The 288,358-nt window shown below is 35.9% G+C and overlaps 2 protein-coding genes across 7 annotated transcripts; one reads left to right on the top strand and one right to left on the bottom strand.

Moving 5' to 3' along the window:
* The first annotated feature begins 99,159 nt into the window (after positions 1–99,159).
* On the top strand, positions 99,160–187,451 carry SMARCAD1 (SNF2 related chromatin remodeling ATPase with DExD box 1). Of its 4 annotated transcripts, none has more exons than XM_081303647.1 (24): positions 99,160–100,919; positions 101,531–101,768; positions 117,018–117,195; positions 126,813–126,981; positions 130,375–130,441; positions 135,383–135,483; positions 141,030–141,131; positions 142,939–143,020; positions 145,057–145,451; positions 152,624–152,823; positions 158,280–158,370; positions 162,077–162,176; positions 162,767–162,826; positions 162,926–163,001; positions 164,642–164,777; positions 165,315–165,452; positions 166,739–166,834; positions 168,172–168,289; positions 168,497–168,618; positions 170,090–170,278; positions 172,110–172,228; positions 173,045–173,227; positions 174,081–174,190; positions 184,826–187,451. In XM_081303647.1, exons 2-24 carry the CDS (start codon positions 101,579–101,581, stop codon positions 184,885–184,887), a joined length of 3,084 nt encoding a protein of 1,027 aa, XP_081159773.1. In that variant the 5' UTR covers positions 99,160–100,919; positions 101,531–101,578; the 3' UTR covers positions 184,888–187,451. The 4 variants fall into 4 exon arrangements, with proteins under 4 accessions (XP_081159773.1, XP_081159774.1, XP_081159775.1 ...); XM_081303648.1 differs by having other exon boundaries at positions 100,888–101,005; XM_081303649.1 differs by lacking the exon at positions 99,160–100,919 and adding an exon at positions 101,033–101,256 and having other exon boundaries at positions 117,021–117,195.
* Positions 187,452–189,111: 1,660 nt separating this feature from the next.
* On the bottom strand, positions 189,112–279,222 carry HPGDS (hematopoietic prostaglandin D synthase). 3 transcript variants are annotated; one of them, XM_081303664.1, is made up of 7 exons: positions 279,087–279,144; positions 214,724–214,795; positions 208,198–208,339; positions 200,539–200,631; positions 199,386–199,495; positions 194,050–194,148; positions 189,112–190,473 (listed from the first exon to the last, which is right to left on the bottom strand). In XM_081303664.1, the coding sequence occupies exons 3-7, from the start codon at positions 208,328–208,330 to the stop codon at positions 190,309–190,311; spliced, it is 600 nt and encodes a 199-aa protein (XP_081159790.1). In that variant the 5' UTR covers positions 208,331–208,339; positions 214,724–214,795; positions 279,087–279,144; the 3' UTR covers positions 189,112–190,308. The 3 variants fall into 3 exon arrangements, with proteins under 3 accessions (XP_081159790.1, XP_081159789.1, XP_081159791.1); XM_081303663.1 differs by lacking the exon at positions 214,724–214,795 and having other exon boundaries at positions 279,087–279,222; XM_081303665.1 differs by lacking the exons at positions 214,724–214,795; positions 279,087–279,144 and adding an exon at positions 214,237–214,304.
* Positions 279,223–288,358: the final 9,136 nt, after the last annotated feature.

Genomic DNA, 288,358 nt, shown 5'->3' with positions numbered 1-288,358 from the left:
ACTATGATAAGTTTAGAGTAGAATATTAAGTATCCATGAAAAATTACTCATAGGAAATGTTTCTAATAATGGGAGGAAGTATGTATGATATTTTCAACAAACTACTATAAGATTATACATAAAATACAGCTATGTTTTTAAAAATGCACTGGAGTACTAAATAGTAATAAAAATAAAACATTAACAGTTGTCTCTGAATGGGGGGATTGTGGATGTTTGAGTGATTAATACCATGAATAAAGGGTTGATATTAACCTCTTTATAATTTTTCAACCTTTCCAAAATATAAATTACAGTAAAAGTTTTGTAAAATATTTATCGAATTAAAATTTCAAACCACAAATAAGCCCCTTCTTCTGAACTGGAACTGCTTCCTAAATGACCCATGTAGCCTGAGCAAAAATTAGGACTTTTCTTGGCAAAGAACTTTCTGAGAAAGCTTATTTACATCATACTTAGACTCCATCCTGGGAGAATAGATGCAATAAAGAAGACCCATGCCTGCTATCACCACAATGGCAGTGGCCAGCAAATCCTGGGGTTACTCCATTCCCTCTCCATCTCCTTGTACTCATGATGGAGAATTTGCCAGAACAAAACTTACCTACTGCTTTTTTCATTATTAGTTGCTGTCTTGTAACAATTTAACATGATAAAAACATACTAAATCATTCCTGCTAAATTTGGTTGTATCATACCAAAGACTTCTTTAGTATAATAGAATTATTTAATAAAGAACAGGTTAGGACAAAATAATTACTCTTTTAAGAAAAAAACTAAATAATAATCAAACCAAACCAAATTTTAAAAAATAAAATCAGAAAGAACAAAAAATTATCTAGTATGAATTTACCAATATCATCACTGGGGTAATATCAATGAACCTCTATGTTTCTCCCTTTATTAATTAGTTTATGGTCTATAAAAAGGGATAAATTTTATTCCTTAATTATTATTATAAAATAACATATGCACTTAAGTTTTAAAATAAGTTCAAATATAATGAAAGCAATAAAATTGAAACGTCTCCCTCTACTCCAATATCCAGTTTCACTCTCTAAAGGTAAGATTAATAGATTGTTGGGTCTTATTACAGAAATTCTGGGAACATTTACAAAACAAATACATGAACACACAAACACATATAAATATTTATTTTATGTAGTGGAGACATATGTACCTGATACTCTGCATTATCTTGATTTATAGCTATATAATGGCCCACTCCTCAGTCTATACCCAAAGGACTTAAAAACAGCGTACTACAGGGACATAGCCACATCAGTGTTTGTAGCAGCACAATTCACAATAGCTAAACTGTGGAACTAACCTAGATGCCCTTCAGTAGATGAATGGATAAAGAAAATGTAATATATATACACAATGAAATATTACTCAGCATTCAAAGAGAATAAAATCATGGCATTTTCAGGTAAATGGATGGAGTTGGCTAATATAACGCTAAGTAAAGTTAGCTAATTCCAAAAAAACAAATGCTGAATGTTTTCTCTGATTTAAGGATGCTGATTCATAATGGGGTTGGGGGTAGAGGGGCATGGGAGGATTAGATGAACTCTAGATAGGAAAAAAGGGAGGGAGGTAAGGGAGGGAGCATGGGGGAGGAAAGACAGTGGAATGAGATGGACATCACTACCCTAAGTACATGTATGAAGACATGAATGGTGTGACTCTACTTTGTGTACAGAGATATGAAAAATTGTGCTCTATATGTGTAATATGAATTGCAATGCATTCTGCTGTCATATGTAACAAATTAAAATTTTTAAAAACTATATAATGGAAAAATTTCATGCTGTCATATAAAACTAAACCTCATTCTCTATAAATGTTGAATGTTACTACATTCATGACTATACCATAATTTATTTAACAATTCCCTGTTGATGTATGTTCAAATTGTTTCCAGCTTTTACATAATAATTTACTAAAGTGGGCATCTCTGTATATATCTTTGTATATATTAGCTCATTTACAATAAAGTCTCAGCAACAAACCAAAGCAATATGTATTTTAATTTTTTGAAGACACTATCAATTTACTTACACATGTAAGTTCACACCAACCATTACTCCCATGAATAGTTACAGGAATAAATTTTTTTCCCATTGCCTAGTCATGAAGGATCTTCTATAATTGTAAAATATATGCCCCTCAAATAAGCTCCATTTCATCCACAATTCTGCTATCACACCAGAAGACTTTGATATTGTATTCTTCCATGCTATTCTTGCCATTGGAAGTGTCTCCTTAGTTGTAGAGTTGATATTTAAATATTAAATATTTGAGATACAAAGCCTGGGCCTTAAGGTATGGCTTGGGCATTGACTATCAAATCTAGTTATACCAGATTTCATCACCCTTATTGTAATGGAGAAAATAAGTGTGAAATCTAATTTGTAGGATCTATGGTGCTATGTTAAAACTGGTTTCAATGGTACATACAAATGTAGTCAAATTTTGAAATGTTTTCAAAATATAAAAAAGAAGCTCTTCATTTTTAATGATATTCTTCAATTTCCATTTATATTCTTTTTTCTAAATATACTAATATAGATCTTTTTAGCATTTCATAATTTCCTCCCAAAATAACTTTTAGATATTTATCAAATCTTATGCTAATATCACCTCAAAATTAACATAATTTTCAAACCTCAGTAAAGAAAATTTAGCTTCCTAATTACTGGTAAATGTAAAAATAAACAATTTCTTACCTGAAATTCATGAACTTCTTCAATACATCTCTTAAGAGTTCTACAAATCAGAAGTTGTGAACCATATGTGACATTCAAGAAGGAAATCTTTCCCTTTTGGAAGCAAACACAAAATAGTGGCTGTTTTAGAAGAGAATTTTCTCTACTGCAAACAAGCTGTAGGCACAGTCTAGTTATAGCCCTTGGAAAAGCTGAGCTGGGATATATTAATTTACACCCACTGTGCCATTAAATGAAAAGTCAAAGGCCACATACTGGGCACATAACTTTTACCCCAACATGAAACAGGTTTTACATTTAGTAGGAAAAATATTCAAGGTACGATGCCTGGGAATTTGCAATGTGACAAATAAGAGTACCAGAGAATTTATGGAACAATTAGCTAAACCATGATGCCAGAATGTACCATAATAAGTAGAGAAAGAAATGGTTGACCAAATCGTGATCATTTTAAACAAATAATGGAAGAGTTGTTTATAACCAAAATTTTGAAGACTGCTAGTGAATGTTTTCACACTACATCTTTAAAGTGTAGTTGACATCAACAAATGAGATTTTATGGCTAAAAAACTACTTATGATGTTTATTCCATAAAGGAGTATTCTTGATTCTGTAAATACCATCTAAAAAGATGGAGTCCCCACTCTCAGGATCAAAACAGGAAACAATTACAACTATTTTTTTATTAGAAATGTTCTATTTTAGTTATGACAGCTGGGCTTCTTTTACTTGAAAAAAAATATGCTTACAAGAATAATAAATTGTAGTCAGACCATTGATGTCACTGGTGTTATTGATCGCTTCACCTGTAGCAATGGCTTCCAGAATGTTGACAATCCCAAGGACTGAATTCCTTGAAGAAAAGACACCCTCATCTAATGGGAAAGGGAGTCAATTGATAAATGCCCCAGCACCCCTGAAACTGCTGTAAGACTTTCAGGTGAGTTTCTTAAAAGGTCCCCAGTAAGATGTCAGCAATTCCCTACACATTATGTCTCCTTTACTATCTGTGCTGTCTTGCCTGTGCTTCCTAGGATTACTACTCAAATAAATTAACTACATCTAAGACCTTGTCTCAGATTATGCTTTAGAGGTATTCCTAACTAAGAAAATCAACTTAAATTTAGTAAAAAATTATTACTTTTTTTTTTAAACATTTCAGAGGTATCTAGTCAAGGAATGAAAGGATGGCTCTGCTATCCTCCACACATAGTCCAAATTGGCTGTTCCACCTTTCATCATTGTTTTAGGCAGCTTTTTCACTGCTGTGACTAAAAGGAGCCAACAGAACAACTGTAGAGGAGGAAAAGTTTACTTAAGGGCTCACAGTTTCAGAGGTCTCAGTCCATGGACAGCATGCTCCATTCCTCAGGGCTTAAGGTGAGACGGAACAACATGGTAGAAGAGTGTGGCAGAGGGAAGCAGCTCACATAATGATCAGGAAGCAGAGAGAGGCTCCACTTAAATATAAATATATACCCCAAAGCCATGCCCCCAATCAACTACTTCCTCCAGCCACACTCCACCTGCCTCCAGTTACCACTCAGTTTATCCCATTAGGGATTAATTCACTGATTAGGTTAAGGATCTACCCCAATCATTTCTCCTCCAAACCTTCTTGTATTGTCTGACATGTGAGCTTTTGGGAAACAGACACCACATCTAAACCATAACAATCATCTCTCATCCTAGAAAAAGATAAAGGCAGTAAAATGTGCCCATGACGACTCATTTCAAGTGTATCCTAGCAGTGGTACTCGACACTTGTCCTCCTGAATCTTTGGCCAGAACCAAGTCACATGGCTACACTTGCTAAAAGGGTGATTAGGAAAAGCAATCTATTAAGCAATTATGCACTCTGATAATTCAAGACTTTTTGTTAAGAAAGGGAGAGAGCATATCAGTAACAAATACCTGCATTTTTATAATTTCCTTTATTACTTTAAGCCATTTATATTTAATGTGATTATTGGTAGAGTTAGGTTTAAATCTAACAACTTGATACTTGTTTTCTGTTTAATCCCATCTATATTGGGTCTTTTTTTTTCTTTTTTCTCTTTTTTTATATTGTTTTATACAACTCCATTTTTTCCCTTTGTGAGCTTACTAAATATATATCTTGCAATATTATTTTATTATTTTAGTAGTAGCCTAATGGTGTAGAGTATTTTAATTAGACTTACCACTTTCTACCATCAGAGTATTATGCCACTTTCCATGTAGAATCAGAACATTAACAAGAGTATACTTCCTTTACTTCCCTTCCTGCCTTTATGTTATTGCTGTCACACATTTTAGTTCTACATATGTATAACCCTCACTATACATTATTCTTGTTTAGTCAATCATCTCCTTTTAAATTTAAGTGATGATTTTTTAAATCTTATGTATTTACCTTGTAATTGGCATTTCCAATTCCCTTCATTGCTTTGTGTAGACCCACATTTCTATCTGTTATCATTTTCCTTCTTCATAAAGGTCTTATTTTAGTATTTAGGTCTGCAAGTCTACTGGTAAAAAATTATTTCTTCTTTTGTATCTTTGAAAAAGTATTTATCTCAACTTCATTTTGGGGGGGGTTGGGGGGGGTTCTTTTTTGGCACGGGAATTGAACTCAGGGGCACTCAACCACTGAGCTACATCCCCAACCCTATTTTGTATTTTATTTAGAGACAGGGTCTCACTGAATTGTTTAGTGCCAAATTGTTGAGGATGACATTGAACCCTCAATCCTCCTGTCTCAACCTCCCGAGTCGCTGATATCAACTTCATTTTTAAAAGACATCTTTGATAAGTATAGAATTCTAATTTTGTTCTCTTACAAAGGTTACTTCACTGTATTCTGAATTGCATTATTTTTTAAAAAGAAATATGCTGTCATTCTTATTCCTTTGTATATAACATGTCTTTTTCTTTCAGCTGCATTTAAAGTTTTCCTTTTATCAGCGGTTTAAAGCAAGTTTTGCTTTGGTGTTAATTTTCTTCATGTTTATGGTGATCAGGGATTATTGAGATTCTTAGATCTATAGACATGGTTTTCATCAAATTTGGAAAATTTCAACCATTATTTCTTCAAATATTTTTTCTATACTCCTTCTTTTTGGGTACTTAAATCGCATATATTTTAGGTTTCTTGAAGTTGTAATATAATTCACTGATCCCACTGATGCCTTTTTTTTAAGTAGTTTCATTTTGAAGAGTGTCTATGTGGTAAAATTCTCTATATCTTCTGCAGTGCTTAGTCTGACATTATACCCTCCAGTATATTTTCATCTCATAGCTTTATTCTCTAGAAATATGAAGAGGGGCAATTTATATCTTTTATGTTACAACACTTCTATCTTTTCTTTAGCCTTATGGTATAAGTTATAATAACTGCTTTAGTGTCTTTGTTAATGCTAACAGCTAAGTCACTTCTATGTTGATTTTGACTGATTATTTTCCTTATTATTCATTATATTTTCCTGCTTCTCTGTGTGCACAGTAATTTTTTTAATTGAACTCAGACACTAGGAATTTTATCTTAATAGTCACTGAATATTTTTATATTCTTATAAACATTTTGAGTTTTGTTTATCCTTTTGGGTCTTGCTTTTAAAATTTGATAGGTTGCTTTTTTTAATCTAGAACTAACCTACCCCACAGAATACCCCCATAAATTATGAGCTTTTCTATTCTGGCTTTTATATCTTTCCTATTCTGGACCCTAGGGAGTCCTGGGTTTGAATTCCCTCTAATCTTTTCAGCAGATTCTTTCCCCAGCTCTGGGCATTTTCCTCATGCATGAGCTTACTGGTACTCAGTTGAGTATTCCAGGCCAACCCTCTGCAGATATCTCTATATACATAGCTGCAATATCTTCAGAACTCTCCTGAAAATTCAATAGCCTCTTCAGACTCTGAATTCTCAGTTCCATCCTAATTCACAGAACCTTCAGTCTCCACCTGAATTCTCCCTTCCTGTGTCACAGCCTGAAAAACTCTGAAGGTGATTAGCTGAGACAATCTTCAGACTCCTCTTTATTTCCTATCCTCTGGGATTATTTCCTTTGGTTGACTGAGGTTCAATGTCTTAAAAAATTCACTATTTCATATACTTGGCCATTTTTCTTTTTTATTTTATATTCAGAGTATTTTATATATTCTGGAATGTATATTCAGTATATTTTATCTATTTATAATATAACTTGGTCAAAAGTGAGGGAGCACTATAGATTATCTTAAAACTTTGTAACTCTATGTTTGTACTCACTAACAAGATTTTCAAGATATATCCATCACAAATGAAGAAGGAAGATCACTGATCTACAGGAAGGAATACCTCAAACCCTGAATCTCATGTAGCACTATAATTAGGAAAACAAAATAGAAATGTTTCTTTTTCCCCCTTGAATTACCATGGATGATTGAAACCAGGAACTTGGCATAAGGCAAGGGCTCTAACTAATCCACTCAACAAACATCCTCAGCTCTTTTTTGTGGGGTGGGGGAAGTCTTAGTGATTTAAAAACCCAGGAGCACTTTACCAAAGAACTACATTTCCAGCCCTTTTTATTTTGAAACATGGTCTCACAGCTTAAGGCCTTGCTAAATTGTTGAGACTGGCCTCAAACTTGTGATCCTCCTGTCTCAGCCTCCCAAGTCATTGGAATTACAGGTGTGTGCCACCACATCTGGCTCCAAGCTCCTTTTAATTTATTCTGAGACAAGGTCTCACTAAATTGTCTGTGTTAGCCTTGACTTTGCAATCCTCCTGCCTCAGCCTCCTTGGTAGCTGAGATCACAAGCAGCACCACAGAACCCCACGGAGGGAGGGGGGAATGTCTATTTTAATTGCATGTTAGAGTAAGTTAAGTTGCAAATCTTGCTAGTATACATTGCTAGTCCTTAGCACCAACATATAAAAGGTAGCTATTGATGTCTATTGCTTATGATAATGATAAATAAGACTAATAGGTTTCTTTTAATTTTCTTAGTAATAAGAATACTAATAAGTATAAGTAAAGTCATTAAGCAGGAAATAATGAGCATTTAATATTCTTAAAAAATAAATATGTAATGTATACCTAGGTATTTATTTGGCAGATGCTAGATGATAGTTGCCTTATAGAAGTCTATTCCTTAAAGGACTTGCCCATTACCAGGGACCATGTCAAAAATGCAAAGTTTACTGTCACTTCTAAAAATTTCTTCCTCAAGAGAATCTATGATTCTACTGTAGGCTGGTATAAACTATGAATAATTTATGACATATGTTTCCTCTGTGACAACAAAAACTACTAACTTTGCCCTGACTACTGTCTTTTCTTCTGAGATTTATGCCATCTGGAGAAAGAACAATAAGCCTAATAAAAAAAAAGTTATTTATCAGAATTTTTGAGGGAGGAGGGGCAGCTGGCAAGGATAGGCAACCATGTCATATCCAATGAAAAATTTGTGCTTATTTTTTTTTAAGTTAAAAAGTCATGAGCAGGCATGTTGGTTGATAGTTGTAATCCTACCTACTTAGGTAGTTGATTGCAAATTCAAGGGTGGCTTGGACAACTTAGAGAGATCCTGTTTCAAAATAAAAAACAAAGAGGCTGGAGATGTACCTCAGAGGTAGAACACTCCTGAGTTCAATCTCCTGCACTACACACACACACACACACACACACACACACACACAGTCAATAATAAAATATTACCAACACAAGTAGATGGTGAATTAACACCAAATCTCAAAAATTGTGGCATATCAAAAAAAATAAGTATATTTTTTTGGTACCAGGGATTGAACTCAGGGTCACTTAGCCCCTGAGCCACATCCCTAGCCTTATTTTGTATTTTATTTAGAGATAGGGTGTCACTGAGTTGCCTAGCTTCTCGTCATTGCTGAGGCTGGCTTTGAACTTGGATCCTCCTGTCTCAGCCTCCCAAACCATTAAGATTACAGGAATATGTTACCATGCCTGGTGGCGTATCACTTTTTTTGGTTTACTTAAATTCTCCATACAAGAAAAAAAGAGAGAAATTGGCCACCAGTTAGAAGTTAGGGACTATTACATTTCGGTTCTAACATACCAGTTTCAGGTTTTCTTTTATGCTGAGTACAACCCCGGATCCCCTAGATATCGAAGAATTGTTTGGGGGATCCACAGGAGAGGAAAGCTCTTGTGCTCACATGTAAGCAAGTTTTATAAAACTGATAATAAATACTACCAAAAAAAAGTATTCGTTCAAGTATATAGTTTGAAAGCAATATTCATTTTTTTTAATATTTATTTATTTATTTTTAGTTTTCGGCAGACACAGCATCTTTGTTTGTATGTGGTGCTGAGGATCGAACCTGGGCCGCACACATGCCAGGCGAGCGCGCTACCCCTTGAGCCACATCCCCAGCCCTGAAAGCAATATTCATAATACACAAGAAAAAATATAAATCTGAAAATCTATTCAGGTATATATTCAAAAAGGAGTTGCAGTGTTTGTTCAGATAATATTGAAAATCTCTAACAAAGTCAAAAAATTTGCCAGGCATAGTGGCACACACCTGTAATCCCAGCAATTTGAAAAGGTGAGGCAGGAGGATCACAAGTTCAAGGTCAGTCTCAGCAACTCAGCAAGACCCTGCTGAAAATAAAAGACACACAAAAAAAGGGGGCTGGGAGATATAGTTCTGTGAAAGAGTGCCCTGGGATTCAATCACCAGTATTGAAAAATTTGTTCATAGAAATATAACCTTATAGATTCCATGGTTAATAGGGTCTTTTTAGAGAACACCTATATTATTTCCTGTGGCTACCGTAATCAAGTACTGAGTAGTTTAAAATATCAGTATTTATTTTCTTACAGTTCTGCAAAATTGAAGTCCAAAACCAAGAGATTGACAGGGCCAGTAGTCTAGGGGAACATCCAATCCTTCTTTGACTTTTTAATTTTTTTGGTGGTGCTGGGGAATGAACCCAGGGCCTTGTGCATGGGAGGCAAGCACTCCACCAACTGAGCTATATCTCCAGTCCACCTTGATTCTTTTTGATCCCCAAGTGTTCCTTGGCTTATATCAGCAAAACTCCAAGTCTCAGTCTGTCTTCACAGGCTCTCTTCACTCTGTGTCTGTGTGTCTCTATGTCTATATGTTCACATGGTGCCTTCCTCCTTGTGTGGCTGGTTTCTCTTCTAATAAGCTTATACTTTATTAGAATCTTAAATGAGTGAGACCTCATCTTAGTCTGATTACACCTCCGAAGACCCTATTTCCAAGTAAAGTCACACCCACAAGAATTGTGTTAGCATGTCAAAATATCTTTCTGGAGGACACAATTCAACCTATGACAATACATGAGATAATTCTTTTGATTAGAGGAAAATTAAGTGGCTAATATTTTTCATTACAGCAGATCTGAAGAATATTAATGCAATAAATCCCTGAGTTACTTGCCCATAGATTTCTTTTCCTCATCAGCATAGATAAAAATAAACTACTGGAAGAACTGAGAAAAGATTCAATGGAACTAGGGGTGGTATTTCTGATACAATCCTATAATACAACAATGAGGAAAATTAAAATGTCCCATTGGAGTGCATGAGTGTGAAATTTGGATAAATCCTCTGATTGTAAAACAATAGTCACAAAGACAGCTGGCATTAAGAGTCTGCAAGACAATTCTCCAAGGTGCAAGAGGGGCACCAAAGACTGAGCCAGGTCACTTACCTATACGTAACACTTAGGCCAAAAATAAAGCAAAATAAATCAAAGTGAATGACAGAACAATTAAATCTAGAAGGATAGTTGGTTTAAAGAAAGAAAGAGCTCCCTTTCCATTCTTTAACCCAGTGCCTGGGTCTCACAGCTGATGAAGAAAAAGAATTCTAAGACAGAATTCAAGGCTTTAATCCTGACCCTTCAGGTATCTGATTCACAAAATAAAGACCAATTGACCCAGAACCAGCAGGTCTCCCTATCCATACACCCACTTTCAGAATTCTATTAGGTCCATTTTATTTATTTATTTATTTATTTATTTATTTATTTATTTATTTAAACAGAGAGTGAGAGAGGGAGAGAGAGACAGAATTTTAATATTTATTTTTTAGTTATCGGCGGACACAACATCTTTGTTGTTTTTTTTTTTTGGTTGTTCAAAACATTACAAAGCTCTTGACATATCATATTTCATACATAAGCTTCAAGTGAGTTATGAACTCCCATTTTTACCCCAAACACAGATTGCAAAATCATATCAGTTACACATCCACATTTTTACATAATGCCCTATTAGTAACTGTTGTATTCTGCTACCTTTCCTATCCTCTACTATCCCCCCTCCCCTCCCCTCCCATCTTCTCTCTCTACCCCATCTACTGTAATTCATTTCTCTCCTGGTTTATTTTCCCATTCCCCTCACAACCTCTTATATGTAATTTTGTATAACAATGAGGGTCTCCCTCCATTTCCATGCAATTCCTCTTTTCTCTCCCTTTCCCTCCCCCTTCATGTCTCTGTTTAATGTTAATCTTTTCTTCCTGCTCTTCCTCCCTGCTCTATTCTTAGTTGCTCTCATTATATCAAAGAAGACATTTGGTATTTGTTTTTTAGGGATTGGCTAGCTTCACTAAGCATAATATGCTCTAGTGCCATCCATTTTCCTGAGAATTCCATGATTTTGTCATTTTTTAGTACTGCGTAATACTCCATGGTGTATAGATGCCACATTTTTTTAATCCGTTCATCCATTGAAGGGCATCTGGGTTGTTTCCACAGTCTAGCTATTGTGAATTGTGCTGCTGTGAACATTGATGTGGCAGTATCCCTGTAGTACGCTCTTTTAAGGTCTTCAGGGAATAGTCCGAGAAGGGCAATAGCTGGGTCAAATGGTGGTTCCATTCCTAGCTTTCCCAGGAATCTCCATACTGCTTTCCAAAGTGGCCGAACCAATTTGCAGTCCCACCAGCAATGTACAAGAGTACCGTTTTCCCCACATCCTCGCCAGCACTTGTTGTTGTTTGACTTCATAGTGGCTGCCAATCTTACTGGAGTGAGATGGTATCTTAGGGTGGTTTTGATTTGCATTTCTCTGACTGCTAGAGATGGTGAGCATTTTTTCATGTACTTGTTGATTGATTGTATGTCCTCCTCTGAGAAGTGTCTGTTCAGGTCCTTGGCCCATTTGTTGATTGGGTTATTTGTTATCTTGTTGTCTAATTTTTTGAGTTCTTTGTATACTCTGGATATTAGGGCTATCTGAAGTGTGAGGAGTAAAGATTTGTTCCCAGGACGTAGGCTCCCTATTTACCTCTATTATTGTTTCTCTTTCTGTGAAAAAACTTTTTAGTTTAAGTAAGTCCCATTTGTTTATTCTTGTTATTAACTCTTGTGCTATGGGTGTCCTATTAAGGAATTTGTAGCCCGACCCTACAATATGTAGATCGGGGCCAACTTTTTCTTCTATCAGACGCAGAGTCTCTGATTTGATATCAAGGTCTTTGATCCATTTTGAGTTAACTTTTGTGCATGGTGACAGGAGAGGATTTAGTTTCATTTTGTTGCATATGGATTTCCAGTTTTCCCAACACCATTTGTTGAAGATGCTATCCTTCCTCCATTGCATGCTTTTAGCCCCTTTATCAAATATAAGATAGTTGAAACTTTGTGGATTAGTCTCTGTGTCCTATATTCTGTACCATTGGTCCACCCACCTGTTTTGGTACCAGTACCATGTTGTTTTTGTCACTATTGCTCTGTAATATAGTTTGAAGTCTGGTATTGCAATACCGCCTGATTCACACTTCCTGCTTAGTATTGCTTTTGCTATTCTGGGTCTTTTATTTTTCCATATGAATTTCATGATTGCTTTATCAATTTCTACAAGAAGTGCCTTTGGGATTTTGATTGGCATTGCATTAAACCTATAGAGAACTTTTGGTAATATCGCCATTTTGATAATGTTGGTTCTGCCTATCCATGAACAAGGTATATTTTTCCATCTTCTAAGATCTTCTTCTACTTCTCTCTTTAGGGTTCTGTAGTTTTCATTGTATAAATCTTTCACCTCTTTTGTTAGGTTGATTCCCAAGTATTTTATTTTTCTTGAGGATATTGTTAATGGAGTGTTTTTTCCTCATTTCCATTTCAGAAGTTTTGTCGCTGATATACAGAAATGCCTTTGATTTATGCGTGTTGACTTTATATCCTGCCACTTTGCTGAATTCATTTATTAGTTCTAGTAGTTTTTTTGTAGACCCTTTTGGGTCTTCTAGGTATAGAATCATGTCATCCGCAAATAGTGATAATTTAAGTTCTTCTTTTCAAATTTTTATGCCTTTAAATTCTTTTGTCTGTCTAATTGCTCTGGCCAGTGTTTCGAGAACTATATTGAATAGCAGTGGTGATAGAGGGCATCCCTGTCTTGTTCCAGATTTTAGAGGGAATGCCTTCAATTTTTCTCCATTCAGAATGATGCTAGCCTGAGGCTTAGCATACATAGCTTTTACAATGTTAAGGTAAGTTCCTGTTATCCCTAGTTTTTCTAATGTTTTGAACATAAAGGGATGCTGTACTTTGTCGAATGCTTTTTCTGCGTCTATTGAGATGATAATATGGTTCTTATCTTTAAGTCTATTGATGTGGTGGATAACATTTATTGATTTCCGTGTATTGAACCATCCTTGCATCCCAGGGATGAATCCTACTTGATCATGGTGCACAAGTTTTTAATGTGCCTTTGTATCCGATTCGCCAGTATTTTATTGAGGATTTTTGCATCTAGGTTCATCAGAGATATTGGTCTGTAGTTTTCTTTCTTTGAGGTGTCTTTGTCTGGTTTCGGTATCAGGGTTATGTTGGCCTCATAGAATGAGTTTGGAAGAGCTCCCTCTTTTTCTATTTCCTGAAATAACTTGAAAAGTATTGGTATTAATTCTTCTTTAAAGGTTTTGTAAAACTCTGCTGTATACCCATCCGGTCCTGGGCTTTTCTTGGTTAGTAGTCTTTTGATGGCTTCTTCAATTTCATCCATTGATATTGGTCTGTTCAAATTGTGTGTATCCTCCTGACTCAGTCTGGGCAAATCATATGTCTTAAGAAATTTATCGATGTCTTCACTATCCTCTATTTTATAGGAATATAGGTTTTCAAAATAATTTCTAATTGTCTTCTGTATTTCTGTAGCATCTGTTTTGATATTGCCTTTTTCATCCCGTATGTTAGTGATTTGAGTTCTCTCTCTTCTTCTCTTCGTTAGCATGGCTAAGGGTCTGTCAATCTTATTTATTTTTTCGAAGAACCAACTTTTAGTTTTGTTAATTTTTTCAATAGTTTCTTTTGTTTCAATTTCATTGATTGCTGCTCTGATTTTAATTATTTCTTGCCTTCTGCTGCATTTGTTGTTGTTTTGTTCTTCCTTTTCTAGGGCTTTGAGATGAAGTGTGAGCTCATTTATTTGTTGGTTTTTCTTTTTTTTTTTTTTTTTTGAGGAATGACCTTCAGGCGATGAATTTCCCTCTTAAAACTGCTTTCATTGTGTCCCATAGATTCCGATATGTTGTGTCTGTATTTTCATTTATCTCTAAGAATTTTTTGATTTCCTCCTTTATGTCTTCTGTAACCCTTTGATCATTCAGTAACATATTGTTCATTTTCCATGTGATATAGGATTTTCCCTTCCTTCTTTTATCATTGATTTCCAGTTTCATTCCACTATGATCAGATAAAGTGCATGGTATTATCTCCACCCCTTTATATTTACTAAGGGTTGCCCTATGGCATAATATATGGTCTATTTTTGAGAAGGATCCATGTGCTGCTGAGAAAAAAGTATATCCACTTGAAGATGGTTGATATATTCTATATATGTCAGTTAAGTCTAGGTTATTAATTGTGATATTGAGTTCTATAGTTTCTTTATTCAACTTTTGTTTGGAGGATCTGTCCAATGGTGAGAGAGGTGTGTTGAAGTCACCCATAATTATTGTGTTGTGGTCTATTTGATTCTTGAACTTGAGGAGAATTTGTTTTATGAATGTCGCAGCACCATTATTTGGTGCATAAATATTGATAGTTGTTATATCTTGTTGGTGAATGGTTCCTTTTAACAGTATATAATGTCCTTCCTTATCCCTTTGAATTAATTTAGTCTTGAAGTCGATTTTATTTGATATGAGGATGGCCACCCCTGCTTGCTTGCGAGGACCGTGTGCGTGGTATATTTTTTCCCAACCTTTCACCTTCAGCCTGTGTATGTCTTTTCCAATCAGATGTGTCTCCTGGAGGCAGCATATTGTTGGATTTGTTTTTTTAATCCATGTTACCAGCCTATGTCGCTTTATTGGAGAGTTTAAACCATTAACATTTAGAGTTACTATTGATGTATGTTTTGTACTTCCAGCCATGTTTGATTATTTATCTCTCTCTTTTTTTTTAATTTAGTTTGTTTCTCCATGGTTAGCTTTCCCCCTACCATCTGTCCTTACTGAGGTACTTCCCACTGTTGGCTTTGGTTATTGTTATTCATTTCTTCCTCATGTAGTGTTTTGCTCAAGATGCTTTGCAATGCTGGCTTTCTGGTTGCAAATTCTTTTAGCTTTTGTTTATCATGAAAGATTTTTATTTCGTTGTTGTACCTGAAGCTTAATTTTGCTGGATACAGAATTCTTGGTTGGCATCCATTGTCTTTCAGTGTTTGAAATACGTTGTTCCAGGATCTTCTCGCTTTTAGCGTCTGTGATGAAAAATCCGTTGTTAACCTTATTGGTTTACCCCTGAATGTAATCTGCCTCTTTTCTCTTGTAGCTTTTAATATTTTCTCTTTTTTCTGTATCTTGGATATCTTCATAACAATGTGTCTTGGCGTTGGTCTACTGTGATTTTGTATGCTCGGTGTCCTGTATGCATCTACAATTTGTATATCTGTTTCCTTTTTTATTTCTGGAAAGTTTTCTGTAATTATTTCATTTAGCAGGTTACTCATTCCCTTGGTTTGAATCTCTATCCCTTCCTCTATCCCAATGACTCTTAAATTTGGTTTTTTTATGTTATCACATATCTCTTGGATGTTTCTCTCGTGATTTTTAACCAGCCTATCTGAATTGGCTAGACTCTTTTCAAGATGATATATTTTGTCTTCATTATCTGACATTCTGGCTTCTACTTGCTCCACTCTATTAGTGATACTCTCATTTGAGTTTTTAATTTAGTTAATAATTTCCTTCATTTCTAAGATTATTGTTTGATTCTTTTTTATAATCTCTATCTCCTGATAAAGATGCTTAACTTCTTCTTTTATCTGTTTATGTAATTCATTCTCAATGTGTTCTTTCGCTGCTTGAATTTGCTGTCTCGTATCCTCTTTAAGGTTCCGTTCCATCTGTCTAAGGTGTTCCTTGAGTTCTTTATATGACCATTTTTCTGATGACCCTATATCCTCCTGAATATTTAGGCTGCCCTGCATTGTTTGCACTCCTTTTCTTCCTTGCTTTTTCATGCTGCTCATGTTGCTTCTCGTTCTGTTTGACTGCTGAGTTACTGTTTACTCCTATAAATTTATTTGATGCTTGGGAGGAAAGGTATTAGAAGGGAAGGGAGGAAGTCACTAAAGAGAATGAGAGTAAGCAGGTAGAATTCAAGGAAGGGGGAATAAGAAAAATGAAAATAGATGTAAAGACAGAAGAAAAGAAGGAAAGAAAAAAATAGAAAATTCAAAAGAATTTAAAGAAAAATAATAATAATAGAAATGAAAAATGAAAGTAAAAAATAGAATAAAATAAAATAAAATAATTTGGATTAAAAAAAACATTTAAAAAGACAGCAAAAAAAAAATTATAAATGCAGTCCTAGAGTTCGATTAACTGTTCTTCCAGTAGATGGAGCTATGCCCACCGGGCCAAGTTTCTCTGGCAGGGGCCAGGCAGGCAGCGCCCACTCCCACACTCACTGCAACATGTGGGCAGCGGCCGCTTGGCAGCTGCCGGTGGTGGTTCACAGAGCCAGACGGGCGGGGGCCCAGGCAGGCAGCGCCCGTCCCCACGTTCGCTGCTACATGTGGGCAGCTGCCGGCGGCAGTTGACAGAGCCGGGCCGGCGGGGGCCCAGGCAGGCAGCGCCCGTCCCCACGTTCGCTGCTACGTGTGGGCAGCTGCCGGCGGCAGTTCACAGAGCCGGGCCAGCGGGGGCCCAGGCAGGCAGCGTCCACTCCTAAGCTTGCTACAACGTGTGGGCCGCGGCCGTCCGGCAGCGGCCAGCAGCGGCTTACAGAGCCAGGCCGGCGGGGGCCCAGGCAGGCAGCGCCCGCTCCCACGTTCGCTGCAACGTGTGGGCAGCGGCCGTCCGGCGGCGGCCGGCGGTGGTTCACAGAGCCGGGCCGGCGTGGGCCCAGGCAGGCAGCGCCCGTTCCTAAGTTTGCTGCTACGTGTGGGCAGCGGCCGGCTGCGGTTCACAGAGCCGGGCCGGAGTGGGCCCAAGCAGGCAGCGCCTGCTCCCACGTTCGCTGCAACGTGTGGGCAGTGGCTGTCCGGCGGCTGCCGGCGGCAGTTCACAGAGCCAGGCCGGCGTGGGCCCAGGCAGGCGGCGCCCGTTCCTAAGTTCATTGCGACGTGTGGGCAGCGGCCAGCGGTGGTTCTCAGAGCCGGGCCGGCGGGGGCCCAGGCGGTCAGCGCCCACTCCTACATTCGCTGCAACGTGTGGGCAGCAGCCGCCCGGCGGCAGCCGGCGGTGGTTCACAGAGCCGGGCCGGCGGGGGCCCAGGCAGGCAGCGCCCGCTCTTATGTTCACTGCAACATGTGGGCAGCAGCCATTTGGCAGCGGCCTGTGGGACTGTGCCCCTGCTCTGCATTGCCAAGATTCAGTCGTCTGGGACAAGCTGACCCCTCCAATTAAACTTACTAGTTCCCAGCAGGTCTGCTTTCAGCGGAATTTTGCTAGAAGTTTCTCAGCAGGACGCATGTAGGTGTATTGATGAGTCTCTCTGATCCCCTTACCGCGGAGGCATTGAAAGTGCTGCCCCTTCTCCGGCCGCCATGTTGGTCCCCCAACATCTTTGTTTCGTATGTGGTGCTGGGGATCGAATCCGGGCCACACGCATGCCAGGCGAGGGCGCTACTGCTTGAGCCACATCCCCAGCCCCGATTAGGTCCATTTTAAAAGTTGAGCCACCCAGGATGAAGATAGGGATGGTCTACTTCCTTCAAAAACAATATGCTTTTTACTGGACACTAGAGTCAAAAATAACTATACGTAAACATCATCAGTAGTTGGTAAAGTCATTTCTCACAATGGTACGGTTAATAATTCTGAAACTGCTATACATGTATATTGGGAGTGAATAAATAAGTAAACACATGGCTGATTGTGGGAGACAGACTTCTCAATGTTGGAAAAGAAAGAAAGAAGTTTGCAAGAGGCCAAGGCAAGAATGAGCCATGTGGTACTTCAGTAGATTCTAAGATATCATTATGAGCTCATTTTCAGTTACAATAATATAGAAGTATAGGTATAAATATAATTTTTCATATATTCATATACATAGCTGAGTATAAACACACATATTGTCTATTCATGCTCACTGAAAAAGACCTAAAAGCAAGAACACCTCAGTGACAACAATTATGTCCAATACCCAGAACTTGGTTGTACTACTATTTGTCAAGAAAAGAAACTAGGTATCTTTGGGAAAATTTAGGGGAAAGACAAGTTGAGCCAAGAGCATCTTATATTGCCAGAAAGTAAATAAATGTTTTTTTAAAAAATACACAAAATAATTAGTCACTCCCATGCCTCCAGTGCAAGCTACACTTAGTGACTTTGTATTTTGTTGTTGTTTTGTTTGGTGACTCATTTACAAAGGGTAGAATATGATAAGGGAGAAAAGGTAACTTTACAAGGACAAAACCTGACAAGCATTATCTTGGTCAAGTGATCAGAGTTAACATCATGGACAGGTCGAGTGGATAGCAAGTGCACTGGATCTTGTATGACAGAATCAGCTTCACCTACATGATCATCTTACCAAATACCCGTAAGCCCAGCCTAACAATGAGAAAAGTATCAGACAATCTTAAGTCGTAGGAAGTCCTATGTAATATCTGACCAGCACTCCTTAAAAACAAGAAAAGTATAATGAAATATCAAAGAGAAAAGATGTTAAGAAGTCATGATGACTAAGGTAATGTGGGATCCTGGATAGAATTCAGGAACAGAAAAGGATATTAGGGGGAAATTAGTGAAATCTAAACAAACTGTGGAGATTAGCTAGTAATAACATACCAGTATTGGTTCATTGGTTGTGACAAAAATATCATACTAATATAAAATGTTAACAACAGGGGAAACTGAGTTATATGCAGGGACTCTCTAAACTGACTCTCCAAACTTCATAATTCTGTCTTCTTTTTAAATTTAAGTTTTATTCATTCAAATTGAATGTTAGTGTTTCAATGTATGAATTTTAAGGAGTTACAAACATTCAGTCCATAACAGTCCAAATTTTCTCTTTTAGACAACAATATTCCATTATATATACATATAATACTTTGTTTACCCAGTCATGCATCAGTGGCTCATGAGTTGTATTTGTTTGTTTGTTTGTTTTTTGCACCAGGAATTGAACCCAGGGGTGCTTTACCACTGAGCAATATCCCCAGCCATTTTTTTTTTTATATTTTATTTAGAGAGGCTCCCGCTGAGTTGCTGAGGGCCTCACTAAGTTGCTGAGGCTGGCTTTGAACTCACAATCCTCCTAAGCCTCCAGAGTCTCTCTGAGCTGCTCAGGGCATCACTGAATTGCTGATTCTGGCTTTGAACTCACAATCCTCCTGCCTTAGCCTCCAGAGCCAGTGGGATTACCAGCATGTGGCCCCTGGGCCAATCCCCAGTACTCTCCTGATATACTTCCAGTACATTATCTTCTTTTTTACTTTCAATATTCCTGGTAATATTGAAATTTTGTCAAAGAACATCCTCACTTTTAGAAGACACATGCCAAGACAGCAAATAATAAAATATAATGTCTGCAGCTTAATTTCAAAGTTCAACAACAGCAATAACAAAGGGAAATTCTAATATAAGACATTAAGCACAATACCACTTGTAATAGCAAAATAAATGGTTACAGTCTAAATGTTCTTACAGCAAATGTCTAAATAATGAGAATAAACATTAAAATATTCTTATGTTTTGACTATTTTTCCTCCAAGGAACATGAATTATTATTTTTTTAAAAGAGAGAGTGAGAGAGGAGAGAGAGAGAGAGAATTTTTAATATTTATTTTTTAGTTCTCGGCGGACACAACATCTTTGTTGGTATGTGGTGCTGAGGTTCGAACCCAGGCCGCACGCATGCCAGGCAAGCGCGCTACCGCTTGAGCCACATCCCCAGCCCAGGAACATGAATTATTCAAGATATTTTTAAAAGATTGTTTTTTCAAAAGGAAATAATTTTTAATTTGATTTCTTTGAAATGTAAGAAGTACAGAAGAATTACTAAAACTAATGCAAAGATTTATAATTTTATAAACTAGCATTCCAATTTCTTATGTTGATCAACTCCTTTAAATTCAAGGGTTCCATGCAAACAAATCCATTGACAAAGATGAGGTCAAGAAGTGTACGTGGCTTCTTCAAACTTTGGTTTCTGTAATCAAAACAAGGACTGAATAGAAAAGACAGAAGCCGAGGAGGAACAGCTAGCTATATCCTGTGCTTTTTAGGAAGACTGAAGTAATAGATACTTCTTTTATTTTTTCTTTCCCCCCTCCTTCCACCACCCCAATTATGGGGATTAAACCCAAGGTCCTGGGTATCCTGGGCAAGTGCTCTACCACTGAGCTCCATCCCCTGCCTTTTTCATTTTATTTTTTGAGACAGGGTCTTGTTAAGTTGCCCAGGCTGGGCTGGAAATTGCAATCCTCCTGCCTCAGTGTCCCAAGTAGCTGGAATCACTGACCTGCACCACTGTGCCTGACTGAACTAATAGATTTCAAGATACTTTGAGATATTCTAAAATAGGTCAGGTGCTAAGCATTTATCAGTTGCAAACTTACTCCCAAATACAGAAATATTCAAGAGTAATCAAAAGGAAGGAAAAATGAGTGTGCATAACATATAATAAAGACAAACTTTACCTACTCACTCTTTTATTCTAGGTTCAGTCCTGGTACCCACATAAAGCTATCAGGACAACTTTCCATTGTATACTGAACAATGATCTGATGTCATCTTTGGCATATGTGTATAGGTTACTGACTTGTTGTATCTCCCTGTGGCCAAACAATAGGAAGAGTAGAGAGAGCTGATATGCTATGTCTTAGATCTACAAATGGGACCATTTGGAAAGGCATTTTTCCTGTGGAACCTGTCTTCTCTGACTGAAACCTATTCAATAAGACTGTTCATTCCTGACCTCCTGCCCCCTTGACACTGATCTGTCCTAAAGAGGGTGCCAATATATTGTCTGTCAAATTTATATTAGAAAGCCATAGCATAGGGTCCCTATTTCTACATTGCACACAATGCTTTATGTCAAAGTTTGATAAACATGAAATCACATTTTCAAAGGTTAAAAAACAAGTGTCAGTCAGTCAAAAATAGTTGACCACTGTGAGCGTCTCACTGGTTGACCTTGAACTCCTCCATGACTCTGAGGTCAATGATGTGTCATTAGAGAAGGAGTTTCTGATATATTTATGATAAGATCACTTCTTTGACTGTCTTGAGATTAAAAACAATTTTAAGATGTCCATCTTCAAATACCCTTGAATTAGAATCTAAAACTATAAAGCAATCAATCTTTCAATTGTACAATGAAGTAACAATTTTCATGCAATTAAATTGATGTTAATAGGAGTTACATGCCTATAGTGAAGACATGGAACCCTAAGACTTCAATATATGCTAAGACTCAACTAAAGGGACAAGAAGGTAAAATAAAAACAAATATTTGATATTTACCACAGATCCCATTTCCACCTCTATTTTTATTTACATATAATAGAAGAAATCGAGTAGTACTATAAAACCATCTGCAAAGATCTGTAGTCTACTTTTTATTTTATTATAGCTATTGCACACCACTTAAATATTGCTTTAGATGTATATATGTATATCACAAAAAATACTAATTAATTATTCACAGATTTTCAGGGCTAGCTTTTAATACTAAATATAACCCAAGACAGGCTTACTCTTTATATAATAGAAAGTATCACAAGTAATTCTTAGTTACTTTATAATGCAATTATTTCCTGGATATAAGTTCTACTTGGTAGTTTTTGTTTTGCGGGTTTGTTTGGTTGGCTGACTTTACATACCTGGAGTATAAAGAAATTAATTTGCATAGTCCTTTCTTCAAACTTCTAAGAGTCAGATTTTAAATGAATAGCACTGATTTGTTGCAGATCACAGATGATTATAGTGAAACACTCTTTCGGGTTTGGTGTGTGTTTGTGTGTGTATGTGTGTGTGGTTGTCCTTTGAAAGTTAAAAATTAACTTACCATCCTCCCAGGTATGGACAGAAAATACAAATGTTACTAGTTTTCAACTGTAATTTAAAGAAAGTGATATCCACCTGAGTGTTCTGTAAAAGTATGAGGGTATAAATATAGGTTATGTCCCTAAATATTTATTCAGTTTATTTTCTAAATGTTTACAGCCATGTCATATTCTGTACTATGTCTTCCACATCAGTTGTGTGACTGAGAATGCCAGGCAGATTTGTTATTATTTAGCAATCCCAATTCTTTCTCCCACTTGAGTTTCCAACTCAGATAATCAAGTGCACTACACTTTAGTGTCTATGCACAATTCCTTATTGCTATTTGTGAAGACTTAAGACAGATGCTAGGGAAAAAATAGCCCCTAAACCTTACACTTAGCAACTTTAGACTCGCATCCACTTGCAGGAGAAATACATGACAGATCTATTGTTCTCTATTAGCAGGACATTGCCCCAGTATATGAACACATGCAAACTACTCAGGAAGGCCTTTGAATATTTAAGGCAAGACACTAGTGGCTCATCCCAGTGGGAACCACAGAAAAGGGGAACCTGATTAAATTTAATGTCATTGTCACTTTTTTTTTTTCATTGCGAAGAATTATATAGGTAGCCATAGCTACCACACTGTTCAGACAGCATGACCACAATATTCCCCCTCAGAGGTTGGCGTCAAGGACTGAATTATTCACTCAAAGAATGTGATTCATTGCTGGAGGTGGTTCTTACAAGATTAAAAGAGTCATCAGTATATAAAATGCACATGCATACTTAGGATAAAAAGTATAATAACCACAGATTAGACTTTGCAAGAAAAATCTGTTAATATCATTAACAAATAAGTTAATATCATTTAGTATATTTTAGATTGTGAACCCAGATCCTTTTCCCTTATCCCACTTAAAAATCAACTTGAAGTTAAAATTTTTTTAATATGAACTGCTGAAATAGTTTAGAACAAAATATTCTTCTTATTCTATTTCCTTTTATAAAGAAGCCATTAAATCAATATTTAATCATGTTCTATGATATGCAGCATCTCTGGGTAAAAACTACTCATTCATAAAAAGTTATTTCTTCAGTAACAAAAAAATAAGTGTTATAATAATTAAACATTATTATATATTATCCTTTATTGACATGCAGTTTCTCTTATATCTCTAGATTTATAATTTTCCTTTCCTTGGGTAAATATTTGTAAGTGTGCCCAGTCATTTAAAACATACTGCACCTAATTAAGTCAAATAAATATGTTTTAAATAAGATTGTTAAAAATAAAAACTTCAGATAGTTTCCACTTTCTCATCTACATTATTCCTGGGGGGGAGGGGGGGTGGAAACATGCTATGACTCAGTCAAATAAATTAAATTTCATGGGTTATCATGAGATTTCTTTTCTTTCTTTTTTTTTTTTTTACAAACATCAAGCTTTGTTCTTTAAAAGGTAACAAAACGTGAATGCAAGCTGCTGCCCAAGATAGTCCACCAACAAAGTAATTGGTGGCTTTAATAAACTCAGGGGACTAGTAACAAGCTTTCACTTGCAGAATGTCAGTTCATCAGTTCAAACCCAGTCCATGTGGGCCTGACTGAAAGCCATGGCACCTGAGTGTCACTGGAGTTTATAATGTGAACTGGAGGCAGACTCCATCTGATTAATCGTGGACACAAGTCTACAACTCAGCACCCACCATCACAATTGGCTCCCTCGTTTGAAGTCTCAGGAGACTGAATGGGCAATGGAATTTGAACTACCAACTCATTCTGGTCTCACCAGGGATAGACGAAGGCTCCCTGGTGGGGTGACTTAGAGAAGCTAGTAATGCTGCTATTGTGCCTTCAACCTGTCCTGTAGATAAATAGAGCTTTCTTCTGTATAAGTACACACTTAGACACCTTTAAAACACCACGTAATTCATTTTGCATTCATAGGGTTAAAGCAATGTTCTTTTGTGGATGCCTTCAAAATAAAAATGCAAGTGATCTGCTTTATTTGTTTTTATCTGCTTGGTAACCATTTTTAAAAGAATATTCATTATATTAAAGGCCTTAATTTGTAGTCTAAAACTTGTATTATCTTTCAGCAAATTTTTATTTGCTGAGATAAAAGTATACCTAGAATTTTCTTAAATATGATCTTATTCCACCATATGAAAACATGTTAATGTCAAATTAGGAGATCATAGTTTCTTTCCAACTAAAAAAATCTATGCAGATTCTACATATCAATTATTTAAATTAGATGCTCAGAGAGATATCACCTTATTGAGAGTTGGGCTGATTACTATGGAATTTATGAGACAATAACTATAAGCAGAGGAGGCTTTGGAGATGCAACTTTGCCCATGAAATACCAAGGGATATTTTCCTTGGTGAAATGTCAAACAATGTAGCTTCAATAATAAACTGACAATGGCTTTCCTGAGGCTTGTGGTGTGGTCACGGTGTTGATCTTGTCTTTTCTTCTTAATGTGCTCCCATACCAGAGACATTACAATGGTCATTCACAAAAACTACAGTATGGAGAAATTTAAGATGCTTCTTCTGTAATGTTTCTTTCTTCCATCTGCAGCTGGGAGTTTACAGCTGGTGCTTTTTTTTTTTCTTTTCTTTTTTATTTTGGTACCTGAATGGATTTCCGCTTCTTAACTGTACCAACTGGCCATTCATTGTGACAGTACTTTAATCAGAATATGTTAATGTCTTTTGGTTTCTGAGTTACCTTTTGTCCTTTAAACTGTTTTAAAGCTAGTTTTGCTAAAGTTTATTATGTTTTCATTGGGTGCCCATAATTATATTTTTATAATTATCTAAAAACAATTGAATATAACTAAGGGCAATATATACAAATAAAAAATTAAATAGTTGCAAACAAAAATAATGAAAAAAATTAAATAAGATCTGTGTGTAACCAGGCATTGTGGCACACTTCTATAGTCCTAGCAACTTGGGAGGCTGAGGCAGGAAGATCGCCAGTTCAAGGCCTGCCTCTACAATTTAGTGAGGCCCTAACAATTTAGTGAGACCCTGTCCCCAGAAATAAAAAATAAAAAGGGCTGAAGATATGCCTCAGTGGTAAAGCACCCCTGGGTTCAATCCCCAGTACCCAAAAATACAAAAAGGAAGAAAATATAAGAAAATCTGTGTGTAAGGGATATTTCTTTTCAAATTGGCTATGAGGCTCAGTGGTAGAGTGATTACTTAGCATGCACTAAGGTTCTGGGTTCAATCCCCAGCACTGCAAAAAAGAAAAAGAAAAATGACTTCAAATTGGCTATGAACAGAAAAGAAGTGTTTTTGTTTGTTGGTTTGTTTGTTTGTTTTCAGTACTGGGAATTGAATCCAGGGGCATTCTCCCAGTGAGCTATATCCCTAGCCTTTTTTATTTTTTATTTTGAGACAAGGTCTCACAAGTTGCCCATGCTGGCCTCAAAACCTGTGATCCTCCTGCATCAGCCTCCTGAACAGGTGGGATTCCAGATGTGCACCACTGCACCTGGCTGAAAGAAATTATTGAGGGCTGGAGTTATGGCTCAGAGATAGAGCACTCACCTAGCATGCGTGAGGCATTGGGTTCTATCCTCTGCACCACATAAAAATAAAATAAAGATATTGTGCCCAGCTATAGCTAAAAAATAATTTTTTAAAAAAGAAATAATTGAAAGTAGAATACTTATCTACAAATAGTGTCTTAATATTGCAGTTTTAAATGTTTATTATATATACAGATATAAGAAAAATAGGGTATAAAACAACTAAAATTAGGCTCTCTGCTTCTTAGTTTATATTTATCTGGGTTAGCAATCCACACTCACTACCAACATTATTCAAAATTAGATATTAAAACACCATAAACTATAGTGTTTTTAATGACAGTGTGTTTAAAATTATTTAAAACAATAATAGCTACCATTTATAGAGTCCCTACTACATGCCAAGCATTATACAAAATACTTTACATTATTATCATTTAAAGATTCACTCCTGCTGGCCTGGTGGGGCTAGCTTATGATCCCAGTGATTCAGGAGGCTAAAGCAAGAAGATCTAGACTTCACAGACAGCCTCAACAATTTAATCAGGCCTAAGCAATTTAGCAAGACCCCATCTCAAAATAAAAAATAAAAAGGGCTGGGGATGTGGCTCAGTGGTTAAAGTCCTTGGGTTCAATACCCAGTACCAAAAAATAAAGATTCACTCATGCAAGGCATGGTGGCTACACCTATAATCCCAGCACCTCTATAGGCTGAGGCAAGAAGATTGCAAGTTTGAGGCCTGCAACTTGGTTGGGTTATGGTGAGCTTCTCTTTCTCTTTTGTATATGGCATTTTTGTTGTATCCTCACATGTGGAGAACAGAGAGTGAGGACAAGCTCTTGAACTCTTCATATAAGGACACAAATCCAATTCAGAAAGGTTGGATCCCCATGACTTAATCACCTCCAAAGTCCCCACCTCCTGACATCATCACATTAGGAATTAGGATTTCAACACCTGAATCTGGAGGCAGAGATATCAACATTCACTCCAAAACCTAATCTATCTGTTGCTACACTGTCCCTAACAATAAGTAAAAAGTGGCTGGATAACTTCTCCTAGCATTGCTACTTTATTTTGCTTTGACCTCTTTTGTAGAAATAAACAGGGATTAAATTTGGAGTGACTATCTATCATCTTTCTTCACTTAACTTCTGTTAAGATTAAATATCCATAGGCTTTTTATTTTTTATTTTGAGCCAGGGTCTCACTAAGTTGCTTAGGGCCTCCATAAATTGTTGAAGCTGGTCTTGAACGTACCATCCTCCTGCCTTAACCTCCCCAATAGCTGGGATTATAAGCATATATCACGGCACCCAACCTGAGAAGTACTTTTAATGTGGTGCTGGAAATGCATGCTAGGCAAGTGTTCGACCACAGAGCTATACTTCCAGCCCTGAGAAATATTTTTACATGGTTTCAGCTGTGTACTAAAGGATCCCATAAAGCTCAGGACCCACGACAGTCTAAACTAAGATCAGCATAATAATAGTAGTTTCCTAATTTAGAACATTAGTTTTTAAATTAAGGTGAAAAAAATAAGAAAAATGAAAAAAAAGTTTTTCATAAAGTAAAAAACTTTGAATTATTTTTATAATATTTCAGTACATATGCCCCATACATCTATACACATGGTTGTCCAAATATGAAATTGAGACAAATATTGAGGGAGACTTACTGTGTTGTAAACTATCTGAGCATGGTATACTTACTTGTTATATTCCTATTATATATGTTATATTACTAATTATGTTATGCTAAAAATTCTGCAGCTTAAGACAACACTTATTGATCATCTCACCAATTTTGTAGTTTACAAGGCTGGTTCTCTGCTCAGAATCTCCCAAGGCTGGAATCCCAGCATTGGCTGGGGCTATAATCACACTAAGGTTCAGGGTCCTCTTAGAAGCCCATGTGATACTTACCAGTAGAATTTAGTTCCTTGTAGGATGAGGTTCTTGCTGACTAAGTGGGAGTCTCTGTCGGCTCTGAGAGGCATTCCCTAGTCGCTTGCCACATGTCCTGCACAACATGGCAGTTTGCTCCTGTAAGACCAGGAGGAAAATCTTTCCTTTTTTTCCCTTCCTTTCTTTTATCTTTCTCCCTTCCTCCCTCCCTTTGTTTCTTTCTCTCTTCCTATCTCTCTTTCTTTGCAATGCTAGGGGCCAGGGTCTTCAATCTCTCTCTTGATTAACTCAAAATCAACTGACAAGGAACCTTGACAACATCTACAGAATCCCTTCTGCCATGTAACAGAACATAGTCACAGGAGAGACATCCATCCTCCTCACAAGTCCCACTCACTTGCAAAGGAGAATTATTCTGAGCATGTACACCAGGGGACTGGAATCCCGAAGGCCATCTTAGAATTTGCCTAGCACACAACACAGGGGAAATAGCAGGTAGGAGAATTATGATCCCGTGTGAAGAATTTCTAATTTTCTTTTGTGACATTTGTTTTTAGTGAAAAATAATCTAAGGCAGTCTTTCAAAAGCTATTTCTATGTGTGTGTGTGTGTGTGTGTGTGTGTGTGTGTGTGTGTGTTTTATTGTGAATTGAACCCAAGGACACTCTATCACTGAGCTACACCCTTAACCCTTTTTTTATTTTATTACTATTATATTTTTAATTTTGAGATAGGTCTGGATAAATTGCCCAGGCTGCTCTGGAACTTGGAATCCACCTGCCTCAGCCTCCTGACTAGCTGGGATTCCAGGCATGCACCACCATGAGGAGCTCTGTTTCCTTGTTTTTTTTTTTGTTTGTTTGTTTGTTTGTTTGTTTTTGTTTTTGTTTTTGTAGAAATAATGAAATTAGGGCTGGGGATGTGGCTCAAGCGGTAGCGCGCTCGCCTGGCATGCGTGCGGCCCGGGTTCAATCCTCAGCACCACATACCAACAAAGATGTTGTGTCCGCCGAGAACTAAAAAATAAAAATATTAAAAATTCTCTCTCTCTCTCTCTCTCTCTCTCTCTCTCTCTCTCTCTCTCCTCTCTCTCTCACTCTCTCTTTAAAAAAAATAATGAAATTATTTGTCTAGAAGCTCCATGTAAGAAATCTCATTTAACATTTGCAAGGAGATATCTTGTTTTCCCTGAATAAGTAAGAATTTTTATTTTCTAATATTACATTAGAAATATATATGGACTTTATCTCTCTTTTTCTATTGTCTGTCATGAAGTTTAAAGCCAAATTTAAATGGGCCTTATTTTCTTTGTGTGATGATAGATATTCCTCTCTATTTTAAAATTATTATTCATATTTTCTAGTATTTCTTTTAATTCTGAAATTTGGACAATGTTTTGGTGGTGGTTGTATCAATTGAATAAAAGACACGTGACAAATACATGAATTAAGTAGATGAGATGAGGATGAAGAAATGAGAGATTAAAGCTAAGTGGGGGGGCTAAAGTTGTTACTCTGTCAGTGATAGAGTGCTTGCCCAGTATGTGTGAGACACTGGATTTGACTCTCAGCACCAGATATAAATAAATAAAAAATAAAGGTCCATCAACAACTAAAAAGAAGTGACCTACTGCGGGGAGTCGTGATGCATGCCTGTAATTCCGGAGGCTAAGGAGGCTGAGGCAGGAGGATCATGGTTTTGAGTTCAAAACCAGCCTCAGCAACATAGCAAGGTCCTAATCAACTCAGTGAGATCCTGTCTCTAAATAAAATACAAAATAGGGCTGAGGATGTGATTCAGTGGTCATGTGCCACTGAGTTCAATCCCTGGTACCCACCCTCACCCTGCACACACACACACACAAAAAAATGAAGTGACCTACTGAAGACTTAACTTCTGTTCTTTTACTATTTTTACATAAAATCTCTAGACTGACCCTACAGACTGGTGGGAGGAAAGGGAGGGTGTAGGCAGGGAAGAGAGAAGGTAGCAAAATGGATCCCCTGACCAAAGGAAACCAAAAAGGCATTCAAGACCCAAGATCTAAGACAATCTTACATCTTATCTCCAAGGAAGATATACAAGGGGCTTCATGAGTTTCTAAGTTCTTCCTTTTGTTTTAGGGCTGAGAGGGGATGTGCACACATAGTAAGGAGGCATTAAATGTTAATTATTATAATAAAATCATTCAAAGCATTCTTCTATAAAATACTCATATCTGTAGAAAAAGTATCAACTGCAATTTATTGCCATCCACCTTGAGTCCTATTGTTTAATTATCCTACTAATACTTCTAAACTGTTGGAGGATTGAATTTTAAAATTTTAAGATTTTATTGATTTCTGAAGGAGAGCATCCCACCCCAAGACATAAAAAACATCTGTCCTCTGTACCATTCATCTAATTTTTTAGGCGCGGGGCAGTATTGGGGATTGAACCCAGGGGTACTCAACCACTGAGCCATATCCCAGCCCTTTTAAAAATTTTTATTTAGAGACAGGGTCTTGCTGAGTTGCTTAGGGCCTTGCTAAATTGCTGAGGCTGGCTTTTAACTCACAATCTTCCTGCCTCAGCCTCCCAAACCACTGGAATTACAGGCCTATGCCACCGTGCCCAGCCTTTCATCTAATTTCTTAGCAGAATCTAGACATTAATCTTAATCAACATGCATTTGTTTATTTTAGCTTTATCTGAGAAAAAGAATTCTGCTGGGTGCTTACCTGTAATCCCTGATACTGGGAGGTTGAGACCGGAGGATCAGGAGTTCAACAGCAGGTTGGCCAACATAGCAAGACCTGCCAGGTGCGATGGTGCATGCCTGTAATCCCAACATCTTGGGAGGCGCTGAGTCAGGGGGGATTATAAATTCAAAGCCTGCCTCAGCAATTTAGTAAGGCCCTGAGCAACTTGGAGCCTGTCTCAAACTAAAAAATAAAAAGGGCTGGGAAGGGCCTCAGAGGTTAAAAGACTCTGGGTTTAATCTTCAATATCCTACCCCAGAAAAACAGACTTCTGAGGACTTAATTTATTGCTATCCTCAGTGCCTTAAATGAAGCAAACTGTATTCTTGATGCTCAACTATGTGGGTGATTTTTTCTAGATGATTTCTGAAATGGGTATAGTTTCCTTGAAAATGAGAACATTAAAGGTAGTTAGCTTAACATTAAGAAAGAGTCTATTAACTCTAGAATTCAATGGGAAAAAAGTTGCAGTACAAATTATACTCTCTTCACTTTAATAACAATTTCCAGATGAAAGAAATTTTTGTTTTTTCACTCTCAAATCTCTGGATTTCCTTCACTTATAACTGTCCTTTGGACTTCTAGTGTACACTATTAAGAGTACTCATGAGCTGGATGCAGTGGCACACACCTGTAATCCCAGCAGCTCAGGGGTTGAGACAGGAGGATTTTGAGTTCAAAGCCAGCCTTAGCAATGGCAAGGTGCTAATCAACTCAGTGAGACCCTGTCTCTAAATAAAATACAAAATAGGGCTGTGGATGTGGCTCAGTGGTTGAGTGCCCCTAAATTCAATCCCCAGTAAACCCCCCCCCCCCCCCAAGAAAAAGCACTCATGAAGCCCGGCTCCATGACACACATCTGTAATCCCTGCAACTCGGCTCAAGTTGCTGAGGCAGGAGGATCACAAGTTCAAAGCCAGCCTCAGAAATGGCAAGGTGCTAAGCAACTTACTGAGACCTTATCTTGAAATAAAATATAAAAAAGAGCTGGGAATGTGGCTCAGTGCTTAAGCACCCATGAATTCAAGAGGCATCAGACAGTACCTGGCTTTGCTTACTTGAGCCCTTTTCATAAAACCACATTTTAGTTGATCTGTTTCTTCTAGTTTCCTTTCCAAAGTTATCACGAATTGTTTAAGTTTCCTAGACAATGGAGTCTTTAATAATAGATGTTATGTGTACATAGAAAAAATTATTAGGAAAAAGTATGAAATAACAGTAATTTTTATAACCTCTTATGATAGATAAATAGATTATCTAGATAGAATAATCAAAGCAATTTAATTGAATTTTGTTGTTGGACACTTGTTTGGTATTTCCTCCCCTCTATTTCTCAATCAAATTGGCCAATAAGTTAGTCAATTTTATGTCAGTTACAGAAAGAAAGAAAGTGGAGGGAGACAGGAAAGAGTTTTTAATATAGGTTACAATATAAGAGAGTCACCTAAGAACTAATCCTCCAAACACATTGAAGTCAGGAAAAAAAAAATGCCACATTTTATTAGTTACTGCAGTAACTAAAGTGATTTTAAGTGCAATTTAAAAAATTCATAGCATATACCTTAGTGATCAGACATAGTAACTAGACCCCCAAAAAATATGGAAATATGGTCTGGGGTTGTGGCTCAGTGGCAGAGCGCTTGTCCCTCACATGTGAGACACTGGGTTCAAACATCAGCACTACATAAGAATAAATAAACAAAATAAAGATTAAAAATATGGAAATAGGGGCTGGGGATGCAGCTTGGGTGGTAGCGCGCTCGCCTGGCATGCGTGCGGCCCGGGTTCGATCCTCAGCACCACATACAAACAAAGATGTTGTGTCTGCCGAGAACTAAAAAATAAATATTAAAAATTCTCTCTCTCTCTCCTCTCTCACTCTCTCTTTAAAAAAAATATGGAAATAGGGAAAACATAATATGGAGAAGTTATAATTGTGCTAGGGAGGAATTGCCTCAGGTAAGTGATAATATAGAAGAAAATGAAGAATTGCTCTCACATCATCACATGACTAAGGTATGTTATTCAAATGCTAATATTAGATTACATTCTCATGAAGACATCATAATCATCATTGAAAATTCACAGGTATGTGAAATACTTGTGATTCAATTTGGGGGGTGGGGGTGGGGAAGAGGGCACTTGGTACTGAAACAAAGGGTGCCTAAGCCTTGAGTTCTATCCCCATCCCTTTTTATTTTGAAAAAGGGTCTTGCTAAATTGCTTAAGGCCTTGCTAAATTGCTGAGGTTGGCCTTGAACTTGTGATCCTCTGGCCTCAGCCTCCAGAGTTGCTAGGATTACAGGCACGTGCCACTACACCTGGCTCAATTTCAATATAAATATTTTGACTCTCTTAACACAGGGTGGTAGCTCATAGGATAATGCCTTGTAGTGCTTCACTTACTAAATTCATCTCATCATTAAATTCAGCCTACCAAAAAAATGACAAAGAAAACTGAAAGACCTTTATTTTTTAAAAAATAAAGGTTTCAGTAATTTTAAAAAGCAAAATGAAATGTCAGTGCCTCTAAAGATAATATAACTAGTTTCATTCAATGTAGTTCTCTAAAAAACTTAAATTATACTTTATGATTATATTTAGAAAATTGGCCTTTTTCCTTTTTCTAATTTTTTTTCTTGAGAGAGGAAATAGAGAGTAAACATATAAATTGAAAACTATCTTTAGTTGCCATCCATCCCCCAAAAAAGTCTCCAACATGAGAACTGTTGACATTTTTTTTTTTTTTTTTACATAAGGGCTGTAAGTTTGAATGGATCTTTAAAGTCAGCAAATGTAAACTCTTTATACTGTACTTCAGGACCTCAATAGAATTTAGCAATCTACCACTACTATACAAAGTATGTATGATTAGGCATATCATTGCATGAGGGAGACAGAGAAGGTAAAGTAAAAGATAACTGAGCTGGGGTCCTGTTACCAGATACAATAGCAACTACAGAATGCTCGCCAGGAGGCAAAGTACCGCTTTACTCGGCAAAGGAAGTGTGGCATCTAGTGGACATTTGGTTCCTGCAATTCCTTCCTGTATTTTGCAGAGAAATACATGTGATCATGTAGGATCTTTGTAGTTTGACTATATTGTTGTTTTTTAAAACAAGTTATATTTTTCACCTTCCATGTTAAGTCTGATTTTTATACTAATTTGGCAGTAAAATTAAAACTGCCTATTGAAAAAAGTTTGTTTAGAATCAATAGTTCTACAAAGTGATTCTTATTTGTGTTTACTTTTTGTTTTAAAAATTAACACAACATGTGACTCTTAAGTAATATTTTTAATTTAAAAAAATAAGTAATCTTTTTGGTTTACCCTGCATATTACATCTCATAAAATGTAAAATGCTTTAAGAAAGTTAGAACAAAAAATATGTATTCAAGGGCTGGGGATGTGGCTCAAGCAGTAGCGTGCTCGCCTGGCATGCGTGCGGCCCAGGTTCGATCCTCAGCACCACATACAAACAAAGATGTTGTGTCCGCCGAGAACTAAAAAATAAATATTAAAAAAAAATTCTCTCTCTCTCTCTCTCTCTCCCACTCTCTCTTTAAAAAAAAAACACATATTCAGAATTATTTCTTCACATTATAAAAATCCTTTACACATCAGAGATTTCAACTAATAACAAATATTGAACTTGAAAATCATAGAATACTAATTGACTTTATTTTGGAAAAAAATCTTCAAACTATAGTGCTTTAAATTGTAAATTATAAACAAATCTCATGTTTTATTGATAGTGTTATTCACTCAAAAAAAAGTTGAACATTGTTCCAATAAAATCTTACGTGATATTTATCATGATCCCAAATATATGAACTTATTACATTATAGAGTCATACTTCAAAGCTCACCTGTGTCTTCTTGTTAGATCAAACATTTTTTAAATATTTTGTTTATTTAGTTGTAGTTGGACACAATACTTTTATTTTTATTTTTACATGATGCTGAGGATCAAACCCAGGGCCTCGCTCACACTAGACGAATGCTCTACCACTGAACTACAACTCCAGTCCCTAGATCAAACATTTTTAAAAACAAGTAAGTATGAAATTTGGTATTTTAATAAAGCTGAACAATTTCAAAACAGTTTAGTGTTTTTCTCTGAACTGATAGATTTTCAAGTTATCAGATTCTAAGCAAGCTTTTGCTCTACTTTAAAAATATTGTTTAATATTGACTTATACTATATATATGTGTGTATATACATACACACACACACACACACACACACACACATATATACACATATATATACATATAAACCACTGAGCCACATCTCCACCTCTTTTTATTTTTAATTTTGATACAGGATCCCTTGCCCAGCTGACTCCCAAGTTTCTTTGTTTTTTATAGATGTGCTAGAACATGATAAAGTGACTCTTAGAAACAGGAAACATTGAAGAATCATTTGTGAATTTCAGGAGGCAGTCAACTGGCTTGGGATTTATTTCACTGTTTGTGTGAGTAATAGAAGTTCATGGTTTGGTCCCCCCTAGTGGACATCATGAAACACTGTAAATTAAAATTCTTACGAAATAATCCAGTGGTCAAAGTAATAAAGAGTAATTGTAGGTTCAACTGACAAATTAAAATAGACAGGCTCCTGTGATATGTATGAATCGAAGAGTTTATATTTAACTTGGTATCCTTTCTTAAAATGTGAGTGAAAGATCTTTAAATAATCTATAAATATATGAAGAAAAGTGTAATCTTCCAAAGTTAATATGTTGATGATTTGGGGAAAAGTGAGATAATACAGTTATTTTTAAACTTTATTTCTTTATTTCCAACATAGATAATCACCTATACTTTGTTCCATGAAATTTCTATAAAAGTGGAAACATTCCTTTTATTTTTTAAGATTCCTTAGTCTTAAATTTTTGCAGTGGATTATAATACATGCAATAGTATCATTTTGTTGTTGCTGTTATTTGGACCTTGGAAGCTTAACTACTGAGTCACATCTCCAGCCCTTCTTATTTTGAGACAGAGTCTCACTAAATTGCTTAGGGCCTTGCTAATTTGCTGAGTCTGGCCTCAAACTTTCAATCCTCCTGCCTCAGCCTCCCAAATCACTGGGATTGTAGACATGTACCACCACACCCAGCAAAATGGTGTTTCTTAAAGGAAGAACCCTATTTACCATATAATAATACAATATTCCTTAGTACATAATAGCCTCTGAGACTCTTGAAAATAACATTAGTGGCACTAATAATAGTAATAAGAATCTAATAATGAAATATATTAAGTGTATCTAGCCCGAACTAAATTGTCATAACCTCCATTCTGGGTAAATTATACTTTAAAATTCCAAGCATCTGTATAATATAGTATAGATCCAATATAATTTTTTAAATTCATTTTGACATTTGAGAGAACAAGCTGCAAAAAAATGCCCTCTTGCACTTTGCAATTAATATCTAAAATGAAACCAAAAATATGGCAAGGCATTGCACCAACCTGTAACAAGAAGATACTATATTTAATCCAAGATCTCTGTTTGTTTCTTTTAAAAAAAAAAGTTCCTTTTTTTTTAAGTAGTAAGCCCTTTATAACCTTTCAAAGGCATTGGATTAAAGGGAGATTTATCTATTCTTTAAAAACAATTTGCCTATGTAAAAGTCTGGAAGTTCCTCTGGTCTGGGTGATAAAAGGTTCAGATTCATACAAAACTACATTCTGCAGGGATATTTGAAGATAAATCAGCTATATCAAATGTTAAATAACCCTAATTTCAAGTTATTTCAAAGGTCAAAATAACAATTCTATCATAATAGCAACTTTGTTACACTTATTACCAAATTTAAACTATTTACCATCATTATTTTCCCTTCAATGAAAATAATGGTTTCCTATTTTATGATTAATTCATTTAGTTCTACCTTCTAAAATATTTTAGTGATAGTATCTGATATTAAGAATTATAGGAGCCAGAGTCAGGCATGGGGGTACACATCTGTAATTCCAGAGATTTGGGAATCTGAGAGAGAAGAATTCAAGGCCAGCCTAGGCAACTTAGCAAAACCCTGTATCAAAATAAAAAATAAAAAGGACTAGGGATGAAACTCAGTGGTAAAGCACACCTGTGTTCAATCCTCAACACCAAAAAAAAAAAAAAGCAAGGCTTCAGCAGGTATAGCTCAGTAGTAAAACATTCATTTAGCATACACAAGGCCCTGAATTTGATTCCCAGCAGTGCACCCCCCAAAAAAATGAAAAATAGAACTATAGAGATAAATAAATTTCTTATACCAAAAAGATAAAAATTGACTTTTTAATATATTTTTATAATTGATATTTCTGATTTCATTATAAGCAATTTTTTATTTTTAATAGGTCTTAAAAATACATTTACTAGCCAGGCACAATGGCATATGCCTGTAATCTCTGCCCAGAGGCTGAGGCAGGAGAATCGCAAGTTCAGAGCAAGTCTCAGCAACTTAGTGAGGCCCTAAGCAACTTAGTGAAACTCTATTTCAAAATTAAAAAAAAAAAAATTTAAAGGGCTGGGGGAAGCCAGGTGTGATTACACATGCCTCTACTCACAGAGGGTTAGGAGGCTAAAGCAGGAGGATCTCAAGTTAACAGATTAAAAAAAGGGGTGTGGATGTGGTTCAGTGGTAAAGCACCTCTGGTTCAATACCTAGTACCAAAAAAATAGATAAATAAATAAATTATTTATCTACTAGAGTCAACACCAAAAGTATGACAATAGAGTAGATTACTCAAAGAATAAATGATCATTGAGCAACCAAATAAAGCAATAACAATAAGGTGTTGAAATTGCTTTAGGAGTTTTACATTATTATCTTATTTCAGTGATTGTCAAAAAGTAACTACCACCAGTCCAGCTACATAATCTTGGATCATAATCAAGGATACTTGCTAGAAATGCATACTTTCAGCTCAGGTTGAAGGTGAATGCTTGTAATCTCAGTGACTAGGGAGGCTAAGGCAGGAGGACCACAAATTCTAGGCTAGCCTAGGCAACTTTTCAGACCTGGTCTCAACATTTTTAAAAAGGGAGGCCAAGGATATAGCTCAGGGTAAAGCACCCCTGGTTTCAATTCCCAGTACATCAGAAAAATTAATGCAAATTTTGTGACCCACTCAAACATATTCAGTCTAAAACACAGGAGGTGGAACCCAGCAATCAGTATTCTAACAAGTCTTCCAATTGTTCAATTTAATTGTCACAATAGCCCTATGAAATTAATAATTTCTGGATTTTATAAACTTCCCAGTGGCACAAAAAAGGAGAGGGAGAGAAAGATTCAACTATTTGCTGTCTACAGGTTTATGTTTTAGATTTAAAGAAAAAGATACCAGGCACAGTGTTGCATGCCTGTAATCCCAGTGGTTTGGGAGGCTGAGACAGAAGGATCTCAAGTTCAAAGCCAGCCTCAGCAACTTAGAGAGGCCCTGTCTCTGAATAAAAATGCACAAAATGGCTGGGGATGTGGCTCAGTGGTTGAGTGTCCCTGGGTCTAATTCCTGTTACAAAAAAAAGAAAGAAAGAAAGAAAGAAGAAAAAGGACACAAACAAGTTAAAAACTGGCTGGGTGCAGTGGCACACACCTATAATCCCAGCAGTTCAGGTGGCTGAAGCAAGAGGATCGCAAGTTCAAAGCCAGCCTCAGCAAAAGCAAAGTGCTAAGTAACTCAGTGAGACCCTGTCTCTAAATAAAATACAAAATAGGGCTGGGGATGTGGCTCAGTGGTTGAGTGTACCTGGGTTCAATCCCAGGTACCCTCCCCCCCAAAAAAAGAAAGAAAGAAAAAACTAATGGATGAAAAATATATATTCCATCAGATGGAATGGGTATACTAACATCAGACAAAATAGACTTTAAGACAAAAAGTATTACTGGAAACAAAGAGTATCATTTTATAATGACAAAAGAGTCAATTCATTAGGAAGATATAATTAATTATAAACATGCACACATCCAATAACTGAGCCCCAAAATACATGAAGCAAAAAAAGGAAAAATAAGCCACTAAAAAGTAATGATGAAGCCTTAAATACCCAACTCAGTAATTGATAGAGCAACTAGTCAGAAAAATCAACATGAATATGAAAGATCTGAATAGTAGTATCAAGCAACTTTACTAGTTGATGTCTGCAGTACACTCTAGACAACAACAACAGGATACTTCTCAAGTGCACATGGAACACTCCGCAGGACAACCCACATATTTGATCACAAAGCCAGACTCAATCAATTTAAAAAAAATTGATGTCACATGAAATGTGTTCTCTGACCAGAAGAGAATTAAATTCGAAATCAAAAACAAGAGATATCTACAAATATTGAAATATATAAATGTTTCTCTCAATAACTTATGAGTAAAAAAAAACTAGAAAATATTATGAACTGAATATAAAAGACAACATATCTCAACTTATGAGATGTTGCTAATTCAGTGCTTCTATGGGAAATTAATAACTATATATGTGTACATTAGAAAGGAAACAAAGATGATAAATAGATCTAACAAGTAAAGAAATAGAACTAGTAATTTAAATCTTCACATAAAGAAAACGCAGGCTGGGGATGTGGCTCAAGCGGTAGCGCGCTCGCCTGGCATGCGTGCGGCCCAGGTTCGATCCTCAGCACCACATACCAACAAAGATGTTGTTTCTGCCAAATACTAAAAAATAAATATTAAAATTCTCTCTCTCTCTCTCTCTCTCTCTCTCTCTCTCTCTCTCTCTCTCTTTAAAAAAAAAAAAAGAAAGAAAACGCAGGTCCAGATGACTTCTCTGGTAAGATCTTGTACACTCAATATCACCAATCCTTAAGAAATATCTACAGAAAATAGAAAGAGATATAACACAGCTCATTCTATGAAGCAAGATAGTACTGCTAATTACCCTATAGAAATTTAAATTACTATAGGTGAATACCATGAACAACTCTTTCAATACATTAGACAACTTAGATGAACTGTACAAACTCCTTAAAAAGTAAAAATTACTTAAAAGGATTCAAGAAAAATACAAAATCTAAATATAAAATAAATATTTAAATTTTATTTTTAATATTAATAAATAAATAATAAATAAATTTATTTTCAAATAAATAAATACTGAATTTGTAATTCAAAACCTTTTCATAAAAATAAAGCTCAAGTACAGATGGCCTCACTAGTGAGTTCTAGCAAACATTTAATGAAGAAAACATACCAATCTTTAACAAATTCTTCCAGGAAACAAGCAGAAGCCTTTCCAACTCACTCATTCTATGAAGCAAATGACACTCTGATATCAAAACCAAAGATATTACCAGAAAACTACACACCAATATTCTTTATGAAAACACACACAAAAATCTTCAACAAAATATTAGCAAACCAAATACAGGAACATATAAAATGACAAGGCACCATTACCAAGTGGAATTTAAAGCCAAAATGCAAGGTTGATTTAACATCCAAATAGCAATATAATATCTTATAAATAGAATAAAAGATAAAACATACATGATTCTCCTAATAAGGCATTTGATGAAATCCAAGAACCACCCATGATTTTTGTTTGTCTTTTTTGGGTTTTTTTTTTTGTTTGTTTCTTTGGTACTTAGGATTAAACCCAGAGATGTTTTACTACTGAGTATATCCCCAGATCTTTTTTTTTAATTTTTTGAGAAAGGATCATGCTAAGTTGCTAAGGCTTAACTAAAACTTTCTCTCCTCCTTCCCCAGCCTCTTGAGTCACTAGGAAGATCCACAATTTAAAGAAAAGAAAAAAAAAAAAAGCCAGATGCAGTGGCACACACCTGCAATCCCAGGGATGTGGGAGGCTGAAACAAGAGGACCACAAGTTGAAGCCAGCCTTAGTAATTTAGCAAGTTACTTGGTGAGACCCTGTCTCAAAATAAAAAATAAAAAATTTTTAAAAATTGCTGGGGATGTGTCTCAGTGGTTAAGTATCTCTAGGCTCAATCCCTGATACAAATAATAATTATTATTATTATTATTATTATTATTATTATTATTAATTGAAGAAAAAGAAAGAAATTAAAAACTGCTTTTATTCACAGACAATATGATCTCACATGTAAAAGATTTGAAACAATTCACAGCAAAACTGCTAGAACTAAATTAAACTTCTAAATACTAGAAATAAAGAACTCAAAATTAAATTTAGAAAATAAATTCATTCACAGTAGCATAAAAAGAAAAAAAAAAGCCAAAATAAATAAATAAATAAAATGGTGGTTTACCCTAAGTCGATGTCCCTCAGATGGAGCATAAACCCAGTGCTACATAGACTCCATCTACATGAGAATTAGGGGCAAAGGGAATAAACACAAACCATGATGTATTCTGGTTGTTCCATTAGAAATAAAGTCCTTTGTCTAAAAAAGATAGAAATGGGGGTGGGGGCAGGGCAGGCAAAAGCCATATATTATGATGGCACACACCTGTTATCCCAGTATCTCTGGAGGCTGACAAAGGAGGATTGTAAATTTCAGGCCAGCCTCAGCAACTTAACAAGGCCCTAAGCAACCTATCGAGACCCCGTCTCAGAAGATAAAAGGGACTGGGGATGCTCAGTGGTAAAGTGCCCCTAGGTTAAATCCCCAATACCAACAAAATGAAATAAAATAATAAAAATAGCCAAACGTCTTAAATAAACATTTCACCAAACGAAATATATGAATGGCCAATAAACACACGAAAAAAAAACTGTCAAGATCATAAACCATTAGGAAAATGCAAAATAAAGTCACTTCATGTCCACCAGGATAGCTATAATCAGAAAGAATTAGAGAAGCAAGTATTGGAAAAGACAAAGAAACCAGAAAACTCAAACTGCAATCACTTTCAAAGATACTTTCACAGTTTCTTCAGAACTTAAGCACAAACTTACCACCCCATATTTCTACTTCCAGGTATGTACTCCAGAGAAATAAAAGCATATGTTCATATAAAGACTTGAACATGAATGTTTATTACAGCATTTTCATAATTTGCCAAAATGGAAAATTCCAAATGGTCATTAATTGGTGAATAGATAAACAAAATGTGGCATATCTGTACACTGGAACTCTGTGCTGCAAGGAAAAGGAACAGGGGCACACACCTGTAATCCCAGCAGCTCAGGAGGCTTCGGCAGGAGGACAGCAAGTTTGAGGCCAGCCTTGGCAATTTAGTGATGCCCTAAACAACTTAGCAAGACCCTGCCTCAAATTAAAAAATAAAAAGTGCTGGGATGTGGCTCAGGGGTTAAGCACCCCTGGGTTCAACCGAAAGAGAGAGAGAGAGAGAGGGGGGAACAAACTACTGAAAATGAATGATCCTCAAAACATTATGCTAAATGTAAGAAGGTAACCACAAAGACCATATATTATATGATTCTATTTATATAAAATATCCACAAAAGGCAAATCTGTATGAAAAGAACAAAAGAAGAGATTAGTGCTTGAGTTAGCCTGGGATTGGGAAGGGACTACTAATGGAGAAAAAGGAGCTTTCGGGTATGATAGAAATGTTGTAAAATTGAAATGTGGTAATGGTTTCAGAACACTATAAATTTACTAAAAAAAAATCAATTGTACACTAAAAATGAGAAAATTACCTGGAATGTAAACAATACCTCAAGCAAACTATTAAAAAATACTGGGCTGGAGGTATATCTCAGTGGTAAAGTGCCTGCATATCATACAGGAGGCCCTGGGCTCAATCTCTAGCCCATCAAAAGAAAAATTATTATTATTATTATTATTATTATTATTATTATTATTATTATTATTCATAATTGTTTCACAGTAAATGATGGACCTGTAATTTAAATTCAGGCCTAATTTACTTTCAAAACTGTCTTCTCTTTTATGATGACTTTATTCCAGAAAAATAGACCTTTCTTTCAGATTTGTAGGTAATCAAAAGTGAAATATTTCAACAAGGAAAGCTGCCTTTCCATAACAATTGATTTTGAGGACTTTTTTCACATCTCCTTGCCAAAATACTTGCTTTTAAAATTGTGATTAGACAGTCAATAATCATTTGCAGGTAATTTGCTAACAACTTTACTAACAAAAAAAGTCACCAAAAAAATGTTGGGGGTCAAAACATAATAAAGTTTTTAAAGTGATTTGTTTTTCTTTATGGAACAAAAGGAACAGATCATATCTGCAGCCCACTCACTCTAACTCCTGTCTTGTATATTCATTATAACTCCTTGGAACCAGAACATCACAGCCTGGAGTGAGTCACCTTACCCAACACCTGCAAATACCAGGATCACCCCAATACTAATTCCACCTAGATTTTATCTGACTTATTTTTCTACACCTCTAACCATCATAGCTTAATAACCAAATATAGCAATATCATAAAAACACAATTTCCTTACCAAAAAAAAGGGAATTTTCCTATGTTTTACAAAGCAAAGCAAAGCAAATCAAAGCAAATTTCTAATCCCATACTTGTGACACTCACTCCAGATGGTCTTGAAAGTTTCCAAAGATTCCTTGCAAAAACTCTCCCTGAACCATTCCCCCCTACACACACACACACACACACACACACACACACACACAAATAACCCTTTGCCTCATTAAGTCCTAGTCACCCTCTGGCTTTAGTTTAAATGTTTCATGTATTCATTTTTTTAAGTACCCTGTGTTGGGTGTGTGGGAGACCTTGCCTTTGGGTTGTATTTCCCCCATCGGGTTTCTCCCCACTGAAGTTAAGTTTCCATCTCTCGAAGAAGAAGAAGAAGAAGAAGAAGAAGAAGAAGAAGAAGAAGAAGAAGAAGAAGAAGAAGAAGAAGAAGAAGAAGAAGAAGAAGATCATCACATAATCCTGTACCCTTCTCCCTCCTTGCTGAAGGGTGCCAAAGTCAAAAGTTTTCTCAACCAATCCCTGTGGTACCCGGTGTCCACTCACCCAGTCCTGAGTCTCCCTGCCAATCAGCACCTGCCACATCACCTAAGCAACCCTTCTTAAGCTGAAGCTTGCAGGCTCAGGTTGCTGCTCTGTTCCTCTACTTTTCTTCCCCTTCAGGCAGCCCTACAATAAAGTGAATTTCCATCTCAGGTGAGTCACTCACCCTGTACATACTAGAGGCAAGGAATGTGCTGTGCTTCTGAAAAATAAATGAACAAACAATTTGCAGGGGTGGGAGAAGGAAAATCATGATTTAAAACCATACATAATTCCCTAGTTAAAAACACTAAGGAGGGCTGGGGATGTGGCTCAAGCGGTAGCACGCTCGCCTGGCATGCATGCAGCCCGGGTTCGATCCTCAGCACCACATACCAACAAAGATGCTGTGTCCGCCGAAAACTAAAAAATAAATATTAAAATTCTCTCTCCTCTCTCACTCTCTCTTTAAAAAAAAAAAAAAAAACACTAAGGAGGAGATCCAGGATGGCGGGCCAGAGGGAGGCAGCATTCTGTGTCGCTCCATGACCTGGGACTCAACTTTTGAGAATACTGCTTCTCTGCGAGCAATATTACTGCTCCCGCACAGGAATCACGGTCACTGTGCCTGTCCAGGGCTCTAGGCCTCAGCATCAGAGTAGGTCTCCCAACTACTCACCCATGCAGGACTATTGGGTACCCAAGTGGGACCATCAGCATCAGCAGAAAGTTCTGTGCAGAACTTTGGCCACACACCCGAGCAGAAATCATGGATGCCATTCCCATGCAGGACACCTGGCAACTTCCACGCACAGGAACTCCGGCCACCACTCCTGTGTGGACCACCATCTACCAATGTCCCACCATCTTGGGACTCTGCAGCAGCAGAGATAGTCCCCTACATGCAGTAGCCTGCCTGCACCTGAGAACTTCACACAGGCTCTGAAATCAGCTGACAGCCACACACTGCATGCCACAGAGCTCATCTCTGAACTCATCCTCCACCACCATCACCCGGCTTCCCCCACCCAACCTGACACCCCACACCTAAAAGCAGATATCTCCATCTTGGGTCACCTTCATCACCATCTTTAGTGGGGGCACCTCCCAATTAGGAACTCTAGCTGACCAGGTACCCAGTTTCTAACTCCCCCTTCTCCTCAGCAACTGCTACCCTGGCACAATGACACCCTGATTACCATCACCATCCTGAGGGCAGAGATACCAGCTAACAACAGACAACCCCACCTATTGGATGAGAAGGGAAGCAGGAAAGATACTGATCTCCAACCAAATAATCCCTATGTCTTCCTTCAAGACTTTTTTCCCCTCTCCCTCTCTATTCTCCCGCACTCATACCAACATATGTGAAACTAACTACTTTGCATGAATTAGAATTTGGAAGACTGGGACGTCTAGAAAGTATATTACAGTTGTGTTTTTTCTCTTTTCCTCACCAATTTCTACTATTTTAACATTTTTTTTTATTTTTCTTTAAAAAAATGTATATTTTTTATATTGGGATCTGTTAATCTTGTCCTTTACATCAAAAGAGAGGTATTGGATCCCTACAAGGGCACTATAAGCAATAGGGTAAAAAATATAATGCCTTGGATCCACAGTGCTAGAAGAGAGATATACAAGCAATAGGAAAAGACAAGGGAAGAAAGTGCCCCAAACAAATAAAGATACCACATTATTAGAATTCATGGCCAGCACAGGAGAAGGAGTTCAGGATGTACATAATTAAAATGTTCTGTGAATTAAAGGATGTTATAAGAGACCAAATACAAGCAGCAAAAGATCTTTTTGACAAAAAGCTACATAAACAAATACAGGAAGCAAAAGATTACTTCAATAGGGAGATATCGGTTCAAAAAAAAAAAGCCAAACAGAAATCCTTGAAAGGAAAGAAACAATAAACCAAATTTAAAGTTCCATTGAAAGCATCACCTATAGATTACACCACTTGGAAGACAGGACCTCAGATAATAAAGACAAAATATATAATCTTGAAAAGAATGTAGACAACACAAAGAAAATTGTAAGAAACCATGAGCAGAACACTCAAGAAATATGGGATAACAGAAAAAGAACAAATTTAAGAGTTTTGGGGATAGAGGAAGGAATAGAGTTCCAAACTAAAGAAATGAACAATCTATTCAATGAAATAATATCAGAAAATTTTCCAAATCTGAAGAATGAATTGAAAAACCAAATTCAAGAGTCTTATAGGATGCCAAATGTACAAAATCACAACAGATCCATACCAAGTCACATTATAATGAAAATGCCTAACATATAGAATAAGGAGAACATATTAAAAGCCATGAGAGAAAGGAATCAGATTGCACATAGGGGGAAACCAATTATATTATGTGCAGATTTTTCAACCCAGACCCTGAAACCTAGAAGATCCTCAAACAACATATATCAATCTCTGAAAGAAAATGGATGCCAACCAAGAATCTTATATCCAGCAAGATTACAATTTAGAATTGATAATTAAATAAAAATGTTCCATGATAAACAAAAGTTAGAAGAAATTATAACTCAAAAGCCTGTACTACAGAACATCCACAACAACATATTCCATGAAGGGGAATTGAAAAACAACAATAAAAATCATCAGTGTGAGGTATTAGCTAAAGGAAAAGCTAATCAAAGGAGAAACAAAGTCAAGTTAAATACCAAAAATAAATAAAAATGGCTGGGAATACAAATCATGTCTCAATAATAACCATGAATATTAATGGCCTAAACTCACCAATCAAAAGACATAGACTAGTAGATTGGATTAAAAGAAAAAAGACCCAACAATATGCTGCCTCCAAGAGACTCATCTCATAGGAAAAGACATCCACAGACTGCAGGTGAAGGGTTGGGAAAAATCATACCACTCACATGGACTGTGGAAGCAAGCAGGGGTTTCCATCCTCATATCAAATAAAGTAGACTTCAAGCCAAAGTTAATCAAAATGGATAAAGAAACATATTTCAAACTGTTTAAGGAAACCATTCATCAACAAGACATAACAATAATAAATTTATATATCCCAAACAAAGGAGCATCTACAATCATCAAACAAACTCTTCTCAAGTTCAAGAGTCAAACAGACCACAACACAATAATTCTCAGCAATTTTAACACACCTCTTTCATCACTAGATCATCCAAACAAAGCTGAACAAAGAAACTATAGAACTCAATAATACAATCAATAACCTAGACTCAACTGACATATATAGAATATTTCATCTTTCAACAAGAGAATACACTTTCTTCTCAGCAGCACATGGATGCTTCTCTAAAATAGACCACACATTATGCCACAAAACAACTCTTAACAAATATAAAAAAGTAGAGATACTACCCTGTATTCTATCAGATCATAATGGAATAAAATTAGAAATCAATGATAAAATTTAAAAAAAGCTACTCCAAAACCTGGAGAGTAAATAATATACTATGGAATAAACAATGGGTTGCAAAAGACATCAAGGACGAGATTAAAAAAATTCTTAGAGGTGAATGAAAACACAGATACAACATATCGAAATCTCTGGGACACCATGAAGGCAGTACTAAGAGGAAAGTTCATTGCATGGAGTTCATTTCTTAAAAGAAGAAAAAGTCAACAAATAAATGACCTCACACTACATCTCAAAGCCCTAGAAAAAGAAGAACAAATCAAAACCAAAAGTAGAAGAAGACAGGAAATAATTAAAATTAGAGCTGAAATCAAATTAAGTTGAAACAAAAAAAATTGAAAAAATTGACAAAAAAGTTGGTTCTTTGAAAAAATAAATAAGATTGACAAACCCTTAACCACGTTAACAAAGAGAAGGATAGAGAAAACTCAAATAACTAACATATGTGATGAAAAAGGAAATATCACAACAGATATTACAGAAATACAGAAATAATTAGAAATTATTTTGAAAACTTGTACTCCAATAATATAGAAACTATTGAAAGCATTGACAAATTTCTAGCATCATATGATTTGCTGAAATTGAGTCAGGATGATATACACAATTTCAACGATCAATTTCAAGAGATGAAATAGAAGATGCCATTAGAAGCCTACCAACCAAGAAAAGCCCAGGACCAGATGGATACAGAGCTGAGTTCTACAAAACTTTTAAAGAAGAACTAATATCAATACTCCTCAATTTATTTCAGGAAATAGAAAAAGAGGGAGCACTTCCAAATTCATTCTATGATTCCAAAACCAGGCAAAGACACATCAAAGAAAGAAAATTTCAGACCAATATTAATGAACATAGATGCAAAAATTCTCAATAAAATTCTGGCAAATTGAATACAAAAACATTAAAAAGATGGTGCACCACAATCAAGTGGGGTTCATCCCAGGGATGCATGGTTGGTTCAACATATGGAAATTCATCACATCAGTAGACTTAAAGATAAGAACAATATGATGATCTCAATAGAGGCAGAAAAAGCATTCTACAAAATATAGCACCCTTCATGTTCAAAACACTAGAAAAACTAGGGATAACAGAAACATATCTCAACATTACAAAAGCTATCTATGCTAAGCCCCAGGCTAACATCATTCTAAATGGAGAAAAGTTGAAAGATTTTTCTCTAAAAACTGGAACAAAACAAGGATGCCCCTTTACCACTTCTATTTAACATAGTTCTTGAAACACTGGCCAGAGCAATTAGACGGAAAAAAGAAATTAAAAGAATACAGATAAGAAAAGAAGAACTCAAATTAGCACTATTTGCCAACGATATGATTCTATACCTAAAAGACCCAAAAAATTCCACCAGAAAACTTCTAGAACTAGTAAATGAATTAACCAAGGTAGCAGGATACAAAATCAACAACTCATAAATCAAAGGCATTTCTGTATATCAGTGACAAATCTTCTGAAAGGGAAATGAGGAAAACTACTCCAATTATAGTAGCCTCAAAAGAAAAAAAAAACTTGGGAATCAACCCAACAAAAGAGGTGAAAGACCTCTACAATGAAAATTACAGAATGCTAAAGAAAGAAATTAAAGAAGACCTTAGAAGATGGAAAGATCTCCTTTGTTCTTGGATAGGCACAATTAATATTGTCAAAATGACCATACTACCAAAAACACTGTGCAGATTTAATGCGATTCCAATCAAAATCCCAATGACATTTCTCATAGAAATACAAAAAGCAATCATGAAATTCATCTGGAAAAATAAGAGACCCAGAATAGCTAAAGCAATCCTTATCAAGAAGACTGAAGCAGGTGGCATCACTATACCAAACCTTAACCTATACTACAGAGAAATAGTAACAAAAATAGCATTATATTGGTGCCAAAATAGACTGGTAGATCAATGGTACAGAGTAGAGGACACAGAGCCTAGCCCACATAGTTACAGTTATCTTATATTAGACAAAGGTGCCAAAAACATATATTGGAGAAAATATAGCCTCTTCAACAAATGGTGCTGGGAAAACTGGAAATTCATATGCAACGAAATAAAATTAAGCCCCTATCTTTCCCCATGAACAAAACAAATTCAAAGTTGGATCAAGGACCTAGGAATTAATTCTAACAGAGACACTATTAGAAGAAAAAGTTGGCCCAAATCTCCATCATGTCAGATTAGGCCCCTACTTCCTTAATAAGACACCAATAGTGCAAGAATTAAAATAGATGATTAACAAATGGGATACATTCAAACTAAAAAGCTTCTTCTCAGCAAAAGAAACAATCCATTAAGTGAACAGAAAGCCTACAGATTTGGAGCAAATTTTTACCACTTGCACATCAGATACAGCACTAATCTCTAGTGTATATAAAGAACTCAAAAAAGCTAAACACCAAAAAAATAAATAACCCAATCAATATATGGGCCAATATAAGGAAATGAACAGACACTTCTCAGAAGGTGATATACAATCAATCAACAAATAAATGAAAAAATGTTCCATATCTCTAGCAATTAGAGAAATGTAAATAAACTACTCTAAGATTCCATCTCATTTCAGTCAGAATGGCAGCTATTAAGAACATAACAACCATAAGTGTTGGTGAGGTTGTGGGAGGAAAGGCACACTCATACATTGCTGGTGGGACAGCAAAATAGTGCAGCCAATATGGAAAGCAGTATGGAGAATCCTTGGAAAATTGGGAATGGAATCACCATTTGACCCAGCTATCCCACTCCTTTAAGTCCCAAAGGACTTAAAGACAGCATACTACAGGGACACAGTCACATCAATGTTTATAGCAGCACAATTCACAATAGCTAAACAGTGGATCCAACCTAGATGCCCTTCAGTAGATGAATGGATAAAGAAAATGTGACATATATACACAATGGAATATTACTCAGTAATAAAAGAGAAAAAATCATGGCATTTGCAGGTAAATGGATGGAGTTGGAGAATATAATGCTATGTGAAGTAAGCCAATCCAAAAAACAAAAAACAAATGCCAAATGTTTTCTCTGATATAAAGAGGCTGATTCATAGTGGGGTTGGAAGGGGGAGCATGGGAAGATTAGATGAACTCCAGATAGGGCAAAGGCTAGGGAGGGGAAGTGAGGGGGCAAGGCGGTAAAAACGATGGTGGAATGAGATGAACATCATTATCTTAAGTACATGTATGAAGACACAGATGGTGTGAATATACTTTGTATACAACCAGAGATATGAAAAATTGAGCTCTATATGTATGAGTTGTAATGCATTCTACTGTCATATATAACAAGTTATAATAAAAAAATTAAAAACACTAAAGGATATGTGCTGTTGGAGGAAAATATGGGTTCCACGTGGGGAGTAAACTTAGGGGACCTAATTTACACTGGGATGTCTCTGATGGCCTCTTGGTAAAGAACATTTAAACAGAAGCCTGAGTATGAAGAGTAATTATCATGGGAAAGAGTGGGAAGAGTCCAGCAAAACAAAGGAGCAGGGAAAGAGACTAAAACTTGGAAGGACCTAAAAGAATCCTAATGTGGCTGGAAGAACAGCAAGGAGAAAAGTAGACCAGCCTTCTGCAACTCCTTGAGAACTTTGGCATTTTTTTTTTTTTTGAAAGTAGAAAATGACTTTTTTATTTGTTTTTTTTTTTTTATGGGAGTTCATAACCCACTTGAATCAAATTGTGAAATATGATATATTAAGAACTTTGTAATGTTTTGAACGACCAACAATGAGAACTTTGGCATTTTGTTTTAAGGACAATGGGCAGGCTGTGACTAATTTCAAACAGGCAAACAACAAAATCAGATTTAACTTTCAAAAAGACCTCTCTTGTTACTATGTGAAGATTGGATTTGGCCAATTAAGAATGTTTAATTTCCAGATTATCAAAAGAAGCATGTTGATTGAGAAAGAAGTGGATTAAGAAGAAATGTGTAGTTCCAATAATATCTTGTACCTTCAATTCAAATCTCTTACCTGTGGTGGAAAACAGGTGATCTCTGGATCACTTCCCTCAGGAAAGGTATGACCTGTGATGGCTCTCATGCTAACCAATGTTTGTTTTATATATTTATTTTTTTATTTGGTGCTGAGATTGAACCCAGGGCCTCGCACATGCTAGGCAAGCACTCTACCACTGAGCCACAGCCACCAACCCCCCCAATGTTTGTCTATTTCTTATTATGGATTATGAATTGATTGTTTCTGGGCCCCAGGTGGTTTTATGTTCATGAGAGTCAAAGAGTATCAATAAGCAAACAGAGCTGGGTACAGGGGTTTACACCTGTAATCCCAGCAATTGTGGAGGCTAAAGCCAGAGGATGGAGAATTAAAGGCCAGTCTCACCAATTTAGCAAGGCCCTAAGCAATTTAGCAACACCCTATCTCGAAATATAAAATAAAAAGGGCTGGAGATATGGTTTAGTGGCTAAGTGCCCCTGGGTTCAATCCCAAGTATCAAAACAATAAATAAATGAAAATAAGTAAGCAGGATGAATACAACATAACATGCTCATGACACAGTCCTCCAGTAAGAGTTCTTCCACCTTCTGTCCCAAGACCTGGGGTTTGCCTCTTGCAGTCATGCACACCTACAATTCCAGCTGTTCAGGAGGCTGATGCATGAAGATCAAAAAAGTTAGAGGATAGCCTGGACAACTTAGTGAGACCCTGTCTCAAAAATAAATACATAAAAATAGAAGAGCTGGGGGTGTATCTCAGCGGCAGAGGACTTGCCTAACGTGTGAGATCCTGGGTTCAATGCAAGTACTGCAAAAAAAAAAAAAGAAAGAAAGAAAGATACCAAAATTAGAAATAATTGAAGATTTAAAATATCTTCTTTGCATAAGAAATGTCATGTCTAGAATTTGCTTCCAAATAATTCAACAGGAGGGAATAAAAATTAAATTGATAATTGCTGAAACTAGGATTTCATTATACTATTTTCTATTTTTATGTATTTGAAACTTTTCATAATAATAGAAAGCTAAAAATTCTATGTGGATTGAAAAAAGGGACATTTTTCTGAACACCATTGAAATTATAAACTGACAAAACCATTTTAATCAGATAAAGACTCTGTGTGATTGCAATTGATTCCTGGAAGTCTATTGGGGTCCCACGAATTGTTATGCTCAAATTCAGGACCCCCAAAAGACCACCAGAGACCCAAGATCGATGTAAGCAGCAAGGAGGTGTTTATTGGGAGATAGCTCGGTCCTCCGAGTGCACACAGCAACTGGTGACGCTGAGAGGCCCGGAGCTCAGGGTTTCCTGCAGTTTTATACACTCTTTGGGGAAGGCAGGGACCCCCACATACATCATAGCATCTCTTAGCAAATCATCACACACTGCAGGAAAATCAAATAACAACTCTAAAACATGGTTAGCACATTCACTGGTGGGAACAAGTTGGGTAGGGGTGATTGGTTACTACAAGAGGGGGATTCATTTGAACTGATTGGTTTAGGCCAAGAGGGGTGTTTGTGCTGAACTACATGGTTTCCCAACGTGTTATCAACCACCATAAACTACTGGGAGGGTCATCTGGCATCCCAGGTATTTCCCTGTCTCATGCTTATTGGTGGCTGCTAGGGGGTTGCTATGGGTCCCCACCTAGCCTGACTGAGTCAAGGACACCTAGCGCAGCAGATCTCTCCAGTTATTTGTAAATAAACAACTTAGCAGGGTGGGGATGTGCCTAGGAGTGTTCTGTGGGTCTTTACAAGGACAAAGGTCATGTCCCTTCCTTGGACAGGCTTTGCTCTGAGGTAGAGGCTGGTTTTTCAGAATCTGGCACTACAACATGTTTATTACAGATACATTTTTTTCAAAAATTTTCAATCTTCAGCTTGTTGAATCTGCTGATATAGAACCCATGGATAAAGGGATGAGTGTACTCACTGAACTGTCTGTCTCTGAAGCAGTATATAAAGTGCAAACTAATAACCTTGGAATTTATCTTTACCTATCTTACCCAGAGTAACCATATATTCCTGATTCCAAATATCCCTTGCCATCTCAGCAGCAAAAGTATCTTTTATTTCATGAAGTCTCGGCCAGGACATTTCAGGCCTTCATTGCTTCCCTCAGAGATCTATTTACAGGAGAGAAGAACAAAGAATGACTTACAGAGCTTTAAAATAAATCGCTGTTAATTGTGGTGTCCTTGAAATTTTAACAACTTAGTTTGGGCGTGTACTTAAGCCAATTATCTTGAAAACATTACAGAAAAGTTCAATAAACATCCACTCCCATGGCCCCCTTTGCCTGTTTCTCTGTCATTGTTTGGAGCTTCTGTTTTGAAGTACAATGGCCTCTTTGTACTTTGTACTTTGTAGAGCCACAGGTAAGAAAAAAAAAATCATGCTCTAAGGTGACAGGATCTCATCTTCATTAATCCCCAAATGACCCCACCCCACCCTCCAGAAGTCTTATGCTCTCATGTATATGCCTGTTACAACCAAATTCTTTTAGCCTTCTTGTCTCTTCCTACCTCCTCTGCATTTTTTTTCCTTAAGGCATTTTATTTAAGTGGAGACACTAAGTTATAAAAAGGAGGCAAAGAACATTTTCTTGCCTGTCCAACTAGAAGAATCTTCTTGAAATAAGATAGGATTAGTTTAAAAAGAAAACCTTCTGCCAAAAAAAGCAAAAAAATTGTTAATAGTGCCCAGAATTAATTAGATGGGCAGTTTAGCATCATCATTGCATTACTAATTTTTTCCCTTATCTTCAGCAGTTTTTAAAAGACTTATTTGCCAGGCAATTTTCTGGCCAAGATTTCTTTTATGGAAAAAATTTGCTTTACCTAAACAAAGCACATGAAAGCAATCTAAAGCATATGTAAGATTAAGAAGATTTCCATTTTTTTCCTGAAGCATATTTTTTAATTATCCTGGTCTTTTCCATTGCTTTGTACAATATATTAGTTCAGAAGCTTGTGCATCATGCATGACAAATAACCTGAATCTGAAAATGATTGTGAATTTGGAGCTCTACAATAAACTCCACAGTAGCTATGATAAATATTAAAGTTAAAATTACAGAAGGCCATTGTTTTATTTGTTTGTGGTTTTGTTACCAAAGCCTTGGCCTTTGTCCCCCATGCCAATCCAATAACAAGGACACATTTTGAAAAAAAAAAGAGAAAGAAAAAGAAGTTTAATTGCTTTGCTATCAAAGGAGAAGCAGAGGGAACTCCTATTCTAGAGGTTATGATTCTGCTCATCTAGGGGAGAAAGGGGCTTTTAAAGAGGTGATTCAAAGCTATATTCCACAGGTTCTCTGTCTGGAGTTGTAATTCACCTGTTAATTTGGGAGACAGTCATTTCTTAAATCTTCTGGTGCCATCCCCAAAGTTTGATTTACTTGGTTCTGGTGGTGAATGTGTACTCAAGGACAGATAACTCTGCCTGGGAAGGGGAAGAAAGGTAATCCTGTTTCCCCTTAGGGAAGGAGGGAGGATCTGGGAGAGAGGAAGAGAAAGAAACACGTCCATTTTATTTATTTATTATTTTTTTTTTTTAGTTTTCCGCGGACACAACATCTTTGTTTTGTATGTGATGCTGAGGATCGAACCCGGGCCGCACGCATGCCAGGCGAGCGCACTACTGCTTGAGCCACATCCCCAGCCCAACACATCCATTTTAAAAGTAAATGAATCCCAGTGGCTCGGGAAGCTGAGGCAAGAATATCAAAAGTTCAAAGCCAGCCTCAGCAAAAGTGAGGCACCAAGCAACTCAATGAGACCTTGTCTCTAAATAAAATACAAAATAGGTCTTGGGGATGTGGCTCAGTGTTGAATGCCCCTGAGTTTAATCCCTAGTACCCCAAAATAAATAAATAGTAAGTTGCAGTGGCAGAGCAGCAAGGGCTATATTCAAAGCATAAAATGGATCACAATTATTGTTTAGTTTATTATTTTTTTTCAGTACTGAGAGTTGAACCCATGATCTTAAGCAAGCATTCTACTACTGGGTTATACCTGCAGCCTTTTTCATTTTCTATTTTAAGACAGGATCTCACTGAATTGCCCAGGCTGGTCTTGAATTTGCAATCGTCCTGACTCAGTTTCCTGAATGGCTAGGATTTTAAGCATGAAGTAGGCCATTGTTTTAGACTAAACTCCTACACTGGGCCCTACAGACAAAGCTTAAAAAATGAAAATGAAGTCATTACACCTCACCAAGCCAAAACTAAGCAATTATCTGATCTTCCTGAAAAACCAGATTGTAGAGTAAAATTTCCCAAATAAGAGTATTTCGATTGGCATTATAATAAAGTTCCCTCTGCCTAACCCCTTACACGCAAAAAAAGACAACTTGAAATTCATGTTAGCACATTAGTTATTTTACCTATTGTTCTGTCTCCCTGCCCCAAGGAGAGCAACTTTGAAATGGTGAAATGGTCAACCCACTTTTGGTTCCTTTGTTTCTGCTTTCTTCAGCCTTTTTTTTTTTTTTTTTGTCTATAAAACCAAACTGTACTGCTCAACACTTATTCTGTTATAAAGTACTGCTCAATACAGAAAAGAAATAAAGCCAAGTAGGAACTCATAATTTTGTCCTTTGACATGAGTTTTTTAATATCAATATTGGTCATACTTATATGTGGGAAATTAACTCAGCAGCAATCATGTAAGCCCCATTAATATCTGTAGGCAGATAAAAACTGTGGCTATCTTAAAAATCTTCCTTAAAAGAAATATGCCCTGCAGGGTGTGGTGACACAGCCTGGTAATCCCAGTAACTCAGGAGGCTAAGGCAGGAGGATCACAAGTTTGAAGCCACCCTCCACAGCTTAGCTTAGGCCCTAAGCAACTCAGTGAGACCCAGTCTCAAAATAAAAAATAAAGAGATAGAACATATCTCAGTGAGTGATATAGCACCTTGGGTTCAACCCCTAATGCCAGACAGCAGGAAAATTTATGGAGAAGAAAAAATCCTTAATTTTTTGCATCTCACTGAGATTCTTTAGCAAAAGAAAGAAAAAATAATTATTGATTATCTTATACAGTCTAAAGACTAAACCAATGGGTTTTTCTCTTTTATTTGTTAATTAATTAATTTATTTATTTAGTGGTGCTGGGTATTAATCCCAGAAGCACTCTACCACTGAGTTATATGCCCAACTCTTTGTGTGTGCGCACGCTTGGGATTGAACCCAGGGCCTTGTGAAATGAAGCAAACGCTCTATCAACTGAGCTATATCCCCAGCCCCATGCCCAACCCTTTGTATTTTTTATTTTGAAACAGGGTCTTGATAAGTTGCCCTGGCTGGCCTTAAACTTGCAATCTTGGGTTGGGGATGTGGCTCAAGCGGTAGCACGCTCGCCTGGCATGCATGCGGCCCGGGTTCGATCCTCAGCACCACATACAAACAAAGATGTGTGTCCGCCGAAAACTGAAAAATAAATATTGAAATTCTCTCTCTCTCTCTCTCTCTCTCTCTCTCTCTCTCTCTCTCTCTCTCAAAAAAAAAAATGTCAAAAAACTTGCAATCTTTCTGCCTCAGACTCTCAAATAGCTGAGATTACAGGTGTGTGCCACTGCACTTGGCTAAATCACTGTCTAAAATCTGACTGCATGTTGGAATTTCCTTTGGTATTTGGATGATTTAATATTGAGATCTATGTCATATCTTGCTATTCATAATTTGTAAATGGGGAGTTCATAGTCCTTTATGCAAGCAGATAAGCCAGGGATCTACACTGAACAACTGGATTTAGTAACCACAGAATTTAATATTGTAAGCTGTGTAAACATTCAGCACATGGTGAGCCTATGGTAAATGCTCAATAAATGTTAGGATTTAAATGACAACATCTTTCAAATGCCATATAACTTTATAATTTACAAAGGACTCCCATAAGAATTATTCCATTTGACCTTTGGAATAATACAAGGGTCAACATTACTCTATTGTCCCAAATTATTAAGTAAATTGCAATCTCTTAAAGACTGGCTTCTTCAAATGGAATGGAATAGAGAGCTAGAGGTCTCTTAAAAATAAGGTCTTGCTCAGCCTAAAAAATATTCATCAGCTTTTCTAATGGCTTATTATATATGATGGCTCTCCACCTTGGGTAATCAGATTGCTAGCTTGTTTAAAAGATATTTAGATCCATTGATCATTAGAAGGATGAGATTAAGAGTGCTGGTTGGGCCAGCTGTGGTGCAGGCTTCTCATTGAGTTGGGAAGATAAGGCAGGAGGACCACAAGTTCAAAGTCACACTAAGCAACTTAGTAAGACCCTAAATGGTTAGGGATGTTGCTCAGTGGTTAAGCACCCCTGGGTTCAATTCCCAATACAAAAAGTTTAAAAAGAGAGAGAGAGAAAGAGTATGTGCTGGCACTATCCCTTCAAGAGTTATCTTTATAGAAGATAAAGGTGCACATGGCCTTTAGACAAGAGAGTCTTAAACCTGTACTCTGGAAGAAGGAAGAGCACCAAAAGGTTAAGAAAAAATTCTGCATGAATCTGATGCCAAATTTACAGTTCCTGTTCACTAATTGGGACAACTCCAGAAAGCATTGGACAAATTCTTCCAGATCCTTGCTTCTGAAAGGCCCAGCAGGGCAGTGGAGATGTGGTAAGGAGGAATTAGCAAACATGTATATCTGATACAGTAAACGATTTCTGTCAACAAATGACTGTGGGACACTTACTGTTAGGAAGCTACTAGCAATGAGCAGTAAAAGGCCTGGCAAGGTCGGGGGGGTTTCTATAAATTACCTTTAGAGTCATTAAAGTACTTTCAAAGTGGATGAGAAAGCAAAGGATGGCAGTTAATTTGTAGAAAAACAAACAGAAGCATTAGGAGCTAATTGGAAAATTATGTCAAAAGAAAAGGATTACTAAGACTAACTCTTGACAAGGTCCACTGAGGTTGGTGTGAAGTTAGAAATTATGGCTATAGGTGTCTCCACTTGTCTGGGAAGGAAGATTCCTGTAGTAGCACAGACCCTTTAAGATAACTTCTGACTGGCTACTGACCCCAATGCCCACATGAAGATGGGATTGACTTGTACATGAAGCACCTCTAAATAGGATGGCCACCATGACAGTTCCAGAGAGGACCAAATGAGGTCAAAAACTCCACCACCCAATGTGAAGGAGGAGTTGAACACTGGATTGGCAAGGAGTGCAGAACACAGTCCCAGGTTCTCAAGATAAAAATCAAACTATAACAAATTTGGAGACAGCTTTGTCTCCTTTGTCATTCTCTGCTCAGAGATGACCCACTCTCTTGAGAGTGCTCTCTGCTTGCGCCTTACATTGCTTTTAGTGTACATTAATCTCACTTTCACTCAAGATATAGTCCTCTTGGATGAGTTCTGGTAACTGACTTTAAATTGCCGTAAGCAATACAGACATGGTGATACCGGTGCAGAATGTAAAGAAAATGCCAAGTTTAACAGGTTATACTAGAATAGAAACAAAAAACATACAAAAAGACAAGAAAACATACAAAATACAAAAAATATCAACTGAATTAATTTAAGATATCTGTAAGGTATGTTTTAAGCATTGTACTTTTATCATACTTAACTATAAACTAATAGGTCTGTTAATTTTAAACTAAATCATATTCTATTATAGCAAATATCTTGTAGGTATAAATGTTAGACAAACATTTTTATACTTAAGTCTTGCAGACTAATTTAGCCTAGTTATTATTATTGAATATAAAAACAAATATAATAGACTAATTTTGCTGCTTGGAAAAAATGGTTTTTAAAATGGCCATAATTATTGTCATTTATTAATTGTTTTAAAAGCTAAGATACTGCCAAAGGACAAAAATTCTTACTTTTAATCAATCCATGGAAATTAAAATAAAAATTAGGTTTTGTCTATTAAATGCAAATTAGAAATGCCTTCCAAAGGAATTATTATACATAACAGATCTAGAGATAAATATTTGAAATCCAAGTTAATTAAGGAAATCTGTGATAAAAATACTCCTATAATCAATGATGTTCTAAAGGAAATAATTAAGTACAGATAAAAACCCATCTTAATCTGAATTCTTCTGGCTTTTTCGAAAAACCTCTGGAGGGCTAGGGATGTACCTCAGTTGCAGACTGCATGAAGCCCTAGGTTCAAACCCCACCAGTATTGCAATTAAAAAAAAAATTAAACCAAAACTATTGGATATACTTGTTCTTTTCTAAGTACTTTACCTATTTCCAGTAACTGAAAAGCATAATTTAGACTTAAGTCTTCCCTGCAAGAGTTGATCAGAAGCATTCCTAATACACAAAATTCAAATGGTGAACACAGAGACTAATTCTATTATCTCAGGTGAAAAGAAAACTATTAGAGAAGGCACAGGCTAAAATTGCAATCTCTCAGAGTCTTAGGGTCCTCTCTTCTTTATTCCAGTCTGATTACTTCTTCTGCCTCAATCTCTGAATATTGCTTTCTTTCTCATTCTTTAACACTACTCAATACACTAAAGTTGAACTGATTTATCTACATCTTTTAACATTATGGTTTGGTGTTTCTCATATTGACCATACATTTTCTTCTGCTGAGTTAAAGAAATAGAAATGGTTTTCCCATAAACTCTGACTCCAGATCTTGCTCAAGAATGGGAACATAAAATTTTTCTTACCTTTTAGATGTTTCTCAAGTAACTCACTGTTGCACTCAAATTCAAAAATCTAGCCTGCTTTCTGTGGAGCAGAAATGCTTACTGGCTGCCTCCTCACTGGCTCTATAATCTCTGGTTGCCTCCCACTTTTCAAATCATTCCTCAATCTGTTTAAGAATACAATGGAAATGGTGACTATCAGATGATGATCACGTTTGGTACCTTCCAGATCCCAGTTGGTTCATGTCCCATCTGTGGAACACATACGTGAATAACACCAAGCTCACCCTATTTCAGGGTTTCGGACCACTTGATAAACTTGAAGGAAACCTAAAAGAGTTTTGATAAGGTTATCTTGAAATAATCAGACATTCACTAGTGCCATTTCCCAAAACCAGAGACTTTGCACCTGCATCTGGCTCTGATTCACCTCTGTTGGCTACTATCTAGTTCACAATCACACATATTTTTTCCTATTCATGTTTACATGATCCAAAATCCAAATGAAAACAGGCAGCTGAAGTGTTCAATTGATTTATTACAAAGATGAGGTAAGAAAGGTCTGTGTGGCCACTGTCAGAGGTGATTAAATGCATATGGAGATTTTAGCCATACTTGTTTTCCATCTATTGGTGTGTGTGTTTGTGTGTGTGTGTGCACGTGCGTGTGATGCTGGGGATTGAACCTAAAGTCTTGTACATGCTAGGCAAGCTTTCTACCACTGAGCCACATACCCAGATCTTTTTATTTTTTTTATTCTGAGACAAGATCTCAGTAAGTTGTCCAGGCTGGTCTCAAACTTGCAATCCTTCTGTCTCAGTTAGAATTCCAGGTGTGCACAGCTGTGCCTGCATTGTTAGTTAGTCTTCATAATGCTCCACTTCAAAATGGACTTTGAGTGGAATTTAATTTGAATGTTACAGAATTAATTAATTCAGCTTTAATTACAGTTTCTAGTATAAAAACTTATAGCAGACAATTATCCATCACAGCACTGAGTTGATTAGCATATACTGGCACCCAGCTTGTGTATTTTCTACTAAGTTTTAAGCTTGTTTTCTTTAAAAAAAAAATCTTAGGGAAGATATGTAACAATTTGCATGTTCAGGGCCTACTTAATTTAGGAACAATACTGTGTTTGTACTGCCAGTCCTTCTCATTGGTACAGATCCTATAACCCAACAAACATTGAATAAATGTGAATTTTAAAAGGTGGATTAACATGTTTTGAAGCCAGCGAACTTCCTTTCTGTTAAATAGAGCTAAAATTTTCCTGTTTTTTAAAGTTACGTTGTATCATTTCTACCATTTTAATCTGAAATCCATTCAATCAACTCTAGAGTGAAAGACAAAAGTGTAGCTAGGCAGTAGTACACACCTGGAATCCCAGCAATTCAGGAGGTTGAGGCAGGCGGATTACTAGCTTGAGGCCACCCTGAGCAACTTAGTGAAACCCTGTCTCAAAAGGTTGGAGGGGAATTGGCTGAGTGGTATAGCACCCCTGGATTCAATCCCCAGTACCTCAACATATAATAGTAATAAAATGAAAGGCAAAACGTACCTGAAAAACAAGGCTATGGTTTTATTTAGGTTATTGTAAAAGGAAGAACATACATTAGTAAGGATCACTCAAGGGGAAAAAGAGCTTGGTTTTCCTAGAGGTGGATAACTAGGGGAGTCGTTGATGAAGTAGATGTGTCTTATTTAGGAGTACAGGGCAGCAGGGTAGTCTTTTATGGTTAACCATTTCTGGGAACACAAAAGAGCAGGTAGGAGAAGTCCTAAGACGACTCAGGCTGAAATAAAATTCAACATTGTCAATTCCCCTTTTTGTTCACGATATATTAATATCATTCACCATTGAATCATAAACCTTGAACTTGGGATCCTCCTGCTTCAGTCTCCTAAGCAGCAGGGATTACAGATGTGCAACTGCATTATCTGACTCAATCATCTGACTTTTGATAAAAAATTAATCTGAAAAGAAAGGTTAGGGTTATAGTTCAGTAGTAGAACACTTGCCTAACATGTGTGAGGCACTGGGTTCAATCCCCAGTATTTAAAATAAAATAAAATAAAGCCTCAAAGTAATATTCTTGGTCATAAAATAAAATTGCTCTAATTAGATTTTATCTGATTATTTACATAACTGTACTATAATAGTAATTTATCTTCTATATCTTCTAGACCTTTCTAAATTTGCTGGATGTTTTCATAAGGAATCTCAGATTAGATTTTTATAAGCTTCTCGAGGCTAAGGAGCCAAGCCAAGAACCTACCATTAGCTTTCACCTGTAGTAGTTATAAATTTGACAGAAATTCTTCTCAATGTCCTCAAATTATCCAAAAGTTCCTGAACTTGCCAGGTAACTTTTCTTACTCTTTGTAGACTAAGCCCTGTAAGCCAGATATCAAACTATTTTCCCAAAAGGGCTTTGTAAGCATTGGCTCCATAAAATTTTGGTTTTCCTAGAAGTGGATAACTAGGGGAGTCATTGGTGAAGTAGATGTGTCTTATTTAGGAGCACAGGGCAGCAGGGTAGTCTTTTATGGTTAACCATTTCTGGGAACCAAAAGAGCAGGCAGGAGAAGTCCTAAGAGTACTCGGGGCTCAAATAAAATTCAACATTGTCAGTTCCCCTTTTTATCTGTCTCACTGCATGCCTGACTGTGGCAGGACTCTCCCCTCAGTGGGTCTGTCTCACTGCATTTTCAACCTTTGTTCCTTAAAAATGATTGGTGATGGGCTGGAGATGTAGCTCAAGCGGTGGCGCGCTCGCCTGGCATGTGTGCGGCCCGGGTTCAATCCTCAGCACCACATACAGAGATGTTGTGTCTGATGAATACTAAAAAATAAATATAAAAAAAATTCTCTCTCTCTCTTTAAAAAAAAATGACTGGTAATGCTGATTGAATATGATCATCATTCTCAAATATGATATTCCCGACAAAATCTTAGTTGCATAACTAGTGACTCTAATTATGTCCTTGCAACAGGGAGGATATATTCTATGAATTTATCCAAATCACTAACTATATTGCTGTTAAACAACAAAGGCTTCTGAATTCGGAAGGTGTTGAAGAAGAACAGAAAGGATCACTTACAAATGTTTGTTTGTTTGAAAAGCAGAGTCCACTAAGTTGTTATGTGTTATAGTTAATTTAAACAAAAGCAGTTTATAGCCAGATGTTGTGGTGTACCCTTATAATTCCAGCCACACAGGAGGATAGCAAGTTCAAGGTCAGTCTCAGCAACTTGGTGAGGCCCTCAGCAACTTAGAAAATTTCTGTCTCAAAAAAAAATTTTTTTTTAATTTAAAAAAGTACTGGGGGGCTGGGGATGTGGCTCAAGCGGTAGCGCGCTCGCCTGGCATGCATGCGGCCCGGGTTCGATCCTCAGCACCACATACCAACAAAGATGTTGTGTCCGCCGAGAACTGAAAAATGAATATTGAAAATTCTCTCTCTCTCTCTCTCCCCTCTCTCTCTCTCTCTCTCTAAAAAAAAAAAAAAAAAGTACTGGGGACTTAGCTCAGTGGTAAAGTACCCCTGGATTCAATCACAGAGAAAGAAGGAAGGAAGGAAGGAAGGCAATAATAATAGTCCAAGCAAAAACCACAATTGGGCTAGGGATGTCGCACATTGATAGCATGTTTCCTGGCATGCAAGAGGTCCTAAATTCAATTTCCAGGACTACAAAACAAAAACCAAAATCTTGGGCTGGGGATGTGGCTCAAGCGGTAGCGCGCTCGCCTGGCAGGTGTGCGCCCCTGGTTCGATCCTCAGCACCACATACAAACAAAGATGTTGTGTCCGCCGAAACTGAAAAATAAATATTAAAAAAAAAATTCTCTCTCACTCTCTCTTTAAAAAAAAAAATCTTAATTATCACTCCTCAGTTCATCCAGACTTATGGTTTCCTGGGCTCCGGTACTGGTGAGTTAGCCCGGGGCCTTGCTCATGTTAGCCAAGTACTCTACCATTGAGCTTTATCCCCAGCCATTTCCTTACTTTGAGATAAGGTCTGGCCAAATTTCACAGGCTAGCCTCAAACTTGCAATCCACCTGCTTCAGCTTCCCAAGTAACAGGGATCATAGGCATGTGCCCTGCTGCCAATATATTTTTTTTAAGCAACTGAAATTATGACTAACAACATTACACTTGTTTTGCTTTTTTTTTTTTTAATGAGTCTATATTACCCCAGCTGACTTCAAAGTTGTGGGTTCAAATGATATTCCCACCTCAGTCCCTTGAGCTTTAGGACTACCGGTGTGCACCACCACACCTGGCTAACACTATACTGTTGTTCTCTAATATAAGCAAAGTAGCAGCAGCACAAAGAGAAAAATATTACAGACATCAAAGGCACTGACAATTCTCTAGGAATTTCCCATACAGCGTGCAATTTCTGAAACCTTTATATTAATAACATTTTGCCATTCAATCTAGAGAAGGCTAAGTACCTCTTGTGAATCAGCAACTTTCCTAGCCCCACCCCAGGTTCCATTCAGCAACTGTGTGCCAACAATGAATGATGGCTCTGGAGATTGCAAGATGAAAAGGCACAATCCTCATCTTCAGAGATTCATGTTTTAAAGTGTAGTCAGGAAAATAAACTGAAAGTGATAGAAGCACAGACTAACTGCTCTGTGGGAGAGTGAGAAGGGAGAGGATGAAGGTGGGTTAAGTATGATTTTTGGAGAAATGATCTCTGATTAATCTTCCATGATATGAAGACTGAACAGGAAAAGAAATAGAATGTCTGTAGATATCTTTTATTTTAATTTATTTATTTGGGGCTGGGGATGTGGCTCAAGCAGTAGTACGCTCGCCTGGCATGCGAGAGGCCCGGGTTCCATCCTCAGCACCACATACAAACAAAGATATTGTGTCTGCCGAAAACTAATATATATATATATATATATATATATATATATATATATATATATATATATATATATATATAATTTATTTATTTGGTGCTAGGGATTGAACCCAAGGGTGTTTTATCATTAGGTTTCATCTCCAGGCCTTTTTATTTTCCATTTTAATACAAGATCTCACTAAAATGCCAAGGCTAGCCTTGAACTTGAGATCCTCTGACCTCGGTCTCCTGAGTTGCATGAGCTGCTACAGTGGGCTGCAGATTTCTTTTGAAAGGTTTTAGCTGGATAGGCACAGTGGTGCATACCTATAATTCCAGCCATTTGGGAGGCTAAGGTAGGAGAATAGCAAATTCATGATCAATAAAAAATTAAAAGGACTGGGGATGCAGCTCAGTGGTAGAATAGCCATGAGTTCAATCCTCACTACAGCATAAATAAATAAATAAGTAGGATTCATGAATAGATAGGAAGGTGGTGAAGGTATAGACAAGAGGAAGAAAAAAGTGCTTAGGGATATAGAAACAATAGCACAGATCAAAAACACTGAAATATAAAATTGGATGTAAATGTACTAAAGTGAGCTGGGCACTGTGCTGTGCATCTAAAATCCTGACGAGTTGGGAAGCTGAGGCAAGAGATTATCCTGGGCAAATGAGTGACACTCACCCCCACCTTCATCACAAAAAAAGAAAAAGAAAAGAATTGTTATAATCCTACTGAAGTGTTAGGTACATACTGCCCTCATCGGTAGAATTTTCCCAATAGTGAGACTAGCCACTGCGTGTGATTTATACGGCAATTAGAGCATCTGCAGATGACTAAAATGTTTGAAATAGCTGCCAAAGAAAACGGGAAAGAAAAGCGTCCAAAAACTGTAAAGGACTTTCCATTGGCATTGATCCCCACTATAATATTGGAGATAAAAATTTCTGGTTGTACCAATTAGCACAATATGGAACCTTCTCTAGCAGGGCTAGACAGCCATTGCAGCTGAGTATAGAAAGATGTGAGAACTTGGAGTGGACTAAAGAGACACAAAATTAAGGAAGAATCAAGGGATTGAGGATTCTGTGCTATAGGTAGTAAGAGTGGCGGGATAGCCTGAAACAGCAGGAAGAGTAGCACCATCCTAGCCCCTAATCCAAATCTACATCATTACACACAGCTCACTACATCAAATCATTTAATCTTCACATTGGCCCTAGAGATGAAATGACATATTTGAGTGAATATATAGGAAGTAAATCCCAGTCTCTACAAGATTTCTTGTAGAGAAAATATTCTTCAGAGAAATTTTTATTACACAAAGTTTGTTTTTTTTTTTTTAATCAGGGATTGATTGAACCCAGGAGCACTTAACCACTGAGAAACATCCCCAGCACTTGTTTGTTTGTTTTCTTCCTTTTTTCCCCCCAGCCCTTTTTATTTTTTTAGTTTGAGACAGGTTCTCACTAAGTTGCTTAGGGCCTTGCTAAGTTGCTGAGGCTGGCTTTGAACCTGACATCCTCCTGAGCTGCAATTACAGGCTTGTGCCCCTGTACACAGCTTATTATTACACAAACCCTTCCAAGCCAACTCAGAACAGAGGGTATTATTGGTGATCAACTCATCTTAATTTAATTTTATATTATAGATGGATCTGTTTCCACAATAAACTTTTTTTTTTATTTTATTTTTCAGTTCTCAGCAGACACAACATCTTTGTTTGTATGTGGTGCTGAGGTTAGAACCCGGGCCTCACGCATGCTAGGCGAGCGCGCTACCGCCTGAGCCACATCCCCAGCCCCTCACAATAAACTTTTTATAGCCAAGAACTAGGGTAATTTACCCAGACACAAGAGGCAACATGTTGCATGATTCCGTTTACATACAATGTCCAGAACAGGCTAATCTATGGAGACGCAATATAGATTTTGATTGCAAAAAGCTAAGAGAGAGGTAGAAGAATGGGAAATGACAGGTGTGTGGTTTCTTTGAAAGGAGAAGAAAATATTCTAAAACTAGAGTCATAGGATGTTGTACAATTGAGTTAAATGCTTTGTGTAAATTTCATGGCATGTGAATTATATCCAAAGCTGATTTTTTTATGTTTATTCATTTAATATATAAGGAAATTAAAATATAGTAAGAGCCAGGCACATGGTCCATGCCTATATCCCAGCTACTCAGGAGGATGAGGCAGAAGAATTGCATGTTCAAGGCCAGCCTGGGCAACTTAGTGAAGACTGTCTCAAAAAAATTTTTAAACAAAAATTAAAAGGTATGGAAATGTAGCTCAGTAATAGAGCATCCCTGGGTTCAATCCCAGTAACACACACATACACATAGTACTAATTAAAAAACATGATAATAATTAGCAAGTTACAGTAACGTTATATAATGTTTCAGAACCTACATTCTTTATTACAAATAATTTATTAATCATTGCATAAGAGTACAGTAAATCAATTATTTACCTAATTGATTTAGGAATATTATCTACTTAAAAAACACTATGGTATAAATATGGACTGGTCTTTTTTCTTAGAGGCATGTTATCATGGAGACTGCCTTATAGTTATTTATTTCCTGGCACTTATCCTTCCATAGATTGATTAAAACTAATAATCAATCTAAGTATTGTATTTTCTCTATACTAATATCTTTTTTTTAAAGGAGAAAGAGAATCTTTTTTTTTTTTTTTTTGTAGATGGACACAACACAATACCTTTACTTTTTTTTTTTTTAATGTGGTGCTGAGAATTGAACCCAGGTCCCATCTGTGCTAAGCAAGCACTCTACCGCTAAGCCACAATCCCAGCCCATATACTAATATCTTAATGTGCCATTGATACTTTGGCCTTCTGTTTGGTCCATATTTATTAAATTATGTAGTTGTCAATAATTTTATTACAAAATACTGCTGGATAATTTCTCCAGAGATTTCTTCAGAATGGATTGCTAAGCATTAAATTTAGTTTGTGTCACCCTTAGCCACTTGGACAGGTTGTCTCCTTAATTCCCAAATCAGCCTTGCTTACCTTCTTCTGTTAAAGCTTCTGTTTTTGTTCATTTGCTTTTGGGGTTTTTGCAATGCAGGGCAAGTGCTCTACCATTGAGACACCTCCCCAGACCTTTTTATTTTTTAATTTGAGACAGGGTCTTGCTGGGTTGATCAGGTTGGCCTTGCACTTGTGATCCTCCTGCCTCAGACTCCCAATAGCGGGGCATGTGCCACATTGCCCAACCAGCCTTTATTTTTTATGTATTCATTAATTTAACAAAATTTTATTGAAGATTCATATGCATCTTAGGAATGTGCAACAAATAGACACTGTCCCTGGGATATAAAACTCCAGGAAAAGTGTATCCTTCAATAAATAATTCCAATAGTAGGCATCGGAGCAACACAGCAGGGAAACCTTAACAGGTACTTGAGTCAGATTAAGACCTTTCAAGGAAAGTGATGTCAAAGTTGAGACTTGAATGAACAGAAATTAGGGAGGCAATAAAAAGGGTAGTTTAAAGGGGGGAAAATACTAAAATTTTTAGAAACCAGTATCATCATCATGATTCAAAGGTAACTTTGGGACAGTTCAGAATAATTTAAGAACTGAATGCAAAGGAGGAGATATGGCCGAAGAGAACTAGACAGGTTTTGAAATGCCTAATAAGCTGTTTTAAGAATTCAGATCTTCTAAGAGCAATAGAATCCGTCTTTGAAGAGTTTTAAGCTTTAAAACAACAAGATAAGACCTGTGTTTCAGAAAGATTAAGTTTTGTTTTGTTTTCCTTTAAGGTACTTAAAACCAAGCAACCTCCCAAATCTTTATAATCACAACTTCTAAGGGCCTCATTCATTATTTCCAAATATTTGACATTTGACCCCCACTTGAAAAGAGCTATCCTAGTAGAATAATCTGTCCCCTCTGGTATCAGGTGATCAATTTGCATGTTGAGTTATCTTAGCAGGGAGCTTCCAGGTATACTTGGTCTAAGAGAGTAAAATCAATTATTTATAAAGTTCATGCCATGTTCCCCTCTGCAGGGTATTTTGTACCATGAAATATTATGCAATCAGTAAAAATAATGAATAGCCAGGTGTGATGGTGCATGACACTCTAGAGGCTGAGGCAGGAGGATAGGGAGTTCAAACCCAGGCTCAGCAAAACCCAGGTCTCGCTAAGCAACTCAGCGAGACCCTATCTCTAATAAAAAAAGGGTTGGGGATGTGGCTTAGAGGTTAAACCCTTCTGGGTTCAACCACCAGTACCTTCCAAAAAAGAAGAAGATGATGATGACAATGATAAAGAAGAAGAGTTATTGAAATTTTTATTGCCATGGAAAACTCTCTAGGAGGTATTTCTGAACAACAAAACAAAACAAAACAAAAAGCAAAATGCAGGAAAGTATCTCCATAATTCCATTTTTACAAAACCATGACATCACATATATATACTAATATGCACTATATATGTGCATATTAGTATATGTATGTACTTGTTTATGTATGTTTGAATATGACATGAGCCTTTATCACAGGATCTGAGCTGAGTAAATTAACTCCTATTCATTGAGTTTCTCATGTCCTTTTCCTATATTCTTGTATAAGTGCACACTTGACTGCACAAAACAAAAGAAAACAAAAATCCCATCAACCAACTCCATCTAAGAATATCAGCTTCAACTGCTGCCGTTGTTCTTTTAAAGAAACAGGGCCTCAGACAATATTGTTCTCTTAGGACCTTGAGTTACTTCTCAGCAGAGGACTGTTATAAAAGAATAAGCCTGGCCATTTCCCATTTCTCTGACTTCCTCTCTTGTGATGTGATTTCTCCCTTTCCTACATGCTTTCACCACTGTAATGCCATTCCACAATGCAGCCCTTGACAGTGTCAAGCATAAACTGATGCCATGCCCTTGAACTCCATATCTCTGAACTAAATAAATCTCTTTTCTTTATAAAGTACTTAGCCTCAGGTATTTCATTACAGTAAAAAAAAAACTAATACAGACATAAATACAAAAACATGTATTTGCAGTATGTCATGATTTTTTGCAAAAATGGGGTTATAATTTCCTACATCTTGTGTTTCTTGCCTACCAGCTGACATTTTTATCTTCAATGCTATAATAAACATTATTTTATTATATTCTTATTTATTGGAATTCTTATTTATGTACTATAGATCTCAAGCAGTAGAATTATTGAGTTGGAATACATATATATGTGTATATGTATACATATAAATGTGTGTGTGTGTATATATATATTTACTGAATTATTTTAAAAACTATGTGATTCAGCTTTTATCAACAAGATGAGAATTCACTCTTCCTTTTGTTTCCTTTCCCTTTATTTTGGTACCAGGGGCACTTAACCACTGAGCCACACACCCAGCCCTTTTCTTCATTTTATTTAGAGACAGGATCTCACTGAGTTGCTCAGGGCCTTGCTAAATTGCTGAGGCTGGCTTTGAACTTTCAATCCTCCTGCCTCAGCCTCCCAAACTGCTGGGATTACAGGCATGTGCCACCACACTGGGCTTCCTTCTGTTTCTATCAGCAATAGAAAACAGGTTTTTAAACATTTATTAATTAATTAGCTTTGAACAGATGATTCACGCACAGTTCAAAAACTGAGTAGGTACAAAACAGTATGCAGTAAAACAACCTCCTTTATTCCTGTCTTTCATCCAGTTAATTTTTCTTCCTATGTGCAACTAATGGAACCAGTTTTGAGGCAAATTCATGTATTCCATGCTCATATAAACAAATATTAATGCATATTTTTCCAACCCAGTTCTCGGTTCTTGACACTTTTAAGCCTAGTGTACACATTATTCTGCACCTATTTTTATGTCACAATGATGACACTTAAGAACTTCTTAACATCAGTGTTTTTGTGATCATCCTTTCATATCTATGTTTTAATAATTGCATGAAATGGATATTATACATGATGTTTAAAAAACGTTAAAATTGTGAACCATACATTCTTTCAAAGAAAGAAAGAAAGAAAGCTCTCAGCCTTTTTTTTTTACATTTCAGTTGTCAACAGTTTTACCCATTATTTTCTATTATGGCTTGGATCTTAATGTCAAATGTCAACTAAACACACATCTCCACTCCTGATTTTCCCCATCTTTCTTTACACTTGTTTTCCTTCCATAAGCAATGATTGCTTTCTAATATGCCACACAATTGACCTATTTATTGGTTTGGTGTTAGGTTAAGCAATTTACCTACTTGAGCTTGAGCTGGGATTGGAATCTAGATTTCTTTATACCTATTTGAGTTGATTCAGTCAACAAATATCTGCACAGCACAATCCATTCATAGACCCAATGCTGCTTATCTTACAGGGAATATAACATTTTTTAGAGGAGAAAATATTTTAAAAGTAATGGAAATTTTTTTATTTCCCTAGAGAGAGGTTATTTAGAACATGAATTCATATTAATTATGAACTATTTAATTATTAAAGTACTTATTTTATTTGATGATTCTTTCCTAGGTGTAAATAAATGTGTAAAACGAAATGTCCCTTGCAGAATCAGTTCTTTTATCTTCAAATGTTGTAATGTTTGTAGTAAACTTTGTGATTAGGGACTGGAATTCAGGAACAGAAAAGGCCTGTTTGGTTTGTGACTCATGTTATACGGATTTTGGGTGGCTTGGTGCCTGTGGCAGTTCAGGCCTGTAATGGCAAATCATTGCTGGAGTAAAGATTTTCTCCCTCCCTTTTGAATTCCTCTATTGAATGGATAAGCACACTTAAACAGCTTAACTGAATATTGCAAATACAGACATGGAAGTAGAGAGTTCTGCTCACCAAGGACAAAATATAAACCTCAAAGACACATACCAAGGGACCTAACCCCTCCAGCCATGTCTTACCTGCCTATAGTCACCACCCAGTTAATCCATATCATAAGATGAATCTACTAGGTTGTACATCATAATCTAATCATTTTGCCTGTAAAAATTCTTGTATTATCTCACACATAACCGTTTAGGGGACACTCCCATATCTAAACCATAATAAGGGCAACATGGGGGAACTTCAGAGATGTTGTAGTCAAATCACCATGTATTTATTAAGCACTTACTATATACATAGGTACAGTAAGTAGTCTAGCAGGCATCTGGGAACAATACAATTCCTACTTTTCTGAAGTTTGTTCTAACAAGTATTTATCTAAGTCGTATACCTGTTTTACAGCAAGAAACCAGGCTCAGAAACAAAGTACACCAAATAATTATTTCACTGGACTGTATGGGAATTGTATATGTAATGTTTTCGTAAATGCCTGTCAGAGTTTCTGGTCTTAGAATTTATTGTGAATGACATTAAAATATTATCTAGAGAAAAATGAATGATTTTTTAAGCAGGTCCTCAGTATAGATCTCATAGTAACTTTGTAGGTCCAGAAATCCTGACTGGTGGCTATCATTTTCCAAAGTTGATTTCATCATCTCTTTAATTAAGCTCCTCATCCCTCTGCTCCTCCTTTATTCCGTATCTCTGAGCCATCATCTATCTACATCATTATCCATTCCAGAGTTCTCTTTCCCCATCAGCCTCTCACCATATCTTAAACTGTCAAAAAATCCTGCCATTTGGTGTGGGGGACGGGACTGGGGAATGAACCTAGAGGCACTCTACCACTGAGGTACTCAGCCCCTTTTAATTTTTATTTGAAGATAAGTTCTTGCTAAGTTTCTGTGACTATCCTCGAACTTGCATTCCTCCTGCCTCAGACTCCAAGTAGCTGGGATTTAGGTGTGTACCACCATGCCTGGAAAATTCTGTCAATTGTATGTCATAAAGTCCATTTTCTTTTTTTATCTCCATTATCACTACCTTGGTCTAGATAACTGTCATATTTCCTTTGAAGTATTACAATAGCATCCTACTTGAACTTCAGAAGACCACTGAAATGATCTTTTAATTTCTTTAAAAAAATTATTTGAGAAATTGAAAGATAATATAATTAGCTCAAACTTATCTCTCACATAGATTTACCATTTTTGTGCATTGTCTTTCTCTCTATCTAAATAAAAAACTTCCCTTTAACTCTTTGAAAGAAATTTATAGACATCTTTACCCCTAAACATTTCTGCATGAATATTCTGATAAGGACTTTCTCCCTCATAAGCATATTACACTTTCTTTCTTTTTTCTTTTTTTTTTTTTTTTTTTTGGTACTGGGGATTGAACTCAGGGGCAATCAACCACTGAGCCACATCCCCAGCCCTTTTTAAATTTTTTATTTTAATTAGAGACAGGGTCTTACTGAGTTGATTAGTGCCTTGCTGTTGCTGAGGCTGGCTCTGAACTCCAATCTTCCTGTCTCAGCCTCCCGAGCTACTGGGCTTACATGCATGCACTACTATTCCCAACAGCATATCACACTTTCTATATAAACACATCACATCACATATCATCATTATGTCTCAGAAAATTAACAATAATTCCATATCATTTAATATACAATCAACATTTAAAATTCTTCAATATTCCCAAAAATATCTTGGACATTTAAAAAACATCATCCTTCTTCCATGTAGGATGAATCAATGTTTACATATTACATTTGGTTATTGGGTTTCTTTCATCTCTTTTCATTTAGAATAGCCATAACCTACTCCAACATTTTGTTGTTTTTCTAGCTTTGTCTTGTTTGACAAATCTAGATCTGGGGGTTTTGTCATTGTTGTTTGAGGTATGAGGACTGAAACTCAGCCCTCCCACTTGCTAGGCAAGCTACATCCCCAGCTTAGATCAGTTGCTTTTTTATAATGTTACTTAACTTATTCCCATGGCTTCTGTATATTCTGTAGCTTGGAAGCCAGAGAGAGATGAATTAGATTATTTTAAATATTTTTATTTTAACTATTTATAAAAGTTTTTACTTCTGTATTCATTTGTAGGGCTACCAGCAAAAAGTACCAAAGACCAGATAGCTTAAATAACAGAAATTTATTTTCACACAATTCTGGAGACTAGGATGAGATCAATGTGTCATCTAAGGGTAGGAATGTAGCTCAGTGGCACAGCACTTGCATTGCATGTGCGAGGCCCCATATTTGATCCCTAGCAACATCAATAAAAAAAAAAAAAAACCCTAAGGATAATGGTGCAAATCTTTAATCCAAGCTACTCAGGAGGGTGAGGCAGGAAATTGCAAATTCAATGCCAGTCTGGGCAACTCAGTGAAACATAGGAACATAACTCTGTGGTATGGTTTCCCTGCGTTCAATTTCCAGTACCACAAAAAAATAAAAAGGTAGAAATGAAGCTGAATGGTAAAGTGGCTCTGGGTTCAATTCTTAGTGTGCAATCAAGAAAAAAAAAAAAGGTTTCATCTGGGTCTTTCTTCCAAGGGCCTCTCTCCTTGACTTTATAGATGGAAATCTCCTCCCTAAAGTCCTACCTCAACTTTATGAGTGACTCTGGGTCCTTATCTCCTCTTCCTACAAAAAAAAAAAAAAAAAAAAAAAAAAAGCCAGGTGTGGTGGTGCATGCATGTAATTCCAGCAATTCAGGAGGATAAGGCAGGAGGATTTCGAGTTTAAAAGCCAGCCTCAGCAATTTATCGAGGTCCTAAGCAACTGATTGAGATCCTGTCTCTAAATAAAATATAAAAAAGGGCTGGGGAAATGGCTCAGTGGGTTAAGCACCCCTGGGTTCATTCCCCAGTACCAAAAAAAAAAAAAAAAAAACCCCAACAATCATATATATACAATTATACAATCTCATTTTACCTTAATTACTACTTTAAAGAGCCTATCCACCAATATAAACACCGTGTGAGATATGGGGTGGGGTTAGGATTGCAACACTTGAGTTTTGGGGAGGTACACTTCATCCCATACACAAAATATACAATGGCAATTTTAATTAAAACTACTCTAAGATACCATCTCATCCCAGTAAGAATGGCAGGCATTATGAAGACAAACAACAACAAGTGTTGGCAAGGATGCAGGGAAAAAGGTACACTCATACACTGTTGGTGGGACTGCAAATTAGTGCAACCAATTTGGAAAGCAGTATGGAGATTCCTTGGAAAGCTGGGAATGGAACCACCATTTGACTTAGCTATTCCTCTTCTGTGACTATACCCAAAGGACCTAAAAACAGCATACTACAGGGACACAGCCACATCAATGTTTCAGCAGCACAATTCACAATAGCTAAACTGTGGAGCCAACCTAGATGTCCTTCAGTGGATGAATGGATAAAAAAAATGAGGCATTTATACACAATGGAATATTACTCAGAACTAAAAAAGAATAAGATCATGGTATTTGCAGGGAAACGGATGACATTAGAGAAAATTATGCTAAGTGAAGTTAGCCAATCCCAGAAAAACAAATGCCAAATGTTTTCTCTGATATAAGGGGAGTGACTCAAAATGGAGTAGGGAGGGAGAACATAGGTGGAAAATTACCTCTAGTTAGGGAATAGGGGTGGGAGGGAAAGGGAGGGAGAAGGAAAATAGCAAGGATAGTGGAAGGAGACGGTCATCATTATATAAAATACATGTATGAAGATGTGAATTTGGTGTCAACATACCTTATATACAAACAGAGATATGACAAATTGTGGTATAAAGGTGTATTAAGAATTGTGATGTAAAAAAAAAATAAGAGAGCTCATGTATAATTTGGCATGAACATACTCCATATACAGAGTTACAAAAAAATGTGCTGTGAATGGATAATTATGAATGTAATGCACCCCACTATTGTCATGTATGTAAGAAATAAATAAAAAAAGGAAAAGAAATCAATAAACATAATTCATCACACACACACACACACACAAAAAAAAAAAAAAATGGTTCTTTATTCTCAGCTTGGTAGTGCAGGCCTATAATCTCAGTGACCTGGGAGGTTGAGGATAGAATATCACAAGTTAGAGGCTGGTCTCAGCGATTTAGGGAAACCTGTCTCAAAATAAAATAGAAAGATCTAAGGATATAACTCAATGGTAGAGCACCTTGAGTTCAACCTCCACTACCACCAAAAAAAAAAAAAAAAGTTTTTCACATAATATGCTAACTTGAGGATAACTTCTAAGGTAAAATTTTATTCTAGAAATAATATTTAGTAAATATAAGGTACATGCCAGGCCTTTCTCTAAGCATAAATTATTTTAAATTTCATCCACAGAAACCCTTTAGTGTGAGTTCTATTTTCCCTATATTACATATGAGGGAATTGGGAGATTATCACACAGCCAGTAAACAGAGGAGACAAGATTTGAATAGAGATGTCTCTAACTTCACAATGGCTTTGTAATTTTGAAATAGCTTTCTTAGAAGATTTTGCTTTCCTCAGTATAGCTAATTACATCAACTATCACTATGCAGGGAAGCCCGTGTTTTTGACAAAGTAATACTTCTATTTTCAAGAGAACAAATGACATGAGGTATTATACTACTAGTAAATACTTATGTAGAAATATTCCACAGATAACATACATTGCACAAAAATGTGAAATGTTGCCATGTAACTTATCCCCAGAACTATGTTTGGATTATATCTAAGTAGATTTGGCAGTCAGAAATGAAATCAAAATGAAACTGAATCCCTTTCTCTCGCCATGCACAAAAGTTAACTCAAAATGGATCAAAGAGCTAGATATCAAATCAGAGACACTGCGTCTGATAGAAGAAAAAGTTGGCTATGATCTACATATTGTGGGGTCGGGCTCCAAATTCCTTAATAGGACGCCCATAGCCCAAGAGTTAATAAGAATAAACAAATGGAACTTACTTAAGCTAAAAAGTTGTTTCTCAGCAAGAGAAACAATAAAAGAGGTAAATAGAAAGCCTACATCCTGGGAACAAATTTTTACCCCTCACACCTCAGAGCCCTAATATATAGAATATACAAAGAACTCAAAAAATTAAACAATAAGATAACAAATAACCCAATCAACAAATGGGCCAAGGACCTGAACAGACACTTCTCAGAGGAGGACATCCAATCAATCAACAAGTACATGAAAAAATGCTCACCATCTCTAGCAATCAGAGAAATGCAAATCAAAACCACCCTAAGATATCACCCTAGTTTTTCCCCCTTCGTTTGTCCATTTATGCGTATCTCACTCTCAGGTGGAGTCTTGAGAAACTTGAGAGTTCATGCACATATACACAAGTCTTACCCGCATCCTGCACAGGCAATGCAATTGAGGTTCCTCTGTGTGAAGTGGGCTGGCTGCAAAATAAAAACCAAGAAAGATAAAATGCCAAAGAAAACACAGGACACAGGAAGTAATTTTTAAAAAGTGGAGGAGGATGGCTCTCTGGTCTTAGGGATTGAGCTTCCATACTGGAAAAAGAGAGTTTTTTATTTATATAGGAGGAACATCAAAGGTTTTCCATGGAATGTTCTTTGCCAAATAAGGTAGGGAGTGGGCTGTCCAGTTCCCAATGGGTTACAGCACAACTTCAGAGCTGTCTCAATAGCAGAGTGAAGACAGTTATTACTTGATTGTATACATCCAAAGTGCCAGGATGGTGCTTGATATATAGAATCATTCAACTCACACATTCAAGTCCAAGTTTTGTCCTATACATCTTAGGTCGGTTTGAGGTGGCTAAGGGAACAAATCACCAGGCAACCACTGGGAAAGAATCACCTGTCAATCAGCGGGGTTTCCTCACCAATCCTGGATCTCAGCAAGCTCCCCCCCCCCACCAACCCCAGTAGGACAAGGGACTTGAAAAACCTCCCTTTCCTGTCCCAAGTCTTCTCTTCCAGCCCTAAACCCAATAAAAGTTCCAATCCAGCTGAGCCTGGGAGTGAATCTCAATAAAGCCTTGTTCAGTAGCCTTTTAATCTGCCTTCCTTTGATCACCACTGCCTGACCTTACAATATGTACTTGTGGCATGTCATCTTTGTTGTATTTATTTGGATCCTGAAATTATCCTCTAGTAAATGCCATTCCACAAATATCATATTTCACAGTATATTTAAGATATTAAACTCAAAGGTAGGGCCTGGGGTTGTGGCTCAGTGGCAGAGCGCTTGCCTCACACATGTGAGCACTGGATTCGATCCTCAGCACCACATAAAAATGAATAAACAAAGATATTGCGACTGTGGGGAGGCAGCAGATCGACAACCAACAGCTGGAGGATACTCAGAAGGGGGAGAAAACAAATCAGTTGGCAATGTGAAGCTGTCCTGATGGTGTAGCTGATAATAGCAATCTGGATGAAATAGTGAAGAATTCAGGCCAGTGTGAAGAACTTCATTGGCAACCCTTGACAGGGAACCAAGATACTTTGAAACAGAGTTGGTAAACTCTGAGTGGGATCTGAGAAGCTTCTGTTATTCCCATCCTCAATGATTCTATGAGGAGCTTATTGGCTTACCTATTATGATGTGCATGCAAAATCCATAATTGGGATTGATTTTATCCACATGACCTTGCCATACACTGTTTATTCTGATGAAGATGTCCTCATCACACACTGAGCCCGGATCGGCTGAATTCAAGCTCCCGACAAACAGCTGTGACTCAGCACTAATCCATCCGGCTGAAACAACTGGTCAGCCCTTCTGTTCCTATGGAGGTAAATGCCTACCGAGCCTTCATAGGTAGTGGCCACAGGTTTGAAATGGGGCTTGGGAGAGACAGTAAGGACCCACCTGTTGCATTGGTCGCCCGGCAAAGGGAAACGAACTGTCGCCATTTGCAAGAGACACCACCATGGCAGAGAACTGATGTCATCAGACTGCGGCAGAGGAGATAACTTCATTGAAACCTGCAGCTACAGAGATTTCTTCCCTTCCCTTCTGATACCTTTCCTCCCAAGCATCAAATAAATTTATAGAAGTAAACAGTAACTCAGCAGTCAAACGGAACAAGAAGTAACATGAGCAGCTTCAAAAAGCAAGGAAGAAAAGGAGTACAAACAATGCAGGACAGCCTAAATATTCAGGAGGACCTAGAGTAATCAGAAAAATAGTCATATAAAGAACTCAAGGAACACCTTAGACAGATGGAATGGAACCTTAAAGAGGATACAAGACAGAAAATTCAAGCAGCGAAAGAACACATTGAGAATGAATTACATAAACAGATAAAAGAAGAAGTTAAGCATCTTTATCAGGAGATAGAGATTATAAAAAATAATCAAACAATAATTCTAGAAATGAGGGAAACGATAAACCAAATTAAAAACTCAATTGAGAGTATCACTAACAGAGTGGAGCAAGTAGAAGCCAGAACATCAGATAATGAAGACAAAATATATCATCTTGAAAAGAGTCTAGCCAACTCAGAAAGGCTGGTAAAAAATCACGAGAAAAACATCCAAGAGTTATAAGATAAAATAAAAAAACCAAACTTACGAGTCATCGGGATACAAGAAGGTACAGAAATTCAAACTAAGGGAACGAGTAACCTGCTGAATGAAATAATTACAGAAAACTTTCCAGAAATAAAAAAGGAAACAGATATACAAATTGAAGATGCATACAGGACACCGAGCACACAAAATCACAGTAGACCAACGCCAAGACACATTGTTATGAAGATATCCAATATACAGAACAAAGAGAAAATATTAAAAGCTACAAGAGAAAGGAGACAGATTACATTCAGGGGTAAACAAATAAGGTTAACAACGGATTTTTCATCACAAACGTTGAAAGCAAGAAGGTCACGGAACAATGTATTTCAAACACTGAAAGACAATGGATGCCAAACAAGAATTCTGTATCCAGCAAAATTAAGCTTCAGGTATGACAACAAAATAAAAATCTTTCATGATAAACAAAAGTTAGAAGAATTTGCAGCCAGAAAACGAGCATTGCAAAGCATTTTGAGCAAAACACTACACGAGGAAGAGATGAAAAACAATAACCAAAACCATCAGTGGGAAGAGCCTCAGTAAAGACAGAGGGCGAGGGGAAAGATAATCATGGAGAAACAAACTAAATTTTTTTTAAAAAAGGATAAATAATCAAACATGGATGGAAGTACAAACCATATATCAATAGTAACTCTGAATGTTAATGGCTTAAACTCTCCAATAAAGCGACATAGGCTGGTATCATGGATTAAAAAAACAAATCCAACAATATGCTGCCTCCAGGAGACACATCTGATTGGAAAAGACATACACAGGCTGAAGGTGAAAGGATGGGAAAAAATATACCACGCACACGGTCCTCGTAAGCAAGCGGGGGTGGCCATCCTCATATCGAATAAAATCGACTTCAAGACTAAGTTAATCGGGGCTGGGGATGTGGCTCAAGCGGTAGCACGCTCGCCTCGCATGCGTGCGGCCCGGGTTCGATCCTCAGCACCACATACCAACAAAGATGTTGTGTCCGCCGAGAACTAAAAAATAAATATTAAAAATTCTCTCTCTCTCTCTCACTCTCTCTCCTCGCTCACTCTCTCTTTAAAAAAAAAAAAGACTAAGTTAATCAAAAGGGATAAAGAAGGACATTATATACTGTAAAAAGGAACCATTCACCAACAAGACGTAACAATTATCAATATTTATGCACCAAATAATGGTGCTGCGACATTCATAAAACAAATTCTCCTCAAGTTCAAGAATCAAATAGACCACAACACAATAATTTTGGGTGACTTCAACACACCTCTCTCACCATTGGACAGATCCTCCAAACAAAAGTTGAATAAAGAAACTATAGAACTCAACAGCACAATCAATAACCTAGACTTAACTGACATATATAGAATATATCAACCATCATCAAATGGATATACTTTTTTTCTCAGCAGCACATGGATCCTTCTCAAAAATAGACCATATATTATGCCATAGGGCAACCCTCAGTAATTATAAAGGGGTGGAGATAATACCATGCATTTTATCTGATCATAATGGAATGAAACTGGAAATCAATGATAAAAGAAGGAAGGAAAAATCCTACATCACATGGTAAATGAACAATATGTTACTAAATGATCAATGGGTTACAGAATGATCAATGGGTTACATAAAGGAGGAAATCAAAAAATTCTTAGAGATAAATGAAAATACAGACACAACATATCAGAATCTATGGGACACAATGAAAGCAGTTTTAAGAGGAAAATTCATCTCCTGGTGGTAATTCCTCAAAAAAAGAAAAAACCAACAAATAAATGAGCTCACACTTCATCTCAAAGCCCTAGGAAAGGAAGAGCAAAACAACAGCAAATGTAGCAGAAGGCAAGAAATAATTAAAATCAAAGCGGAAATCAATGAAATTGAAACAAAAGAAACTATTGAAAAAATTAACAAAACGAAAAGTTGGTTCTTCGAAAAAATAAATAAGATCGACAGAATCAGCGGCCACCATCTTGGAGAGCTGAAGTATCGACCGCCACTCTCCGACAGATTGCAACAACAAAACAGGTGTGTGTCACTCAGCTCAGCCCCCATACATAGGGGAATTTCGCATAAAATCTCTCCTAGAATTTCCGGGGGAGGGAGTATCAGAGTGAGCCTGCATAAAGACTAAGGGGAAACTAGAGGCACCTGACCTTCAACCCCCCCTCCCATCAGCAGCCAAAACAAAACCTGTCTAGCCAGCGCTGGGGGAGGGGCAAGCAGAAAAAATCAAAACCATAGAGGGCCGGGGATCCCAAAAGCCAAATGTGTGACCCCGGATATCCAGGCTGTCTAATTCGCACGGCCTGCCTCACGGCTACAGAAGGCGTGGCGCCGCAGAGAAGGGATTAACTAGTAAGCAGGGGGATAAGTGGCTGCGACACAGTGGAATCCCGCGAGCCAAGCCCACACTGACCACCTGGCTGAGTACGGGATTTCAGACGGGGAAGGAAGCGGTACAGTTCTATCCCCCACAAGGGAAACAAAACAATAGAGTGCCGGGGTTCCCAATAGCCACCCTCCACACCCAACAAACGGCAGGCCCAGAGTACAGTTTGAACTGCCGAGAACCATCACTCAGGGGAAATCTGGTCTAGCAGGAGAAACCAAGACTAGCAGGAGAAACCAGGGGACTAGAGGCAAGGCCCTTGCGACTGGGGGGCTATAAACTGCAGGCCCGCTGGTGACAGTTCACCCACTGCCCGCGTAACTGGGCGGTAGGAGAACGCCCGCCCGCTGGCGACTGATCACCTGCCCACGGCCTGTGATACTCGGTGGCTGGAGACCGCCCGCCTGCCGCAACCGGGAGCTGAAACCAAACAGAGACAGTCCAGTCACACCCCCCCCCCCCAATTAGGACACCCCGGCAAGGAGACGGGGGCCCGTAAAAGCAGAGTAGTGTCGTCACAGGAGCTCGGAGGTCGGAATTCCTTCCCAGCGGAATCCACGTTAGCAGGCATAGTTTAACAACACAAAGGAGAGACATCAGAGTAAAAGAAGAAGAGAGAGAACTCAGATTACTAACATACGGGATGAAAAAGGCAATATCACAACAGACACTACAGAAATACAGAAGATAATTAGAAAGTATTTTGAAACCCTATATTCCAATAAAATAGAAGATAGTGAAGATATTGATAAATTTCTTAAGGCATATGATTTGCCCAGATTGAGACAGGAAGACACACACAATTTAAACAGACCAATAACAAAGGAAGAAATAGAAGAAGCCATCAAAAAACTACCAACCAAGAAAAGCCCTGGACCGGATGGGTATACAGCGGAGTTCTACAAAACCTTCAAAGAAGAATTAATACCAATACTTTTCAAGCTATTTCAAGAAATAGAAAAAGAAGGAGCTCTTCCAAATTCATTCTATGAGGCCAACATCACTTTGATCCCCAAACCAGACAAAGATACTTCAAAGAAAGAAAACTACAGACCAATATCTCTAATGAACTTGGATGCAAAAATCCTCGATAAAATTCTGGCGAATCGAATACAAAAACATATCAGAAAACTTGTGCACCATGATCAAGTAGGATTCATTCCTGGGATGCAAGGCTGGTTCAATATACGGAAATCTATAAATGCTATTCACCACATCAATAGACTTAAAGACAAGAACCATATGATCATTTCGATGGATGCAGAAAAAGCATTTGACAAAGTACAACATCCCTTTATGTTCAAAACACTAGAAAAACTAGGGATAACAGGAACTTACCTCAACATTGTAAAAGCTATATATGCTAAACCTCAGGCTAGCATCATCCTAAACGGAGAAAAACTGAAGGCATTCCCTCTAAAATCTGGAACAAGACAGGGATGCCCTCTATCACCAGTTCTATTCAATTTAGTCCTCGAAGTACTAGCCAGAGCAATTAGACAGACAAAAGAAATTAAAGGCATAAAAATAGGAAAAGAAGAAATTAAATTATCGCTATTTGCGGATGACAAGATAATGTACTTAACAGACCCAAAAGAGTCTACAAAGAAGCAGCTAGAGTTAATAAATGAATTCAGCAAAGTGGCAGGATATAAAATCAACACGCATAAATCAAAGGCATTCCTGTATATCAGCAACAAAACCTCTGAAATGGAAATAAGGAAAACCACTCCATTCACAATATCCTCAAAGAAAATAAGATACTTGGGAATCAACCTAACAAAAGAGGTGAAAGATTTATACAATGAAAACTACAGAACCCTAAAGAGAGAGATAGAAGAAGATCTCAGAAGATGGAAAAATATACCCTGTTCATGGATAGGCAGAACTAACATCATCAAAATGGCGATATTACCCAAAGTTCTCTACAGGTTTAATGCGATGCCAATCAAAATCCCAACGGCATTTCTTGTAGAAATAGAGAAAGCAATCATGAAATTCATATGGAAAAACAAAAGACCCAGAATAGCAAAAGCAATTCTAAGCAGGAAGTGTGAATCTGGAGGTATAGCGATACCAGAGGAGAAACTGTACTACAAAGCAATAGTAACAAAAACATCATGGTACTGGTACCAAAACAGGCAGGTGGACGAATGGTATAGAATAGAAGACACAGAGACTAATCCACAAAGTTACAACTATCTTATATTTGATAAAGGGGCTAAAAGCATGCAATGGAGGAAGGATAGCATCTTCAACAAATGGTGCTGGGAAAATTGGAAATCCATATGCAACAAAATGAAATTGAATCCCTTTCTCTCGCCATCCACAAAAATTAACTCAAAATGGATCAGGGAGCTAGATATCAAATCAGAGACACTGCGTCTGATAGAAGAAAAAGTTGGCTCCGATCTACATATTGTGGGGTCGGGCTCCAAATTCCTTAATAGGACACCCATAGCCCAAGAGTTAATAACAAGAATAAACAAATGGGACTTACTTAAACTAAAAAGTTTTTTCTCAGCAAGAGAAACAATAACAGATGTAAATAGAGAGCCTACATCCTGGGAACAAATTTTTACCCCCACACCTCAGATAGAGCCCTAATATCCAGAATGTACAAAGAACTCAAAAAATTAGACAATAAGATAACAAATCACCCAATCAACAAATAGGGATACGGCTGCATCAATGATTATAGTGGCACAATTCACAATAGCTAGACTGTGGAACCAACCTAGATGCCCCTCAATAGATGAATGGATAAAAAAAATGTGGCATCTATACACAATGGAGTATTATGCAGCACTAAGAAATGACAAAATCATAGAATTTGCAGGGAAATGGATGGCATTAGAGCAGATTATGCTAAGCGAAGCTAGCCAAGCCCTAAAAAACAAATGCCAAATGTCTGCTTTGATATAAAGAGAGCAACTAAGAACATAACAGGAAGGAAGAGCATGAGGAAAAGACTACAGTAAACAAAGACAAATGGGGGGAGAGAAACGGAGAGAGAAGGGAAAGCATACGGAAATGGTAGGAGACCTTCAATGATACATAAAATTATAAGAGGTCATGAGGGGCAAGGGGGAGGGAAAAAGAAAAGGGAGAGAATTGAGCAACGGCAGGGGAGGTAGAGAGGGAAGATGGGAGGGGAGGAGAGGGGAGGGGGGATAGTGGGGGATAGAAAGGGTAGCAGAATACAACAGTCACTAATATGGCATTATGTAAGAATGTGAATATGTAACAGATGTGATTCTGCAATCTGTATTTCGGGTGAAAATGGGAGTTCAAAACACAATTTGAGTCAAATGTATGAAAGATGATATATCATGAGCTATGTAATGCTTTAAATAATCAATAAAAAAATTAAAAAAAAATAAAAATAAAAAAAGATCAACAGACCTTTAGCCATGCTAACGAAGAGAAGAAGAGAGAGAATTCAAATTACTAACATACGGGATGAAAAAGGCAATATCACAAAAGATGCTACAGAAATACAGAAGACAATTAGAAATTATTTTGAAAACCTATATTCCAATAAAATAGAAGATAGTGAAGACATCGATAAATTTCTTAAGTCATATGATTTGCCCAGACTGAGTCAGGAGGATACACACAATTTGAACAGACCAATATCAATGGATGAAATTGAAGAAGCCATCAAAAGACTACCAACCAAGAAAAGCCCAGGACCGGATGGGTATACAGCAGAGTTTTACAAAACCTTTAAAGAAGAATTAATACCAATACTTTTCAAGTTATTTCAGGAAATAGAAAAGGAGGGAGCTCTTCCAAATTCATTCTATGAGGCCAACATCACCCTGATTCCGAAACCAGACAAAGACACCTCAAAGAAAGAAAACTACAGACCAATATCTCTAATGAACCTAGATGCAAAAATCCTCAATAAAATTCTGGCGAATCGAATACAAAAACACATCAAAAAAAATTGTGCACCATGATCAAGTAGGATTCATCCCTGGGATGCAAGGATGGTTCAATATACGGAAATCAATAAATGTTATTCACCACATCAATAGACTTAAAGATAAGAACCATATGATCATCTCCATAGACGCAGAGAAACCATTCGACAAAGTACAGCATCCCTTTATGTTCAAAACATTAGAAAAACTAGGGAAAAAAATAGATATCAAAAAAAAATTAAAAAAAAATAAGAAAAACTAGGGATAACAGGAACTTACCTTGACATTGTAAAAGCTATCTATGCTAAGCCTCAGGCTAGCATCATTCTGAATGGACAAAAGTTAAAGGCATTCCCTCTAAAATCTGGAACAAGACAGGGATGTCCTCTATCACCACTGCTATTCAATATAGTTCTCGAAACACTGGCCAGAGCAATTAGACGAAAGAAATTAAAGGCATAAAAATAGGAAAAGAAGAACTTAAATTATCACTATTTGCAGATGACATGATTCTATACCTAGAAGACCCAAAAGGGTCTACAAAGAAACTACTAGAACTAATAAATGAATTCAGCAAAGTGGCAGGATATAAAATCAACACGCATAAATCAAAGGCATTTCTGTATATCAGCGACAAAACTTCTGAAACGGAAATGAGGAAAAACACTCCATTCACAATATCCTCAAAAAAAATAAAATACTTGGGAATCAACCTAACAAAAGAGGTGAAAGATTTATACAATGAAAACTACAGAACCCTAAAGAGAGAAGTAGAAGATCTTAGAAGATGGAAAAATATATCCTATTCATGGACAGGCAGAACTAACATAATCAAAATGGCGATATTACCAAAAGTTCTCTATAGGTTTAATGCAATGCCAATCAAAACCCAATGGCATTTCTTGTAGAAATAGATAAAGCAATCATGAAATTCATCTGGAAAAATAAAAGACCCAGAATAGTAAAAGCAATTCTAAGCAGGAAGTGTGAATCAGGCGGTATAGCAATACCAGATTTCAAACTATATTATAGAGCAATAGTGACAAAAACAGCATGGTACTGGTACCAAAACAGGCGGGTGGACCAATGGTATAGAATAGAGGACACAGAGACTAACCCACAAAGTTACAACTATCTTATATTTGATAAAGGGGCTAAAAGCATGCAATGGAGGAAGGATAGCATCTTCAACAAATGGTGTTGGGAAAACTGGAAATCCATATGCAACAAAATGAAACTGAATCCCTTTCTCTCACCATGCACAAAAGTTAACTCAAAATGGATCAAGGAGCTTGATATCAAATCAGAGACTCTGCATCTGATAGAAGAAAAAGTTGGCTCCGATCTACATATTGTGGGGTCGGGCTCCAAATTCCTTAATAGGACACCCATAGCACAAGAGTTAATAACAAGAATAAACAAATGGGACTTACTTAAACTAAAAAGTTTTTTTCTCAGCAAGAGAAACAATAAGAGAGGTAAATAGGGAGCCTACATCCTGGGAACAAATTTTTACTCCTCACACTTCAGATAGAGCCCTAATATCCAGAGTATACAAAGAACTCAAAAAATTAGACAATAAGATAACAAATCACCCAATCAACAAATGGGCCAAGGACCTGAACAGACACTTCTCAGAGGAGGATATACAATCAATCAACAAGTACATGAAAAAATGCTCACCATCTCTAGCAGTCAGAGAAATGCAAATCAAAACCACCCTAAGATACCATCTCACTTCAGTAAGATTGGCAGCCACTATGAAGTCAAACAACAATAAGTGCTGGCGAGGATTTGGAGAAAAGGGTACACTTGTACATTGCTGGTGGGACTGCAAATTGGTGCGGCCAATTTGGAAAGCAGTTTGGAGATTCCTGGGAAAGCTGGGAATGGAACCACCATTTGACCCTGCTATTGCCCTTCTCGGACTATTCCCTGAAGACCTTAAAAAAGCATGCTACAGGGATACTGCCACATTGATGTTCATAGCAGCACAATTCACAATAGCTAGACTGTGGAACCAACCCAGATGCCCTTCAATAGATGAATGGATAAAAAAAAATGTGGCATCTATACACAATGGAGTACTATGCAGCAATAAAAATGACAAAATCATAGAATTTGCAGGGAAATGGATGGCACTAGAGCAGATTATGCTTAGTGAAGCTAGCCAATCCCTAAAAAACAAATACCAAATGTCTTCTTTGATATAATGAGAGCAACTATGAACAGAGCAGGGAGGAAGAGTAGGAGGAAAAGAGTAACATTAAACAGAGACATGAGATGGGAGGGAAAGGGAGAGAAAAGGGAAATTGCATGGAAATGAAGGGAGACCCTCATTGCTATACAAAATTACATATAAGAGGTTGTGAGGGGATTGGGAAAATAAACAAGGAGAGAAATGAATTACAGTAGATGGGGTAGAGAGAGAAGATGGGATGGGAGGGGAGGGGGGATAATAGGGAGGGGATAGGAAAGGTAGCAGAATACAACAATTACTAATAGGGCATTATGTAAAATTGTGGATGTGTAACCGACGTGATTCTGCAATCTGCATTTGGGGTAAAATTGGGGGTTCATAACCCACTTCAATCTAATGTATGAAAAATGATATGTCAAGAGCTTTGTAATGTTGTGAACAACCAATAAAAAAAGATATTGCATCCATCTATAACTAAAAAATATTTTTTAAAAAAACCTCAAAGGTAACCATTCCTCATGTATACCCCCACCTCTACCACCCCCATCCTCCTCCTCTGATTGAGCCCAGTGGAGCTTAATCACTGAACAACATCCACAGCCCTTTTTTATATTTTATTTAAGACAGGGTCTTGCTGAGTGGCTTAGGGCCTTACAAAATTGCCAGAGGCTGGCTTTTGAACTTTCGATCCTCCTGCCTCAGTCTCGCAAGCCACTGGAATTACAGGCATGCACTGTGCCCAGCTATTTTCGTGTGTGTATGTGTGTATTTTTTGTGTTTGTGTTTTGAGGCAAGGTCTTGCTTTGTTGCTCAGGCTGGCCTCTAACTACTGGTCTTCCTCCCTCATCCTCTGAAGTAGCAGGAACTCAAGGCTTGTGCCTCTATGCTCTGCTTTAAATATTTTTTTCTTGAAGAGGTCTTTAGAAAGAGATTCTAAATAAGTAAACAAATAGATAAATAAAGAATTCTCTTTTTTCAGCCACTTCAGTAAGATTGGCAGCCATTTTGAAGTCAAACAACAATAAGTGTTGGCGAAGATAAATAGATAAATAAAGAATTCTCTTTTTTCAGCCACTCCAGTAAGATTGGCAGCCATTATGAAGTCAAATAACAATAAGTGTTGGCGAGGATGTGGGGAAAAGGGTAAACTTGTGCACTGCTGGTGGGACTGCAAATTGGTGAAGCCAATTTGGAAAGCAGGATGGAGATTCCTGGGAAAGCTGGGAATGGATCTACCATTTGACCCAGCTATCGCCCTTCTCGGACTATTCCCTGAGGACCTTAAAAGAGCGCACTATAGGGATACGGCCACATCAATGATTATAGCGACACAATTCACAATAGCTAGACTGTGGAACCAACCTAGAATCCCTTCAATAGATGAATGGATAAAAAAAATGTGGCATCTATACACAATGGAGTATTATGCAGCACTAAGAAATGACAAAATCATAGAATTTTCAGGGAAATGGATGGCATTAGAGCATATTATGCTAAGTGAAGCTAGCCAAGCCCTAAAAAACAAATGCCAAATGTCTGCTTTGATATAAAGAGAGCAAATAAGAACAGAACAGGAAGGAAGTGCATGAGGAAAAGACTAACAGTAAACAAAGACGAATGGGGGGAGAGAAAGGGAGAGAGAAGGGAAAGCATATGGAAATGGTAGGAGACCTTCAATGATACACAAAATTATAAGAGGTTGTGAGGGGCAAGGGGGAGGGAAAAAAGGGGGGGAGAGAATTGAACAACAGCAGAGGAGGTAGAGAGGGAAGATGGGAGGGGAGGGGAAGGGAGGGGGGATAGTAGGGGATAGGAATGGTAGCAGAATACAACAGTCACTAATATGGCATTATGTAAAAATGTGAGTGAGTAACAGATGTGATTCTGCAATCTGTATCTGGGGTAAAAATGGGAGTTCAAAACCCAATTGAGTCAAATGTATGAAAGATGATATATCATGAGCTCTGTAATGTTTTGAACAATCAATAAAAAAACTAGGGTGAAAAATGAAACGTGGTAGTATTACATATGTAATCTTAACTGCTCAGGAGGCTGAGATGAAGATCACAGTTTTGAGAATGGTCTTAGCAGCTAAACAAGACCCTGCTTCAAAATAAAAAATAAAATGGGTTGGGGATGTAGCTCAGCGGTAGAGTGCCCTGGGGTTAGTTCCCAGTGTTGGGGGGCGGGGGTGGGGGTAGTGGGAGAGAGAAAGAGAGAGAAAAAAACATAAAATTGTCCTTTAGTATTACTGAAAAAGTCAAGTACCACAGGCTTTACTTGGAATTCAAATTCTACTTTTTGTTCACAAAAAGAAATTATAGTAATGTACAAGTCAGCTTTACTTTCTATAACAAAATACCTCAGATAATAAATTTATAAAGAAGAAAGGTTTATTTTGGTTCACAGTTTTGGCGGTTTCAGTTCATAGTCAATAGACCCCATAGTTTTTGGGCCATGGAAATGCAGCATATCATGAGTGCATGGAGGAACAAAAATGTCCATCTCATGGCTAGGAAGTTAAAAAAAAAAGAAGAAGATAATGATATGTTGAAGGAGGAAGAGGGGGAAAACCAAAAATGAAGAAGAAGAAGAGGAGGAGGAGGAGGAGGAGGAGGAGGAGGAGGAGACCTGGGTCCCACTATCCCCTTCAAATGACCAAAAATCATCCATGGACCCACCTCTAAAAGATTCCACCACATCCCAATGGTGCTACAGACTAAGGATCAACCTTTAACATATAGAACATTGGAGGAAGTTGTAGAACCAAACGAAAGCAGGCACCTCATAAAATATGGCAGTTATGAAAAGAGTGAAAAACTATGCAGTATTTGTAGTCCTCTAAATTGGCGATGGTAGTTGCCAGAAGTTTGAAGTTTTGAAATGTATTTACAGGGATGGAAGCACCATGAATTCTTCTAGAGTTATGACGATTAAGGACCTCTTTGTAGAATTTTGCAAATTTGAAGTTCACAGAAGGCTAGAGGTTCTGTGAGCTCCCTGAAATTATATGCAATCCATCACATGCACGTGAAGTTCCAGAAAAGAATTCTATAGCTTTTCAGATATTATATTCCTAAAATAAGTTTATGACCATGCCCTTTATTCTCCCAAATTAAGAACCATTACCCTGGTAAAAAGAAACTGTTTACAAATTTACTGCTTACTTTCTTATTACCAAGAAAAGAAGATGTATTTAGCTTTTATGATTTGGTATCTTACCTTTTACATTTTATATTTGTGTGTGGGAGGTAAGATTAGTTTATACAAGTTTTCATTACCAAGCAGGTGTGGCTTACTTTTCTAAGATCTGAGTTAAGAAGGGATCAAGATTTGCAAATCTCATTTTTTTTTTTGCAAATCTCATTTTTAATCTCTGTTGCTGTTTAGTTTTTGTTTGGTTGCCTAATCCAGTTCTAATTTGAAAATGTGGCTCCTTCCTTGAATTTCTTCATGACTTATTTTGGTAAACATAAAGCAAAAAGAAAAAAATTTCCACAGAGTATTTCCTCCAAATTAATGAGAAAACTAGAGATTCTACAAAAATATTCACTGAGCTAATATCAAAAAGAACAGGCAATTAACTGGAATTTTCTAGACTTACATAAGTACATATTTCTTCTTCTTATTATTATTATTATTATTATTTACTACTATTATTATTGTACTAGGAATTGAACCTAGTTATATTTAACCATTGAGCCACATCCAAGTCCTTTTTTCTTGTTCTCAATTTTAGATATACATGACAGTCAAGTATACTTTGATATATTACATATACGGAATATAATATATTATAATTAGGATTCCATTCTTCTGGTTGTTCTTGATGTGGAGTTTCACTTGTGGTATATTCATATATGAATATAGAAAAGTTATGTCTGATTCATTCTATTCCCAGTTCTTTTTATTTTTCTATTTTGAGATGGGTCTCCTAAGTTGAATAGAGCCTCACTAATAAATTCACTAAGTTGCTTGAACTTCCAATCCTCCCTCCTCAGCCTCCCGAGTTCCTGGAATTACAGACATGTGTCACCACTCCCAGGATAAGTACACAGTTTAAACATTTAAAAAGTAAATTATGCTAGGCCTGGTGGCACACACTGGCAATCCCTGCTATTCTGGAGAATAAGGCAGGAGGATCACAAGTTTGAGGTCAACTTTAGCAACCCTGTCTCAAAATAAAAAAATAAAGAGGGCTGAAGATGTAGCTCAGTGGTAGAGCATTGCTGGGTTTAATACCCAGTACCAAGGGAAAAAAGAAAAAGTTGAATTCTATCTCCACAGGAACTTTTGAAGCAGTAATTTATTTTTGGAATCTTGGTGACCACATTGAGTTGAGTTGTCCTGAAAACAAAATTCTATTTTATGGTCTGTAAAGGCTTATAGCCTATAAGTTCTAGGGACTTCATCTTAACCATGTTGAATCACATAAAGCACTTTACCACAAATTAGAAATAATTGTGCTTTTCTGTGATTAAGTAGATATTTCTAGAAAAAGAGTTGCCTTTAATCTCATTTGTACTCCTGAGAAAGAAGCATTAAGTACTGTTTTGTGAAATAATCCGTCTGGCAAAGAGGAAGAACATGTGAGGATGCATAAAGCCTATTAAAAGATGAGTTTTTTGACCAGACATGGTGGCACACACCTGTAATCCCAGGGGCTTGGGAGGTTGAGGCAGAATGATCACAAGTTTGAGGCAAGCATCAGCAATTTAGCAAGGCCCTAAGCAACTTAGTGAGATTCTGTCTCAAAATAAAAAATAAAGGACTGGGGATGTGGCTCAGTGGTAAAGAGCCCCTAGATTCAATTCCTAGTATGAGAGAGAGAGAGAGAGAGAGAGAGAGAGAGAGAGAGAGAGAGAGAGAGAGAGAGAGAGAGAGATATGTTTTTTTTTGTTTGTTTGTTTGTTTGTTTTTTTGGACCATGCTACTTAAAATTTGAGGCAAAGAGAAAAACAGCATAAGATTTCCAAACAGTTTCTGAGTATGGAAATTTAAAGATGGGAGAAAGAAACATTTTAACTATAACTGGAAGAATCAGTACACTCAAGACAAAAATGTAGAAAAAATATTTGGATATGTTCCAACTATTGCTGCATAACAAAGTCCCTTTAGTTGCTTAAAATGGTAGTCATTTTATTGTATCTCATCCTTTTGTAGATCAGAAATTTGAGTCATACTACTAATGATTCAGATTTTATCACCTTGTTCTCATTTACTGGAATATTTTATTATAAACTATTCCCTCGTCTAGTTTCTTATTACCTACCAGAAGTCTTCATAGAGGAAAGACAAAATAAAAACTTGATTCTTCTCATCTGCTTTCCAGTTTGTATCATATTGAATTGTTTTCTTTCATCTTACAAAATCAAACATTTTTAAAAGTACCATTAAGAAACCATATATTTAAACATATCTGATGATGGGGCACTGTGGTGCACACCTGCAATCCCAGCAACTAGAAAGCTGAGGCAGGAGGATCACAAATTCAAAGATAGCCTCAGCAACTTAGCAAGACCCTGTCTCAAAATAAAAAATAAAAAGGGCTGGGCATGTGGCTCACGGGGAAAGCAACCTGGGTTCAATTACCAGTACCAAAAACAAACAAACAAATAAACAAACATATTCAATGGTTTTCAAATCATTGCAATTTTTAATCTTATTGAAGCTCAATCTGTCCTATTTTTGGCCAATGAGAGCCTCTTCAAATTAGCCCTGTATCTTTTTGACATAGTGTCAGTACTCTTTGATAATTCCCATGCTTTTTGGTAGAGGAAGACATTTCAGGCTCACTTATACATTTCCTGCCACAGAATGGATGCTGCCCTTTTCATAAGAAGTCCTTGGATAATTGATATTCCAAGACCAAAATCTTGGTGTTAGGCATATATGTTGGACAAATCAGTTCCTAGGCCTTTTCAATAGGCATAGACAGGAAACAAACACATATTTTGTGTGTGGGGGTGTACATTGCTTCAAACCTCATATGTTCATACTGATATTTCCAATTCAAACAAAGGACCGCTCTCTTTGCACTCTAGTCTCTATTACATCTATATTTCGTTTAATCTATTATGTGAATCCTGGTTCTCAAAAAAGAAAAAAATAATAATTTAAATATCTTATAAATATTTAATATTAAAATATTTTATAATTATTCATTTGCTATATCCAACAATATATACTCAGAAGTCTCACATTAATAATCCTAAAACACTCCAATAAATCACTGAAAAGTTTAAAAAATCTTTTTATGTTCTTGCCATTCTCTTCCCATTTTAAAAGGTGTATATTTTCATATTGTAGTCATTACATACTGTACCATCTTCCTTTTAACCTCATATTGTATGCATTTTACAAGTTATATATTAATTATAATATATAATAATAAGTTAATACACAGTAGCTATCATTGCCTCAATAGACACTTGGCTTTTTTTCAAACTCATTCTCTGAGGGATACCTCTGCAACAATAGCCACAAAGTTCTTCCCCTCCCTTTCTTTTTTAGCAGTACTGGGGATTGAAGGTAGAACCTGAATTATATAATCACTGAATTATATCACCAGGCCTTTAAATTTTTTTTTTTTTTTAAATTTCAAGACAGATCTCACTAAGTTACCCAGGTTGGCCTCCCATTTGCAACCTTCCTGCTTCAGCCTCTTGAGTTGCTGAGATTACAACCATGCACTGCCACACCTGGTAGACATAGAGTTCTAACATCAATAGTGTGCTTGAGCCTTTATATTTTTATTTATTTTAAAGAGAGGAGGGAGAGAGAGAGAGAGAGAGAGAGAGAGAGAGAGAGAGAGAGAGAGAGAGAGAAGAGAATTTTAATATTTATTTTTTAGTTTTTGGCGGACACAACATCTTTGTTTGTATGTGGTGCTGAGGATCCAACCCGGGCATCACGCATGCCAGGCGAGCGAGCTACCGCTTGAGCCACATCCCCAGCCCCCAGCCTTTATATTTTGAAAGGCATTTTTGCTTAACAAAAAATCCTTGGATCACATCTTTTTCACTTGAGTATCACAAGTACAATTCCACTTTCTTCAGGCATAAAGATTAGATGTTGAAAGATCTGATGATAAAATAATTTTCTTTGCCTGGTTTATCACTTGATTGCTATCATTTAAACGTTCTAGGAAGTTTATTTTTTTTTAAACTCTACCTTTCACTAGCATATATCCTAGTGTTGGCCAAATGGGTTGATATTCTCAGGTGAATTATATGTTCTTCTAACATAAGATTTCAAATCTTCATAATTTTTAAGGAATGTTTCTTAAATTATTATAGTTTTTAGTTACTTCTTCCACTCTATCCTTTTTTTGGGAGAGTGGGGGAGCGGACCAGAGATTGAACCCAGGGGCACTTAACCATTGAGCCACATTTCCAGCCCTTTTTATTTTTTTATATAGAGACAGGGTCTTGCTAAATTGCTTTAGGTCCTCACTAAATTGCTGAGTCACAATCCTCCCGCTTCTGCCTCCAGAGCCAGTGGGATTACAGGTGTGTGCCACCATGCTGGGAATCTCCCTTTCTTTCCTTATTTTTTCTTGATTTCCTTCTTTACGGATCCCTCTTGTAATTACATTGGATCTTCTTTGCTTATCTTCAATTTTTATCAATTCTTCCTGAAATCTATTTTCATTTTTAAAGTTTTTATTTGTCTTCTCACCCTCACTTTCTCTTAGGAAATTAGCTATTGTGTTTGTTTATGAGTTACATACAGTTTAAACTTCCTCTCTACATTTTTTTTCCTTTTACATTTGCTTCCTTTAGTTCTGTCACCTCTTTTCTAAGAATTTTTATTTTATTTTATTTTTTATTTCTAGTTGGACACAATGCCTTTATTTATTTTTATGTGGTGCTGAGGATCAAACCCAGGACTTCCCATGTGCTAGGCAAGCACTCTACCACTAAGCCAAAACCCCAGCCCCCTTTCTGCGAATTTTAAACTCTAATTTATGTTTTTCTTTCGTAGTATGTATCTTTTGAAAGATATCTAGTTTATGTTACATTTTATCTGTGGTTGTATGTATGCTTAGATGATTTATTGATTGATTGATTGATTGATTGATTGATTTTAGTTCTCGGCGGACACAACATCTTTGTTGGTATGTGGTGCTGAGGATCGAACCCGGGCCGCACGCATGCCAGGCAAGCGCGCTACCGCTTGAGCCACATCCCCAGCCCAGATGATTTATATTAACATTTTTTAAATATATTTTTTGAATATCTACTATGTGCAGGCATTATGGCCTGAAGTTGAATCACACTAGCCAATCACTAGATAGATGTATAAAAGAGAAATAAAAACTTACTGTTTTATGTAATTAAAATTTTGTCATAATTAAGCAACAATAGCTAATACATGATACAATTATTAGTTCCTGTGATACATGATAACAGTTATTAGTTCCTGTGTTTAGTCTTCAACAGAATACCTTTACATTATGAATTCTCCATTCTTGAAATCCTCATTTTGACTTTTCCAGCTGGACTTGTATGTTTAGGAACATTTAAAGGAAGTTATATTTTCAAGGAATAAAGTTTGGCATTCTCTTCTTTTCTCCTTCCACAAATCAATATTTGTGACCTAGAAAATTATTGAGTCACACCTTCCCCCCAAGTCTTTGTGCATGTTGCATCATTCATTACATCAGGCATTTAGTTTACATTTTAGTTTACATTTTAAAAAAGTTTTTGACACATTTCCCCCCCTTTATAGGCAATAGGGGTTTTATGAAAAATGCTTGCAAAACATTTTTAATTTTTGAAATCTAAAAAAAAAAAAAAAAAAAAAATCCCTCAGGTTTTGTTTTGCTCCCTGCTCCTGGCTCTTGGGAACTGGCTTGCTGGAATCCCAACCATGTGCTAGCCCTTTCCTTCAGGTTTTTAATAGGTCAAGGCAGCGCACAATTAGCAAAAATACCTGCCTTAGTGCAAATGATCACCTTGGGTTGAACAGGAATGATAATTGTTTTTCAATGGCCCAAATCACCTTTGTCCTTCTGAGAGGATAAAGTCATCTCTGCCCACAGGTGCTCTTTTTAATTCTATCCCTTGGTAAGATTAGGCAAATATATCTAATCACCACTACAATCAGTACAGTTTGAAAAAGTGTTGAGCATGTTAAGCACAGAAGTAAGGACTGAATTTAGAGGAATGATCATATTTAGGGTCATAATCAAGAAAAATCAGAGGACTGGCTGTCAAACCTGATTTATACTATTATTCGAAAAGACCTCAAGGTTCACATGGAAAATTCTTCACACATAGTTCTCTTATTCCCCTGCTGTGCACCCGCCCCATGGTATTGGTGATTAAACTTGGGGTGCTCATTAACTGAGCTACATCCTCAGTCCTTTTTGAGACAGATCTCTCTATATTGTTGATCAGGATCCTCCTGCTTCAGCCTCCCACATTTCTGGGATGACAGGTGTGCGCCCCATGTCTGTTTCTCCTGCTGCCTATTATGGGCTAAATTGTGTTCCCCCCAAATGAAGTCCTAACCTCCAGCACTTGGGAGTGTGACCAGATTTGGAGATGGCAAGTTAAAATGAGGTCATTAGCATGAACACTAATTCAATATGAACCATGTTCGTCTAAGAAGAGGAAATTTGGACATGGGTATGGACAGAGGTAAGATAGAAGAGGCTAGAAATAGATCTTTCCTCATGGCCCTCAGAATTAACTAATTGCTGCAAGCACCTTCACACTGGACTTCTAGCATTCCAGAATAAATTTCCATGATTTAGGCCATTTGGATAAGGTTTGAAATTGTTCCCCAAAGTTCATATGTGGTAAGATTAGTCATCAGTGTATTAGTATAGAAGCAGTGAAAACTTTAAGAAGTGGGGTCTAGCCAGTGTGGTGATGTATGCCTGTAATCCTAGTGACTTGGGAGGCTGAGGCAGAGGGATTTAGAGTTCAAAGCCAGCCTCAGCAATTTAGTGAGGCCCTAAGCAACTCAGAAAGACACTGTCTCAAAGTAAAAAAAAATAAAATAAAATAAAAAAGGACTGGGGATGTTGCTCAGTGGCTAAGTACCCCGGGGTTCAATCTCTTGAGGAAGAAGGAGAAGGGGGGGGAAGCAAGAGGAGGAGAAGGAAAGGGGCAGGGGATAGAGGAGGAGATGGAAGAGGAGGGGGAAGAAGGAGGAGAAAGAAGGGGAGGAGGAGAAGGAAGGGGAGGAGGGGAAGGAAGGGGAGGAGGGGAAGGAAGGGGAGGAGGGGAAGGAAGGGGAGGAGGGGAAGGAAGGGGAGGAGGGGAAGAAAGGGGAGGAGGAAAGGTAGGAAGTCTTTTTGTGGGAATTAGGATTCAGGAGGCTGAGGCAGGAGGATCAAAATTTCAAGGTCCACCTGAGCAAATTAATGAGACCTTTTCTCAAAACATTTTAAATAGGGCTGGGGATACAGCTCAGTGGCAGAAGGCTTCTTGGTTTGATCCCCAGCACTGCAACAACAACGACGACAATGAAAAAGTTGGGGTAGTTAGTTGATGGGGGCACTTCCGATTAATGCTGGTCTTATAGGAGTGAATTAGTTCCTGAGAGTATAATGTTATAAAAAGAATTAGCCGGACCCTCTCTGTTCTTTCACTTACTTACTTGGCTGTGATTGCTCCTTCTTGCAGGTACTTCTGCCATGATGCCATCTGCTATGAGGATTTCATCAGAACTAAGCAGATGGCTTCTGAACCTCTAGAACTGTGCATTAACTAAATCTCTTGAATTTTTTTTCCATTGCTAGTGTTTGAACCCATGCCTCATATGCAAATGCTTTTTCCAATGAACTATAAACCTCTTTTCTTTTTTAATATTATATATATTAAATATATATATATATAAAATATTAAAAATTTTTATATATATAAAGTTGTTGATAGACCTTTATTTTATTTATTTATTCATATGCGGTGCTGAGAATTGAACCCAGTGCCTCACACATTCCAGGCAAGCACTCCTCTACTGAGCCACAACTCAAGCCCTAAACCTCTTTTAAAAACAATCCAGTCTCAGATATTTTATTATAGCAACACAAAACTCTAATAAGAAATAGACTAACCCACCTTAAACTTCTGCTCTACCTTCAAAAAACTCCGATAATGGATCATTCCAGTTCTTCCATGAATACTGAAGAACAATCCTACTGTTAGAATTGGACAAAAGTGGTCACTATCCTGGATATATTGATTTGTAAAGGATTTTATATGGCTCTTTCCAGCTATGTTCTACCCCAAAGGAATCTGTGGAGCCAAGAAGGCATGTTTATTGAGAACCTATGCTTTGAGGACCTGGTTCCTGAAATTCTCTGCTCACACAACCCCATAAAGTCTAATGATGGTTTTCCCCTGTGTATTTCCTACCAAAGACTTAAATGCTTCCAGTATCTATATTTCTAGGTCAAGTAAGTAGCCAAAAGGTCTCGAGGCCCAAGAGGTGCACAAGGAGTAAGATGGGAGTAGATTATGATAAAAAATATGGGATACCTGTTCTTTGTTATTGATGATGATTTGTGGGGGTGGGAGTGGATACTAGTGCTTGAACCTAGGGCCAGTCTATCACTGAGCCACATTCCTAGCCCTTTTTATTTTTTATTTTGAGATAGAGTCTTCAAAAGTTGGCCAGGCTGAACCTGAACTTATGATCATCCTGCCTCAGCCTTCCAAGTCAGTGAGAGTATAGGCATGTGCTCATGTCCATGGCTTGGGATACTTTATTAAATTTAAGATTCACATAAATAATAAATATTTTTTTAAATATATTTATTTATTTTAATTCACGGCGGGCAAACACAACATCTTTGTTTGTATGTGGTGCTGAGGTTCGAACCCGGGCCGCACGCATGCCAGGCGAGCGTGCTAGCACTTGAGCCACATCCCCAGCCCAATAATAAATAATTTTGTAACTGAGGTTCCAGACATTGAATCAAAAATGTGTTTTGTCTAAAATTCAAATTTAACTGAATATCATTAAAAAAAAAATTCAAAAACTTAGTTGTCAGTTGAGCTTGGTGTTCACATGCATGATCACAAGCCTCCCAATGGTATTAAATTGAATAGAAGAAGGTTATACAGGGAAGTGGGGTTCTTGGGCCAACCAGTTCTCTTTGAATTACTCACATTCTAACATTTAGAAATTCTAATTTCAACCTTATTCTCCTTGGCCATTTTCAAAAGAGAAAGAACATATTTTACTTTGATATTTTGTTAGCTATACTGTTTAAATCTTTAGACACAATATGTAGGTTTCCTTTTTCACTTGTGTTAACTGTACAAATGTCAAAAGGTAGTACTTTGTAGAACATCTCTCTAAGAGGTCAATATTATTGATAATCACATTAAAAAAAAACTTTTTAGTTGTAGATGGACACAGTAACTTTATTTATTTTTTTAATGTGGTGCTAAGGATTGAACCCAGAGCCTCACACATGCAAGCCACACAATCCCAGCCTTGATAATCACATTTAAAGGATGACAAAACTAAGTTTTAGAGAGGTTATATAATTTGTTTAGTCATTGAGCTAATGGAGTCTATCATCAATCTCAGATCTGTCTGAATGTACGAGTCTTCATCACAAAATAACTATATTCTTTAATCATTTATCATGCATACATAAAACTTAAGAATTTCATGATATCCAAGGTAGGTTTAACAGAAACCCCAATTGTTGAGGCTTTGATATTAAATTTTATGAGTCCTGACACTTAATTTTGGGTGTGTATGTGGTGATGAGGATTGAAGTCAGGGCCTTGTAGATGGAGGCAAGAACTCTACCAACAAAGCTATATCCCCAGCCCCTGACGCTTGATTTTATGTGTGCACATTTTGGATAAAATTGTAGGTTCATCAATCAACAAGACTGATTTATAAAAAAGAATGCAATTTATGTGGACATTGGCTGATTTATTTGGTAGAAAATTTATATATAGCAATTTCTCCTTAAGGAAAATGCTAACTCAGAAATATCACCTGTTGGGGCTGGGGATGTGGCTCAAGCGGTAGCGCGCTCGCCTGGCATGCGTGCAGCCCGGGTTTGATCCTCAGCACCACATACAAACAAAGCACCACATACAAACAAAGATGTTGTGTCCGCAGATCACTAAAAAATAAATATTAAAAAATTCTCTCTCTCGCTCCCTCTCTCTTAAAAAAAAAAAAAAGAAATATCACCTGTTTAACGTGGGTACAATGGAGTAAATCTTCTTAAGGTAATATTTCCATCAAGAGAGGAAAATTGCCATTTTCCTCTTGTTAAAGAAGAGTCCGCCAATAATGGGGAGGCAGATCACATGTATTGCAATTCAACATCATCAGATGTTGTCCCTTACTGATTATTTAACATAGACCTCAGTCTCCTCGTTTTGTAAATATGCTTATCCTACATTATTCACCTAAAACATTTAACGCAATGTCATCTGTGTTCTAAAATATACATTTTATGTACCAAATTGTACATGAATTATAATTATTATGCTACTTATTATCATTGTGACATTTATTATTGTTCTATTTAACAACTCTGTAGCTAAACTGGAGAAAACAGAACAAATGTACATACAGAACAATCCCACCCTTAGAACCAGGCAGAGGCGGGTACGAGTTACCATGACAACAGCGCGCGCCCAGACATTATCCGCTCGCGCGTCGCTTGGGAAGAAAAAAAAAAAGCCTGGGTTGCGTGTTGCGTCATCACTACGCGCTCTTTAGGTTTCTCTGTGCTGTTTTGGAAGGTCCCGGCCCGGCTACCGTCGCCTCCCGCCGGGAATTATTTCTTTCTTTTCAACCTTTGTTACATCGCACCGAGGCTGCAAGGCAGTAAGTACCGAAGGAAGAAAGAGAGCGAAGAGGTAGCGAGTGAGCGTTTAAGAGATGTCGGAGCTCATCCACCTCTGAGCCTCCCGGTGTGTTCTTGATTCTGTCAGCTTCCTCTCAGCTGGGATCGCGCCGCGTCAACTTCCGGGCGGGTGCCCGCCAGCACGGCCTCCGCCGCTCCCCTTCTTTGGCCCCTTTGTGTCCCCGCAGTGTCGAACCGCAGGACCTGGCAGGTCCTTTCTCGAGGCCAGAGGCACAGTAGTGCAGGCAGCCTCTCTCTGTGGGCGGGCGCGCGGCCCGCTGGGGGGTTAGATTGGGGAACGTGCCTGCGCGTGCTGGGGTAAGAGGAGGTTGCACGAGGGTCAGCTCGTGGTTCGAGTAAGGTGGGGCGTGAGGGGGGACGCGCGAAGGGGAGTGAAAGCAATGACAAATTTAAAAAGATATTCCTGTTCACCTTCTGGTCGGTATGGCTTAACAATGAAGGGCAGCCATAATAGTTCTGAGCCACTGGCATGTTTGCCGGCCTATTATTGCCTTGGGAATGAAGTATTAGGGTTTTGTATTGTACATTGTTTTCACGGTCTCTTTTCCTCTTTTATTTTTCCCCCCGGCAGATAGTTCATTTAAAGTCCCCTGCCCTCAGCGTGGTGGTTTCCACCAAAATGAATCTTTTCAATTTGGACCGTTTTCGCTTTGAGAAAAGGAGTAAGATTGAGGAAGCTCCCGAAGCAACCCCCCAGCCTTCCCAGCCCGGCCCTTCTTCACCAATTTCTCTTAGTGCTGAAGAGGAGAATGCTGAAGGGGAAGTTAGCAGGGCAAACACCCCTGATTCAGATATAACTGAAAAAACAGGTGAGTTACAATGTTGCAAATTGATGTGGCATCAAAGAAAAATTTAAAGGGCGAATGCGAGAAGAGATTCTATTTCTAAATTTTAACGTCATACAAATTGATGCATTATCTTCCAGTTTGCCCTTTAAAGTACATCTTTGGTACTGTCATAAGGATTATGTATCTGAGCACCCGTTCATTGTTTCTTCACTTTTAAAGAACTCACGTTCTTGGAATATAATCCAATGGTAGAAGTCAAAAGCAGAATTTTGGTCGCCCTTGGGTCAGAGTGGCTGCTGAAAGAGGAATGAATGTAGGTGACTCAGTTCTGTGGTAGATTTTGAGACTGCTTTATTTATTTATTTGTTTACTTATTTATTTACGGTACCTGGGATTGAACCCAGGGACATTTAATGGCTGAGCCATATCCGGCTCCCCCCCTACCCTTTTTTTGTATTTAGAGAGGGTCTTGCTTAGTTGCAGGGCCTCACAAAATTGCTGAGGCTGGCTTTTGGACTGAGGTCCTCTGACACTCCTGCCTCAGCCTCCTGAACTGCTGGGATTAAGTGTGTGCCACCCCAGGCAGCCTGAGCCTGTTATTTGACCAGAGATTGTTTATCTCATATTCCTTCAAAAATTGTAAGCTAGATCAGTACCTGAAGACAACCTCTGTACAAATAAAGATCAGATCATTTTCAGTGTATTACTTCCACCAGGCTTCCTACATGTCCCTAGAATGGCATTTGCATAATTGGTAATTCTTCATGGTGACCAAACCATTTTTAATCACATTAACAGATTGTTATAGAGAGAGGATTTGAGAATAGGCCAAAAATTAAAATTTCTATTTTAATCCATTTAATGAATGTTAACAGAGTTGTTTTTGTTTTTGGTACTGGGGATTGAACTCAGGGGCATTTGATCACTGAGCCACATCCCCAGCCTTATTTTGTATTTTATTTAGAGACAAGGTCTGCTGAGTTGCTTAACACCTTGCTTTTGCTGAGGCTGGCTTTGAACTCTTGATCCTTTTGCTTCAGTCTCCCCAGCCATGCACCACTGCACTGGGCCAGAAATATTTTTTAATTCCATTTTTTTTTTAGGCATTACTAAGTGCTTTACATTGGGTCATTTAATTTGCACAGTAATCCTACAAGATAAATACTATTTAATTTTGGAGAAATGACACTATGAGAGGTTAAATTTTTAGGGACTTGGTAGAGCCATGATGTAATCATGCCTTCTGATTTCTGAGCATAAACTTTTAATCATTATATTATACAGTGAAAGGTAAAAGGAACATTATAAGTTTTAATGTTTATTTCTGTAAGGCTTTCTTTGTTTGTTACCAGGGACCAAACTCGGAGTCACTGAACCATATCCCCAGCCCTATTCTGTATTTTATTTAGAGACAGGGTCTTACTGAGTTGCTTAGCACCTTGCTGTTGCTGAGGCTGGCTTTGAACTCATGATTCTCCTGCCTCAGTCTTCTGAGCCATTGGGATTACAGGAGTACGACACCTTGCCTGGCTGTAATACTTTTTCTTTTTTTTTTTTTTTTTAATATTTATTTATTCTTTTAGTTTTCGGCGGACACAACATCTTTGTTTGTATGTGGTGCTGAGGATCAAACCTGGGCCGGACGCATGCCAGGCGAGCGCGCTACCACTTGAGCCACATCCCCAGCCCTGTAATACTTTTCTTAATGCAAAAATTTTAAATGCAAAACTCAAGTGTTTTATAAGCAGCTTTAAAATTAATGTCACCTGAAAGATTGGCAAAATACATAATTTCAGCCTTGATATTTTCTTTGCCACTCTACTACTTAACTGTAAGAGTGATGACCGATTCCTTATAAGTTATCATAAGAGTAAAATTTTAAAATACTTTGGTCTAGTTAGAACTTTGTGGAATGAATTGTAGGTTGCTTTGAGGTAATTAGGAGTCACATTTCCAAGGACTTTGATTCTCTCAGAAGTTTTTAACTTGTACCAGTGTTATCATTACAACTGAAGAATTTTAAGCCTAGAAATGACTTTGATGTTCATTGTTTCAGTAGAGATTTGATTTGCATAACAAATGCCTTAGGTAATGTCTCAAGGCCCATGTATTTTAGTGTTTTCCTAGTGCTTTCCATCTGTTTCTTATGTAAATAGGGAAAGTGAGGGCTGGGTTCTAGGTATAGGATTTTGAGTCTGTTTCTCATTTTAGTTAAAGGTGGGACATTGGGTGAGGCACTTAAAATCTGAGATCCAGAGATTGTTGTCAATTCTGAAAGTAAAAGCACTTTGTACACTGAATTTCAGTGGGTTTTTGTGTTTGTTTGTTTTTTGGACTGGGGATTGAACCCAGGGGCTCTTAATCACTGAGCCACATCTTCAGCCCTTTTTTTTTTTTTTTTTTTTTTTATTTAGAGACTGGTTTAGAGTTGCTGAGGCTGGCTATCCTTTGATCCTCCTGGGACTACAGGCCAAGCGGGTGCTACCATGCCCGTCTCAGTGGACTGTTCTAGTTATTTGGCAATATTTGTAGTGTGAAATTTTTAATAGCCTATTCTAATCAGAATTCATTTTTCTGTTTTATTTGATTATTGTTGTTTTGGTACTGTGGATTGAAACCAAGAGTGCTCTACCGCTGAGTTATGACCCCAGCTCTTCTTATTTTTTGAGAACAGGGTCTCATTAAGTTACTTAGGGCCTTGCTAAGTTGTTGAGGCAAGTCTCAAACTTGCAATCCTCCTGCCTCAGCCTCCTTATCACTGGGATTACAGGCATGAACCAGCTTGCCCAGCACATGGTCATTCTTAAAATTGGGAAATATGAAAATTAATTTTGTCCTAGGAATGGTTAGAAACAATCCTACTGTTAAGATATGATTACTGGGCCAGGGATATAGCTCAGTTGGTAGAGTGCTTGCCTCACATTCACAAGACCCTGGGTTCAATCCCCAGTACCACCAAAAAATATGTGTGTGTGTGTGTGTGTGTGTGTGTGTGTGTTTATTGTAAATGATACTGTGAATTTTTTGGAGTCTTGAATTAAAGTTAAGTCTAAACTGTATATTATAGTTAACTTAGTGTCCAGTGAATAGTAAATAGTATGAATAGTATGGTAAAAGAATGAAAAAGTTTTATTAAAAAGTCTAGCAGTATTGAGTACTGTATGTTGATAGAGGTTAGAGGTTGAAGGGAAAGAAATCATTTAGGAAGTTCTTGTAATCTGAGCTTACTGATAGCAGAAGTAGAAAAGAAAGAAGCATTCGGGTTTTTTTTTTTTGTTTTTTTTTTTAATGCTTATGTTTTATTATGTTTGTGGTAGTAGGGGTTGAACTTGGGGCTTGGCACATGCCAGGCAAGTGGTCTACCATTGAGTGACATCCTTGGCCTCCATTCACAACTAGATTGATGGTAGAAATGAGATAGGTTGAATGTTAAGATTTTTAGTTTAAGTAATTGGAAGAAAAAGATGGTAGAGCTATCCATAAGAATAGATAGGAATTAACTATTAAAAGCCATTGAGCAGGTCTTTGAGAATTCAAGTAGGAATCAAAGGTCCAGCGCCCAAGTGCTAAGACAATTTAGTGGGTAGGAGTGGAAAGTCATCCTATAGGATGGAAATTGTATATATTCCAGATAACCCATATTCACTGACTTTTCCAACTAATCCTATTGTTTTACCTAATAGACATTATGGTTTTCTTTTTTTTTTTTCAGTACTGGGAATTAAACCCAGGGCCTCATGCATGTCAGGCAAGTGTTGTACCACTGAGCTATAGTTTCAGCCCTTTTTATTCTATTTTGAGACAGGGTCTCGCTAAGTTGCCCAGGCTGGCCTCGAACTGTGATCCTCCTGCCTCAGCCTTCCGAAGAGCTGGGATTACAGGTGTGCGTCACTGTGCCCAGCATGGCTTCATTTTCTACCACTCTCCTTCAGTTACTGTGCCACAGCCACATTGTTTCTTCGATATGCCAAGCATGGTCTCATCTTTGCTTCATTCCATTTATTCTTTGTTCTGCTTAGAAGACCCTTTCCGCTGATTTGCATATGACTCAGCTCCTTCATTCACATTAGTGAAATGTTATCTGTTTTAGAAGGCCTGTCCTCAACACTGTGTTTGAAATAACAACTCCTCCTCTGTCCCCTGCCCCAGCTTTACTCTGCTGTATGTGTCTTCATAATGTTTACCTCTACTTAGCATTACATTATGTATGTGTTTTCCTTGTTGAGTCCCATGAAATACATAGTTCACTTGCTCATCCTCATTGCTCAGAATGGTGTCTGATATATAAACCCTCAGTAAATGTGTTGAAGTATTCTTACATGAGGAGAGGGTAATATTAGTAAGTATCCCTCTTTTTTATGACCTTGAGACAATCCCCAACAATCAGATATTCTGTAGGTATGGATACGTGAAAACTGTTTTTGGCACAGAAGAGGCTCCACAATGCTCATCTAAATGAGAGGTATACAAACTGAAAAATAAATATTAAAAATTTTTTTTTAAAAAAAGGGGGCTGGGATGTGGCCCAAGCAGTAGCGTGCTCGCCTGGCATGCGTGCGGCCCGGGTTCAATCCTCAGCACCACATGCAAATAAAGATGTTGTGTCTGCCTCAAACTGAAAAATAAATTTTTAAAAAAATTTAAATAAATAAATAAATAAATGAGAGGTATACACTTAACCCGTTGACCTAGGTTTGGTTTTGTTTTTTGGATGGTGCTGAAGAGCAAACCTAGGGCCTCGTGCATGCTAATGCTAGCTCATGATATCACAGAACTATTTCCCCAGTCCCTCAATTTATTTTATTCTCACAGTGCCCAAAGATTTCAGTGGTTGTTGCTTACATATTATTTTTCTTTTTTTCTTTGATGTGGGCACACAGAGGTTTTAGAAGTATTAAAATAATGGAAGATAAATGAAAGAGGAGAGCTTTGTTTTATGTATAAGAAGAAAAATATGAGTAAAGCATGATCTTCAAGGAGCAGAAAGAGGAAAGGACATCATTCTAGAGAAAATAATAGAGAAAAACACATTAAAGCAAGGTAGAATCACTGTTTACAGATGATTAAATTCCCCATTATTCATGGGAAGGATTATGATTTCTTTCTTTTTTGGTCCCAGGGATTGAACTCAGGAACCCTTAGCCACATCCCCAGCCTTTTTAAATATTTTATTTGGAGACAGGGTTTTGCTGAGTTGCTTAGGGCCTCACTAAATTGCTGAGGCTTAGAACTTAAGATCCTACTGCCTCAGCGTCCCAAACCTCTGGGATTACAGATGTATCCCGCCATACTTGGCATCTGGGAAGGATTATGAAAAGTCATAAGGTGATGACTTTTGGAGTAGACAGTAAATAATATAAATAATCATTATTTATTGGGTGAACAAATGATGAAAGGGTTGGAAATAAATGATGCCTTGAAGATTGTACTGTATGTGTATAGAGGATGAGAAGAGGTTGTTACTTGTGAAAGAGGAGGTTTTAGACAGTGTAGATGAAGCTAAAAAAATAGAAATAGAGGGCTGGGGATGTGGCTCAAGCGGTAGCGCGCTCGCCTGGCATGCGTGCGGCCTGGGTTCGATCCTCAGCACCACATACAAACAAAGATGTTGTGTCTGCCGAAAACTAAAAAATAGATATTAAAAAAATTCTCTCTCTCTCTCTCCTCTGTCACTCTCTCTTTAAAAAAAAAAATAGAAATAGAAGCTGCTGGGTTGTAAGGGACCTTTATCTGCTGTGCAAGGTGGGGTGGACTTTATTTGTTATATACTGTAGAATATTTTTGCACGAAAAGACCATTAATGAAGCTGTTCTATTAATTGAAATCTCAATATAGGGAATTGACTATAGGGATGACAGGAAGAATTTTAGGGGAGTTTTTATATGATATGTATTTGGTGATCAGTTGAATGTGGATAATTTAAAGGTAAATGTTCCATGCTTGGACAGTTGGGTAATTGACACTACCAACTGAACTAGGAAGTACATTTAGGGGAAAGATTAAAATACACTGAGCAGTGTTACTTGTTATATTTCCATACCAAAGTAAAGTTTGAAGTTCAGAGAATGATCTGAATCTGAGGAAGTCTACTTGGGAGTCATTGTTGTAGTTAACAAAAGACCTCCCCAACAGAGTGTACAGTAAGAAACATCAACACTGGTGGCAAAAGCAGGAAAATCAATGAAAGATAAAAAGGATGACTTAAATAGTCATAAATTAGTTGTCCTGGAAGTCAAAAAAAGAAAAAATTAAAGGTTGCTGTTAACTTTTAACAGTTTCAGAAGAATGGTGAGATGAAGACTATTTCTTTCAAGAAAGGAAATGGGGGAGTAATAGCTTGATAGAAATGCAGTGTCATGAAGAGATAATGTGTTAGTCAAGAGGAAGATGCTAGTAGAAAAAAGACAAAGGGAAGGAGGTATCTGAGGAAAGGAATCAAATACTTGACAACTGAAGCACAGTTGGACAGTTTAATTTTTCAGAGGAACTGAAACACATTTTACCTAGGAGGAAAAATTGAAAAAAATAAAATTAGATGGGTTTATCGATCATTTTTTGAGATTGGAATAGAGTGAAGTTGCAGTGTGTGCTTGGAGAATTTGAATACATGTTATTAAAAAGGCTTCCGGAGAGCGTTGCTCTGACTCATACAAGATTGTGTGATCTTGGATAAGACCTCAATTTTTTGAACTTCATTCCTCTTTGCCTGGCTTTGCTTAGGAGTTTTCTGTTATCCTTGCCATTAGTAAAATGGTTTGATCCTTTGAATGATAAACCTGAGTGTATTGTTTTAGCGTCACAATTTTGTAGCCAATAAGTAACTACAGTAAGTATTCAGATGTAGTATAAAACTTCAGTGTATTTTTTTCTTTCTTTCTTTTTTGTGGTGCTATGGATCGAACCCAGGGCCTCATACATGCTAAGAAAAACACTCTAAATGCTATCTCCTGAAGTGCCTTTTTTTTTTTTTTTTTTTTTTAAGATGGAACAAGGTAAGGTGCAATTTTTTTTTTTTTTTTAAGAGAGAGAATTTTTTTTTTAATTTTATTTTTTTTATTGGTTGTTCACAACATTACAAAGCTCTTGACATATCATATTTCATACATTAGATTGAAGTGGGTTATGAACTCCCAATTTTACCCCAAATGCAGATTGCAGAATCACGTCGGTTACACATCCACTGAGAGAATTTTTTAATATTTATTTTTTTTAGTTCTCGGCGGACACAACATCTTTGTTTGTATGTGGTGCTGAGGATCGAACCCGGGCCGCACGCATGCCAGGCGAGCGCGCTATCGCTTGAGCCACATCCCCAGCCCCTGAAGTGCCTTTTATTTTATTTTTTATTTTTTAAAGAGAGAGAGAGAGAACTTTAATATTCATTTTTTAGTTCTCTGCGGGCACAACATCTTTGTTGGTATGTGGTGCTGAGGATCGAACCCGGGCCGCACGCATGCCAGGCGAGCGCGCTACGCTTGAGCCACATCCCCAGCCCCTGAAGTGCCTTTTAAATGTGTGTTATTTTCCTTTTCTACTCTTACTTCACATTATTAGATATTTTTTCACATCAAAATGTTACATAAAAAGTTACATGAGGGCTCAGGTTGTAGCTTAGCAGTAGAGTGCTTGCCTAGCATGTGCAGGGGCCCTGGGTTCAATCCTTAACACCACATAAATAAATAAACAAAATAAAGTTATTTGTCCAACTACAACTAAAAAAATTTTTTTAAGTCACATGAATATAGCATTATATAATGATCTTTGTGATCTTTAGTTCTGATGTTTATTCTTTTGATTTTTTTCCCCTCTGTGTATATGGGTTAGGTTTTCCTTTTGGCTTTAAGCAAAAATATATTGTATTACATACACATTGTAATGTAACTTGCTGTTAATTAGAAGGATTTTTTTGATACTTTCCATGTCATTCTATGTTATAGTATTCTATACTTGCCAGGTGTGGTGGTGCACACCTGTAATCGCAGCAGCTCAGGAGACTGAGGCAGGAGGATTGTGAGTTTTTTTGTTTGTTTGTTTGTTTTTTTTTTAAAGAGAGAGGAGAGAGAGAGAGAGAGAGAGAGAGAGAGAGAGAATTTTTTTTAATATTTATTTTTTAGTTCTCGGCGGACACAACATCTTTGTTGGTATGTGGTGCTGAGGATCGAACCCGGGCCGCATGCATGCCAGGCGAGCGCGCTTGAGCCACATCCCCAGCCCAGGAGGATTGTGAGTTCAAAGCCAGTCTCAACAATTTAGCAAGGCCCTAAGCAACTCAGTGAGACCCTGTGTCTCTAAATAAAATATAAAATATGCTATACTTCAGTTTGTTAGTGAGTACAGAGTATCTTATACAGATATATTGTACTTCCTTATAGTTCCCTGTTGATGTCCATTAGTCATTTTGGTTTTGTTCAGTTAAAAAAAAATGCTATAGCGGGTGTGAGTGATGCTGCATGCCTTATAATCCCAGTGACTTGGAGGCTGAGGCAGGAGGTTCATAAATTTCAGTCCAGCCTCAGCAATTTAGCAAGACTTGTCTCAATAAAAAGGACTGGGGATGTAGCTCAGTGGTAAAGCACCCCTGGGTTCAATCAGTAAAAAAAACAAACAGTAACAATGACAAAAAATACTGTAGTTACCATCCTTTTTTTTTTTCTACAAAATTGTTTTTTTGCATGTGTACAATCAGTGTGAAAATTCCTGAGAATGGAATTGTCAGATTAAAGGGAGAATAATTAATATTTTGTTACTGTCAAATTACCTCACACAAAAATTTTACTAATTTGTACCTTCTTACAGCTTGGTTTTGTGATGTCTACTTTTTCATATTTGGCTTAAGTATTTTAACCTTTTTTTAACCTTCATCGGGCTAATAATTAGACAGAAGTATCTTATTACTTTATTTTTTAGGTAAAGTATAGTTTCTTAAATGTATTTGCCATTTGGGTTTTTTCTGTGTTCCTCTATGTTTTTCTCACGTCTCTTTTTCTGATAAATGATTTGTACATTTTTCATCTTTTTTTAAAAATTTTTTTTCTGTCTTAATCTGTTAGGGCTGCTATAACAAACTACCATAGATTGGGTAGTTTATAAGCAACTAAAATTCAATTCTTACATCAGGACACCAGCACATTCAGTATGTGAGAACCCACTCATAGAGGGCAGTCTTTTCTCTGTAACTCACATACCTTTATGGGCAAAAAATCTCTTTGGCCTCTTTTATAGATCATTAATAACATTCATGAGAGCTCTGCCCCTATAATTTAGTCACTTCCCAAAGACCTTACCTCCAAATACCTTAAGGGTTAGGATTTCTTTTTTTTTTTTTCTTTTTTCTTTTCTTTTTTTTAGAGAGTGAGAGAGAGAGAGAGAGAGAGAGAGAATTTTTTTAATATTTATTTTTTATTTCTCGGCGGACACAACATCTTTGTTTGTATGTGGTGCTGAGGATCGAACCCAGGCCGCACGCATGGCAGGCGAGCGCGCTACCGCTGGAGCCACATCCCCAGCGCAAGGGGTTAGGATTTCAACATACCAATTTTTAGAGAGGACACAAACATTTGAACTGTAATGTCCTGTTTGTTTGCCACAGAAAAGCTTCACTTTTTTTTGTTTTGTTTTGTTTTGGTACTGGGGATTGAACTTGGGGGTACTTTACCACTGAGCTATACCTCCAGCCCTTTAAAAATTTTTTTATTTTAAAAGAGGGTTCCTCTAAGTTACCCAAGTTTGCTTCAAATTTGCAGTCGCCCTGCCTCAGCCTCCCAAGTAGCCATAGAAAACAGCAAATTTTATATTTTGTATTATCAGTTTGTTCATCCTTTAATACATCTGGGTTTTATGTTCTGATCAGACAGGCATTTCCACATTATAAATATATCAGCCCATATTCTTTGAGCATGTTTGTGTTATTTTAAATTTTTTATTATGGAGAAATGCACATAAAGGTTAAAAATTACCATCTTAGCTATTTTTAAGTGTATAGTTCAGTGTACAGTGTATTCAGTCCAGCACATTGTTACGTAGACAATTTCTAAAGTTCTTCATCTTGCAAAACTGAAACTCTATACCTGTTAAACAACTGTTCCCCATTCCCTATTTCCCTTGTCTCTGAAACCACATTGTATTTTCTGTCCTTATGAATTTGAATTTATTTGTTCTATGTACCTCATTAAACAGAATCATACACTATTAGTATTGTTGATTATCTTGTTTCATTTAGCATATTGTCCTCAGGATTCATCCATGTTATTTATGGTATATTTCAGAATTTTCTTCCTTTTTAGGGCTAAATAATATCCTTTTGTGTGTGGTGTGTGTGAGATGTTTTGTTTATCTATTGATCCATCAGTGGACACTTGGGTTGCTTCCACCTGTTGGCTATTACAGATTGTACTGCTGTAAATATGGGTGTATAAATAATCTCTTCAATGGTCTGCTTTTCTGTTCTTTTGAGTGTATATCCAGAAGTAGAATTACTGGACAATGTGGTAATTATATTTTTAAATTTTTGAGGAACCGCCATACTATTTCATAGTGGCTACACTATTTAACATTCCTACCCACAATGCGTAGGCTTTCCTTCTCCACTAACATCCTTACCAACAATTGTTATTATCAATATGTTTTTTTGTTTTGTTTTGATTTGGGTTTTGGTGTTTTTGTTGTTGTTATTGGGTTTTACTGGTGTGTGTGTGTTCTGGGGATTGAGTTTAGAATTCATATACGTTAAGCATGCCCTCTGCCAGTAGGGTACATCCCTAACTACTTTCCGTTTTTGATCATAGCCAGCATGAGTGGTGTGATTTGGTATCTCATTGTGGGTTTTGCATTGTTTTTTTTTTTTAATATTTATTTTTTAGTTGTAGTTGGACACAATACCTTCATTTTATTTGTTTTTATGTGGTGCTGAGGATCAAACCCAGGGCCTTGCACATGGTGCACGAGCATTCTACCGCTGAGCCACAACCCCAGCCCTCACATTGATTTTTTTAACTTTATTTTGTTGAAAAAATGATATAATTTTCTTCTTGTTTCATTATTCACCAGTTACTAGTCATTTGTTCCAGAAGCATTTGATAAAAAATTAATTTTTCCCCCTTGGTACTGGCTGTTGAACCCAGGGGTGCCTTACCACTGAACCACATCCTAGACCTATTAATTTTCTGTTTTGAGACACAGTCTCAAAAATGCTGCCTTAGCCTCCCAAGTCACAGTAATTATAGGAGTGTACCACCATGTCCCACAGAAAAATTATTTTTCTTACCTTAAAATATTATCATTATACTCTAAATTCCTCTGTATATTTATATCTTGTGGGCTATTAATATATTTCTCTAATCTTATATTAGTTTACCAGATTATTTTAATTCTTAAGTGTTGTGACATAAATACAATGTGTCCTAGATTTTTATATTTTTGTTGCTTTTTTCTTTTGGACTCTAAAGTTATTTTTAAGTAGTTTTTATGTTTTTCCCCCCTTTTTTAAAATTTGCAAGTGACTGAAACTTTGCTAACATGATTTTATTAACATTTACTTGTAATTTGACTGTTTTTTGAGACATCTAATGTGGTCTTTGGAGAATTTACTGAGATTCTCTTTGTTGTGTAAAAATACTGTTAAGTTTTAAGGGTACTTGAAAAGCAGACAAAGTCTAAGTGTAGATTTAATTATATGCAAGAGAATAGATGAGTTTTTTATATCAGTGTTTTTCAAACTATGGGTCATAAATAATTTGTCATAAAATCAATTTCTTAGTTTTGACTATATATATATATATATATATATATATATATATATATATATATATATATATATATGATTGTTAGTGGAGAGAAAATCATCAGAGTGTATTAACTATACCAAGATTTTCTGGAATCTTTCAGTTTTATCTAACAATCTGTGTTTAGGATCATAATCTAAAATATGTCTTTTACAGTGAGTCCGAGTCAAAAAAGTATTTGAAAACGCTGTTCAGCATCTTAAAATATTTTTGTGCCCTTTTCTTTCTTTTTTTAAAATTTTTATTAGTTATTGATGGACCTTTATTTATTTATTTATTCATATGTGGTGCTGAGAAACGAACCAAAATTCTCACACATGCCAGGCAAGCGCTCTTACATTGAGCCACAACCCCAAGCCCCTGTGCCCTTTTCTTTATTAAGAGCTTACATTAAAGCCTCATTTGTCTTTGCCTTATATTCTCAAGTGAATATGCATTTCTTTATTAATATATGGTTGTGATACAACAGTTTTATTGTAGATATAATAGTTATTGTTAAAAAAAAGCATCCCTTGAAGGTTTAATGTTTTTGCATTGGTCCAATTAATAGCATGACTGTCTTTTTTTTCTTTTCTTTTAAAAAGTTATCTTTAGTTTTTTTTTGTTTTTTTTTTAAATGCAGTGCTAAGGATCTAACTCAGGGCTTCACAGAGGATGATAGGCAAACACTCTACCAGTTACTTAGATCTCCAGCTCATTGCTCTTTTTTCAAACTTAAACCTGAAATGTTTCTTCTTTCACATTTCATCTTAGAATGATATGTAAGAGATTGCTCTTAGAGCTTTCATTGGAGAGTTTAACTTTTATAAGATGCTACAGATATTTCCCTAACTACTATGGCCTTCAAATTAAGACTGACCAGATTTTACAATCTGTTGTTTTTATAGTCTGTTTGTCCTTTTAAAAAGACAAATTTATGATGTGTTTTAGTTGGCATTCAAAGGAACTGCCTTGTAAATAAGTTGTCATGTTAGTGGACTGAACAGTTTACAGCAATACATGATTAGAATATTAAAAATGGCAAATTTTTAAAAGACTGTCTCACAGGTATAAAGGTTCATGTATTTTTATTCTACTTTGGGAGATGGCCTTTGCCTTATGGATTATCAAATTGATTTGAACTGTCTCTGTGAATTCATAATCTCCCAATGGTGATTTGTTTTTTGTTTTTTTGTTTTGAGTCTTTATCTCCCTCAAAAATAAATCAGTAGTAGACTTGAATGCTTATTTTGTTTCATTGTGTGCTTTTGAGAATGAGTGACAAGGATTTTGGAAAAGATTGTCTTCTCAAGCATACTACTAATGGGACATTTGCATATACTAATGAAAATATCTATTTTTTAAAAAACAAAATAGCCATTTTAATTATTTTTATGTGGAAGAACAGGCTGTTTTCCCTCTTTACCATTTAACATTTTGCTTATTCCTCTTTCTTGGCACAAATTATGTTTCATTGTTATTTGTATACCTGGTTTGGGTTTAGTATCAATGAATATCTACAGTAAATTTACAAAGGATGTGAAAATACTCCTCTATTTCCTGTCAGTATAACTGCGCGAAGCATGATTTGTTTCATAAACTAAATGAAGTACTTAATGTTATTTGCAAATATGATTCAGCCTCATATGACTGCTACAGTTTTGTGGCAATCATGGGTTGGAGGCTGTGTTTTTAAGTAACAATTTAGACTTCCCAAACTTGAAATTCACATTTATTACTTTCTCCAATATGTCTTTGGGCAAGTTGCTTTTTCACTCATTGTTAGTTTTAACTGCAAAATGGGATACATTGTGGGGCTGGGATTGTGGCTCAGTAGCAGAGCGCTTACCCTGCATGTTTGAGGCACTGGGTTTGATCCTCAGCACCACATAAAAATAAATAAATAAAATAAAGGTATTGTGTCCATCTACAAATAAAAAATATATTTTTAAAAAATATGGGATACATTGTGTGTCCCTCAGTATTATTTCAGGATTAAATGTTTGTTAAAACTGAGGATTTGGGCTGGAGCTGGAGCTCAGAGGTAAAGCGCTTGCCTCATACATGTGAGGTACTGGGTTTAATCCTCAGTCCAACATAAAAATAAATATGTAAAAAGATATTGTGTCCATTTACAATTTAAAAAAAAGTGAGGATTTAATGATGACCTAGAAAGTAATTAATGGCAACTATTTAGTTTTTACCTTTGAGCTAAAGATCATCTGGCCATTATTTTTTATAATTAATTCATTGGACCAAGGCAATAGTTTTACTTTATTATGAATTCTTTTTTAAGTCTGATCTCTTTCTACTATAAGATATAGGGGAAAATAGTGGTTTCAATGGGAGAAGGGTGATTAATTTTATAACTTTCCCCTTGGAGAGAGATCTTGGTATAATTATTTACATATCTAAGACAGTGATAACAACCACAGATAGGTAACTTAAATAACAGAAATTTATTTTCTCACAGTTCCAGAGACAAAGACTTCCAATATCAACTTTTTGGCAGGTTTGATTTCTTCTGGGGCTTTTCTCCTTCGTTTGTAAGGTGGTTTCTTTCTATGCAGTTCTCACATGGCCTTTCCTTCTTTGGCATCCTTGGTGTATCTCACTAGACACACTGGACTAAGAGCCTACCCTAACTCATACACACATATTTTTTTTTTTTTTTTAAAGAGAGAGAGAGAGAGAGGGAATTTTTTTAATATTTATTTTTTAGTTTTCGGCGAACACAACATCTTTGTATGTGGTGCTAAGGATCCAACCCGGGCCGCACGCATGCCAGGCGAGCGCGCTACCGCTTGAGCCACATCCCCAGCCCCACTAACTCATTTTAATCCAATCATTTCTTTGAAGGCCTGTCTCCAGATACAGTGAAATGGAGTAGGGCCCACCCTCATGGCCTTATTCAACTTTATTACCTCTTTAAAGGCTTTGTTTCAAAATAGACTTTGAAGGTACTGGTGACTGGGACTCTATGAATGCGGGGGTGGAGAGAGTGCATATTTTAACCCTTAACACCAATGTATGCATGAGGGCTAATGTTTTGGGGATGTTGGTTAGTAGCAAGACTAAACTAAATGCTTTATATACATCATTTAATATGCAAAATTTTTCTGATTGTTTGTATGTGTATTTTACAGATGAGGAAACTAAGGCATAGAGAGATTAGGGATTGGAATTCAGGTCTTTCCAACTCTGCTCTCCATTCTCTATCAGTTGTGAACTGAGTACTAAGAAATAAAAGCAGAGAGAAAAAAGGTTTAGAATATAAAACAAACCTGTGTCTGTAATACAGTTTGCATTAAGGTCTTTCTAGCAAACTATCTGTGAAACAAAATCATTTAGTACCAGCCCTAGTTGACTAATTTTTTTTTAATAAATGTAGGAATTTTTGGTTTTATAAAGGAAATAATGCATAGAATTAGAGATTTCTAGCATATGATCATAGTTATCAAAAGCAAATTTGAGTTATTCAAAATGTCTTTCTCCTCTTTTTCTTTTGCAGAAGATTCTAGTGTTCCAGAAACTCCAGATAATGAAAGGAAAGCAAGTATATCGCATTTCAAGAATCAAACAGGAATACAGTACATTGATTTGTCTTCTGATAGTGAAGATGTTGTTTCCCCAAATTGCTCCAGTACCATTCAAGAGAAAAAATTCAACAAAGACACAGTGATTATAGTGTAAGCTGCCTGATAGATCCATTGTATGTGCATATGTAAGAGATGTAAGAGATTTTTTAAGGAAAAGATAATTAATTTGAAATATTTTGGTGGATTCTTGCCTCCCCCCCCCCCTTTTTTTTTGACCTTTCTCCACTATATCTTTGTTATTTTCCCCAAACTTACAGATACTGAGTGGCATAGTATATGTTTTTGTTTTCTAGGAAATGATCCTTTCAGTAAAAGATTTAGCAAGACCTAACTTGATATTTTTAACTTTCTATGGATAGGGAAATTATTTTAATGAGTACTATTGCTTTACGAATTTTTCTTTTGTTTTGTGGTGCTGGGGGTGGAACCCAGGTCCTTGCTCACTGTACCACTGAAGTACATCTCCAGCCTTATGGTTTGTTCTTCAATCTGTGGATTAAATTTTAACAAATTTTTGTGTGCATTCTATGAGCTAGGTACTATTTTGTGGTTAAGAATACAGTAATGAACAAACCAGCCCCAAATCCCTTCCCTCTTAAAGTTTATATTATACTCAGAAAGATAAATAAAACAGTATGTCAAAAAATAAATATGAATAACAAAAGGGAAATGTGAAGTTCATGGTTTTTAAAGAGCAGGGTTGGAAGGCTTAATTGAGAAGCCAGTGCTGAGATAAAGATGTGAAGGAGTTACAAAAGTAAGTTATACAGATGGGGGAAAAGAATATTCCAGGTAATTAGGGTGTTCACAGTGATCCTGAGGTGGAATTTTGCCTGATGTTTTTGAGGATAGTTGAAGGCAAATCATGTGGTGAAGGGCCTACGTCCACAAGGGATGTGGTAGAAAGGGTTTTTAATCATGTTAGGCCCATAAGTTCTTTGGGTTTTATTCTGAATGATATGGGAAGTCCACAGAGTATCAATCAAAAGGAGTAAAACATTCTGACTTAGATATTTTAAGGGTCTTTTTGGCTATAGGGGAGAAATAGTAAAAGCGAGTGTAAATATGTATGTAGTGCCCAGTTAAAAAAAAAAAAAAAATTGAGACCAAGATGAGTCTCATTCCTGTGGAAGCGAAAAGAAGTGATTTGATTCTGGACATACTTTGAAGATAGAACAAAGGATTTGTTCATGAATTTCACTTGGATTTTGAGAGAAGGGAGTCGAGTATGACTAACATTTTTGGCCTGGTCCGCTACTAGTGTAGAGTTATAATTTACTGAGATAAGGAAGGTTGTGTCTCTTGTGGGTGGAGGAACATGCTGTGAATGAGAAGACTTTTAGACATCTAAGTGGAAATGTAACTGGGTAACTGAGTTTGTGACATTTGAGATCTGGGGAGAGGTATAGGTTACAGATTGAAATTTAGGAATCCAGGGCTGGGGATGTGGCTCAAGCGGTAGCGCGCTCGCCTGGCATGCGTGCGGCCCGGGTTGGATCCTTAGCACTACATACAAAGATGTTATGTCCACCAAAAACTAAAAAATAAATATTAAAAAAAAAATTCTCTCTCTCTCTTTTTAAAAAAAGAAAAAGAAATTTAGGAATCCACAATATTGATTTGATTTTTAAAACCCTGTGGTTATAGAGATCATTACTGGACACTAGTAGAGGTAAGAATGGATTTCTTTTTTTTTTTTTTTTAAAGAGAGAGAGAGGGGCTGGGAATGTGGCTCAGGAGGTAGCGCGCTCGCCTGGCATGCGTGCGGCCCGGGTTCGATCCTCAGCACCACATACCAACAAAGATGTTGTGTCCGCCGAGAACTAAAAAATAAAATATTAAAAATTCTCTCTCTCTCTCCTCTCTCACTCTCTCTTTATAAAAAAAAAATGTACTAATAAGAAAAAAAAATCTCAGATATTTAGTGGAGAAAAAGGCATTTAAAAAAAAAAATAAATAAAGAGAGAGAGAGAATTTTAATATTTATTTTTTAGTTATCGGCAGACACAACATCTTTGTTTAAGAATAGATTTCTTGGTTGAAATATTTAGGCCAGAGAAACTCAGGATTTTAGAGTCAGAGATGAGAAGAAACTTGTTGGAGATTCTAAGACGTAGCCAGCTATTGACATAGAAGTTTTATGATCTTCTAGAAACTTAAGCGAAAAAATGTGTTGTAAGAAAGAGCAAGAAATCAGGTCTGTCTGCTGCAAACAGTAAGATGGGAACTTCCTCTTAAATTGAACTTTTTACATAAATGTATGGCAAGCATGCCTCATTCTGAAATAGAAAATAGTGAAGGTCTTGCATGGTTAATTCTGAGGAAAATGGATATATTTGCCCCTCCCCACCAACACTCTTTTTCCTTTCTATTTTGAAAAAGTTACAAATATATAGATAAGTTGCAAAAATAATATCAGCTCCCACAGTCCTTTCAAGAAGAGTCATCCATTATAACATTTCTCCACATTTGCATTATCATTCATTTACTTACATAATTTCAGTATTTCAAATTCAGAATACCAATTACATTGATATAATACTGTTTATCCTAATAATGTCTTTGTAGCATTTCTACTCAAAGTACTGGTTTGTGAATAGGAGTATGCCCTAAATTGTAAATCAAAGTTATTTGTTCCTAAGTCTTGGCAATGGAAAAAATTCAGCTGAACTAAGCAATGTTTTTAATGTAGTTGTTTTACTTTCTAGTACAGATTACTTATTTTGTCATGGACAGACAAGCAATTGGAATTGGAGGACTAGCAATTAATCCTTGGACCATATATATATATATGTGTGTGTGTGTGTGTGTGTGTGTGTGTATTTATTTATATTTATATATATATATATATATATATTTAGTTGTAGATGAACACAATATCTTTATTTATTTTTATGTGGTGCTGAGGATCAAACCAAGTGCCTGACACATTCAAGGCAAGTACTCTACCACTGAGCTACAGCCCCAGCCCGCTTGTACCATATTTTGAGGAATATCTTATAGTAATTTTTCCCCAGGATCATTTGGATTTAGTTTGTTGTATCTCTTTTATTTTGTCTAATCTCAAAATTTTCTCAGTGTTTTTATTTGTTTGTTTCTCATGATATTTATTCACTGTTGAAGTAACAAGTCAGATTTTCATAGGATGACTTCATACTTGGGTTTACTTGGTGTTTTTTCATAATTAAATTTTAAGTTAGACAGAAGGAATAAATCATAAGTGATTTCATGTTCTTCTCAGTGTGTCTTATTAGGAGGCACATGATATCTATTTGTCCTTTATTGATTAAATGAACTTTGATCACTCTGTTTTCTTTATCCTAGCTAGGTTTCTTCTATAAAGTTGCCATTTTGTAATACTTAAGTAATGTGGAGAGATACTTGGGATTGGGTAATGGTTCTATTTTCTTTTAAACTCAGTTTTGGCATCTTTATTTTTGCTCAGTTTTGACAGAGGTAGTTGTAAAATGGTGATGTTCTGTCACTATAAAACTTACACTTTTATTATTCAGTATTCTGTAAAGAAATTTATTCATTTATTTATGTAGTACAATATTATCCATCATTATGGTCTCATAGATGCTGATTCATTAGTTTCTAATCTATCACTATGTGGTTTTTTGTTTTGTTTTGTTTTGTTACCAGTACTGAATATTAAACCCAAGGCCTCAAACATTTTTATGCAAGACTCTACCACTCAGCTATACATCCCTGTTCTTTTTCTTTTGAGACAGGATCTTACTAAATTACCCAGGCTGGCCTAGAACATGTGATCTTCCTGCCAAAGCCTCCAAAGTTCCTGAGATTAGAGTTGAATGCTACCACTCCTTGCTTATTCATTTTGATGCTCAAAGTACCGTTTTGGCAGATGAGGGCCCCTTCAAGCAGGCCATTATGTCTGTCTGAGAAATTCCTCTCAATTTTTTTTGAGCCTCCCTTTCTTGGTACAAGATGTTCCAGACTTGCACTTTCCCTGCCCCAGGACTGAAATGGGAATTGGCCATTTCTCAAGTAGCTCTGGATTGCTTTTAGTAGGGAATGGTATATTTAAATTTGTGAACAAGAAGAGTTATTTCTTTGTTACTGGGTGAAGTTAGAGGTTATGGCATTGCCCTTTTAACGGAATGATCTAGGGTCTCGGAGGGAAGATGGAAGAGAAAAAGAAAATGTGAAAATTTGTGTTTGTTATGATACCTTCATTCTAATTGTCACTACAAGGCTATTTTTTATCTCTGGTTCTGTATTTATTTGACAGAAATTGATCAATATCAGTATACTTACTAATTTTTGTAGGCATCAAGTATGCTTAAAATAGTTTCAGAATTGCTGTATCTGTATCATTTGACCATTAGGCTCAACAAATTGAGCTCAAGATTTATTTATAAGTTTCGTTTTGTCTTTAGAGTTAAGGTATATACTTAAATTTTTCTCAGTTACTCATTTGAAATATACCCAGTTTCATTAACTTTATTTTTTTTTAAGATATTTATGTTGTCCCTGTTTAGACTTTTTGGCAGGGCCCAAGGGTACTAGGGATTGAACTCAGGGGTACTCAACCACTGAGCCACATCCCCAGCCCTATTTTCTGTTTTTTATTTAGAGACAGGTTCTCACTGAGTTGCTTAACACCTCACTTTTGTCGAGGAGGCTGGCTTTGAACTAGCAATTCTCCTGACTTGGCCTCCCGAGCCACTGGGATTACAGGTGTAATTACAGGCCACCACACCTGGCCCCTGTTTTAAAATTTGAAAACATTTAAAATATTAACAAGATCTCAGAAATCAAAACTCTATAAAGGATATACTCAGAATCTGAGTCTCACTCCCTTACTCCCTTTGCTTTTTCTTCTCCATTCCAACCCTGCCCCCATCCCACCTCAGAAATAACCAGTTTGTTTAGTTACTTGGTTATACTGGTTTTGTTTCATCTGTTTTTGCGGGGGAGAAGGGGTACTGGGGATTAAACCCATGACATTTAACCACTGAGCAACATCTCTAGCCCCTTTTTACATATTTTTTTTTTTTTTGAGGCAGGGTCTTGCGGAGTTGCTTAAGGCCTTACTGAGTTGTTGAGGCTGACTATGAATTTGAGGTCGTCCTGCTTTAGCCTCCCAATTGCACTACCACACCCAGCTCATCTGACATTTTTTTCTTCTTTCTTACACAAAATATGGTATACTACATATGTATAGTAACTCCCCCTTATCTGTGGATATACATTTCATGGACAATAGTAGAAGCCTGAAACTGGTTAGTATTGAATGCTATATATATTGTCTTGTTTCTATACATACATACCTGTAATAAAATTTAATTTATAAATTAGGCATAATGACAAATAGCAATAACTAATAAAAATTAGAATAATTAGGGCTGGGGTTGTAGTTTAGCAGTAGAACCCTCGCCTAGCATTTGCAAGGCCTTAAGTTCAGTCCTCAGCACCACATAAAAATACTTAAAGGTATTGTGTCCAACTACAACTAAAAAATATTAAAAAATTAGAACAATTATATTCTATGATTAAAAGTTATTTAAAACATGAACAGTTAGTTTTTAGAATTTTCCATTTAATATTTTCAGGCCACTATTGAATCATTAATTTGCTATTGCTATTTCATCTTTTTTTCAGCTCCATAGTTGAGTGTTCTATAGTTTAATTGAGTCAGTCCCCACATATGAGCATTTTGGTCATCAGGGTTTATCTCATTTTCAGTGCTAGCGATGGAATCCAGTGCCTTATTTATGCTAGGCTAGCACTCTATCACTGAGCTTACATTCTTAGCACAATCAGAATTTCTTAACCTTGACATCCTTGACATTTGGGTGCAGATAAATCTTTGTTGTGAGGACTCTACTTTATATTTACATTGTAGTATGATTAGTTTTGCATCATCTCTGACCTTTACCCATTAAATGCCAGAAGTACATATCAAATCAAAATAATCAAAAATCTGTCTAGGGCTGGGGATGTGGCACAAATGGTAGTGTTTTCACCTGGTATGCGCGGGCGCTGGGTTCGATCCTCAGCACCACATAAAAATAAAATAAAGATGTTGTGTCCACCGAAAACTAAAAAATAAATATTAAAAAATTTTCTCTCTCTCTCTCTCTCAAAAAAAAAAATCTGTCTAGACATCACTGCTGTTCTTTTGTAGCAAAATCAGCGCCCCCCCCCCAAACCCATTGATGTAGGTATTAGAAACTTGTCAGTTGATTCAAGGAAGCACATATAGACAAGAAGGAACGGAAGACAGAATCCCAAGTAACATCAGTAATTCAAGAAAGTAAAAGGAAAAAAAGAAGAGCCAGTTTTAGAGATTAAGGACAGAGAAGTAAAGAAAAATCAGAAGTAACCTTGGAGAACCCATGAGTGAGGGTAGGGCCAAGTTTTCAAGGATAGGCTTGTCAATTGTCATTAATAGTGCTTGTCAATGACAACCACTGAGGGAAACTTAGATAAGCAAGTTTTTATCCCTGTTACCTAAGTAGAGGACATTTTTGTCCTTAATGAGAGCAGTTTCTCTGAAGTGTTGGGACAAAATAAATAAAAACAGTAGATTTGGAACCACGCAGAAATAAGGAAGCAGGAAAAATGAGTCTAATAAAATTTGTGACCGAGAATTTATTTTTTTTATTTTTATTTCATACCTTCATTTTATTTACTTATTTTTATGTGGTGTTGGGGATCGAACCCAGGGCCTCACACGTAATAGGCGAGCGCTCTACCACTGAGCCACAACCCCAGCACCCGAGAATTTGTTTTATTTTTTTATTTATTTTATTTTTTTTTAGAGAGAGAGAGAGAGAGAAAGAGATTTTAATATTTATTTTTTAGTTCTCGGCGGACACAACATCTTTATTGGTATGTGGTGCTGAGGATCAAACCCGGGCCGCACGCATGCCAGGCGAGCGCGCTACGGCTTGAGCCACATCCCCAGCCCGAGAATTTATTTTTTTAAAAATATTTTTAGTTATAAATGGACACAATGCCTTTATTTATTTGTTTTGTTTGTTTTTATGTACTGAAGATTGAACCCAGTGTCTCACACTTGCTAGGCAAGCACACTACCACTGCACTAAAATCCCAGCCCAGAATTTACTTTTCTGCTGCTGTGTCCCCAGTGCCTAAAATTTCTGGCACATTGAATTAATTGAATTATGAATGTAATCTTGAGAACAAGATTACTATCCTAATCTTGTAGGATTAGGAGGAAGAGTTTAGACAGAAAAAAGATTGAGTAGAAAGATAGATAAAGCAGAAGTCCTGTAAAAAGAACAAAGGACAGGAATCTCTGGCATTGAGAAAGGGGACCTTGCTTTCAACAGGAGATCACATAAAAGAACAAGTGGTTGTCTCTTGTTTATTTTATAGATTTTCCTTTTTTTTAAAAAAGTATTTTTTTAAGTTCTTGATAGTCCTTTTTGTGTATTTATATGTGGTGTTGAAAATCAAACCCAGTGCCTCATACATGCTAGACAAACACTCTACCACTGAGCCACAATCACAGCCCCTCCTTTTATTTTTTTTAAAGCATACAAGAAAATAAAATTAGCGGTAGTGTGCTTGCCTGGCATGCGTGCAGCCCGGGTTTGATCCTCAGCACCACATACAAACAAAGATGTTGTGTCCGCCGAAACTGAAAAATAAATATTAAAAAATTCTCTCTCTTTAAAAAAATAAAAAAATAAAATTAGTACATAACGAACATCTGTAAACCTACTTCATAGATTTAATGATTATTTTCCCTAATTCCCTTTTATTTTCAGCTGAAATATTTAAAGTCAGTTACAGACATCCCAACATATCCCCCTTAGTACTTGATTATTCATCTGCCTCCCCACCAAAAAAATCAATATGATTATCAATCAATAATTCTCTGTCATCTTCTATTTCCTGTCTATATTCAGCTGTCATGTATTTTATATCTGGTTTTTCAAAGTAGGATCCAAACAAAGGAACATCTACTAAATTATTATGATTCAACTCTTATAACTAATATAGTCTACTTTGACTCCTGCTTTTCTGTGTGATACTGTGGAACCTAGGACCCAGCATATTCTAAGCAAAGCGAGTACTTGACCATTGAGCCCTTTTGATTTTCAGAGAGGATCTGGCCAAGTTACCTAGCCTGGCCTCAAACTTGGAATCTTTCTGCCTCATCTTTCCAAGTAGCTGGGATTATAGGTGCCACCATACTTGACCACCCCCCTCCTCTGTTTTAGAGACTTTAACTTATTGAAGAGATCTAGTCTTTTCCTGAAGAAAACATTTTTATTCTTACAATGTTGTTGAATTTAATTCCTCCTGTCACTTGAATTTCTTGTAAACTGGAAGTTAAATCCAAAGCATAATAATTATTAATGCTTAGTATATCAAGAGGTACCTGAGTGTGTCCCACTATAAGTGGTGTGAGTCTCTTCACTATGTAGAAATTACATGACAGCCTGAAGAGTAAAGATCTTTGAAAGGGGTTATACAGGGGAGAAATTGTAAAAGAATTCCAACTTGAATGATTTCTTTAGGAGACAAAGAAGGGAAGGAAGAAAGTAATGAAGCAGAATGCAAATTCAGAGTTGATCGTGTCAAGATTGATAAGTTCAGGTATAATAATGGAAAAGAGACATGTGTAATTGTCTTTCTATACTTGAAAGTATAATGATAAAGGAAGAGATTTATTTACTTTATGAGATCAGTTTCTTAGAACAAAGTTCAAGAAGTCAACCTAGAAGCTTTGTAGTATACATTTCTTAGTCCTTGGGAATTTGCTTTTGAATGTTCTCATGCATTACCAGTGCCCTGAAAGACACAAGAGAGCTATTGTAAATATGTATAGAAATATGTGTTTAGAAAGCAGTCTAAAAGTAGAATTAGCTACATAGTAAAATCTGCATTCACTGACATTAGGAATATACTTTAGTATTTCCTACCTTGCTGTCTTTTCTCTGGTTTTATAATTTACCCATTTGTTACTATTTTAGTTCTGATTTCTAGAATACCTATACCATATATATATAGCAAACCAGATTTCAAAGTGAGATTTTTTTTTTAACTGAGGATATATAAAGTGAATTAACACTGAATGTCAAACATGAAATGAAACAGAACAGGATTAAAATTAGTTGTCGGAAAAAAAAAACAACCAAAAAAAAGAAAAACAAAAAAAAATTAGTTGTCGAAGAATAAGCCCTCATGTTAAACAAATGCTTTTTGCTGAGGAATTGTTTTGTTCCTGGCAAAGATACTTCTATTGAATGAGATCATTCCAGTGTTAACACTTAGGTCCTGATTACTGAGCCCTGAAAATTCTTTTATCTTTGTATCAGTGTAAGTTTCCTGATTTCTTAGGAGCAGGATTACAGTATCTGAGATGTACAGTAATGGTGAAAAATAGGAAAGAGTAGGCGCGTATTTAGTAAATGTATTTAAATCTTAACAAAATAAATGCCAGGTAGTTCCCGTTGTTCTTTTCCATGCCAGCCCAGATAATTTGAGATTTTCTTCAAAGTATGCTGATTTGGTAATTAGACTTACACACCTAACAATACTGAAATGAAAAACAGTTATTTTACTCTTTGACAAACATAGATTACAGTTAATATTGAAAAAATGCACAAATGTTCTATATTGTGTGTAAACATGTAGACAATATAATGAAAAGGCATTAGCAATACATTAAAAATGTTTTTCTTCTTCTGAAAAATGTTTAGGTCTGAGCCATCTGAAGATGAAGAGTCCCAAGGCCTTCCTACCGTGGCACAAAGAAATGATGATATTTCAGAATTGGAAGACCTTTCAGAATTGGAAGACCTTAAAGATGCTAAACTTCAGACCTTGAAGGAACTTTTTCCACAAAGAAGTGACAATGATTTACTTAAGGTTATATCTTTTATAGTAATTAGCTATTATAGCTGTAGTAGTGATGAAATCTCTCCTGAGTCCAACGTTATAGTTAGTGGTTGGTGGTTAGTTTGCTAAAGATACTTTATCTTTGAAGAAATTATTAGTTTTCATTTTATTTAATAAAGGTGAATACCAGAAATGAGTCTTAACTCGTTAATAGGTGTGATTATTCACCTATAACTATTAAAATAATGTAAACCTTTCTAGCCCAGGTAGGTTGTAAGTTGTTAGTTGTGCTTGAATAGAACCTCTCACTAGAAACACTTGTAAAGATCAGAACCCACCCCAACCCCCACCCCCATAATAATAAATGATTGGTATTGCCATTTAGTGCCCTGAAGCCAATAATGTTAAATACCCTACAGTACTGAAAAGTCTTCTATAAGAAAGGATTATCCTGGTATTCACACCTTTGCTGAGAAATACTGATTTAACTGTAGAAACAAGTGGCTATAGTTGACTGCATAAAGTTTGATCTGTAGTAGGTATCTCTTGTTATAAGAGAAAATAAAAATTGACCAATTGATTATGTATCAGATAGGGAATAAATGTCTAAATATTAGTAAATAATTTATTAGTAAACAAGTAGCTCTGCCAATTATTAGTTGAAGGGGAGTATCGTGTAATTGCAAAATCTCAATTTTTTAATCTTTTCATCTATTGCACCAATTCCCTTCTTGTAATCTGAGGCTAAAAGTTACTATATCTGTGTAGGCTAGGCAGATATCTTTGAAGTGGTAGGCATTAGCATACTGTGGAATATGTGCTTTTTCTAAAAGGGGTAGTTACTTCTTATCTGTAGCAGGATATGGCCATGTGAGCTGTGAGTGATAACTATTGTACTAGATAGTCATGTTTTTCAACTAAAGTTAAAAGGTTTGATTTTTATTTAGTGCTGTCACCATTTTAACAGTTTTATTGAGGATATACTTTGTATTCTCTAAAGATCATTTTGTATAATTTGGTGGGGTTTTTTTTTGTGTGTGTGTTTACCAAGTTGTGCAATGAATCACTACAATTTTAGAACATTTTATAATCATTTCAAACAGAAGCCTCCTACCCATAAGCAGTCACTCCTTCCTCTGTCCCCCAGCTCTGGGAAATCACTTTTATGTGTGTGTGTATATGTGGTGCTGGGGATTGAACCCAGGGCCTTGTATATGTTCAAACGCAGAGTCCATGCACTCAACTGCTGAACTACATCCTCAACCCTACTCCACTTTGGTTTTTTTTTGGTCTGATCTTTATTGATTTGCCCCCTCTGGACATTTCATATAAAGTGATCATATATTCTGTGATAGTTTTTACTGGCTCCTTTTACTTAGCAGATTTAGAGGTTATATCTCTTATGGCATGCATTTTATTCCTTTTAGTACTAACCAGTTTAAAGAAAGACAGAAACTAAAATGCTGTTTAGTCCAAACAAAACATGTCTGTGAAAAAGCTTGGCTTATGCCTACCAGTTTGAAGAACACTAAAGTAAATTTAATTACTACCATCTTTTCTGTCATTTTTAATATAAACCTACTGGATTCCCTCCCCCAAATCATTTTGGTACTTCATTGTTGGCTAAATGAAACTTCTGTGACATCTGTAGTCTACATTTTTCCTTGCCAACAGTATTACTTGCCTGCTCATGTAATTTTTTCTAAAATCAAAACTGATGTAGTTGCTAGTAGTTACAGAGGCTATTTGTAAGTGTTTGAAAGAAGTAATAAGGAAAGAGCTTCCAGCAAATAAACTTGATGGAATATTTAAAATATTGAGCATAAAAGAATAAATCTCATTTGAAAAATATCTAGCTTGATTGTCTATCTTTAAAGAGATTTCATTCCTACAGAAATATTTTTCTTTAATTTTATAATTTTGGTGGGAAAATAACATTGGTATACATGTCTCTGACTTCATTAATCAATATCTGAAGTTGTAGAAATTTAGCATATCACTCACTCCAAAGCAGAGCACTCTCTTGAAGTAATGTGTTTCTTCAAGAAACTAATAAAGTGATCCTTATTAGTTCAAATATCATTAAAGGTGATATTTATAAACTAGTATGCAAGTTTTTAGACCCATATAAAGGAATTTAAGAAGTTGTGAAATATAAATTTAGTCCTAGGCTTGATAAGGATATGTTTTGGCTATTTTGAAAAGGAAGAGGGGGGCTAGGACTATAGGTTAGTGGTAAAGCGCTTGCCTTGCATGTGTGAGGCACTGGGTTCTATCCTCAGCACCACATAAAAATAAAGATATTGTATGTCCGTCTACAACTTAAAAAATAATAAGAAGAGGGACTTACAGGATATCTATGCATATAAGATTAGGGAAAACTTGTATGGAGGGAAACATTCTTATATTTGATTAGAGACTTTCATTTAGTACAAAAATAGCTTATTTAAAGAAGTAAGATCTTTGGTAATTATTGAAAATAAGGGAAATAATGAGAAAAAAATATGGGATGGTTTATTTTTTTCTAAAATTTAATATATTACTGAATGATATAAATACATTACCTTGAAATTGCTAATGTAAGTAATATATACACATGTTCTTGAAAAACTTCAAGCAATTCAGAAACAGGAACAATCAAGAGCCCTTTCATTCATGTAAGAAGTATCCAGTTTTAGCTGGCTGCTGTAGCACATGCCTGTAATCCCAGTGACTCCGGAGACCAGCCTCAGCAATTTTGTGAGACCCTGCAGCAAAATAAAAAAGGGTTAGGGATGTGGTTCACTGGTTAAGTGCTCCAGGGGTTCAATACCTGGTACCAAATAAATAAATAGAAATATCCAGGTTTTTAAAAATATTTATTTTTTAGTTATAGGTGGACACAATGTCTTGATTTTTACTTTATATGGTGCTGAGGATAGAACCCAGTGCCTCACGCTTGCTAGGTGAGCGCTCTCTACCTCTGAGCCACAACCCCAGCCCAAGTATCCAGTTTTTAAAGGAGCCAAATTGTAATTTTTACCCCCAGAAGTGAAAAAAGGAATTACGTAAGTATCTCTGTTTGCCCCTCTCCTTTCTTTCTCCCCATTTCTGTCCCTCTCTCCGCATCCTACATAGCTCAGTGCCTAAATAAACAGATAGGAAGTTTTCAAGGCTTTAATGTCAAACATTGTAGTTAAAATGACAGAAACCTAGAATATGCTGTGTATATTTGATTGTTTTGATTTTTCTTTATACTGATAATGAATAAATCAAATTTTAAGTTATGCTTAGGTAAGTTTAGACTTTTTAAATAACCTAGGTTTTGTGAAAATTGATCATACAACTTAATGAACTTAAATGATAATACCTTGTATAATATGTTTGTTTTAAATATTTCTTAAGTGTTCTTTTAAAAACATTTTTCTTTTCTCTTTCTGTTAGTTGATTGAATCAACAAGCACTATGGATGGGGCAATTGCTGCTGCCTTGCTGATGTTTGGTGACGCAGGTATGCTTGACTTAGTTTTAAATCATGCTGATTTATTAGTTATTTAATAATATATTCTCATTAATATTGCTCTACAATTTATCCAGCACCTTCATGAATTCTTTCAAGAATGTGTGAAGTGGTAATAGCTTCCATTTTTTTTTAGATGAAGAAACTGAAGGTTAAGAAGGTTAAGCAACTTAACTGAGGTCATACAGCTATTTGGAAACCAGATTTCTAGGTTGATGATTTCTTTTTTTTTTTCCTTTCCCCCCAAGAAAGAGGGGGCAGTTTCTCACGGGTAGATTTTCTTGTTTTTACAGATCAAATCCCGTAAGAGTGAAGTTGTGGAAGGTATATTTTCTTTCTTAATTATCCTTTCTAATTGCATTATGGTTTTATTTACAGGTCTCCAAATCTGAGTCAGTAGGAACATAATGTCTTATGGAAAGTCATTAGCTGGTAATCAGCATTCCTTCATTGAGTAAATATTTATGTTATGTTTCAGGCTTCTGATACAAAAATAAATGCATTTGAAGGAGCTTATAATATTTTTTAAAATCTCCAATTTTTTAGCAAGTGCTGTCTCAATTTTTCTTTAAATGTACATATAAAAAAAATTCACCTGTAATGCTACTACTCAAAAAACATTTAAAGTAGTGAAAGTAAACTTATGCTCCATTAATAACTCTTAAATCTGCTTAATATCATTCTCAACTTTTTCCTGTGTTTATATATACCAGTCACACACATACATTAGATTATAAAATAAAAAATAGTGATTTTAATTTTTATAAAGTCATTTATCATGAATAGTTTGGTCAGTTCAATCAGATTTTTAAAAAATTTTTAAAGTAACTTCATGGGACTACTCACAGGATTAGTTTATTAACTAACTTCCTATTAGCAATTATGTTTCCATTGATATAAAACATTACAGTAATATAGAATTATAGTATTAAATACCATTATATATACACCTTTATGTTATTTCTGTAGGCTAAATTTCAAATTAGGTTCCTCAAATGATATGCACAATTTTAATTCTTTTTTTTTTTTTTTTTTTTTTTTGGTACCAGCGATTGAACTCAGATGTACTTGACCACTGAGTCACATCCCCAGCCCCATTTTGTATTTTATTTAGAGACAGGGTCTCACTGAGTTGCTTAGTGCCTCACAGTTGCTGAGGCTGGCTTTGAACTTGTAATCCTCCTGTCTCAACATCCCTGAGCCTCTGGGATTACAGGCGTGCACCACTATGCCCGGTCAATTTTAATTCTTTTTTGTTGTTGTTGTTTTGTTTTGTTTTGTTTTAGTTGTAGCTGGATGCAATACCTCTATTTTTATGTGGTGCTGAGTATCAAACCCAGCACCCCACATGTGCTAGGTGAGCGCTGTAACTCTGAGCCACAACCCCAGCCCCCAATTTTAATTCTTTGTATATACTTCCATGTTATTTTTGCTAATGATTGGCTAGTTAATGCTTGTGTGATGAATGTTCATTTTCCTAAGTGGATTTCTCTACTTTTTAAAATTTTTTGATACTTAAAATGTGTACAGAAATAGAAAATAATATGTTTACTTGGGACCATCATCCCTCTTTAGTTATCTACCTCATTTCTTCCTGTTAAGTGGATGAGTTAAAATGGCTCATAAATGTGATATGATTTCATCTGTAGGAAATATTTTAAACCTTTTGTTTCTTTCACTTTGAGCAAGGAAACAGTATTTTGTGGTTACTACCTACATGGAACGTCAAGATTCTTTTTTTGTCTTCTAATTACCAGCTGTGTGACCTTAGGTAGTGTTGTCTAACTCTTCTCTGTTTCCTCGGCAGCAAAATAGTATAAAAATAGTGCTGAACTCATAGGTTGTTGTAAAGAACTGATAAAAGTTAATGTTAACTTTCTTACTGTGGTGCCTGGCATACATTAAGAACGTAGTGAATGTCAAAAATTACTTGTTATGGGCCATCTGTTATTCAAAGTGGTACAGGAGACAGTTAAATGTGTCTTCCTCAATAACACCCTTAGTGCTTTTTTTGTTGTTATTGTTGTTGTTACTGGGGATTAAGCCCAGGGGTGCTTAACCACTGAGCCACATCCCTTTTTTACTTTTTGTTTAGAGACAGGGGCTCCCTGAGTTGCTAAGTGCCTCGGTAAGTTTCTGAGGCTACCTTTGAACTTGCAATCCTCCTCCTGAGTCACTGGGATTATAGGCATGCACCACCGCTCTCAACTCTAGTGCTTATTTTAAAGCTAAAAAATGACAGGCTTAGATAACATTTGTTGAATTGCATGTGGCTTGGGAAACTTTTACATATTCTTTTTTGCTTTCACACTAAGGACATGTAACAAAGCAAAGTTAATATAAACCCAGCTGTTACAGAGTTTATAATCCTCATCAAATTTAAACTCTAGCTAAATTTTTCTTCTTACCCTTATACTGCATTTTCATTATATATATATATATATATATATATATATATATATATATATATATATATGGTTGTAGTTGGATACAATACCTTTATTTCATTCATTTATTTTTATTGGTGCTGAGGATTGAACCCAGGGCCCTGCACATTCTAGGTTAGCTTTCTACCACTGAGCCACAAGCCCAGTTCCTATGCTGCATTTTCACATGTTGTTGTTTAAAGTATTAAGTGGTAAATTACAAGGAAATAAGAATTAGGTTTTGGTTTTTTAAGTAAACTTTCTTGCTGCATCTTGGAATGGACAGGATAGTCATATCAGACATCCTCAGTTTTAGTGGAGTAAACTCGGAGGTAAGTATAGATGATCAAATTTGTCTAACCTTGGAGATAAGACAGCTTTGGGGGGTGGAGGTTTTTTGTTTGGTTGGTTGGTTTTTAGTGTATTATGGGTTGAACCAGAGTCTGTCACATAAAGGGAAGTACTCTACCACTGTGCTATATCCCCTCTTCTTTTTTTTAAAAGTTTTTATTTTTCTATTTTTTTAGTTGTAGATGGACACAATACCTTTATTTTACTTATTAATTTTTATGTGGTCTGAAGTTTGAACCTATTGCCTCACATGTGCTAGGCAAGAGCTCTACCACTAAGCCACAATCCAGGCCTTACATCCCCCATTCTTTTATTTTGGAGACAGGGCATCACTAAGTTGCCCAGATGGCCTTGAACTTACAAATCCTCTTGCCTTCTGAGTAACTGAGATTACAGGTGTATGTTGTTGCTCTGGACAAGATAATCTTTAATGTACTATGTCATAAAGACAAGAAACTGTTTGGGGTATATTAGCACAATTTTCAACAAAAGGTTCCCCCTTTTATCTGATTGAACCCAGAGTCTTGCAGATAGTAGGCAACAACAGCTCTCTACTGAGCAACCCAACAAAAGGCTTTTTAACCTGAGCAGTCTTGGACAGGTCCGAAATCATGACAGTAAACATTGGTTTTACCATAAATTTTAATCTTTTTATAAACAGTATCATCCTGTATATTAAACAATAAAGGGAGCCAGATGTGATGGTACATGTCTATAATCCCAGCAGTTTGGGAGGGGGAGGCTGAGGCAGGAGGATTACAAGTTTGAGGCCAGCCTCAGCAATTTGTCAAGACTCTGTCTCAAAATTTAAAAAAAAAAAAAAAAAATTTAAAGGGTAGGGATGTGACTCAGTGGCTAAGTGCCCCTGGGTTTGGTCCCTAGCACCAAACAAACAAAAACTAATAAGGGTATTTTTATGTAGTATTTTTTGAAATATATGTACCTATAAAGTTTTTATTTCAGAAGATAAAATAAAAATTTATTTATTGGTTTCAAGGAGGAGTCTCTTTTTAGGAAATGACTGAGTACCTAGATAATTATTTTTAAATATGGATGTCACAAATATGCAGAATGCATATTTATATCATGAAATGAATCAGTAGGAAACCCTCAAATATTCATGCTTTAAAGGTTTATAACATTCAGTTTTATTTTGTAATGGCTGCTATGAGATTTTTAATCGTACAACTCAAAAGTTGTCAGGTATGTACATATATTTTGTGCACAGTTAGGCTTCTGATAAAATTAATGCTAAAATGGTGAAACTTTTGTGGGCTTTTAGCAGTGCTTCGAAGGTAACAGCAATCTGTCTAAGGAATTGGCACTCTTGAGATTCCAAGTGTTTCAGAAATAGATACATGGTATAAAAAGTATAAATACGTAACACTTCTTAAGATTATGTAGCTTATTTGTTTTTGTTTCAGTCTTGGCAGAATGTGCTGATTTCCTGTTACTCATACTGTTACACTTGCTTGTTTTATGTTGAAAACATTCCTCGCTTAATTTCTGTATATATGAGTTCCTTCTCATTTGTAAAATAAAATGTTACCTACTTTGTAAGTTTATTGTGAAAAGCAAATAAAATTGTAGTTTATAAAAGGCCTTGTGCAAAATCTGGTACATGGTAGACAATTAATGGCATCTGTGATGCTTTTGATAACTTAGCCTTGATAGTTCACTTTTTTAAATAATTATTTTTTAGAAGTAGTTGGACACAATACCTTTATTTCATTTATTTATTTTTATGTGGTGCTGAGGATCGAACCCAGGGCCTTGCACGTGCTAGATGAGTGCTCTACTGCTGAGCCACAATCCCAGCCCCAGTAGTTCACTTTTTTTCACTGCTGAATACTCAGTCACTGGAATCCCATTATCACTTTGTAGAATTAATTGTAAATTTGGAGAGAGTACTTTTAACATTAATAAAGTGATAGTTTACAAGTACAGTATTAAAATGATTTCTACTTTGGGTAAACAAACAAAGACCAACAAAGAGTATCTATTCACTCTTCCTTCAGTCTAGTCATATGTAGAAGAAAGAACATCAGGCCCAATTTCAAGGGAACTGACTCAAGTTTATTACATATTTTTGTTTTGAATTAAATTGATTCCTGTTATTTCTGTGCAAACTTTGAGCATGTTTCTGTTTTAAAAGGTGGTGGGCCCAGGAAAAGAAAATTATCATCTTCTTCAGAGCCATATGAGGAGGATGAATTTAACGAAGATCAATCTTTAAAAAAGACAAGACTGGATCATGTAAGTTTTATGGGAATTGCAGTGTCGCACTTAGGATATGTTGAGTCTTACAGATATCAGAACTGAAAACTCACCTGAATGAATTTAATTAGTCTTTTCTCTTTGAAAACTAAATCAGGGAACTTACGTTTGGATTCAGTTTGTGGCTGGTTTTGCTTTTTAAAAAAATTTTTGCAGTATGAATTGCTAATCTCTTTGAATCATAAAATAGATTTTTAAAAAAACTGTAATGTGGTTGATTAACTTTTTGAGAGAATAAAATGCTTCTAAGTTTTATTTCATAAAAGTTACATATATGTATTGTATAACACATGAAGAACAGCTCTCATCACCACTATTTGATCTTCTTCAATAGCAACTACTTAAAGCTATTCTAGATGATTCTGTTAATATTAACTACATGTTTTAGTCTGTATTGCTATAACAAAATACCACAGAATGGTTAATTTATATAGAATAGCAGTTTCTTTCTCATAATTTTTGATGCTGTGAAATCCAAGATCAAGGTGTTAATAAGTTGTGTTTGGCTCCTCTCTGTTTCCCAGGTAGCATCTTGCCGTTGTATCTTAGGGAGAGGCACAAGGAATGGAAGGGGCAAAAACGTGGAGCTCCCTCCTCAGACCCTTTTACAAGGGCATCAAATCCCTAATCACTTCATAAATGGCCCCACCTCCTTGGAGCCTCCTGATATCACCATAATGGGGATTAAGGTTTTTTTTTTTTTTCAATTTTGTTACAGATGTTGATGGACTTTTAATTTATTCATTTATTTATATGTGGCACTCACAATCAAACCCAATGCCTCACACATGCTAGGCAAGCACTCTACCACTGAGCCACAACCCCAACTTTTTTTTTTTTTTTTTTTTTTTTTGGTACCAGGGATTGAACTCAGGGGTGCTTAATCACTGAGATACATCCCCAGCCATTTTTATTATTTCATTTAGAGACAGGGTCTGGCTGAGTTGCTAAATTGCTGAGGAAGGCTCTGAACTCAGTCTTCCTGCATCAGCCTCTGGAGCAAGTTTCAGCATTTCAGTTTTGAAAGGACACACTTAAGCTATAGCACTGCATACCTGCAAATAAGAGAGTTTTTTCTCTTATTGGGTCACTATAGGTTTCCATTAACTTTTACTTTGCAAACAGAACCACTAAGAGATGTCTCAGTGAATCCAAACATACTCCTCCCTGTCTGCATACTCAGTGACACAATTTCTTATTAGTCACCAAAATCAAAGTCAAGTTACCCCAACTAGCATGGCAACTTTTTTTCTTTTTGGTCTGTGACTTAATGGTATAAGAAGTCCCAGGTAACTAGGTGGCAAGCTCTACCATAATTTATTGACACAGTTACTGTGTCCTACATGGAAACATTCTTCCTCTGGAAACTAATATTGACAGAAGTAATTTTGTGTTTAGGTGTAAGGGATCTGTAGATGTACTGCAAATTTCCTTTCATATATATATACACACACACACACACACACACCCTTTGTGGCATGTTCACATAGAACACTGTCATTCCAGCATTCTCTTCTGAGTGTAACTTCTAATTTTAGAACTCCTCCTCAGACTTCCTGGTCATTGATCTTTTAGTCTTATTCTTTTTCCTCAGTCACTGTCCATGATATTTTGTTGAACTATACTTAAAGACATTTCTTTCTACACAAAATGTACTGCCCAAAGGTATGCACAGAGCTACTTTCTTAAACGGGATTGTATTATAGTAGTTGTTCACTTTTGGCTGGCTTTAATTATTATGCAGATTCTTCATAAACCAAGTTTAAAGTTTTCTGCTTGCTTTATCTGGCATCAGCTGTAGAAGTTACTGTGAAGCTCTGAAACACCCATACATGGCAGTTTATTTATTTCTCTTGAACTGTTCAAGTCCTTCACAAATATACCATTTCTACTTCATGGATTAGTGCTGCCAGCACTTATTTTCAGGCTTGGTGGGCCAGATACCCAGATTGTGTCTGATGATCACTTGATGTCCTAAGGAACAGCCATAGGTATGCTTCTATCAGAAACTATCTTCAAGCGAAAAATAGATCAGTCTGATCCTTTTTTTAAATGTGAATTTGTTTCAGTGCAGTTTAGAGCAGTTCACATGTAACGCAAAATTTGCATTTGTTAATGTGTAATTTTATCCATTAGAAAATACTAGATACACACAGAAAACTGCACCCAGTTGAACCAAGCCAGATAGTAATATAATATATAAAACACAACTCAAACATCTGTTGGCCACCTTATTTTACCATGTGCATTATGTTACAAAGTTTTGCTATTTCGTATTTGTGAACTTTCCTATTCAGGGGGGATAAAAAAGAACAAAAATGCTCTTTTCAACATCCCAGACATCCCATTCTGGTTAAAAAAATGCCATGCAGTGAATGCAAAACAAATGTTTTCAAGTATTGATGAGAAGTTTGAAACAAGAAAATGGAAAGAAATTAGACCATCTGATAGATCTCAAGCAATAGACACAAAGGAATCTGATTTTGGACCATCAGAGTTAATGCCACAAAAATGAAAGTGTTTGGATGGGCTGGACTCAAGTGTTCAGAAGTCAATAAGAACACAACATAGCAAGGCAAGGGGCGCTGGAGGCTGAGGCAAGAGGATCGTGAGTTCAAAGCAAGCCTCAGTGAAAAGCGAGACTCTAAGCAACTCAGTGAGACCTTGTCTCTAAATAAAAATACAGAATAGGTGAGTAATAAATTACTACTGGGGATGTGGCTCAGTGGTTGAGTGCGCTTGAGTTCAATCCCCAGTAACCCCCATCCTGCTGCCCAAATAAATAAATAAATAAATTAGAATACATCATAAAGAAATAGAACAAAAGGAAGTATCATTGAACATTTGGATTCAAGGCTAATAAGTGAAAAAATGAGTTAACCTTTTCCACATAGATCTTTGTATTTATACACAATGACTGAAATGGAAATCGCTGTAACCTGCAAAAAGTGACTCCTTTTAGTGCCAGTAATGTTTGCTTTAGTGATTTCTAAACAGTGCTATAATTTTCTAAGCCTTTAGTGGTCTGACATAGTCATTTGTGCAGATGAGAAAGCTGCAGAAAAGTTTTCAATCAGTGATATAGGATTAACCTGAAGAAGGTGGCTCTGCATTGAGTTAAATTCTTGGTTTGATAAAGCAAGTTTTATCAAAGTTATGAATGCATATCTCAAAGAACCCAAATCTGAAAGACAACATGCTGTATGATTAAAGGTTCCAAAAAGTCAAGTAACTATGATGTTCAGCACCAGAGCCAAAAGGAGACTGGAAACTGAAGCCAGTAGTAATTTATTACTCACCAAATTGTGAGCCTTATGAAAGGAATTGTTAAAGTCAGCCTTGGGGTTTGCTTCCAGGATAGCAAAAATTACTGCCCTTGTTCATTAATGTTTTCACTTAATTCTTTTATGTTGTAGACAATAATTATTGCAACAACACAAAGTCTCCAAAACAAAAGCCTTAACCTTAAAAGTTCTTACAGTGCATGAAACTGTCTCTACAAAAGCAGAACTCAATCCTAGTGTCAGATTCTTCCTTTTGCCTTAAAAACCCACCTCTTATACAGCTCCTTGATAAAGGTGTGATGGCACCATTTATAACTTACTCTATAAAATCAATGTTTATGATATTAATTTCCATTAAGAAGGTGGTAAGAATCCAAACATGATGAAAAGCTTGGAAGAATTAACATCAGAATAGTCATTTCTATCAGTGTTGAAGCCTGGAGTAATAATGAGAGTGTTTATGTAATATATGGTGGCATGGTAATAAATGCCAATCACAGCTACTTGGGAACCTGAGGTGGGAAGATCCTGTGTTCAAGGTCATTTGGGCTACAGTGAGACATTGCCACCTCAAGTAAACAAAGCAGCTGCATTTCCTCATTGACTTTCCTCAGTAAAATTGACACATATAGTAGAACAGCCGTAACATGTCAGCACCTGATTATTTGATACGCTGAAATAATTTTTGAAGACTCATTCAATTTTTGTATGCTTTAAGGAACTATATTATGTTGAAATGGGTCAGTAGCATCAGTCTCTTCTGTCTCCATAGGAATGTGGTCTTGCTGCTTGTTAATGAGAGTGACAATTCTAGGATCCTAGATTTGGTATTTCCTATAATAGTGGCCCAGACTCTGTGACTCAGGGACCTAAGGAATGTTTTTTGACATTGCCAGATATGACTGTTCTGGAGCTAGAAAAATAATCACAAGATTGAATCATAACTCCTGACTCCACTGAGACAGATTTGGGTTCAAACTCCATGTATAATCTAACTTCTGTAAAGCTCTAAAGCTTTACAGATGTGTTCCATATTCTCCCTCACCAGGGATCAGCAAAGCTGGCACAAAGGTAGATCTGAGCACAGACCGTAAATGATAAGGCACACCATCTACTGAATGCTGAATGTTTTACTTGTGCTATATTGTTTCCCAAGCTGTTTTTCAAATATTGTGTATCTTTTTTGGTGCTGTGGATCAATCCCAGAGCCTTGTAGAGCCTATGCACTCTACATACATAGCTGTATCCCTAGCCCATATCTTGTTTTTTTTGTTGTTGTTTGTTTGTTTTGTTAATTATATATGAAAATAGAATCCATTTTGGTAAAATTATACAAGCATGGATTATATCTTATTCCAATTAGGACCTCATTCTTGTGAGTGGGCATGATGGTGGAATTCACTTTAGGTATTTTCATGTGTACATAGGAAAATTATTAGATTTATTCTACTCTCTTTTCTATTTTATCCCTCCTCCCTTCCATTTGTTCCCCTTTGTCTAATCTACTGAACTTTTCCCCCTGCCCCCTTTAATTGTGGTTTAGCTTCCACATATCAACAAAATCATTCAACCTTTGGTTTTTTGGAATTGGTTTATTTCACTTAGCATGATAGTCTTCAGATCCATCCATTTACTGGCAAATGTCATTATGCCATTATGGCTGAGTAATATTCCATTGAATATATATACCACAATTTCAAGCTTCACAAGCTTCCTCTCAAAGAAGGTGCACCACAACTTGCTCACAATAAAGAGGTCCTCCTGCTTCACCACCTTCTCTTGGATCTTCTCTTGGATGGCTTTTCCCACCTCATTCTCATTCTCATTCTGATATACATAGGCACAGTCTATGTGGCGATATCCTGCATCAATGGCTACCTGCACAACTTCTTTGACTTTGTTTGGGGGAGACTTCCAGGTGCCCAAACCCAACATGGGCATCTTGGCTTTGGTGCTGAGCTCTACGAAGGTGGCCATGGTTGATGCAGAAATGGCTTTGAGAGAGCAAATAGATGTCTGGTGTCCTCTTTTAGTAATCTGAAATCAGCAATCTTTTTCATCCTTGAAGGCGTAAATTTGTCAGTGTTTACATAAACATAAGTAAACATTGTGGAGAAATAAGCATTCTTATCAAATGCGATAATTTTTTTTTTTTAAAGTCAACAGAAATATCATTACCTTAATACTGTTTTTACTGGTGATCTCTTAAATTGATTCTTTTTTTTTTTTTCTTTCCTACAGGGGGAAGAATCAAATGAGTCTGCAGAATCTAGCAGTAATTGGGAAAAGCAAGAAAGTATTGTATTGAAATTGCAAAAAGAATTTCCAAATTTTGATAAACAAGTGAGTAGTATAACATTGATAAGAGAGACCAGTTAATCAAACAAATACATACTTACCCTTAATTCTTACAGGGTTCAATTTAAACAATATTTTATACTACAGTTTGGAAACTGGGCATTGAACCCAGGGATGCTCTACTACTGAGCTGTATACCCATTTCTTTTTTTTTTTTTTTTTTTAATTTAATTTTTTTTTTTTTTTTTTTATTGGTTGTTCACAACGTTACAAAGCTCTTTTTTAAATTTGTGTTGGGTACTGTTAAGTTGCAGAAGCTGACGTCAAACTTTTGATCTTCTTGACTTAGCTCCCCCAGTCACAGGGATTACAGGTGTATGCTACCACATACTCCTTTTTAACTCTTGACATTGTTTATTCACCTTGTTTACTAATTATAGTATCAGCATTACAACCCAAACCATAAAAAAAAAACAATAAAAACTGAGTTCATTTATACTATGTAAACCATTTAGAAAGCCATCTATACAATCGTTGACCCATGAAATAATTGCTTAGTTGTTTTGATTTTTTAAATTTCCTTTTTTTTTTTAATGTTTTCCAATTGAAACCATTTATTTACAGACATGCAAGGAAAATAAACTTTGCTCTCCTGCAGACTCTCAGGAGGCTACTCTCTCCTGTGACATAGCCCAGGCCCCTCTCTCTGACCTGGAATAGGGCACAGTTGGTGGAGTGGCTGCCCCTACAGCCCTGGGGAATGGGGGTGGGTGGAAGGTGTCCATGAGGACAGAGGAGAATTTTAAAGTACAGTATTGCATTTCAGTGTATTAGTATTCCATACACTTTGTTCTCCTTTCCAGGTAGTAAGAATACTTCCAGAGTCATTAACAATACAAGCTAACTAAATATGCCATTGCTGAAAGGGTCTGTTTTATCACACGATCATATTTTGAAGCACATGTTTTCTTAGCATTTGAAATACATGTAAACTTTCATTGGTATATTCCAATATATACTCAGGTAGTACATTTGTTGAATTCTGATGAGCTGAATGAATATCTTACTGCTATATTTGTTCTTTACAAATATTAAAGCTTAGGGCTGGGGTTGTGGCTCAGTGGTAGAGCATTTGCCTAGATAGCATGTATGAGGCACTGGTTTGATTCTAGCACTACATATAAATAAATGAATAAAGTAAAGGTCCATCAACATCTTAAAAATTTTTTTAAAAAATTAGTGTTTTGTCTAACTGCATATTGAAGTTCTATTTATTCATTTTTTTGGCACTGGGGATTGAACTCAGGGACACTCGACCACTGAGCCACATTCCCAGACCTATTTTATATTTTATTTAGAGACAAGGTCTCACTGAGTTGCTTAGTGTCTCGCTCTTGCTGAGGCTGGCTTTGAACTTGCAATCCTCCTGTCTCAGCCTTGAAGTTTTATTTTTAATCGGGCAAACATTTCTTGATCCTTCAGTGTTCAAAGGGAGAACTAGAAATAAAAAAAAAGTTCTTGCCTATCTGCAGGTGTGAAATCACATAGAAAACATTTATAAAGCAACATAAAAACAAGTGTGAAACAATTAGCTATGAATTCTCAATTTTAATGTGATTAGTTTAGTTTTAAAAGCGCATAAATGGACTGGGGTTGTGGCTCAGCAGTAGAGTGCTCGCCTAGCACATGTCAGGCCCTGGGTTCTATCCTCAGCACCACATAAAAATAAATAAATAAAATAAAGGTATTGTGTCCAACTACGACTAAAAAAATGATTTTTTTAAAGTAAACATTTTCATTTCTACAATGGTAATTTGAAATTTTTAACAAATACAAATAACTTTATTTCTAGGAACTAAGAGAAGTACTCAAGGAACATGAATGGATGTACACAGAAGCTCTGGAATCTTTAAAAGTGTTTGCAGAAGATCAAGGTAATTATTCTATGTCATTGATTATACATACTTCCTGCTGGGTAAGTTGGCCCAAGCCTTCCATCTCCCATTGATTTGGGAGGCTGAGGCAGGAGGATTGTAAATTCAAGGCCAACACCGTCAACTTAACAAGACCCTGTCTCAAAATTAAAAATTTAAAAAAGGACTGGGGTTGGAGCTCAGTGGTAGAGTTCCTCTGAATTAAAAGAAGAAAATACATACTCTCTGTTATATTCTGTATTTTAGTTATAAGAAAATAGTGAACCAGTTAGCTATCAACTAAAGAATGGAGTTGAAAATGATGTTGAAAGTGATGATATAAAAATTGTTTAAATAACATTTATTTATTTATTTTTAATGTGATGCTAAGGATTGAACCTAGTGCCTCACAGGTGGTAGGCAACTGCTGTATCCCTGAGCTATACCATCCCAACCCAGTGAAGGCTACTTTTAACAGCATGTCTAATGGAGTGTAAAGGAAACATTTTGTACATATTAACTGCTGTTAGTCAGGATGTATCTTGTATTTGGTGGTATTTTATAATCACTGTAATGCAGATATTTTAGCTTGAACTGGCATGACTTTGAAAAGCACTGGCATCCAAAACATGGGAATCATCAGCATTTGAAGAAAGTCTAAACCCATAGTAGAACACTTAACTTTAGAAAATGGTATAGGAGACTGGTGGTGGGGCTCAGTTGAATTATATATGTTTAGTAACATCCCTAAGCCAAACTTCATGTAGACTTTATAATTGCAAACCAGCTTTTAAAGCCCAGCACAGGTGGCTTTAAGTTTATTTTAAATGAGTTCTTTTAAGAAAAGCTGTACTACCAGTATTATTGCATTGTGAATGATATGTGTGGAAATTAGAAAGCCACCACTGTCACCTATTTTTGAGTCTGAAAATGATTCTCAAAAGATCCAGGTTATCAAAGGGAAGAAATTTGGGGAATACTGTATTCAGTTTATTTTGCTCATATTTTTTTATATGTGCAGAAAATGAGTATATGATAATCTGTAAGTCTGAAAGCCTCTTGTGAAAATAACCAATCTCAATAAAGTATGTTTGTTCTTCAGTATCTGTAAGGGAAGGTTCAGATACCAAAATATGTTGGTGCTCAAACTCCTTTTTGTAAAATGGCATATATTTACATATAATCTATGTGTATTTCCCACATACTTTAAATCACTTTAAGATTACTTATAATATCTAGTAAAGTGTAAATACTATGAAAATAGTTGTTCTATTATATCAGTTAGGGAATAATGATAAGAAAAAAATCTATACATCTATTACAAATGCAGGGTTTTTTTTTGTTGTTGTTGTTGTTGTTTTGTTTTGTTTTCCTTCTCTTTGATCCATGATTGAATAAATGCATGTATTTGGAACCTGGCAGCTAGAGAACCAACTGTATTTTATAGAGTAATTGGTACATATTTTCTTACTGGTACATAAGATAACAGTATACCTCTATTCACAGGCATCCTAGAATTCAGTGAAATATGATAGAGAGTAGTAGTGGTTTTGATAATAATATATTGGAATATTTTTTTAAATAATGATGAATTTAGAATAGTGGACATAGTGATGGAAAGCTTATGGATAGTTGAAACAGACACTTTGTTAGTAAACTTCATGGTAGGATCAGCATTGTTTTTCTGTACCCATCAGTGTTGGCATTAAGGATTTGGGCTGCTTAAGTAACATCTGGGACATTATGGATATGCAGCTACAATTTATGTTGTAAGGACCTTTGTTAGAAAATGGAAATTTATATTTAATTCTTTTTTTTAAAAGAAGTTATTACCTGCTTTTGAAAGTATTTTCACTTACTCTATAATTTTAAATTCTGCTTCTGCATTTCTATTAAAAGTGTGTCAAGATTTAACAGTAAATTGCAGCTGAATTCTTCTGGATTCAAAAGGAATATGAATGTTTAAATATTTTTCTCATCTCATTTGAAGTCTTATATTTTTATTGAATTTATATATTTCTAATTTATTTATTGTTTTTGTCTTTCTTTGTACACAGATACGTCGCAATTTTCATCACAAAGTGAGGTTCCAAATGGAAAAGAAGTTTCTTCAAGAAGTCAAAATTGTCCTAAAAATGTAGCTAAAACAAAACTAAAACAGAAATTTTCAATGAAACAACAAAATGGTTTTAACAAAAAACGTAAAAAAAATGTATTTAATCCTAAGAAAGTCATTGAAGACTCTGAATATGATTCAGGTTCTGATGTCGGTAGTTCACTAGATGAGGACTACAGTAGTGGTGAAGAAATGATGGAGGATGGCTATAAAGGTAAAATTCTTCACTTCCTTCAGGATGCTTCAATTGGTGAACTTACTTTGATTCCTCAGTGTTCTCAGAAGAAAGCTCAGAAGATAACAGAACTCCGGCCCTTTAATAGTTGGGAAGCTCTGGTAAGGCTACATTCTTTTTTTTCCCCTCACTGTGTGTGTGTGTGTGTGTTTAATTTACAGTACCGTTTATAGTCAAGTTGTCTTCAGCCCAGGGAAGCATAGAAGGGAGGCCTTATCCTGTGTAGAGTCAAACATTGCTTTCATTGTAAGCCAATAGTATTTCAAATAGTGTCATATGACCTAATTTTGAATGAATTAAGGGGTGATTTTCCTGAAAAAACCCAACCTGATTGGCTGGGAATACTGTCACTCATTCTTTTGCATAGAAACTTGGTTCATTTCACTGCAGAAGAAGAAATTAGAGCTTACATTTAGGAAGGAGTTGTTTGCTAGCCTGCTCTGATCTGTTACTGCTGAGACACCATGCAGAAAGCAAGAATGTGGCAGAAATTTTACAACTGCTTGAAGAGCAGTAGCAACGTCCAGGGGAGATCCATGATTGAAAATGCCAGCCTAACTGTTTTAATGCTTCACCACAAAAGAAGCAATTGTTTATTTTCTTTTTTTTCTAAAAGTGACAGCTCAACCTCTAATCATGTTTTTCTTGGTTAAACAACACGGCCATTTTATGGAGTGTAGCAGGCTTCAGCGTTTTTTTTGGAAAGATAGAAAAGTTTGTGGAAACCTAGAATTCAAGCGTTAGGTGAAGGGAAAGCATGAGCACTGGTAAGTACACTTTGCATGATAATTTTGTAGAATTTAATTTCCTATAAAAAGTTTTACTGAAAATACCTGCTTTTTGAGTTTTCTAAATGTCAACAATCATTGACTCTTATTTCTACAGAAAAATATAAGAACTTTTTTGAAATTTTGCTTTAACACTTTTGGAGATGTGGGCTTTTATAGCATGCATTGTCTATAGGCCCTGCAATAAAAGCAATATGGATGATTTTTTACAGCTTTAGAAGATAAAGTGGTCTTTGCTTTATAAAGGTTTTTAAGATGTTTTATTTTCTGAGTTATAGAGCAAAGTTGCATTTGTGATTAATTCTATAAGTATGTCAAATCTAAATCAGCGTAAGTGTACTTGTTTTAGTGTCTTAAAGTGGTAGGGGGGGCTACACATGGTTGTAAAAAGCATTTTTTAAAAATTGAAATATTTGAAAAAGATAGAAATGTTGCTAACGCTTCATAGCTTTAAAAAAAATAAAATAAAAACACTCGTTTTGCCTGAAGCTTTTGCTTTTCCAGAGACCATCTGTCAAAGCAGGCCCTTTCAAAACTTGTTTGGCTTTGCCTGAGTGATTTATTTCTTAAGGTATTTGCTGAAGGGCTTTCTTGTTCTTCTTTTTTTTCTTTTCTTCTTTCTTTTAATCTTTAATGGTCTCTTATGTTATTATGGAGTTGGGTTGCTCAGGCTTGTTGGATTCTAATTTATTTCATAAAGAATGCAATTATCTACATTGGTTTGTTTAGTCACTGTAACTACTTGCCCAGGTATCTTATAGTAAATTATACAGTTTTATCAGGGTTATATGTGCCAGATGTTTTTTAAAAAATTCAGCAACTTATCATGTAGAAAGCATATTTCCCCTACTAATTAATTGGCATAGTTTAAATTAGTCTTGACATGAATTTGGAGATTATGCATTACTTACTTAAACCTCCTAACTTCTTGCCCCTTTCTCAAAGTTGAACATAAAGACTTATTGTTTGTTTTAGCCAGCCATCCAAATGTTGAGTGTTTTATCTAACAGCTAAAAAGTATCTTAAAAGTAAACTTTCTATTTGAGTTCAATGAATACAGTGCTTTGCTATCCTGTGCAATGTAGTACGTAAATAAGTTTTTGCAAATTTATAGTTTGATTTAACAAATATAACTTTACATTTTAGTTTGCTTAGAACTTTGAGCTTTCAGCTTTCAATAACTTAAGAATTTTGAATGACTGGATTGTAGAGCCATTCAATATCTTAAAAATATCAAAAGTCAGTATTTTGTACATTTTGGTAAAAAGCTATATAATTTACTCCTATTCATGAATAAGTTTGACAATGATTTCTCTAAGTAACTTTGAGAGGAAACTATAGGGGCAAAAAACACAGTTTTATTGTATTTAGAAGATCCTATAAAATCAGTTGAGGTTTTAATGATGTCACTCAGTCAGACTTTAATGAAAATTACAGGATATTGTATATTCATAATGGCCTACTAATAGCTAGTTCATTCTTTCTTAAAATTATTGTTTAATATTAAGGAGTACAGGAATTCTTAACAGAATTTCACAGAACTATGAGATTCACAAATATTTCATGGAAAAAATGCATACTCATCTCATGAATCAAGCGAACACATAAGTTTTGTGACTTTTGTTCAAAATCAAGTTTTTTTAACATTGTTATCTTTAAATGATTAAATATCATTGGTATTTCATTGTCTTATAATAACTTAAATCTGAAAATTGTTAGCAGTTTCTTTAAAACAACTTTCTTGAAAAGTTGTAGATTATTGGTTCTTTTAGTCTTCAATACATAGTATAATTCTGATGTATATAATATGTAAAAATGTATAATATACTTGTGTCATATGAGGTACTTCTTTGTCAAATCACAGAGATTTTAAATCCAGAGACCATATGTTTTCTGTATCATTATGATTTTCATGTCAGAGATTATACTTTTTCTTTTTAAGCTAAAATATTTTTAGGTAGTTTAATCACATTAATTTTACACGAGAAAAAGCTGGTTATTTAAAAAAAAGAAAGAAAAACAAAAAAAACCTAGTCCTTTAGCTAAGAGGGTGTTTATATTTGTAGCTTTATTTAATTCTATTGGGTTTTTAAATTTGCATTAAAATTTAAAGACTGTTTAATTTTTCTTCATAATTTTCCTACTCGTAGCTTTTTTACATAATAGTAGTAATTTAGGTGCTCATTCTAAGAAAATCACATCCTTAAATCATGTAGACTTTGGAAGTGTGCCAAGCCAAAAGTGTTATTAGTTTAAAAACTAGTTATTGTTAATTGGTGAAATTGAAGTTTTTATGGCCAGACTTCACACATTTGATTGATATCTGTTCCCCACCCATTTACTGAATTTTTGTCTAGCCTTATGCAAGGTTAGAGTGGGGGATATATTGTGTCCATGATAAGTCTTATTCCATTGTCTCCTTATGTGTTAACCAGAATACCAAAGTATTTATACTGATGAATACAATATTTATGAATAGATCGGTTCATGAATATAGCTTAACCCCCCAAAATTCATATATATATCTACTTTGTTAACATTTAGATCAGCATAGATGCAGTTTTCCCTGTTAGCCAAGCAAATCAAATTTAGTTCATGTCTGATAATTCTTTTCTGTGCTCCTTGTGTTTTTTCATCTACTTTTAACTTGTAGACAAAGATTTTTTTTTGCTTTGTTTTCACTCAGAAATTTTTATAAAACATCTGTATAAATTTGTCACTTGAAGCGTCGTAATGCCTATTTCCTCCTTCCAGAGAGGAAAGCTTTGTTAAGTTTGATTATAAGATTATTATACTCTGGCTTTGTTTTAATTTGTATAAGTATAAACTTTTATTTTAAAAAAATGAATTCTGAGTACTTTGGAGGCTGCTGCCAACTTATTCATATTAATGAGTAAGATTAGAAGTCTGTCCTTAGGCTGTTATTTGTTAAGTAGGGATTAAATAATTTAACAGTGAAACATGCTTTTAAACAATTTCTTCCATCCTGTAAAAATAAAAAAAATATATATTTGTTCAATAACAGTGACACACTGTGGCAAGAGAGGGGTACTTCAGTTGCAGACTGCTTTTGATAAAGTCCTTGAGTTTTTGTTAATCAAAGAGATAGTAATCAGGGTCAGATTGAGATCCTTTTTACATGTAATTATCCAACTAATAGCAATCACTTGGTTTTTCTTTTCTTCCCCTTGAGAAAGTAATTGTTTTGAAAATGATTTTTTTCTATGTAAAACTGGAATAGTAGTTAAGAAGAAGAAAGTAAAGTAGATCCAAAATTGTACCAAAGATACCCATCATTTAAGATATTTAGAGCATCATCTGTTTGTATTTCAGACCATATAAATAGGATCATCTTTTCTGGGCTTATCATTAATTTTTTTTTTTTTTTTTTTTTTTTTTTTTTTGTACCGGGGATTGAACTCAGCTGTTCTAAAATCACTGAGCCACATCCCCAGCACTTCTCTGTATTTTATTTAGAGACAAGGTCTTGCTAAGTTGCTCAGGCTGGCTTTGAACTCAGGATCCTCCTGTCTCAGCCTTTCAAGCTGTGGGGATTATAGGCATGTACCACTACACCCAGCTAAATTCATATTTATTAACATTCTGTATTTTCAGGGTACTTTGTTTTTCTTAAGTCCCCCTGCCCCCCACTTTTTTTGGTAAAGCTAAGTAACTTATCAGATTGTTAATGCTTTTTAAAGTGTTCAGAAAACAGGTGGCAACCGAATGTTCTTAATACCTTTCCTTAAATGATACCCCCTCTAATGTTAATAAAGATACTGTGTAAGAAAAATAGAACTGGGTTTCTATTCTTTTGTTAACTTTGGTTTTTATTACTTATACTTAGGATTAACAAGTTAAATGTTTTTATAGGTTTGTTCTTCCCCCAAATTTATATCCATCACTTTTCCCCAGTCTGTTTCCCACGTTATTGCTTTTAGAGCTTTTGTCTGATTCTTACCACCTCCATATAGATGGGTAATATAATTACTTTTTTTTTGTCATGTGTAAGCCTTATTATTTACATAACAACATGGATGAACAGATTGGTGCTCCTCTTATTGTTGACTTCATTTCACATATCATTTCTAATTCCTGAGTTTTACCAATATGCTTATAATATAGTAAGTTTGAAGATCATTTGTGGTGTTTGCATTATTTTAACTATGTAAATGCCTTCCTGAATGAGCTGTGTAAGGCAGTATATGGTTATTTTTGCTTTTTCTTGAATTATTAGTTTAGTTTTCCCTGTTGGCTTGTTTTTGTGCTTCCAGTAACTAGTGATGTGTTCTTTTATCAGAAAGCAGTAATGTCCGTTTCATTTTTGTGTTATTAGCAGTTGTTGATGCTCTATGCCTAGATCTATAATTTAGTAGGGGTTGCAAAGTTAATATTTTAAGACTGTCATTAGTACTTCTTTAGGAACTATATATAAAAGAACTTTCCTAAATCTACCTCTCGACATATTTGCTGTTTGTATAAATTCATAATAAGTGTTTCTTTTGCTTTATTTCTCAGTTCTCTAGTATCTTTATTGGTCACCCCTATTGTTTACTTATGTCTTGTAATTTCTGAGTGATCATAACCAATTGATGTCTTTAAAGTAAAAGGAAGAAAAAAATTTTTTTTCCTGGATCTTAGATTTTATTAGTCTGCTCATGATAAGTGCCCTTATAATGCTAGTTGTTTCAAGGTCTTTCTAACCACGTACTTTAATCAGTTAGAATGTTATTTGCTAAAATCTAAGAATTTACATAATAAATGGCAGTTGGCTACAGAAGGATGTTCATTTAATTATTTTGAACCTTTAAGGTCTTAAGATTATTTATTCAGAGAGGCATTTGTTACAGTGAGAAGAGCATAGACTTTGGCTTCTATTTATTGTCCAACTCTGTGACCTTGGAAATTAAACCTTAGTTTTTTTATCCAGAATTGGTGAACTAATCTTGGAATAGTTAGGTGGATTTAATGAGTTACTGGATAAAATGTTGTAAAAATGTTAAGTAATGCACAGATAACTTAGAATTTCAGTGCCATTTTGTGAAATGCTACGTTTGCTCTGTGTGTGTGTTTTATTTTGTTTTAGTTAAAATCTTCCAGAACATTAATAATATGGCTTTGGAATAGATTGGATAATTTATATTTTACCAACTTATTCTAGGATAAAAATGAAAAATGTATATTGTTGTAAGTTGCAAAGATGCATTAATATATTCTGGAAATGTTGATTTTCTATTGTGGAGGTTCTCTATGAATTTAGAAATAACTGATTCCAGGGATGATTTAGAGTTGTCAGTGTAACTCTTGTTGTTACTTGGAAGAATATGCTAAAAGAAGACATGAATCAAAATCGTGTGGTTTTATCTAGCAGATGGTGTTATTTTAGTTTCTTTTATTCAGTTCTGGATTATGGGATTTTTGGTTTCACCCAACAAACTTTCAAAAAGCTATTGGCCTTTCTCATCCCCACCTCCTTTTCTTTTTTTTTTTGACCCAGTTCTTACTAAGTTCCTGAGGGCTTTGTTAATTTGCTGAGGCTGGCCTCAAACTTGTGATCCTCTTGTTGCAACCTCCCACGTTGCTGGGATTACAGGTGTGCTCCACCAGGCCAGGAAAAAAGTATTTTCATAATGTTCTTCAAGATGTTTTTCAGCTATTCATATAAAAAATTCTAGTGTTGGTGTATTAAAGTAGTTTTTTCATTTCAAATATTCACCCTCATTTTTTGAAAAACAAATATAAATTTTGAAAGAAATTTTTGCAAAAGTCTTCATACCAAACCATTTATACAATGTTATATTGAAATTAATTTTTTAAGTTTTATGTAATTATTATTGGGGGCTATAATTAGTTTTTTTGTTCAGCATTGAACCCAGGTCTGCACACAAAACATTAGGCAAGCACTCTATCCCTGAGCTGTGTCTCCAGCTCCAATAATTAATTTTTGATTCATGTAATATCTTTTCAAGTAATAGTCTTAGTTTGAGAACAAAATATCAAGTGAGAAATAAATTGAGTTTTGAATACTATGGGTGGGTTGTACTTTGATGATGGATATGGTAAAAATATGCTTTTGTAAGATTAACAGGTCATAAGAAGTAACAGAAATGAAGACCAGATCAGGTATACAGTATGTGTTGTTAATACAGAAGGGTGAATCTAAGATTTTGAAGACTTGATAGGAGATACTAGCAAACTACTTACTAATGTTTCTTCTATAAAAGAACAGCTGCCAAGGTCAAATTTAGAAATTTGAGATTATTCATTTTGAGAGAGAAAGATATATTTTATTTCAACATAGTTTCAAGTGACAGTAAGATGACAAAGTGAAACATGAATGCAACTGTGCACGTGAAGAATCAAGTTTTCTTAGCAGTTCATTAAACTTGATTAATAAAGTTTAACAAACTTTTTTCCCCTCTAAGAATTTGGCTTTTTGTTTACTAGATCTAGACTATTAAAATGTTTTTCTTTCCATGCCATAGTTCACAAAGATGTCCAAAACGAATGGCTTATCAGAAGATTTAATATGGAACTGTAAAACACTGATTCAAGAAAGGGATGTAGTTATAAAACTTATGAACAAGTGTGAAGATATTTCAAACAAATTAACCAAACAAGTTACCATGCTTACTGGAAATGGAGGTGGATGGAATATAGAACAACCTTCCATTCTAAACCAAAGGTAACATTTGTTGAACATAGTCACTATTTTATCTCAGTTGTATAAAATATCTGAACTTATTTCTGCATTCTGCCTAGGGGAATTAAATGTGATATAGCAACTAGTGTTAGAGAACCCTCAGTCTTTCCTATAATGGCACATAAGTAGTATATGAATGATTTTTATTGACACCCCCCCCCAAAAGCAGGGTATTTTATTCCATCATATCATTATAAACTAATGAGTGGAAATTATTTGGTATTATGTAACTTATGTCTTCCTTGACTGATGACAGATAATTTCTTCTATCTAATCAGAAACTGAAAAGGCATTTTAGCTCCCTTATACATATATTTGGTGCTTGGGAAAATGTCAATTGCTTAATTATGACAGTTTAAAGATTTGTGTTAGCTCAATTTATTTTTAATTATAAATTAAATGAAATAACTAAAATGTCCCATATTTGTGGTAAAATGTTTGAAATATTTTAGAAAGCCCAGATTTTAAAATCTTTGGCAGTAAAAATACATCAGATAGGAGAAGGATTAAGTATATTATATAAATGTAATATTCCCCAAACTGCTACTTTCAGTAAAATACCTTATCAGAATTCTTGCAAAAAATAAACACGAAAAATTGTCCGGTTGTTAATACATACTAAAATTGCTTTTTATAATTATGAACTCCTATGTTTTTGCATGATATTGGGGGCTTGGGGTTGGGAAAATGTTTTGAACTTCCTTTAAAGGCTTATTTAAATAGTTGGAGACCGAGAACAGTTCAGAATACTTCTTTTTTAAAAAATACATGAAATTGTTTGCTATGATGTTATTTATAGTGGCAAAACCATGAAAACAGAGTTCCTAAAATCAGGGAACAACTGAAATGAATTATGGTTTATCCATACTGTATAATGGTGTGCAACTTAAAAAATGAGTTACATCTGCTTGGAATATTTCTGATAGATATTTTAGTAAGATTAGCATTAGGGTCTTATTAAATGATAACTTTAGTTGTTGATTTTAATTCTGATATTTTTTCTAAGTTAATGATCAAAGCATATTTGCTGATCATTTGTTAATAATTAAAAATTGAGATGTGAAAAAGAAAAAAGCACGATATGATTACTGGCCTTTAAAATAAGCAACAATCTTTTCTGTGCCCTTCTAGGGTGCTATGGGATGGTGTAGGGAAACGTGATGCAGTTACCACAAAAGAAGCTCTTTTCTGTTGCATAGAAAGAACTATATCAGCAAATTCATCTCCTAAAAGTGTAGTTGGAGCTGCTGCTTCTTGTTCTCCAGCATTGGATATGGGGAGTTCTTCACTCTACAAGACTTACCCAGTTGAGTCTACTTTATCATAATTTGGATTTTAAAAAATCAAGTGCTTTATTGCATCACCTAAAAATTTCTCTCTAAACCCACACTCACAAAGTCTTGTTACTTGTAAATAGTATGATCAGGTAACACTATCCTTTCCATTAGACTGAGGGTGTGTTTTTTTTTTAAATATGAGAAAAACAGTTTGTTTTGTCTTTTTGGTAAGTGGTCATTGGATTTAATCCAAAGAACTACTTCTAAAAACCTTTATAATCAGTCCTGTTAGGGTTCATTTAAGGAAACTTTTAGGGGGTAGAACTTATTGTCTTGGTTTTTGTTCTCCAGCCAAGTAAGAGTTGCACAAGCAGTCTTTACTTGGTGTACTAGCCAGGCATTGTGGCTCCATAGTCTAGTAACATTTGCAGTTGTTTCTTTGCCTTGGGAAAGGTTGAATTAGCACAGAGGAAAACATAAAACTGTCCTGATGAATGGAACCTACCATACTCATGTTGGTCTCTTTATTTTCTTTGTTATCTATCTATCTATCTATCTATCTATCTATCTATCTATTTATGTTTAGTTATCAGGATTGAACAGAGCCTTGTACATGCTACACAAGAGCTCTACCACTGAATTATACCCCTTAACCTACTTGGATCTTTCTCTTAGCAGATCAAATTTTTTGTAGCAAACTATACTTAGAAGCAGTATTAAAGTTAACTTTTATTTATTTGCCTTTTGGAAATACAGACATTCTTATTAAAAATAGTCTTTATAGAGAAAAAATATTTCTGATGTATACCTCAAAACCTTTCTATATTCATAAATTTTATATTTAAACCTCAAAATTAACATTGCCTGAAGTTAAAATATAAGAGGGAAAAGGAGAGAAATACTCAGAATTTCTCCTGTTTTATTCCTATCAGAGATATAGCCATCTCTCAAACTTTAGCAATTATGAAATTCATGAGTTTTTGTTTGTTTGTTTTGTACTGGGCATTGAACCCAGGGTACTTTACCTCTGAGCTATATCCCCAGCCCTTTTTATTTTTTACTTTGAGACACCCGGTCTTACTAAGTTGCTGAGTCTGTCCTCAAACTTGAAATTCTTTAGCTTTACTCACTTAACTACAATGATTTCTCAAATGTTCAATATACAGTATATTTAATCAGATATGTCCATTCTATTCTGGGCTAAATCTATCATGTTGTTGTTGTTTATCCTGAGCTTGACAAGATAGGTTCCCTATCAAGTTTTTTAACCAGAGCTGTAAGACCATTTGACATTGATGTGAATGCACACCAATACTGAAGATGATGGTTTGACTAACTCAAAGTACTAGGATGTAATTATTTAGTTTGAATACTCCTACTAGAACAAACTAATGTGGTAGTATTAATGTATGTCAGCTGTGTAATACATAAAATCTAAACTTCTGTTCATTTATTATCCCTAATTTATTTATATATACCACTTCAAATAAGTCTCTCTGCCTTTATGTTACTTTATTTTAAACTGAAATTTAGCACATTATGTATATTGCCAATCTTTCTATTGCAGGCCTTTCTCACATTTAAAAATAATTTAGAAATCAGTTTTCTCTGGCAGGAGATATAAACCCAGTTTAATTTTCACATTCTGAAGAAATTATTAATTCTGGAAGGATATATTTTTTTTCCTCTAACACAACAAGTAACTTTAAAATAATTTGTTGCCTCGTGTTCTTTCATGATCTCAGAAAATCTTAAAATCATTTTTTTTCCTTAATGGAAGGTAAGAAATCCTTCGGTTTAGAGGTATTTGTCACACTCTCTTCAGAAAAGAGCCCTAAATAATTCAGAAGATGTGAGCAAATCTCTACATTCTTATCTGTAAATTGGTGCTCATGGTTCATAAGCAGTCATAAAAACCTTAGAAAACTCCAGTGTTAAAGAAAAATGGGAGGGAGGTATGATTATATAGCATCTAAATAGTAGAAACTGTAGGGAAAGAATATAACTATCCTGTTTTAAAAATTGCTCGTAATAAATGGAGTTCAAAATATCTTGGGTGTGGGTGTGGGTGTGGGTGGATGTGGGTGTGGGTGTTTGTTGTTTTTCTTTTCTTGTAGTACTCAAGTTTACAGGCAGTCAACTACCAAGGTACATACCCAGCCCTTTTTATTTATTTATTTTAAAATTTTGAGACATTCTTACTAAGTTGCTGAGGCAAGCCTCAAAGTACTTGAGATTATAGCCACACTCCAATGTGCATTCCCAAAATGTCTTTGTTAAAATTGAATTTTCATTGATCCTTTACATTCAGAAGACTTTGTTGTGATACTAAGAAATACAGTTACTTGTAACTTAGACAGATCTAGCAGAGAAGTGTGTGTGTGTGTGTGTGTGTGTGTGTGTAATACTTACATATATTATGTGTAGATATTTTAGTGTGATAAAGCTGTTAAATGTCCTAATTCTATGTAGTAGATGCTTTTTCCTCTTTTCAGAATTTGATGTGGAATGAGTATCAGTTGACTGTCAACATGTGTTGGTGAGGAAGTAATTTTTGTTTATTGAGAATATTTCCTGGCTATATGTGATAGGCTGTATGTTGGAATGCATGTTGGTTCTTCAGTGCATTTATAAATGATATAGTTGGCCTGCCTTATCATGTTTCGTTTTCATGAAATGTTAATTTTATGTGTATAAGATGAATAAATTACTGGAAAGCATTCAGAAAAACAATGGAGAATTCAGTATTGATGATAAGGTGGTCAGGGCAGAGAGAACTTTTTCATTTTTAGGGTATAGTGGTTAAGAGATGAGGTTTGGACTAGACCTGGGTTGAATACTAGCCTACGCTGCACACATGGATTTGGTTAGCAATATGATATTGGGCAAGTAACTTCTCTGATCCAAGCAAAATTTGCATCTGTAAGATTATTGCTTTTATAGTAGTACAGAAGTTTTATTGGCTAAGAAGGGAAAAGATGAGTTTTTAAAAATACAACAAAGAACTGTGAATACCTTACCAAATACTGGTGATTTGTTTCCTATAGGTACTTTTATTTTTTAGGTGTGAAATGTTTTATACATTGTATCTCTCACAAGTAAAACACAGATTGTAATTTAAAATGGACATCTTTCATCCCAACTTTCTCTTAAAAGACATTTTGATTTCAGAGTTTGAACCCTAAACTGTTTATTATGCCATGACCTTGTCCAATATTTGTTTATTTTGGGTATATGCTATCCTAGTGAGTGAAATAGACTTCCTGAATTAATGTCTGAACCTTAACACTTCATATCCTTACAACCTCAGGCAGATTACTAAATTATGGTAATAACTAGTTTATAGGATCTTTAAAGTATTCGTGTTTTCTGAAAAATGCTAAATATGTGTCTGTATGTAATAAATATTCAGTAAATAACTACTCTTAATTTTTAGCCACTTAAACATTTAGAAAAAAAATTTTCATTTTGACTCTCCAAAATAAATTGATCATTCCCAGGAATTAGTCTGTTTATGTGTTTCCAAGTTTTGATTTTGACACCTGCATATTAGTTTCTATTCACCAGTGTTCATTGATGTGTAGCAAATTTTCATTTGTACATAGTACACACTTAGATATTACCCATATGCGCACACACTTCAGAATTTACATGTACCACTTGTACTAGGGGTGATTGGTACACATTCAGAAAGTATTTATTAAACCAGTCTGGCAAAACAGTGTGTTTGATTTGTGGGTTTTGTCCTAACACTCTTTAAGTTCCTTAATGTGTTAAAATCAAATAAGTACAATTTTGTTTTCTAGGATGAATATTAAGTTAATAATGTTATCATAGTTAATATTCTAATCACTTTTGGAATTAATTAATTTGGTAGCATTACATTATGACCAAATATGGGACTATTATGTAATTTAATTGCCAGAAGAAATAAATCGACAAATAAAATAAATTTGAGAAGAGTAAAAGAATTATTATGCTTTAGATTTGTTTTCTTAAATAGGTATACATAGCTTATAACAGTTAAGTTAAAAGGTAAGGCTCTGTCTAAGGCATTTGAATTTTTGTGTTCATCGTAAACCTAAACCTCATGTCAGAAAATAGTATAGAAAACTAATAAAAGTATAAATCTATAATATTTGGTTATTCTTTCTTTACCAGTTTGTCACTCAAGCCCTATCAGAAAGTTGGTTTGAATTGGTTGGCATTGGTACATAAACATGGACTTAATGGCATTTTGGCAGATGAAATGGTAAGTGTGTACTCTGTTACTTGTATTTTGTATTCCAAACATCATTAAAAAGGCATCCTTGCTTTCATTTAAAACATGGCATTTTTTCCTTGCCACTGTAGTTGTAACTGTTATCACTTTAGTATCTTACTCTTTTTCTCATCCCTACTGTTTTTTACTGTTTACTATTCCCTGTGTTAGTTTTAGCCTTCTGACTCCTCCCCAAAATGAAAACAGATTTATTATGTTTCTTATTATCAAAATAATTAATATCTGTTAGAAATTGGACATTACATGAAAACATAAGGAAGAAAATCAAAGTTATCTGTAATCCTACCATTTAAAAACATAATAGTTTGATGTCTTTCTAGATTTCTTCTTTTGTATATATTTGTATGTATATAAGTGTATGATATTATAACAGATAAGTGTATGATATTATATATATATATATATATATGATACTGAGATTTTACTATCTCTGTACTTTTTATATAGCTGCTTTTAAATTTTAATATAACTGTCCTTATCAGTAAATAAATCTACATCACATATTAGCAATATGATTTCAGCCATTTTATTTTTATCAGATGTTTCAGGGTGTACATTTTTCCCAAATCATACTTGCTTTAAAACTAAGCAAGTTTCTTATAGCCATTACTCCAGGTATGGTCATATAGAAACTTGGCCTTTTTCATTTTGAGGGCCACAGTACTGAGGATTGAACCCAGGGCTTCTCACGTGCTAGGTAAGCAGTCTATAACCTAGCTACATCCACATTCCCTTTTTAAAATTGTTTATTTATCTACCTACCTATCTATTTATTTATTTATTTAGAATATTTATTTGTTTGTGTGAGTTAGGGTCTCAGTAATTTGCCCAGACTGGCCTTAAACTTGTGTTCTTCCAGCCTCAGTCTCCCAAGTAGCTGGAATTGCAGGCAGGAACCATCATGACCAGCTAAAAACTTGACTTTAACATTTCCTTTCTTCCTCCAGGTATAGTTATAAAAAGTATTTAAATAAAATGAGTCACGCCGTGTACAGGGCCCTGTGTTCAATCTCCAACACTAAAACTTAAGACATGTTCTGTGGATAAATATTTACTGGAGCGGGGGAAAATAAAATAATATGTATAAATATAACATACATATATGTGTATATATATATATATATATATTTTGTACATTTGAGTTTCCAAAATAAATATTTAAACAAAGATAATACTAATTCTCTAGTTACCTTCTAAGGAAATAACATTTAGTATTGTAAGACATATTTCTGTATTTAGTTCATACTCATTCAAACAAAGATGCTTTTTTTTTTAAATTTTTGATTTGTTATATATGACAACAGAATGTATTACAATTCATAATACACATAGAGCACAATTTTTCATATTTCTGGTTGTACACAAAGTAGAGTCACATCCTTTTTGTCTTCTTACATGTACTTAGGGTGATGATGAACATTCAGCCATCTCTCCTACCCCTATTCCCCCTCCTTTCCCCTCCCTCCCCTTTTCCCCATTGAAGATGCTATTTATCTAATAGAAAAGTGAGTAAAAGACTGTTTCTCCCTCTGAAATTGGCCCACATTCTTCCTTGAATGTATATTTCTTAGCTTTACCCCCCAAACTCTCTCTTTTCTTGAGATAGCCTACATTCTCTCTTGAAAGTATATTGGTTTTCCTAAATAAATCTGTCTTAAAAAAGAGGAAGAAGAAATGAATAATGTATACAGGATTTCAAAATACTTACAGAAATTAGATATAGAATAAAGAACATTGTAGTCATATAACTGTACTTGGGGAATCTTGGGAATATGACCTTGGCATTGGATCTAAAACTTGCCTTTTATGGGCTGTCTGATTTAGTCACTTACCAAAAGTATTTCTGTGGACTGGGGTTGTCACTCAGTGGCAGAGTGCATTCCTTGCACATGTGAGGCACTGGTTTTGATCCTCAGCTCCACATAAAAATAAGTAAAACGAAGATACGGTGTCCATGTACAACTTAAAAAAAATATTTTTAAGGTATTTCTATATCCTACGATTATACTTGGTATCAAATAAAGTATACATTACATGGAATTATTTTTATTGCATGTAAAGCACAATATTTTAAAATTGGCTTAGTTATCTAGGGTTGCCATACAAAAATAAACATAGATAGAGTACTTCAACAACAGAAATTTATTTCCCAATTTATTTTTGGAGGTTGGAGATCCAACATTAATGTCTTATTGTGTTTGGTTTCTCATGAGGCCTCTTTCCTTGGTGTGTAGAGAACCATGTTTTTGCTGTGACCTCGAAGTGTCATTTTCTTTCTGTGTGCCTATTCTTGATGTCTCCCATCTTAAAAGGACATCATTCATATTGGTATAGGATACCACCCTTATCACCTCTTTCAAAATTTTCCTCAATAATGGCCCTTTTCTAAATAGTTACATTGGCCATAGAGTTTCAACATGTGTATTTTCGGGCACATAATTCAATCCATAAACAGTATAATGTTTAGCTCCCCTGAGGTGTAAAACCTCATTATCCTTTTTATTAGTGAGTATTTTATTGGTATCTAATTTACTTGTCAAAAGATGAATTAATGTATAGTTTAATGACTTTTCAAACATACACCATTTTGACCATCACTTAGAACAGAGATTTCCATCATCCCACAAAGATCTTTAAGTTTTGTTGTTTTTTTTTTTTTTTTTTTTTCCCTCTAACCATTAGCACTGCCACTTCTACCACCATGGGTTAATTTTTTCTGGTTACATAGCATAGTCAGTATATACTATTTGTTTCTGGTTCTTTTAGTGCAATGTAATGTTACTGAGATTTAATCTTTGTTCTTATGTGTACCAGTAGTTTATACATCCTTATTGCCATGTGGTATGATAGTCCATGGTATAAATATGCTGCATTTGTTTAACCATTTTTTAATACAAATACAGCTTTATTTTTAATAATCAAAGCTGGGAAAGTATTAACCTTTTTTATGGGTAAATGGTAAACAACTTGTGATATATCCATGCATGGAATTTTACTCAGCAGTAAAAAGAAATAATTCATAGATGAATCTTTAAAGCATCATGCTAAGTAAAACTAAGTAGATGAAAAATTTTGTTATTGTATGATTCCTTTTAGATGAAATTCCATGAAAGGATATAGTTTGATGACAGAAGCTGTTTTACTCAGCCTTTTTACCACTTTGTTTATCTATTCTTTTTTGTTGTTGATGATAGACCTTTTTTTTTTTAAATTATTATTTATTTATTTATATGTGGTGCTGAGAATTGAACTCAGTGCCCCACACATGCCAGGCAAGCTCTCTACCACTGAGCCCCTGCCCTAGATAACCCCTGTTTATCCATTTTTCAGAGTGGAATTCCAAGGTAATAAACCAGGTTAACTCTGGTTAGTTATTTGGCATTTTTAAGCAATAGCTAAAATTATGTTCTTTGTAGGCAACACAAAAATTCTCCCATATTAATTTATTTCTTGTATGAACTAACAATTAAGGTCTATCTATCTTGTTCATTAAAGTAAGTTTTAGCATCATTTCTAGATTAAAATCAGTTCCATCTGTCATTTGCAGCTAGGAACATAGTAGATATTCTGAGTTGAATTGTGTGAAATTAAAAATAGAGCATAAAATATTTTTTCATTTTGTACTTCCACATTTTTGTTTGTTTTTAAATTTTACATTTTAAACTTTTAATTTTAGGGCCTAGGAAAAACGATTCAAGCCATTGCATTCCTTGCATACCTCTATCAGGAGGGTAATAAAGGTCCTCATTTGATTGTTGTTCCAGCCTCAACTATAGGTTTGTAATACTGGAGACAACTATTTTTATAAACTTCATAATGTTTTATATAGGTAAAAGTGTGTGTGTGTGTGTGTGTGTGTTCTTTTGTATTACGACGTACGTATGTACATTCATATTGGTAATCTTTTTCAAGAAACTAACTCAAATATAAGTCAATTATTCAGATTTCAAATTAATTTATTTTTGAAAAGAAAACAGTACTTTTACAACTAGAGGTATTTATTGAATCACAAAGTATGTAATTAATACCTTCTTAAACTACCATTCCATTCTTTCACAATTGATGTAGAAATTAGGGTAAGAGAGTATTTGTGCATGTGAATATAAAATAAAAGCCTTTTCTTTAAATGGGAAGTTAGTAATCACTTGTAAATAAAATAGTTAGCCTTCTGCCTTTTACCCTTAATTTTGATGTCTCTTCAAAACCTCAAGATTTTAATCATAAAGCAGTAATATTTAAGGTTCTATTATAAAAGCAATATCATTGTGCTTATTTATATATTATTAAGGAATAACTTGTCACTAGTTATTTGACTTCATGAACATTCTCTATTTTAGCAGATGCAAAGTAATCTCTTATTTTATAGATAACTGGTTAAGGGAAGTTAATTTATGGTGCCCTACTTTAAACGTGCTCTGTTACTATGGTAAGTGTATGTCATTTTGCTTTTAACTTTGGGAATCTCTCTAAAACTAAAATAAACAATAAATACAATCTAAATGTGTGTATTGTTTTTAAATTCTAGGTTCTCAAGAAGAACGTAAACAAATTAGATTTAACATTCATAGTAAATATGAGGATTACAATGTAATTGTGACTACGTAAGTATCGAGAAAGTTTGGGGAGTGAAGATTTGTGAAGGCCCCAAATTTCAAAAAATATATTTTGTATTAATAATATATAGGGGCTGGGGATGTGGCTCAAGCGGTAGCACGCCCGCCTGGCATGCGTGCAGCCCGGGTTCGATCCTCAGCACCACATACCAACAAAGGTGTTGTGTCCGCCGATAACTAGAATAAATATTGAAATTCTCTCTCTCTCTCTCTCTCTCTCTCTCTCTCTCTCTCTCTCTCTCTCTCTCTCTCTCAAAGAAAAATAATTAAAATAAAATAATATATAGGAAAGTTTATGCTACAAACTATGTAACAAAAGTAATGGAATGATATATGTTGAGGATGAAGGTCCCCCTCTCCCCCCGCCCAATTTGGTGTTTAATGCCAACATGAGAGCTTTTTTGTTAGCACAATCAACTCAGTGACAGTATAAGAAGATTTTATCCACCTAATTCAAAACATAGTCTTTATATAGTACAATTTTTTCAGTTAAACTTAAAGTAAAATTAGATAATTTATATTTCTAACTTGCAAATAAAAGTTTATAGTAAGTACAATGAAATATTATTCTCCCAGTGAAAAATTTGACATAGAATAGGATTAAAAGTAATTTTGGGTGTGTTAACCATCAAGAGTAGTAACTATTTGGTGTAGGTATCTGGTGGAGAACTTACTGCTTTTATGTTACATTTATTTTATAGGTATTTAATGTTTATTTTAACTGTTAATGCTGTTGTTATTTTCTCACTACTGCCATCTTCTGTAGGAGTCTATCTTTAAAAGAATTCATTTAGCAGAGGTGGCTCATGCCTGTAATTTGAGTAAACCTGAGACAGGAGGATTATATGTTTGAGACCAGTTTGTACAGTTGAGCAAAACCCTATCTCAAAAAATAAAAAGGGCTTGGAATGTAGCTCCATGATAGAGCTCCTGGATTCAGTTTCCAGGAAAAAACACACACATGTACACACACAAATTCATCATTATCCTCTACTTCCCCTTCATACTCAGGACTGAACCCAAGAGCACACACTATCCTGTAATAACATTCCAAATATTTTTTGTTATTCGAAACAGGGGCTTGCTAAGTTGCTTAGGCAGGCTTCAAACTTGCTTTCCTTTCTCCTCCTCCCAAGTAGCTAGGAATAACATGTGTGTACCACCATGCCTGGCCAAATTTCATCTTTTTGTAATAGAATAGTCTTCACATATAGACATACTTTGTGGACCTACTCTGCTGGTTAATGTTTTAAGCACAAACATGTTTTAACTTATGTTCTTTTTTCTCCTTCATAAAATATAACAATTTATAAAGCAAAGTATAACAGTAACAGATTACTTGTAAATTGTACTCAGATTGGCCTCTTCTCAAGTGTGTAGAAATTGTCTAATTGCGTTATAACATTTACCTTATAATTATTTCACCTTTCATAATTTGGTTATATGGACATGGATTATTATTAGATACTAATACATCAAAATTTATTTCAATACCAACTATGTCTAGTACTGACCTATGGGACTAGCTATTAGAAATATATAAAGATAATGTTTAAAAACTTCATCTCACTAGGCTCCAAGATTCTAAAAAGTATATCTTTTGAAATCTTTTTCTCTTTTGGTGATAGGTATAATTGTGCAATCAGCAGTTCTGATGACCGCAGTCTGTTTCGGCGGCTAAAACTTAATTATGCTATTTTTGATGAGGGTCATATGCTGAAGAATATGGGTTCTATCCGCTACCAGCACCTTATGACAATTAATGTAAGAGAGTGTTTTGTAAAATTGTCTTAGCTGTGATAAAATTTTAGATTATGTAATTTAATATATATAGTATTTTGTATCAGAAGTCAGCAAACTTTTTCTGTAAAGGGCCAGATAATAAATATTTCATATTTTAAGGGCTCTATGGCCTGATATTCATTCTTTGTTTTGATGATTCTAAACGTATAAAAACTGTTCTTGGCTCTTAGCTTATAAGCCTCAGTTTACCAGCCTTTGTTCTGTATGATAAACTGTAAAGATTAATTATAGTTTATCTTCTTTCATCACCTCATAAATTGAGGACATAAGTTACTTACCTTTATAATAAGATCATTAGTTTTTATATTGCAGTTTTTATATGAGAGTTGATAATAGCAGACGTCAAGTGTCTAAATTATTAATCTTTCACCAGAGAATGTTAAATTATCAATAATGGTATAAATTTTCTTCTCTTTTTTCATTCCTATACTGCACAAGGCAAGAAGGGAGTGTCTGTGGAGGGTAGAAAACTAATCTAAATGTTATCTCCATTCACAGGCAAATAACCGTTTACTGCTCACAGGCACACCTGTGCAGAATAACCTGTTAGAACTCATGTCACTGTTGAATTTTGTTATGCCACACATGTTTAGTAGTAGCACCAGTGAAATACGAAGAATGTTTTCTTCTAAGACAGTAAGCATATATGCATGTTTTCTCCAAAACTTTTTACTTTGTCTTTTACCTGGGATATTTTTCTATTTCGTCTTTCATTGTTTTCATAATGCCTATGCTCTGTGAAATAAATTTTAAGTACTTATTATTCCTATATTTGGATCATTTCAGAAATCAGCCAAAATATAATACAGAAATAAATTGGTGATTAACAATCAATATCTAAAATTTTTAAATTTTCAATATCCTAATTTTCTGAGGAACAACAATTTCAAATTGATGAAAAGCTTAGATATATGATATGTGAGGGAAATTTGATAATTCTGTCCTTTTTATTGGTCAAATTAGTAGTATTTCATTATAGGTGCTATAGAAATAATCAAAGCTAGAATATCTTAAAAGTGCTTATATATATATACAGGGAAATGTTACAAAATCAAAGTTCATAAATACAAAAATGACATTTTCTAAAAACTAAAGGCATCCTTCTTATTAGAACAAAAATTTTTTTATCTCCATTATCATGTAGGGAAAGTATAGTTATAGTCTCCAAGAACTCTGAAATTTTCCAATATAGCTATGTGTGCATAGATTTTTTTTTTTAGTTGTTGATAGACCTTTATTTTATTTGTTTATATGCAGTGCTAAGATTCAAACTCAGTGCCTCACACATGCCAGGCAAGTGCGCTACTGCTGAGCCATAGCTCCAGACCCTTTGCATAGATTTTTGTTTCTCTACCAAATCAGATATCTTTGTAGGAGTTTTCTGTGATATTCTTTGTTCAAATTAACTGCCTTTTTAAACACTTACTAATGAATTCCTTCCAACTGATTAATAATTTTTAATTAGACTGGTAGACTTTATGGACTACTCTTCTACCTGTAGTTCATAAGCTACATGGAGGACCCCTTCACATCTTAGAATAAAATTTTTCATTTTATATTCTTCAGAATCACCTGTTTTTAGTTTACCTAATTTGCATCATGCTGTACTATCTTTCTTTGAGGGACCATTTTCCACAAAGAAATAAGCATTTTTCTATCTCCCTCTATGTGCCCCCCCCCCACCTTTTCTCTTATTCACACATATACACATACATTTTTATTTCGTGAAAGTTATTTAGGTAATCAGTCAACATTGAACCTCAAAGTACATATGGAGCTTCAAAAAGTAGATTACAACCCAGAAGAGTATCTGTAAAACAAAATCACTCAGATTCTAGTAAGGTAGATTTTCATGTTGTATAATACTGTACTATATTGTGAAAAGTGAATAATTTCTAAAGGAATATGTTTTTATTGTTTAGAAATCAGCAGATGAGCAGAGTATATATGAAAAGGAAAGAATAGCACATGCAAAACAGATTATAAAGCCATTTATTCTCAGAAGAGTGAAAGAAGAGGTAACTCTTTTATCTTCATGTTTTTGGTTATGGTGTTTAAATTCAGTTTTCTTCTTTATTAGAAAGATCATTTTAACTTTTGTGTGTGTGTGTGTGTGTGTTTTGGTTTTTCATATTTTTATTGGTGTATTATAATTATACATAATGATGGAATCTATTGTTACATATTTGTACATATATATTAACAATATAATTTGGCCAGTTCATTCCCCCATATTTCCCCTTTCCTTTCCCTTCTCCTCTCAAACTCGCTTTCTTCTCTATTATCTCTCTTAGATTTTCATGACATACTCCCACACACTACCCGCTCCCCTTTTCTTTTCTAGCTTCCACATACATATGTGAAAAAACATACGGACTTTGACTTTTTGATTTTGGCTTATTTCATTTAATGTGAAGTTGATGCTCTCAAATTCTATTCATACAAATGACATAAACTCATTCTTCTTTATGGCTGAATATAATTCTATTGCATATATGTGCCACATTTTCTTTACAATTCATTCACTGACAGACACCTAGGCTGGTTCCATAGTTTGGCTATGATGAATTATGCACTATAAACATAGGTATTCATGTACCACTACAGGAGCCATGCTATCTTTTGCTGTCAAGTATAGCACTGCTATAGTTTCATCCTATTGTAATTATGAAAAATGAAAACATTTGTAATTAATACACCTAACACCAAATAAAACATCTTGCATAATCACAATATTGCATTTTCTGACTAGCTTGGATGATAGTTTGTTATATAAATATGTTAGAGGAAAAGATGTATTAAATAGTCACATAAAATCTAACAGTATTTTTCCAACTTCACACAAGAAAAGTCAATGTGCATTTTTACAAAAGGCACCATGGTACAGTAGTAGCAGTCACTGTGTCTTTCACAGTATATAACAATATGTAAAATTACAACCTGACTTTTCTTTCTTGAATTGTTAAAAAGTATATTAAGCAGAAAAATCTAACAAAGAAGGGAAAAAAATTAAAGAATGCACATAGTGAATACCATCAATTATGGCAAGATTTAATATAATGAGCTTTATAAATCACTCATGATTACTTTTAATTTTAATTAATATATTTAAACAGAGTTGATTTATTTATTTTTTTTATTGTTGGTTGTTCAAAACATTACATAGTTCTTGACATATCATATTTCACACTTTGATTCAAGTGGGTTATGAACTCCCATTTTTACCCCGTATACAGATTGCAGAATCACATCAGTTACACTTCCATTGATTTACATATTGCCATACTAGTGTCTGTTGTATTCTACTGCCTTTTCTATCCTCTACTATCCATTTTAACTTATTTTTCTTTCTCAGGTTCTCAAGCAACTACCCCCTAAGAAAGATCAAATTGAGTTGTGTGCAATGTCAGAGAAACAGGAGCAACTCTACTTGGGTCTTTTCAACAGAATGAAAAAATCTATCAATAACATGGGTATAACCTGACTTTCAGAGTTTTATATGAAAAATAATCTTGTGTTAGGGCTATGTTTTGTCTAATCATATGATAAAAGTGATTTGGTCATTTTTAAAATTAGTTGGAATTTGAAGAAATAATTTTAAAACTTGTTAAGATAGAGATACTTCAACAAACAGCTATCAGCTTTTTTTTTTTTTTTAATGTCTACTCTTTGGATCACAGAGAAAAACACAGAAATGTGCAATGTCATGATGCAATTGAGAAAAATGGCCAATCATCCTTTATTACATCGCCAATATTACACAGCCGAAAAACTCAAGGAAATGTCTCAGCTTATGCTAAAGGTAAGAATTTTGTTTTATGCTTAATACTGAGCATTCACTATTAAATAGTTAGGAAGTTGTTAAGACTAAAAAACCCATTGAGCATGCAAATTCTTTACCCATGTTATTTTTGAAAACTGAGCTACATCTCTAGTTTTTTTATTTTTTATTTTTTTTGAGACATGGTCTTGCTATGTTGACAAGCTGAGCTCAAACTAGAGATCCTCCTTCCTTAACCTACCAAGTAGCTGGGATTACAGGCATGAGCCACCATAACTAGCCACATTTTTTTTTTTAATTTTTTTTTTCTTTTACTTCCTCCTCTCCTCAGTGCTGGGCATCGAACACAGGGCCTCGTGCATGCTAGGCAAGCACTCTACCAGTGAGCTTCATACCCAACCTGAAAAACATTTTTGTTGTTGTTGATACTGGGGATTGAACCCAGAGGTGCTTGACCACTGAGCTACATTCCTAGCCCCCCTCCCCATTTTTTCTGAGACAGTCTCCTTGACTTCCTTAAAGCCTTGCAAAGTTGCTGAGGTTAGCCTTAAATTTGAGATCCTTCTGCCTCAGCCTCCCAAGTTGCTGGAATTACAGGCATGTGCCACCATGCCCAAACTGGAAAACAATTTTTAAGACAAAATTAAAGACTATTTGAGAGAGAAAAGAGCCACAGAACGATACTCTAGATTGGGGTTCAGCAAACTACGGCTTTATGAGGTAGTGACCGTCTTTTAAAATAAAGTTCTATTATAACACAGTCATGTGCAGTTATTTGTGTATTCTAAGACTGCTTTCTCAGTACAGGGGCAAAGTTGCAACACAATCATCTTGTCGGGGAAACCTTAAAATACTTACACCTGGACTTTTACATGAAAAATATTCCTTTTCCTGACCTAGGGCTTTCCGTATTGCTTCTTTCTTTTCTTTAAACAAAGTATTACTTCATATTTTACATCTTGGTTAGTGAAACAGTTTTCCTGTTTACTTTCCTCATTTTAATTTTTTCTGTTTTAACAATTTGGTTTTGCTCTTTATTTTTGCATCATTCTCGCTTAGGTCTTATTATTTCTCCTTACAGATCTTAGTGTTGAACACAACTCATTTAATTTAATTTCTTATGCTATTTTAAACTTACTATGGAAAACTTCAAACATGTAAAAGGAAAAGGAAACATGTAATGAAACCCTCTGCCTGTGTAATCTCCATCCATTTTCTAGTTAGCATTTGGTAATGACACTATTTTGTTTCATCTATACTCCCTAAACCCTTCCCCAGGATTATTTTGTACTAACTTCTAGACATTCCATCTGTAACTTAAAAGATAATAATTAACTTTATTATTATTATTATTATTAAACCTGTTACATTAAGTTGTTTTATGATTTGATTTTTTCCAGATGTGAAGAATTTTAATTAAAGTATTCTGATCATATTATAAATTTCTTTCATTTTGAAGTATATTGTGTTTTGTTGTGTTTTATTTTAAAAGGAACCTACACATTGTGAGGCTAACCCTGACCTGATCTTTGAAGACATGGAAGTTATGACAGACTTTGAACTACATGTACTTTGTAAACAGTATCGGCACATTAATAATTTCCAGTTAGACATGGATTTGATTTTAGATTCTGGAAAATTCCGAGTTTTAGGATGCATCTTATCTGAATTGAAGCAAAAGGTATTAAAAAAGAATAATACTCCTTTTGTACTTTCTGAGTTAATTTAACTTCATAAAGCAGTTCTGGCATGATTTGATGCTCTTGAAGCTTTAGTCTTTTCAGTTCTACCTTCTCTTAGAACCTAGTGTTTGAATTTTCTTGACAAATTTGAGCATATCTTTTTCTGATTACTTTCTTTCCTTGTGCAATCTCAGAACAATAAGATTTAGACTGTATCTTTATTAGTATTTTTAAAGAAATAATCCTAATCATTATTATTTCATAAGTAACCATCTGTGTGATTGTTTCAAAATTAGTATTTTGAAGGTGCCGCTTGTTAAACAGTTATTTAGGTAATACTGTAGTTTATGTGTGAAATAGCTTAAATTTGTAAGATTACCATCCAAATAGAATTTACAAATTTTATTAATATTTTTTTACAAGAAATAATAATTGTACTTAAAATACAGAGTCAAATTTTAGCTCTTGACATGTAGAAGTTGAGGCAATTTATTTACATATAAGTTAAAATAAAATTTTATCTCAAGTATTATTACTTAATTTTTATTAAAGAAGTAATTGGTCAACAAGGTACACTAGCACACCTACAATCCCAATAATTTAAGAGGCTGAGGCAGGAGGATCACGTTTGAGGCCAGTCTCAGCAATTTAATGAGGCCTTAAGCAACTTAATGAGACCTTATCTCAAGGTAAAAAATACAAAGGGCTGGGCCTTCTTGGACTATTCCCTGAAGACCTTAAAAGAGCACACTACAGGGATACTGCCACATCGATGTTCATAGCAGCACAATTCACAATTGCTAGACTGTGGAACCAACCCAGATGACCTTCAGTAGATGAATGGATTTAAAAAATGTGGCATCTATACACAATGGAGTACTATGCAGCAATAAAAAATGACAAAATCATAGAATTTGCAGGGAAATGGATGGCACTAGAGCAGATTATGCTTAGTGAAGCTAGCCAATCCCTAAAAAACAAATACCAAATGTCTTCTTTGATATAATGAGAGCAACTAAGAACAGAGCAGGGAGGAAGAGCAGGAAGAAAAGATTAACATTAAACAGAGACATGAGGTGGGAGGGAAAGGGAGAGAAAAGGGAAATTGCATGGAAATGGAGGGAGACCCTCATTGCTATACAAAATTACATAGAAGAGGTTGTGAGGGGATTGGGAAAATAAACAAGGAGGGAAATGAATTACAGTAGATGGGGTAGAGAGAGAAGATGGGAGGGGAGGGGAGGGGGGATAGTAGAGGATAGGAAAGGTAGCAGAATACAACAGTCACTACTATGGCAGTATGTAAAAATGTGGATGTATAACCGATGCGGTTCTGCAATCTGTATTTGGGGTAAAAATGGGAGTTCATAACCCACTTGATTCTAATGTATGAAATATGATATGTCAAGAGCTTTGTAATGTTGTGAACAACCAATAAAAAAAGAAAGGAAAAAAAAATTTAAAAAATACAAAGGGCTGGGGATGTAGCTCAGTGGTAAAGTGCCCTGGATTCAATTCCCAATACCAAAAGGAAAAAAAGTAGTAGTAATGGGTCATTACGTACTTTGAAATCTTTGTGAAGTTGTCAACATGATATAAAAGTAATGGTAACACTCTTGGTCTTTAGACATATCAAGGCTTTCTTCTTGGTTCTTTTAAAAAAAAATTTGGTGTGTGTGTGTGTGTGTGTTGCTGGGGATCAAACCGAGGGCCTCACACATGTTAAGGAAGCGCTCTACCACTGAGCTACATGCCTGGTCCTATATCAAGGCTTTGAGTAGTATAGTGATTGTATTTTTCCGTTTCTAACCCATGCATGTATTTTCGCAGGGTAATCGAGTTGTATTATTTAGCCAGTTTACCATGATGCTGGACATTTTAGAGGTTCTGTTAAAACATCATCAGCATAGGTACCTCAGATTAGATGGAAAGACTCAGATTTCTGAAAGGTTGGTATAATTTATTTTATTTTCAAACCTTTGCTCATTTATTATGTGTTTGTTAGAATTTTAAATGTCTAGAGTATTTGGTAGAATTTTGTTGCTTTGAGTCTTATGTTGGTTATCACAAATCATTGCCTTAAAAGCAAATATCCTTTTTTTTGTCTTAATTGCATACAAATATATTTTGAAACAGCTACAAAAATTGTATATTTTTTAGAATTTCCCCCTTTAAAAATTATTCAAGTTTAAAATCACCTTATCTTTAGTCAACGTTCTTTATTTAAAGTCAGGCTCCTCATGATTCAAGGTTAAAGGTTTTTTTTGTTGCTGTTCTAATTCTTTTTTTTTTTTAATATATATATATATAGAGAGAGAGAGAGTGAAGAGAGAGAATTTTTTAATATTTATTTTTCAGTTTTTCGGTGGACACATCATCTTTATTTTATTTTTATGTGGTGCTGAGGATGGAACCCAGCGCCCTGCGCATGCCAGGCGAACACATTACCACTTGAGCCACATCCCTAGCCCGATGTTCTAATACTTAAGGGTTTAAAAAAAAAAAACAAAGAATGCTTTTTCTTGTGTATGTAAATTGCAGTATACATCTTGATTTATTTGTATCTGCCAGAGAGTGATAATATAGAAAATAATCTGTTGAATTGGGAAGGTGCTTCATTGTTACAAGTTCCAGAAAAGTAATTATAGTGTTAAGAGCGTCTATTTACACTTTCTGATTTCTTTTCCAGTGATATGATGGTTTTTCAGTTTTAATTATATTATATGCCTTTTAATGAGACTTAACCTAACATATTTATCTTATAGGATTCATCTAATTGATGAGTTTAATACCGATATGGATATCTTTGTGTTTCTGTTGTCAACAAAAGCTGGTGGATTAGGAATAAATTTGACTTCAGCAAATGTTGTTATACTTCATGATATTGATTGTAATCCCTACAATGACAAACAAGCAGAAGATAGGTGCCATAGAGTTGGCCAGACTAAGTAAGTATTTTCAGTTGAAATTCATTTTTAATCAAATGCCCTTTTAATTGGTGTAGAATATGTTACATGGCTACTGATGTCTTTTTACCAGCAGTGTCGAATATGAGCTCTACGAGATATAACTCCTATTCGTTTAACTGCACCCTCTCATGAAATAGTTCTGCCATTCATGAAGTTATTATCGATGGTCTAGCCACTTGGCACATGCTACTAATAATAATTTTTATATATTATTGCTACCCTGTAGGGACAGGGTCTCACTTAGTTGCTTAGGGCTTCGCTAACTTGCTGAGGCTGGCTTTGAACTTGGAATCCTCCTGCCTCAGCCCCTGAATCACTGGGATTACAGGCTTATGTGTGTACCACTGTACCCAGCTTCAACTGTACTTTCATATGTAAATAGCTTTCAATGTCTTTGTCAAGTATTTTACTATATTTGCAAAAGACATTGGTATATTCATTGATAGACCAAATATTTATCAGTGTCTATTGTAGAGGCTTGTTCCTTCTTATACTGCCTTACTGTACAGAATTATTTCTTGGGACCTGATAAGCAAAACATGTTTCTTTTTGAAAGTATAATTTCTATCTGAACACATAACTGTTGTAATATACTTTTATGTGAAAGTTTTAGAGTGCCTATATCTTTATCTTCTTTTGGATCAATAGGAGAGTATGCCTAGAAGTTTACATGCTCAGATAGTGTTATCTCAGATAGTTTGAATTTAAAAAGAAGTTTCAATTTAGAGATATTTGTCATAATTTTCAAATTATTATTATTGAACTTAGATATAGTTTATCTAGATATATATCCAATTCAGTAACCAATGAACATGTCTTGTATTTGTTTTAGAGAAGTACTAGTTATAAAATTAATAAGCCAAGGGACAATTGAAGAATCTATGCTAAAAATTAACCAACAGAAATTGAAGCTAGAACAAGATATGACCACAGTAGATGAAGGTAAGATGATTGTAAGCAGAATATTCAATATTTATTAAAATATATATTATTCTTGCATTGGAATCAACAAAGGTATACTGAGCTCTTGTTTAGTATGTAGTTTGGGGAGTAAAGTAGGAGAAGTAAACATTGATCTGAAAAGTTCTATAGTAATTAAGTTCTATTTTGCTAGAATTGAAGTGTTTATGTCTTTCATCCTCATCTTATTTTTGATACTGGAATAGCTGAGAAATAAAACCAGAAATCCAAACTCAGTGTTATCTGCAATTTTATAATTTGTTCACTAGAAAGAACCTTTGATATTATGACTTCTCTTCACACTACCCTTTGAAAAGGATAATTTTAAAGTTTTATAAATTTAAGGTTTTTTTACTTAATGTATATATTTTTAAAAAAAAATACATTCTCACAGTTTAAAATTCAAAAGGTATATATGGATAAAAAAGAGCCTCCTTCTTGCCTCATCATCCTGCTTCCTTATAAATGTGATGAAGGTTGGTCCCCCCCCCGCTTTTTTTTTTTGATTATTTAAAGCATTACATAGCTCATGATATATCATCTTTCATACATTTGACTCAAATTGTGTTTTGAACTCCCATTTTCCCCCCAAATACAGATTGCAGAATCACATCTGTTACATATTCACATTTTTACATACTGCCATATTAGTGACTGTTGTATTCTGCTACCTTTCCTATCCCCTACTATCCCCCCTCCCCTCCCCTCCCCTCCCATCTTCCCTCTCTACCTCCCCTGCTGTTGTTCAATTCTCTCCCTTTTTTTTCCCTCCCCCTTGCCCCTCATGACCTCTTATAATTTTATGTATCATTGAAGGTCTCCTACCATTTCCATATGCTTTCCCTTCTCTCTACGTTTCTCTCCCCCCATTCGTCTTTGTTTACTGTAGTCTTTTCCTCATGCTCTTCCTTCCTGTTCTGTTCTTGGTTGCTCTCTTTATATCAAAGCAGACATTTGGCATTTGTTTTTTAGGGCTTGGCTAGCTTCGCTTAGCATAATCTGCTCTAATGCCATCCATTTCCCTGCAAATTCTATGATTTTGTCATTTCTTAGTGCTGCATAATACTCCATTGTGTATAGATGCCACATTTTTTTAATCCATTCATCTATTGAGGGGCATCTAGGTTGGTTCCACAGTCTAGCTATTGTGAATTGTGCCGCTATAATCATTGATGCAGCCGTATCCCTATAGTACGCTCTTTTAAGGTCCTCAGGGAATAGTCCGAGAAGTGCGATAGCTGGGTCAAATGGTGGATCCATTCCCAGCTTTCCCAGGAATCTCCATACTGCTTTCCAAATTGGCCTCACCATTTTGCAGCCCCACCAGCAGTGTACAAGTGTACCCTTTTCCCCACATCCCCGCCAACACTTATTGTTGTTTGACTTCATAATGGCTGCCAATCTTACTAGAGTGAGATGGTATCTTAGGGTGGTTTTGATTTGCATTTCTCTGATTGCTAGAGATGGTGAGCATTTTTTCATGTACTTGTTGATTGATTGTATGTCCTCCTCTGAGAAGTGTCTGTTCAGATCCTTGGCCCATTTGTTGATTGGGTTATTTGTTATCTTATTGTTTAATTTTTTAAGTTCTTTGTACATTCTGGATATTAGGGCTCTATCTGAGGTGTGGGGGGTAAAAATTTGTTCCCAGGATGTAGGCTCTCTATTTACCTCTTTTATTGTTTCCCTTGCTGATAAAAAACTTTTTAGTTTAAGTAAGTCCCATTTGTTTATTCTTGTTAATTTTTTTTAAATTTTTTTTTTTAATATTTATTTTTTTTAGTTCTCGGCGGACACAACATCTTTGTTGGTATGTGGTGCTGAGGATCGAACCCGGGCCGCACGCTTGCAAGGCGAGCGCGCTACCGCTTGAGCCACATCCCCAGCCCTATTCTTGTTATTAACTCTTGGGCTATGGGTGTCCTATTAAGGAATTTGGAGCCCGACCCCACAATATGTAGATCGGAGCCAACTTTTTCTTCTATCAGACGCAGTGTCTCTGATTTGATATCTAGCTCCCTGATCCATTTTGAGTTAATTTTTGTGGCTGGCGAGAGAAAGGGATTCAATTTCATTTTGTTGCATATGGATTTCCAATTTTCCTAGCACCATTTGTTGAAGATGCTATCCTTCCTCCATTGCATGCTTTTAGCCCCTTTATCAAATATAAGATAGTTGTAGCTTTGTGGATTAGTCTCTGTGTCCTCTATTCTGTACCATTCGTCCACCTGCCTGTTTTGGTACCAGTACCATGCTGTTTTTGTTACTATTGCTTTGTAGTACAGTTTGACCTCTGGTATCACTATACCTCCAGATTCACACTTCCTGATTAGAATTGCTTTTGCTATTCTGGGTCTTTTGTTTTTCCATATGAATTTCATGATTGCTTTGTCTGTTTCTACAAGAAATGCCGTTGGGATTTTGATTGGCATTGCATTAAACCTATAGAGAACTTTTGGTAATATCGCCATTTTGATGATGTTAGTTCTGCCTATCCATGAACAGGGTACATTTTTCCATCTTCTGAGATCTTCTTCTATCTCTCTCTTTAGGGTTCTGTAGTTTTCATTGTATAAATCTTTCACCTCTTTTTTGTTAGGTTGATTCCCAAGTATCTTATTTTCTTTGAGGATATTGTGAATGGAGTGGTTTTCCTTATTTCCATTTCAGAGGTTTTGTTGCTGATATACAGGAATGCCTTTGATTCATGCGTATTGATTTTATAACCTGCCACTTTGCTGAATTCATTTATTAACTCTAGCAGCTTCTTTTTAGACTCTTTTGGGTCTGTTAAGTACATTATCATGTCATCCACAAATAGCGATAATTTAATTTCTTCTTTTCCTATTTTTATGCCTTTAATTTCTTTTGTCTGTCTAATTGCTCTGGTTAGTACTTCGAGAACTAAATTGATTAGAAGTGGTGATAGAGGGCATCCCTGTCTTGTTCCAGATTTTAGAGGAAATGCCTTCAGTTTTTCTCCGTCTAGGATGATGCTGGCCTGAGGTTTAGCATATATAGCTTTTACAATGTTGAGGTAAGTTCCTGTTATCCCTAGTTTTTCTAGTGTTTTGAACATAAAGGGATGCTGTACTTTGTCAAATGCTTTTTCTGCATCCATCGAGATGATCATATGGTTCTTGTCTTTAAGTCTATTGATGTGGTGAATAGCATTTATAGATTTCCGTATATTGAACCAGCCTTGCATCCCAGGAATTAATCCTACTTGATCATGGTGCACAAGTTTTCTGATATGTTTTTGTATTCGATTCGCCAGAATTTTATTGAGGATTTTTGCATCCAAGTTCATTAGAGATATTGGTCTGTAGTTTTCTTTCTTTGAAGTATCTTTGTCTGGTTTTGGGATCAAAGTGATGTTGGCCTCATAGAATGAATTTGGAAGAGCTCCTTCTTTTTCTATTTCTTGAAATAGCTTGAAAAGTATTGGTATTAATTCTTCTTTGAAGCTTTTGTAGAACTCCGCTGTATACCCATCCTGTCCAGGGCTTTTCTTGGTTGGTAGTCTTTTGATGGCTTCTTCTATTTCTTCCTTTGTTATTGGTCTGTTTAAACTGTGTGTCTTCCTGTCTCAATCTGGGCAAATCATATGCCTTAAGAAATTCATCGATATCTTCACTATCTTCTATTTTATTGGAATATAGGGTTTCAAAATACTTTCTAATTATCTTCTGTATTTCTGTAGTGTCTGTTGTGATATTGCCTTTTTCATCCCGTATGTTAGTAATTTGAGTTCTCTCTCTTCTTCTTTTCGTTAGCATGGCTAAGGGCTTGTCTATCTTATTTATTTTTTCAAAGAACCAACTTTTAGTTTTATCAATTTTTTCAATGGTTTCTTTTGTTTCAATTTCGTTGATTTCTGCTCTAATTTTAATTATTTCTTGTCTTCTACTACATTTGCTGTTGTTTTGCTCTTCCTTTTCTAGGTTTTTGAGGTGTTGTGTGAGTTCATTTATTTGTTGGTTTTTTCTTTTTTTGAGGTAAGAACTCCAAGAAATGAATTTCCCTCTTAAAACTGCTTTCATTGTGTCCCATAGATTCCGGCATGTTGTGTCTGTATTATCATTTGACTCTAAGAATTTTTTCATCTCCTCCTTTATGTCTTCTATAACCCATTGATCATTCAATAACAGATTGTTCATTTTCCATGTGATGTAGGATTTTTCCTTCCTTCTTTTATCATTGATTTCCAATTTCATTCCATTATGATCAGATATGGTGCATGGTATTATCTCCACGCCTTTATATTTACTAAGAGTTGCCTTATGGCATAATATATGGTCTTTCTTTGAGTAGGATCCATGTGCTGCTGAGAAGAACGTGTATCCACTTGATGATGGTTGATATATTCTATATATGTCAGTTAAGTCTAGGTTATTGATTGTGCTGTTGAGTTCTATAGTTTCTTTATTCAGTTTTTGTCTAGAGGATCTGTCTAATGGCGAGAGCGGTGTGTTGAAGTCACCCATAATTATTGTGTTGTGGTCTATTTGACTCTTGAACTTGAGGAGAGTTTGTTTTATGAACGTTGCAGCTCCATTGTTTGGTGCATACAAATTGATGATTGTTATGTCTTGTTGGTGGATGGTTCCTTTTAACAGTATATAGTGTCCTTCTTTATCCTTCTTGATTAACTTAGGTTTGAAGTTGATTTTATTTGATATGAGTATGGCCACTCCTGCTTGCTTCGGAGGGCCATGTGAGTGGTATGATTTTTCCCAACCTTTTACCTTCAGCCTGTGTATGTCTTTTCCTATCATATGAGTCTCCTGAACCAGCATATTGTTAGATTTGTTTTTTTTGATCCAGGTTACTAGCCTATGTCTCTTGATTGGTGAGTTTAGGCCATTAACATTTAAGGTTACAATTGAGATATGATTTGTACTTCCAGTCATGCTTCTTTCTTTATTTATTTTAGTTTGGCTAGTTTTACTTTTTGGTTACTTTCCTCCCCCTTTACTGAGATACCTCCTGCTGTTTTGGGCACTATTTTTCAATTCCTCTTCTTGTAGTGTTTTGCTCAAAATGCTTTGCAGAGCTGGTTTTCTTGCTGCGAATTCTTTTAGCTTTTGTTTATCGTGAAAGATTTTAATTTCATTGTCAAATTTGAAGCTCAATTTTGCTGGATACAGTATTCTTGGTTGGAATCCATTATTTTTCAGCGTTTGAAATACATTGTTCCAGGATCTTCTCGCTTTCAAAGTCTGAGATGAGAAATCCGTCGTTAACCTAATTGGTTTGCCCCTGAATGTAATCTGCCTCTTTTCTCTCGTAGCTTTTAATATTCTCTCCTTGTTCTGTATGTTGGCTATCTTCATAATTATATGTCTTGGAGTTGGTCTGTTATGGTTTTGAATGTTTGGGGTCCTGTAGGCTTCCAGGATTTGGCAATCCATTTCATCTTTCATCTCTGGGAAGTTTTCTAGAATTATTTCATTTAATATGCTGTCCATTCCTTTGGTTTGAATCTCTGTGCCTTCTTCTATCCCTATGACTCTCAAATTTGTTTTTTTTATGACATCCCGTATCTCTTGAATAGATTGCTCGTGGGATTTAAGCATCTCTTCTGTGTTGACTATATTCTTTTCAAGTTGATAAACCTTGTCTTCATTATCTGATGTTCTGACTTCTACTTGATCAAGTCTATTTGTAATATTCTCGTTTGAGTTTTTCATTTGGTTTATAGTTTCCTGCAATTCTGGGATGATTATTTGATTTTTTTTTAAGATCTCTATCTCCTGGTAGAGCTCGTTCTTTGCCATTTGAATTTGTTTGTTTAATTCATTTTTCAAAATATACTTTTATTTCTTTGACTTGCTGTCTCATGTCTTCTCCAATATTCCTTTCCATTCGAGTTAGGTATGCCTTGAGTTCTTTCCCTATCCCTGTTTCTGATGTTTCTATGTCCTCCTGTAGAACTGAGTTGTCTTGCATTGTTTGTAATCCTTTTTTCCCTTGTTTTCTCATGTTGTCCATGTTACTTTCCAGCTCTATTTGATTGTCGTGTTTCTGTTCTCTTCTATAGATTTGTTTTGTTTCTGTATTACTCTGATGTCTCTCCTTTGTGTTGTTAAACTATGCCTGCTAACGTGGATTCCGCTGGGAAGGAATTCCGATGTCCGAGCTCCAGTGATGACACTACTCTGCTATTACGGGCCCCCGTCTCCTTGCCGGGGTGTCCTAATGGGGGGGGTGTGACTGGACTGTCTCTGTTTGGTTTCAGCTCCCAGTCGCGGCAGGCGGGCCGTCTCCAGCCGCCCAGTATCACAGGCCACGGGCAGGTGATCAGTCGCCAGCGGGCGGGCGTTCTCCTACCGCCCAGTTACGCGGGCAGTGGGTGAACTGTCGCCGGCGGGCCTGCAGTTTACAGCCGCCCAGTCGAAAGGGCCTTGCCTCTAGTCCCCTGGTTTCTCCTGCTTGTCTTGGTTTCTCCTGCTAGACCAGATTTCCCCTGAGTGATGGTTCTCGGCAGTTCAAACTGTACTCTGGGCCTGCCGTTTGTTGGGTGTGGAGGGTGGCTATTGGGAACCCCGGCACTCTATTGTTTTGTTTCCCTTGTGGGGGATGGGACTGTACCGCTTCCTTCCCCGTCTGAAATCCCGAACTCAGCCCAGGGGTCAGTGCGGGCTTGGCTGGCGGGATTCCACCGTGTTGTCGCAGCCACTTATCTCCCTGCTTACTAGTTAGTCCCTTCTCTGCGGCGCCACGCCTTCTGTAGCCGCGGGGCAGGCCGCGGGAATCAGACAGCCTGGATCTCCGGGGTCACACAGTTGGCTTTTGGGATCCCCGGCACTCTATGGTTTTGATTTTTTCTGCTTGCCCCTCCCCCAGCGCTGGCTAGACAGGTTTTGTTTTGGCTGCTGATGGGAGGGGGGGTTGAAGGTCAGGTGCCTCTATTTTCCCCTTAGTCTTTATGCAGGCTCACTGTGATACTCCCTCCCCCGGAAAGGATAGGAGAGATTTTATGCGAAATCCCCCTATGTATGGGGGCTGAGCTGAGAGAGACAGACCTGTTTTGTTGTTGCAATCTGTCGGAGAGTGGCGGTGGATACTTCAGCTCTCCAAGATGGTGGCCGCTGATTGCCTTAGTGGAGTGTCCCTTGTGGGGGATGGGACTGTACTGCTTCCTTCCCCCTCTGAAATCCCGAACTCAGCCCGCCCCCCCCCCCCGCTTTTTTGAGTATGTTACAAGCTATTTGATGAATATAGAAATAAAAACGTATACCTAGGCCTGCACTAATGAATATGATTGCTGTTCATTAATTAAAATTTTAAAAATAAAAAAGTATATTCTTTTTGCATAAGTTGGCATGTACTTTTCTGTACCTTGCTTTTCTAAATGTTAAATATAATTGGAAATAAGCAGTTTTTCATTATTATAATAAGACATTCCAAATACTGATAATGGTTCATGCCAGTTCAGCAAACTTCAATTGAATATTTGTTATAACCCAGTAGTGTGTTAGTTTCTATTTACTATGTAGAGATTAGTGCATTTTAATCTTTTTTCAGAGAAATGGAATTTTGTATGATCAAATTAATACTTGTCCTACTTGCATATTATTTATTTTAGGTTGCTCTGGGAGCTTGGGGATGAGGCCTTAGAAAACATTTGAGAAAAGGAACTACTGAATTATACCTTTAAGAGTGAGGATAATGAGTATGATTATAACTTGAACTATTATCATCATTACTATGATTTGGATGTAGCAACTTGCTGATTTTAGGTTATCCGACAAATAACAATAGCATTGACACATAAGGTAGATTCCATTAGTTCAATGTTTTTCCCTAATTATTTTTGTTAGGGCAGCTTTTTATATTTAGTACAACAGTTAAATTCTCTCTCAGTAGTATAGCAAATACCCAGATATGTGGATTTAATCCTAGCAATAAGTTTTGAAATAGAACCATACTAAGTAATTATTTAGGGATTTAACTATCTTTGACTATAGGTCTTTACTCGTGGGCTAGTTCATTTCACCAGAGGGCTATTCTCCAATCTCTTAGGAAGTGACAATGGTGGGGAAAGGTAGAATGAGCCAACTTAATGCATTCTCAGAGCTGAGAGGAAGGGAGAAGGGAGGGTTGTCTTCTTATTTAAACAGTTAATTTTACTGTTGCAGTGCAGCTTCACTTATCTCTGTTGTCCCAAGTCCAGAGTTCCTCAGATTCAAATTCTTCTAAGAACAAACCTTCCATTTCGTACCTCATGGGTAAATGGCTGGATCTGTTGGGCAAGCTTTGGATGTCTTACCCCCTTACCCTGTTTTTAGCTTCATCTGGTTTCCCATCACCCCCATTTCATGAGTTTTGAGGGTGGAGATTTTGGGTTAGAAGAAGCTTTGCATTTCCTCCCTGCAAACCCTTCAACTTTTGCTTTGTGTAATTTGCTAAAAGAAAGTTTCTATTCTTCCCATCTGCTTTTCGTTTCCAAAATTTGTTGACAGCACTCCTTCTGTTTTCTTTTTTGTTTCATTCCACCTATCACACACTTTTTTCCCCATGGTATTTAGGTGATATTTCAGGTGAGAGCAGAGGGAATGTTTATTTAATCACTTCCAGTTACTTGCTTTTATTATAAATTTGATGAGTCGAAAATCTGGCCCGTTTTTCTCTTCAGATGTCTGTTAGAATAGCAAATTATTTCAGCTATTTCAGGCCATTGACTTTATAAGGTTTAGGTGTGAAGAAACCAACCACCCTGCACCCTTAACACTCTTTCCTTCTATAGGAGGTTTTCACCTTTTGTCTTGTTAAAGCTAGTGTTTGTGTTTTTCCTAACTCATAGACTAAAGATAGAATTTCTTTCATTTACTTTATTAATTCTAATAATTTTTGCTTCATCTGTGTATCTGGTTTCATTTTAAATTATTTTGACCCTGAATTGATGAAAGTGCATATATACCCTTCCTTTCATCTCTTAACAGTGAGGTCCCTTTTCTCTGTAAACAAAAAGGTACATTTGTAATTGTATGTGTAATCTGTATACCCTTGTGTGAAGTTGTGAAAGGTCAGATAATGACCCTGATTTCTTTCAAATATGCTTATTAGATTTTGTTTCTAGAGCTTGCCTTAGTAGTTCCCAAAGTGCATTCTTTGGATCAGCAGCGGAAGGAGCATCACTTGGGTTTTTTATTTTTTTGTTTTTTTATTTGAGTGGAGGTGTTCTAGGATTGAACTCAGGGCCTTGTGCATGCTAGGCAAACAACAAACAGAGCTGTATCCCCAGCATCACCTGGGATATTGCCAATTCATATGCATATTCCCAAGTCCCATCCTATACTTAGAAACTCTGGAAATGAAGCCCAATAGTCAATAGTGTAGGGCTGGGGTTGTGGCTCAGTGGTAGAGCACCTGCCTAGCACATGGCAGGCACTGAATTCAATCCTCAGCATCACATAAAAATAAATAAAGTAAAATAGAATAAAAGTATTGTGTCCATTTACAATTAAGAATTTTTTAAAATAGTCAATGGTATATCAAGCCTTTCAGGTAATTCTGCTGTATGCTAATTGGAATACCACTAATTTAAAAGATATTTTTTCTTTTAAGAAAGTGTTTAATTATATTCAAAAATTTTCAACCTTTTTAAATTTTTTATTATAGAAAATTTTATAAAACAATATTGAAAGCATACATGAAGGTATAGTTACTTAACAGTTTTGATATTTGTAGTTTGCTTCATCTACCTTTTCTACCTTCTGAACCATTATAAAATCAGTTGTAAACATAGCAGTTTAATCTCAGGATTTCTGCAAATTCCTCTTAAGTTGTCACAATACCATTTTTCTGTGAAATACTAGTCAACAGTGATTTCCAGATTCTATCATATATTATCCACATCTGATTTTCTCCTAGTAACTTTTTTTTAAAAAAGAAACCAGAATCCAAAGTTCACACTTTGTATTTTGTTATACATGTACTTAGTATCTTTAAATTTTTAGAAGAGTCTCCTTTCTTTCTCTTCGTGGATTTCTGCTAGGATTCTATCAATTAATTTCAGATAAATATCATTTTGTTTTCATGGGCGATTTTCAAGTCTCTGGATGAACTTGAAAGAAAGGAAGCAGGAATATGGGTGAATTCTGAGTTTATATGTGAGAAGTACCATGTGCTATATAAATTAGACATGACACAGACTGTTTTTATATTTATATATCTTTATGTATCTATATATCAAAACAGAAACATAACCTTAGGTTATTATGTTGGTAATATATAGAGAGGAGCTAGCCCATATGTATGTATTGGTTAGCTAAGGTTTTTAATGGAATGGCACTGAAGCAAACTGAGCATTGAAAGATGAATAGCAGTTTACCAAAGGAAAAAAATGATGTAAACCCTTCTACAGAGGAGGCTGAGGCAGGAGGATTGCAAGTTGGAGGCCATTGTGAGTAAATTAGCAATACCCTGTGTCAAAATTAAAAATAAAAAGAACTGGGGATGTAGCTCAATGGTAGAAAGCCTCTGGGTTCAATCCACAGTTCCACAAAATAATAATAATAATAATAACAACAACAAATGAATGAAAGAAAAATAGAATGTATGTTATAAGATGTTTTTATAAAGCTTTCAATGCCACTTTCTGACCTGCAGGTGATGAAGGGAGCATGCCAGCAGATATAGCCACATTATTAAAAACGTCCATGGGCCTGTGAAGTAAGAATTTTGAATTCCTAATTGATGAGGAAATATCAACTTGGTGCACTCAAGGACATTTACATTATGATGACCATGGGGTTTATGAACATTTGTAACTTTTTATAATTTCCATATTGCATTTCTCATAGGTATGGACAACTTTTTTGCCACTAACTGAATTCTCCAGATACTCACCTGAATTTTCATAAAAAGCCACAAAATGTAGTCCTGAAAATATTGAATCATCATTTTACAAAGCAGTTTTCTGAATGGGGATTAGTTGGTGATTGTTTGTAACAAATATGCTAATGCTTTAGAAATGTCAGTATTTTTGTAATTATTTCTACCTCCAAATATATATATATTGTCTTTCACTGGATAATGTGTGTAGATTTTTACATGTGCCTTATTTGACAATGTTTATGTCTAGTTTTTGCCTGTCTCATTTGAAGTTCTTTTTTATTATGTTAGTTTAAAGAATACAGCTGTATAGGTTATATAGCTTTCATTTTATTGCTATTTGAAGCAGATGTTCACCAATGTCAACAAGAACTCAACCTGAATTTAAAGGTGGCATTCCATATACTAATATCCCCCAGGTCCTCTCAGTACTTCTGTTAAAACAAATTTGTTTGGCTAGGCACTAAGTTGTTTTCCAGTGAATAGTAACTAAAGAAGCCCTAATCTTGCTCCATGGATTAATTCCTTCTGTTCATCTCCCAACTGCACTAATCGTGCTTATTAACTCCGCTTATTCTTGTGCATGTTTTCATTGATTTCCCTTCCTGGCTTTTGCTTCTCTTGAAACTGTTGCCCAGTCACTTCTGCTCCAGTTCTCTTCCTCTTTAAATAGTTTCTTCCTGCCATATCTCCACATATCAGCAAAATGTTGGTGACATTTTTCTTGCCTGTCAGAACAGATTAACCTTAAAGCTATTTTACTTTAAAGAAGACTGGATGTGACTTTATTTAAGGCAGCATTAGGTACTGCATGGAAATAGGTTATTAACTTTAAACTCTTATCAAAATATAATTTATCAGTTTCCAGAATTTCCAGCACAGGACCGTCTGAAGAGAGCCATTGTTCAATTCCAATTCAGTGTGGGTGACAAAGTGAAATTTAGAAGAAGTTGTCTATTTGATATTTAACTCTTTATTAAATCTTTCTTTAAATTTTTGCCTGTCAGTCTATATTGCTGTTTTTATTATACATCAGTTTCTTTGTATAACTTGTGAGTTTCATGTGTTTTGTTTTTATTATGTAAATATCATTATAAATAAACTTATTTATAAATCAAATATTTGTTAATTATTGGAGATCATACTTTTCAATATATCCTAACTTGCTAAAATGCTAGATAAACCCTTTGGATTCAGTTGAATAAAACTCTTATAGTCATTCTTTAGATATCACGGACTCTGAAAACTTGTGATTTAGTAGACTTACTCAGTCTTGAAGGTGTATTGAATATACTGAATATATTTTAGCATTATAGGGCTAAAAGGAATCTACAAATGTTAATACTACCTCCTCCTGCATCACAGTACCCAAATCACTTAGTCCAGTTGTTGAGAATATTACATTTTAAAGTCTTATAATGCATTTCTCATAATTTTTCTGTATTAATGTGTCTTCAGCAATTGACTGTTTTATTGTAGTAGTAGTGGTAGTAGTTGTTGTTATTGTTGTTATATCCATATTTTTATCCCTAATGAAATGTAGTTGGGTTCTCCCTGTAATGTTTTATTATGTTTTGGGCTTAATAAAAATATTTGTGATCCTAATTTGTATTTTCACACCCTTTTTCATAGTTTCTAACCCTTTCACTTTACCTTTAAAAATATATATAATATTGAGCACAAATGAAATCATCTTATGTTCTTAATATTATCTCGTCTGCCAATAAACTGAGATTTATTACTTAGGATGTATTCTCAATTGTCCCTTTATTGGGGTCGCATCAGTTAACATCATAATGCATCATCTGAGCAAATGATATCAGAGTAGTATCTTTTTTTTGGTACAGGAGATTGAACCCAGGGGCACTCGACCACTGAGCTACATCCCTATTTTGCATTTTATTTAGAGACAGGTTCTCACTGAGTTGCTTAGTGCCTCGCCATTGCTGAGGCTGGCTTTGAACTCGAGATCCTCCTGTCTCAGCCTCCCCAGCCACTGGTATTATAGGCGTGCATCATCATCCCCGGTCAGAGAAGTATCTTGACCATTTTTTAAATACAACTCACACAAAATGCCTCAAGTGTTTTCATGATTATTTGGGCCCCCATAGACTTACAAGTTGATGGCAATAGATGCATATATTGTTATATTACTGTTTCTACTAGTTAGTATTATTTAACAGTGAAGAGGGATATCAGATTTGGTTTTCATGTGGGCAACCCCTAAGTAGCCCATAAATAATGGAATTGATTTTTTTAACTTTTTATTCTTTTTAATTATACATGATAGTAGAATGTGTTTTGGCATATCATACATACAGAGTATAATTTCTCATTTTTGTCGTTGTATATGATGTGGAGTTATGTCTTGCGTTCATATATGGACAAAGGAAAGTTATTCCAGTTCATTCTACTGTCTTTCCCATTCCCATCTCCTCTCCCTACCCATAAACAGCCCCCCCCCCCGACCCCATCCAATCTGGTGAACCTTCATTCCCCCTACCCATCTATTGTGAGTCAGCATCCACGTATCAGAGAGAACATTCAATCTTTGGCTTTGGGGGATTGGCTTATTTCACTTAGTAGGAGAGTCTCCAGTTCCATTCATTTACTGCCTAATGCCATAATTTCATTCTTTATGGCTGAGTAATATTCCATTGTATATATGTACCACATTTTCTTTATCCATTCATCTGTTGAAGGACACCTGGGTTGGTTCCATAGCTTAGCTATTGTGAATTGAGCTGCTATGAACATTGATGTGGCTGCGTTACTATATTATACTGATTATACTCCTTTGGGTATATGCCAAGGAGGGGGATAACTGGGTCTAATGGTGGATTCATGAAATTGATTTATTTTAACACTTCCCCAAGTGTATGAGTGGTTTTTTTTTCTGATATAATAAGCAATTCAACTTTTGCTCTGATTCACACCCACATCCTCCATCTTTCTCTGTAAAAAATACTTGAGTGCGGGATGGCATAATGGACTATTATGACTTTCAGTGCAGAAAGATGATTTAAAGCTATGGTTGCATTTTTTTAAATTTACTTTTAAAGTTGTAAATGGACCCAATATCTTTATTTATTTATTTTTGTATGTGGTACTGAGGATCAAACCTAGTGCCTTACGCATATGAGGTCAGCACTCAACCACTGAGCTACAACCCCAGCCCTGTGATTGCATTTTTTACTTTGTGAATCACTTAAACACATAAGACCATTTTGAGTTTTCGTAATTTTGCATGAGCATTGTATTTGTCACTTTTACTAAGTTCTATTTCCACTAAAGCTAGTGAAAATATAATAATGTGGAGGAAAGTGGTGGCACATAAGAAGAAAGTTACTTTATCCAAAATTTTTGTTGTTATTAAAAGTATTTTTCCTTTAGACTGCTTAAAGGGATATTTTATACAATATCAGACTTTGAAATGATATTCTTTTGTGTCTTTATTTACCTGTTGTCAGTCACTAATGAAAAAATTGGATCCCAAGGTATTTGCCAAATACTCTTCATTTTTGTGTGCAATACTTAATGTTTTCAAATTTCATAATACATTTTTTTGTAGGAAAGAAGCTCCTTAAATAACATCATTCCTAGCTGAGCTCTTCTATCTTCTGTACACCTTCCTCATTTTCTTGTCTATTTCTTTTTCATCTGCACTTAAAAAGTATTAGGGCATCAATATCATTAGTCTATTTGTAATGTGAGATACTAAACAAACAACCTAAAATTTGTAATATTAACATGAATTAAAGTTTAAGGTTGGAACAGTATAATTGAAAATGAATTCCTAGGAGATAATCTAAAGGTATTCTTATTTGAAACATCCTATTTAAATAACTTGTTTATATAGGCAGTTCTTGCATTCCATGGTAGAGTAGAATTTTAAAAGTGACTACAAGTAGAAATAGTACAAAACAACCCTAATAATGATTTGGAAAAATTATAATTATCCATGACCTTTAAAATTTTTTGTCATATTAAAAACATTCTTATAATGGTAATGAGTGTCTAAGTAAGTGAAAAAATAAAATCAATATTTAATATATGACATTAGAGACATTGAGAATTAAGAGTTTTATTTAAAAATTACTGAATAGGTTGAACAGTACCATCTCTTTGTGTAATTTACAGCAAGAATTTTTTATGTTTTAGCAAATTGTCATACTCCTAAGTTATCAGCCTCAAGCATTTTATTGTTCTTTCTAGGTAAATTACTGTTCTGTATTGTTCTTTGTTTTTACAGACTACTATAGTTTGGATCTGGAATCTCCATCAAAAGCTCATATGTTGGAGGCTTGGTTGCCAGCCTGTGGCACTCTTGGGAGTGGTGCATAGTTAGGAAGTTAGGTCCTTGGGTCATGCACTTGATAGGGTTTTTAGGACCACTCCTCTCCCTCCCTATAACCCCTACTTCCTGGCTGCTATGAGGTAAGCCAACTTTGCTCTATCACATGCCCCCCCTACCATAATATTTTGCAGGCTAAAAAAATAGGGTTTTATCCCATTCATGGAATAAAACCATTGAAAATGTGAACCAAAATAAATCTTTTTTCACAGTGACAGAAAGCTGGCTAACAGACTTTGTTTTTAAAGCAGTTTTAGGTTCACAGAAAAATTGAGCAGAAAGAATTTCCATACATTCCCCGTTCCTATACATGCACAACCTCCTCCCCTACATTTTTTATACATTGACACACCATTGCCCAAAGTCCATAGTTTGTGTTGGTGGGTTCCCTTTTGATTATCCATTTTTGTAAGATGTCAAATGGATTTATCACTGAGAAACAAGCATGCAATACAACTATACTATGCCTTGCTGTCTGTGTGTGAATAACAGATGTACAGTAGCCAGTCATTTAAATGATTGATTGATTATTATGTGCACCCATCATTAATGCAGTGATTTGTGGACTGAAGAGCTAGCTACAAAGTTTTTATATCATGCAACTACTCAGTATATTATGCTAACTGAAATCCAGACTATTATTTGAGCAACTGATATTCTTTGACTGAAGCATTCATGTATGTTGGAACCAGTGCTAAGCAAAGTCTACATGTATTGTGAAAGACTTTCTCAATTAAAAATTGTATTAAGTTTTCTAAAAAAAAAAAAGATGCTAATTCTTTTTCAAGAATATGACCTGAAAGATGAAAGTCATGGCAGAGGTGGGGGGGAGTTTGTGAATTATCTGTCTTATCTCATGGAAAGATGGCAGTGAACATGAAAACCTCAGGATGGCACATATCAGCTAGAGTTTAGTTTGGGGCCTCCTTTGGATCCAGTCTGCAATGGCAGGAATGGCTTGGACTTTCTTCTGCAATGCCAATAGCCTGGGATGGGCGTCCAACAAGTCAGGTTTGAGGACCAAAAGTGTAGTACTGCAAATGTCCCAGTAGAAATCTGCCCAAGTTACCTAGTTAAAGGAAACAAAACTATTTTCTTTTGAACATAAAGGCACAACTTTATCAGCATTCCAAAATTAATTTCTTAACCTAAAATTTCTTTTTAATCCAAAACAACTTGTTTGTTATTATGAAAGATGAATGTAGAAACTTGAAAAATGACATAACACCGTATTCCTAACACTCAGGGGCCACTACTGTTAATACCTTAATGTGTAAGATATTTTTCCATACAGATAAATAAATTTTACTAAAGTGATCCTGCAATACATGCTATTTTATACCCTGGTCCTATTTCTACCTTTCTAACAATACATCCTCATCTGCTACCTAATTCATATTTTTTCATCTGTTCCAAAAATGTCCTTTACAGGACAAAGCAGGATCCCTTCCAGAATATATACATTTCATCTGGTTATGACCTTTAACTCTCCTAATTCAGAACAATACCCCTTATTTCATGGCATCAAATTATTGAAGATTCTACACTCACCCTGCAGATGTTCTACCTTCAGGATTGGTCTGACTATCTCATTTATCTTGTTCCTTTATATTTTAAGGCATAAAGGAACAGGGTGGAAGTTATTCCTAGAGAGTCTTTAATTTCAAGGGAAATGTGTATATATATATATATATATATATATATATATATATATATATATATTGCTAAAATGCATTACATTTTATCACTTCAGTAGAAATATAGGTAGGTATCTATTAATGGAGTGCTAAGATTAAACACTGGAATGGGTTGATAAATATCCTAGTCCTACTCAAGTGCAGCTTGGTGGTTTTTTCCTTTGTGAGTAGAGATTAATCTACATGTTACTTTGGTTCTGTATGAAAATTAAAGTTTAAATGCAGATTATTGTGTGTGTGTATATGTGATTTCTGATGTTTCATGAATTTATTTAATAAACAGCTGTCAACCAAGAGACACTATTGGCTAAAGCATTCCAAGCTCAGCCAAGAAATATTTACTGAGCATCTACTGCCCAGGTCTACTAGGTACTAGGGATTAATTAGAGAGCAAAATGTGACGCAAGCCCTTCTCTAATGCAGCTTTTGTTTTAGAAAACAAGTATGCACATTGGTACAGGTGATAAAGTGAAGGGATTCTTGCTGGGTGTGGTGGCACACGCCTGTAATTCCAGCAACTCAGGAGGCTGAGGCAGGAGGATTGCAGGTTTGAAGCCAACCTCAGTAACTTATCAAGGCTGTAAGCAGCCTAAAAGTCCTGGGGATGTGGCTCAGTGGTTGAGAGCCCTTGGGTCTAATCCCTGGTAAAGTGACTTTTGGGTATCAGAGAAGTTCTTTAGAGATCATTCAAACTAAGGCTTGAATGGTAAAAATGGATCCAAATCAACCAAGCGTTCTAAGCAGAGGGAATGGGGAATGTAAAAGCTCTCAGGGGGGAATATAACTTGTGTCTGTAGAACAGACACAAATGTGTTTGGAGCCCTGTAAAGAAGGAAGAGAGTGCTCAGAGAAGGGGTCAGTAGACTGTTTACAAAGGAATTTCAATAGAAAATAAATGTTAAATCTTTAGAAATATTCAATGAATACAATAGGGAGAGGACCATTTTAGGAAAGGTTATAAGGGGAGTCAATGGGAAGAGCTATGTGACACAGCCGAAAGCTGAGAATAAAGATGTAGCAAGATTACTTACAATTCACCCCAAAAGGTGGAACAGGGCAGACACCAATCAGTGTCACCAGTACCACTAGTGCCGCAAGAAAGCGATCTGTCTTGTCTCCTAGAATGCTATCTTATTGAAAGCAGGGACATCTGCCTACCACAGCATCTGCCCCAAAGTTTAATGTTTGGGTAAGACTGCTTCTAGGGCTGGGGATGTGGCTCAAGTGGTAGCACGCTCGCCTGGCATGCGTGCGGCCCGGGTTCGATCCTCAGCACCACATACCAACAAAGATGTTGTGTCTGCCGAGAACTAAGAAAAAATAAATAAATATTAAAAAAATTCTCTCTCTCTCTCTCTCTCTCTGTCCCCCTCTCTCTCACTCTCTCTAAAAAAAAAAAAAAAAAAAGACTGCTTGTAAGTGGTGGTGTGTTCCGCTATTGGTAGGCTGAGTGTCGACTGTCACCTTTTTGTGAAATCAGCATTTATTAATGGTCATTACTGAGGCCCATTAGTTCTTCAAGGGTTAGTCAGTAGTAATAATTTATTTCAATCTTTTCTTTTTATTAATTGGAATATTATAGGGAAGAGAAACTTTGCCCAAATGATTTTTGTTACCTTGAGATACAATTTGCTAGGATGGGGGGAATAACTGCTATGTTTCAAACTCCCACACTTTTTTGTTTGTTCTAACAGTTTCAGAAAAATAGTGTGGCTTCATGTCATTTTCTAAAAGTAAGCAATGAAGCTTTGTTTTATGTTTTTTGGCTGTTGTTTGGTGTGTGTGTGTCCATTGTTAATATTCTTATTGAAGCTTAAATTTTCCACTTTTGGTTAGTAGGAAGTCTTCAAGTTGAATCCTGGGTCTTTTCAATGCAACTCCAATTATCTTTTGTTATTTTATTTGCTTCTAGCACAACAAGGTATACCCAGCTCAGTTTTTATGTTTCTTGTCCAAACTTGAGAACAAGACATTTCTCCAAGAAGCCCTGGTTCCGTTTGGTATTTAATAAACCAGAATCTGGATATGAGGATGCTCAAGACTACTGGGTTTATCATGGTTGAAAAAAATGCTTTTTCTTTATCCTAAGATAACATCATGAGTTTATACTGTTATCTCTAGTTCAAATTCAGCAACAGAATATTTACTTAAACTCCCTGATTTTACATCCCACATTGAAGATCCTGGTTCTCAGTAACATCAACATAACTTTTTATTTCTGTACCCAAAATATAGACATCATAATATCAGAAAAACAATATCAACATGCCTAGTACCACCAAAAGTTTACTGAAAATGGTGTGTGATTTTTATTTTTTGTTCTGAGAGAATGTGTCTTAATGTATAAACAAATTACTGTGTTTTACAAATGAAGGCATATCTTCACTAATAGACTACAATATATATTCTCTGTGTACTCTGTGCCTCTATTTGATACAAGTAGGTTCATTTGTTCACTTGGGTTTTAACTTTTAAGATCGCTTTCTAAAATTATTGTTATATAAGTATATAAAATATTTCATAATTCCAAAGTCAAATATATTATGAAAAGGTTAATTTTTTTTTTCCTTGCAGTACTAGGGATCAAACCCAGGCCTTTGTACTTTCTAGGCAAGTGCTCTACCACTAGCCAGATGGCTAGCATTTGTCTCTGTTGTATAACCTATTTCTTCCCTTTTGGTGGGGAGGGATACTAGGAATTGGATCAAGGGGTACTTAACCACTAAGCCACATTCCCAGTCCTTTTTATTTTGTAATTTGAGACAGGGTCTTGCTAAGTTGCATAGGGATTCACTAAATTTCTGAGGCTGGCTTTGAATTTACAATCCTTCGTCAGCCTCCAAAGCCACTGGAATTAAAGGTATGTGCCCTTCCTTCAATAAGGTTTTGGGTTTTCCTGTTATTTAAATATATTTGCTTATATTGTTAAAGATGTAAAACATACTTACATAGTTACCAATAAGCCACTCTTTGTCCCCTAAATATTTGTCCAAATCTTGCAAAAAATGAGGTGCATCATACGTGAGAATCTTATTAAACATCTGATCCTACAAGAGGGAAAAAATAAATTCATAAATTCATTATATAAATAATAGGAAAAATAAATAATATGACTTAAAAAGGAGATAGTTTTTTCTCATCTTTTTCTCCCACATGAATTCAGAAGGGAATAGAAGTAACCATGTGTTTTATTTTGTTCGTTCACATTTATGATATCATAGTGATTCAGATCTGCCTCTATATAATTTATCAATATTCATAAGCAATGTACAGTTGCCAGACTGATGATTTACAAACTGAAGATTGGAAAGCTTGTTATTTTTTACCTATATTTTTATTGATGTATTATAATAGTGAAATTATTATATAATCATACATGCACAGAATATAATATAATATAATTTGGTCCATATCTTTCCCTAATATTGTTCAGAGTTTAACAAAACAAAACAAAAACAAACAAACAAAAAAAAAAAACAAGAGATAGTCCTTCTGTTTCCTGAACAGAATCTGTGAGGTGAGAGACAATAGGCCCCAAACCATGTGGCACTTCCCACAGCTCAGCTCAGCTCAGCATCTGTGGGAAAGGTAATGGCCAACTTGGCTCTTCTAGAATGAAACAGGATGTAGCTGATGGACAGCTTTCCAAAAACTGCTCAGTGCACACCTGGGAAATTCTGTTCTAAAGTTCATTGCCACAGTTTCAGGTACACCAATGCTGCATATATGCAGAGCCAAATAAAAATGTCATAGTATCTGTGTTAGTGACTTCCTTTAGCCTAAGTTCTCTTTACAAGTTTGATGAATTATCTCAGTCTCAAAAATGTAAATTAGTAAACAGTACAATCATTATTTTTTAAGATTTGTTTTTAAGGGACAGTAATCAAAATATATAAAGAAGATAAAGTATGATTATATGTCATTTTTCCCAGATGTAAACTTTTTAAAAATGTTTCCTGATAAATCCTAATTGGCCACTCTTTTTTTTTTAATTTTTAGTCGTAGTTGGACACAATACCCTTATTTTATTTAATATTTTTATGTGGTGCTGAGGATTGAATCCACTGCCTTCAATGTGCTAGGAGAGCACTCTACCATTGAACTACAACTCCAGCCCTACAGCCACCTTACACACTTGTAGACTCAGAAATTTTCTGCCTCCTCTTCTAGAAAGTTGTGAAGTGGGAGGTTTCTGCAAAGTTATTGTTAGGAATTCTAACAAATGGCTTTTAGAGATATTGGAAAGCTTTGTATGTTTCTCCAAAGCATTGTTTTTAAACCCACATTATCAAAATCATTTAGTGTTGGAAGTGGACCATCAGAATTCTCTCAGTCCTGCTCATATTCATCCACACCCTGCCCTTCAGATGAGGAAACTCAAATATAGGCACGCTGAATAATCAAAGTAATACAATAAATTCGAGGATTGTCATCATGATCAGTGTTCAGAGACACATTTTGCCTTCAAAGTTTTAAAATTGGAAATGTAATTTTTACAAATACTGAAACATTTGTGATTATTGTATAGTTAGTGGATTTTTTAAAAGTACATATGGTAACAAGAATATTTTCACTGTCCATCTTAACAGCATCAATATTATTTTTGAAATTTTTACCTGAACAGCAGGTGGCAGCAATTGAACCCACTATAGAGAGAGGAGGAGGAAGTACAGAACTGCACTTTTCAATGTGTGTGTCAGGTCCAGTTTGTTAACTGGATAGCCTGTGGCTACTGGCAATGGTTCTGCGTCATGCTCTCCCTTCATAGAATTTACTCATGGATTTAGATTCCTGATAGACTGCCCATCAGTGGGATCTTTGGCACATGGAAACAAAAACTTTAGACATTTTCCTAAATTGACAAGTATTTATCTCTTTGTCTCTGCATTTATAAAGCTATGTAAAATATAGATTCCAGGTCTGACAAATATAAGGAAATACCCTGTTAATTATAATAGCTGATATTTATTGAATACTTTCTATCTGGCCATACATACATATGCTACCATTTAATATATTACCAATATACTTAAAGAGAGAATCTATTATATCCCCCCTTTACAGATAAAAGTTTGATCTGTTAATAGGAAGTTAAGTGTCAGCTTATAAGAAGAAAATTAGGATTCAAGTCTGGCAGTCTGACTCCAGAGCACAAATGTATCTGTCTAAAAGTCCAAAGAGGCTTTATGTTTCTCTCATCAAAGCCAAGTTTTTATTCAAGACTTTGTTATGGGTATGTGGGGGTGTGTGTATGTGTGTCCCCTATAAGCCTCATGTTTATATCAAGGAGTCAGTAACTGTGAATACTTTGATGTCCAAATATCTCTATTGAAATCAGAAAGTCCCATTTCAATAAATGGTATTTAGAATAACTGTGCTTAAGTAAACTAATAAGGCTGTCATTTGTGGTTCTGGGCTGTGGCTTTTGGAGGTAGACCTTAGCTTTGGCAAGTGTCTGATAAGTGTAGTGCTCTGATGGCTCCTCAAAGAGGGTTTAATGCCTACGATATTATATATAAGGCACTGCGATGTGGTGGGCAGGGTGTATCACCTGAGCAAGACAGACATGACTCCAGCCATCCTGACACCTACTGGAGGTGACAAACAAGTAAATACATTTTAAAATAGATATTCTGATGAACATCCTAAAGGAAACTATGAAAGGGCTGTCAATAAAGGATAATGAAACTCCAAAGATGATGGATTCGATATAAATATTCAATATATATGATTTTGTTTTCATCCCCAATACACAGTGAGGTATAGTTTTTAAAAGATGGAAGCTACATGGAGGTGAAAAAAGAGAACACAAGAGTAAATAAAATGGGAATTGTAAAGATGAATAAATGTCATCTGCAGAGGGAAAGCAGAGAACCAACCTACACACCATACACAGCCCTCAGGTGGCTCAGGAATGGGTAGATGTGTCTAGAGTTGGGGTTAAGGAGGTTGGGGAGGAGAGATGAAGCCTGGTGGAAAACTGTCAAAGAAATTTTAGCATGAGATTGGGCCATCATTTCATGCTGCTAGACAAGGGCCCATTTCCGTCCTGTGCAGAAGACTGGAGGTGGTAAAATAAATGGTTTCTGGGACCAAGGATTTCACACATATCAAAAAGATAGGATTTAATGAATGTATGCACACTGAATGATAAACTGCTGATGCTTCCAGCCCTCTCTTACTACTTGTCTCTGGTACAGGGCACTAGACCTTCATCTTTGGGCAGAAGACTAAAATTTTCTTGGCTCTGTGATACTCAAAATCAACAAACCCCATCCACATGCTTAGAGCTTTGAGTAAACTGTTAAAACTCCCTACTCTTTATCATGGATTATAGAAGATGGTCTGACTAAAACAGAGTGGGATAAAAAGCAACTTTGCACAAACATCCAATGGGGAGGGAGATAACGTTATGGCCATTAAATAGATTTTTTTCAAAGAAAAAAAACTATAATGAAAGATATTATCAAATTTAAAAATACAATGTCAGAAATTTAGAACCCAAGAGAAGATTGATGGATAAAGTTGAAGAATTCTTCAAAAGTAAGGCAAAAAAGCAAAAGATGGGAGATAGAGAAAAGATCCACCTTCTGAATAACAGGAATTCTAGATAATGGGACATAATAAATGAAGGGGGAGGAAACCATCAATGAAAGAATTAAAGGAAATTTCCAGGGCATAAGTCCTAGATTAAACTGGCCCAACGAGGAAACAGCATAATGTATTAAAAACAGTATGATGCCAAAGACTCATCATTGTGTAATTTTAGGAATCTAAGGGTAAGTGTTCTACAATCTTTTAGAGTGGTGAAAAAAAAAAACAGGTCACATAAAAAAGGTCAGTAACTACATTAGATTCAGACTTCATAACAGTTAAAAGTCCATAGATAATGTTTTCCAAATACTAGTGAAAAAATTAATTTCAACATAGAATTCCATATCCAACTAAACAATGCAACACATATAAGGATTAAATTAAGACACTTGCAGACAAAGAAGGTCCCAATTTTTATTTCCTATGATCAGTAAGCTGTTGGATGATTGTTTCACAAAAAGGAGGCCAGAAAGCAAGAGAAAAGGAGGATGAACTCAGAAAAGAACATTCAGGATGATATTTAAGATCAGGACACAACCCTGCCCAAGTGTCTAGGCAACCAAACTCTATTGATGCAGTGTGACTCACAAGACAGACATGTCCACACCTCCTGTCATCAAACCCCAATTTAGCTTTTGGAATACTAGAGGATGTGCCCCAAATAAACAATGAAGTACACAAAGAAAGAGGGCAACATTCAGCAGACAGGACTCAAACTTCAGTGAATGGTATCAGTGGAATGCTGGAAGGGAAGCCCAGCATGACAGTTGTGCAGATAACCTAGAGAGGTCCACAAAGGAGAGAGCAGGTCTTCAGATCAGATAGTTCCAAGAACATGTTAGAAATAGCAGGATATCTGATATCATTGACTTTGTGGAAAATCCAGTTAAAAGACTGTGGATAATGAGGGAAGATTCGGAAATGACAATAAAAATAAGAAGAATTAAGCAAAACACAAAAGGCAAATATTAACTTTGAAGAGGAAAAGTGAGAAATGAAATATTATTAAAGTACACTACAATGCACAGTTCTGGGTATTATTTGCATAAGCATACTAATGTAATTGTGAAACATTAATTTAAGCAAAATTTTATGTCACGCTATTGGGAGCTCAGAGAAAGGGAAACAGGATGACTATGTTAAATAAATTCTAACTACTATCAGAAGAAGTCCATAGAAATTATCTAAAATTGGTAAGTCAGCATCATATTTATATATTCTATAGAAATATGGAAATGTGAAATCCTAAAGAAAAAGCTAAAAAGATTAAAAAGAGGGTAGAATATGGACAGGGGTTGATGTAAAAGGTAAGACAGAGAATTGCTATACTCTGCTTTAAAACTTTTAATATAATTTCATGTTTTAAAACTAGACCTACATATGACTTAGATTAATCCCAGCAGCTTGGGAGGCAGGAGGATTGAGAGGTCAAAGCCAACCTTAGCAAGGCCCTAAGCAACTCAATGAGACCTTGTATCTGGATTATACACACACACACACACACACACACACACACACACACACACACACACACCCCAAGAGCTGGGGATGTGGCTCAGTGGTTAATCACTGCTGGGTTCCATCCCTGGTACCAAAAAAAGGAATAAAAAAAAAAAAAACTTTAAAGCACCTAAGAAAATTTCTAGAAAGTGGTACATGATTACTAGTAATAGTGAACTGATCACATTACTTTTACATCTTGGTTTTTCTCTGCCCAAGGAAAAGTTGCCATGAAATCATCCAATGTATCTGCAATAGCATCGACTTGACATTGTTCCATCTCTGTTTTTCCAGCCAAATCTATGGAATAGAGAAAGATCATGTTATACCTGAGAATATGTTCAATTTAACTTACTATATTAAATAGGCAATACACTCATGTGGTTGAAAATTCAAAGCAATATAAATAGTATCCAGTGAAGGCCAGCTTCCATTTGCTCATTTTGCTCCTTCACCTACTTTACTTATTGGTAACCACTTGTAATCGTTTCTTATTATTCTTCTGTTGTATTTTTTTTGGTGAGGTACTGGGGATTGAACCCAGGGGTGCTTTACCACTGAGCCACATTCCCAGCCCTTTTTATTTTTTATTTTGAGACAGGGTCTTGTTAAGTTGATCAGAGGGAGAGGGTTGGGGGTGGAAAGTGGTGATTCTACAGATTGATTAGAAAGAAAGGATCTTTAAAAGAATCCAAAATTAGATTTTTTTTTAACTCAAAAAGTATAAGAGTCGGAGAGGAGGGGGAAAAGAAAATGGAACATAGGATAGAAAGGGGAGATCAAACAAAAACAAGAAGTAAACATTTCTATTGTTTATCATCCATGCCACAGGTATAGGCACCAACAAAACAATTCAGAAGTCACTTTCCCACTTAAAGCCACCTCAGATAACCCTCGGTGTAGGCAAGAAGACTTCCTTTCTATTTTTTTAAAGCACTATTAGAATGAAGGACATCATGAGTACATGATTTTAATAGTCCAAGAAATTTTAACCTTCATGTGCCATATGTATTTTAATTTGATTTTAATTTCTTTGGTAATTTACAAATACTTAATGCTAGCAAAAGTTCGGGTTAAAATATACCTGTTCAAATTTTCAGCTAAATTCAAAAAAGGACTTGGTCACAGAGCAAGGTGTTAAGGGGTGGGGGCAATATAAAATTGTCTAGTTGTCTCGGAACTCATGGAAAGTTAAACTAATATAGATGATACATTGATACTGCTCTAGCTTTTAATCCCATTCTATTTATATTATAGTGTTAAAAATAATTATTTAATGGATATAGAATGAATATCATGTTTTTTTCAGTTAGCAAAAGTCTTGAATACAATAAACATGTTACCTGTTTTTCTGGCAAAGTATCTTGCTATTGCCAGGCTCTGGTGAAGGGTAAGACCATCCACTTCCAAAACAGGGATTTTACCAAATGGAAGAGCTAAAAACAAAATAAGCAAATAATTGACTTTATAATAGAAGCAAGAGTTATGATAGAATTATGATACTTCTGTTTTGTTGATAACTGTGGGAACAAACTGTGATTTTTAAAGTCATAGACTTCTTAAATCTGTATTCTTAAAAGGAACATTTGACATCTAATGGAATCTCTACATTTTGTAAGTTTGAAAAAAGCAGTTAGAAAACTGATTGTAAAGTTCATTACAAAACTGGCTCTAAACCCCAGGTTTTTAGGGTTGCTAATCCTACACCCAACATGGTCTCATAGAGTTACTACTTTTTTTTTTCTTTAAAGGTAAGCTTCGTTAATTTTGTGGCCTCAAAAATAGATCATGTTAATTATTATTTAAAACACAGTGTGAGTAATTTAGCTAATTTACAAATGAGTTATGATTAAGAAGTTAGCCAAAACCTTATTTTGAGGAGGAACTATTTGAACTGCAAACATTTTGTACAAATATAGGACAGACTTATAACAGATGCACTATTAATACTTTGTAAAACCTATTTGGGGGGGGGGGTGGGAATGGGGATTGAACCTAGAGGTGCTTGGCCATTGAGCCACATTCCCAGTCCTTTTTATTTTTTTATTCTGAGACAGAATAAGTTGCTTAGGACCTTGCTAAGTTGCTGAGGCTGTCCTAGAACTTGTGATCCTTCTGCCTCAGCCTCTTGAGTTGGGAGGTGCGAGCTGGGATTACAGGCATGTGCACACAGCCCTATTTTGTTTTGATATATAAATATATTTTGTCACAAAATGATATACATTTATTGTAGAAAAATTATAAATTTAAAAAATAATTCTACCAGTTATGACCATTTTAATGTTTCAATTGGTTTTCCACATATATTAAATATCATAATGTATTATATTTTGTTAACTTCTTTGTTCATTTGACAGTATTTTTTTTAAAAATCTTTCTAAATTTATGAAATACCTCATTTTAATAATCATGTACTACTTTACTATGTGTATAACTACAATTTTACCAACCAGTGCCTTAGGCTTGGACATATAAATATTTTGGAAACAGGGAAAAGAATAGTGTCACTTGTAATCCATGACCCTCACACAAGTACTGGAATCAGTGTTGCATCGTACTTTCAACTCTTTCATCTACATATTAAGTACAGAATGAAGGACAGTTCACATCAGGAATAAAAATACCTTTGATTACTTACCAAGTGTGCCAAGTACTATTCTAGGTGCCTGAGATACTACTGTGAGCAAAACAAAGTCCCAAATAAAGTTGGCATGTGTTGAGATACCTTATTTGAAGCACAGTACATAAATAAGAGGGAGTTAACATGCCTAACTTGGGGAGTTTCCTTGGTACTCCCAGGGCATACTAAGTACTGAACATGTCCATCAGATTTTCTAGTACTTACAACTCTATGAAGCAAGTACTAGCTATCTATCTGCTTTTAAAAATGCAAAAATGTTAACAAGGTTTATGTAAATTGCCCAGCTCACACCTGATAGAAGTGGGATTCAAACTGAGATCAGCTGGAACCCTTTCTCAGCTGTTTTGATAATCCTAAGAGCCATATTTTGTGTGAGATAGTAAAAATCAGAGCAAGCTCAGAACATAGTATCCAAATTAGAGAAGGGTCCAAAAACTGCCTTTTATGAGGATTGGCTGAAGAACCTTGACTCTCTTGGCCTGGAGGAGCAAAACTAAATAAAATGTAATGTCCATCTTCAAATATGGCAAAGCTATCAAATGGAAGAAAACTTTGACTTACTCTGACTAGCTCTAAAATGCAGAACTAGAAACAAAAAGTAATTAGAAAAAGATATTTTAACTCATGATGAAAAGTAAGTTTGTTGACATCAGACTCTTGACAACCACAAGCATTTGAGCCAACCCTGGAATAATTGTCAACAGATGAAACATTGTCTGAATTTAACAAACAGAAATTTAAGACAAATGCAAAGTCCCTTGATGGTTCCAGAATAATTCCAAGGTTGTTGGAGGTGTCACTTAACAGGAACACCTGTCAAAAAGCTTTAAGGAATTTAGTGACACTGAACATGATCCCTGGTGGGATATGGATGCCAAAATAACTACTGTGATCTTGGTAAAATGTCTTAGAATTTAAGTATAGACTTGTAATAGGGGCTGTGGGGGTTAACCTTGGTTGCCAATTTGATTGCATTGAGAGATCCAGAAAATTGGTAAAGCACACTTCTGGGTGTGTCTGTGAGGGTTTTCCCAGAGACAATTGGCACATGTGCCAGTCAACCCATGGGTAAGATCCACCATAGGACTGGTGGTCCAGATGAGACAAAAGTGGAAGAAACAGGGAAGCACATATGTGCAGGGCAAGCTCATCTCTTTAGAGTTTGCTTTTTTTTTTTTTTTTTTTTTTTTTGCTGCTACTGTTGTCCAAGGATGTCAGACTCCAGATTTTCCAGCCTTTCCTTGTGGACTTGCACCATTGACTCACCAGGGGACCTCCAGACCTTCATCCTCAGATTGGGGCTGCATCGTTGGTCCTCTTGTTCTGAGGTTCCAGCTTCTTGGACTGAGCAGCGACTGGTTTCTCCTGCTCTGTCTCCTGCTCTCCCACCTATGGTCGGCCATCGTGAGTCCTGCTTCCATTGCATAAGCCAGTCTAAAAAGTCTCCTCTTATAGTCATATCCATGTTCTGTGGGGTTTGTTACTCTCAAGAGCTCCACTTAATACTGGTGAGGGTCCCATTCCACCTGTGCAAGGTCGTGTCCCCACCAGCACCACATATTGCAAGACAGATGTCAAGTGGAGCTTGTTTAGAGGATATCTACTTGGGTCAGGATATAAATAGAACATTCAAGAAACAGAAGATTGAGCTGTCTGTAGAATCTGCGTGTGATTTCAGGCCTCAGATAGTCAGTGGCAAACACTGTCTAAATCAAGAAGTAGAGTCAGAAGTGGGGAGCTTGGACTGAAATTCACAGTGATGACCAGAGAAAGAAGGAAGTCTGAAAGTTACGCGGATTCATGAGCTAACTTGGCACTCAATTCTGAATTCTGCCAGAGATCTTTATCTTCACTCAGAGCGCTGTGACTGAACTGACCACTCACCAGAGGCTTTTTCCCTATGATGTCTTTTTTCTTCCCTTTTTATTAGTGTATTATAAGTGTACATGGCAGTGAGATTTGTTGTTACATGTTCATACATGCACAGTCCCTATGATACCTTACAGAAATTTAAGTTTCTTCAGGTACTTCCATGTAAAATGAAGAGTAATTTGTTCTCCATGGATTAAAAGGATAAGTTTAATTAAAATGATAAGTATGAAAGCCATAGGAGACAGATTTTGATTTTTTTTTCCAGTGCTAGGGATTGAATCCAGGGCCTTGCTCATGGTAGGAAAGTATTCTACCACAAGCTACATCCCAGCCACAGAATTAAATTTTATGTAAAGGATTCTTTTAAAAATTTGTCTCCCTTCCATTTTCTGTATCCTACCTATTCCCAGAATTCCAGTTGGAAGTTGGACTTCCTGAACTGATTGATCCTTTATTTCACTTATCTTTTGTCTTTATTTTTCCATTGCCTAACTCGTTGTTATATTTTCTGGAGTATTTCCTTATTTTCATCATTTTAGTAATTTATTTATATTTTGTTTTTAATTTTTAAAAACATTTTGCCTGTGAACATCCCTTTTTATAACATCCTATTCTTGGTCTATGTATAAAATATTTTCTTTTATCTCTCTGAGGATTTCATGTTTTTGAAAGTTTTTTGGTTTGGTTTGGTGTTTTTTTTTTTTTTTTTTTTTCTTACTAAACCAATTTGGTTTCATCAGAGTTGGCTCCCCCCGCACCCCTCCTTTGTTTAGATCTGCTTCATACTGGAGACCTTCTCAAATTTTCATTGATTTTTTTTTTTTTTTTTTTTTTTTTTTTTTTGCCATTCTTGTTTTAAGGAGGCAAAGAAAGAAATGCTAACTGGATATTCAGTGTGTGGGGGAGGGGTTTGCCAACAGAGCAGTACCATTTCACTGAAAGACCCCCATCTGTTCTGTATCTATTAGACATGTTTTCTTGGGCTAGTCAGTTTCCCCAAAAGAGAATTTCTTCAGTTTTCTGTCTAAGAGATATTAGCCTGCTTATAGCATTTCAATTTTAGATCAGGGGGAAGGGGATTGGGGCTTCACCACTTAATTTGTAGACATCCATCGAATCCAGTCTTCATTGTAGGAGTGTGTCCTCAGACATGCCTGTCATTCAGAATCCTCTGGTCAGTCCTCTCCATGCTCCTCCAGGGAGGGAAGGGGATCTGGTGACCAAACTGCTACCTCACATTCTTCCGGTCAGTCCTTCCAGCTCAGGTGTTAGGGTTGTCTGTTGCTACTAATTCCGGAGGCTTTTTTCAGGATCTCTGGAGTGATTCTGCTTGCACTGCCCTCCTCCAGGTAATGTTTGAGCTTTATGGTCCCACTCAGTCAACTGTGCATTCTCGCTTCTAGAAGGTTGTGCTATTGTATTTAAGCTTGATTTCTTTGTCTGTATGGGATTTTGGCTTTAATGAAAAGTACTTTAATATATGAAGGGAGAAAATGTAGACAGATACATACCATCTTCCAGGTTAAACTAGGAAGAACTTTTTAGTAGAAATACTCAAGGATGTAATGTGTTGACTGGAGATTTAGTTCTAGGTCTAGCAGAAGGAATATCCTGAAGGGTTTCAAATACCCGAGAACATAGCTAAATTGGATGGGAGATGAAACCAAATAATAAAAATAATAAAAAGTGCTTTTGTAATAAAAACTGTTTTTTAGGATCTATTCTTTCCTTTCTTCTCAAAGTAATAAAAACCTAAAGTTTAGGCTGGGCAAGTAGCTATCATGATAAGGTCAACATATCCCAGCTTCCCTTGTGGTAATATGTGATGATGTGACTAAGTTCCTGCCAAAGCAATGTGAATCACTTCTGATAGGCAAGCTGGGCAAACTGGGGCATGCCTATAATCCCAGTGACTTGGGAGGCTGAGGCAGGAGGATCTTGAGTTCAAAATCAGCCTTAGCAATTTAGTGAGGCCCTAAACAACTTAGCAAGACCCTGTCTCTAAATAAAATATAAAAAAGGGCTGGGGATGTGGCTCAGTGGTTAATTACCCCGGGATCAATCCCCCGTACCAGGAAAAAAAAAAAAAAAAAGAGTGACTGGTCTTGCTGCCAAAAGAAAGAATGGTGCCCCTCTCTCTTTGACATTTCCCATGAGCTAGAGCGTGAAGGGAGAGTGACCTTGTGCAAATAAGACAACAAAAGATGGCAGATCAACAAAACAGAAGGAGCCTAATCTTTGACAACTTCATGGAGCAACATTTTTGCACTAACTTTTGGGATGTTTTGTTGTTGTTGTTGTTTTTGATACCAGGGATGGAATTGACACATCTCTGGCCTTTTTTTATATTTTATTTTGAGATAGGGCCTCACTGAGTTACTGAGGCTGGGTTTGAACTCTTGATCCTCCTGCTTCAGCCTCCCAAGCCACTGGAATTACGGTGTGCACCACTGTACATGGCCCAACCTGGGTTTTTATGATTAAGAAATTTCTATCCTTTTAAATTTTATGAAATTAAATTTTATAAAATGAAGACAATTTTATGTTGGGGCTGTTTTGTTAAGGCCCTTAAAACTATTCTTAATCGTGAATTTTAATATCTCTTTCAACTCTAAGAATCTCTGAAAATATTAAGAAAATGCAGAAACTCCATTTTGAATAACAACGAAAAGCCAAGGTATAAAAAGGGAAAGCCATGAGAAAAGCTAAAATTAAAAAAGCTACATTTAACAATAAAAAATGACAAAATCATAGAATGTGCAGGGAAATGGATAGCACTAGAGCAGATTATGCTTAGTGAAGCTAGCCAATCCCTAAAAAACAAATACCAAATGTCTTCTTTGATATAATGAGAGCAACTATGAACAGAGTAGGGAGGAAGAGCAGGAAGAAAAGATTAACTTTAAACAGAGACATGAGATGGGAGGGAAAGAGAGAGAAAAGGGAAACTGCATGGAAATGAAGGGAGACCCTCATTGCTATACAAAATTACATATAAGAGGTTGTGAGGGGAATGGGAAAATAAACAAGGAGAGAAATGAATTACAGTAGATGGGGTAGAGAGAGAAGATGTGAGGGAAGGGGTGGGGGGATAGTAGGGGATAGGAAAGGTAGCAGAATACAACAATTACTAATAGGGCATTATGTAAAATTGTGGATGTGTAACTGACGTGATTCTGCAATCTGCATTTGGGGTAAAATTGGGGGTTCATAACCCACTTCAATCTAATGTATGAAATATGATATGTCAAGAGCTTTGTAATGTTGTGAACAACCAATAAAAAAAAATAAGAAAAAAAATGAAAGGATAAAAAAAAAAAGCTACATTTAAAAACTAAAAGGCAGGGCTGGGGATGTGGCTCAAGTGGTAGCGCGCTCACCTAGCATGCATGAGGCACTGGCTTCGATTCTCAGCACCACATAAAAATAAAATAAAGATTTTGTGTCCACCTAAAACTAAAAAATAACTATTTAAAAAAAACGAAAAGGCAAATTTTGTTATAAGTACCATCCCTCTCCCTCGCTGTCCATCTTGACCTAGTGAATTAGTGGATAAAACGAATGTTCCCTATTTTATGTCCACCATTTTAAAAACCCATGAATAAAATTTGATATCAGAAGAAACCTTGGAACATTTAGGTAGCAACAGTAAAGTTTCAGGAGAACAGGAAATAAGACACTGTACCCCTGCAGAGAAGTGATTTTTTTTAAAAAAGAATTCATGCTTTCAAAAGGTAGCTGCTGGGCTGGGGATATAGCTCAGTTGGTAGAGTGCTTGCTTCTCATGTAGAAGGACCTGGGTTCAATCCCCAGCATTACCACAAAAAAAAAAAAAAAAAAAAATCAAATAAGGCAGGTGTCAATTTATTGTTGATATATCATAGTATTGATGTTGTTGGCATTTTCTAGTGCAAATAATTTGTGCCATGCTATTAATTTGATCTGGATTTTAAAGCCAACTCTCCTTGCCATGGTTGTGAAACTGGAAAAACTCTGTGCACTTCAATTATCCCAACTGTAACATAGAAACAATAATGTGGCCCATGTCATTCAGCTCTTCTGACAAAGCTTGATCCTGGTTTATCTTTATATTATCTGTGAGGTTTGTATTTTCACCTGTAATAGAAAATTTGCTGAGTCACAGAGCATTTCTTTAGTTTACCTGAACTTGCTGGTTCTCAATGTAAAGCTATGCGAGATTGGAAAATTTGGGGTACTGGAAATTGAACCTAGGGGTGCTTTAGCATGGAGCTACATCCCCAGCCCTTTTTAATTTTATTTTGAGACAAGGTCTTGATAAATTGCTTAGGACCTTGCTAAATTGATAAGGCTGGTCTCGAACTTGTAATCTTCCTGCCCCAGCCTCCAGTAGCTGGGATTACATGTATGCGCTACCTGGCTCCTTGATTTTTTCATTCCCTGAGGAAAGCTGAAGATTCTGAAAGTATATTTCCCTACTTATTCGTGAATTCTTATTTGGGCTACTTACTTGGTTTTATTTTAGGCCAGTCAGCATGTTCTATTCTGTGATCTTCATACTTTATATCCAAATAAGCAAATATGTAACGGATAATTTCTGCTCTCCCCCTCATATTAAAATAAATCAGTTTGTAGTCTGGCATGGTGAGATTCTGGAAAGAGAAAAAAGAAGGGAGTATTAAACAGCACTCTAGAGATTCTCAATATTTTTCTTTGATGACTTTTTTGAAAACTTTATAGCATCTTTTGAGATAACCAGAGATATTAGAGAATATTTCAAAGCAAAATTATAAATCACTAGCTAATAACATATGAAGAAAGTTGAGAGAATATCATCTCCCTCCTCCACCCCCTCACTCTTTCTCAGTGAATATTCCAGTGAAATACCAAATCCAAATTTTATTCATAAAAATATTCAGATTAAGATGATATCTCATAGCCTCACTAGTAGTGCATAAATTGTAATTAATCTTCATCCACAGCAATATTTATGTCCAAAGACTGGGAAATTTAAATCTTTTTCTGATGTTTTCATATGCTCTATTTCTCTTCATTAATTGGGTTATTGAGAATTTAAGAACCTATTCATTATCTCTACCCAAAATATTCCTTTCTGTAAATCAGTTACTGTTTGGCTTATGGTTTTTTTAATGTTACACAATAATTTTTCAGTATTCCACTTACATCAGAATATCTTTAGCTCTTTTGATAAGTTATTGAATCATTATAAGACATTTTTTCCAAAATTCTATTCAAATGGAGTATTTGAGCCTTATCAATTATTTTGAATAAAGTTTTGTTAAGCTAAAAAAAAGGTCATAAATACTAAAAGTATGCATAATGGTATTCTCTGAGAAAGCAGAATTTTGCAATGGTCAATAACAAACTCTTTAGAAGTAATTTGGTATTTGTTCCTATTTTTTGGTTTTGTTTTGAAGTGATGGTCATAAAGTATCTAATCTATAATATGAAATTTTTAGAAAGTGACATTCTTAATTGTTCTATCAAATATTTTATATATTAATTTTTATAGATTCTTACTGTCATAGGTGTTTTCACACACAAAGAAATAGTATATTTTCCTTATCATATTTCCCCATTATATGTTTGTATAGGTGTATATGTACATTATGAGCAGCAATAAAACTAACCATATAACTTTCTCTCATTTAGTCAGATATCAGCATCCCCCTCCTGAATTCTGCATGGATACAAAAGGGTTGTTTTTGCTGTTAATTTGCAAAGTTATGCTATTGTATTTCACTCAAGTAAAGAAGACATTCAAAAATTCTTAGCATGTGTTGGTAGCTATCTATATTTCTCTGCAAACATATCTTTTAATCTAAGAGTTGGCAGAGGTCCAAGAACATCTGACAAATGCTTATCTTCCCCTCTAGAACACTCTTTCAACAGTTGTAACTCATTTATGAGACTGCACTTGTACATCACATTCCTGTAATTACTGTATAGCTATATTTTCTACTGAGCAAAAGTATGGTTTCTTGATTACTACAACTACAGAATTCCAAACTTTAGTGACTTTTGTTTTTCAGGTTATATGTGTACATTTTATAACATGAAAAATAAGTAAAGCATAAATCCACCTAGAAACATTTACTGATTCTAAAGATCTTTTCTATATTTTATAAGGCTTTTGCATATTAAAATAACAGAAGGAATACCAAGTAAATGCTTCTAGGTTCAATAGAAACCGATAAGAAATGCACAATAAATGGTAATAAAAAATGTAGAGGATACTGTCTAGAAGAATGTATTTATTCCTCTGATTGCATTTAGCAGTACACCTCTGTTCCAACAGTCTCACTTTGCTAAACTTTTATTTATCAGGATAATGTACTAAATGGATGAAGGAAAAACATATTCCCACTGGGTAGAGGGAGGAGCAAGCTCAGGGGCCAGAGCAAGTAGATGGGGTAGAGTTTGGGGGAGGGGCAGAGTGTAGTTGCCACTAGAACTTTGGGCAAATGCCCTGGTTCTAGCCGTAAAATGGTAATAAAAATATTATTTGTAAAGTAACCATGCAGTGCCTCACACATACTATGTTTTCAAAAAAGAGAAAAAGGAAGAAACAAAAATGGAAGACAGGAGAGAGAGGAAGGATTCTTTCCCATAGTAGAGGTTACAGTCCAGGTTTAGGTGATTTTATTAGACTCAGCTGTTCAAGATCATGTTACATGATAGATCCATCCTACTACTAGTGCATAAAAAGAAAAAATTAAATATTAAAAGAAAAATAAATACAATCTATGGTCAGGTTTAAAAGCAAAATAAACATACCCTCGGCCCAAAGATACAGAAACAAAATAGAGTGAGCCAGACCCACAGCGCTGTGGTTGGCAGTGGCCAGCAGGGGGCTCAGCCCCTTCAGAATAAAGGAGCCTAGAAGTGGTCACTACAAGACAGGGGCTGGGGGATGGTGGGCTGCCAGGAACTAGGACCTGACTGGCTCCTTCTGTAACATAAAGTAGGGTTAAAATTGCAAACTTCAAGCAAAACTGGTAAGAGGAAAAAAAGATGAAATCACAAATAATTAATACTACCAACGGAAGGGTCATGATAGCAGACAGAATAGATAAGATAGAAATGATAAACATAAATATATATATATGTATATATATATATATGTAATATATATATTTGTAAATACACATACACACGCACACAGAAACACTATACATAAATGAACATATATATCATCTATTGTAACCCCCCAAAATTTCAAAACTACTTAGCTTTAAAAATACCAATTTATAATGTTTGATTATGTGTTGACCAATAAAGTTTTCAGAATTTGAAAAAAAATTATAAATTAACACAACAAAGAACTTTATGTCAATAACTCCAAACACTTAAATGGAAAAAAAATTGAAAAATATATGTAAACTAACACAATCAAAATAAAAAGAAAACTGAAAGACTGTATTTAACAATAACCAGTAAAGCAAATGAACTGGCAATGGGTTACGTTCATCAATGACATCAGGACCACATGGTTTTACAGGTGAGTTTTACTAATCTTCAAGGCAAAGGTGATCCTTATCTTTTATAAATAGTTTGGCAGAGTAGGAAAGTAGGAGGAAAAAAAATAAAAATTTCACTTATAAACAAACACTTTAAATAAATGAATTTGGTAGTATATAAGAGGGAATAAAATGTCAGAAATTATCCCAAGAATGCAGGATGTTTTAATATCAAAATTTACATCTGAATAATAAACTGCATTTCTAGATTAAAAGACAAACCCACAAACCGTATTGTCATCTCAGTAGATACTGAATAATTTATTAAGGAAAAAAATGTTCAAATTTACCACTCAATTGTGAACAAAACTCTCAGGGAAAAAGAAAAAAACTTCTTGGCAAATCAGAAATAGAAGAAAACTTCCTTAACCCCATATAGTGTCTCTATTAAAAAACTGGAGAAAACATCATGCATAATGGTGAACTAGTAGATTTATTTTCCTTAATGTCAGGGAAGACAAGAGTCCCATTATTACCTCTTCTTTCCCACATAGTCCTGGGCAGCCTAGTTAATTTTGTAAGACAAAATAACAACAAGTTATATGTAAGGAATAGAAAGAAAGAAGAGAAAACTATGTTTATTTGTACTCAAAATAAGTAACAACAAAATCTGATAAACCTGTTTTTAAAATTCAAATGGAGATGCTGAGGGTCAAAATGAATTAAGAGAACATTTGGAAAGGTCTTAACTTACCAAACAATAAGATTTACATTTAAAGCCTCATAATGAGGTAATGTGATATTTGTTCAAAACTCTTACACACTCCAAATGATTCCTAAGAACAGACATGACACTACAGTGGGGTCATGGAAAAGCTAGACAGAATTGGTTCTGAAACAATAGAGGAAAAGTATTTGAAATTAGATCCTCATTCACAGAAATAACACCCAGCTTCTGGGTGTTATTTGGCTATGATTTGACTACAAAAGATTTGAGTAGCCCAGGAGAGCTCCCAAGTCCTGCTGGTCTCTTGTTTCCTGTTAGCTTCATCCTGAACCCTTTCATTGTCATTCTGTGTTAAAATCTCATGTATGGAAAACTGAATATATTTTTCCTAAAATAATATAGAAACATGAAGTAGAAAAGTTGGTTGTGCTTGAAGATTCCATTACACCAAAAATAATAACTGGCTTTCTTAAACGCCAAAGAAAACCATGTAAAACTCTTGATTCACCAGCTGTTTGAGAGGCACTAATACATAGTTAATGACTGAATGATCCTAGTTTGTATTTCTCTGCAAGTCACATTTTCACAAAGATGTTAAATTTGCATTGCTGATATATGTTTTGTTTACACACATTTCTCAGAAGGGCCCTATTGTTTAAAGTACATGTGAAGTGGGTCATTACAGTACTTATCCCGGAGAGATAATCCTTATATAAATTGATACCTTTATATAAATTAGTAACATATACTTACATGTTTTAGAAATTTAATTCCAGCTACAATATCAGGACAGCTCAATGAAAAGATCCAATAAAAAACTCCCTGTGCATTAGTGAGCCTGCAGATTCTCCATGACACATTTTAATGACAGACTTGTTTTCAACTTCCAGAAAATCACACCCATAGCAGGCAATACCAACGTGTTAGTCCATATATTTCCTATTTCTAAACTGTTTTTAACTTTGAAAAAAGTTGTTTACATTCACTTATTACAAGCAGAAAAATGAAAATATATATAAATATTACTTAAAAAAATATAATTAAGAAGACACAATGCAGCCCCTTGCCCTCCCACCAAAACAAAGGATGTGTCAAAATCAAGTACAAATGAGAGCGGGAACTACACACAATTAAGATATTGTATTTATAGACTTTTACTGAGTTTTTATTATATTTTTAAAACCATTTTGTCCTCACACTATTTTAATCCCTATTTTGGAGATTAGGAGACTCTTAGGAGATGTAAGGAAATTAAAAATATTTGGAAATTCCAGACACAGTTTTTTACCTGCCTATTAATTAATTATGTAATAACCTATGAATATGAGATATTAAAAACAAAAAGTACTTGTCAATTTGCTAGTGGTTCTTCTTTGCTACATCTTGTCTAGTAACAAATCCATGTGAAATATAGTAGCACAGAGTGTAATATTTGCACTCCATTTGTATATACTGGTATTTGAAGTACAAAAACTGAATTCAGGTAGCCATCAGGTGAGATGCCATTATCCATATAGGAACTTGTATATATTGGCATTACATAATAGCAATTTATTACCTCCCAACAGTTGATCACAAAGAAAGAAGATTTAATGTCAGGAATTAAATCAGGAGCCCAGGACATTTCTAGGTCAGTGCTGGAAAAAGTTGCTAGATTGGAGTTAAGTTTAGAACAAGAGAGAAATTTTTGTTAACTGAGTAAGTTATTGATTTCAATCAAACACTGGATGTTTAATTTTGAATTGGCAAGCTAGGATCTCTATTTTCCTATCAAATACAACTAAATATTATTTTAAATTTATGTCTTACATTAAAGCTAAGGCACTAGGAATAACTGAAATATCCTTGGGGAGCTGTGAGTTCAAATTTCTGGCTTGGAGTAAATCTCTCAAACTATCTCTGGAACCAAATGACGATAGAATGTAATTCTTGGCAAAACATGGAGACACTTCAACAAGACATGCCTTAAAATAATAACACATAGTACAAATAAAATCCCTGAGCTTAAAACAAAAGAGCAAAGAACCATGAAATGAAATTCTCTGCTGATTTACACTGAGAAAGCACCTGAGAAAATTCTGGAAGAAATCACAAACTCTGCATAGGACAGATATTGACTCTTTTCCATGTTAAAATTTACTTGAAGGAATCTTTTAAAATCTCCTGGATCTGTATTTCTTTTTGAAATTACTGTTTGATTTCCACATGGTTGTCAACATAGGGAGGTTCCAGGTGAGAAAAGATTCTTAAAATGGTGAAAATAAGTCACAAGATTGTCACAGCAGGATATGAGAGTAATAAAAAGAAAACCGAAAAGAGAGAAGAACATTCCCCTTCTTACCTAGGTGGTGCTGAATAATAATCACTTAATAGTGCTGTGTCTCTGTGGAGTCTGTAGTGTCCCCGGTGCCTGATGTGTGACTGCAGTGTGGGTTTATATGATAAATAAGTGAGAGTCACAGGCCAATGAGAGAAGAGTATTCACTTCCACCTCAGTGTCTTCCTTCATGTCTTAGATGAAATATGCATATCCAACAGTTCAAGCCTGCAGAGACTTCTGTTTTTTATCGGTGTTTTATAAGATGTCTGTGCGTAAATAATCCAGCATGTTTGCATGCAGGATAAAGTCAGAGTCATGGTAATTACTTATGCAGATTGTATGCTCATTTATTCTTAGTCGTTCACCACAAGTTCATGGTGAATGAGAAGACATAAATCCAATTGCATCTTTTTACAGATACACCATGGCTCTCTTCCTTACTTTTGAAAGGTCTTGGAAATTCCTTTAGTGACCACTTCTCATCAGAGCCCTCTCCCAACAATCTTACCTTTACCTGCTGTATGTTTCTTCATCACAATGTCTGATAATTCAGGGTATTTCTTCTGTCTGTAGTCTTCATCTGTAGAATGAGAGCTGCAGTTGACACTTACTTGTTTTCTTTACTGTTGTTTCCTTGGTCCTGAGAGGAGTGCCAGGATGTCATAGGCAAGAAAATACATATTTGATAACTGAATTATCCTAATTTGTATTTTTCCACAAGACATGTTTGCACAAAGACTTTAGATTTGCATTGCTGCTGGTATGTTTTGTTTGCACTCATTTCTCAGAGGAGCCATGTTGTTTAAAGTAAACCTGGAGTGGGTGACTCCTGTATTACTTATCCTGGAGTGATAATCCTTGTATAAATTTATATCTGTATATAAATTAGTAGCACATGCCTGTATGCTTTAGAAATTTAATTCCAGCTATAATATCGGCTGGATGAAAAGATCCAATAAAAAAGCCTGTGTGTACATTAGTGAGCTTGCAGATTGTTCCTGAAACATTTGAAGTTCAAGGCTGGCTTTCAACTTCTAGAAAAATCACACTCACAGATGGCAATACCAACCTATCAGTCATGGACTATTTACTTTCTAAGGTGTTTTAACTTTAAAAAGTTTGTTTACATCCATTTATCATAAGCAGAAGAAATGGAAGTAAATATAAATACTACTTCGTAAAAAGTTTAATTAAGACAAAATGTAATCCTTTGCCTACCCACCAAAAAAGAAAAAAAAATAAAATAAAAAGATGTGTCAAAATCAAGTGCAAATGGAATAGGAGTGGAAGCTATACAAAATTAACACACCATACTTACTGTCTTTCACTGAGTTTTAATTTCTGTTTTTTAAAAATTCATTTGTCCTCAGCCCAATCACTTTATTTTTTTTTTTAAAGAGAGAGTGAGAGAGGGGAGAGAGGAGAGAGAGGAGAGAGCCCAATCACTTTAATCCTTATTTTGGAGATTAGGAAACTGAGAAAATAGGGAAATTATTCAGAAATTTTTGATGGAACAAGTAGAATGAAAACCTAGGCTTTCTGATGAGACATTTAATATTTTTTCTTATCTAATGCTGCCTGTCAACAATGAGCAACTGCTCCCGTTTTTTAAAAAATTAAACTAAGATATGCATAAATAGTACTTTCCTAATTTTCTATAACAAGTCCACTCACCCAGTACTCCACACAGCCATTTCTCCTCTATGATCCCTCCTCTTCCCTGGCAGCACAATGGATCCCGGGGCCTGCGCCTTTCTAAATCACAGATTTCCCATCCCCTCATTTCTCTTATCCTAGCCCAGGCAGGTAGAGATGTTCCTGATCCACTGCCAGCTGTGGGAAAGTCATGTTACTTAATCTCTCTGGGCCTCAGCTCCTTCACCCTTAGATGAGATTTATTCAACAGTAAATATTGATTTGTAAATATTGATTTTCCAGGTACCGTCATGGACACTAGTGATACAGCAGTAAACAAAACCAGACACAAAGAAATCTTCATGAAAACTCTCACAATGTTAGGAAAAACTCTCACATAGGGTTTTTAAAGGGTTACTAAGTACATAGATATGTGATTTAATAGGTGCCTAAAGCGTAGTTAGGGATCCAGGAGGGAGATGGTTATTGTGATTAGCCATTCATCTGAAGGGAGGATCTTTATCTTTCCAGAGTCTAGACTGGGAGAGTCTTTTCTTTTCTGTAGTTGGGCATCGGAACTAAAGGCCAGGAAAAGAAGTCATTATCAAACAACTTTTATTTTTCACCTGGCTTCATTCTCCTCTGAGGAAGTGAGCAGAGAACCAACTATCTGCTTGAACAGGGAGAAGGAAAAAGGGGAAGTGCTCTCCCATCCGGTGCAGTTCCATCTCAGGTCACATGCCCTTCGTGAGCACCCTGTGCATCCCGATTGGACATTGGTTGACACTTTATTCAGTATGAGATAAAACTGAATAAAGTGTCAGTGTGAGTGATAATGTCCACACAATAATCTGAAGGACTACTGTGACTTCATTGAATATGTTTTTATTTTCTCTGATAGCTTGTAATTGGAGAACTCATTTTTTTAAAGTCTTTATGGGAAGATTAAGAAAAAAATCCATATCAGGAAAGAAAAGGGGAACATCATTTATAAATCTTCCAGACATTAAAAGGAGAAAAATAAAATAAAAATAAAATTATGGTCCACCTGTGCCAATAGAGTCCTTGAAGGTACAATTTACTAATCTTGCACAGAAGAGCCTGAATATGCCTGTTACAAGCTGAATTGTATTCTCCAAATCTACATGTTTAGGTTCTAATCCAAAAGGTCCCTGAATGGGACAATATTTAGAGATATAAGTATAGGGCCAATAAAGAGTTCATTAAGGTAAAATGACGTCACACAGTTTTTTCTCCTTACTATGGTTTAGATAGCTATTTCCTCCAAAGGCCCTGTGTTAAAAGCTTGGTCCCCAAACTGTAGCACTACTGAAAGGTGGTGGAGCCTCTGAAAGGTGGGAGCAAAGCAGGTCATGCTTTCCAAAGGGATAAGCAGGACTTTGGTCTCTTCTTCCTCTCTTTTTGCTTCCCAGCCACCATAAGGGGAGCAGCTTCTGCCATCGTGTACTTCCACCATGATGTTGTACCTGATCACAAGGACAAAGGCCATAGTGTCAAGTGACCACATAATGAAATCTCCAAAACTGTGAGTCAAAATAAACATTTCCTCCTTTGAAGTTGAATTATTTCAGATGTCCTGTTACAGTAACTGAGAGATGAATAACAGCCCTTATCCAGTATGACTAATGTCTTTAGAAGAAGAGATTAGGATACAGATAACCCTCAGATAGGGGGTAGGCCAGCAGAGGACATAGCAAGAAGGCAGCCATCTGCAAGCCAAAGAGCGAGATCACAGGAGAAATCAGATCTTCCTGACTACTTGATCTTGAGTTTGTAATTGGAGAACTCTTAATTCTGTGTCATTTTTAATTAGCAAATTTCTCACTGCTGTTCAAAACACAAATCAGAGTCAATTTTATTAAATCAGAGTCCAATTTGATTCTGTTTTCCTTATTTTCCAACCTGGGTAGGAGGTGGTGATACACGGGGTAGTGACTGAGAGTTTTAGCTTAGAGACATGAGCGCTTAGGTGGAATCTCATCTCCACCATCTGTGAGCTCTGCAAATTCTGGCAGACCCTGCATTCTCTTGACATTAGTTTCCTCATCTATACAGTGATGATAAAAATCATTCCTACTCTTCAGAGCTGAAAGGATTAAATGAGTTACTGTGTGTAAATCACTCAGTGCATCACTTAGAGACAATTGCTTGATAAGTATTAGTGGTTAGTACATGTTTTGTTTTGTTTACTTATTTATTTACTTTATGTGGTACTGAGGCTCGAACCCAGTGCTTCATGTGTGCAAGGCAAGCACTCTACCACTGAGCCACAACCCCAGCTCCAGTACATGTTTCTTTTATAATGAAAAAATATAAATTTTTTTCATTATATAAGAATATATATTATATATATTTTTCATTATAAAAGAAACATGTACTGTTATATATATATATATATATATATATATATATATATATATATATTTTTTTTTTTTTTAAGCCCATATACCATATATTAGTTCCTTTTTATTTATTTTGGTCAAGAGGAAGTGTTCAAACCTGTTTCTCCTTTTCTAGCTGCTGTGTTGTTGGGGAAGGAAGGAAGTCTCCAGGAGAAGCCCACAAAGCTGCCTTTACTCAGTTTATAGAGGGTTTGGGGTTGTTCTGGTATATTTTATTTAGTTTCCTTTTCATAATCATTTATTCAGGAAACTAAAAATGTATAAAATGAGAGTATTTAGACCTGAGGTTGAGAAGGAAATAAAAAATATATGTGTCTTTCTCGGCTCACAAATTTTTTAGTGTCTGTGTTTTCCCAGATTTCAATAATAATACTATTTTTCTTACCTGCCTCTTCAGATACTGTGAGGAATTATATGGTAATTATCTCTAACATTGTGTAAATATTTTATTCCCTAGCATTTTGGCTAAAAGGATTCTCGAATGTAAGCAAATAATAGTAATGTCAATTAGCTAAAATTCATGAAGTACTTCCTGTTGGGAAGGTATAGAACAGAATGCTTGCCTTATATTGTCTTATTTAACACACACAAACATTACAAATGTCCTTGAATGTAGTCACATAACTAAGGAGAGCATGTCATGAAAGCATAAATGGATATAAAATTCCTCAAACACTTGAGTCTTATTCATGAGATTTCAAATGTATTCTTCTTTCAAGGATGGGAGAAAATAAATAGTAAAATACAGTAACTTATCTCACTTTTCAAGATTTTTCCAGACTCAATTACTATCACCTCTATATCAATGCATACTGTACTATAGGAGGAAGGACTGTGCAATAAGCCCCACAACCTCTGCCTTCACCCTGTCCTGTGACCCCCAAAGAGTCACATCTCTCTCAGCCCCAGATTAGAAAATAAAAGAGTGTGCTAGTGACAATCGGAGTCACTTCTTGCTCTGTTATTCAAAGACGTTCTCTCATGAAGACATTTCTCTGTCTTACATGACACTTGAATGAAAACTTAAGTCCCAAAGGGTGCAGAGTTCATGAGAAGGCAGGTACACAAGTTGTTCGTGCCTCCAAATCTAGCAACAAAGATGATATATTCAAAACAGAGGAAGACCACCCACTTTGATAATCCCAGATCACAGGATGGATTTACTATCTACAGAGACTAAAGGAACGTAGATAAAAGCTGAAAGAGATTTTTTTTTTTTTTGGATCCAAATGTCCTCCTAAAAGTTACCAAGGTACTCATTAAAATAACTTGTGTGTTTGAATTTTTTTTTACATATTTTGAAAATAAACTATTCTGAAGAGGTATGTTTTCCTCATGAAAACTATAAGAAGAAACTTTTGGAGATTAAGAATGTGTCAGAAACTTTCTAGGACTCTCCAGGGAGGTAGTAATAGCCAACACTGACATTATTGCTTAAGGATTTTTTTTAATGAATTTTTTTTTTAATTTGCCAAGGCCTCAAAACCAAAAAACAACAGACCCAACATAGACCAGCTAGTCTACCTTCAGAGCCTTTGGTATTAATTACTGTTAGATTGCATCAAAAAATATAGATCATTAGAATGAAGAAAAAGAATCAGGGTACTATCATTTGCTGGCACTATTACTTATGATTATCCAACTATATTTTTCCTGACTGTACATATCAAGTAAATTTCAAACAAACAAACAAAAACAAACTTCACATTATAAGAACCAGGAGACCTCTCATAGTGCCAGGACCAATATTCAATGCATGTTGGCTACATGAATGTTAACCGAATGATAATCTTACATTATGTAAATTTCAGTTCTAAATTTTTTCTCCTAAATGTTTTTTTTTTCCCTACCATTTCTTTCTGGAAACTGATTTTTCATGCCTTCATATCAAACAGAGGATTTCTGGAAAATACTTTGAGATTCGCTTTTGGTGCAAAGAAAGGAAATTACTTAGAACAAAGGAAATAGAGACATCTTGCTTTCTGCTGACACAGTTAACATCTGCTGCCCTGTGGCTAGTCAAAAGAGAATTCTACAGTGAAAGGAGAATTTTAAGGGAGTAAATAAAGCCACAGGGCTGGGGATGTGGCTCAAGCGGCTACGCGCTGGCCAGCATGCGTGGGGCTCTGGGTTCGATCCTCAGCATCACATAAAATAAAATAAAGATATTGTGTCCACCGAAAACTGAAAAATAAATATTAAATTCTCTCTCTCTCTCTAAAAAAATAAAATTAAAATAAATAAATAAATAAAGCCACAATCCTTAGAGCACAAATACAAGACTATGAACGACACACAACTTATATAAGCAAAGGAGAAACAATTCTTATTTATCATAGTAACAGAAAGATACAGAAAACAATGAGCAAAGTTATGCTAAAGCATATTTTTCTGACTTTCCAAATATAATTTTACTACTTGAGGACTTTGGTTCTGCAGAGATCTGAGCCATAGAGAGAAAAAATACCAACTTTTTCTAAAATTCTGGGGTCCAGTCCATAAAGGCGCAGGGTCTGTTTTCTGGTGTTATGTACATTTGGTTGGTGGAGACAGTTTAAATGTCTCATAGGAAGCTTAAGCCTCAATTACAATTGACCATCAAAGTTTGGAGATGAGATCCAGAAATGTCACCAGTCCTGGGTTGTAGAAGAACACAAATAAACAGTCCAAATCTGTCCTCTGTGAACACCAACTGATAGATAATGTGTAAATGTTATCCCAAAGACTTGTATGCTTCCTAAATACTAGCACAGAGCCTACCCAGGTTAGAAATATCACACACCATAGTGCTAGAAACAGCATCTTTGGTGTAATTAGTTGTTAGGGTGGATTTGACAGTTTGGATGCTCTCATCCCTCTTCCAAATCTATTTGTTTTCCTCTCAAAGTTCTATGTCCTTTCATAGAGAGCAATCTGCCCTAATAAAATGGTGCTGTTTAATCAAGGAAAGAAAAGTATACATATACATATGTACTTAATGTAAGATTTTCTTTCAGTTAGCATTCATGCAGCCAATATACATTGAGTACTGGTCCTGGCACTATGAGAGGTCTCCTGGTTCTTATAATGTGAATTTTGTTTTTATTTGTTTATTTGTTTTTAGTACATGGGATTGAACCCAGAGGCTCTTTGCCACTGAGCTACACTGAGCTCCAGCCTTTTTTTTTTTTTTTTTTTTTTTGCTAAGTTGCTAAGTTGCCCTAGGATCTCTCTAAGTTGCTGAGGCTGGCCTAGAACTTGCCATCTCCTACCTCAGCCTCTCCTTTCACTGGGATTATGAGAGTATGCCACTGTGCCTGGTGTAATGTGAGTTTTTTGATGTTTGGAAAGAATATTGAAAATAAGGAACTTTCTAATACTATTTCCAGGTTTCTGTCACTGTCTAAGGTGAAAAATGTTTTAATACATAGGCATAGTCATGGATCATTTAATGACAGGGTTACATTCTGAGAAGTGCATCATTAGGCAGGTTTGTCATGTGAACATCAATGAATGTGCCTACACAAACCTAGGTGGAATAGCTTAGTACATACCTATGTGGTATATAGCCTCTGGCTTCTAGGCTGCAAACCTTTATAGCATGTTACTATACTGAATACCTTATGCACTTATAACAGAATGGTAAATATTTGTAAGTCTAAACATACCTAAACATAGAAAAGATACATTGAAAATATGGTATAAAAGATTAAAAATGGTAACCTGTGCCCACACATACCACGAATAGAGCTTGTAGGACTGGAAGTTGCTCTGATGAGTCAGTGAGTGAGTGAGTGGCAGGCCAAGGACACTCCTGTGCAGGACAATAGGTTTTATCAACCCTGTATACTGAGGCTACACCAAATTTATTTGTAAAACTTCTTTCTTCAGTAATCAAATTAACCTTACCCTACTGTGACTTTTCTTTTTCTTTTAACTGTGACTTTTTTACTTTATAGGCTTCTTCTTAACTTTTCAACTCTTTTGTAAACTTAGCTTCAAATACAAACACATTTTATAGCTGTACAAAGATATTCTTTCTTTATATCTTTGTTCTATAATCCTTTTTCTGTTTTTAATATTTTTACATTGTAAACTTTTTTTTTATTAAAAGCTAAGATACAAGCACACATGGTAGCCTAGGCCAACTCAGGGTCAGGAGCTTGAGTATCACTGCCTTCCACCTCTGCCCTTGTCCTACTGGATGATCTTTAGGGGCTGTAACATTTATGGCACGGTCATCTTCAAGGACAGTAATGTCCTCTGGAATATCTCCTGAAGGGCCTGCCTGAGGATCTTCTGTTACTTGTTCTTTTAAAAAATATGTCTATGGTGGGTTGTTTCCTTTTTTTTGCCATAGATTTGCTCATAAATGGATAATGTGCCATGAACATTCCCCTTCATTAATGAAAATCTTTTGATGTTTGGGTCCATGTTTTTAAATATTTTTTAAGGAGCTTATTGAACTTCCACTAAATTCTTCACTGTAGGTTTTTTTGGAGTTGATCCTTTTACTTTTTTCACCCCTTTTGATACTGGGAATAAAAACCAAGGATGCTCTTCCACTGAATTACATCCCCAGTCCTTTTCTTCTATTTTTTATTTTGAGACAGAGTTCTGCTAAGTGGCCCAGGCTGGTCTTGAATTTGCAATCCTCCTGTCTCAACCTTCCAAGTAGTTGAGATTATAGGCATGTGCCACTGGGCCCAATTTGTACCTTCCTTTTTCTCTTGCCCCTTTTTTAGCTCTAAGTTCCAGTTCCAGTTCCAACAACTCCTCATTAACCACTTCCTCAGGAACATTCTCCAGCAGCTCCTCAATGTCATTTTTATCCACACCCAGTTTAGGTTGTATAATGGTTGATCTTGTCAACTGGACTGGATGGAGAGAAGTGCAGAAAATTGGTTAACCACACTTGTGGGTGTGTCGAGGGTGTTTCCAGAGATGATTTGCATTTGGGTCAGTGGACTGAGGTGAGAAGATCTGCCCTGAATGTGGGCAGCACTAGCCAACAGGCTGAGGTCTGGATGGAGCCAAAAGAGGAAGAAGGGGAAGCTCACACACACAAGAAGTGTGAGTCTTGTGTTTTTTTTTTTGTTGTTTTGTTTGTTTTTTGCTGCTGCTGTTGCCTGTGAACATCAGACTCCACAATATGAAGCCTTTGGATGAAGTCTTATGTCAGTGACTCTTCAGGGATCTTCTAACCCTTCAGTCTCAGGCTGGGCTATATCATTGGTCTTAATCATTGTGAGGCTCCTGCTTTTTGGACTGAGTAGCTACTGGTTTCATCAGCTCTCCAACCTGCGCATGGCCATTGTGGGACAATCTAGCCTCTATAATCACGTAAGCCAACCTAATAAATGGCTCCTGTAAACACACACACACACACACACACACACACACACACACACACACACACAATTGGTTCTGTTCCTATAGCGAATCCTGACTAATACAAGTTGTTTGCCATCCCAACCAAAGGCTGGTTGATTTTTGCAACCTCATCATCCTTGGCAAATCCTTTGAAGTCATAGATGAAAATCTTGATTGTCTTCTTTCAGATATCACTCATATCCTCCTTGGTGAAATCATCCTAAGCCCAAGGAAAGTTCTTGATACAGTCATAGATGCTGTTATCCTTCCAGAATTTCATTCGTGCCTTTATGTCTTTCTCAGCTGCAACATAGTTGGGCAAAGGTCCTCCTCAGGATGTAGGCCTTAAACCTACTGTTCAACCTTTGACCCACTGGTCAGATGAAAAGGGTATTTGGAGAGAGAAACAGCATTTTGCAATTGGAATGAAGGTCACCATAAAAGGAGGATGTGGGGTTGCCTTATCAGCAATAAGCAAGATCCTCTCCAACCATGCTTCTCCATTTCACTGGCACAGGAGTTGAGGAGGCTCCTCAGCTGGGTCATTCATGATTTCTTATTGCCCTTGCAGGACACTGCTAGTGTACGCTTACTGATGACTTGAAGGCTCTGGGATTCTCACTGTGCCACCTCACAAAGGATTTCAATTTGTAGTCTGCAGCTTTGTTCAAAGTAAGACTGTTCTCCGATCTTGAAACCTGGGATTGATTTGGCCTCCTTATGGATAAAAATCTTGTCAGAAATCTGTTTCCAGGAAAGGGAGGTTTTGTCCGTACTGAAGATTTGTTCAGGCAAGTAATTTTCCTTCACCATCAGCTGATGCAGAGTTTCCAAAAATTCTTTAGCTGCCTTCACATCAGCACTCACAGACTCACCACTGGCTTTTACATTATGTAATGAATAAGGATTCTTGAGTCATTTAAGCCACCCAGAACTAGCAGTAAATTCAACATCGTAGTGCAGACTTTTCTTTCAGCATCACAAATAAACATTTTGCTTTGACTGTGCTTGTCATGGAGCTGAGTTTCTGTGTCTGGTCTTCAAGCCAGGTCATTGGAACTTTCTCCTTGTCTGATGTAGGACTGTCTCTAATTTTCCCTAGTCTTGTTGCCTTCAATGGGGCAGATCCTTCACAGCTTCAGCCACTTTGTCCTTATTTTTCAAGATCATAGCTATGGTGAAATGGGATGTCTCTGACCGGCAAACAGTATCATCACTGATTTGCCATCTTTATAGATCTTAATCACTTTTAATCTAGTTTCCAAGTCACTCACTCAATGTGGCCTCTTACTGGCAACATTAGCAATTGATTTTGTTTGCATATATCATTTTAATGATTTTTTGATATAAGATCACATCAAACATGAAAGATAATATTGCATTCAAGAGATAAATGTGAGCTGTCTGAGGCTGCACCAGCATAACATAGTGTTTTATACAGACCATTTTGTTAGTAAGAGTAAACTCTGAAATAATAATAAATAGGTTAGTGAACATCTAAGCCATATAGTATATATGAGCAAATATTTATACTAACATAGTCATGTGTACCGTCCTATATGACTAGCAGCACAGTGTGCTTACCAGTGACAACACAAACACGTAAGTACTATGTTGCGCTGTGACTATGGTGATGAAATCACGAGGTGATAGCAGTTTTTCAGTTCCATTATAAAATGACAAAGTGGATAGGAAAGAACTCTACTAAGGAAAAATATTTAATTCTTAAATAATTGTCTTATTTGATAAAATTTCAGTAAATACAAACATTAGGTATATTTATTTCATAAAAAGGGTAGTTGTGGGTCTAATAATGCAGTTACTATTAGACCCGTTTTATTTTATTTATTTATTTATTTATTTAATTGGTTGTTCACAACATTACAAAGCTCTTGACATATCATGTTTCATACATTAGATTGAAGTGGGTTATGAACTCCCAATTTTACCCCAAATGCAGATTGCAGAATCACGTCAGTTACACATCCATAATTTTACATAATGCCCTATGAGTAATTGTTGTATTCTGCTACCATTCCTATCCCCTACTATCCCCTCTCCCCTTCCCTCACATCTTCTCTCTCTACCCCATCTACTGTAATTCATTTCTCTCCTTGTTAATTTTCCCATTCCCCTCACAACCTCTTATATGTAATTTTGTATAGCAATGAGGGTCTCCCTTCATTTCCATGCAATTTCCCTTTTCTCTCCCTTTCCCTCCCATCTCATGTCTCTGTTTAAAGTTAATCTTTTCTTCCTGCTCTTCCTCCCTACTCTGTTCATAGTTGCTCTCATTATATCAAAGAAGACATTTGGTATTTGTTTTTTAGGGATTGGCTAGCTTCACTAAGCATAATCTGCTCTAGTGCCATCCATTTCCCTGCAAATTCTATGATTTTGTCATTTTTTTATTGCTGCGTAGTACTCCATTGTGTATAGATGCCACATTTTTTTTATCCATTCATCTATTGAAGGGCATCTGGGTTGGTTCCACAGTCTAGCAACTGTGAATTGTGCTGCTATGAACATCGATGTGGCAGTATCCCAGTAGCATGCTCTTTTAGGGTCTTCAGGGAATAGTCCGAGAAGGGCAATAGCAGGGTCAAATGGTGGTTCCATTCCCAGCTTTCCCGGGAATCTCCAAACTGCTTTCCAAATTAGCCGCACCAATTTGCAGTCCCACCAGCAATGTACAAGTGTACCCTTTTCTCCACATCCTCGCCAGCACTTGTTGTTGTTTGACTTCATAGTGGCTGCCAATCTTACTGGAGTGAGATGGTATCTTAGGGTGGTTTTGATTTGCATTTCTCTGACTGCTAGAGATGGTGAGCATTTTTTCATGTACTTGTTGATTGATTGTATATCCTCCTCTGAGAAGTGTCTGTTCAGGTCCTTGGCCCATTTGTTGATTGGGTTATTTGTTATCTTATTGTCTAATTTTTTGAGTTCTTTGTATACTCTGGATATTAGGGCTCTATCTGAAGTGTGAGGAGTAAAAATTTGTTCCCAGGATGTAGGCTCCCTATTTACCTCTCTTATTGTTTCTCTTGCTGAGAAAAAACTTTTTAGTTTAAGTAAGTCCCATTTGTTGATTCTTGTTATTAACTCTTGTGCTATGGGTGTCCTATTAAGGAATTTGGAGCCCGACCCCACAATCTGTAGATCAGAGCCAACTTTTTCTTCTATCAGACGCAGAGTCTCTGATTTGATATCAAGCTCCTTGATCCATTTTGAGTTAACTTTTGTGCATGGCGAGAGAAAGGGATTCAGTTTCATTTTGTTGCATATGGATTTCCAGTTTTCCCAGCACCATTTGTTGAAGATGCTATCCTTCCTCCATTGCATGCTTTTAGCCCCTTTATCAAATATAAGATAGTTGTAACTTTGTGGGTTAGTCTCTGTGTCCTCTATTCTATACCATTGGTCCACCCGCCTGTTTTGGTACCAGTACCATGCTGTTTTTGTCACTATTGCTCTGTAATATAGTTTGAAATCTGGTATCGCTATACCGCCTGATTCACACTTGCTGCTTAGAATTGCTTTTGCTATTCTGGGTCTTTTATTTTTCCATATGAATTTCATGATTGCTTTATCTATTTCTACAAGAAATGCCGTTGGGATTTTGATTGGCATTGCATTAAACCTATAGAGAACTTTTGGTAATATCGCCATTTTGATAATGTTAGTTCTGCCTATCCATGAACAGGGTATATTTTTCCATCTTCTAAGATCTTCTTCTACTTCTCTCTTTAGGGTTCTGTAGTTTTCATTGTATAAATCTTTCACCTCTTTTCTTAGGTTGATTCCCAAGTATTTTATTTTTTTGAGGATATTGTGAATGGAGTGTTTTTCCTCATTTCCATTTCAGAAGTTTTGTCGCTGATATACAGAAATGCCTTTGATTTATGCGTGTTGATTTTATATCCTGCCACTTTGCTGAATTCATTTATTAGTTCTAGTAGTTTCTTTGTAGATTCTTTTGGGTCTTCTAGGTATAGAATCATGTCGTCCGCAAATAGTGATAATTTAAATTCTTCTTTTCCTATTTTTATGCCTTAATTTCTTTCGTCTGTCTAATTGCTCTGGCCAGTGTTTCGAGAACTATATTGAATAGAAGTGGTGATAGAGGGCATCCCTGTCTTGTTCCAGATTTTAGAGGGAATGCCTTCAACTTTTGTCCATTCAGAATGATGCTAGCCTGAGGCTTAGCATAGATAGCTTTTACACTGTCAAGGTAAGTTCCTGTTATCCCTAGTTTTTCTAATGTTTTGAACATAAAGGGATGCTGTACTTTGTCAAATGCTTTCTCTGCATCTATCAAGATGATCATATGGTTCTTATGTTTAAGTCTATTGATGTGGTGAATAACATTTATTGATTTCCATATATTGAACCAGCCTTGCATCCCAGGGATGAATCCTACTTGATCATGGTGCACAATTTTTTTGATGTGTTTTTGTATTCGATTCGCCAGAATTTTATTGAGGATTTTTGCATCTAGGTTCATTAGAGATATTGGTCTGTAGTTTTCTTTCTTTGAGGTGTCTTTGTCTGGTTTCGGAATCAGGGTGATGTTGGCCTCATAGAATGAATTTGGAAGAGCTCCCTCTTTTTCTATTTCCTGAAATAACTTGAAAAGTATTGGTATTAATTCTTCTTTAAAGGTTTTGTAAAACTCCACTGTATACCCATCCGGTCCTGGGCTTTTCTTGGTTGGTAGTCTTTTGATTGCTTCTTCTATTTCATCCATTGATATTGGTCTGTTCAAATTGTTTGTATCCTCCTGACTCAGTCTGAGCAAGTCATATGACTTAAGAAATTTATCGATGTCTTCACTATCCTCTATTTTATTGGAATATAGGTTTTCAAAATAATTTATAATTGTCTTCTGTATTTCTGTAGCATCTGTTGTGATATTGCCTTTTTCATCCCGTATGTTAGTAATTTGAGTTCTCTCTCTTCTTCTCTTCGTTAGCATGGCTAAAGGTCTGTCGATCTTATTTATTTTTTCGAAGAACCAACTTTTAGTTTTGTTAATTTTTTCAATAGTTTCTTTTGTTTCAATTTCATTGATTTCCGCTCTGATTTTAATTATTTCTTGCCTTCTGCTATATTTGCTGTTGTTTTGCTCTTCCTTTTCTAGGGCTTTGAGATGAAATGTGAGCTCATTTATTTGTTGGTTTTTTCTTTTTTTGAGGAATGACCACCAGGCGATGAATTTTCCTCTTAAAACTGCTTTCATTGTGTCCCATAGATTCCGATATGTTGTGTCTGTATTTTCATTTATCTCTAAGAATTTTTTGATTTCCTCCTTTATGTCTTCTGTAACCCATTGATCATTCAGTAACATATTGTTCATTTTCCATGTGATGTAGGATTTTTCCTTCCTTCTTTTATCATTGATTTCCAGTTTCATTCCATTATGATCAGATAAAATGCATGGTATTATCTCCACCCCTTTATATTTACTGAGAGTTTCCCTATGGCATAATATATGGTCTATTTTTGAGAAGGATCCATGTGCTGCTGAGAAAAAAGTATATCCATTTGATGATGGTTGATATATTCTATATATGTCAGTTAAGTCTAGGTTATTGATTGTGGTATTGAGTTCTATAGTTTCCTTATTCAACTTTTGTTTGGAGGATCTGTCCAATGGTGAGAGAGGTGTGTTGAAGTCACCCATAATTATTGTGTTGTGGTCTATTTGATTCTTGAACTTGAGGAGAATTTGTTTTATGAATGTCGCAGCACCATTATTTGGTGCATAAATATTGATAATTGTTACGTCTTGTTGGTGAATGGTTCCTTTTAACAGTATATAGTGTCCTTCCTTATCCCTTTTGATTAACTTAGTCTTGAAGTAGATTTTATTCGATATGAGGATGGCCACCCCTGCTTGCTTCCGAGGACCATGTGCGTGGTATATTTTTTCCCATCCTTTCACCTTCAGCCTGTGTATGTCTTTTCCAATCAGATGTGTCTCCTGGAGGCAGCATATTGTTGGATTTGTTTTTTTAATCCATGATACCAGCCTATATCGCTTTATTGGAGAGTTTAAGCCATTAACATTCAGAGTTACTATTGATATATGGTTTGTACTTCCATCCATGTTTGATTATTTATCCTTTTTTAAAAAAAATTTAGTTTGTTTCTCCATGATTATCTTTCCCCTCACCCTCTGTCTTTACCGAGGCACTTCCCACTGATGGTTTTGGTTATTGTTTTTCATTTCTTCCTCGTGTAGTGTTTTGCTCAAAATGCTTTGCAATGCTGGTTTTCTGGCTGCAAATTCTTTTAACTTATGTTTATCATGAAAGATTTTTATTTCGTTGTCATACCTGAAGCTTAATTTTGCTGGATACAGAATTCTTGGTTGGCATCCATTGTCTTTCAGTGTTTGAAATACATTGTTCCATGACCTTCTTGCTTTCAACGTCTGTGATGAAAAATTGGTTGTTAACCTTATTTGTTTACCCCTGAATGTAATCTGTCTCCTTTCTCTTGTAGCTTTTAATATTTTCTCTTTGTTCTGTATATTGGATATCTTCATAACAATGTGTCTTGGCGTTGGTCTACTGTGATTTTGTGTGCTCGGTGTCCTGTATGCATCTTCAATTTGTATATCTGTTTCCTTTTTTATTTCTGGAAAGTTTTCTGTAATTATTTCATTCAGCAGGTTACTCATTCCCTTGGTTTGAAACTCTGTACCTTCTTCTATCCCAATGACTCGTAAGTTTGGTTTTTTATGTTATCCCATAACTCTTGGATGTGTTTCTCTTGATTTTTTACCAGCCTTTCTGAGTTGGCTAGACTCTTTTCAAGATGATGTATTTTGTCTTCATTATCTGACATTCTGGCTTCTACTTGCTCCACTCTGTTAGCGATACTCTCAATTGAGTTTTTAATTTGGTTTATCGTTTCCTTCATTTCTAGAATTATTGTTTGATTTTTTTTATAATCTCTATCTCCTGATAAAGATGCTTAACTTCTTCTTTTATCTGTTTATGTAATTCATTCTCAATGTGTTCTTTTGCTGCTTGAATTTGCTGTCTCGTATCCTCTTTAAGGTTCCATTCCATCTGTCTAAGGTGTTCCTTGAGTTTTTTATATGACCATTTTTCTGATGACTCTAGGTCCTCCTGAATATTTAGGTTGTCCTGCAGTGTTTGTACTCCTTTTCTTCCTTGCTTTTTCAAGTTGCTCATGTTACTTCTTGTTCTGTTTGACTGCTGAGTTACTGTTTACTCCTATAAAGTTATTTGATCCTTGGGAGGAAAGGTATTAGAAGGGAAGGGAAGAAGTCACTAAAAAGAATGAGAGTAAGGAGGTAGAATTCAAGGAAGGGGGAATAAGAAAATTGAAAAGAAATGAAAAGACAAAAGAAGAAAAAAAATAGGAAATAAAAAAAGAAAAAAAATTAAAAAATAATAATAATAAAAAAATTAAAATTAAAATTAGAAGAAAAAAAATTTTTTAATTGTAAAAAAAAATTTAAAAAACAAGAAAGAAAAATGAAAATGAAAGAAAAACTCAAATCAAAAAAAAGAGAAAAAAAACCTAATAAATGCAGTCTTAGAGTTTGATTAAGTTCTCTTCCAGTAGGTGGCGCTGTGCCCACCAGGCCAAGTTTCTCCTGTCAATACGCGGGAACCAATCACTGTGCAGCAGCTCCTCCCAGACTGGGCGAGTCTCCAATCCTGAGTGCCTAGGGCCTCCTCTTGTGTCTAGTCACTTCCCACTTTTCCTCTAGCCAGGCCCCTCTCAGGGGTGCCACTCACCACAATACTGGCTACACGCCAGGTCTGCTGCTCCCGGGAGCCCTGTTTTCATGAATGACTGGGCACACTCTCCCAGTTTGCCATTCCCTCAGACCCTAAGTTTGTAGAGCTTGGGGCTGAGAATCCTCAGCAAATTTTACTTGCCCTCCGGTAGCCACGCCCCCGGTAGCTGGTGCAAGAGACCTCAGTTGTCAGCACTGGTGGGAGCGGTAGCCGGGAGTTCCGCGCTGCGGGTTCCGCGCCACGTCTGATTCCCTCGGTCTGGCTATCGCGCTCACGGGAGAGCTGGGAGGGGCCCTTAAGGTTTCCCTGATGTGTGGAGAGGGAAGGCTAGGGAATTACACACCTGTAGCCGCAGGTTTCAATGAAGTTATCTCCTCCGCCGCAGTCTGGTGACGTCAGTTCTCTGCCATGGTGGTATCTCTTGCAAATGGGGACAGTTCGTTTCCCTTTGCCGGGTGACCAATGCAACGGGTGGGTCCTTACTGTCTCTCCCAAGCCCCGTTTCAAACTTGTGGCCACTACCTATGAAGGCTCGGTTGGCATTTACCTCCGTAGGAACAGAAGGGCCGACCAGTTGTTTCAGCCGGATGGATTAGTGCTGAGTCACAGCTGTTTGTCTGCAGGAAGCAGGTGAACGGGAGCTTGAATTCAGCCGATCCGGGCTCAGTGTGTGTTCTGAGAGGCCCAGACTGTTCACCCCAGATCCACGTCAGTTCAGCATTGCCTAGTGATCCTGAGCAAACAGAATTTAGATTGTTTACGACTCCCTATGCCCGCACAGCTGAAGAGGTCAGAGACTTGATCTCTCCGCGCCCGCCGCCATGTTGGAATCTAGACCCATTTTAGAGATGAGAAAATTAAAGCTTTAGAATGATTAAGTAAAATACCCAAGGCTATGAAGTAGTGACACCATAGTCACTCTCCAGTGTGTTAATTATAACTGTATCAAAATGCTTCACCAAGTTTTGGTTAACAGCAATGCTGAACTAAGAGTCTCTTGGATAAAGGAGTTGCCATGAAACATCCCTTACAAGTTTAGAGCTTCTAATTTTTTCACTGTTTAATTAGACTGAAATGTAAAGACTGAGATAAATACTTCCAAGTGTTACTATTTTCCTTAAAGTGTTAAGTACACAAAATCAAACTTAGATATATAAATAAAACTGAGCACTGTGAGTGCTCAACTGTTTCTTATCATTTCCTCTGAGACTGTTTTTATCTGTTGCCTAGAGGTTTCTGGACTCAGAAACCACAGTTTCTTTATCCATTCATCTAATGAAGGGCATCTAGGTTGCCTCCACAGTTTAGCAATTGTGAATTGTGCTGCTATAAACATTGAACTGGCTGCATTACTATAGTATGCTATTTTTAAGTCTTTAGGGTATAGATGGAGGAGTGGGATAGCTGGGTCAAATGGTGGTTCCATTTTAAGTTTTCTGAGGAATCTCCATATTGCTTTCCAGATTGGTTGCACCATTTTTCATCCCACAAGCAATGTATGAGTGTGCCTTTTCCCCCACATCCTCGCCAACACTTATTGTTGCTTGTATTCTTAATAGCTGCCATTCTTACTGGAGTGAAATGAAATCTTAGAGTAGTTTTGATTTGCATTTCTCTAATTACTAGAGATGTCAAACATTTTTTCATATATTTATTGATCAATTGTATATCTTCTTAGAAGTGTCTGTTCAGCTCCCTTTTATTTATTGTGTTATTTGTTTTTTCATGTTAAGTTTTTTGAGTTCTTCATATATCCTGGAGATTGGTGCTCTGAGGTGCATATGGTAAAGGTTTTCTCCCATTCTTTAGGCTCTCTCTTCACATTATTGATTGTTTCCTTTGCTAAGAAGATTTTTAGTTTGAATCCATCCCATTTATTGAGTCTTGATTTTATTTCTTGCACTTTGAGAGCCTTGTTAAGGAAGTTTGGGGCCTAATCCAACATGATGAAGATTTAGGCTTACTTTTTCTTCTGTTAGGCATAGGATCTCTAGTCTAATTCCTAGGTCCTTGATCCACTTTGAGTTGAGTTTTGTGCATGGTGAGAGATAGGAGTTTAGTTTCGTTTTGCTGTATATGGATTTCCAGTTTTCTCAAAACTATTTGTTGAAGAGGCTATGTATGTTTTTTAAGCCTTTGTCTATGAGATAACTGTATTTATGTGGGGTTGTTTCTGTGTCTTCTATTCTGTACCATTTGTCTATAAGTCTATTTTGGTGCCAATATCATGCCATTTTTGCTCCTATAGCTTTGTAGTATAGTTCAAGTCCTGGTATAGTGATGCCACCTGCTTCACTCTTCTTGTTAAGAATTGCTTTGACTATTCTGGGTCTCTTATTTTTCAAACAATTTTCATGATTGCTTTTCCTATTTCTCTAAGGAATGCAATTGGGATTTTGATTGGAAATGCATTGAATCTTCATAGTGCTTTGGGTAGTATAGCCATTTTGAAAATATTGATTCTGCCTATCCAAGAGCATGGGAGATCTTTCCATCTTCTAAGGTCTTCTTCAATTTCTTACTTTAGTATTCTGTAATTTTCATTGTAGAAGTCTTTCACCTCTCTTGTTAGATTGATTCCCAAGTATTTTATTTTATTTTAAAGGCTATTGTGAATGAGGTAGTTTTCCTAATTTCTCTTTCAGAGGATTCATCACAGATGTATAGAAATGCATTTGATTTATGGGTATTGATTTTATATCCTGCTACTTTGCTGAATTCATTTATTAATTTTAGGGGTTTTCTGGTGGAATTTTTTGGGTCTTCTAAATATAGAATCATGTTGTCAGCAAATAGTGATAGTTTGAGTTCTTATTTTCACATTTGTATACCTTTAATTTCTTAAATTTCATCTGTCTAATTGCTCTGGCTAGAGTTTCAAGGTCTATGTTGAAAAGAAATGGTGATAGAGGGCATTTATGTCTTGTTCCAGTTTTTAGAAGGAATGCTTTTGATTTTTCTCCATTTAGGAATGATTTTGGCCTTGGAAAACCCTTCCTGTTCATTTTTGCTCTGCCTGCCATGCTTTGCATTTTTAATCAGATTAAATAAGAATGAAAAGTGTGGACAGCTGTCATTTGAATCAGATCATGGCTTTGATACTCATGGCTACATTTGCCCCGGGAGCTGCCTTTGCAAAAGTGTAGGTTGAGGGGCTGGGGTTGTAGGTCAGCAATAGAGTGCTCATCTAGCACAGGTGAGGCACTGGGTTCAATCCTCAGCACCACATAAAAATAGATAAATAAAGGTATTGTGTCCATCTACAACTAAAAATATATATTTTAAAAAATGTAGGTCAAGATGCCCCAGTTTCTATGGTGACACCAGCCAGAGTTATCAGTCTAGGCCTTGAGTTTAGTACCAGCTCCCAGGAATAGAGAATTCTGAGCAAAACAAGATGACCCCAATGACTTGCCAATCCTTCATCCTTCAGATCACCTGCTTTGCTGAAACTTTCCACCACTGACATTTTGATGATGAAACCTGTGAAATAAACTCACTGAGCTAGCTCTGAGTCAGTCAAGCCTCAGCAGGGCTTGGCTACCCACCTGGCCCCAGCCTTTACTCTGTGTGTTGTTTGTCTTTTCCTCATCCCCCATTGCTCCCACTTGTCCGGCTCTTAAATTAATAGCAAGGGCCTGGAGTAGAGATGAGGCCTTGACAGTTTGGCTCCTGGACAAGGAACTGAGGAGTTCCAAACAAGGACTGAGCAGGGTCTGGTTCCAGGGGAACTTCTTCATTGGTCAGACAGGGGATCCTCCCAGAGACGTGTCAGTTCAAAGGTGAGGAGTGAATTTTTAACCAGGTGTAAAACATGGGAAATGCTGGATCCAAAGAAAGGGATCTCTATTGCTTTCTTAGCTTCTGCTAGATCTCTATCTCTCCTTGACTTGTGTCTAAAATGTAAATTGCAGAGAACTGGATTGAGACCAAAAAAAGAAAAAAAAAGTCCCTTTTAAATTCAAGCCACTTCTGGCTGGCCATTTTGTCTTTCTCTGACACTCTGCCACTTTGCTTTCTTAACTAATTTCTCCCTAATCTGAGCCAAAAGTAATTTCTGATTTGATAAATGCTGTTAAATACATTTGTCTGATATCTTGGTTTTTACAGTTAAAAGTGAATAAATTAGATTTAACATAAAAGGGATCAATTTTCAAAAACATGTTTGTTAAAGGACACACCTGATTAATTTACAAAGTTGGGGTGCTAAACATCAACTTCTAAGAAAATATGTTTAAATATTAAATGTGTTTTCATAAATTGGTAAGTGAAAAACGTTTGAGATTGCTTTGTATCTGTGTCTTCACTAAAATGAGGTTACTAGGAGCTAAGATTTTATCAGGGGCAATATATATACAAAGTCTAAGAGGTTTCAATTAAAGTACCATAAAAAAACAAAGTATTTCATCTTAATTTGAAATTCAAAAATTTAACAAAAATTGTTTTTAAAATGTAAATTTAGAAGGAGGGAAAGACCTATAAGACAGTTTGTGATGGGAATTAGATAAGGTTTGTGGAATAAGGTTTGAATAAATGATAAAAAGGTCTGAGTAACTAAATTAGTTACATAAACCAAAGTTTAATGCTCTATGTGTTAAAGTAATAAGATTATCTTAAAACATTAATCTGCTCTTACCTATCAAGATAATTTCTTAGCTCTTACATTGCTTGGTAAAAGAAAAAATGGCTGGTATCTGTCATCATCATATTCATTTATTTTGTATTAATCTCATTCGAGGACTCATGTTTCTCTCATAGAAGCAGCCACCTCCCAGGTGACCTTACACAACACAGACATCTGAGAAGGGACACCAGTCAACAGACGTTAGTGTCCCCGAGAGGGTAGTATGAGGCTGGTCCTCTACATGTTGGAAAAACTGAGAACTAGAACCAAGGGCTACTACTGGAAGGAACTCCATTTACAGGGTGAAAAAGGGTTGCTAGCAACACTGGGTGGTACTACAAGCAAACAGGAAAAAGCAATTTCCTTCTTCCTCTTCCAACCTTAAAGAGTCCCGTTAGTGACCTCAATTGGCAAGGTCCAACAGGCAGCTAGCTGGCCAAGGAGAAACAGTTGGCAGAACCCAGTCCAGCCCCAGATGAGAACTGAAGGGAAGGTTTGTAGCTGGGAGACATTAGCTTAATAATGGGCACAGGGGCCCTTTGCCTTTTTCTCTGAAGTGTGGTGCATATACCCAATGTGTGCAAAGGCAGTCTACCAGGAAATGGGAAGAGATCTCTATATATTCTTTAACCTAGGAGAATAAGAAAGAAAATAAACTTTATTCATGTTTTTAAATGCAGCTTGATAGTGAAAGCTCTTTGGGAACACTAAGGGGAAGAGAAAATGAAATCACAAGAGGGAAACTGGTCTCAGTAAAACGTGATATTTACATTTATAGAGGCAATGACATGGAAATAACAGTAACAGAGAATTTTTTTGTACAAGAGGACCCTGAAAAAAAATCAGTCTTTGAATTGTTTTGAATTTGCAAATCATGTGTTTTGCCGAGGTTCAATTTGCTCTTCCTCTCATCTGGTGTAGTTCCTGCAGTAGTAGTAGCTAGGTAAAAGTTGAAGGATAGCAGAGAGAAAGATGATTGGCTCCTGAGGATGGAAGAAAGTCTTTCTGAAGAATGATGCCTTTGAGTTAATATTGCACAGGGACTGAGTCCTAGAGACGACCATCAATAGATGAGCATGAAAGGCTGGTAGATTCTGGATCATAAAAGGTCTCACATGGCTTGCCAGAAAGAAAAGAAGTTCAGACACACACTGCATATAAACCTTCCTCCTTGAACTCTGTCAGTTGCTAGTGCCATACTCCACCACCTATACCTTGTATCTGTATATCAAACTAAGCCTTAATTTTATATTTAAACACAATCATTGGAACAAGCATTAATAGTGCATTAATGGTCATCAAGAGCAACTAAGAGATCCCTTTAGATTCTACCTTTTAGAGTTTAAATTTAATCTAGTTGGATAAAGCTTTATTGAGCAAAAACTTCATATCCTTTAACGGAAACTTAACGGTGAAGAAGAGAAGTATTTCAGGCAAATGGAAAGTTCCAGTAAAGACACAGAAAGAAGAGTGAAGAAGACATGTAAAATGTAAACATAAAATGGGCATCTGGCAGGGAAGCAGGCATGGGTCTGCAGGGCCTTAACCACCAAATTGAGATACCAAGTACTTCATGCCCCTCAGCACTGAAGAATCACTGAAGGTTTTAAGTATGGAAGCAACAGGAGGATAGTTTTTGTTTGTGTACAATCCTGATCAGTGTGGACTGGAGAAATAAGAGAACTCATTCAGAAAAAAATGTGAGATTATATTAAGATATCATAGAAGGCTAAATGGAATCTTAGAGCCTTTCCCATAATATTATGATTTTATATAAATTCACCTGAGCCAACAGTAACGGCATAAGCAAAGTGTTTATTTTTTAAGTTTTAAGCTAGATAGTAGTTTAGGGAAGGACTTTCCTCAACAGAAACCACAATCACACAAGGTTAAGAAAAAAGGAATCGTATTGGTCTGGGTAGTTCTGTCTAAGATCCCCTGTGGACACCATCAGCCCCATCCCCCAGCTCTAGGTCAGCACATAGAGTTGCTGTCTCTAGGTCAGCACCATAGCAGCTCCCAGCCACTCACAAGCCCACAGGGGTTCTCCCACTAAATCCAGCAGAATATGGGGCTTCTCCAGAAGCCCGAGAAACACCACCAAGACTCACTGGCTGCCTGAAGGACTGACATATCCATTAAGCACAGTATGGTCAAGTGCCGTGGCCCACAGTACTTTCAGTCTCCATGAAAACATTTTAGTGTCTTTTAAAATCAGATGAAAAAAAAAACTTTATTTCCAAGAAGATGTATGATAAATAATATATGTCTTTATATCAATGAAGTTATAAAATGTTATTATTTTACACACATATATATGTGTGTGTGTGGTGTGTGTGTGTGTGTGTGTGTATATATATATATATATATATATATATATATATATATAGAGAGAGAGAGAGAGAGAGAGAGAGAGAGAGAGAGAGAGAGGTTCACAAAGGCAAAACTATTCAGGGTCTGTGGAAGTCCTAATGTGGTCCAGGTGAATTGAGTTGTGTACTTATCTATGAATCAGTCACTGAGGCTAGAGTGGTGAAATATGATGATTAGGGAAAATCAAAACCAGCTCAATCTACAGCTTAAGATCAGTCATACTCCAACCATTCAGCCAGAAATAAGGGTAGTGGTTTAAAGGTTTTGCTTCCAGAAATGGAAGGATGTAGCTGGACAGCAAATAACAGGTGTAGTGAGGAAATTTATTTTTCGATGATACAAGTATTTGTATAGATCTTTGGTGCTGATTCTAAAATCTTTTAAAATTATGTGGGAAACTTCCCATTATACTCATTAATATATTTTATTTCCCTTTATGGTGTAGTTTGCATCTTGAAAGACTCCCAAAGGCCCATGTGTTGAAGACTTGATCCCCAACCATGGCACTATAACTGAGTTAATGGAATCTTCAGGAGGTGAGGGCCTAGTGGAAGGAAGGTAGGCCATTGGAGGCGTGCCTGTGAAGAGGATATTGGAACCTGGCCAGTATCTTCACTTTCTGTCTTTATTTTCTGGTGGCTATGAAGCGAACAACTTCTTCTGCCATGAGTTCCTGCCATGATGTACTGCTCACTGCAGACCTCAAGCAACAAGGCCAATTACCATAGACTAAAACCATGAGCCAAAATAAACCTTTCCTTTATTAGTTGATTACATCATTTGTTGTAGTAATAGAAAGTAAATAGGATTTGTTATAGTAATAGAAAGCTGACTAACACATTTGGCAAATCCAAATTTTTAGTGTCAGTCTTTGAGGGGGAAAAAGATCTGAAGCATAGTTTCAATGATTATTTGATTCCAAGGCTGTTGGAAAGAAGTTAATCATAAAACTAATTTTAATTAAAGAAGATGAAGACCTGGCTATTTTTTCATCTGTTCAGCACTACCCTTTCTGTCCTAATGGGGCTTTCCACTGAATTCTCTACCTTTCCCAACACAAAGGTGTACATGTGATCTGTGCAAAGTGAATCCGACTTGCAACTTCTCCATTAATGATTATTATTCATTTAGTGAAAAGAAATTGCTCTACATTATGATGGAATATATCACCAGAAATCGAAAATAGGATTCAAAGACTGGCTATAGGTATTGGGTGGATGAGTCAAAGTTTGACCCAGGATGTTGAATTATTATTTCATAAGCATGAAAGAGCCAGGCATGGTGGTGCATGCCTATAATCCTAGCAGTGGCTTGGGAGGCTGAGGTAGGAGGATCACAAATTTAAAGCTAGCCTCAGCAACTTAGCAAGACCCTAAGCAACTTAGAGAGACCCTGTCTCAAAATAAAATATATAAAGTGCTGGGGATGTGACTCAGTGGTTAAGTGCCCTTGGGTTCAGTGACCAGTACCAATTTTTTTTTTAATTTATAAGCATGAGAGAAAAATGCATTAGTCTATCAGTGAGAAGGAGAGAAAGGATGGAAAGATAAAGAAGACAGCTTGGTTTTTACTCTCCTTGCTAGGATCCAGGACTAGATTTTGGGATTGCAGGGAGCAGAAAAGGTGGCTCTTCTCATTAACAGCTTTGTGAGTACTGCTTTGAATTCCTGGTGCCAAATTATAACATTGAGTTGAAATTCAGATAGCTAAAATATGCACTCTACCATTTGTCACACCAAGAACTTTCACCTACAGTAGCATCAGGACTAGGACTCTTTATCAAGGGTAGTAATATTCCCACATCATTTCATTTAGGCAGGGATACAGGCAGCAGCAACAAAGACGTCAAGTCAGGAGAACCTTGTTCTTACATACATGTGGGCCATACAGGGAATTCTACAGAAAAACTGAAGGGGATTTGGTGAGAAGGAGCTGATAACAATTACTCAGAAAGGTAAAGCATTGAGTCTGTTAAGCCTGGGTAATTAATGTTAATATGTTCTCAGACTGGTGGAAACAAGGGAGGAGAAATGACGGGTCAGAATATTCTTTCCTTCTAGATCTACTTCTGGAGTGCCTTCTATATCCCTGGCACTATTCCAGGAATCAGTGGGGAAGGAGATGGAAAAAGTCCCTTTCCTTGGGAATTGCATACCTAAGGAGCCCCTATGAAGTAGGATGGCTTAGAACTGAGTTTTCTCCATGTTCCTGAGCTCTGCAGGTGTTACACTCTGTATCATCTAAGGATTCTAAATCTCTATGGAACCAGTCCTGGAGTAGTCAGTGTTCTCTAGAGGAACAGAATCAACAGGAAATATGATTATAAAAGGGGATTTATTAGATTGGCTTATATGACCAGCAGCTGGAAGGTCCACAATGGCTGTCGGCAGACTGGAGAGCTGGAGGAAGCAGAGCTGCACAGCCCAAGAGGCTGAAGCCTCAGAACAAGAGGGATCAAAATGCTAACCCAGACCAAAGGCTTCTGGATATTCCCTGGAGAATCACTGGCAAAGTCCACTGTGGAAGAGTGAAGGACTGAGGGTCTGCTATCCTCAGGCAATTGTTGCAGCAATGAAGAACCTGAAGAATCGGGCTTGCATGTGCTGCTGCTTACTTGTTCTTCCAATTTTTATTCCATCCAAGCCATCATCCTATTGGATGGTGCTGCCCATGCTTAGGAATTGTCTCCCCTTCCATTCGCTATCCCACATGCCAATCATTCCTAAACACACCCTCATTGACACACCCAGAAGCTCCTTAATCTTTAGCATCTCTTAATCCATCCAATCAAGTTGAGAATTCAAATTAACGGTTAAATGAGGCTGGGGTTGTGGCTCAGTGGTAATGTGCTTGCCTAGCATGTGTGAAGCACTGGGTTCAATTCTCAGCACCACATACAAATAAATAAAATAAAGGTCCATCAACAACCAAAAAAACATTTAAAAAATTTACAAACCCATAAATGAGATTCAGAATCTAGATAATCTTGCTAGTTTAGTTAGGATATGATGCCTGTCCCAAACTAGACTCAAAGCCTAAAGTATTGCTCCCTGCTCAAGAAGTCATACATTAGCTCTATCAATTCATCTCTGCATTATATTTAGAAGCCACCTGTGGTCTTAAAATGAAAGATATGATTGGTTAGAAAGATGAAGACTGAATTCCTAACATCAAACCATTTTTTTAACTTTTTCTCAATATATTCAGATATACCTTTAAAAAATAGGACCATGATAATAGTAGGTGCAATAATTATTAAGTGGAATCCTGATCTTTCATGTGCATAAGTGCTCTTATGACTTTTATTTTCTTATGTTGCTTCACATTAAGTGGAAATATAATCCAAGGCAAACTTCCAAGTTCACCAGGACTGCCTTACAGCTCCTTCTCAATAGAGCTATTTTTTTTTTTAGTGATCCCAAGCAGATAATTAAAAACCATAAATAGCAAAGCACCCATTGGAATGAAATGAACTCATACAATGAACTCAGATACATATTCTTTTAAGAAAATGTGAAGTAACCAAGAGTTTCTTTATAAAGACATTTTAGGGAATCAACTAGGGGGAAAAAGTCAAATCTCTATTTATTCTCAAACTCTATTTTTGAGAGATAATGGAAAATAAGGTGAACAATGGTGATGGCTTCACAACAGGGTCCGGTGCCTAATGCCACTACATGTTAAAAAATAGCCAACACAGTAAACTTAACATTATGTATATTCTACCACAATAAAAATATTTGAAAAAAAACCTTCCCTGAATTAAAATAAAATTTAAAATATTCTCCAAACTGAGATTGAACTTTCAACACATTTGGTTTTTGTCTTGAATGACTATCTCAGTAGTGGTTCTTACATTCCTGCCAAAACTTTCTGAAAATATTTGGCTTGGTTTTGAAGGATGACATTTATGGGATACAGAAAATATAGCTCACATCCTTACTGATTTATTAAAATAAATAAATGAATAAATAAACAAATGGTCCAAATTGAACTCAGTTTTGAATTCAAAGTCATATTGCTAGTTCTAAGAAAATGCCTATTTCCATTCTAGCATATGTGTTCAATACTTACACTTTTGATTTTGCCAATTATTCCCCCCAGAGATGCCATATGAATGGTTTTAATTTAGACATGTTGGACTGCTTTATCTGATGTTAAGAAGAACTTATGAAACATGTTTGTATAGAAAACTGGTTAATGGTACAGTGTCCATCTTCAGGCCAACATACATACATAAATGATGTTCATTTCTGGTCTGTTGGGATTATTGCTTAACAGAGTTGATGATCCCATGATCCTACAAGATTATTTTCAAGGATCTCATCTGAAGTTCTTAAGCCAAGTGACTGTATGTTCTTAAAGTAAAACTGACCTAGGTTTGTATCTATCATAGTCTCAGGATGTTGTTTTTCAAGCTTTATATTTTTAATGGTAAGAGATAAGCTATTCTATAGTGAAACTGAGTATGATTACTATTTTTTTTTATTTTGTTGTATTTTTACTTGAACAAATTTGTTATGAATAATTTACTATGATTCCAGTGATTACAGGTGTTTTATAATTAATTTAAGTGTGTGTTTAATTCTGACTTGCATATAATATAACTACTATCCAACTAAATTCCAAAGGTTTGTTGCAAAGTAATATTTCAGTTTGTGGTAAGTAATGCTTACCTTAAGGGTTTTGTTTGTGTTACTGTTTTTCTTTTCTTTTTTCCCCCCAAAGAAAAATCTTATCTACTGTCCAGAATCTCTCATGGCATGAATACAAAGAGCAGAAGAGTGGAATGCCACTATTGATAACTATTCTATTATCGTTTGGACTTTTATTATGTGATCTCTGATGAAATAGATCAATTCTCCAGTACATCATCTTTCACTTCTTTTGGGCTACAGTGCCCCATTTTATGGTTTAAGTTACTATCCTTTATTTCCACATATATGTACCCATAGCTGACAAATGGTACCTGGCATTGTTCTAAGTGTTTCAAATGAATTAATATATTTACTTTTCACAACAACACTATGGGGAATGTGTGAGTGTATTATTTTTACTATTACTATCATTACTATTCCTGATTGGAAAGTAAGGAAACTGAGACTCAGAATATTCCCACGTTTGTATAGCTAATAATTGAAAGAGTTTGGGCTTGAACCCAGGCAGTCTACCTTTAAATGTGTTGTTTTTCGTTCATGCACTATAATTCAGGCTCATCCTGATAAATTTCCTACCTAGATCCAGCTTCCTCTCTTGGCATTTTTCTGTTAGCAGCCTGTGCTCATATATTACAATGACCTTGTTGGTTTGGGTTTCTTTTGTTTGGGGACCATTATAAGATTTATTTTAACTACTGAAAACTATTTGGTAGGGGGCAAAAAAATGCTCCTGCTTCAGTTGCTTTGCTCTGAGTCATTGGGTCTTGGTGTCTTGGTCAATTAAGACTAGCAGGCAATAAAAATTTCTAAAGCAACTTTTTGAAATGGAAATCAATGTTTGTAGAAATGCAACAAAATACTAAATATCACAAATATACTTTTAAAATATTGTCTATGAAATTACTAAGATTCCACATAAAGATGACCTAAGCAAACATTGCAATAGATAAAAAGAAAGAAAGCAAAGAGGAGGCCCAGGATCATTCATAATTTTCCTAGGGTGTGATTGGGAGTTAATTGCAACGCTGAGAGTGGAGGCCACCTCCACTGACTCCACATTAAATGCACTTTTCACTCTGCCCTTGGGAACTAATAGTATAATAGTGAGTACAAAGAGGTGAAAAAAATAGTTATAAAACTGGGAATATGGTTATTTTTGTATTCCTGTAAAAAACACTTGAGTCTGGTACTTTATAAAGAAAAAAAGATCTATTTAGCTCACAGTTCTGGAGATTCAAGAGCATAATATTGGGATCTGTTTGGCTCTGGTAAGGGCTGGATGGCACAATTGTGGGAACACATGTGGGAGGGGGATTCTGGGAAGATACCAGGCTCCCTTTTAGCAACCCATTCTTGGGGAATTAATCCCTTTCCAGGGTGCTACCTTCACAGCCTAATTACCTCCAAGGCCTCACCTCTTAAAGGCTCCACCCCCTCAACACTGCCATTCTGCGGATTATACTGCCAGCACATGAATGTTGGAGGGACACACTCAAACCATATCCAAACCATAGTAGTAGAGGGCAGTGCAGAATGGAAAATGGAATCCAGATAGGAAGACTAGAAAATGTAGCTCATCCAAGCATGGTGGTGAAGGCCTCTAATCCCAGCAATTTAGGAGGCTGAGACAGAAAGATTGTAAGTTCAAGAACAGCCTCAGAAATTTAGCAAGACCCTGCCTCAAAATCATAAATACAACAGACTGGGAGTGTTGCTCAGTGGTAAAGCACCCCTGGGTTCAATCACCAGAAAGAAAGAAAGAAAGAAAGAAAGAAAGAAAGAAAGAAAGAAAGAAAAAAAAAAGAAAGAAAGAAAGAAAGAAAGGAAGGAAGGAAGGAAGGAAGGAAGGAAGGAAGGAAGGAAGGAAGGAAGGAAGGAAATCTTTCCCAAAGAAGATGCTACCAAAGTTTATAGCTCACTAGGTAAAGGAGAGAAGGATGCTTCTTGCAATGAAAATGGCATATTTTAAAGTCTTCAATCCGTGAGAATAGATGACCTGTTGTGATAGACAACCTTATCCAGGATATTTGGGTAAATTGGAGAGTGGCTAAGAATGACAAAGATAAGAGGAAACAAAAGAGACCTACTAACAATTAGAATTTCAGCCAAAATTTTAAGGACAATAGTGGTGGATTATAACAGTATTGTGATTACACTTGCATTTTCGAAAGAATATTCTAGGAGAATGTATAGGACTTGGGGTAGGGAGACAGGTCTATAAATTAAAGGCAGAGTACAAAGAAACAAGAGAAAACACAATGGAGGGAAGAGTTAATTCTAGAAAGAGTAAGGAAACAGTGACATGGAAACACACGCCATAGGTGTCTGTTGCATGACCCCAATTAAAAAATGCAGAACAAAGAGCCTGGTGAGAGGGCACTGCCAATCATCCAAGTGGGGATGTCTAGACAGCAAATGATTCTGTGTGTCTGGTGCTCCGGAGAACATATGGAAGAGAGATAGAAATGTGGTAATTACCAGAAATGTGGTAATTAACAATATACACCTAGTGATCCCTTGCAATGTTCCTATTGGAATAGGCTCTGGAATCAACTCAATTCCATCCTTGTCTGTTCACAGTAAACAGAGAAGGTCAGGGACAATGAAAGGGTAGGTAAGGAAAGAAAATAAAATGTATAATTTTGACCACATGTTACCAAGAGCAGGATGGGGTAGTCACTGGTCTTTGGGAAAGGAAATATTATATAGTGCTCTGAAGTTATATTCTCAACCCTTAAAAAAACAGTTTGTGTGAATGGTAAATTGCTAACTTACTCAGGAGTTTCCTTCAGGAATAATGTGCTCATTATGGAGTTTACCTAAGCCATTGTCTCATGAATAATAATAGTAGCTAACATTTATTGACAGTCTTTTATATGTCAGATGATTTTCTAAATATTCCAAATATATTTTCTCATTTACATCCTGACAACCCCATGAAGTTAGTATTATTATAACCTCTTTTCACACATGAGAGAATCAAAACATAGAATAAATAGCTTGCCCAAGGTCAGTAGCTAGGGAATGACTGACCTGGAATTCAGGCATTCACATCTACTTTAGACCCTCCATCTCCTTATAGAAAAAAAAAAAAAAAAACAAGAACGCATGGCAATAAGAAAGATAATTTTATATTGCTCTTCCATCATTGGCTGTGTATTAATGCTGAATTTTGTTATTTTGCTATTATTTAAAATTAGTATGGGATTTCAGGGATGTAACTTTATTTTAGGGACTTAGGATCTACTTTATTTCAAGGATCTAGGATTTATTTCAGGGATCTGTTCTAGCCGAGTGAGCATAGCAGGCTCCCTCCTTTTACACATCTGAATAGCCAGAATTTGGTATGGTCCTTATGCTTCTTGGGTGTGAATGGAGCCCTTAGGTTATATTTCTAGTAAGAAAAGACCTATACAAAGATATTTAATTTCTGTGAAGAACTGGTTAGTAAAATATATCTATTAAATAATTATTTTGGCTGATAACTTTCTTTTAATCCATTAAAAAAATCAGGCACTTATTCCTGCATATCAGGAATAAGTGCTAGGCTCTAGAGATAAAAACACAAATGAGATATGGGTTTTGCCCATATGTTAGAAGAAATAAGATTAAAACATTCATTTCAGTTTCCCAACAAAGATTATCTACCCTCAGAACACACAAAAGATATAAATCTTAGTGGGTGGAATTGTGAGAAAAAATATCATGTATTTGCATTACCATATTTAACTAACACATTAAATACCATAATCACTTAGTGATTTCCAAAGTAAAGGCCATTATTAGACCCTTGAAAGTTTCCTTTAACTTTTGTAATTGAGTTGCTGGGTCGTTCAGAGTTTAACCTTATAGTTTCATTCTTCTTAACTTTCCATTTGGATTTCTATAATTGATTGAAAATCATTGACATTTTTTTTTTTTGGTGTGTGTGTGCCAGGTAGCAAAATACCTACTTGATTTTCTTGGTTGTGTTTGCTTTTGTTCATTTTGAACCTTCCAAAATACATAATGACTAACCAAGAATGTGACCACCTCTTTGGTTACCCTGTTAAACAGGCTTATCAACTAGACTTCTTTTACTGCCCCTTTTATCTTTTTAAAAAATCAATTCTAGACTCATTTTCTTTTAGTATCTTTATTTTCTCTTATCTCTCCAACTCTAACTTTTCCATCAGTTGTAGCTTTTATTCCAGAGAAAAGATAGAGACCTTTAACAACCTACTCAAGAGTTTCAGCACTATTAGTGATCAAAGCAACACAGCCTGACATTTCTTGATGACTTCTCTGAGGAAAAGAACATAAAATAATGGGGAAAAGTGTCCAGGATTGTAATATTGAACTTATTGTTTACCTAGCCGTAATGTTGTGAGGACAAATGTGATAATCTTGTTCTGATCTTTTATTTCCTCATAACACATGAATACAAATAGTAAATTTGTGAACGAATAGGAAATACACCATAAAGAAACAACCCAGCCACAGTGCCGGGAATCCCAAAAGCCAACGGTGTGACCCCGGAGATCCAGGCTATCTGATTCTGGCGGCCTTCCCCGCGGCTACAGAAGGCGTGGCGACACAGAGAAGGGATTAAATGGTAAGCAGGGAGATAGGTGCCTGCAACATGGTGGTGTCCCAACTGCCAAGCGGGCACTGACCCCCGGGCTGAGTTCGGGATTGCAGATGGGGAAGGAGGTGGTGCAGTCCCTCCCCCCACAAGGGACACTCCACTAAGGCAACCAGCGGCCACCATCTTGGAGAGCTGAGGTATCCACCGCCACTCTCCGACAGATTGCAGCGGCAAAACGGGTGTGTGTCACTCAGTTCAGCCCCCATACATAGGGGGATTTCGCATAAAATCTCTCCTAGACTTTCAGGGGAAGGGAGTATCACAGTGAGCCTGCATAAAGACTAAAGGAGAACGAGAGGCACCTGACCTTCAACTCCCCCTCCCATCAGCAGCCAAAACAAAACCTGTCTAGCCAGCGCTGGGGGAGGGGCAAGCAGAAAAAATCAAAACCATAGAGTGCGGGGGATCCCAAAAGCCAATGGTGTGACCCCGGAGATCCAGGCTGTCTGATTCTGGCGGCCTGCCCCGCGGCTACAGAAGGCGTGGCGCCACAGTGCCGGGGATCCCAAAAGCCAACGGTGTGACCCCGGAGATCCAGGCTGTCTGATTCTGGCGGCCTGCCCCGCGGCTACAGAAGGCGTGGCGCCACAGAGAAGGGATTAAATGGTAAGCAGGGAGATAGGTGCCTGCAACATGGTGGTGTCCCAACTGCCAAGCGGGCACTGACCCCCGGGCTGAGTTCGGGATTGCAGAAGGGGAAGGAAGCGGTACAGTTCCATCCCCCACAAGGGACACTCCACTAAGGCAACCAACGGCCACCATCTTGGAGAGCTGATGTATCCACCGCCACTCTCCGACAGATTGCAACAATAAAACAGGTGTGTGTCACTCAGTTCAGCCCCCATACATAGGGGGATTTCGCATAAAATCTCTCCTAGACTTTCAGGGGAAGGGAGTATCACAGTGAGCCTGCATAAAGACTAAAGGAGAACTAGAGGCACCTGACCTTCAACCCCCCCTCCCATCAGCAGCCAAAACAAAACCTGTCTAGCCAGCGCTGGGGGAGGGGTAAACAGAAAAAATCAAAACCATAGAGTGCCGGGGATCCCAAAAGCCAACGGTGTGACCCTGGAGATCCAGGCTGTCTGATTCTGGCGGCCTGCCCCGCGGCTACAGAAGGCGTGGTGCTGCAGAGAAGGGATTAACTAGCAAGCAGGGAGATAAGTGGTTGCCACAAAGTGGAATCCCGCCAGCCAAGCCCGCACTGACCCCCGGGCTGAGTACGGGATTTCAGATGGGGAAGGAAGCGGTACAGTTCTATTTCCCACAAGGGAAACAAAACAATAGAGTGCCGGGGTTCCCAATAGCCAGCCCCACACCCAACAAACGGCAGGCCCAGAGTACAGTTTGAACTGCCGAGAACCATCACTCAGGGGAAATCTGGTCTAGTAGGAGAAACCAAGACTAGCAGGAGAAACCAGGAGACTAGAGGCAAGGCCCTCGCGACTGGGCAGCTGTAAACTGCAGGCCCGCCGGCGACAGCTCACCCACTGCCCGCGTAACTGGGAGGTAGGAGAACGCCCACCCGCTGGCGACTGATCACCTGCCCACGGCCTGTGATACTGGGCGGCTGGAGACTGCCCGCCTGCCGCGACAGGGAGCTGAAACCAAACAGAGAAAGTCCAGTCACACCCCCCCCCCATTAGGGCACCCCGGCAAGGAGACTGGGGCCCGTCATAGCAGAGTAGTGTCGTCACTGGAGCTCGGACGTCGGAATTCCTTCCCAGCGGAATCCACCTTAGCAGGCATAGTTTAACAACACAAAGGAGAGACATCAGAGTAATACAGAAACAAAACAAATCTATAGAAGAGAGTAGAAACACGACAATCAAAAAGAGCTAGAAAGTAATGTGGACAACATGAGAAAACAAGGGAAAAAAGGATTACAAACAATGCAAGACAACTCAATTCTCCAGGAGGACATAGAAACATCAGAAACAGGGATAGCGAAAGAACTCAAGGCATACCTAACTCGAATGGAAAGGAATATTAGAGAAGACATGAGACAGCAAGTCCAAGAAATAAAAGTATATTTTGAAAATGAATTAAACAAACAAATTCAAATGGCAAAGAACGAGCTCTACCAGGAGATAGAGATCTTAAAAAAAAATCAAACAATAATCCTAGAATTGCAGGAAACTATAAACCAAATTAAAAACTCAAACGAAAATATTACAAATAGACTTGATCAAGTAGAAGTCAGAACATCAGATAATGAAGACAAGGTTTATCAACTTGAAAAGAATATAGTCAACACAGAAAAGATGCTTAAATCCCACGAGCAATCTATTCAAGAGATATGGGATGTCATAAAAAAGCCAAATCTGAGAGTCATAGGGATAGAAGAAGGCACAGAGGCTCAAACCAAAGGAATGGACAGCATATTAAATGAAATAATTCTAGAAAACTTCCCAGAGATGAAAGATGGAATGGATTGCCAAATCCTGGAAGCCTACAGGACTCCAAACATTCAAAACCATAATAGACCAACTCCAAGACATATAATTATGAAGATAGCCAACGTACAGAACAAGGAGAGAATATTAAAAGCTACGAGAGAAAAGAGGCAGATTACATTCAGGGGTAAACCAATTAGGTTAACGACCGATTTCTCATCACAAACTTTGAAAGCGAGAAGATCCTGGAATAATGTATTTCAAACGCTGAAAAATAATGGATTCCAACCAAGAATACTATATCCAGCAAAACTGAGCTTCAAATTTGACAATGAAATTAAAATCTTTCACGATAAACAAAAGCTAAAAGAATTTGCAGCAAGAAAACCAGCTCTGCAAAGCATTTTGAACAAAACACTACAAGAAGAGGAATTGAAAAATAGTGCCCAAAACTAACAGCAGGAGGTGTCTCAGTAAAGGGGGAGGAAAATAACCAAAAAGCAAAACTAGCCAAACTAAAATAAATAAATAAAGAAGCATGACTGGAAGTACAAATCATATCTCAATTGTAACCTTAAATGTTAATGGCCTAAACTCACCAATCAAGAGACATAGGCTAGTAACCTGGATCAAAAAAACAAATCCAACAATATGCTGCCTTCAGGAGACTCATATGATAGGAAAAGACATACACAGGCTGAAAGTAAAAGGTTGGGAAAAATCATACCACTCACATGGCCCTCGGAAGCAAGCAGGAGTGGCCATACTCATATCGAATAAAATCAACTTCAAACCTAAGTTAATCAAGAAGGATAAAGAAGGACACTATATACTGTTAAAAGGAACCATCCACCAACAAGACATAACAATCATCAATTTGTATGCACCAAATAATGGAGCTGCAACGTTCATAAAACAAACTCTCCTCAAGTTCAAGAGTCAAATAGACCACAACACAATAATTATGGGTGACTTCAACACACCGCTCTCGCCATTAGACAGATCCTCTAGACAAAAGCTGAATAAAGAAACTATAGAACTCAACAGCACAATCAATAACCTAGACTTAACCGACATATATAGAATATATCAACCATCATCAAGTGGGTATACGTTCTTCTCAGCAGCACATGGATCCTACTCAAAGATAGACCATATATTATGCCATAAGGCAACTCTTAGTAAATATAAAGGTGTGGAGATAATACCATGCACCATATCTGATCATAATGGAATGAAATTGGAAATCAATGATAAAAGAAGGAAGGAAATATCCTACATCACATGGAAAATGAACAATATGTTATTGAATGATCAATGGGTTATAGAAGACATAAAGGAGGAGATGAAAAAATTCTTAGAATCAAATGATAACACAGACACAACATACCGGAATCTATGGGACACAATGAAAGCAGTTTTAAGAGGGAAATTCATTTCTTGGAGTTCTTACCTCAAAAAAAGAAAAAACCAACAAATAAATGAACTCATGCAACACCTCAAAAACCTAGAAAAGGAAGAGCAAAACAACAGCAAATGTAGTAGAAGACAAGAAATAATTAAAATTAGAGCAGAAATCAATGAAATTGAAACAAAAGAAACCATTGAAAAAATTGATAAAACTAAAAGTTGGTTCTTTGAAAAAATAAATAAGATAGACAAGCCCTTAGCCATGCTAACGAAAAGAAGAAGAGAGAGAACTCAAATTACTAACATACGGGATGAAAAAGGCAATATCACAACAGACACTACAGAAATACAGAAGATAATTAGAAAGTATTTTGAAACCCTATATTCCAATAAAATAGAAGATAATGAAGATATAGATAAATTTCTTAAGGCATATGATTTGCCCAGATTGAGACAGGAAGACACACACAATTTAAACAGACCAATAACAAAGGAAGAAAGACTACCAACCAAGAAAAGCCCTGGACCGGATGGGTATACAGCGGAGTTCTATAAAACCTTCAAAGAAGAATTAATACCAATACTTTTCAAGCTATTTGAAGAAATAGAAAAAGAAGGAGCTCTTCCAAATTCATTCTATGAGGCCAACATCACTTTGATCCCAAAACCAGACAAAGATACTTCAAAGAAAGAAAACTACAGACCAATATCTCTAATGAACTTGGATGCAAAAATTCTCGATAAAATTCTGGCGAATCGAATACAAAAACATATCAGAAAACTTGTGCACCATGATCAAGTAGGATTCATTCCTGGGATGCAAGGATGGTTCAATATACGGAAATCAATAAATGCTATTCACCACATCAATAGACTTAAAGACAAGAACCACATGATCATCTCGATGGATGCAGAAAAAGCATTTGACAAAGTACAGCATCCCTTTATGTTCAAAACACTAGAAAAACTAGGGATAACAGGAACTTACCTCAACATTGTAAATGCTATATATGCTAAATCTCAGGCTAGCATCATCCTAAACAGAGAAAAACTGAAGGCATTCCCTATAAAATCTGGAACAAGACAGGGATGCCCTCTATCACCACTTCTATTCAATTTAGTTCTCGAAGTACTAGCCAGAACAATTAGACAGACAAAAGAAATTAAAGGCATAAAAATAGGAAAAGAAGAAATTAAACTATCGCTATTTGCGGATGACATGATAATATACTTAACAGACCCAAAAGAGTCTACAAAGAAGCTGCTAGAGTTAATAAATGAATTCAGCAAAGTGGCAGGTTATAAAATCAGCACGCATAAATCAAAGGCATTCCTGTATATCAGCAACAAAACCTCTGAAATGGAAATAAGGAAAACCACTCCATTCACAATATCCTCAAAGAAAATAAGATACTTGGGAATCAACCTAACAAAAGAGGTGAAAGATTTATACAATGAAAACTACAGAACCCTAAAGAGAGAGATAGAAGAAGATCTCAGAAGATGGAAAAATGTACCCTGTTCATGGATAGGCAGAACTAACATCATCAAAATGGCGATATTACCCAAAGTTCTCTACAGGTTTAATGCGATGCCAATCAAAATTCCAATGGCATATCTTGTAGAAATAGACAAAGCAATCATGAAATTCATATGGAAAAACAAAAGACCCAGAATAGCAAAAGCAATTCTAAGCAGGAAGTGTGAATCTGGAGGTATAGCGATACCGGAGGTCAAACTGTACTACAAAGCAATAGTAACCAAAACAGCATGGTACTGGTACCAAAACAGGCGGGTGGACCAATGGTACAGAATAGAAGACATAGAGACTAATCCACAAAGTTACAACTATCTTATATTTGAGAAAGGGGCTAAAAGCATGCAATGGAGGAAGGATAGCATCTTCAACAAATGGTGCTGGGAAAATTGGAAATCCATATGCAACAAAATGAAATTGAATCCCTTTCTCTCGCCATCCACAAAAATTAACTCAAAATGGATCAGGGAGCTAGATATCAAATCAGAGACACTGCGTCTGATAGAAGAAAAAGTTGGATACGATATACATATTGTGGGGTCGGGCTCCAAATTCCTTAATAGGACACCCATAGCCCAAGAGTTAACAACTAGAATAAACAAATGGGACTTACTTAAACTAAAAAGTTTTTTCTCAGCAAGAGAAACAATAAAAGAGGTAAATAGAGAGCCTACATCCTGGGAACAAATTTTTACCCCTCACACCTCCGATAGAGCCCTAATATCCAGAATGTACAAAGAACTCAAAAAATTAAACAATAAGATAACAAATAACCCAATTAACAAATGGGCCAAGGACCTGAACAGACACTTCTCAGAGGAGGACATACAATCAATCAACAAGTACATGAAAAAATGCTCACCATCTCTAGCAATTAGAGAAATGCAAATCAAAACCACCCTAAGATACCATCTCACTCCAGTAAGATTGGCAGCCATTATGAAGTCAAACAACAATAAGTGTTGGCGGGGATGTGGGGAAAAGGGTACACTTGTACACTGCTGGTGGGGCTGCAAAATGGTGAGGCCAATTTGGAAAGCAGTATGGAGATTCCTGGGAAAGCTGGGAATGGATCCACCATTTGACCCAGCTATCGCACTTCTCGGACTATTCCCTGAGGACCTTAAAAAAGCGCTCTATAGGGATACGGCTGCATCAATGATTATAGCGGCACAATTCACAATAGCTAGACTGTGGAACCAATCTAGATGCCCCTCAATAGATGAATGGATTAAAAAATGTGGCATATATACACAATGGAGTATTATGCAGCACTAAGAAATGACAAAATCATAGAATTTGCAGGGAAATGGATGGCATTAGAACAGATTATGCTAAGTGAAGCCAGCCAAGCCCTAAAAAACAAATGCCAAATGTCTGCTTTGATATAAAGAGAACAACTAAGAACAGAACAGGAAGGAAGAACAGGAGGAAAAGACGACAGTAAACAAAGACGAATGGGGGGGGAGAAACGGGGAGAGAAGGGAAAGCACATGGAAATGGTAGGAGACCTTCAATGATACACAAAATTATAAGAGGTTATGAGGGGCAAGGGGGAGGGAAAAAGAGGGAGAGAATTGAACAACAGCAGGGGAGGTAGAGAGGGAAGATGGGAGGGGAGGGGAGGGGAGGGGGGATAGTAGGGGATAGGAAAGGTAGCAGAATACAACAGTCACTAATATGGCATTATGTAAAAATGTGAATATGTAACAGATGTGATTCTGCAATCTGTATTTGGGGTGAAAATGGGAGTTCAAAACACAATTTGAGTCAAATGTATGAAAGATGATATATCATGAGCTATGTAATGCTTTAAATAATCAATAAAAAAATAAAAAAAAATAAAAAGAAACAACCCAAACTCAGGGATGATGGCACATGTTTGTCATCTCAGCTACTCAGGAGGGAAGAGGATTGCAAGTCTAAGACCAGCATGAGCAACTTAGTGAGACCCTGTTTCGAAATAAAAAAATAAAAAGGACTCTGATGTAGCTCAGTGGTAGATCACCCCTGGGTTCATTCCCTATTACCCAAAACAAACAAACAAACAAACAAAAGAAAAGAGAAAGAAACAAACAGAAAAATTCTACATTTTCTTCTAGGAGTTTCATGCCCTTATTCTGGACCGCAATACTCTGGCTACAATAATGATCTTCAAATTAAATTAACTTTAGTTAATTAGAATGTACTATGGTCCAGGCAAGCTGGAAAGCATTTTTTAAGCTTATATTTGAACAGTTGATCAATTCTTTGGGGTTATAACAATGAAGTAAAGCTAATTTTTTTAAACCATAAATTGTTTTGGACCATGATTTATAAAGTATGGTTAAGGAAACCAATTCATTGGCATACCATAACTGATGATAATTCCAATTTAACTGACAATTAGACTTTTCAGGTTTGATGGAAATTGCCATCAGGCTATATTTGAGGAAGCTGTCATGAACATTAAATGAGATCATTAGAAGCTGGTCTTCCTGCTTCCAATCATACTGGAGACTCAGATTCATTCTGAGTTCACAATTAAATTAATCTGTCTAAATAGCAATATAACCATGTTACTCATTATCTGAAAACCTTCAGTAGCTATTTATTGTATACAAAAAAGCAATCCAGCTGATTACAATAGTGGTATCCAAACTTTTTAAAAACTCAGCTATGCCTAAATAGTTAAAAAAATGAAGCAAGAAAATATTTATTTCCTCCATATAAAATTTTATATTACTATAATTATCTAATATCTTAAAAGTATAAATATCTCTTAGCACAGAGTTTATTGCTAATAATAATGTTTTAAATTCAAGTCTTAAATTGACTTTCTGGATTGTTTGATTTATTTTATGAGACTATCACTTCTCATGCATGATTATATTGTCATTTGCTTTTTACCACCTAACATAGCAATCAAAGAGGGGCAGAAGAGAAGTTAGTATTGTAATTTTCTAGCTGTTTGTCTGCATTTGCAACTTAATACTTTCTGCATATGGTTTCTTTGCAGGGAACTGTTCATGGATTTTCCATTTATAATTGTTTAAAATAAAAATACATTATATAATTCATCAATCACATAAACAGGCACATGAAGTACAGCATGCAAAGATTTTAAGAACTGTTTAAAATACCAAATCTTGACCTGTTCCTGTAAATAATGTCTGTCTGGTATTCAAAGAAATTCTTTCTAGTAGGATGACTAGGCTAGAGGTGTAGGGTAGTAGTGGTAGCGCACTTGCTTAACAAGCATGATTTATCTCTAGTATCACACACACACAAAAAAAATTACTGTTTAACCCTGGTGAAGGAATTAAGAAACTCTTCAGAGGCTAGGAGCAAAAAGAAAACAGTAAGTAAACACTAGGTTTCAATGGACCAGCCATGTGGCAAAGAGACAAACCTAGAATCCTGACCAGAATAGAAGTTTAGAACAAAGGCACAAAGGTGAAGTCAGAACACTTACAGGACACTTAATATCCTTATTAGATGAAATAGAAAAGAAAAAGAACCATTCCCACATTCTAGAAAGATGGAAAGAATGAAAAATTTCTTTGAATAATTTCTTTTTTTATTTTTAAAAATTTGTTCTAATTAGTTATACATGACAGTAGAATGTGTTTTTACACAACATACATAAATGGAGTATACCCTCTCATTCTTGTGGTTGTACATGATACAGGAACACACTAGTTGTTTAGTCGTATATGCACATAGGGAAATAATGTTCAATTCATTCTACTGTCCTTCCTATCCCCACATCTCCTCCCCTCCCTTCACTCCCCTCTGCCTAGTCTAAAGTACCTCTATTCTCCCTCCACCCCCAGCTTACTGTGAATTAGCATCTGCATATCAGAGAAAACATTCAGCCTTTGGTTTGGGGGGATTGGCTTATTTTGCTTAACCTGATAGTCTCCAGCTCCATCCATTTATTGGTAAATTCCATGATCCATGACTTTTTTCTTCCTTGAGGCTAAGTAATATTCCTTTCCATATACCACATTTTCTTTATCCATTCATCTGTTGAAGCAAACCTAGGTTGGTTTCATAGTTTAGCTATTGTGATTCGAGTTGCCATAAACATTGATGTGGCTGTGTCACTGTAGTATGCTGACTTTAAGTCTTTTGGGTATAAACCAAGGAGTGGGATAGCTGGGTCAAATGGTGGTTCCATTTCAAGTTTTCTGAGGAATCTCCATACTTACTGCTTTTTATAATGGTTGTACCATTTTCCCTACATCCTCACCAACAATTATTGTTGCTTGTATTCTTGATAATTGCCATTCTGACGGGAGTGTGATAAAATCTTAGAGTAGATTTGATTTGCATTTCTCTAATTGCTAGAGTTGTTGAACATTTTTTCATATATTTGTTGATTGATTTAATTCCTCTTATGTGAATTCAGTTCCTTAGCCCATTTATTGATTGGGTTATTTGTTTTTTTGGCGTTAAGTTTTTTGAGTTCTTTATATGTCCTAGAGATTTCATACTCTATCTGAGGTGCCTGTGGTAAAGATTTTCTCACACTTCATAGGCTCTCTGTTCACATTATTGATTGCTTCCTTTGCTGAGAAGAAGTTTTTAGTTTGATTCCATTCAATTTATTGATTCTTGATTATACTTCTTGTGCTTTAGGAGTCTTATTGAGGAAGTCAGGTCCTAAGCTGACATGGTAAAGATTTGGGCCTATTTTTTATTTTATTAAGTGCAGGGTCTCTGTTCTAGTGCCTAAGTCTTTGATCCACTTTGAGTTGATTTTTGTGCAGGGTGAGAAATAGGAGTTTAATTTCATTTTGTTACATATGGATTTCCAGTTTTCCCAGCATTATTTGTTGAAGTGGCTATCTTCTCCAATGAATGTTTTTGGCACTTTTGTCTAGTATGAGATAACTGTATTTATGTGGGTTTGTCTCTGTGTCTTCTATTCTGTAATAATTCCTGATCACAAGCTTGCACTCACCAGTATTTGTTGCCTGAATTCACATTATTTTTACCTCTCCCAACAACAACAACAACAACAACAACAACATGATATATACACACGCGCCCACATATCAAAAAATTTAATTTAAATTAAGTTCATGTTGGAAGCTGGAAGAAAGTATTATAACATGAATTTAATTTAAATTAAATTAAACTCACTTACTGAAGAAGTCTCACAAAGTTACAAGGAAAATTAGTTTACAATATAAAGTTACTAAATGCACATGAAAACCAGACATCAGAGTGAAAGTCAACAGAATCAACGAACTGTATTCACAACTTAAAAACTAAAATAGAACTGATAACAAAGAAAAATATTAAATGTTTTGGGTTTAGTATGTGTAAAGATATAAAGTAATTCCTTTAAAGTATGATCACAAATAACTATCAAATTTGGTTGAGAAAATATGTAAAAACTACCAAAATTAATTTCAAAAAGCGAAAATATAATAATTGGCATTAGCAAATTGATATTTTAGTTTAATAGAAGGTTGGAAATGGCTGAACTGAGAATCAATAAATTCTAAGGTAGATGAACTAAATAAATTATAACAAATGTAAGCTGTAGTTAAATTGATACAGAAAATATGAAAAAGATCAGAAACATGGGGGCAGAGGAAGACCCTATAGACATCTAATTGATGTTCTATTTAGAGAAAATTCAGAGACTGGGAGAAAAAAATTTAAAGAGATAATGGCTAAAATTTTTCCAGAAATGAAGAACAATATCCATCCTTAAATTCAGAAGACCAGTGATTTCAAGGAATAACATAAAAATAAATACATTCCCTATCATATTATAGAAAACATTAAAAATAAAAGGGAAAATCTTGAAAGTGGCCAGAGATCAAATAGAGATCACCTTAAAATACAGATCAACTGAGTTCTTAATAATGAATGTAAGATGACAGTAAAACAATATTTATACATTGCCAACCAGGTTGTACTTTATCCGTAAGTAGTATTTGGGAATGTGAAAGACTGGTGTTTATCTCAATGTGGCTATCAAATGACTCTTCCCTGTGTCACAGTTTCTTATCATTATGACAGTAATAATTTGTATCTCATAAGATTGTTATGAAGATTATATGAGTTAAACAATTAGAAACATGCGTAATAGTGTGTGGCACATAGAAAGTGCAGTATAAGTCTGTTACAACACTCCGGAACTAATGGCCTAGGAGAAGAAAAGTTAAGACAATGAAGAATTGTCTGATCCAAATTTTCAAGAATGTACCCTCCTTTGAAAAACACTTCCAGCCTCTATAACTTCTTCTTATACTACTCCATATTGATCTATCTTACCCCATCACTCCTGGCCTTCCAGTCACTCTCTGAATTCCTTTTGTTATCCAAATTGCTTTTGTTGCAGAAAGCCTACTAGGTGTCAGGAGCTATTCTTATCACTGACATATACATACATACATACATACATATATGGATCCATATATGTATACATATGGATTAAATGGATATATATGGATAAAGTCCATACATATGGATTTTGGGTGGTGGAATGATAGAAATCATGTACACTACTTCCAAGCCTGGCTACAAACCTTTTCTGAAGTTCTCTCTTTCACTTATGAGCCTTCTAAAAGTATACAGAAGCAGACTGAAAGGAGACCAGGAACTCAGAACCAGCACATCTGAAACACCTAATTTTGACGTACATAAGAAATAAACCATTATCATGTTAAGCTATTGAACCTCATGTCCTGACTAACATAGCATGATTCTGTCCTTTTTAACTTCGTTAAAACATAGTACCATGCCTGGTGTATAGCAGACCTCTGTGAAGGATGTAGTTTAATGGTAGAGCACAGGCTTAGAATGCATAAAGTCCTGAGTTTGAAATCCAGTAGAGGCAGGGTGACTTATAAGTGAATATAACCATCCCTTACTTCATCATTCTAACCTATCTACAACTCTTTTAATTATTATAGTTGTGTCCTCCGTTTCAGTAGGGAATACTTCTTTTTCTGTCTCCTATCTATTTTCTTTGACTGCCACTCTGTAAGAAAATACAAGCCACTTTAGTGGTAATATTGGCTTTTAAGATATTGTTCATAATGGGTGGAAGAAAAATCATCTATGCTTCAAAGGAAAACTTTTAGTTATTTCCTTTTCCAGAAAGAAAGGCATCCTCAGCATTTCCCCATTGGCATTAGAGTGGAGCAGGACAGGGTGGATGATGGCTGAGGCAGGAGATGGTACAATGGCACTGAGACCCTGCAGATAAGATGAGCCTGGTGGTAGAACAGGGAGGAGGACCAGAGGAGCTGTTGAAGGACTGGCTTCCCTTCTTCCCCTGCCCTCCACCATCTCTTGCCACAGACTATACTAAAGTACTATTGGAGGATGGGTATGAAGAATCTGGGCTAACACAGGAGCGGGGGCAGGTGGAAGGAAAGGAGGAAGAGGAATAGAGATCTGCTGGAAGGAAATGCTCTTGCTCAGGACTCTGAGGCAAGTTTTCCTGTGTAAAGGCCACTTGTAAATTTAGATGAAAGACTAGGTGGACTCTCCATACACATCTCAATGCTAACTCAGTGCTTATCCACACTATTAAGTAATTTCTAATTAATTTGTACAATTTAAATTAGTCTTCAGGTTTTAAGTAAGGGAAAATAAACCTTCAGTTTATACTAAATCTGTCTACTTTTGAAAACCCACACATGTATTGTTTCACTTACTAATATTTTTCTTGTATTTCTCCAAGATTCCTTTGGAAACAAGCACTGTTATAAGCTTGCTAGTGTATCCAGGGAGATAGTTAGAAGACTGGTTTCAAACATATGGCAAAGTAAATGCATAAAAATATTTGGAAATGAATTTTTCCAATCATAAACATTCTTACTAATGCTTGGGGAAGCACAAAAGAAACTTTTATAGCTCTCTGGTGGTGATTTGATTTAAGATGAGAAAATGCTGGTAATCATTTTTCTCCTCAGTATTTTATTTATAATCATTGTTCTCTTATAAAGGAAAACATTTTTCATGAGGCTTTAGCTTAAACTGAAGAAATGTTTATTTTCACATATCATGCCATTCAAACCAAATTATAGTCTGACTTTTTAAATGCTTTCAGTGTCAGTGAAATCTTTGTAATTCTCTTCAGAACTCTCGACAGATTATACTCTAATGCACAGATGTTTAAACATTTCAAAGAATAATGCTTTTCTAAGTCTCATACTCCTTCCGAAATTAAAAGTTTAAGCTAAGAAAAGATTTTCCACACAATTCTGAAAATTACCAAGTTTCTAAGTCTTCATGTGCTCACTATCATGTTTCAGAATATGCAGAGATGGTTTCTTTGGAATCCTCTCAGGAGTCCCACTTTCAGAATCGTAAATATAGATGACGTACTCCAAAAGTGACCAGTGGAGAGTAGGGATTTCTTTTTTTGTTTAATATTTGTTTTTTAGTTGTAGTTGGATACAATACCTTTATTTTATTTATTTACAAATAAACATTAAATTTACAAATAAATTTTTAAAAGTCTGTGAGACACACACAGACTTTTCCATGTGAATACAGAATGTCTTAAAGGAATAAATACAATAATAGGAATAAATACAAATAAATAAAATAAAGGATCAAACCCAGGGCCTCACACATGTGAGTGAGGTGAACCCTCTATCACTGAGCCACAACCCTAGCCTGGGAGTAGGGATTTCTTGAATCAAGATAATACAAGAAGGAGGGAAGGAACTGGATTAGAACTGTGACTTTCAGTCTCTAGCCTGTGACTGTAAGGGGTTTTAAAGCTAAGTAAAGATTGTATATACACATTAGAGTCCCATATACCTTCATTCAGATGAATGATTTGCAAATATATTACACACACACACACACACACACACACACACACACACACGAACAATTCTCAGATTCTATAAGTGCTCTTAAGGGGGGATAGGAAGGGCAGCAGAATAGAATAGACATTATGATTGCTGTATGTATATAGGTGAGTGACTCTATGACCAGTGTGATTCTGCAATCTGTACAATCAGAAAAATGAGAAATTATACCCCAATTGATTCAAATGTATGAATTGCCAAGACCATTGTAATGTCATGTGTAGCTAAAAAAAAAAAAAGTAATAAAATGTAAAACTGTTGCTGAACCCATCAATTATTTTTTGAGTGGAAATTTACTATGGTTTAAAGGTATATGTCTTTCCAAACTTCATGGTGAAACAATCCTCATTGTGGTAGTATAAAAAGGCAAGGCCTTTTGGGAAATGGTTGAATCATAAGGGATCCACCCTCCTAAATGGGATTTATCAAAGAGGCCTCAGTGAGTTGCCTCACTTGTTCTTCTCTTCTGCCATGGAGGACATGGTGAGAAGGTACTATCTAGAAGGCAGAGGATAAGCCCTCGCCAGATAGTAAATCTGCTGATGCCTTGATCTTGCATGTTCCAGCTTCCAGAACTGTGAGATATCAATTTCTGTTATTTATAAATTACCAAGCCAAGGATGTTTCGTTGCAATACCAGGGACAAACTAAGATAGTGTTATACTTATTACCCAAGCACAATCAGAAAAGGAATTAGTCTCTTAAGACTAGAGATGTCCTAGGTGGTTAAGAAATCCTATTTTAATTGAAGCAAACAGTCTCCACTAACAGTTTCCAATTTATACACAGGAGTTATTCCTTCCTTTCTACATATCATTGTGTCTTAGTAGTACCTACAAATGTAAATTTTTAGTTATAGGTTGTTAGGTTTGTTAACTAGAGCCACTTGCTCTACTCATGGACAGTCTTCCCTAATGGCAGTTATCTGCATTATTGAAATTATAAGTAACCTTGCTTCAGGCTCAAATTATTATATCCATGTCTCAGGCTCCATCACCTTGGTACATCCAGATGCTTTGGTTTGCACTAATGCCCTTGTTGGTATTTGCTTGAACTGTGTTTAGAGACTGTTGAACTCTTTGCAACACTAAAATCTGGGTCAACCGTACTAGTTTGAATAGATCTCCTTGGGTCTATCCTAATATGGTGGATGGATTTATTGCTGTCCCTATATTTACTGTCTCAGCAGTCAAATGCTATACAATATCTTAAAGATATAGGAATGGGTACAAAATGAAAATGTTCTCTGAAGGATAATATAGTCCTTTCATTTAGAAAAGAGAATGGCCCTTTCTTTTTTATTTTTAAATTTAATATTTATTTATTTTATTATACATGACAGCAGAATTCATTTCAGTTCATAGTACACAAATGGAGCACAATTTTTCATTTCTCTGGTTGTACACAAAGCAGGGTCACACCATTCATGTCTTCATATAGGTACCTAATGATGTCCATCTCATTCTACCATCCTTCCTACTCCCATGCCCCCTCCTTTTCCCTCCTTCCCCTTTGCCCTATCCAAAGTCCCTCCATTCCTCCCTTGCTCTCCTTCCCCCTATTTATGGATCAGCATCCACTTATCAGAGAAAACATTCAGACTTTGGTTTTGGGGATTGGCTTACTTCACTTAGCCTGATATTCTCCATCTCCATCCATTTATCTGCAAATGCCATAATTTTAAGATGACCCTTTCTTTTTGGAGCATTCTAAACTACTTTTTCTTTCATTTACTCTCTGTGTTAATTGAAGTAAACATTCATCTTGAATATTTTGAACTATAATAAGATAACTCTTTTCACATAGATTGTTTTAAGTTTTCAGATATCTGTTTCAGTAGTCTGCAAACCGAGACACACACACAGACTTTTCCATGTGAGTACAGAATGTCTTAAAGGAATCAATTTCGTTATTCTCAACTTTTATATGTTCTCTTCTTTGAAACTGATCTGCCTGAGAATATGACTGTGTTCAAGGAGTCAAGCCAGTTTTCCTTTCCCACCTTTCGGTCACTGAATAAAAGTTAGGTGAACAGCTCAGCCACTTTGTATTTAATATGTACATTGTGCCAGGGTGTGAAAATATCTGGGAGCGCCAAACATAGGAAAAGCCCAAAAGTATTGCTGTCAGCAAAGCCTCATTAAATGGAATCATAAATCCACAGTAGGATTTTATATATTTCCCTCTCCTATATGTTTCTGTGCTTGGTGTTAGAAATAGGTGTTTTGGCTCATGCTGGAATGTTCTGAATTTAGACATATTGTAGAGTAGGAGTAGCAATAGTAAAACTATTTTTGTCTAATGATCCTTTTTTCCTCCCTAATTATAGGCAAAACATAAGTATGTCTTCCCAGGGGAAGTACAATGAAAGCGAAGCAAAGAGGGCATCAGAAATGAACAGTAAAGGTGACAACGCCATTTTTCACCCAGCCAGTAATTGAGGTTTTGAACTCCTATTCTCTAGTGATCTCATATCTCACCCTATTTCAGCCACTAACTTCCAGGATCATATACTAGAATGTGTCATTTATAATAACTGTGATACCTCCACAGTCTTCTCAGTGTAAACATTCTCTGTTTTCACACTGGATAGCCTACATAACTATTCTGCTATGATTGAAAACCAAATCCACCACTTGGGTATAGATACCATCCTTTTTCTGATCAAGAACTGAGAATGGCTATTCCACTCCTTTCTATAGCACCAGTTTTTCAGCCTTTACTGTTTTGTTTCCTATCAGTGTCTGTCTGTTAGTCAGCTTTCTGTCACAATAACAAACAAACACATAAACAAACAAACCTGAGATGATTAACTTATAAAGAGAAAAGCCTTATTTTGGTTCACAGTTTTTTGGAGATTCTAGTCTATGATGAATTGATCCCATTGCTTTGGGCCTGTGGTGATGCAGCTCATTATAGCAGGTGTGTGTAGGGATTCTAAGAGTTCCCCTGGTGAGAGGTAACAGGACCCTGTTTCCCACTCTTAGAATGCCTTGTAATCTCTCTTAGAGATCTAATAATATAGCTAATACATGTGCAATGTCTTGCTGGTATGGCAATGCCCTGAGAAGCCTCTGTTTTAGAGCCACTCTGCCACCTTCCCTGCCTCTGCACCTTGTCTCTGTGTCCCCTTTATTATTATTATTTCTTTACAACTGGCAACCATCATTGGGGTGTGAGAAGACTTTTCTCCCCACACAGCCACTTACTCCACAGAGAGTTTGGGACAACAAAAGCTGCCTTGATAGAGACCCTTCAGGACAGGTAACGGGAAAGGAATAGTTTACTTATGTCTGGAGTAGGCTTTTGATGCATCTTTCATCAGCTGAGTATAATCAGTAACTATAGGAAATTCTCTGTCGGACGCTCAAGGATGTCATCGGGCAGAGCTTTCTTTATTACTTTGCAAGCTGGACATACCTTATGCAACACTGACCTTGCTGCCTTGCTGACAGAAGTAGATTCATCTTGTCCTTGGTAACCAGAAAGCGGTTCATTACATTCAAAATATTGGGAGGAGGTAGGTAAGACACTTACTTCATGAGGAACCATTCGCTCCCATTTCTGTGCTACATGCTTGGTATCTTTGCCATGATGCAGTGATTAAAGCTCCTATTTTTCAACCTACCTGCTCTTCTCCTTCTGTGCCTGGCTATGTGGCCCCTTTAAATCTCCTGCAGCACAGCCCTGGCAATTTCCCTCTGCCCCGAGCTGTCCTGGAGCCTAGCCTCCTACATGTTTGGCTCCTCTAAATAATTCACTGCCATTGCGTCCCTGGCCAGCTGTGGCACTGCCCCTCCCCCAGCTAGATCCCAGTTAATTGAGTGTTTGGGACACGCTGTGGAGGAGGGGGGGATATCATAACTTACTAGTCTGTCCTATTAAGATAAATTCGGCTAACCAACCAAAAGATGAAGGGTAACTACCCTTTGCTGTATTTAATGAGTTAAAACCTTTAAATGAAAGGGAAAATACAAAATTTGACTCTACTCTCATTGGAACATGTTCATCAGTTACTGTAAGTAGACTTAATTAACTCTTTGTTTAAATAAACAGTCAATTACAGGGTTATTGTACAGAAATACTCATGTCATGCTAATAAATACTATTATGGTATGGCTTTATACATGGCCCCAAGAGGCCACCCCGGTTTGGGGCAAAGGAAACAAAATTAAACAAGTGTCCAAAACCTCCCTGTGGCTACCATGCTCTGCCCCTTCCAATCCACAACAAATCATTACTCATATTCAACCATATGTGGAAACTACAAGATTTGCAAGATTTAAAACAAAAAGAAAAAAGAACTCTCCAGAAAAACATGTAAACCACAACACCATTCTTTAAGAATTATCTTATAAAAGGAAAAAATGGTTACAACAGTTTCCTTACCTTTTAACTTCTGCTGGATCTCTAACTTTCCTAGCCTTATATTTAAAATATAAATTACAAGACCTACAAGATTTGTCTAGGCTTATGAAAAACCAATTAAGACAAAAGAAAAAAAGTGTCCCTTTTAAATCCAAACTGCTTCATTGACTGTCTTATCTGTGTTCAGCTGGTTTTCTTGACCAGTTCCTCCCTAATGTTACAACACAGAAAGACAAAAGTAGAAACATTCTAAATGTACAAGCTTTCTTTAAAAAAAAAAAAAAGTTTTTTCTTAAGAATTTCACAGACTTCCAACTGGCTCTTAACTGAGCTAAAAGTACACTCTGACCTGATGAAAAAGTTAATATTAAGACAATCTAAGTTGTTAAGTATTCTCTGTAAGTTGATGTATTTTTCTGATCAGTCTTGTTTTATCTAACTATAAAGGTTTTTACATTCTGTCTTTATCCAAAGGCCAATTTCTCCAGAGTTAACTCTCAAATACATTCAAAAATTTCTTTTAATTCTTCCTAAAAAAGATATAAACATGGTTATGTTGGAAATAAATCTGATAACCATCAAGGACAAATATCTGGCCATATGAAACCTTTTATTTCATTGTCCATCATGGCTGTTAGATTCTACACCTGGCATTTCCAATTGTGCAGGCCTATCTTATATCTATATATTATATACTTGATATTAAGTTGACATTTAAACAAATGAGTGCTCATCAACTAAAATTTAAATTAAAAAATGGATCCAAATAACTTAATTCAAATCAAATAATCAGATAAAAATATAGATGTCCTTAAGATTATGGCTTATGGGTTTTTCCAGGTGACCAAAAATTAAAGTCTTAATTTCCAAAAATTATCTAAAATATAATAGGATATCCATTATTTCTAAAATTTTTCTTCAATGAAAAGGATGATTAATGCTATTAATCATGTTCTTCTTATGTTTTTATGTTATAATTAAAATAAATTAATTAAATTTAACATAAATAAAATTAATCTTCATAAGTATAGCTTCTTAAATAAAAAAATTAAAAATTACAGCTAATGCCAAACTGATCTCTCATTTTTCCAACTGTTAAAAAAACAGGATTCTACCTCCTTCCTTTATTTGGCCCATTTCTTAAAACAGTCTTTACAAAAAATTAAAAAGGATTATCAACAATAATGGACCAACTTTCAATATCTACTGTGCCATTGTAATTAATAATTTTTGTTAAAACACCTATGCTTGTACAACAGTAGTAACTATTATAACCAAAATTATATATGTATTATATATATGTATATATTTAATATGTATGCGTGTTAAATAATTATATTGTCCTCATTTGGGGGCTATGATATTTTGCCCTTTACTGACATGTATGCTCAATTAATTACTGATGATCATACTAAAATTTTATCCTTAACAGGAATGGACATTTATGTCTTATGCCTTACTTATTTAAAAAATTTCTTATCTCTAATACTTATAGTTCTTCCTCTACTATCAAGTTGTATTAACAGATATTTTAGCACCAGTTAATTTTCACATGCCTCATGATGGACAATTCTCTCTGTTATATCAGGTCCTTAATTATATCCTTCTTCCTTAATTTCTACCATTCCTCTTGTAGATGGTTTAAAAGTGTATACAGATAAAAGTAAATTTTTTAAAAAGTAATATCCGTTCTTATAAATGATAAATGGACTATTATACCCTACCTCAAATCTGTCCACAGCAAGCTGAGTTAACTAAGACTATTTTCTACTACTTTAAACATTATTACAGATTCTCAATATATAACTAAACTTGTTCCTCATATCTTTAGAACCGTGTTATGCCCTCGTTTGGATTCCAATTTACTGTCTCTTTTTTTAACCCTTCAAACTCTTTTACAGCGTCGTACATCTCCTATCTTCCTCACTCATATATGCAGCTACACCAAGATTCCTGGACCTTTGATGAAAGGTAATGCTCATACAGATGAAGCTGTGAAATCCCTTTGTGCTTTATTTTCAGGTGCTGTAAAATCCCATGGATTTTTTTTTTTATCAAAATGCTCCATCACTAATATAAATGTTTTCCATCTCTTCTCGACAGGCTCATGCTATAGTCAACAGCTGTTCTCACTGTGTACCCTTCCAGGCTCCTTTGTGAAAATCTATAAATCCACATTCTAATGCACTTTGGCAATGGATCTTACCCATTTGCCTCCTTTTCATCCTTACTCCTTTCTTCATGTTTCCATTGATACTTATTCTGGGTTCATTTGGGCTAGTGCCCATAGGTCTGATAAGATATCTGCTTACATTTCTCATTTATTGCTTTGTTTTGCCACCACGGGCAGGCCTATTTGTTTAAAAACAGATAATGCCCCTGCATATACATCTCATGCTTTTGCACAAATTTATTCCCAATGAAATATAATTTTGAATCATGGTATTCCTCATAATTCTACTGGACAAGCTTTGGTTAAATGAGCATCATACTCTTAAAACCTTCCTTTTAAAACAAAAACAAAAAAGGGGACCTAGCCTCTCTCATATTAAAAATGCTTTAAATGTTATTTTATTTACAGTTAATGCACTCAACATACAATACAAAGTTTTTAGTCACAATCAGTCATCTGCTTTGGGTAGACATTTTATTCCTAAACAGCCATTACAAAAAAATTTACGTAAAATATAGGGTTTCACCAGACCCAACATGACAAGACCCTGTGCCTCTGATCACCTGGGGAAAAAGATAGACTGCTATGCTTACACCAACAGGTCCAGTTTGGATTCCAGCTTGGTGTGTGAGATTTATCAATTATAAATGAACATTAGGGACTTTACAACCTGATCCCCAAGTTTCATTTGATCCTGGATGAAGAGAGTCCCACCAAACAAGAGGACAATGATCACTGTCCTTGAAAGAGAAGAAACATTAAAAGAGGATCCCAAGCTTCTAGACTTCCAGAGACTTAGGGGGATACAAAATCATTACTAGCCTCAGCTCAACAGCTGTTGGCTCAAATGGGGCTAAAATGTACTCCAGAAAACTTAGTTACTGCTATGATTGCTAAACTCACACAAAACTCTGTAAATGCTTTGGTTTTAACAATAATGTTGTTCTGTTGTTCCCAAGCTGTGGAAATTCAGTACAGTAGGAATTCTTGACTTCTAAAACCCATTAAAATATCTGGGTTCACTTGGTTAAAATTGTTATACACCTACACAAATGTCTCATGGTACCCATTGTTGTCTTAACAGGCTAACTGTGTTCTTACCATCCCCACAGGATTTAATAGGCCACCATCCTGCACAATGCATCCATAAAAGGTCTATTCTCCTTGTTAAAAACTGTAATGATTCAGTGAGCCTTCTCTCTAAGACAAAATTTGATGCTTTGATACTTTCCTTAGTGGGTATCCTTGGACTACTTGTCGGGGTTTACAAAACCTGTGCTATGGTAAAAAAATATTAATCATACCTCCATGGCAATTAATATGCTTAATGAAGAACAAAAACAACATCATCAAGCCATACTTGACAATCCGGCCCCAATTAATTATTTCCTATTATTACATCATAAAGGATGTCAGGAGCTTATTAATATGTGTTGCTTTAATTTAAGTGATAACAGTAATTCTGTTTCTAAGGAGATAAAATACCTTAAAGACATCATTAAACAGGTCCAACAAGATGATGGAGGTTTAGACTTATTGGATTGGCTAACTTTGTGGTTACCCAACTTTACCTGGGTCAAGCAATTATTCACAGGTAGATGTTTATTAATATTGAGATTATTATGTTGTGCTTGCTATTGCCAGTGTTTACCCTACTTTTTTGTCCCTGCCAACATTTAAGAGAAAATAAATATTATTCATCAAAAAGGCCATAAAAGGGCTGGGTTTGTGGCACAGAAGTAGAACGCTCGCCCTAGCATGCATAAGGCACTGGGTTCGGTCCTCAGCATCACATGAAGTAAAATAAAGATATTGTGTCTGCCTATAACTAAAAAATAAATATATATTTTTAAAAAGGTCATAAAAAAACAAAAAAAGGTGAGATGTAGGGATTCTGACTGTGGAAATATACAGGGCACCCTGTAATCTCTCTTAGGATCTAATATTATAGCTAATTTATGTGCAATGTCTAGCTGGTATGGCAATGCCCTGAGAAGCCTCAGTGTTAGAGCCAGTCTGACACCTTCCCTGCCTCTGCACCTTGTCTCTGTGTCCCCTTTATTATTATTATTTCTTTCAGGTGTGTGTGAGGAATCAAAACCACTCATTCCATCAGCCAGGAAGCAAAAGGGAAGAGAAAGGGGCCAGGGTCCCACAATGCCCTTCAAGAGCAAGCCCCAAGGACCACTAAGGCCCACCTCCAAATGATTCCACCACTTCTCAGCTGAACAACCCTGTGGACAAAGCCTTTAACGCATGGGTCTTTGGGGGACACTTATGCAAACCGTAGGAGTACCCAAACATGCTTCTCTGCTTCCTATTTAAAAAAATAACCTCTTTAAACCTCACTTCCTCTGAAAACTACTATCCCTTTTCCCCCCCTCTCATTTCTAATAAATTTCCTCAAAAGAATTATCTGTGCTATGTTCATGGATTCCTTTTCTTCCATCCTCTTTAATCCATTAAATGTTACAAAATTACGCTTTCACCCATCATCCCATGAAAAGTTTATTATAAAGTTCATTAATCATTTTCCCAGTTACTAAACCCAGTGGTCAATTCTGCCTTCATCTTACTGGATCTGTCAGCAGGATTTAACATAATTGATTTATCTTTCTGTATTTCTGTTTTCCACTTGGCTACATGCTTGGTTTTCTCTCTCTATTTCAATTTCCTTTTTATTTAATTTTATTTACTTATTTACTTTAAGTTCTCTTCACTCCAACCTGAAACTACTGACTTATATGGCTCAGTCCTTGAACCCCCTTTTTTTTTTTCCCATAGTCATTTATTCTACAATCTCATCCAACTTCCTGGGCGTAAATTGGATATAGCATTTTGGGCATATGTGCAAAAGTCCATAAGCCAATGACTCTTAAATGTTCATGTCCACTCTAGTCTACCCTCCTGAACTTGAAGCTCATTATAAATTTTATTATATGAATCTTGATTTCAAAAGCCCAGGGTTATTCTTTCTTTTCCTAATTTTACACATCAAATGCATGTAGAAATCTTGTGACCTACCATCAAAACAAAACAACAAACTCTAATTAGTCCATTTGTTCCTGCCTTTTTTTTTTTTTTTTTTTTTTTTGCGGTGGGTGGGGTGGTGCGGTGCAGAGCAGGATACCAGGGATTAAATTCAGGGACACTGGACCACTGAGCCACATCCCGAGCCCTATTGTGTATTTTATTAAGAGACAGGGTTTCCTGAGTTGCTTAGAGCCTTGCTTTTGCTGAGTCTGGCTTTGAACTTGCAATCCTCCTGTTTTAGCCTCCTAAAATGCTGGGATTTACAGGCATGCACCAGGGCACCTGGCTGTCCCCTGCCTTTACTGAGATACCATCCTTTCTCACTTGAACTATTCAATAGCCCTCTTAGAGGTCTCCTTTCTTTCACTCCTGACGCCATACAATCTATTTTTATTAGAAGAACCAGACAACCCTTTCAAAGTAAATGTTCAGATCATGTTATCCCTCTGTTTAAAAGCCTCGACTGCCCAAGTTGTGGGTGTAGCTCAGTCGTAGAGCACTTGTCTACCATTCACCAAGCCCTGGGTTCAATTCCCAGAACCAGAAAAACAAAAACCCTTTAGTGCCCTCTCCTTCATTTCAGTGTGTAAAAACCAAAGTCTTTACAGTTGCCTGTAGGACCCCTTTTGACCTGACCTCTCATTACCTCCCTGACTTTTTTCTCCATGCTTTATCATGCTCCAAATATATTGGTACTCTTAAACATGCAAGGCAAGTTCTCATCAGAGTCTCTGCATGGTTGTTTCTTTTATCTGGAGTACTCCTCCCCATCTTGGCCATCTTCTCCCATGCTTTAAGGATCACTCAAGTCTTAGTACTACAAAGCTCTCAGTCTTCTTCCCTCATCTTTGCATTCCTGACTTTACTTTTCTTCTATTTTTTCTCTTTCTTCTATTTTTTCTCTTTCCATGGTGCACTCACCTTCTAAAACATTACTGAATCTAGCTATTATGCTTTTTTTTTCTGTTTCCTCTCACTAGACTGTAAGCTCCTTAAGAGTAGGTCTTGGTTTATTTTGTTTACTAATATATTTCAAGAAGATAGAATAGTACCTCTCCATAGAAGGTGCATGGAAAGTCTTTTTCAAATGATAAATGAAAAATATTTTAGATGATAAGCTAACAATTTAGAAAATCACCAATGTGAATTATTTCTAATTTCATAAAGGAACTATGTAAGTTCAAAAAAGACATATCTTAGTGAAAAACTTCTACCTTCAAATCATTGTTTCAATTTTTAATTCAATAATATTCAATTTATAAACTGTTTTAAGGGGCTGGGGCTGGGACTTAGCAGTAGAGCACTCGCCTAGCATGTGCGGGGCCCTGAGTTCCATCCTCAGCACCACATAAAAATAAATAAATAAAAAATAGAAACTGTTTTAAGTCATTCTCTGAAATGTTTTTCTGAATAAACACTAGAAGATGCAGGCTATTTTTGGATTCAGAGCCACAAGGAACTAATACTTAATGCATGACCAGCTTAAAACAGGACGTTCTCTCTTTTGGAAGAAAATGGAAAACTACAATGGAAATTTTCATACTATGTGGTTATATATATGTTTTTAAAAAGACAATCTCAAGGGGCTGGGGATGTGGCTCAAGAATTTTCATTCTGCTTTTGGAAGAAATGGAAAACTACGATGGAAATTTTCATACTATGTGGTTATATATATGTTTTTAAAAAGACAATCTCTAGGGGCTGGGGATGTGGCTCAAGCGGTAGTGCGCTCGCCTGGCATGCGTGCAGCCCGGGTTCGATCCTCAGCACCACATACAAACAAAGATGTTGTGTCGGCCGAAAACTAAAAAATAAATATTAAAGTTCTCTCTCTCTCTCTCTCTCTCTTAAAGACTATCTCCAGAATTTATTTATTGCCTTGGCTTTTTAAATGACAATCTGATTTAGTATTTCTTCATTAACTGTAAATTCTGTCAAGAGTCAATGCAGTGCCTTTTTACAAAAGAGAAAAGCCCTTTAGAAATTGTAAAGTTAAGAGTTTAACATCTGTTCCTTTCAGACTCCTTAGAAATTGTAGACTTAAAGGTTCAACTTCTCTTCCCTCCAAGTAGCTAAATGTAATAATTTAAAAACCAGTTGGCAAACACTTTAGGAACAACAGAATAATAAGCAGCATGTCTTTGTGAAAGAAAAAAAAAGTCCTGTGAGACCCATCTAAAGTTGTTGCAGACCAGAATGACAGAACGGTAAAGTAGGAGAATTTATCTTGACTGGAATATGATCACTGCTGGAATGGAAATTGAGACCCAGCACAGTACAATCTGGCATGCTGGACAGCACCTTCTTTCATTCAGTTCCTAGTAAGAGTATAAGCAAGTCTCCTGCACGTATCACTTTCTTAGATAATGGGAAGAACTTTGTAGGAGACAGATCACATCTACAATTTGGTGGAATACAAAAGAAGGAATGAGACAGTCCTATAAAAGTATGTTGTGGAGGGGCTGGGTCTACAGCTCAGTGGTAAAGTGCTTGCCTTACATGTATGAGGCACGGGGTTCGATCCTCAGCACCACATAAATAAAGATATTGTGTGTCAATCTACAACTTAAAAAATATTAAATAAAAGATAAATAAAGATATTGTGTGTCAATCTACAACTTAAAAAATATTTTTTAAAAAAAAGTATGTTGTGGGGGCTGGGGTTGTAACTCAGTGGTAGAGCGCTTGCCTCGCACGTAGGAGGTCCTGCATTGTCTCCTCAGCACCACATAAAGATAAATAAATAAAATAAAGGTATTGTATCCATCTACAACTACAAAAATTAAAAATAAATAAATAAAAGTATGCTGTGGCTCTCCTAAGTATGCTCTCCTTCCTAATCATCATGTGTACTGCTTCCCCCTCTGCTTCTTCCCTCTCAATTCTGTGGATTGAGACCTCTGAAACCATTAACCTTCTTCCCATCCTAGGCTAAATGATCTGTCCTTCCTTTGGCTCACTGACCACAGGAATGAAGAAATCCAGACTAGGGAGCTGATACCAGCAGATCTAAGAAACAGCTCTCTTTTAAGGCTACCATTTGTATATGAATTATGACTGCTGGTATGCATACCTGGAAATCAGCCTTTGTGTCCTCTGTTTAAAAGCTCTCAGCTACACCTGATAGAATTTCAACAGCCTCTGAGACATGAGTCTATTGCCTTCTCATTTGCTAACAAATCAATAAAACTTCTTTTTTCCTTTTTCTCAAAACAACAACAACAAAACCCAACCAAACAAACAAAAAACTGCTGTGGAACAAGCCAGCATACACTAACACCAAATGGCGAAAGCTAAGAGTGAGCCATTTCTGACCTATTTGCAGAGATAAGCAGTGAACTCATTACAGCAATAATTTATATTAACACCCCAAAGGGAATATGTATGAATTGCCCCTAAAGGTAGCCTAACTGATGCTATTATGGAAATATATTCCCAGGGGGAATGGGTCATCAAAGTAAAATTTGAACTGGAGGCCAAATATTTTGCAATGTTAAATTTAGTTCATTTAAAAAAATTTTTATTTGATGATTATATTAATGGAATGTAGAGCATAAAATTAAAATAATAAGTAATATCAAATAGAAGTAAGATATTTGTCACTGAACAATGGGTTTGGGGCCTCGTCAGAAAAAACAGAACTCAGTTTAACTCAATTTAGCAATGAAATCTATGTTCATAAAGTGACCCAGTACAGATGAAGAAGAAAATACACATAATTAAGATGTGTGGCTTAGCTGAGAATAAGATGGTAATCACAGAGAACATAGATAAATGATACAGTAGAAATACATATAGTATTGCTTAAAGATAGGTATGATACCAGTATCTTATGAACATAGATGCAGCAGAGAAAAAGATATTACTCTTAACTCTTATATGAACATTAAAGTGTCTTGTACATAATTTATGAGAAATATGAAAAACAGAACTTACAGGCATGAACTAAAATGATTAATGGCTTGAAAATAGGTGATAGGAAGACAGGCTAAATGAATGTGATCATTATCCGGTAGAACAGAAGTCAGTGGGATGACTTCATCCTTCTAATTTATAAAGGAATATTATGCAGATGGCGGCCAGCTGTTCTTCATCTCCACTGAGGACTAACCAAAGGAAATGGGTCTAAATGTTGGCTGGTGGGAGTTAGGTTAAACATGCGAAACTGTTTCCTGACAGCAAGAGTTGTAAAATACTGAGCAATTCCTGAGAGGCACTGTAGAATCTCTTTCCCTGGTTATCTCTTAAGAACATAAAGAGCTTTACCATCTGCCAGCAATGAGTACACTGCAGGTTTGCAAGGTAGCAAAGAAGAACAGACTATAACTCAAAAATCCCGTGATATTTGCACCCAAGTAGACTTCCATGTGCTTGTTTTTGTTTTTGTAACTTTTTTTGATAAATGATGGTTAGTGCTTGAGAATTTTACTTATACCACTACATTTTTTCTACAGAAGGGGGAAACATTATGCTCTACTTCATTTAAGAATAAATGTGGCTCATTTTTATTAGCCCCTAAGAGCAGTTCAGCTTTATAGGACTTTTAGACATAATTAAATATGGGTTTATTCATCATCCAAGAGGATATGCTGGCAATTTATGTCTCAATATTTTATCATCCTATAGCTGGATCACTGTTTCCAGGAAAGCTGGATCAGTACATTTTCATATGGCAAAAATCTTACAACTGCCAATAAAAATGAGGGTTGAGACTGACTCCCAGCAACAAGAAACATGTGTTTTATCTTCATTTTGCCTGTATTTAAGTTTTTATCATTCTCTTGAAAGAAGAGAAGATAAAACCTAACCATGTCCCTGAGCATAAGAATTTATCTCTGTAGATCCATTCTTCTTGACTGAAGAGATCAAGCAAGGAAGCATGTATATGCAGGAAAAATTAATAAGCATTTAGTGTGCAATTCTAAGTTTTAAGGAGACAGTTATATTATTTTATAGTTTTAGTGCTTAGTTTTATGGTTTTTACAAATAAGTTTATGAAATAATATGGGATATTTCTGCTTATGCAAAAGTATTATGCTTAACTTTGGATTGTAAGAACTTTCCAAACCTATAATAGTAATGACTTTGGGAACTTAAGTTGATATATATATATATATATCACTTGATATATATATCAAGTAGATCAAGTAATCTCCCCCAGGGTTCTGTAATGGTTAATAACTAGAGAAGTCAGACAAGATCTTAGAAAATCTTGGTCAGAAGTTCTCCTCAAACTCTGTGTTTTGGGAACACATTCTTTATCCAGATATATATTAATAATACTTCCTCTGAAGCCAATGTTAAACATGATATTCTTGCATAAGCAAAAAAGTCCCCTATTACATCACAAATTATATAAAAACTCATTTGTAAAAACAGTAAAACTATACCCAATATAATTGTCTCCTTAAAACTTTAGAATCAGATATTAAATGTTTATTAGTTTTTCCCACATGCCTGCCACACACCAACAGCAGGGGTCTGAATTTAGCAGTATCTCAAATCTCTGATGTCATTCTTCTTGAGAATGTTTATGTAATGAACAATCTTGGAAGACAGCAATGAGTCTCTTCTGGGGCAAAGATTAGGCATATGTTCTTTTCAACATGAAAACTTAGGTTTCACTAAGCTTAGGGTTTCTTTCCTACAACACAATCCATTCCATGTGCAGGAACCATCTTGCCCTCTTTGAGTTGCCCTATAAGAATTGATTCTCAGGGAACTGGCACTTCAAATGCCATTCACTGGCTATTGACATTGGCGTGAGTAATAAACTGTTTTTCGTCTCTAACCTAGGTGTCAGAGATGCATCTTTGAAACTGCATCCTGCATTCTTGAAACTAGGGCAGGGAGGGAAGCCCAATTTGTTTACTGGCAAGAGGGTAAATCTCATAACCTTTGCAGTTTGTGAGAGTTTATTCCTCTACTAGTTTCATTCATAATCTCAGACTGATACCTTGTACTAAATAGAATCATTTATAAAGTTAACTACTACCAACTATGTAAAATTAGAAGGAAGGAAGAAAGAAAAAAATGTAATGGGTTACATATACCTCTACCGTACATGATAAGGCAAGATGAAATATGGGTAACTAGTAAAACCCTCACTTATGCAACTGATTAAAGGCCAAATTTTGTATGCATGACTTCTTTCTCTAGTATCCATTTTATAGTCTCTTTGCCTTTGGCTGCATTTCAGTTGGTGTGATTTCTTTACCTAATGTGATGATTCAAAATACATAATGGTATTTATGTATTAGAATATATATCTCAAAATGGATGAAACTCATAAATATAAAGGTAGTTGATAAAGTGCATCACAGAAGAATGCACATAGTACAGTATCATTTACACTAAAACTAAGTAATATTTTTAGGAATGGTAGTGCTCATCTATAATCCCAGCAACTCACGAGGCTGAGGGTAGGCAGGTCCCAAGTTTGAGCCCAGCCTCAGCAACTTAACCAGACCCTATCTAAAATAAAAAATAAAAAGGGCTAGGAATATAGGTTAGTGGTAGAGTGTCCCTGGGTTCAATCCCCAGCACTGCAAAAAAAAAAAAAAAGAAAGAAAGAAAAGGAAAAAAGAAGCACTATATTTAGGGATCATATATCTCTCTATATATGTACACATATATATCAAAACTATATTTATAAAGATATATATAGCAATACTATAAGGACACAAAAACAAATGAAATAATTATAAACACAGAAATAAGAACAATATTATCTCTGGGAATAAAGGAAAATGTTCACACTGTCTTCAAGAGTTAAATGAAGATCAGTAGACGGTAAGTAGAGAATTAAGGGGGTTGGAGGGAAGGAAGGAAAGAGGAAGAACTGGGGAATAAAATCAGCCACATTATGCTATATACATGTATAAATTATCATAATGAATCCCACTTTATGCATAATTTTAATGCACTGATGAAATATATATATATATATATATATATATATATATATATATATATATAAATAAACAGAAAAAAGGTCAAAGAATAGAGGGAGGGGAATAGGGAAAGGGAGGAGTGAAGTACTGGGGAATGAATTGAAGCTAATTTTATGTGCATATATGAGTATTTCACCATGGATCCCACTAATATTTAAAATTTACTAAGAAAACATTTTAATAAAAGATTGTGTTCTATTTGTCAGGGTGGGTGGTGTGCTTAGATATTGGTTTTACTAATATTTTTATGGTGAAATAACATATATTTAGAATTAACCAACTGGACCGTGTTTAGATGATTTCAATTTTCTTGGCAACATCAAAGCATCATAATCAGGAATGAGTTGACCAAATGCCTTCCCCTCCATATCAGGCCTGCTCAGAGTGTTGACCTTGGCCACATCAATGTCACAGAACTGCTTGCTTCACTTTTAGTGCCATGTTGGTCAAAGGGACTGTTTTTTAATATTTTATAATAAATGTATATATTAGACATAGAAGTGATCTTTCCACTCTAGCCACAGAAAATCATTGTAAAATAAAAGTTCTTTTCAATGTTCTTACCATTTTTTCCATCTCTTAAATTTTTGGCTATATTAATTTAAAATAAAACAAAACAAAAACTTCTAGTTACAGATCTGAAGCTTATTTGAAATATCCTTAAAAGAATTATTTTTAATGTTTTACTTACTTGTTCCTTTGTAGATATCCTCTTGCTCTCTGTATACTAAACAGCTTTCCTGCAGTAACGGTTAAGATATAAACACAGTAAGTAATAGGGAATGAGACCTGGGTCCCATTTTAGACATGAGTTTCATTTTCGTTTGTCTTTTCCCTTTTTGATACAGAGCCACCTGCTGGCAGGAGAGCATTAGTTAACCTTGAAAATATTTAACAATGCAATAGGGTTGAAATTTACAGGGAAGTAATAATGATGTACCTCAAAAATGGTTTCCACTTTTTACTCAGAGTGAGACTGTTAATGACACCAAAAATGTTCATGTTAAAATGAACGAAGCAGTCAAGGGAAGGATTTTTTTTTAATTGGACTTTCTCACAGATCAATTTGAAATGTTGATCTGAAACCCTCATTAAGAACTAAGAGGCTGAAGATACAGTAGGGAGGAAAATAAGTTCATTCTGTAGGGTTCTTAAAAGCTAAAGGATTTCTGAGCATGGGTAGAAAACTGATCAAGACAAGAAAAAGGGACTTTCTTTTTTTAATGAATTTTTTATTTATATATGACAGCAGAATGCATTACAATTCTTATTATATAGAGCACAATTTTTCATATTTCGGGTTGTGTACAAAGTATATTCACACCAATTCGTGTCTTCATACATGTACTTTGGATAACTCCTCAAACTCATCAGGCAAGAACGAGGAGATGGAGAGTTGATTGTTGTAATTTTATCTGGGCTGAAAGGGAAATGCAATATCAGCCTAAGGCATGAAGTACTCCAGACAAAATGTGAACCAGTTAAGCAAATAAAAAAGCAAGTAGCCTAAGGAAGCATAACCAGGATTTGGGACCATAGTGAAAGCCCAGTTGAAGTTGGTGTTCATAAACTTTCTGATGAAATTAATAGGCTCTGATTTGTGATTTTTCTCCAAAATTACTGTTTTCAGATATAGATATGCAAAAGTTAAAATTGGGGGTTGATTATTTTAATACATTAGTTTTCATGAGACAGAAACGACAAGGCAGAGACAGTTCATAGCACTGACAAAATTATTCTTAGGATTATGGTCCATGGAAGATATGCGATGAATAGTATTAAAGGTAGGCTGAAGATATAAAAAGGGAGACTGGATTCTTATTGAAGGGTCCACTAAAGTCAGAGGAGTGTTGAAGGGAAAGAACTTGAAGAAGTAAGCCAGGAAGAGGAAAGATGGTGGTGCGAGTGCTCAATGCCTAAGCTATTGATTTGGAATGTCAATAATTCTGTGGATTTTGTGGATTAAAACATCCATAGTGTGGCTGTGGAGAGAGAGCTGAGAGTAGGAAAGGCCATGAGGAAAGAGTCAAGAATTGAAAGGAAATCATGGATGTAGAAAGCATCTTCGAGGACAGCAATTGGGCAGGGAGAAAGCTGTCAGGTGCCAAAGTTTTGATAAACATAAGAGATTGTTCAAGTGATAAATAAAGTGAGCTAATAAAGAAAATTAACTGAGTTGCATGAGCCTCTAAGAACCAAGATTCCTTTCCATAAGAGATGGGGTAGATAATGATCTGGGAGATGTAAGAAGGAGAAAAGATTCAAAGAATCACAGTCATCACTCCCTTGGCAGCTAGAGAACACCAGAGTTGCAATAAGGCCAGTGGAGGTAGCACGTGGAGAAGAACAGGTTGTGCTAATGATGGAGTAGTAGTTCTAGGTATTTGCAGCTGGAGATGGGAGGCGGAAATGAAAAGGAATGCGTCACTCACAATCTGCTTGGCCTTTCTATTTCCTGAAGGATTTTTCTTTTTTTTCAAACTGAAGAACTAAGTTAAGGCTCTCTTTTTTTTAAAATCAACTACTTACTGTTACTGAAATAAGTTCATTTCTGAAATAAGAATGCATTGCTCTCTAAAACTAGTTCATAACAGACATAATAATTATCTTAGAGATTTGTAATAATGAAAAGCAATTTAATTATGTGTATATATCCATGTAAGTCATCATTAAAAATAATTGACGATGGTAGAAGAGCACACCATGGAATATAAAATAAACAGAAAAATAAAATCATGACAAGAAAATGTAGGATAGTGGGATGAAGGCAAAGGTGAAGCTGATTTGCTAGAAATCATAAGTTCTTACACAAATACTGGAGTTAAGCCACAAATTCTTTGCTTTCTAGAAAGAAATATGATGGATTTAAAACTCGATGCCCATAAATTTTAATTTTCCTGGTTGTTTAGGAAAAGTACAACTAGCATTGAAAATTAAAATGTCTCTTTTGGGACTTCATTAAATAGGATTCACACATCCTATTGTTGGGGTTTTGTTAATATCCCCAACAATAAATGCATAACCATAATATGAGAATTTATGAATATAAATCAAGTTGCTGGCACCTTGTTTTTGAAATTTAAATTTTTATTGATTTTTTTAAAAATAAATGACAGCGGAATTCATTACAATTCTTATTTCACGTATACAGCACAATTTTTCATATCTCTGATTGTATATAAAGTAAGTTGATTCCAATTTGCGTCTTCATACATGTACTTTGGATAATGATGTCCATCACATTCCACCATCCTTGCTAATCCCCTGTCCCCTCCCCACACTCCATTTATCTTTATAGTTTGGTGGATTTCTATATTGAAAATATTTAATTCTTTTTTTTTCTCTTTAGTGTAGATTATCTTCTAGTGGGATCTATACTTTTATGTGTTTTCATGATGATGGTTATCTTTCACTTCCTTTAAGCATTTTTATAAGGTCAGTATGGTGATAATAAGTTCTCAGTTTTTGCTTGTTTTGAAAGGTAATTATTTCTAGGTCATTTCTGAAGGATAAATTTTCTGGGTATAGTATCTTGGTATTTGTTTGGCTTCAGAACTTTGAATATGTCATCTCATTCCCTCTTGGACTACAAGGTTTCTGTTCAGAAATTTTCTGTTAGTCTAATTGGGATTCCCTTAAATAGACTTGGCACTTTTCTCTTGCTATTTTTAGAATTCTCTCTTTGTCTTGGACTTTTGACAATTTGACTCATATGCCACAAAAAGAACTTTCTTGAGTCATATCCATTTGGGATCCTTTGGGTGGGCTTCTTGGATCTGGATGTCCTGAATATTTGGAAAATTTTCTGCTGTTATTTCATTGAATAGGTTTTCTATGCCATTTCCTTGAAACTCTTATAATTCAGATATTTGTTTAATGGTGTCCCATAAATATTTGGAGTTTTATTTTGTTTTTATATCTTACTGGGCTATTCCAAAAGACTTGTGTTCAAGTTCAGAAATTCTCCCCTCTGCTTGATGCAGTCTGATGTTATGTAGACTGTCATCTATCTATCTATCTATATTTATTCTTATTAAGTTCTTTAATTCCAAGATTTATATTTGTTTTTTTTATGATCTCTAACTCTTTGCTAAATTTTTTATACTTATCATGAATCATTTTTCTAACTATAACAAATTGCCTTTATAATCTCTTATATCTCATTAAGTTTCCCCAGAATCATTCTTTCAAATTCTTTTCCAGGCATTCATTCAATTTCATGTCTTTTATGTCTGTCGCCAGAAAGTTACTGTTTTCTCCTGGAGCTGTCATAGTACCCTGTTTTTTCATTCTTCTTGTGTCGCTGCATTGATATTTGCACATCTGGTGGATCAGTACTGGAAGAGTGAGTCACGTGTGGACAGGTGAGGTTGACATTGGTCTGAAAATGGCACTACATGGCAGAAACTTGGATCAGGGAGAATATTACATGAACAGGGTTCTTCTTTTCCATTACCTTTTCCCCTTGGTACAAAGACTGAGTTTAGACTGAGGCATTTGCACAATCGATGCAAGGCCCTTCTTCATTTCCTTTTTCACCAGACCATTTCTTCATTTTCCCCATTACATCTGCACTGTATTCTATCACTCTCCCTTGAATACTGCAGCTGAGTAGTAGCTGTTTATTCTTTGTGTGGGGAAAAGAGTGGATCTTGTGCCTCTAATCAGCCATCTTGCCAGAAGCTCCACAACTCAGTACTTTTAAATGAGCAATGTATGTGAACAGACATTTCACAAAGGAAGAGATAAATGTCCAATTACAAAAGAAAAGATGATTAATACCATTAATCACTAGAGAAGTGGAAATTTAAACAACAGTGAAATACAATACATACCCACTACAATGGCCAAACTTGAAAAGACTGTCAAATGCTTGCAGGGAAGGAGAACAACTGAACTCTTTATATGGTGCTAGCAAGAATGGAAAATGGTACAGTCAATTTGGAAAAGTCTGGCAGGTTCTTTAAAAGTTAAACATACACTTCCCTGTGTCTACTAGAAGAAAAAGTAGGCCCAAATCTCCATCATGTCAGCTTAGGAAACAAATTCCTTAACAAGACTTCTAAAGGGCAAGAAGTAAAGTCAAGAATCAATACATGAGATGGTATCAAACTAAAAAGCTTCTCCACAGCAAAGGAAACAATCAAGAATGTGAAGAGAGGGGCTGGGGTCATAGCTCAGTGGTAGAGAGCTTGCCTTGCATGTGTGAGGCACCAGATTCAATTCTCAGTATCTCATATAGATAAAATAAAATAAAGGTCCATTGACAACAACAAAAAAATTTTAAAAAAAGAATGTGAAGAGAGAGCCTACAGAATGGGTGAAGATCTTTTTGTCAACTGCACCTCAGATAGAGCATTAATCTCCAGGATACATAAAGAACTAAAAAAACTTCACACCAAAAAGCAAATAACCCAATCAATAAATGGGCAAAGGAACTGAACACTTCACAGAATAAGAAATATGAATAGTCAACAAATATATTTAAAAATGTTCAACATCACTAGCAATTATAGAAACGCAAATTAAACTACGCAGAGGTTTCATCTCACTCCAGTCAGAATGGCAATTATCAAGAATACAAGTAAAGGGGCTAGGGCTGGAACTCAGTGGAAATGCGCTTGCCTAGCATTTGTGAAGCACTGGGTTTGATCCTTAGCACTGCATAAAAATAAACAAATAAAATAAAGGCATTCAGTTTATATGCAACTACAAAAAATAATTTGTAAAAAAGAATACAAGTAAAATAAATATTGGGAGGATGTGGGGAAAAATGTACATTCATATGTTGCTGGTGGGACTGCAAATTAGTACAACCACTCTGGAAAGCTGTATGGAGATTCCTTAGAAAACTTGGAATGGAACCATCATTTGACTCAGTTATCCTAATCCTTGGCATATACCCAAAGGACTTGAAATCAGCATACTATAGCGACATAACCACATCAATGTTCATAGCAGCTCAATTTACAATAGTCAAGCTATGGAACCAACCCTAGGTGCCCTTCAATAGATGAATAGATAAAGAAAATGTAGTATATACATCCAATGAAATATTACTCAGCCAAAAAGAAGAATGAAATTATGGCATTTGCTGATAAATGTTTGGAATTGGAGATTATCATACTAAATAAAATAAGCCAACTCTCCAAAACCAAAGGTCGAATGTTTTCTCTGATATGTGGATGCAGACTCACAATAGGCAAGGTGGGTGGGAGGATTGGAAGTTCACTGGATTGGACAGTGGGAAAGGAAGAGGGATGGGAATGGGAAAGACAGTAGAGTGAATTGGACATAACTTTCCTAAGTTCATGTATGAATACATGACTAGTGTAACTCCATGTCATGTACAACCATAAAAATGAGAAGTTAAACTCCATGTATGTATGATATGTCAAAATACATTCTACTGTCATGTATAACTAAAAAGAACAAATAAAAAATTTTAAAAATAAAATAAAATTACTAAAGAATATATTTAAATAGAAAAAAGTTAAAATACACTTATTATACAATTTAGAAATTCCATTACTAGATATCTGCCCAGGAGATATTAAAGCTTATCCACACAAAGACTTCTACATGAATATGCATAGCAGCATTACTCATAATAGCCAAAAAATGGTGTAAGAGATGAACTAAATTAACTTATCAACTGGCAAATAGATGAACAAATTATAATACACATATAATATATAATACATATATAATCTATATGTAATACATATGCAATATATATATGTATATTGCAATATGAATCCATAATTAAAAGGAACAAACTACAGATCTACATAAAAACAACAATACATTTCAAAAATATTAAGCTCAGTGGAAGAACTCAGATCAAAAGAAGCACCTGCTATATAATTCCATTTATACAAAACTCTAGAAAAGATAAGATTCTATTATATAGGAAGTCAATAAGTGGTTACCTGGCAAGGAATGTTTGGGATTAATGGAAATAATCTAAATTGTTATTGTTTTAGTAGTTTCAGGACTATATGGTTGCCCAAACTCATCAGAGTATTCTTAAAATAAATGTAAATGACATGAATAAGCTATACCAAAAAAGTGTAATAAGATATTATTTTCACTTATTATTATAATAATATTACCTTATCTTGAAGGTCTTCTTATATCTCAATTCCTATTTTATAAAAGGCATCTGAGCACCTATTTGCAAATTTTGGTTGAACACATGTTTTATTTTTGTTTCTTTGTTTAGCTAGTCAAGTTTGACATAAAGGTAATTGCTATGAACATCAAGTTTGTCAGTTTAATCATTGAACTTACAGATTTAATGAAACCTGGACCACATTCATTATTACTGTCAGCACCATTACAGGATCCTAAATACTTCTGTGTTCTTAGACCCACACAGTCAAAATCTTCACTTTGCCAAAGGGGAAAAAAAAAAGCTCCGGAAATGAGTTGACTTGCGCAGACAATACAGGGAAAAACTCCACTATGTTGACCACTAAAATTCTAAGGTTTCGCTCAAATACTACATCTTCCATGCCTAATCATTTCAGTCAAAAATGAGTTCTTTGGGGCTTGAGTTGTATAGCTCAGAGGTAAGGTGCTTGCCTAGCATGTGCGAGGCACTGTGTTTGATCCTCAGCCCCACATAAAAATACATTAATAAAACAAAGGTACTGTGTCCATCTACAACTAAAAAATTGTTTTAAATGATTCTTTGGACTTCTATGGTTTCATTTTTTGTTTCATGCTTTATCAACATGATATTTGGTTATGATGCTTAGAAAACATTGCAGAAATATATTAAATAATATTGAACTTATAGAAATGTTGCCTTACACAGTTAAGAGAAAAAAAAAATTGAGTGCAAAGACCTTGATTCTCATGAAAGTTTCTCTCTAGTTATACAGAATTGGATAGGTCACAACATTCTTAATTCTCTGTTTACTATAAAAATAGAACTTAGATCACTTATTTGTATCAATAGAATATTTTTTCAATAGGATTTTTGTTAAAATCAAAGAAAAAATAATTTTCAAACTCTTAACAGAATATTAAAAATGAAGCATTTAGAGGAAGAGCAGTGGTAGTAAGACTTTTCAGAAATATCTGTGTTTGGGACATTAAAAGCTGTTTCACTAGTAGAAGAAGTTGAAATATGAATTCATTGTAATTAACTCAAAAAATGAAAAAGAATTCAAGCCAGAAAAATATACACACACCTATAATACTACAAAATTTTCAAATTCTCTCTTTCCTCAAATATACATATATACTCAGAGCTTTCATTAATGCAACAAATACTTACGAAATAGCTACTGTTTGAAAATTCCAACCATTTGAGTTTGGCTGCCATACCCATTGACAGAGGATAAATATTTAATGGTTAAAGAAAGCATGTTGTAACTATGCATCTGCATGAGATCTAAGCTTAATCTGCATAAAACCTTCGTCTATTGAATTACATTAGTTATTCAGTTGTATAATGTGCAGTTGATAGCAAAATAAATGTAAATCATTATCAGACACATTCACTCACAGTTCTTTGGATGTTATGATGCTTCTAGTTAGCATCATAGATTTTCTTTCGTGTCAACTAGTTCCAAGTTATACTTCATTGTGAGCCATTAAAAACTTCCACTTTTAAACTTAGGTTCAAAAAATTCTTTGTGATGTATAAGTATTCAAATATCATCTATATGTTATTTTAGTTTAGAAAATATTTTAAACAGTGATGTTTTGAATAATAATGGATAAAGAAATTTATTCTAAAATATTACTTGGGTTCATGCTTTGAATAAAGACGTTTTCATATTAAAACAGTAAAGATTTTGGCCTTACAATACTATTTAACAGATTAAACCATCGCTTTTTCTATTTTAGGCTACAGTTGGAAAAGAAATTATAAAAACAGAAAGCTATTAAAGTTTAATTTTCTCATATTACTGGGAAAACATGAGGCTTATAAAATTGCAATTTTGCATGTATTATAGTCTATTTTCAGAATCTTGGAACTATTTTTATTGGTTGCAGAGCCACAAGATCTGTCATATTTACATATGTGTTCGTATATGCACATCACATACGTATAAGTAGTAGTGTTTTAATTAAGTGACATTCACAGTTTCCTATTTCACAATAACTCCAAATAGTTGAATGAGAAAATTTAATATACTTCCATAGAATATTAAATGGATACAAAATTTAATTTATGTTTCTCTGCCATTTGAAATAAAATGTCATAAAAATATTTAAACAGCTGTGTTTTCTATAAAATGCATCAAACATCTCCTAAACATATCCATGTAATATTACATGTAATATTTTGGAAAAAGTCACAGAAATAAAATTCCTCATATTCTAGGTGTTAACCTTTCTTTTAGTGAAAGATCTTCTTGTTCCTAAAGGTCAGGCTTTATTGGGGGGAGTCTGTCTCTAGTGTATACCCTTGCCATTTGTTCCACAGTTTGGTGACTCATTCCAGTCATCTAATGTGGTGTTGGCAAATGAACACAATTACCCTTTTGAATATATCAGGCTTTTGTAGAGACTATTCTTTGTATAATCTGTCACATTCTTGGAACCAAAGAAGATGCAGGTGTTTTCTGGGAACTGTGCCTTTAAGAGATTTATTTTTTTTTCTAGAAACTGAACTTTATTTCTTTCCAGTGAGTTTTCTCACACAATAAGAATCACAAGTCCTCTTTTTATTTTCAAAATAAAAGTTGCATTTTTATGAGGTAGCACTAATTAAAAGTGTTTCATCTACATTGACATAACAGCTTTTTTTTTTCTAATTCCTAACTGTACATATCTCATCAAATTTCACAGCCTGGTTTCTCTTTCAAAAATCAAAACTTTTATAGAAAGCTTATTTCAAGAAAATTAGTAGTGAAATTTTGGGGAGGATTTAGCAAACTAGCAGAAAGTTAATACCACCCTGCTTGGTGAATTCTTGGCAAAATAAGATAAGCATGAATTAGA

This window comes from Spermophilus citellus (genome assembly GCF_964194105.1).
Source record: "Spermophilus citellus genome assembly, chromosome: 8".
Classification (NCBI taxonomy): domain Eukaryota; kingdom Metazoa; phylum Chordata; class Mammalia; order Rodentia; family Sciuridae; genus Spermophilus; species Spermophilus citellus.
This window is presented reverse-complemented; position numbering and strand designations above follow the sequence as displayed.

Bases quoted from the DNA above. Each gene is read 5' to 3' on its own strand.
- SMARCAD1 (XM_081303647.1), top strand. From the start codon at position 101,579: ATGAATCTTTTCAATTTGGACCGTTTTCGCTTTGAGAAAAGGAGTAAG. The intron at 101,769-117,017 runs GTGAGTTACAAT...TTTCTTTTGCAG, and splicing joins AGATATAACTGAAAAAACAG to AAGATTCTAGTGTTCCAGAA. The intron at 162,827-162,925 runs GTAAGTGTATGT...TTTAAATTCTAG, and splicing joins AAACGTGCTCTGTTACTATG to GTTCTCAAGAAGAACGTAAA.
- HPGDS (XM_081303663.1), bottom strand. From the start codon at position 208,330: ATGCCAGACTACAAACTGATTTATTTTAATATGAGGGGGAGAGCAGAA. The intron at 200,632-208,197 runs GTAAGTAGCCCA...TTTTGTTTTTAG, and splicing joins CTGGCCTAAAATAAAACCAA to CTCTTCCATTTGGTAAAATC. The intron at 190,474-194,049 runs GTAAGTATGTTT...TCCTTTAACTAG, and splicing joins AGTGGCTTATTGGTAACTAT to GTAACTTGGGCAGATTTCTA.